General features: G+C 36.7%; 1 protein-coding gene across 2 annotated transcripts; it reads left to right on the top strand.

Annotated features, from left to right (window-relative positions):
* The first annotated feature begins 10439 nt into the window (after nucleotides 1–10439).
* Nucleotides 10440–148672, top strand: IKZF2 (IKAROS family zinc finger 2). 2 transcript variants are annotated; one of them, XM_054585689.1, is made up of 9 exons: nucleotides 10986–11255; nucleotides 12407–12510; nucleotides 14009–14057; nucleotides 14847–14951; nucleotides 100372–100560; nucleotides 107226–107393; nucleotides 133683–133820; nucleotides 141881–142024; nucleotides 147542–148672. In XM_054585689.1, the coding sequence occupies exons 3-9, from the start codon at nucleotides 14024–14026 to the stop codon at nucleotides 148264–148266; spliced, it is 1503 nt and encodes a 500-aa protein (XP_054441664.1). In that variant the 5' UTR covers nucleotides 10986–11255; nucleotides 12407–12510; nucleotides 14009–14023; the 3' UTR covers nucleotides 148267–148672. The 2 variants fall into 2 exon arrangements, with proteins under 2 accessions (XP_054441665.1, XP_054441664.1); XM_054585690.1 differs by lacking the exons at nucleotides 10986–11255; nucleotides 12407–12510 and adding an exon at nucleotides 10440–10561 and having other exon boundaries at nucleotides 100372–100638.
* The last annotated feature ends 139686 nt before the right edge of the window (nucleotides 148673–288358 follow it).

The following is a 288358-nucleotide window of genomic DNA, read 5'->3' on the forward strand; positions in this document are numbered from 1 at the left end:
CTGAATTTACTGGGATTGAAAATTCTTTCAGGCAGGATTGGGGGGAAATTCTTCTAGGCAATATTGGGGGAATCATCTTCTAACTGTAATGACAAATCAGTTTTGAATGGAACACCAGCCTGTTTTCCAATTTATAAATAAAAGAACTACAGGAGGCCAGACAAGGCTTCTACCTATCATTTAAGATAAGGCATGGCTAAACTAAACTGGATGGTCACCTGCAACCAGTGGCCTTAACTTCTTTTACTATTTAACAATAAAAAACATACACAGAGTTAATTACATTTGGCCTTGCGAGCACATTCATTCTTTCCTTCAGGGGCACTAGAAGAGCCATTGTTCCCTAGGCCCACTTTATATGGTGGACATGAGGATAATGATGACCTGTTACTTTTGTCATTCGCGATAGAATGTTGCCATATCCTTTTACCTTTCATCAAAGGCAGAGTCAAATGATCGAGAACAAAAGACTGTGATTCTAGACGACTTGCTGCTGCCTAGCCTGACTTCTACCACTAACTAGCTGGTTAACATTGAGAAATTATTTAAATTCTATAGGTTGACTATTATATGATTAAAACATATCTTCATTACAAAATTCCACACCTCCTTCTAGCTGGGCACTACGATTACTTTCTGATACTATCCCTCAGTTCATATATGAAGAAATAAGGACCAGAGAAATGAAGTGAATCCATCAGAGTCAAACAGAACCAGTTTCCTGATGTCTAGAATCTTGATGATTAAGGAATCAGACATTGCAGGTACCTCCCATCCTTCTCCCTCTCAAAGAGGAGGTCGCAACTATTCTGAAAGTGGCATCTTTCTATTCCTTTTTTTAATATGCTTACTATATTTACATATTTAAGTAAACAATGCATAATATTGTTTTCAATGTTTTTAACAATTAATGTAAGAACCCTTTTGTAACTGGTTATTTCACTCAACATAAATATTTCAGATTTTACCCATGTTGATTTATATAGTAATGTATAACTGCTATCTAATATTTCAATGAAATGATGTACTCAATTTGTTTATCTATTTTCTTGAAAAGTGGCTTTCAACCATTTTTTTGACTATGCAATCCATAGAAGATAAAAATACATTTCATGTGATGACCCCAGTAGATATGTATAGCTGAGAAATCAATGATTACCTTTTTGTTCACTCCTTTTATATGTGTTATACTCTATTCCATTCTATCTTATTTTTTAAAAATAGTAGTTATGACATCCTAAATATACAGCTCACAAATGGGTTGCAAACTGACATTTAAAAAACAATGTTCTCTGGAATAATTTTCAAACTGCTCCAGCACTTCCCATACTCTGATAGGATGGAGGGGGAATCCAGGGGTGGGGAAGTGGGTACAGCTTAGAATTTTTCTAGGCAATAAAAGGTGTAAATAAATAGGAATATATTAAACATGTGAATAGTTTGGGTGCAGAAAACAAGTGTGTGAACCACGGTTTTCAGCAGTGAGGATGATTTCTTATCATGAGGTACTTCTGAAAAATTGTGTATAGATTTTTAAATAAATGACTCATATTTAATTGATGTTGCAAGCTTACTACTTTCAAGACCCCTATGAACAGTCTATTTGTAAGTAAGAATGAATATTTTTAGAACATGAATGAAAACCACTTATTTTAATTTATACATTTATTTGTCGAGGAGATTGATGAATGTCCATAGCTCAGGAAAATGGCTTTATCTCTATTTCCATAAACTATGTCAATAAACTTTATGCCTTGGTTGTATTGCAGTATATATTTGCAGACTTAAATACAAATGGCTTCATTGATGTAAAGGTCTCCTATGAAAATGCTGTAATGGGAATTTCTGTGTTTAGTGGAGGTGGGACTAGGGGATTTTTTTTTTATTTTTTAATAAAAAGAATCTTCAGTTCCTATTTGATTACATGTTATATTGGTCTTTGAAGGTGCATTTTAGCCTATGGTTGTGACTAGAGACATAAGAATATTTTGCTTTTGGCAAGGTCAGTTATTCTGTTTTCTTTTTGGCATTGTCATCAGCTGACTTAACTATTCCTTTTGTCACCAGCTCTCAATGTACAATGCTTGGCAATATCTAGTGACTTCGATGAATAAACCAGTCTTCCTAGCAACCGGAGGCCTTTAGCTGCCTTGTTTTCTTACCCTGGTTTTGAAGGAGGTAATGGAGTTGAGTTGGCAGAGAAAGCCAAATGTGCCAAAGCTCAGGAGAAAAACACTCAACACGTAAGCACATGGGGGAGCAAGTGTTATGAGGTATCGGCCCAGTTAGGAGTCATTTGATGGCAATGATCTGTGGGAACTGGACTCTATGAAACTTTTAGTTGACCCCAGAAGGTGTGGCTATCCACCAGATTCCAGATTAAAGGAGGCAGGCAGCAAGTGGACAGAAAGACTGAACCGGCAGACTGGAGCTCCAGGCAAAGTCAGCTCACCTCTTGCACACTCTCAGGGCAAACATTACTTGCTGTCTGATTCAGTATCGCACTGTTCCATCCGCTTCCGAACCGTTCCTACTGTAGTCCTTGAAACTCCTCTCTCAAGCAAATCCATGCTGTACCATCTCACTTATTAAAACAAACAAAATCCCCCAAAACATGTATTTCCTAAATGAAAGAGCTCTTCCTTGAGGCCCCTTTTCCTCTTTAAAGTGGGGTGAACATATAACTTAATTAAACCAGGTCACTTATAAGAGTAAGAGGGGATACTATTAATAATTATGTCAGATTTCACATTGGCAAGCCAGATGATATGGTCACCCTATTTATAGTCCTCTCAAGTAAGGCCACTCATTTATTTCCCTAAGATGCACCCAGCTCAGAGTTAGAAAATGGGGTCAGCGTCCCCCATACAACCCCAAACAAACCATTTTTCACAATATTCACACTTCTGTATGAAACTCCCGTTCCTCTGATGTTCCTTGTTTCCTGATACCTGTTACTACCCTTTCCCCTTGCTGTTATTTTTTGGTTTATTTAGGGATTCATTCTGCAAAGCTTCAGCAACTAGTTCAATATCTTCCTCTATTCTCCAAGATCCAAGAAAATGTCCTGATTAACCTCTCACTTTTCTGATAATCCAACTCCTAGAAGCCATGATTTCTCACCCTCTATTTTGGATCTTGGCATCTTGTCCTCATTCAGAAATCTTGAGCTTTTATTCACGGTCCTCTATACGTTCCTGTCTCCCAGTTAGTATCCCCTCTTAGACAAGTGCCTCAGCCTCACTGACATCCATGGTCGCTATATCCCTCTACCTTTTCCTGTCCATTAGTTTGTATCCTGTCTGTTAGTATCCTTCTCTATAACTTACTCAATGGTCCCTGACTGCATTTCATTTTCAATTAAACTAAACTTCTTTGATTCCATGACTTCCAGCTCCCCACCTGGCGAAATTTCTATGCTGGGTCAATCCTTTCATATTTTCCAAGATTACAGCTGGACTGTGAGTTTGGTTATAGCCTCAAGACTTTCAATGGCTTATTTGTGGTCACTGGCCTCAACTGGTAACTTCATTCGGCCCATCAATTTTTCCATAATTTTAATTAGTTTCTTTCACATTCTTACAGCGACTATTTCAAGATTGTTCACTCCTTTTAAATGTTCAGCCCAGTTATTTTTCCCTTTACTGTCAGTAACACTGACCCCTTCTTCAAACCCTTCTCAACTTCTTATCAGTCAACTAGCTTACTTGTACTCATACCCATCCTTTCTTGCTTTTCTTTGGTGCAAGGGGTATCCCCTCTCCTAGTTGAAGCTAATTATCTTACTTGTGCTTTAGATCTTTTTTTCCCCTGGCCCCTCAGGGACCTCATTTCACCAATTTTCTTCTAGTCTCAATAGCTTAATTGCTATTGACACCTTTTCATCAATATTGTGACATGCTGAAGTTTTACTTAAAAACAAAAATTCTGTATCTATGCAAACTGGGGCAGAAAAAAACTAATTAAAATAGTACAGTTTTATTTCCCTACTCCAGTAATCACTGTCTTTGTCAATTCAAACTGAGAGAAAGGTCCTTATCTCCCAGGCTTCACTTAAGGGATCCTAGGAAAATGTACAAATTGACCTTTACTACAAACTGAGAACTATTCTCTACTAGAAGAAACAAAACAAAACAAAACTGTTTCTTGAAATCCAAAATGTCACCTAAGAATATCATAGCCATTAAGTCACAGTGTTCACAAAGTAATTTGTTCTTTGCACATACAGTGAAGTAAGTTTACAAAAGGGAAATGCATGATGCACATGTTCTGAGAGCCATGAAACAGAAATGATCCCCTTCAGACAAAATGTGCGACTATGTTTGGGTATCCTGAATTGTAAGTTATTTGGCACCACTAATTATTACTCAGTGCTTTATAAAGTGGTTATTATTTAATTCTCCCTCAGTGGTTCTCTCATCTCACTCACCTGATGAAGAGGTCAAGGTAGGTACAGATGAATATCTGATGTTAAAGTATTAGATGTCAAATAGGTCATGTTCCACACACAGATAGGCACTGGATTTGATAGAGTTCTATGTTGGTAACACATTTGATTAACCTTCGAAGAAGACCGTGGACATTCAGTTTTCTTTTCAGGTGGTTCAACATTGGCATGTCACCCAACACTTTGTTACCCAAAGAGCAGGATTTAACTACAGTAACAAGTTTGTATGATTAATATATTTGACTATTTAGGAGACAGTCTAACATGGTGGTTATTAAATGTGCTTTCCAGCAGTTAACACGTGCCTTTGAGTCCAGCTCTGACACTGTGAGACTCTGGACAGGACAATAATATCTCCAAGCTTCCATTTCTTCATGGGAAAATGAGGCTAATATTACCTGTCTTGAAAATGACTGTGAGGGCTAAATGAGATAATGCATGCAATGTGCCTACCACGATGCCTAGTATAAAATAAATGCCTACAACGATGATATATACAGCTTTTTCAGTCCCACCGATGTTCCACCTTCATTAAAATCTGTTAAATCACCAATCTAAAATGCAATAGATACCGCATAGCATTTATTTCTTGATAATGGTATATTTCAAAAATAGTCTTCCAGTGAAGCAGTTTCTGGAATCTAGTTTACAGGACTTTTGATGATATCCTTAGTCTACCAAGTGGGACTTTCCCAACTGTCTAGTACCTCACCATGACGTCAAGTTTGAAGTACCTTTTTGAACATAACTGCTCTGGGGAGAGACGCTGATGGTGTTATTCTCATATTCACATATCTTGTCTTAAGATAGTTCAGAATGCCACACTAACCTCTATATTAAGCTAACCTTTCTGTAAACCACAAGTCATGAGAATTGGGGGAGGTGACATTTGACTTTACTACCTGTAAATGACCTTTCTTTGATTCATTTCCCCTCTGCCACACCACAGGCTCTCTTTCAGAGTTATCAAGCAGGAAAGGGCTCTCCCTTTCTATCCTTCAGTAGCTTCTAGTCCTCTAGGTTTCCACTTTGTAATGCGTTCTTCTATTTTCCTCAGTCTATATGGGATTGTTTAAACATGTGATTAGACTTTACTGTGAAAGGATTTTGGTTTACAAAGAGCTGAGGGTTTTCACAAACACCGAACATGGAATTCCATGAGTTTGTCACAGGATTTAAAAAAATGGGATCATACTCTTTGTGCCAGTGGTTTACATGCCAGATATTCCCCTTGAGATGCAACCTGTCGTCGCCCTGCATCGGACTATGGTTATCTCCAGCAGAACCCAGCCGCTGGTATTACAGGTCTTTAGGCTAGTCAGCCCTGCTTTCCCCTCCCAGTTCCAAAGTCAAGGAACCATTTCTGGTTTTCCTTTCTTCTCTCATGGGTGGTTATTATCCTGTATCTAAATTAATATGTGCTAGACAATGTGTTCTTTTCTTGCTAACCTGTTCCTATTCATGAGCTGTATCTTCAAAAAGTTTAATCTTTTTTTTTCTTTCCTTGTAGTAATACTTTATTGGGGGTTCCAATAGCCTCATTATACCTTCTGATCAATAATTTGAGGTGTCTTAGAAGTGTTCTTCCCAATGCCTTTTAGAATTGTTTTTGAGCACAGCTATTTACATTTGACCCAGCTCACAGTTCCTTCAGTTTTGCATTAACGGAACACATTTCCTCAAATGCTGAACACATCTACATTTTAAAGCGACTATGATAGTTTTCGAGACATCTTTAAAAATGTGTGCTTTCATTTTTATTCAGAAGCCTCTCTAGTCATTACCTCCTAGGTCTAAGTTTAACTCCCAAAACTTGTAATTCACATTTGGGATAGGGATAGCTTATCATCTGCTCTATATCAAAACATGCTCTCTAGAAGAAATCTGATATTATTCTATCAAAGTGTGAAGTTAAGTCATAGTGTTACCTTTTCTAGGTACAAGAGCCTATCTCTAATTGCAAAGTGACACTCTTAAGGATTGTTAAAAGAAACTATTGTTCAGAGTGGAGAGAATGAGAAGACCCTTACAATGTATGACTCACATGCCACCCAGACAGACCCCAGACTATTAATGCAGTCAGGGAGGCAAAGTTGTCAGGCATTAATATGCCTTATTTATGATCTGACAGTGTTTTCTTTGAAATTATGGTTCCAATTCTGGCTTCCTTGCTTCTTCATAGTGCCAATCTAGGTCGACAGGAGAAAAGTGAGACCATTGTTCCACATCCTACTTAAAAAGAGAACACCACTTCAAAGAGGAGAATAATAGCACCTGGCAAAAATCAAACAAACGATCAGTTTTAAAACATTGTGCCTATGTGTGCTTGTTAATCTCAACTGTTTCAAGGATTCAAGGTATTTTTGGGTACATACTCTAGATGATTAGGTCCTATAACTAGAACGATAATGCCGTCTAAATAAAAAAATTAATACATAATAATTTCCAAAATTTTTTCCTTAATATTTCCTTAATATGCAAGGTTTTAAATCGTCCTCTTCTACCCTCTGCTGAAAACAAAACCCAAACTTAAAAACATAGAGTTGATTCTTTGAACAAACAAAAGTGCACTTTGATCCAAATTCCTTTAAAGGATAATAGGGCTTTAAAATCTAAAACAGATAAATAAGCCATCCAAAAAAGACACTATTAATACATCATGATTTACTTTTTAGCTACAATGCCTTTTGAAATTTTTCTTTTGCTAATTGCACTTAGTGGTTATAGAATTAAAGCTGTTGCATTCCTTGATAATCAACCTGTTTCATGAATTGGCAGGTATTAACATGAAAAATTTGTTTAAGAAACAGAAATACATGGACACATACATGTATTTTACTCAAAATTATATTTGATATACAATTTTAATCACTTTTACTATTTGTAGTTGTAAAATTCATATTATATCCACCAATTTATATTATCTCACATTCTTCACCTGAACCGTAAGCCAGAGCTATTTGTAACATGTGATCCAAGATTTGACCAAATTCTTTATGGAATGAGAATGTATCCTTGATATTCTACCAATTTTGTCCCTTGAAAACAGTTTTAACACATGGAAAGTAGGTATGTGATTAGCTCCTTATTCATCCATCCAGTAAATGTTTATTGAGTAACAACTCACCAAACATTTTGCTAGTTCTAAGAAAACAATTGTTAGCCAGACATAATTCCTGCCCTTAAAAGGATGACATTCTAGTGGGGGAGGGCTTGTCTTTTAAAAATTCAACAAATGAATAAAATACTTACAAATTGTATAATTCTCATTAGGGATAGAGACAGCCGTAAGATGAAATATTGCCATTTGCAACAACATGGATGGATGGATGAGAATATTACACTAAGTGAAATTAAATCAGTCAGAAAAAGCTAAGAACCATACGATTTCACTCTTATGTGAGAGACAAAACTGAATTCAAAGACACAGACAGCCAACAGCACGATGGTCATGGATGTGGGGGTTTGGGGGGTTGGAGACATAGTAGAAGGTAAAGGGTTAGGTCCAGTATATGATGACGGAAGACAATTTGACTTTGGGTGGTGGGCACGCAATGAAATACATAGAGCATATGTCACAGTACTGCACACTTGAAACCTATGTGACCATATGAAGCAATGTCACCCCAATAAATTTAATAAAAAAGAAAAAAACCTCAACAAATGAATAAAATATTTAAATTGTGTAGGGAGCGAAATGTGCAAGTGCTGCTATAGGGGATGGTGCTGGGAAGGCGTAGTTTGACTACGGTGGGACAGAAAGCATCGGGGAGAATCAGCTATGTGAAACATGCTGGGGTTAGGAATGTTTTCTCCCCACTCCTCACCCCATCCCCGAAGTGAAAATTTACCCAACTGGGAATGGTAGGCAAAGAGAACGGTACTATACTTCCCTAATAGTACATTTTTATGCATAGGGTAACTATATATGTACTTTTAAAATGTGTGTGGTATAGATTATGGTAAAAGATGGAAAAATGTTCTCTAACCACTATAACAATGCCGTTGAGAAGAACTGTGAACAAAGTGAATTACTATAGTTTATACAAGGGTTCCTCCCTACAAGTGGAACTGTGAGTCTCAGAGCCAGGACTATTCAACTGCAGAGGATAAAATAGAAGCCCTAGTTTTAGTTTGTACAATAAATATAATCTTGACTTCTTTGGGGTAAGTTGGATATACGGTGATCCGCAAATGAGAAAGGAACATAGGATGTTAAAAAAAAAGAGGGACAGTTTTCCCCAAATGGTCTAATTCTCACAAGTGGTCATTTGCCATTCCAAAATCTGAGAGCCATTGTCCCCTGCCCAAATTTCACATTCTGGGGGAGACAAGTCACCAACACTGAAGTACTATCTGAATGCTTAGCCACTAGAGGGAGAGAGTGTGCCTCTGGTGATGGGGAAACCAATGGAAGTCACTCCTGTGAAGGATAGTCTTTCAAAACAGCTAAATTAAGCTCTAATCAGCAAGGGGAGAAGGACTTTATCAACAGTGGTAGTTTTGAGGAACTTTAGGATGATTCCTTATGACTTCACAATAATTCTTCCATCAAAGAATTAAATTGCTTACACTATCCAGACATCTCATCTTAATTTTCAATGTTTTAATTTCTTTTGAAAGGACCTCCATAACTTTGTAGCTACTTAAACACTTAGGCTTAGTTTTTAGGAGGGATTATAACAGTTTAGAGAAATTATGGTACCCTTTATATACTAGGAACAAATATTCCATTTTTCTAAGATAATTTAAGATTAAAATATTTGCTGTCTATTGGGATGATTCAAATGATGTGTGTAATTCTGTTTTCTTTCTCAAATACAACTTTTATTTAGCTAATTGACATGTTTAAGAAAACTGTTTTTACCAACATATAATTCACAGAAAGTGCAGTTTTTCTTAAAATTGTTGTAAAGTCATTGCTAGCCTGAGCCCAAATGATTTGCTCTCCAGTGAATATTGGATTATCTTGTTTGCAGTATGGCATCAAATACTTTTTTTTCACAACTTAATACCCAGACAAATGGTTACAATTAATAAATACGATGTATGAAACTTTTAAAAAGTAATTCATTATAAAATGTAAATACAGTATTACACAAGCTATACGTGTATCAATGTGAATGAATTTCTTCCCCATTGACGTATCAAAAGGAAAGACATTATCCAAAATTTCCCAGACATACAGAGTGGTGCTTAAGATACAGTTGATGATTTTATTTTCAATGTATCACTTTCTATCTTCAGCAGGAGAAAAAAATAAAAGAAAAAATGAAGAGAAAAGAAAAAAATAACAACTCAGCAACTATTTCTGGGATTCTTGAAAGGAGGAGTTCAGTGCCTACTTTCAGCATTGATTTTCTCCACATTCTGTGATATGGTTTCTCAGAAATGCTTTTTGGCAGTCCTAATAATTTTATGTGTTTTCAAACTTAAGCCACCCAGACTACACAGTTCAGTATTTTCAGCTCCTTTCATTTTCTTTTTCCCTTTAAGTACAGAAGTCTCTATTCCCTCTTTTTGTAAATGTGGTCAAGAAAAATGCTAAATGCTACTATTTGTAGCAAGAACAAGCACTTAACATGACGATCTATTTAAGTTCTTCCCAAATAAAAATGCTGTGCGATAACTAATTGGTAATCTTGATGGGCAACACTTTATTCCCAACAACTTTTTGAACCCACGCGCGTTCCTTCGACTTTGATGGATGTGGCAGTTGCCTGGGGGAGAAAAACGCAAACAGACACTCTAATTGTGAACTTGGGCTGGAAAGCACTTCCAAAACAGTAAGAGTTAAGCTTCATTTCAGACCTGAGTTTCCTTCTCAATCCATTCCCGAGGACCCTTGCATGCTGGTTCGTGTCCTGGTCTACATGGTGCCATTCACTGGAATTGCATCGCATAGTTTATTGCGAAGCCTGAGTGGGTGGGTCCACGCGCACACCCCGACTCGGGCCAGGACGCCCAGCCCGGAGCTCCGCGTCGGGCGCCTCGATCGCCGTCCGCTCCCGTCGCCGGGCCTCACCACAAATCCCATTTGGAAAGAAAACTTCACGCGGCCGAAATGAGCCTCCCCTCACCGTTGCAATCCTTCCTTCCCGGCCGGCAGAAAACGTGAGATTTATTATGACTTGGAGGGAGCTTGTTGGGGTGGCGGTGGCAGTCTTGGAAGCGCGTTACCTGGGCCCCCCTTGGGGGCGGGATTCGTCGTCCGGGGTCTGCCGGGCGGGGGGCGACGCAGCCGGGCGCGCGGGTGGGCGCGAGAGAGTGCGCGCGTCGCCGAGCCGCCGGGGCAGCACTTGTCCTGTAATCGATTGCCGAGCGCGCCGAGCGGCCCAGCGCTCAGACACGCGCACACGCGCCCTTGCCAGCCCGCGCGCGCACACTTACACTCTCACACACGCACAGGCACCCAGGCCCCGCACACGCGCGCGCACGCACGTCCGCCCGCCCGCCCGCCCGCCCGCCCGCGCCCCGGGCCCCGCTGCCCGCCGCCGCCTTCTCCAGCCCGCCCTCCGCCCGCGGGCGTCTGCGCGAGCCCGGCCGGCGGGGGAGATGTGCTCCGGCTGCGGCGGATCGGTTTCTCGGGGTTTGACCAGCTGTCCCGGGCTAACCCTGCTCCTCGCTGAAGATGGAGGAAGTAAAAACAGGATTACCCTTAGCTACAGATCCACTGCCTTAGTTTCCACCACCAACTGCAGTGCACAAACACACGTTAGGCACAGAAAAGAAAGAAAGAGAGAGGACACACTAACAGTAAACACAAACAAAAGGGTGATGGGATTATTTTACTGCATGCACTGCTGAGGTAAATCTCCGTTTGGCTTTTGCGTGGTGAAGAACAGCTCTTGTTTTGTCTTCTTATTCATAGATTATATATAAATATATGTGTCTGATTTGCAAAGGGGGGAGTGTTTTCAAAGTTAAGAGTAATTATATAGCATCTCGTTTTGCACTGTGATGTGATCAAATGACTTGTTGCTGTTAACCAGTAATAACAATAATAATGTAGATATTTTTCTCCGGGAGGGATGGCTTGTGGTTATGATTAGGGTAATAATTTCTGTAAAGGACGCTCAGGGAACCGGGAGGAGGATGATGTCCTCTGCCTTAATTTATCGTCCCCCCTTGTAATCTGTTTCTGGGATGTTAATCGATTAATCAGTTCTCATCTCTATAGCTGTCATGGATTGGGACTTGTTTTGCTTTGTTTTAACTTGAATTCCAAGAAATACTGGGTAGCTTGGCATAAATTGCAGCTGTCCGGATAGAAGGTAATAACCAGATCGTGTTGGAATTAAAAAAGAAAAACACAGGTATGACACATGTAAAAAGGCAGCAGTTAAATCACTTTGACAGGTTCTAGTATGGGCGAAAGAGATGGAATTAAGATTTATTTATTTATTTATTTTGCCAAGGGCGAAAAACAGTCTTGTGAAGTTGGCCTAGGCTCCTTGCTGGGTTCTGCCTGACTGTCTCTCCCCTCTAACCCCCCCGCCCCCCCACCTTTTCTTTCAGTTTTCTTGTCTTAGCTTTTGGTCGATTCTTAAAGAACCGGTGGATCAAGTTTTTTCTCTTCTTGTTAATCGCATTGCTGTAGCACTGACTGACCTCTCTCTCTCTCTTTTTTTCCTCTTTCCTGAAAGTACGTGGTGCCATTCCTGAGTGACTTTTCCTACTAGACCATCCCAAAGGGACGAGGGGGAGGGGTGGAAGGAGGAGGAGGAGGAGGTGGAGGAGGAGGAGAAGGGGGGTGTTCCTTCTCTCTCATTTCTTGGTTTTGTTTATCAGCGGATCTGTTTGCTGGATTTGGGCTCGGAATGACCCACCTGTAAAGTGCTTTTCCTTCCTCCTCGCCTTGAACTCTGCAGGGGGCTTGGCTTGGAGGGGGCAAGGGAGGGAAAGAGAGAAGGGGGGAACACAAAAAACTTCTTTCTTTCTCTCTCCGTTTATCTTCAGCCCGACATTGTCACCTCTTCTTTGAGGGGTTAGAAGAAGCTGAGATCTCCCGACAGAGCTGGAAATGGTGATGAATCTTTTTTAATCAAAGGACAATTTCTTTTGTATGTACATTTCGTTTCTCTTTCTCCTTTTCTTTTTCTTTCTTTCCTTCTCTGAGGGTTAATAACCATTTCATTGATGGGGCAGACTTCTTTCGCTTCTCCCTGACGTTCCTTTCTTTTTAATATGTGTGTGTTAAATGTGTACATTTTTAAAGAGATAAACTCATTTGTAAAATATCCGAAGAAACTGCGCCCCTTTTAAACTTTACGGATGCCTTTCTTTAAAGCCTTATGTAATCATAATTTGAAAGAATTTGATAACAGTACAGCAGGTTGAAATTTAAGTGCTATGTAGTGGCTGAGTTGGGAATTTGATCTGATTATTCCATAAAGAAAGAAAGTTTTTTTGGGGGGTAGGGAGGGTGGTGGTGAAGAAGGGGAGGGGAGGGAGAAGGGAAGTGGTTTTGGAGACAAGAAGTGAAGCTGCCTGTTTTCCAGTAAGTAATGGAGAAATTCCAGGAGCCAGGGCTAAATATACTTGGCGATCAATACAGAAATGGCTCATTGTGAATAATTTAGCTGCTGGTGCAGTGAGAGTTTTGAAACTAAAGGCAAAAAGGACCAGGGCCAAAGGAAAAAAAATAAGTAAAAATCTCCTCAGGACATGTCAATTCTTTAAACTTTTTCCTTCAAAGAATACAGTTAGCTTATCGATCTTTTCCTTATGTAAAATCAAAGCTAGGGGGTGTCATCTCATACAATTTACTTTTGTTTCTGAGAATTAAGTTCTTGTTTTGCGTCATTCGTACATGAGAATAATTCCCCAAACTTTGAAAAAGTGATTCCCCTCCCAAGAGCAAAAAGTTTATGAAATTTTCAAAATCTGAATGTATTAAGTAAGCTTGGCATTTGTATCCAACCATGTTCTGGCAGGAAATTAAGGTTACATCGAACAGGTGCTTACACAGAACTTGGGGTAGGCTAAAATGTCAATACAAGTTCGGGAGCTGGGTAACTACTGCAGGAATCTTAGAGACTCGCTTGGGCTCTAAGTTTTTTGTTTTTGTTTTTGTTTTGTTTTCTTATGTTTGTTTGTTCGCCCCCCTCCCTCTTAGAACATGATGAACCAACTTGCAACAATTGTGAATAGAGCTATCTGTATACTAGGGAAGTCCTCAAACTGCAGTGTGATTGTGGGAAGGAGTGAGGGGTAAAATACTTAAACCCCATTTAAAGCTGGCACGTGTGAGATGTGACCCCCTATTTTTTTCTTTGAATCGAGTATATTCTGGTGAACAGAGTCATTCCTTGCTCACTACAGCCCACCTCACAGCACACCTATCTTCCCTATCCTATCTCCAGCAGGAATCAGATCATTTGCAGAAAGAGTTCAGTGACTTGCAAATGAGCACATACAGTACGTTGTAGTATGTTTCTTGGGCACAGGTTGCAGCAGCAGCAACATGGGCTAACTGCTTGGAGCTTCAAATAAGTTAAGCATTTAATGGCAGAACTGAAAGGAATCATTGTGTTAAGGGTATAATCTTTTGTGTTGCAGCACTGCACTTTGACTATGGAAACAGAGGCTATTGATGGCTATATAACGTGTAAGTATTCTTTTTCATGAATTTTTTATTGGTAATAAAATTATGCTTTTGTATGACCTGTATTTTAACTTGTCAATTGTAAGTTTTTATCACGGTGGACTCTTATTTTCTGTTTTCACAAGTCCACCTTTAAATGAGTTTGATAAAATAATAGCATACAGTGAAATAGAAGAAAATATAGAAATATAATTATTAAGGGTAACATGTAAATCAGTATTAGTAGATCCACACTTTATGACTGATTACTTTACCTAAGTTTAGAATAGGTCCGGTTAAATATATGTCTACTGATCTGGAGTGTACAAAATATTTATTACTCAGTAGCCTAATTTTTCAGACACATACTGTGAAAGAGAGTGAGCTTCCTTAAGTTGACATGTTTTTTGCCAGCTCTCCTTTCAAACATCTAACTCCCTGATAGCTGGCATTTTGGAAACAGCTCATTATGAATACTGTATGTTCAATGATTAAAATAGATTTTAAAATAAACTTTCTTTTTTCAAGTAAAGGATACTTTGGATACTCGTAATTCCTCTTATTTTTCAGTTAAGATGATTGTGATAATGAAATTTTGTATTTTTTTTATTGTGTGCTGGTTGTGGCTTTTTGTCATTTCATTCATTTACTATATACTTCTAAATGATATTGCCTTATAGTTACTTTTAAGGAAAAATGTATTACATTAAAATTCCAAGGCTGTTCGTGCCACTGCGTGTATGAAACAAAGTTGGTAATTAGATGTTATAAGACCATGAACAGAGACCAAAACATTTTATTTTGTGAACACAGGTGACAATGAGCTTTCACCTGAAAGGGAGCACTCCAATATGGCAATTGACCTCACCTCAAGCACACCCAATGGACAGCATGCCTCACCAAGTCACATGACAAGCAGTAAGTCTTCTTTTTATGATTTTTTTTTCTATTTCTCTAGCGACAGACTTGAATTTGTTAGGTCTGTGGGGTCCTCTCACATTGTGTTGTAGCTGCTGCTATAGATTTTGCTAAAGAAAGAACAACAGAGATTTATTCCTGTTCCTTCTAGTATCATAAAACATGAGTCTGCTTACTAGTCTGAACTATCCCAAGGTGGCATTTGGGAGCTGGTGCTTACCTGTATCAGGTAAGAAATGTTAGGCTTTTCTGGTTATTGTTTTGACTTGCCAGGTTTATGACTAGATTTGTTGTTGTTGTTGGATGAAAAAAAAAGAGATGGAAACATGTCACTTCCAAAGGACTCTTCACAGTTAAAAAATGAAATAATTTTATATTGCGTTGGTAAAGAGCTAATCCATCAGTGGCAGAATTACAGTATTACTTGCCTTTTTTTTTTTTTAAACCCGTGAAAGTTTTTTTCTCCAAAGTATTGAAAGTTAAGTGTAATTGAAAATTTGTAGAACTCATTTACATCCACTTCTCTAACAAAGTGAATGCGTTTTGTTTAGGACTGCCCCGAAAAGAACTGAGAAACTTTGGAAGGATGTTTTGGAATAGGAAGTTATAGGAATAGACAGTTTTGGTTACTATTTTTTATGAAGAGTCATTGATTAGTATAGTAAACTTTTTTGTGTAACAAAAGAGCAACTTGTGTTCTGTCAGTGACAGAAAACAACATACTTTAAGACCATTGTTTGTTTTCTTTTCTAATTTTTATCAGTTTAGTTATCAAGTACAAATGCTCTATTATTCCTATTCAAACAAAATTTGAAATCGTGTGTGTCCCTTATAGTTTTGGTATATGTTATATACTTCTATAGAGAAGACATCTGACTTATAGTTAACTTGGAAGTTTTCTATTTGAGTGATGATATGTGAAGGAAAGGTATTTTTTTTCCTTTTTTTAAAGTGAAGATTTAATAACTAAAAAAACTGAATCATCTATTAAATTACAAGCATATCGTTAATTCTCATTTTCTGGAGAGAACAAATTTTCCTTTCCAATTCCCTCTTACAGTTTTCAAAACTTAAGGTTATTATTAAGCTATTGGCTTTGTAAGTAGTAAAGACTACTGGATTGTAAGCAAAAGTATATGCAGTGCTATTGAATACATTTTGCAATTTATTAACTTTAAGTGATTCTAACTATTGACTTGAAATTTTGATTGAACTATGTGAATTTACTTATTTAATAATTTTATTAATGGGAAACACTTTCTAGGAGATTGCATTCTAGAAGCAGTTGTTGAAATTCTTTTATCATGTAGAAAGAAAAAGTAATAGTGAGTGATTGTATATTAAATTCTAGTGCTAACCACTTATAATGGATTTTGTAGCATTAACTTATTTTTTGCTAGTTGGCTATGATTTGATAACAGTTATATTATTACTGTAATATAGGCAGTATAATTTTTACTTTTTAACATTTTAACAATGTTACTAGTTCTTTGGTAGAGTGTATTTTTATTTCTCAGATAAATTTTGTATAATTTCCTAAAGAGGAAAAGTAGATGAATATGCTATTTCTGTTAGCCAACTATTTAACTATTGGCTTTAGAAACATTGAATATACGGGATAGATATTAATGTTAATCGTAGACTTTTGACTGTTACCCCCTAGCCACCACTAGAATATCATCAGGAAAATGCTTTTTAATTGGTTAACTGCATCCTTTATTTGTGAATTTGTTTCTGGTTTAGCAAGTCCCGGCTTCAAAAGGTAGTTCACCCATTGACTTTAAATACATAGTGCAGAGAGTAGGCATGATCAGTTTGAACAAATTAGAGCTGTGCTTTTGACATTTGGGCTTTTCACACCCAATAACATTAGCCTTATGTTTGGTAAAGAGGGTTGTTTTTTTTTTTTAACTTACTAGCCTGTGGCAGTTTCATGTTAGTATGGTTTTTGGCTGAGCTGCACATGTTTTCGCGTTCTTTTCCAAAGAGTTGCAGGTTAAATATTTTGGCTCTCACTTCAGAGCTGTCTTGCATCCTTTATGTAGCCTCTATTTACAGTATCTAGGTTACCCACTTAGGTGTTAGATGCAGAAGATACCCATTTTTCCTTTCTGTTAGATCTAGGAGAATATCAGCATTTGATGTTGCCAAAGCAAAAAAGTGGTAGCGGGAGACTCTTATCTATTAACTTGAACAGGAGACCTAGAACTTGTCACTCATATTTTTCTGTAACAGACCTGTCAAATCGCTTGTGTCTGAGATCACTGGTTTTTGTAAATCCCTTTGCATGCATTGTTGACTTTATTAAATGCAAAGAACTTAATTATTTTCTGCATTTTTTATATCATCATCTATACTTCCTGAAAGGCTGTTGCTTCCAAAAACAGAATTGCAATTTCGATTCAAAGTATTAAAGCCAAAAGTGAATGTGAAAATCTTTCTGATAGATGGCTTCCAGTAGCAGCAAGGAAAGGAAGAGGAGTATATGTGTAAGGGGGGAAAAGTTATTTTAAAACAGTTTAGAAAAAAAGTAAAAGAATTAAAACCTTTGATTTGTATGAAATAACTAACATTCTGACACTAAAGCATTGATAAGATGGGATAGCCCACCTATTGTGGCTTTAGGAAAGTGGTCAGTTTCACTCTGCAATCCAGGTCGTTTGTTTAGGTTATTTGATGACTATTCTCAGATGAAGAGTATCTGTACAACTTGCTGTCAGCTATTGTATGATAAATAATGACAGCAGATCTCACTGTTGGACAGGGCTAGAAGAGAACATCGGCAACATGGGAGAGAACAAAAAATGTTATAATGCCTGACAGGGTTTGGTTTCAAAATTCAGCATGTAAGATTACCTTAAAAAGAAATAAGAGGTATTAATGATCTTAACATTTTATAATGACTACTCCCTATGTTTTAGAATGAATTTTCTTAGAGAACTTTAGACTTTTTCTTCTGGAATAAGAATCTCTTTGATAAGAAGATGAGCATTGTTGCCTGAGATCATTAGTGTACATATTCAGTCTGCTGACAGTGTTCGGTGTCAGGGATGACAGTACATGCCTTGATGGCTACTGGAAATACACAGTGTTAAGTTATTTTAAAAATAGATCCTGGAAGTTAAGAATCTGAGACAGACAACTCAGACAGAACAATATAAAAATAATCCATATTGTATTTCGGCCCATCAGATGAGACCTGTTTTGTGATTCCTTCTGTTTCTGGGTTAGCTCATTTCCAATTCTTGCAAAGTCGCTTCAGTATCGGGTTCAAACTGGTCTATATCTGCTGCTGATTATTGTGAAAAGAATTTTAAGTTTCAAAAAATTTTAATTAATTTTAGTTTTCTTATCATCTACTTTTATGATGCCAATGAGTGAGTTTTGTCTGGAAATAGTTAATTGGTAGGAAAACATACTCTGACACAGACCTTTTTTGTTTCTATTTCTTTAAAATCTTTACATGGCTCAAGTTTGCAGTCAATACAATTTATCAGTCACTTTGGTGGCCAGATGGCATGTATGGAATTGGAAGAAGTAGTAAATCTAGTTTTACAAGACTCTGACCAATAATCAGGTCAGAGAATCTAGTTTATCCTTTTCAGAGTGCCTCATATTAATTTTTTTTAGCTTAGTTTCCATTTTTAGGACCTAGTGAAGCAGAAGTATATTATGATTTCCATTTTTCGTATGTGGAAATGGACACTTAAAGAAATCAGTTGGCCTTTTAGGCCCCTTAGCAGAAGGAAGAAGTTGTCAGGATTGAGACATAAAACTGTGATATGACTTTGTAAGTTAGTTGGCTTACTTAACTGATATTTCTCTGTAATGTCATTATGTCAGGATGCTCACCATGTCCAATACTGACCCTTGTTTTAGTGACAAAAGCAGTATTACAGAAGTAGAGGAGGGTTATTAGGAGGGTGGAGTAATATCAGATAATCTTCTTCTAGTGCACTTAAAAAAAATAACACATTATGGGACTCACCAGCTTTCTGAGTTGTCTTGTATAGCTTAGTTTGGCAGTCACCCTTGGTTGGATTTCCAGAGGATACACCCTAATATAACGTCAGGTGGGCTTGATGTGAAAACTCACTGTTTTTGAATTGTAGTATTGAGGTTTGTGTAGATACCCAACATACCTTAGTTTTTACTTGTTAGGAAGGTTTTTTTTGTGTTTTTTTTTTTTAAGTTTGATTTGATTTCTTACACCTTATCAGATTTAAGTGTCATGGCTACATACCAAAATTTAAAAAAAAAAGGGAAGAAGAGAGAATCAAAAGAAGTATGTGCGTGCAGGGAATTAACAGCAAAAATGCTGTATTTTTGTCTTGCACCTTATTTGTCCCTTCCCCAATTTTTGAGCTGCTTCAGAGTAAGAATAAAGGTCTGCTTTCAAGAAACAAAACAAATTTATTATAGAAGTGTTATCCTTATTGCCTCTTATCTTTTCTCAAACCTGTCTTCCTCACTGGAAGTGCATTTTAAAAAATGTAACCAGATTAATTTGGTTCTATAGGGAGTCTTCCTTCAAGCCCTGGTGGATTGAGATCTCTGGGTTTCATGCTCTTCTTCCCTAACTTTGAATATTGATATATTTGGATCTTACGATATTTTGAAAGATCAATAGCAGAGTCACAGTTCTGAAATGAATAGAATATGTTGTTTTTCTTTGGTTTTATGTGTTTATATCAAATACACTTATTGATCCGGTAGTCTTTTCCTTTTGTGGGTTAATCAATAATGAAAATATTTCTGCTTTGAAGGAGGTAAGGGGTATTTAGGAACTATTTCCCTTATTATAAATGTTTAATCAGTATTGGAATGAGAGATGGGAAGAGGGGCACAATTTCTGAGTGTACATAGGATGCATCCATGTTATTTCACTTAGTTTCCACATCAGCTCTGTGATGTTAATAGTTACTCTGTTCTATAATACAGAAGACTGATTGTCAGTGGGCTTAAAATATGGGCTTTGGAGTTATATGGGCATATGTTAGAATTCTTAATTGGCCACTAACTTACTATGTGACCCTAGGCATGTTACTTCACATCTCTTAGCTTATCTGTAGAATGGAGATATGCAATCCCTACCTCAGTGGACTTTTGTGAGGTTGGGGTGAGGCAATATATTCAAAATGCTTAGCACAGTTTCTGGCTCATCCAGTAAATAATCACTGCTGGATCAGAGCAGTCAAGCTACTTTTTCATTGTCCCATGACTCATAAGGAAAAGAGTTTGTTGTCAAATCCAGATGTTTGAAACTCAGGTCTTTTTTCTTTTTCTTTCCTTTTTACTACATAGGTCCATGAAACAGCAGCAGGTATTACTAATAATGTAGGGTAAAAATTGAAGAAAAAACCCTCTATTATTTAAAGCATCTATGAAGATTTTGGTTAAGAAAGAAGTAGAGTTTATCTATATATTAGAAACCCTTTTTATTAGTTTCAATGTTCTTGAGTTTTATATTTTTGGATATATGTAAAGAAAAATCATGGCTTACTATTGGTGTTCCAAAGACACCTGTCATTAAGAATGGCAAGGAAAAAAAAGTCCTCTTAATAGAGAAACCTATCCACATCTAGAACCAGTTCTTTCTTTAAAAGTCTGCATCTAAAATTTTACTTTATTGAGGCTACTGGTAGTACCATACATTCTCAGTTTGATACTACTAATCAGATTGTACGCCTGATTGTTGCTGATAGGTTAGGTGTTTTAAATTTAAAATAAGCTTAATTTTCACTTGTAGACATTTGACATGTTGCTGTATTGTTTCAGTTGATTCATTCAACAAATACCGGTAGGCTACTTTTTATATAACACATATTAAGATAAATCCAAAGGTGAATAGTACACCATCCTTATTCTCAGAAACCTACACTCCAGTTTGAAAGACAGACCTCTAAATAGGGCATTATACTATGCCCTCAGTGTTCTAATCATTATGGGGAATGGGGCAGGGAGGGTACCAGTTCTGAAGACATCCTAGAGGGAGAGGCTGCTTGAGCTGAGACTTATTAAATGAATAGGATTTAACAGAGAAGCGGAAGGCTTTTTCAGTAAACTCACCTACAATGGTAGCTGAGAAGTAACAGATATGTTCTGGGAAATCCAAACAAATGGTACTTCTGGATTTGTAAAGTTTGAGCCTAGGAATCTGAGGCCAGAGGTGACTCTGGAGAATTAATCAGAGAAAGATGATGGCACATCTTGTATTAGAGGGAACTTGGATTTCACTTTCAAGAAAGCCAAAGCAGATGACTTGCGTTTTGATTGACATAGATTACACTGGTGCAATGTGGGAAAGAAAAGATTTGGATGGGGACAAGTCCAGAGGCAGGGGCTTCTTTAACAGGCTGTTGAAATAATTGAGTGAGAAGTCACGAAAGCTAGTGGTAATGGGGATAATAAGCAAACGAAAGATTTAGCAAATGCATAATAGCTTAAAGTGGACGGGACTTGGACAGTAGGATAAAGGAGAGTAGTTCATGATGATCCCTAAGTAATTGGATAGATGGCAATACGTTCCATCAGGGGAGCCGGGAAATACTGGAGCAAGTTTCCAGGAAAATATTTAGTTTAGTCTAATTCTGGGTACAGAAAGTTTGAAGTACCTGTAGAATTTGGGAGAGAACAGCAATCAGGCAGGTAGATAGATTAGACGCAAGTGTGAGTTTTCCTAATTAGAGAAACCTAATATGTATCTTGTGGTTTTGTTTCTTTCCCTCCTGTATTGTTTGAACACTAGTTTAGTATTTCTTAAAAACTTTCCAAGTAATTCTCAGCATTTGATCAGTGACGTTACTTCCCTAACTGCCCCGCTAAATCAAAATTCTATATTGAAATGTATGAGCACAGGTTTTAATGAACTCTCTTTGCTTAATGGAGTCCTTTTATGCTAGTCTCAGAAGTTGGATTAGTTGATGTGATTGACTCACTAATTTTTAAACAAAATATGCCAGCCCTTCTTAAAATTTTGTGATAGATTCAATATCATCACTTCTATGATTATACATTTTAAAAAGTCATACACTAATGTATGCCATATACTCCAATGCCTCCGCGGAAATTAATGACTTGTCTTTATTTTGTAACCTATTTATTTATAAATAAATATATAATTTCAAATATATAATTTGTTAACTAAATACACACCAGTTCTACCACACTAATAATCAAGGAATTTAATAATTTTGTCTAGAACTTTTTTGAACACTTTGAGATAAATATACATGCATGATATATAGTATTTGAAAATGGTGTGGTATACACTTAAATTTTTAAAAACTTTATAATATCATGCCACGTGGGGTCAAATTACCTTGAGGGAAAAAAGTAATATAAAAAACATCTTAACTAACATACTTATTTCCTCAAAAATATCTGTTATGAAACTTCACCTTAAAAACCTAAGCTCTGATTACTCAAGACATCATGGAATTCCAAATGCATGTTAATGATGGAAATATGTCATCTGAGAGTTCCTGTATGTGGAGATACAGAACTCTCTAGAGAGATATTTTTCATCTTTTAAACATTGATCCAGCCAGCATTTATTAAGCACTTACTTTGGGTGATGCACTGCTGATACTGGGGCACGGGAAATCCTAGTGTTTTTGGTAGAGAAGGACATTATCTTTTAGGGTCCAAATTAATTCATGTTTTATTTGAGATTTTTTTCAGCTATTTTTTGAGATGCTTATTTGAAGTAATCTTACCGCATTTAGAAGCAAATAAGTGTGACGTGCTCATCATGATTCATATCCATTATAGAGAAATGAATTGCTTCTCACCTTTTACCATCATGTGTTCTTCAAAAATGTACAAATTTAAAAATGTACAATAAAACAGACAAAAATAAAACCAGCTTTTAAGATAGGTTTCCACAGGATAACATTTCCCTAAGAAATTTTTTATAATGCATGACTTGGCTCTCAGCCTTGCAAGTTCCAAAACTTGATTGGCGTCACATTTAAAGTAGACCCATATCTCAGGGTTGGCTCACAGTAAACAGCTCTGAAATTGATCTTTAAAATCATAATGCCAATGTATGTCTATACTTTGACTAAAAATAAAACAAATGAAAACCCTGCAACCAACTAACATAGGATCTGGATCATTCCAGTTGGTTTGTCCAGATCATTTTGTCATTGTGAACTGAACTATATGGGTTATCAGCGAAGGTCATTTGATTAGCAAGGAACCAGTACAAAGGAAATTAGTTATGTAATTCAAATATTTAATGACATCGAACTAAGAGAGCCTAATATGTTCACCATCACATTAGAGATACTTTGCCATTTGGATCACTGTGGTTGAAGCCCTTTGTCCAATTCCTTCTTCCCTGGGTGGACATGGATTTAGAGTTCCTAGATACAGACTTGGCCAAAATACTTTTTCTTTTTTTGTTCTCAGCTTCCTTGGCAAATCCCCCAGATTCAGTCTTTTAACTTATAAGACTGTATATAATCGGGTTACAACCAATTTTTGTACATGCCTAGAATTCATTTATTTTTTTAATGTAATTTTTACATTTATTAAGTGTTGATTTTATAGCTTAACTCTATGAATGCAATCTTATAAACCCTATAAAGAATACCCCAACTATTACCATAACTTCAAACTTCCATTCACAGAAATGTTGATGGGTGATGTGGTTTAAGAGGTATTAGTATCTATTATAGAAGATAGAATCTAGCACTGCCACTTGAGAAAGGTACCTTAAGTTAGTTGGGGATTTAGAAGAGCTTCTAGTTTATAGGTCAACAGGAGCAAACATCACACCACTTTCATGAAATTATTGATATAGTCTGACTACAGCAAAGAGATTTTGTAGAAAATTGCAGCATTTTAGATGAGTAAATAGGGAAGGCTATCTTAATTACTGAGTGTGAATTTAAGAATATTTTTCAAAGCACACAGCTTTATTTTGGGGTCACATATTGATTACAAAGAAGTTAGTTGGAGATTTTAAATATGTGAATCTTTGAGGAAAATAACCATGCTTCATCTCTCTCTTCATCCCCAGTATATGATGTCATACTGGGGCATTGGAGAAATCCAGCCATTAGTTATTAATTAACTTATGATTAACATGCTGCATGTGTATATTTAAGTAATGTGCTTCTGAGCTATTTGAGGAAATTTGGGAACTTGATTTCTTAGATGTTGAAATAACTCTTAAATCCTAATTAACTTATTTTTTCTGTTTGGGTATGCATTTATTTTAATCATGTCTCATGATTAAAAAGGATTTTTAAATCTTCTAAAAAGGATTTTGTAATCTTCTGGTCAGCACCTTTTTATACCACACACAAGAATAAATTCAAAGTGGATCAAATTGATCCATGTTAGACCTGAAACCATAAAAATCCTAGAAGAAAACATAAGCAGCAAAATCTTGAATATTGCACAGAGAATTTTTTTATCAACTATACTCCTCAGGCAAGGGAACAAAAGAAAAAATAAATAAATGAGACTACATCAAACTAAAAAGCTTTTGTACAGCAAAGGGAAACATCAACAAAATAAAAGGACAACCCACAGAATGGGAGAACATATTTGTCAATACATCTGATAAGGGGTTAATATCCAAAATTTACAAAGTACTTACAAAACTCAACACCCAGAAAAACAAACAACCTAATTAAAAAATGGGCAAAGGACCTGAATAGACAGTTCTCCAAAGAGGACTTACAGATGGCCCATAGACATATGAAAAGATGCTCTAAGCCCCTAATCGTCAGAGAAATGCAAATTACAACCACAATGAGATACCATCTTCTACCTGTTGAAATGACTGTCATCAATAAGTCAACAAATAACAAGTGCTGGTGAGGATGTGGAGAAAGGGGAACCCTTTTGCACTGTTGCAGGGAATGCAGACTGGTGCAGCCACTGTGGAAAGCAATATGGAGATACATCAAAACATTGAAAATGGATTTACCTTTGACTGCGTGCCTCCACTTTTGGGAATATATCTGAAGGAACCCAAAACACTAATTCAAAAGAACATAAACACCTCTATGTTCATTGCAGCGTTATTTACAATCTCCAATGTATGGAAGCAGCCCAAGCAGCCCAAGTGTCCATATAGATGAGTGGATAAGACAACTATGGGACATTTATACAATGGAATTCTACTTGGCCTTAACAAAGAAGAAAATTTTACCCTTTGTAAGAGTATGGATGGACCTGGTGAACATTATGCTAAGTGAAATAAGCCAGTTAGAGAAAGGCAAATACCATATGATTTCATTCATATGTGGAGTCCAGTGAACAAGCTGCACTAACAAGGAAAATGGGGACAGACTCATAGATGGAGACCAGGATGACAGCTAGTGTTTGGGTTGGGGGTGGGGAGGTTAGGCAGTGGAGGGACTGAGCAAAAAGGAAAAAGGACTGATGGATGTGGTCAACAGTGTGGTGATTGCTGAGGGGAAGGAGGTGTAAGGGGACTAAATGGTAAGGGAAAAATTAAACTAAAAAAAAAACCCCTTATATGAATGAAATCATCATAATGTATTCTTTTCGTTCTAGCTTGTTTCATTCAGCATTATGTTTTTGAGCTTCGAAGCTATAGTTTCTTCATTTTCCCAATTCAACAATATTTCATTATGTGTTTATGTCCCAATTTATTTATCTAGTGTACTGTTTAGGGACATTGTTTCCAGTTTGGGGTTATTATACACAATGCTTTTATACACATTCTTGTGCATGTTTTTTGTCACACTCATATTTGTATTTCTGTAATTTACATATGTAACAATGGGTTGGCTGGGCATAGGTTATGTGTTTGTTCAGATATGGGAATTAGTGCCAAAGAGGTTTACAGATTTCTAAATGGTTATAACCATTTTAACCATTTACATTCTCACCAAGAATGTATAATTTCTAGGGGTTTTTTGATAATGATAGACTGTTAATTTTAGGCATTATGAAGTGTGTAATGTATCTCAGTGTGATTTTAATTTTCATTTTCGAAGTTCCTGTTCAAGTCTTTTGGCCACTCTCTGTTGAGTAACCTGACCTTTTTTTTTCTTTTTAAATGTAGGAATTTAAAAAATATTCTGGATCTGAATCATTTTTGGGAGTATATGTATTTCAGTTTTTTATAGTGTGCATTTCAACCCCTTAAATGATATTTTTTGATGAACAGGCGTTTTTAATTTAAAACAAAATAACAAAAATTTATATTTTTGTGTGGTTTGTTTAAGAAAAATGTACCTACATTAAGGTCACAAGGATTGTCTTGCATGTTAGTATATAGAAACTGTATTATTTTACCTTTCGGGTTTACCAGTCACATAGGTTTGAGGGTTTGAGAGGTTTTCTTTTTTCTTTGCATTCAGTAAGAATCAAATTCTGTTTGTTTCCATATGGATGTTCAATTGAATATACATTATTTGTTGAAGAAACTATTTATATTTCATGAGCTGTTAGCTTTTTCATAAATCAAGACAGTATAATAAATGTGTAGGTCTATTTGTGAACTATTTAAAAAGAGGATCTCTAAGATTCTAAACAGCTCTTTAGGTTTCTGATTTTATACAATCATATTCAGTAGAACACAAGTTAATATAAATGTTTCTGTGAATATTTTATGGTCATCATCATCTAAATTACTAATATTTTTATATAGCAAATTTAGAGTTTATAGTTCACATGCTTATAATTTTAAAATCAATTCTCTATCACATATTTTAAACTACTTTTACTAGCACGTACAAAATGGAATGCTTCAATTAACTTTTCTTACGCACTGTAGATATTTTGAGGAGCACATAATTAATCAGTGTAAAGTCACGTTCTAATAAATTAACATTCTGGGTGTCTGCACCTTTGACATTTTTGTCATTGCTCTCATATTATAGTGGAAGCTGTAACTCTCCTTATACCTGACTATGTCAACTCCACCTCCTTTTAGGACATCAGTATGCAGGGCTTGGCTGTATTTTGAAGTGCTAGGGTACTATGTGGCTCTGTTTCCTTGAATTAACTTTAGGAATTTCTGGTTTAGCTCTAAAGAGGCATCATTTCTTCTACAATTATATAAAACATTTTCTGTTATGGTCCTTTTCATGAAGATCTTCATTGATTTGTTTTTGTTTAAAACAAACATTAATGAGTAATATTTATACATGAAGTGTATTTCTCTTATAAGGTATCTTATAAATCTTTTAGTCAGACATGTTAATATCTTTATCACTTAGATAGTCAGACATGGATTGCCTTATTTTCAATATATGTTATCTTTTGACTAAAAAAAGGATCATTTTTATCTATAGCTTTTAGGCCTGAACATATATGCTTAATTACTGATTAAAATAGGTCCATTTATTTCTATTAGAAATGATTAGTTAGATCATTAGAAATTGGATTGTTTAAGTATTTTTATGTATTAAAATAGGAAATAGTACATAATCATTTTAGGTACTACTTTACATTACAAGTACTTTAAAAACACTGATTCTAATACAATATTTTGAAATATAATCTTAATTTTATTAAATTTGCAAAATATTTTAAAGGAGTAATAGATTTTATTTGGAGAACTAGAAAAAGAAATATGAGATATTTTTGTGAGTCTGCTGTTTTTAAATTCTCAAAATATGAATTACACATTGCCATCTGTCTGAACTATGACAGATTAATGACCTAATGACAGTTTTTGGATTCAGTTTCTTGAAAACAAAAACAAATATAAAGGAAACACGCCCCTTACCCCCCAAAAAACACAATTTAAAATAACTTATTATACATAAATTGTTATTATAGTAAGGCTGTACAAAAATTTTTGATGACATTAAGGAGTCTTAGTTGGTCTCATAGTTTGAGTCCAATAGCTGGTAACAAATTTGAAGAGATGTTATTTCTATAGCAAATCAGAGAAACTATAGTTAACTAAATAATTGCTTTCATGTAACTGAATGTATAGAGAAAGTGCCATTTATGTTTGAAAAGCCTATGTGTGTGTGCATGTATAAGTGCAAAGAATAAATAAGTATAAGGAGGAAACATTGAACTATTGATAGAGTTCAGTTTGGGGTACATGAGGGTAAGCTGGGTGCTTAATTGTTTATTTTAAATAGGTCTGCATCGTTTGGATCTTTTTCAGAAGATCTTTTATTTGTATAATTAAAAGAAAACTAAAACAGTCAACCATCTTCTCAAATCAGTAAAGTATGGAGTTACTCAGTAAGAGAGCCGATGATGTATCTGATAATATAGGTCTAACCTTGAAATTTCAGTGATACTATAGACTCATTAAAATGGACTACTGCCATTGGTGATCAATACTGGTCAGGGGTATTGCCATATACCAATGCTGTCTGCACACTTGCTGAATATTATTTTAGATTTAGTCTGGATATAAGGTATTTTCTTAATGGGGGTAATACAGTGGAATGCCCAAATGAAGTTATATACTCCGCATTTTTTTTGAGTGATTCACAGTATGAGATGTGAACAATGGACATGTAAGTGCACTTGTGCAGTGCTGCGGAGACGCTGTGATGCTATGATGCCGGGAGAAATCTGAATAGGACAAGTTAAAACTGACACTTAGATACTTTGCTCTATGTTGTATATGATAATCATGTGTCTTTTGTTAAAAAGAGATGTAGTGGCATTTTCATGGTTATCAATGTAAAACTCCCTGGAGTATTGTTAATTTTTTACATTAAAACTTGTAAAGATTCATTGTTTTTAGCAACACAACTGGGGCATGTTGCTAGTGGGAATAGGGCCTGTGAAAATAACTTAATTCATATGAAAGAAAAGAGTAAAGGTGTGAAGTACAGAGAACATAGGAGAGGCCTTGCTCAAAAAGGAAAAAAAAAGAATAAAAAGGGTGAATCCAGAAGTGAGAAACAAGCCATGGAGTTCACTAGAATCAGTAGGTGTGCAGGGGTGTCCCACCTTTTGGTGTCTCTGGGCCACACTGGAAGAGGATGAGTTGTCTTGGGCCACATGTTAAATACATTATGACATGTAATTACACAAAAAGAATCTCATAATGTTTTAAGTAAATTTACGATTTTGTGTTGGGCCATGTTCATAGCCATTCTGTGGCCCGTGGGCCGTGGGTTGGACACTCCTGGACTGTAGAGGGAGGAGTAGGGCAAATGAAAAATATCTTTCCCTCCTCCTTTTTATTCTTTTAGAAAGCATAAGTTAAGAAAAATCTGAATTTATAAGTTAATTAAAGAACCTACCTGATTGAATGATGAGGAATGTGGCCGGAAGATTGGAATGGTTTCTGGTAGAAGATAAGTGATAAATATTTAGAGAGAGTCCGTAGAAAGGAGTGCACTTCTTCAGAGTTGGAAAGCCAGGGAGTGGGAGATAGCAGTAGACTGGAGAGGAAAATGGGAGTCCAGAGATTTCCAGAGTAGAGAGACTGGAAGATTGAAGCCACCTAAAAGGTGGTTGTACCAAGTGTAGGTTGCTTGCTGTTGTCAACCAGTGGTGTTACTGATGGCCTTGTTGGACTATTCCATTGTTCTTAGATTTTATGAAAGTGACTGTGTAATATATATGTTGTGTGAGAGATATTCTAACTGGTTGCATTTGTAAATTATCACTGATGCATTAGACTTTGGTCTTGTTCTTTGTCTGCCCTTTTACTTCAATTCAGGGGGAAAGAGCGTTGGGGCGTTAGGGAGGCCGTAAGCCTGCCAGAAGCAGTAAGAACTTTCTCTGCTTTCTTTTCTTTTTTCCTCTTGGGAGGTGACAATGAAGAAGGAACTTGATATCGAGCAGATGAGATGGGGTTTTGCATCCAGTTTTTGTTCTCTGATCTGTTGTTTTCCATTTTCCTTCTGAAGTATCTAAAACACGAGCCCTGAGAGTTTCAAAAGACTTTCTTGAGGTCCTACTCTGTCAGAGATTTAGAATTTCCAGGCTGGCTTTTACCCACTAGAACACTCTTCAAAATTAACCTTGTGATAATACTGCAGTAAAAATTTATCATGTGAAACTTACACATGTATTACTGTTAAAGGAAAGGTTTGCTAAGCCCATAAATAATAAAAACAAGATCAGAGTATATGTTTAACTTGCCTAAGAAAACAAACTTTTTATAAGCCTATTAAAAGTAACATTTTACTTGCGAAGATGCTCTATTATTTGAAATACTTTCATATCTAACATACAATGTGCTCATTAAAACTTAATCTTAACTTTTATTTAAACAGTCTCAGAGGAATCTACCGTTTTTAACATTATATAAGCATTTTATTTGTTACTAGGAAATAATAAACATGTATTAAAAAATTACAAAATTGAATGAATTTTCCTCTTCCCTTCCTTCTGTAGTATAAAAAAGTGAGCCTTGATAAATATTAAATGTGTGACACTTACATACTTCATCTCTTGGCGACTCAGTTTGTAAAACAGAGACATTAATACTGCATTTTCAGAAGAGTGGCAAACATTACAAATAGCATATGTAAAGTCTGCAGAACAGTGACTGGCACGTGGTGAGTTAATCAGAATGGTAGATATTATTATTGTTTATTATTATTATTTTGTTTTGTTAGTTTAACAGAGTATGAGGAAAACCTTGAATGAAAGAGTGAAGAAACAGATCCCACCAACATGTTATATTAAACAGTTTCCCTTCTCGGAACGGCATGCTTTTAGTCTGCTCTTTATCAACAAGAATAAAAAAAGATCCAAAGCATTGTCAATGAAACACAAGGTTATCTACATCACTAACTGGATATTTTTGCTCTTCCTCTGTCGAGTGTTGTCAGATAGTCTTGTTTGAAAAGCAATGGGTGTGCAGAAGGGAGACAACGATTAATTCTGTTGTATTCAAATCAATTACTAGAGAAATGAAACTAAGATTACCTAATTAAAGTGAATCACAAATAAATCTGCTCTGTGAAAGATATAATTGAAATGGTGATTATGTCGTAGTAACACATTTCATTTGAGTGTGGTAGTTCAGAAGGTGTGTTTGGTGGCAGGACTTGGCTGCAAAGTGTACCTCCCCCCTGACCTGGCCCACAGTGCTCTTTCAGCAGGGACTTGTTTACTAGATGTGTTGGGGGGTGAATTCCTATGAAGGTTCTGAAATTCCATGAACCTCCATATTCATGGGGCTGTGTGCCTACATCATAATGCGGCTCTCTGTTTAATTATCTGGAATTCTGAGAACTGCGTCTCGGACCCCAGTGATATCCATTATTTTCTCTCTTACCCTGTGGACAATCAAGGAAAAAAGTAGATATTTGTTTAAAAAGATGTTATAGCAGCCTAGATATAAACAGACTACCCATAGGTCATTTGGTTCAAAGAGGCAGGGATCTTGGTAAATCTCAGTGAGATCATCTAAAGATACACTGTTTGCTTTACATGTCTGAAATTTAAATTTTCTTGGGTCAGGATTACTGTTAGCATGGGACAGTACAATGGGTCTTTAAAAACCAAATGACCCTTTTTATCTACTAGTAGTTTCTTCTCTAAAATCTAGGAAACCTTTATCACTTCCTAACCTGTTTTACCTTTACTCCTTGACTTATCTCCCCTGTATGACTGGAATTGCCTTGAGGGCAGGAAAATGACTATAGTCTTTGCAGCCTGAGGGTAGCCGACCAGCAAGGCTTGAGGGTTGAACAGACTTCGATTCCCGTCTTCTCTGTGCTATGTATGAGTCTTCTTCATCTGTAAGGTGGTGGAAGTTAGTGCTTGTCTCTTCAGGTTATTGTGAGGACTGATAAAATAACTTTAGGAAAGTCTCTGTTGCAGTGCCTAACACATTTCAAGAAATGATTCAAAAAATATTGGTTCCTCTTTTCCACAGAAGTTAGCTAGCATGGTGCCTTAAACATACTAGTCTCACACTTAATAAGGTTGCCTATTATTTTTAAATATACTGTGAGTTATCATGTGTTAGTTATCTTACTGGACATATTAGAGACATATCTCATAATTTGATTGATAGTATGTTATTACTCAGATTAACTCCACAGATTTGGTCACTTGAGCACCCTGCATACTGAGGATACCAGAGTCCAAATCACTCGGCTAGTCTTTTTGCTCACAAAGCAGTTACAAAATAAATGCTCTAAAGTTAGTTCTAGCTTAGACTCTTAACTGCTCACAACATTCATTCAAGCAGAATACTTTGTTGGACTAAAAGCTTCAGGTACTTAGAAACTTCAAATGGCTTCATAAAAATTGACCTTTCAAGCCAATGTTATTCTAGAATACAGAGATAGATTTTACAAAAAAGCTTCAAAAGATTGTAGAGAATCTTGATTATATTTATACATATAATTAAAATTCACCTTGATCGTTTTGGTTATTTGTTCATAAGAAGTATGAAGTCAGAGATATTGTTGAGAAAATTTAAAGCTTTAAAGTCATTACTACTGTTATTATTTTGACTAATGAAGATTTCTAATATCCATGATTCAAGATCTCTCAAATCATAACCTGGCCAGTTAGTAGACACAAGTGAAAAATGGGATGCAATACTGTTGTTGCTTTGGTCAGTTCATCAAGTAGCTAAACACCCCAAAGATCATTTAAAAACCTATGAATCAAATGGCTCTTCCTTGATTTATGTTCTGTTTATGCTGGATTTTGAGGCCAGACCTCGATTTTCTTAGAGCAATTGTGATAATTATCACGTTTGTTCATGGTGTGACTGTTATAACAACCTTTACAGAAGTGTATTTCACCCCCAATTTTTATATGAGTCCTTTCTTGAAATAATGTTTAAATGTGTCAGGACAATTTTTGATCAGAAATCATTAGCTAGTTTTACAGGCAGCTTTTGTAGTCATTCCTATAGCTGCAAGGAATAAGGCAGTTTACTTAATAGCTTTGAAGATACCAAATCTTGTCGTTGTTTACATTGTAACAGATCATCTTCTGAAGAAGTAATCTTTCTATTGCTTCTCCACCTTGTTTTACCCTTATTTTTTTAAAACATTACAACAAAAAATATATGTTATTTGGAAGCTTAGTCACTTAGCGTTGTTTCTATAAAGAAGCCCGTAATCTTTAACTGGCATGTATAGGAAAGCAGTGTACTTAAATCTTAACTAAACTGAAAGTGCTTGTATCTGTATGGTAGCAATTGAATGATAAAAGGTCATCTGCATTTTTATGCAGAAAAGGACCCTTTGTGGTAATCTGTAATTTTCTGTTTGCTATTTTTTTTTCATTGTATGAGTGGTTGGAATTGTATTACTGTAAAACACTTGTAGCTAATAATAAGGTGTTTAATCAATTAAAATGTATTGTTACCTATTCTGGTGGTTCTTCATGATTGTAGGGGACTTTCACACTCCCGCTGATGCTGTGTGTCAAGTGTAGAGGTCATGGATATTTTGGATATGACTGTGTCTTCAGGATCATGTATCTGGATGGGTACGACTCTGGTGATTGAGGCCTATTAATTATACTTATCACTTTATAGTAAAGCATTCTATCGCTTTAAAATGCTGTCATGCTTTGAATTTGGTGTTTTTATTTCTTTGTTGCCTATGAGAGACCCTGGGCTTGGTAATTAGTATTTATTTCTACGTGTTTGTTTTTACCATGTTTTGATTTTCTAGATTGCTGGCTCTTGAGATAAAAGAAATCACCCTCATCTATTAGCCAGCCTTACGTCTCGATCTGTAGGTTCCTTCCCTCCCTTACTCAGTTTATTTCTTTGTATACTGTCCATGTTTTGACTTTTAAATCTGTTTAAAAGTACTGTTCCCTGTTGTTTCTTGCCTTATACTCCACATCCAGTCCATAGGATACCATTGGTTCCACTTCTAAAATACTTCCTGAATTTACATAATTCTCATCATGTTCATTCCTACAACTTTAGCCTGAGCTACTATCGTTTTCTTGTCCCCTAAGCCTAAAGTATTGTAAAAACTTACACCTGGTCTTCCTTTATTCTTGTTCCTCCATTCCCTGTAATCTACGTAGTAATAGAGCTAGACTTTCTAAAATCTAAGTCAGATTTTAACAGTCTATTGCCTTAAACACAAAAGGTTTCTATTAAAGCTAGAAGGAAATTAAGATTCCTTTATAAAGTCTATACAATTCTAAAGGATGTGACTGCCTCCATGTCTTCTTGTTCACTAAACTCTGAAAACAGCTTCTGTCTCTCTTCTCTTTGGCATGGAAAGTTCATTTCCATTTGAGGGTCTTTGTACTCTCCATTCCTTCTGATGGGAACGCACTCTCTTTATGCATAAAACTGCATAAAAGCTTCCTTTTCTCAACTCAGTTGTTGTCCCTTGGCTAGGCTTATCACTAAGCACTCTACGTAAGTAAGTAAGCCCCTCTTAGGAACTCTATTAAATTATTCTATTTTATTTTCTTTGTTATGCTTCATAGTATCTGAAATTCTCATCTATCTGTCTCTTCTCCCAATACGCACTTGAAGAACATTTGTCTTGGTCACTGATATAACCCCAACACTCAGAATAGGGCCAGGAACTTAGCAGATAATAAATGTGGACTCAAGGACCAACTAAAACCCTATCCTTTCCCTTCTCTTAATAGAACTATATGTGTGTATGTACCTATATAGTAAACACAGTAGTTTATGCTGTAATATCCATTCCAAAGCCTATAGTTTAGAAATCCCTATATTGAGGCTCAAGGACACATTGGGAGAATGTGGTAGGGCAATGATTTAAAACCTTGTGTTCGGGCTCTTGGCCTGGTGTTACTTCCCTTACATAATATACGCATTCCTGCTTTTCATTCATTTGTTTATTTACTTCACTTATAAAAAATATTGGCTATCAGTTTCTTCTGGAACATACCTGTAAGTGCAGCCGTTGTCATTTTGCAGTGAAGTCCAGTGGAATTGGTGAAGAGTACTGACTTTTAAGTTACACAGACCTGGGGTGCATGTCCTGGATGTGCTCCTTTACTTTAAGGTTAAATATTAGGGGATTGTTTGTCAACTACATGACCCTGGGAATGTTCTTTGGATATTTTACATTCAGTTCCCTCAATTATAAATGATAATACCGATCATAATGTTTTAGGAAATAAATGCAATAACTAACAAAACACTGAGCTCATTTTCTGGCACAATTAACTGTTATTGTTTGTGGATTGTAAATGTTTGCATATGGTTTTTATACCTATTAGATATCGTTCCTACTTGAAATATAAGTAAAATCAACTCAGACTAAAGTTATCCCTTGCCTTCTAGGGAATGTTTCTTTTTCCAGTTTGATTGCCATGCATTTAGAATATTCTTTTCCATTAAACAAACAAAAAATAAACAGGTTTGCTGTCTGAAAATTTCACTGTTTTACAAGTTCATTGTGGTGTTTCACAAATTTATTTTATTTTATAATGGCAACTTTATTTAGGATTTCTATTTAACTATATATTACACTTAATAGTATTTTAATTATTATGGCTGATTATCATGGTTAATTTAATAATCTCTTTGTTCTTAGGAAAGGGAATGCTATATAAAAGCCATCAAATCTCATTACTTTAGTTCCTAGGATGTTTTGGAAATACATATTTTTAAGTTAGTTAATTGTGTGGAAAAATAGCAGGCTATAACTTTTTAGAAAAGAAAATTGTGATATCTAACCAAAAATTCTGATGATAGATTACAATGCACAGAGCAAAGGAAAACAAGTATACTGTTGATTCCATATTACTTTTATTTGGGTGGATTAACTGCCTTTATTCCATGACTATATGGGCATAATATAGACCTATAAGATGTTCAGAATGTGGTTAACTCTCTGGGAGGGAATGGTGTAATATAAACCCTATAACTGGAAAATATAAGAATGAGAAACTAAATTGATTAATACTGGATCACATGATTATCCAGTGATTAAAGACTGCTAGGTAGAACTGATGTAGCGCTGTTTTCTTTTTTTGGAAAGTAATATCTTAATTGTAATGGTGTTCTACTTGGTATTTAGTAAAAATGCAATTCACTGAGAACATGCATGGGGTTTAGAAAAAGACCTAACCTCTGTAGCTTAGCGGTTTGGCACTTCTGATGCACATTTTGGGAGTGGTTTGATATTAGAATATAAAGTCAGAACAGCATGACTTCAGCTAATGTACTGTTTGCCCTTGACCCCTTCTCCACAACCTGCCAGTAATGATAGGTCTTTGACAAGTGTAACTGCCTTATGCCCATTTTATTTACAGTTTTCATAGCTAATGAATAATAAGAAAAAGTCCACCAGGACCTGATTGTTTACCACTCTAATAGCAGCTTACAGATGGTGCATGCTGTGGCCGTTACAAACCATGTCCTATAATAGCATTTGATGTAAGTAGCTGCACACCATTCTGTATTGCGGTTGGAGCTGGAGAAATAGAAAATTGGTCATTTCCCGGCAGATAGCAGTAAGTTTCAATTCAGTCAGAATGCTGTATGTACTGTGATAGGTTTATAATTATTACCCAAAGATTGATGGTTTCTTGGTGAGTGTAAATTTGTGCAGCAGTAATCCATTAAGAAATCAATAATCATTCCATTCTGATGTGTAGTTCCTATTCACTGTTATAAATGTGTACCCAGGGCTGAAACCAATGCCTTTTTAAAAAAATTGTAGTTGACACTATTGGAAATGAAGGGATTTATAACATTTTTTTCTTCAATCAGATTCTTTTTCTTTGTCTGCGTCCCCTTCCCCCGCATGACATAGCTAATAAAAGGCTGCGTATTTTCTTAACATTTAAAAAATTCACTTAACCCTCTGTTAATGTCTTTGTCTTTTAATTAGTTGTTTAATGGCAAATTACTTAGAAGTTTAAAGTGCATCTACCTTTTTTCCTGTAATATGGAGGTGATTTTTTTTTTTAACTAAATCTACATGATCAGGAGAGTGGAAGGTTCTTCCTTTTAAAATAAAATTTTAACCTTAAGCTATAATCTTAACCTTAAGCTATAATCTTCTCATAAGAAGAGGAAGAAACAAATCTATCATTTATTTATTCCTGGAACCTGCTAAGCACTGTGCTTGACGCCATTGGCGGAGGCAAAGATTATGACAGCATTAACCCTGCTCTCAGATGAACTTATATTTTAGAGACAGAGGGACAAAAAAGGCAGAAATCCACACAAGTAACACAAGGATGTGAAGAAAGAAGAACAGCAATGGGGGAAATGTCAGCTCTGAAACCATCCATTACGTAAGTTCCGAACTGGAACTTCGATGTTATGGCAAGATAGTGCTGGGGATGAGGGGGTGTGGGCAGTGAGCTTCATCCCACAGGGGGTGTGGCTGGTGTTACAAAACTCTGCCATGGCTTGGGGCTGACGGGTAGTCTAGGTGCCGATGAGAAGTAAAAATGACATAGGAACCGAGTATAAAGTTAAAACACTGGAGAAAAATATAAAATGAAAAGGAAATATACCACTGCCCAACTAATTCCAGTCCTCAACTTCTCCTGTTAACCAATTTCTTAATTATCCTTCCATACTTATTCAGTTTTTACTAGCAGGCTCAGTATAGTGCTAGCTCAGCTAGCATATAGACTGCCATGTCTATATACATATTTTTTATTCATTACAAATAGGATTACACTGTATATACTGACATGGCTTGATTTTTCAATTGGGTTTTTTTTTTCATATCAATACTTATAATTCCATTATATATTGAGGATACATCATGATTTACTTAGCTAGTGCCTCACTGATAAGCATTTAGTTTCTAGGTGTTTGCTGCTACCATGAATAGTGTATAGCACGAATGTTCTTGTCCATTCATTTATCTTAGCATATATCCTCAGGATAACTTGGCTGTAGATTTACTATGCCAAGAAATCTGTGCAGTGACCATTTTGGTGGATGAAGTATGCTCAGATTGCCCTTTGAAAAGCTTACTGATTTCCCCTACAAATAGTTTGGGAGTTCCTGTTCTGTTACCTTTGACAACACTGAATTTTATCAATTTTGATTAGTCTGAGAGGGGAAACAAGGATCTAGGAATATTTGACATTTTCTTAATTATAGTTACTTAAACATTATTTCATATGTTTATTGGCAGAAATGCCTGTGTTTAATTTCTGTTCCTGGAGAACATTTCTGCTTAAACATTCAGGAGAAATTATAATTAAAAACTCTACTAATAACGAGGAAAAGAAAGAAAAAAGTTTTATATGGTGCCTAACTTTTGAGGAAAATTAAATGGGAGGATAATGATCATCTGATATTAAGTAAAAACTTCCAAATGTTAAATACTTGACAGCAGAAGATGTAGCTTTTATGCCTGTATCTGCTATTATTTTTCTGATTCATTTTGATAAATCCCCTAAAAAACCCTCCCAAGGTACTTAGAATAGCACTTCAATGAAGTTCAAAGGGTAATGAAATATTATTATTATTATATTATTATCATAATTAATAATATAATATCATAAATTATCATAGCCATGTTATGAAACATGGCTATCCATGTAGCAGAGATCCTTCTAAGGAGAAAAGAATGCACTGAAAGGGTAGAAGTAACAAGCAAAGAATACAGAAAGAAAAATAAGGCTTTACTTAAAAAAATATTTGATTGATTACATCTAAATGCTAGATGTGATGTGTAAGGGGATAACTTATCCAAGGTACAAAGAGCTGCCTGTGTTGGGCCCGATGTCTCTGTCTTTTTCTATTTCAAGGTCTCCAAGCCTATTAATCGATAAGCAAGTTGAATTACTCCTGGGCTAAACTCCTAGGCTAAACTTGCTCCTGCGAGAAGCTGACGTCTAGGACTCTTTTCGTTTGTTTTCTTGTATACTTTTTCAGGAAAGAGCTAGGTTTGGACTTGCCCTGTGTTTTACTCACATGGGAAACTGAAAAAGGCTTGAGAGCAGAGAAGGCTCTTTGCATGACAAACATGTTTTTCATGAGAAATTGTGCATTTAGGTATGTTCTGTAACTTCGCAGCTTCCAGTATGTCCCAAGATCTAGACTGTTGTCCCCTGTTAAAGAACGCGCTTGAGGTCACCAAGGACCTGGGCTTATTCTTTAGCTGAAAGAGAATTCTGAGGTGGGGAAAAAATTGCATCTCTATCCCTTTCTGGCTTCTCTAAAATGTCAGTTAGAGGAGGTAGCTGATTCATCCTTTGCTCTTTGCCTATAAAATCATTTAAAAAATATCAAGCTTCCAAGTTTTCTGTGTGTGTGTGTGTGTGTGTGTGTGTGTACTCACACCATTCATTTCACCACTGAGAATACCACTGATGAATCAAAACACTGACTTGCAAGTGACCCCAGAGGTCGTTTGGAACAGCTTCCTAAACAAAGCTAGCATGTCCTTGACAGCATGTGTGACAGGTGGTCTCTGGGATTTTACTTGACTGCTTCAGTGCTAGAGGAAGGAAGCTCATTGGTGCATTGTTGATCAGCTCTGATTCTTAGAAAGTTCTTTATAATGAGCCCTCATCTGCCTCTCTGGAATGTTACTGCTTGTACTAAGATACCAACTAAATATCTAAGGGGAGTTTCTCATTCTTTGTTCTATATTAGTGCTTATAGATGAGGATTTCATGTAGGTTTTTAGAATTTCTATTCCAGAATAACACCGCAAGTGTTATGCCACTTAACATATATATCCCATTTCTTTACATCTTCACCCAGTCAGCAACAAGTAAACCATCTAAGTATGGTTACATAACAAACAAAAACAAAACATAGTAAGACAATTCTGACTGTATTTTCAGTAATATGCATCTTATTAATGGTATTTTTAGTTATTTTACTCTCAAAACCCTTTTTCTTTTATTTAACAATTCAGATTAAATTATAGTTAACATGCTGATTTGCCTGGAAACTATACATGTTTTGAAGACAGAAATCCATTGATTAAGTTTCCATTTCAAATGCAATGTAAAATTTGGGCTTTGTGCATAGAATTTTGGGTAGTTACTATGTTACTCTAAAACTTGATGCTTTGAGGTAAAAGTGGGATTTGCGAATGAGGAGGAACAGAGATGTGTTGAAATTTATATGAAGGAAATGGAATCATCTATCAGGGATTCCTTTAGCTTAGGATGTGGAAACTTACCAGTTTTCCAGCTGAAATTTCTTATGAAAGATTCTTAGGTGAACAAGATAGTAAGTCCACAGGCGAGGGTTCTAGACATCCACATTTGTTCCTCTGAGAAAATTTGACTTGGCTTATGACTTTGTATTTCTCTCTTGCCTGAGTGGTAGTTTAACTGTGCCTTTATTGGATTTAGTATTGTAATTGAATATGGAATTGTGCCGGGAAGCATATATTTCAATATGTGCACCTAAGCAATTTAAATCATTAGGATGGTGACTCATTCACATTTAACAGGGAAATTAGCAGGCTCTGTCTTTGTGTGAACATTTGGGGAGGAGCTGACACTCGCTAGCTGCAGAGACAGACCAGGAGTGTTCCAGGTCCCCTGTGGCAAAACCCAGCCATGTGGAGGGTGGGAATTTCTCTAGATTTAGCCAGGCTAGGTTTTATCTCTATGTTGGAGAATTATCTAATTACGGGATTCACTGGCTAGTAAATGATTGGACACATGTATAGGAAATGTGTTAGTCCATTCATTTATGCCACTGCAGACTTGATAAGGTGCTTCAGCAAGTTCACATACCATCATACCAGGGGCATTATGAAATTCTTGGAAAAGAATAATCTTTACAATCAAACTATTGAAAAAAATAGTTATGTCATAGAGCCTTGTTTCCCAAACTTGTTTGTTCCTAAGAATGACTCTGGGATGCTTGTAAAAATAGAGTCCCATACATCCCAGGTGTACAGACTCAAAATCTTCAAGGAAGGCACCTATGATTTTGATTATCAGGCAAGTGTAGGAAACAGTGAAATACAAGCCTAGCTCATTTTGCTGGGTTTTGTTTTAGCGTGCTTCACAAATGTGGTATTTTTTACAAATCGAAGGGAAGCAGTCCGCCAGCAGAGAGACTGACCGTGCTGTGGTCTGGAACTGAACCTGCCATCCGTCTGGCATGTGCCTGCGGTAGATAGGCAGGGGTCTGGAAAGGACTGCACTGGGATAGAGGATGGGAGTTGCTCCACGGAGCTAGGGGTTACCCCACGTAGTGTCAGACACTAAAATGCCCCTTTCTTCTCAGTGCTGGTAGAAGCAAATGACAGAACTGTGTCTTAAGGGTTTGCAGGGGATGGAGGGAGGGTGGACATTTCTCTTTTCAAAAAAAAAAAAACTAAACTAAACAACTACTATGTAAAGATATGTTACTTTTCCTGTTGCAGTAGTCAGTAGGCCTTTACTCTTTTTCTTTCTTATTCCTTTTCCCACATTTGGTCATTTTTCTTTTTCTTGGCCTTCCAGGTTATTTTGTTTGGGACGTTTTTTAAAACCATGTGCAAGATTTTCACACTGCATTTAATGGGACCGAATATTTTCTCTCCTCATGTCTTTCTCAGTGTGTTCCTTTAGACTGTTTACAAAAAATAGACACATGTTCCTGTTTCAGCCAGGGAGCTTGTGCATCTGTTGACACTTCAGAAATAATCAGTTTAGATTTCAACAGCTGATTAGTGCTCAGTTCTAACCAAACTGAGAGGGAACTCTTAAGAATGATAATATTCAACTTAGCTGTCTGTACAAAAATGTAATAATGATCATATTTAAGCAGTTGTGGTGGTCATAAAAGGCTTCTGCTATAGTTATGTTTTTCCTTATGGTACTCAAACAAGCTATCAAAACATTTAGTGACCAGTCTACCAAGAGCAGTTATTCCAAGAGTAATCACAAAAATTGTCTTAGCTCCTTTTACTTGTAGTAACCCTGACTGTTAGAGAAAAAAAAAAATTGGTGGAATTCCAGGACTATTCTATATGATCTGCTGAACAATTTTACAAGGACTCCAACTTCCACATTGAATTACTACTGAATGTAAGAAATATAGCTAATGGTATCAGCGTGGCACCCAAGTACTGATTTGCCTATAAGATAGGAAGCTGTATCCCCGTGAGCTGGAGCCAAAAGGAAAGAAGAGATGCACGTTTTAAATGTGCTTGTGCAAACATTTACCTGGTTGACCTTATGTTTCTCCAATAGTCTGTGGAAATAGACTAGAAATAGAATCAGAGAACACAATAGGATCAATAGAAATAATAGAATAGGTAGAAATAGAATCAGAAAGCATAAAACTGGTTTATAGAATAGACCCTATAGGATAATTATCTAAATCAATTAATATGTATTTGTTGAATACTTTAGGGAAAACATTGTATATAGGGTAATTAAGAGTTTTCTTCCTGTAAAGAGAATGAAATTTAGCATAGAGAAATCAAATAAATTAAAAGTCAAATATCAGTTGGATATTTTAAATGTGAGGTTGATACATGCAGGAAAACATAAGAGACTTTTCCAATTATATCCATATAATTAAAGCAGAAGTATGCTGATTTCTTAGGAAGAGTTGGAGGTCATCTACGTTCTACCTATCTAGTTATATTCATAGAATTAATAATTTCTTTTCTGTAGTCTTGTCACCTATTTTTATAATACAAATCTATCATTCCTCTTCCTGAAAACCTTCATGACTCCCCTTATCTCCGGGGAGTTACAAAGAGTTATATTACCTTTAAAGAACTAATAAGCTTTTTAACATTTTCTGCTATACCCTTTATTAAACAACACAGTCTATCTTCTTATTTTCATCTCATGAAATTGCCTTTCACATATATCATGTTTCAACCATAGTCACTTGTCATGTCTTGAACATATGCTCTTTGATGTTGCTTTATCTTTGCACAAACCTTTTCCTTGAATTTCTGTTCCTTTTTCTTAACCAGACAAATGCCCAATCCTTCTTAAAGACCAGATGTAACTGCTTCTTTAAAACTTTAGCTACTCCCCTGTACTCTAGTAGCACTGATTATGTACATAGCTCTATTATAGTACTTACCACATTCTATCTTTTCTGTTTTATGTCTGTTTCCCATATTATACTTTAAAGTCTTCTAGGACAGAGACTGCCTGGTTCACCTCCGTACCTGTAATCTTGCCAATATACCTGTGCATAGTAGGTATACCCCTCCCCAGTGTTTTATACCAAATGAATAAGGGAGAGTAAATGGGCTTGGATGAAGTGGATGGGAGTGAGGGGCCTCTTTAAAGAAAGAGAGGTGGAGGTCTCCTTTAACTGGTGGTGGGGGGGGGGGGAGAGAGAGAGAGAGAGAGAGAGAGAGATCAAGCAGTAAAGGCCAATTTTGATGTGACTTCACTTGCCCTTATGTAAACAGGATGCAGTAGAGCTCCATATAGGATGGCGACCTCTGGATCCAGTTCTGTAGAGACAGTCATACACGCAATACTCAAGCCTTTTCAGGTCTCCCTTCATGGTTATTCTTGTAATTTGGAGCCAGCCAAGATAGAATGTCTGTAGCTGGGCCTCATAGTAGGCTAGACTATTAATAAGCAAAATTCCTATGGACTTCCTTATATGTGTCATCTGTAACAGAATAATAACAGTGGTACACCCTTTCTTCTTTGTCCTTCTCATATTTCTTCTCTCCCACACTGTCTTCAGTCCTGTTCGTGCTGGCTCATGGATTTGGACTTCTAATGAAACTTCCTCCAGCCAAACCTTGGGAGATTTGTTTCAGCTCAATCATTTGCCTTTGTCAAGTTGACCTATTTCATTAAAAGAAAATGAGGTTGTGGTGGGAAGAGTACTTAGAACGCAGGAAGGGGCATGCCGCCAGTGCCCCAGCAAAGGTTATGCAGATAAGGCCAGCTTTAGTGAAGAACGTGAGTTGTCTTTGGGCCCCTTTTGCTTTCTTTCTTCTTTCTTAACACTCCCCTTCAGAAACCCACTTCCTTTGTGGTACTTTTTTCGCTGCTTTGCTGTCCCACTCAGTCCTGGCTTCCTTTCAGGGTTCTGATATGCCTCCACAATCCCTCTTCATCCAAAGCAGTGCCTGTCTATGGTGTTAGGACCCCTTTTTACATTCTGTCCCATCATAGAATAATTCAAGTAAATGCATTTAGAACTGAGATTTTAAAGAGGGACATAGTTTAATAGATTACTGTTGTCCTATAGTAGCATATATCACATATATCTTTCAGTACAGGTCTTTCTAGAAATAGAAAAATCTCAAGTCATTTTAATAAATGTCCAGTAATGAGACTTTCAGGCACCAGATCACACTGGAGGGTACAGAGGAGAAATTTGGGACCGTGTATCGTGTTCTATCAAATTAATAACATTGAAGTAACTTCTCTCAGCCCACAGGTGGGACCAGACCCGAGTTTGAGACCTTTTTTTTTCTTTTCTTTTTTTTCATGAGTACAGGATATCAACACTAACTTTGTGGTTAGAAAAGTGTTAGAAAATATTAGGACCTGGAAGTAACTCGTTGGCCATTCTTTGACCCCATTCCAAATATTTTTTTGGGGGGGAGGAGGCCTCAGATGGCATCTGTAACACATGCAAAGCTTGAGCTAATAATATTTGAAAACACCTTTTTACGTTTGTTGGAGTTGGCATTGTTTACTCTTGTTTTATTTTAACATGAGGGACTTCTGTTAATTTCTGTTAATGTTAAAACTAATAATGTTTAGTTTTATAAATACAGGACATACTCCCCAGTGTCTTTGAATACTGTATAGATATGCAGCTGTAATCTCACCCAGAGACCCCCACCCGGCCTGCACCCATGCGAGCCACGCCCTAGCCCACGGCACGGGAAAGGCGCAGGAAAGGCGCACTCCTTTCATAGAGTCCATGCTTGTCGAAACTCTGCAGTGGACGGAATTTCAGCTGCTTTGATGAAACCCTATAAAACCTCAGATTCTGAATATCTGTAAAGAATAAAATGCCACAGCTATAAAAAATATGTTTTGTAAAAATATACGAAGCCTTTCTATCTTGGTATTCAGTGCATTTGTCTTAAGGAGGGAAAACCTGATCAGTTGGAAGACATAGAGCAAGAACTACTTATTATAGGGACTGCCTTTAAGTTCATTTATAAGCCTCTTCTCTTTTTCCTTAAGAGTGTATTTTTGTTCTGTATCCTGATTATGGTGGTGGTTACATGAATCTATATGTATTGTAGAACTGGATGCTAAAGGGGGATAAAGCTCAATTTTTAGTGTATGACAATATTAAAAATAAAAGGATACAATAAAGGCATGCACTTTTTATTTGAAACCATGGTAAAATGGTGGTTAAATTTCCAGAATAACCAATGAAAAGGCTCAGTTAATATAACACTTATCTGATCAATAGTATTAATAGTATTATGCACATTGACCTCTTATGAGGAAATACATTTTAAATAACAAGTGAGAAATTGAAGAACCCATTTTTCCCTGTATAGCCAGGAGTGGGGACAGAGCTTTGGCCATTAGAGTCCTGGTGGTAGTTGTGGTAGGTTCAGTTACAGTAACTGTGGTTCTTGAGGGAGGGGCTCCGACTGAAAGTAGGAAGAGGATTGACTGAGGGTAACTGTTAGGAGACCCTGGCCTTCGCACGTCAGGAGTCTTGACTGCTGGGCGATTATCAGTGCCTTGATGCTCCTAGCATTCTGCACATAGTGGATGCAACTAGTAACTAGTTGCCTGGAAGCTGGGGCTGAGGACCTGGCTCGGTTCAGATCCTGGCTCCGCTAATGAGCTCTGGGACCTTGGATAATTTACTTACCCTCTCTGGGCTTCCGCTCCCTCCACCCTAAGGACTGGGAAGAACGCCTCTGTCAGAGGCTGCTGGGAGGACTAAGTGAGATGAAGCGTGATGCTCTTAGCAGGGTTTGGGGCACCTACTCAGCGATCTCATCTCGTACACGTGAAACGCTGTTGTTGATCACTGCTTTGTGAGGGGCAGTGCCTCCTGCTGCTTCCTGAGCTCGGGGAAACAGTGCCGAGTAAGGATGGCACATTTGCACACTGGTTTCTTTGTTGGGGTCAGGAGCCTTGTGAAATTATTTTCTTTCATTGTATAGCACAGAAAATGCAGATGTCTAAACTTTTAATGTTTCTTTCCATTCCTGTGCACCTTTAATTCTGAGCTTTTTTCACAGTGCATTTTAACTTAAATGCTATTGAGTAAAAATTATTTGGTACACCAGTTATTTGAAGCATTTATAATAATATGGGTTAATTTCCTGGATTGTGATTATTGAAGGTAAAAATGATGATTTTAACAAAGTATATTTTAATTATGTATATTTTACTGCAAGTGTTTTTAAGAGAATGAATGCAGGTTAATTAAGGGGAAAAAGAAAAAAATGCATAAGTAAAAAAGGAGTACTCATAATCTCCCAATTAGAGCCAATTATGATGCAAAGAAATAATAGCAGAAGTTCTCCTATAGCATTTACTGTGTATCAGGCATTATTGTAAGTGCTTTGCATATATGGTAATTTATTTAACAACTCAAAGGTTTACTCTCCAGGTCATTTTCTATTCCCATGTAAACAGAGGAATGACTAGGATCTTATAATAAAAATTGTTTTCATGTGATTATTTTGTCCCAATAGTTTGCATTCTAAACACTGTTTTTAACAGCTATGGAATATTGTATTCTGTGGTAATGAACCTACTGGAACATCTTTTTGTGCTCCTGCAGCCAAGGAGAATTTGTTTCTTAAGATGTTGTTACTATGGCTTTGTTTCTCCTACAAACAGTATTATTAACCAGAAAGTCAACGAAGTATCATCTATTGTTATTTCTTATTAAAAGAGCTTCGGGCAGTGCTTTCCTATATATAATTCTTGAGTTCTACCCTGCTTCTGCGTACCTGCTCTACCAAGTAAGAAAGCTCTGATGTTACACAGCTATTTTTTCCATCATACACCCAAATGACGTGATTCTGAGATAGCGATTTCTGCTCTCAAATGTTTTAAAGTAAAATATCATATAAGTATTAATTATGCTGTGTAAATGATTAGACTTTCTTGGTTTACTGACAGTTGGCATGTAGTATAGAAATTATCTTTTGGTTTTGATGGGAAAAATTTGGTCTAATGCCAGTCATGACTATTTCCTGCTAGTAATTGGGACATATTTGTTGAGATCCACATGGTTTGAGTCATGCAGTGCCTTCACCTATCCCTTTAATTTATTTTTGAGGCAGGAGATGAGAGTGATGGATTGGTTTCAGGGTGTGAACACAGTCTCTGATTGTCATTCGGGAGATATGTGGATCTGAAGTTGATGGGCAGGCTGCCTGGTTAGCCAGGTGAGCTTCCATTATCTCAAGAACCTGTACCGATTAGTCTGCTATCATATTGAGAGACCTCACTATGAACAAAGATATTTTCCCAGGGTGGCTGAGAAATAAAAGGTAATATTTCATCTGGAACTTCATTTTTCCATAGTTTCAAGCCTATAGAATTTTATTTACCGGTAACTCACAGGGATAGCATGTTTATTCAGGAGGGAACTGGAAGCCTAATTTTCCTCTCCAGTCACCATTTCCCTTCCTCCTACCTCAAATTAGGACCAGTTCATATCTAAGGTGTAACAATGTATTATTTTATTTTTCTAGGCTAGTATCTTGCAAAAACTAAAAGTTCAGTACCCTTATTGAATATAGAGTGGATAAAATTACATTAAGACCTATATAAATAACAACATGAAATATGATTAATCGTGTGTGTAATTATATATATTTATTATTCAGCTTTTTCACAGCTCCCGAGCACAGTGTTGTCTAATTTGGCTGTGATTTTTAGATCATGATTGAAACTGCTCTTTTACAGTTTTTAAGAGTTAATAAGTATTTGCTTTAATTCTAGAAAGCTTTCCTTGAATAGGTTTCTGTTTCTGCTTCTTAAAAGGCTTATGTTTTGATCAAAGTCGTTAAATTAGATGCCTGGGAGGATCAGATCTTCACACTTTGGGAGGTCTTTATGAGGGATTTCTTTTTTTTTAATGAGGAATTTCTTACCTAATTTTCACATACTCTTTCATATACTTTATATTATGAATGCATTCAGTTTGTACTGTGATGTATATCACATAGTCAAATAACCTGACCATTAATAATTATATTTCTCATTTCCACCCAACAATAAATAAGTGGGTAGAACATACAAGGAAAAAAAAAAACTTAGTCTTTCTCACTTATATTTTGTTTTATCAAAACACTCTTTAGATTTTTTCCATAGCAATTATATTTAGGATCTATCAAAGTAAAACTATCAGAGCAGTGGTCAGAGTGAAAAAACACCTTTGCCCCTACCACACATGGACACATACACATCCCTTATTATTTTAGAGGAAGATTAGATTTTAGATTTCTCTGAAGAAGCTATAGATAGCATATTTTTTCAAGAAATCTTATTGTCATCATTAGCAAACACAAGTACTGAAAATATATTTAAAAATTTCAGTCAGCTGTTATGAACCTAAACTTGAGTTGGTTATCAGTGTTGAAGGAATTCAGGAAGTCATTTAAGGGTAGAGAACAAGGCTGCATTAATGCATTATGGAGGACTGATTTCTCTGGTGTATTAGGAAGAGGGTAGCGGTGTAGTTTCAGTGGGAGATAGGTGTTCTGTTAGCCTGCTTTCACCTGCCATCCATGTGATAAGCATAAAATTATCCATTTAGCTTTATTTCTAGCAAACATGTGTGTTCTGCTCCTCCTTGCTGAATAGATGCCAAATTTAAAAGTATAGTTTGTCCTAGTCAGATTTAGGAACTTGCTAAAACTAAAAACAAAACACATACCTTTCCCCATCTCTCCACCACAATTAGAAAAAAAAATGTACCAAATGTTAATAGGTAAAATGAGAGAGAGAGAGAGAGAGAGAGAGAAAGAGAGAGAGAAGGAAAAACAAAACTTTTTACTTCAACAGTAAACAAACTTTCAACCATGACATTTTTGGGGGCAGAGAAATAGACATTTGCATAGTTAGGGGGTTTCTTGAGATTGTACTTGAAATTAATGTAGCATGTTTACCAGAGGGAGCCTAAGTATTCATGTCATTTGATATGTATAGTGGACAGGTTCCAAAAGTTGACGGAACAGTGAAATTATGTCTAACAAATACCTATTCTTTACTCGCTCCAAAGTTTGCTTTGGAGAGGCCCTGGGAGACTGGGAGTTAAGGAGGGAGTGATGTTACTCTTTCCTCTGGGGTGGATTTAAGATGTTTATATACCTGAATATCGTAAAGCGTAGGGTGCTCTCTGCCTACCATTTCAGACACATTTAGAGTAGTGCCATCATATATGTCCTGGATTGTCTCTCACTACAGCCATGCCAGGAGCCAGCGTGGGTGTAGATTTGTCTCGGTGGATAAAATAGAAAGACTCATTTTTTTATTGTTGTGGGAATGGTCACTGAATACCTATACCCTTCCATACAAATCTTTATCGTGTGCCTATGTCCACTTCATTTTAAATCTCCTAAGAATTTGCATGTAAAATAAACAAAAGAAATAGAAACAGAATCAAGATACAGGGAACAGGCTGATGGTTGCCAGAGGGGATTAAGATTGGTAGTCACAAAATAGTCCCAGGATGTAAAGCACAGCTTGGGGAAAATAATCAATAATATTGTAATAATTGCATATAGTGTAATAATTGCAAATATTGCATATAGGAAATATCAGGGGGACCATATGTAAAGTATGTGATTGTCTAATCACTATGGATGTACACCTGAAGCTAATACAAAATGATATTGAATGTAAACTGCAATTGAAAAATAAAATAAAATGAAGAATTTGCACATAAATCTGAAGAAGGATAGTTCTCTCTATTCTTTAGGAGGATATTTGTTCACATCAGCTCTCTTAGTGCGACCAGCTTCTCCAGTAGGGGTTCTGGGTAGAAGACATTGAACCCATGGATTCCAGGACTTGGTCACTGAGTTCCTAATGACATACCTGTAGTTATGTTGCATATCCTGTTACCTTTTTCACTAGCCCGTCAGAAGCAGTAAGGAGTAGAGGATAGGCAATAAGCCAGAAAGTTTTCATAATAATCTTCAAGAAATGTGACATAAAAATATTTTTTATCCAATTTATAGAATTAAAAATCTGGAGCATAAGACTATGTCCACCAGAGATATTTACATGTTACTGTGGAAGAGCTAAAAAGTATATAATTGAGAGCCATACATATGTACTTTCCTTTAATGTACTGGTAAATTACAATTTTTTTTAGCTTGCTTATTGGTTTCATAAAGCCTCTAAAAGTACTTACATCTGTATATAAAGGAAAAATAAAACAGAGACCTTGATACATATTTATAGATTATCTCCAAGGCCTTGGAAGAGAAGACATGGTCCAGGTCAGACATTTAGATCATATTGAAGTGTTCATAATTATTTCTAATACATGATGGAAAATTTATATTTTTAATGATTTTTTCCTCAGTTTTTGTGTTTAAGGGATGCTGTTTTTCTTTTGGCAACTTTAGGGTCAAGGGAAATATTGTACTAAAGCAGTGAAATTTATTATTGAAACATGCATTTACAAGTATTGACTCATTTAATCTTCATAAAATCCCGAGGTGGATACTGTTGCCCTCGTCTTATAGATCAGGCAAGGATGTACAATTGAAAGCCATTAAGAGGTAGAGCTGTGAGAGAAACCTAGGTGGTGTGGTTCCAGAATCCTTGTTCTTAGTTAGGATGACAATATTTCCCAAACTACAGATTCTAATTTATTATGAGCTAGAAATCAATATAGTGTGTTTCAACTAGCATTTTAATAAAAATAAATCATTGTGTGTATACATTATATGTAATAAGTATAAGTATTGTTTTATGAAACCATTTTTTATAAACATGCATCTTTTATGCATCTTTAGGTACATATAGATGTAGATATATATTGAGTTGCAATAAAAAATGTATTCTGATTATGTACCTAGGTCTGAAAGTTTTTGCAAGCCTCTGTGCTACACTATAGAGCTATTCAGTGCCTTGAAAATAGGTGTTCAGTAAATATTAAGTTGAATAAATGCATTATTAATTTTTTTAAGAACCCTCACACAGTGTTAGGCTAAAAGACTTCTGCTGAACATGTAATTTACCTGTGGAAAGGACTGAAAATGTTAGTCTCAAATTCTTAATCAATAGAACTGGAACACTCTGATATAACCAATTAGTTTCTCTCCAGTTCTCAACCTAAATTCACGTCGTCCTCCCCCAGATTTTCTGGTTGGGAATTTTTTATTACTTTAAGACTGTCAAATAATAATCATAGTCCAAAATAAGTGACAGTTCCTAAAAAATGAGTTAATCTGGGTTCCATTAAATTATGATACAAGTGATGTTTATTTCAGCAATGCAAAGATGGTTCAATGGTAGGAAATTTGCAAATATTTATCATGTTAAACTAAGTATAAAAATCATAGGATTATTTCTATGGACACTGAGAAGACATATTAAAATTAACAACTACTCTTCATACTTAATAAAATAGGACTTAAAGGAGACTTCTTAAGTGGGATAAATATGTATATATTTATATCATCCCCAAAGCTGTTACGACTGATGAGAAAACACATGAGGTATACGCACTAGTATCAGAAATAAGAACAAGTTTGGCTCACACCCTTCACTGTTACTTACAGCTGCACTGGAGGAAATTGCCAATGCTATTAGATGAAAGGAAGAAAGTAGGGTATTCAAATTAGAAAGGAAGCAGTGAAATAATTGTTATTCACAGATGATGAGATTTTATATCCACAACTCTCAGAGAATCAGCTGAAAAATGATCATATTTTCATATGTATAAAACAACATTAATTCAGTAATAGGAACATTCAAAATTAATGTATGTTGTATTTAATTGCATAATATTCATATTAAAGAATATGCAGAAGAACACTTAAAATGGGAAGAGATACTATATTCTTTGACAGGTAGACTCATCATCCATATCTCATACTGAACATCAGGAATTAGAACAAAGATTTAAATGTGGAAGATGAAACCACAGAAGTAGTAGAATTACGCCTTGGCCAGAGAGCTTAGTTGGTTGGAGCCTCATCCCCATACACCAGGGCTGCAGTTCGATCCCTAGATAGGGCACATGAAAGTAGCAAGCAATGAATGCATAAATAAGTAGAACAACAATCTCTCTCTCCTGTCTCTCCCCACTTTTCCTCCGTCTCCCCGTTCCTCCTTCCCTCCCTCTTCTCCTTTCTCCCTCCCTCCCTTTCTCTCTCCCTTGCCTCCTTCTCTCTGTAAAAATCAATTAGTAAAATTTTTGAGAAAGCAGTAGAAGAAAATATGAGTTTCTTATGGTATGAGAATGGAGAAGGCCATTTTAATAAAATTCAAAATTCCATCTAAAAAGGTTAATGTAGCTAAATTTATAAAACTTTAGAACTTCTACATGGCAAACAAATATGAGCAAAAGCGAAAGATAAATAGATTGGAGTACAAATTGCAACTCATTGTGAATAAGATCTAATCTCCCCAATACATAGCATCTCCTAATAATTGACTAGACCTAATGCAAATCTGGTTATGTCTGGTTATAGTTCACAGAAAAATACCACTGGCTTTTACACATATAAAGAGTTTTTCAACTTCTTTCAAAATAAAAGAAATCTAGACTACACTGACAGCATGTTTAAAAAAATGCAGTACAGTAGCAAAAATCCAAATGTAAAACAGCATACTCTGTTGGCAAGGCTACAAGGAAACTAGGATTTTCATATATTGTTGATGGGAGGATGGGTTGAGATAAATGTAAATTGGAACAAATGCATATGAGCTTTGACTCAGTATTCCTATTGCTACAAATTTGTCTTCCAGTATATCTGTAAAATATGTACAAATTTATTCATGGCTGCTTCGTTTTTAATAGCAAAAGATGAGAAACATTTTGCAAATAATGTCCATCAGTGGAAGACTGATTAAATAAACTAGGTACAGCAATAATGGAATGTATGTAAGTATACAAAAAATGAGGACTCTTAAGAATATGGAAAGATTTTCAAAATATATTGCTAAGTAAAAAATTAAAGGGCAGAATAAGTTAGATTTGTGAAAAGAAGAGACATTACTATAGTTATATTAAAAATGTCAGAAAACATACAAGAAAGCAATATGCGGGTTATTTATTTTGGGGGTACATAGATAGAGGATTCATAGCGAAGTAGGTAAGGGATTAGGATAGAGTCAAGACTTTTCACTATATACTTAATTTTTTTTAACCATTCAAATACATGGAAATATCTATTCAACAACAGCAACAAAAAGAAAGAAGAGATAAACAATAAAAATAACAAATGAACCATACCACTCAATAAACAACTGAACAAAAATTAGGACTGGAATTCATCTTAAAAATTACTGGACATTGTTATGCAACATGCAACTCTGAAGAATATTTTTATTAAAATGTCTGTATTATACTTTACTTTGCTTGTACTTATCTCCTCGAAGTATAAGATTGTCAAATTGCCTTGCTGTAATGTGATGGTAATAATGGTAGTGTTAGGAGTTAGTTTTCATCACTGTGAAAATTTAGTTAATACATATAAATATATAGTACATAAACACAAATGAGAACATTGAACATCTGTTCAATATAGGGTTCAAGAGCTACATTTTAATTTTTGGTAGGATTTATTTATTCTCTGAATTATTTAACCTTTCAGAAAGCAGGTTTCTTAATTTGTAAAAAAGATAGCAATACTTACCTCATAGAATTGTAGCCAAGGTTAGACTGAATGTCTTTATAAAACACTAAGTATTATTGAATACAAGCATTTATTATGCCTGTGATTATGTTAATTATGATATGCAGCCTTAAAATTCTAAGGTGAGTGTTAACAAGGAAAAATGCACAATTTGCCCCTACTTATAATGTTGGATTATTTGAATTGAATAAAGGGGCAGTTGGTTACAAAGTTTTCAGTGATATAAGTTTGTATCTACTTGCATTTTTTATTAACAAAGAGCCTGATAGGATGAACTGTTCAAATCACTTTTAGAATAATCTCTAATTGAATATTTAATATGGAAATTAACTGCTCTATTTAAATTCTTTAAAATGCTTTAGATTGTGGTTGATTGTTTGAAAAAATGACATGCACTGGATGGAATAATATTTAGTTATTAAAAATTAGGTGCATGAAGATTATGATGGCATAGGAATATTTCAAAATAAAAGAATTTAAAAGCCTTCAAAAGTTTATTTACTAGGATCTCAAATTGGTAAATTAAAACCCATTAAAGTATTTGAATTTCATAGATAAAAAGATAGGAAGACTATCCATCACATTTTATTAGCAGTCATCTTTGAGTGTTGAAATTGTAATGTTTGTTTTTTCTACATTATTTTCTAGTTTTCCAAATTTTCTATTGAATACAATGAACATTATTGCTTTTATATATATGTATATAAAAAGCAGTGTGTTTATACTTTGAAAATGGATAATAAAATCTAAATATGTGTACGTACTAAAGAAAAACAGTTCCAAGCTGTATTAACTTTGTTAGTGGAATCTTATTCCAGAAGAGTAGAAGTTGGCACCTGGAAGGACTCTTGGCACTTTTGCCTATTGAGGAGGGGTTTATTTTGGTAAAGTAACACTACCACTATAGCCTGATGGCTACTGCAGTGGGATCAGATCTCAGGTCACATCAGTTCATTAGCTCAGCATGCAGCTCAGCTCTCTGAAATTGTGGGCCACACTAAGTGTTCTAAAACATTTTTTTGGATTAATTGGGGTGGCATTGGTTAATAAAATTATATAGGTTTTAGGTGAACAAGTCTCTCATACATCTGTATATTGCTCTGCATGTTCACCACCCCAAGTCAAAACACTAACGGTTTTTAGAAGGTGATCCCTGTGTCTTTCATGCATGTACTTGTGCGTATCGAGACCAAATACAGATCACAGGGCATCCGGGATGGTAAAGTAGCTAATATAAGGAAGTAATTTTGTGTTCTGTCAATGGGAATGTAAAAGAAATGGGTAAAGTTCTTCTATCCTTCTGTTCACTATTTAAAAATTCTCTACTTTCCAATGAAGTAAGTGTACATCTCAGTCTTCATTATTCCATTTCTAAGCAGCTGGTGTTATTCTAGTTGATCAGATATAACACTCATTTTGAATACTTTGGGGACTAGTCAGTGAACTGAACACTGAAAGTTATGTCCTGTAGGTTTCTATTTAGTAATTACAATCATTTTTCCTTGATTTATAGTGCCTTCTATATTCTCCTGAAAATTGTGTCCCTGTCCCTGTTGTCTTTATGTGACCTTTTGTCTAATTTAGGAACATGACCCTGATCCTTTTCATTTCATCTAATCAGAGCTTTTGAGGGAATATTTCAACCTCTTTCATTTTAGAGGTGTGAAACTGACACAGAAAGGAGGGAATTGTCCAAGGCTACACAGGTAGTAAACACATGAAATTCGCTTCTTTTCACCTCAGTTCAGTGTGCATTATGCTCTATCATGTTCTAGTTATTTTTTTTTAATTTTCTAAAATATTGTGTTTTATTTTAAAAAGGGCTAGGATATCTCTGTTCTTTACCATATTATGACTTGATAGGTGCAATGATAGATACTTTGAAGAAAAATTACATTAAAATTTTAAAAAATCTTTTATCTCAAAAGTATTTAAAAAGTGGAGAGGAACTTTTTAGTACCATTGTCCCAGTATTAATTACATCTTGAATACATGCATTATTTAATATGTTCATCATAGTATTAAATATGAACAAGATGTATGAAAGTGAGATTTGAGGTACTTTTAGATTTTTCTAAGTGGCAAAGGGCTGTTACATATTTGGTATCAGAATGGAAAAGAAACAAACATTTTTTGTCTTAAAACTAGTTAGACCATCTTTTCATTTAGAAAAGCAATGATGTCTTAAGTTAAACAGGAAGAATTTGGTCCCCTCTTTCTGTAATTTTTTTGTTTAGAAACCACAGAAAAAAATTTAAAACATAGATCAATGTCAAAATATTTAAATACTAATTATTTGATTCATTAGTTTTCAATATTATAACAATGCCTCCCTCCTCCCCCCCAGAAAGTAGCCAATTGTGAAGTTTAACAACTTAAATAAAGTAAGTTTAGGAACTTTATATCTTAAAAAAATGGAATAATTATTATCACTGTTTTTCTGGTTATAAAATACATAGATTGAAGAAAATGTTATCAAAAAGATTACAAATTTATCTTTTTTTCCCCAGAGATGTTTTATTATCTGAAGAAAGGAAAAAATAAATAGTGTAAAAGAAGTTTCAAAACTCTTTAAGTCTTAGTGCAAACATTACAGTGAAATAGAGTTTTCTGAAATAGAGTTTGGTTAAATTGAGAGCATAGCACTCAGGCCAGAAGTTTTGAACATGGTGCCAATCTGTCAATAGTTTGGCTAAAGATCCCCCCACCCCCAGAATTTCCAGTGTTGGGGAGGAAAAAGGATCTTTGCACTTCGTCTTTTGACTTTGGTTACAATTTTATAACTTGTTCAGTTTTCTGAAAGTTGTGTTATTTTGCTTTAGATAAAATTATTTCATCAAGGCATTTGGGAAAATTTGAGTCTTTCTGCGGTGATATGATGTAATGTGTATAAACGAAACTTTCAGATAAGAGAAAAAACAGCTCAGGAATTAAATACCATTCCTTCATCGTGTGTGTGTGTGTGTGTGTGTGTGTGTGTTCCTTTGCTACAGTGGTATTCTCTCCCCTCCTTCCTAAACCTCTTGTGTATTTTCGCTAATAGTGATGTCAGGTTCTTTTGGGAACAGCAGGAAAGGAAAACAGCAGGGAGGAGAGGATTGGATCTTAGGGGAATGATTGGGAGGGAAGGCAGTGGGGGAATTGGTTTCTATGGGTGGCTCATGGGAGAGAGCTCTGCCATAGCAGAGGAGTTAAATCTTTTGGGAGGTTCCGGGGAATACAGGGTCAGGAATTGGACATGTCAAGGAGTCACTGGAATTGAAAGAAAAAAGCAATGAAGGAATTCACTTGGACACTCCTCAAAGGAGACCGGTGACGAAAGCATTGGGCTCCTCTCAGAGAATTTTGGTTTTGAAGCCGGGATGGGGGAGGGATGGATTCTCTCCACTACTTTTGTTGTTGGATCCACTTAGGTCCCTGGTGTAAGGAAGGATCTAGATGGCTGTAGTGACAAATGGGTTGGCTGTGTATCTCTATTTGTGTATATAAGTGTTATTCTGACTTCCTCTCCTTTTCACTGTCTTATCTAATTATGGGAATGGCTGAAGGCTTTATTGCTATCTGTGTGTTGCATGCTCTGTGGATCTTTTAAGGCGTGACCTTATCGAAGTTGGCATCTAAATGCAAAGGAAAATGCAGGGCAAGCTTGTTCTAGTTGGGGTTCCTGTCACCAGACCATGGCAGTGTGGAACAATGGATGCATTACCCGAATTCACTGGATGCAAGCAGAGTCCCTGCTTTCATGCTTGCCCTTATCAGCGTTTAAAATAGTGCCCAGTACTAAGAGTACTATCTATAAAGAGAACATCGCCTTCCCTTTCTCTTCTTTTCCCTATCCTTTATGAATATTTTAGGGGGAAGGCTTTTGTTTGAGCAGTTAGAAATGTGGAAAAACAAGATTACAAGGTCGGGGTGAAAGTAGTACAAGATTGGAAGAATGAAACTCTTTTTCTTCACTCGGAGTAAAATGATACTTTTGGCTTGAGGCCAGAGAAACAGAGGAGTTAGGATGGTGCAGACAGGACTGGCAACAAGTTTGTTAAGGAATGGGCTGCGAGAGAATGGGCTCGTCTCTGCCCTGTGGTTTACTGTTGTATTTGAGTTTTAACTCTTTGGTTTTTTCGTCCGTTGGAAGCAGTGGTGAGAGAGATTACACTAAGCTTTAAAACCACAGCAAAACAAAACTTTTAAAACACTTGTGTGGTAGCCTAAGAGACTAACAGGTTCTGTGTTCACTGTACTAATAATATCTTTCTGACAGTTTGCAGTACCTATGGAATAGTTAACTTTTTTTTTCCATTCTATCTATATTATAAATAGAATCTGAGGTATGTGAGCATTAAAATAAAGGAAACAATATAATTTTATGCAGAAAATATGTACATCTTCCGAAAGTGCCAGTTATATGACATAATTAGCTTTCCTTTTATTCAGTACATTTCCAAAATACTGGATTCTTTTTAGAAAATTCAAAGAAAGTTTAACTTTTTTATAGATCTAACTATATTTGTGAATAAGAAAAAATTTATAGTACTTCTGAATCTTAATGTATTTCTGTAATAATAATTATAATTTATAACAATTAAATCTTTAGCAAATCTGTATGTACCTTAAAATATTGTTCCACGGTTTTATTTTCCCTAATTATCCAAAGTTTATAAACTAAACCTTTATTGAAGATCGAGACGTAGTTTTATTGTTCCAACACATTTCCTTTCACAGGATGGCGGCATCAGAAAGAAAGGTTAAAGAGATTTCCCATTCTTTCCTTTAAAAAAAAAAAAAAGCCAATTTATTCTTTGTTATCTTGCATTCATTCATTCATTTTTTAATTCAATGTAGGACATATAGTAAGTGTCCATTAAACTTACATTGTTTACTTTTTTGCCTGTTCATTTGATAAATCATAAGATTATCTTTTGTAATCATTAATAAAATATTTTTTTGATTAGCCTTTAATAGTTTTAAAAATTAAATTATTAGTCCAGGCTTTGGAGACAGATATAGGTTAAAGTCCAGCTGTTTGTCTAGTTGTGATAAGGATGTACATAAGTCTCGCTAACATCATTTATTACAATCTATTGTAATTACGCAAAAGCATAACTAGATACTGACTGGGTGACCTTGTGTGAATAAATTAATATCTTTGAGTATCAGTTATCATAAGCATATAAAGATAAATGATAATACTTGTATTTGTTAAGATTGTTATAAGTAGATATATATTTAAGCCCCCTATATATTTGGAACATGTAGGTGCTTAGTTTTTTAAACATTACAAGCTCTTGGTTACTTATTGTTATTATTTACATTATCATTCTTGTGACCACTATATGGACTCAAGCCTCCAGTTATTCCTTGCGTCCATGCCATTTCGCTCTCTGTGTTTCCATTACTGCCTACCATACTGTATTCTAGAGTTAAAAAAACTGTCAGCTCCCCCATTTGCCTCACTTGATTCCATCTGGATGCCTCATGCATGCTCTGAACAGCAGCAGAGCAATGCCAAGGAAACACTGCCTTTTCCCCCCACCCTTCTCATAAAGCTGGGAATGTGGCAGAGAGAGTGAAATATTTCATTAGTAGTTAACAGCAGTATATTTTTCTATAGAATTAATATAACTGAGACCCCTTCCCTTAAATATTATATATAGTCTGATTAAAATCATTTTGCAGTATGCAGTGGGGTTTTATGCATTCTTTTTGTTAGTTTCTGATAATAAGTTATTGAAATCTTAAGAGATTGATGTCTTATTTCTTTTTAAAATTCCATATGGTTTGTATGTTGAAAACAAAGAAAAGGTGCAAAAACAACTTCCAAACTTGTGTTGGTGAATTACAAACACAATTTTTGTTTTAATACATTTAATGGTCAAGTACTGTATTACACTGTACATTTTAATTCACTATATAAAATTCAGTCTTGAATTTTTGTTGTTTCCCACTTTCTTTTCATGCTTCAAGAGCTTAATACCTTTGCTCCAGCTGGATAAAGTTGAGCAAACAGATACCTTGACAACTGCTAACAGTACCACACCTTGGCTTTCCTGGGTACAGAAGGTAGTCACTTATTTCTAGGGTTGACACCTGTCCTATTTGAAAGATGCCAGTCACAAATTCCAATAAAATATAGCGTAATTGAAAAAATAAAGTTTTCAAAACTTTGAAAATATGTATGTATTGTATATGCTTCTTTCCCAGTTGTATACTAAAAAATGTTAAAAAAAAAATTTGTGTGACAGATTGAGGTCTACAGCCTGGAAATCACTTCCTGTTGGCTTGTATGGTGACACTGTTCTTCTAAGTGCCAGTTTTAATACTAGTAACTGGTCATGGATCAGTTAACTGAAATGGTAGGTTTATTTGTTAAAGGAGGAATGACATTATTTCCTGTCCTTTACACAGAGCTGAAGTGAGAATAAAGTGGTAAGAATGTTCCTCTGCACTTTAGGTGTGAATGTACTGTCATTTGTGTTGCTGATTTGATTGCAACAGCTACTGTCATTAGCATCTTGGACCAAACATGGAACAAGCTGTACTGTATTTCACATATGATGGAATACAGAGACTGATTAAAGGTACAGAAAGGCACTGGATTATTCATTTGATAGCTGATTATGGCCTTATACGTGGGGATCTTACAGTTATTTTCATTTGTGGCCATTAAACATTTTTAATTGTTGCTTTTTGAAATTAAATACAAATTTAATTTGAGCCCAGGAAAGGCATTACTCCATTTGAAAGTAATTTGCTTTGTAGTCTCAGAATCATCTCCATATTAAGTAGTATCAATTACCAGAAAAGCCTCAATGTGAATAGACCCTATGTATTATATCATAAGTCCTTTTCCTAGTGTCTTTCCTGGACCACCTTGAGTAAGGACACTTTTAGTTTGACTATCTGAAAGAAGAGAAACTTTTAGATTGGAGAAATAATGAGTAATGCTGGTTTAGAGACTGTCTCTTATCTTTCTCTCCAGTTCAGTCACTGTATGGTGTTTTAAATAACCAATGAAAACATTTCATGGTTTCTGAGATTTCTTTTAAGGCAGGCTTGAAAGGTATGATGTGATTTACTGATAAACCAAACTCTATCGTTACATGCAGAAGACTGTTTTTGCTCCATCTCACTTTGTTTTACTTTATTCCACTCTTCTTAGGGATAGGGATGTAGGAGATTTGTTTCATCAATGAAGGGATTTTACCTATATATGTAAAATATATATAATAAGTTTTACATTATATATCATAATGTGAATATATAATGTGAATAATATATTTTAATATATATGTTAAATATTATATATTATATATAATAAATTTCAACTGTGTAAGTGGCATCTGTAATGTTAAATAGTTTGCATTAAGAGGTTGTGTTTAATCCATAAAAGAAAAGAAAATACATAATAAGAATTTTTATTCTATAGTAAAACCAGACGTTTTAATACTATATTTACTTTGTTGGCTTTATACTATTGGGATTTCTCTTTAATAACTCTATACAGATACAAAGAACATTTTTTTAAATACTACCTGAAGTAGCAAAACATTCCATTAAAGTTGCCACATGTTCCACAATAAATTGTGTACTAGTGTGAGGAATTTCATTGATAACTTAAATGTAAATCTGTGAGGTTATGCTTATTGTCTGGTTTCCACATTTTTTTAATGACTCTTCTACAGTATAGAAGTTACTCTGTACTATTCTGTACTAAATCAGTATTAAGTTAAAATCCAATTGTTTCCTTCAATAACCTTTTAAGGTAGTGTATGAAATGTGCGGTTTTTATGAAGGGTCAATATGGTATACTGGCTATTTTTCTGTGTATTTTTTAATTAACATCTAAATTGCGTTGAAATCAATGTAAGCAGAAAATCATTAGTAAGAGAAGGATTTTTAGTTTTTAATTTTAGTTTGATTTATTACAAAACAGCCACTCTCCATTCATTCCTAAAGTCAAGCATTTTTTGTAACAGTCTTAGAAATGTCTATAGACCGGGCACTGTTTTGTTACCTGCCTGCCTTCAGGTAAATATAGAAATTGAGTAAGTATTTAAAACTTTTATAAAAATTTAACAGTAGTAAAATTGGGATCTTGTACTTTATACTTTTCAAATTTCACTTTTATTGTCTTATACAAAAGTATAACAAATTGGAAATTAAATAAAAATGTTTTTTCCACAGAGTGTTTGACAAGCACTGCTTTAGAAGACTTGAGGAGAGCCATATATGTGCATTAATCACCTTAAATGCTATACTTGATGATATAAACATTTCCCAAACCAACGTGTATTACTAACCTATTTATATTGATAACCGTATAATTTTTATATAGGAAATTAAAGTGAAAATGAAAGGCCAACCCTTCACTGTCTCTAAAGCAGCAGAGCTTTTACTCATATGCCTAATAAGCATCATTTATTAAGTGCTTACAGTCTGCCAGGTACAACAGGTTTGCTTTATCCCATTGCGATAAAAGCACATGGGAGTGGGTTCCATATTAGTCTCATTTTACTTTTTATAATTTTTTTCTTTTACTGAATATAGAGAGAGGAAGGGAGGGAGAAAGAGAGGAAGAGAAACATTGATGGGAGAGAGAAACATTGATTGGTTGTCTCTTCCACGTACCCATATGGGGGACTGAACTGCAACCCGGATGTGTGCCCTGATTGGGCATCAACCACAATCTTTGGTTTGCAGGACCAATGCCCAACCAACTGAGCCACACCAGCCAGGGCGATATTAGCCTCATTTTAAAAATGAGGATGGGAGAGGGGTTGTTATACGTGTAAATTTTTTTTCTGTTAGGATAGAAGATGATATTTTCTAATCTCCATTCTAGACTTTTTAGGACTTCATTTTTTTTTTTTAGTAATAGAAGGGAAAGCTTATGTTGTGTTTTAGATTTTAATAGTTTTACAAGCATTGTGCTCTAAAATCAGGAGCTAGTTAGGGGTAGAAGAGGAAATATCAGGTCTTTTCAGATTTTTATTCAGTGGTAAGTCAGTACCTATGTTTAAGATGAGGATTCATCAAACATGTTGATTTTGACTGCAGAGTCTGTTACTACCGACTATTGTAAAATGTAAGCTTTTAGGGATAATGTGTTAACGTCATAGGTGATGCCATTTGCAAGGTGCAATCTTCTTTCCAAAAAGATGATGAGATGTGATTTTTGAATGACATCCCTACTCTTCATGTCATCATACTTACTCAACTCTCAGGAAACATGTATATAATATTTGCATCTATTTTCTGTTTACCTTTGCCAGTGGAAAAAAGAAAGGAAGGAAGGAAGAGATTGAGGGAGGGAGGGAGAGAGGGAGGGAGACTTTCCTTGTGTAGAGTCCACAACCAAATAAGCCTTCAGATATTCATTAGTTATTGGGTAATAGCAAGTTGGTTTACTAGTTTATTTTTTTTCTTCTCTAAAATTCTGTAATTCAGCTAGCTAATACTTAGTCGGATTTGTGTTTTGTTTGTCTTTATTTGGTCAGTTCTACCACTTTTCATTGATGTGTCCATCTGCCTGATAGCCTTTAGACAGTACTTAAAGATGAAGGATAAAAACTATCCAGGGGAAGACTAGAAGAGGTGACTGGTTCTCGGCTGCCCTTGAAGGCACTGGATAATGGAGAAACAAGTGCCTGCATGTGTTGAATTTTGTTAATTGGATCCAGCTCTAGCAAAGAGACAACTGAGGTCATGTCAACACCTTGGAAGGCTGGGAAGCTGGAACTGGAGCAGCTGAGCCAATCCCCAGACAAACAGGTTTTAACCAGGACGGGGGTGGGGGGGGGGACAGAGAAAGAGAAAGAAGAGAAGGGGAGAGAGAGACAGAGAGAGAGAGAGAGAGAGAGAGAAGAAAGAGAGAGTACGCTCTGCTTTAAAGACTCTGCATATCACCTGAGGCAGCAATTCTGTTTACATCATTTCCTGCTTTTGTTCATTTATGTATCTAGTAGATCTTTTATGAAGACTTACTCTTCTTTATGCAGCAAAAGTAATTGCTCATTTTTATGTTCGAATTTGAGGTCTTTTTATTTCCTTTAGAGTGAGAGGCAAAGGAGATACTCGTTCTGAAATTAGGTGTTATGATGGAAAGATCACTTGTGGCAATAGGAAGGGTGACCTTTTGTTGATTATGGGCAGTTGGCATGAGGTTAAATGCAGATTAAATGTACTGTCTGCCTCAATATTGTGTTTAAATATTTCCAGGTTATGTAGTTTCTCGCACTCAAACCCCTTTTACTCTAGAGTGAGATTTTCTTATAATTCCTAAAAATGGAGACTTGGATTCTAGCCTCAGCTTCATTTCTGGCCTCCACCCAGACCAATTTAATCAAAATCTTCAGGGGTGGGGCTCAGGCATCTATAATGATTCTTTAATTCCCCTAAATAATTTTGCTGCACAGTGAAAGTCTAGAACCGCGTTTGTAGAATGATATGTAACTGATCAACTTTTGAGATTTTCTGAAGTTAATTAATACATATTAATTGTACTCTTGCAAAAGTACTATGTAATTTTTAGTGTCTTCTGTTTTTCAATATTGAATTGGAAAATGTTCCTTTGATATGATCCTGTACTTGGGCATATTACATTTAACCCTAAACAGGGTTTAAAGATGTTTGGTGATGGATATTATAAATATATAATTATATCATTTTATCACATGCTTAATTACAAATAAATAATTGATTTGCCAACACCTATATGCTGATAGATGGAAGGGTAGGAAAGAGATGAGTGACTGGAGAGGAAATAGCATTTATTGAGTATCTCTGTGTGCTCTGTGCCAGGCTCTATAATACAGTAACATCTGGTAAAGGAATCACTGTTCCCCCTTATCCATGAAGAAATAAGGACTTACTAGTTTGTTGATTAAATTTAATTATATTTCATTAAGTCATAGAATCTCATGGATATGATTGATCCTAAAAGTCACCTAAGTAAGTTATCTACTGCACATAAAGGCTAAATGTGGAGGTTTCTGGGTACTTAGAATATTAAATCAGGAATGAACCTTGGGATTTAAAATAGTCAGCAAAAAGAAGCACAGTAAAAAAGAAAAAGTCCTGAGAAAGAGAACTGGTACTATACAGATTATATAGTGCAACTATTTGCTTAACTGTGTAAAGTTATTTTTAAATCTCTTTGGTTGGTTACAGCAGAGATGAAATTTTACTTTAATTCTTTAGATATGATTATTCATTATTAAGGTTGTTTTAAAATGTTGTGTATCAATTTATAAATCTGATTTTTTAGAACTACTACATATTTTTAGAACTACCACAGTCAACTTGAATATCTAAAATAATTACATAGTTATGTACCAATTTTATTTAATAAGGACTTGTTACTTTGATGTAATCAGAGGAACAGTATTAAGGTTTACATATAATTTTCAGATGTTTTATTAGGGGCAGGGCAAGGTTGATTTCCTATTCTTAGAACTTTCTAGAGTCAATCTTTTAGCTATTGTTTGTGAAATTTGTGTCAAGATTAGAATATGATGCTCTCTTAATCAGCAACTTACCTTCAGAGAATGGGTCATTTATTTATTTATACATTTAGTGAGATTTCAGCTGTTCATGCTTCTGTGGCACTTCTCCTAGGCTCTTCTGGGGCTATTTTCCAGGTTATCTTCTCTTTGGACTGTCTGGTATTTAGCAGTCATTGTAACCCAGGGATGGGTTCCTTATGGATATCAACTAATATTATTAAGAAAACTGCACATAGGATTCTTTTAACCCAAGTCATAATATTTGCATTTTATGTTAAATATCTATAATTCCCTATTCAGTAAATGGAAAGAATATCCTTAGACATACTAATTTAGGGACTTTTTCCTGAATTTTTTTCTACTGAGATACATGCAATAACATTATTTTTTGGATTTAGTAAAATAGCAAAATACACTTCTTAGCATAAATTGAAATGTCAATTTGTTCCTCACCCTTTCATAAACAGATGTTTTTATCCTAAGACACTTCGGTAAAACTAGATAAAGAACAATTTTGATGTATCAATTTTTATAAAAATATTTTAAAGATTTAATGTTTGAAATATTTATTTGTACCTAACAGTTAAAGGTTCATTGTATAATTAAAACAAGTAATACATGCATGGTTTAACATTTTGACTCTTCAGTGTTAAAGTCTTTTTATTATCTAGATAAATCTTCATTAAAGAATATCGATTTTTATTTTCTCAGCTTGTTATATTTTACTTTATATGTTCTTAGTCAAGATTTTATTCAGTCAGGCACGCATGCATTTCTCACTCACTCGTGTTTGTTCGTGCACCAAACATTTAAAGAGCGTTTACTGTGTGAGGGACACTTTTTTTTCCTAGGTCACAAATCTTCCTAGTAGAATATTTCAGTTAAATTAGTTGGGTGACTAAATTGGATATAGTTATTTTTGCAATCTTAGAATATGTCTTGGTCCACTGGTTCTCATTTAATTGGCCAAGCCCCGGTGTATTAGTCTGTTCAGTCTGCCATAACAAAATACCTTAGCCTGGGTGGCTTTAACAACAGATATTTATTTTCTCAGAATGCTGGAGGTTGGAAAGCTGAGGTCAGGGCGCCAGCATGGTTGGGTCTGGTGAGGACTCTTCAGTCTGCACCCAGCCACCTTCTCTCTGTGTCCTCGCAATGGAGGGAGGGGGGGCAAAAACATGGGCACAGGCATGTGCTAGCAGTGTACGCAGCCTCTCTGGCGTCTCCTCTTAAGAGGCACGTATCCTCATTATGAGGACCCTACCCTCATGAGCTCATCTAGTCCTAGTGATGCTCCGTAGGCCCCTTCTCAAAATACCATCATATTGGGGGTTACGGCTTCAACAAAACAATTTGGGGGGATACAGTTCAGTCCATACCAATCACTATATTTTAAAAAGAAATACCTAAATGAATCTGTTATGCATCCTGGGTTGAGGATCACTGTTTTAAGTGAATCTTGGGTTTATTGAATGATTTGTGTATCGAAATATTATAGAGCATCCTAATTTTAATTTGATGGAATATTTTGATCAATTTTAATTTACTTTATCCTAAAAGCTAACTCTTAACAATTATTCATTATAATGTTCACTTACTTAAAGAACTTATTACAGTAACCATTTTTGTTCTGAGTCTTTCCAAAGTCTGCAACTTTGAGTTCAGTTTGAAATTTAAGATTTATGTTTGTAGCTGCCTTTAGAATGTTTAGAAATAACTATAAATATACATTTTAAGCTCAACAGGTTAAAAACTCAGAATTCTCACATGACACTTCACTCAAACTTATTTTCTTTCCAAAATATCTTTGTTATTAATATAACTCTCTACTCCTGTGGCTCTTCAGGGTTGAAATCTTGACATCATTGATTACTTTATATTCTTTGTTTCTCATATATGGTCAGTTCTCTGGTTTCTTTTTTTTTTCCCTTATTATTTCTCTTGGTAGGATCCTATCCTCTCTCATCTTACTGCTTTGTGTCTCATCTAGGCTTTCTTTACCTGGGGCTGATACTCAGCACTCACAAGTATAGTTGTACTGGTTGCTAAAATATTTAAAATGCTTTCTTGCGGGGATGCAGATTTGAGAAATAGCCTTTTCCCCCAAGTCCCTTGAGTAACTCTTCTCCCCCAGCCAACGCTGAGGACCCAGCTGGGCTCCTGAAGCTCTGGGCTTCCCTGGCCACCTCTCACCTGCTGTTGCTTGTGTGGTCTGTAGCCTCTCTGTGGTGTACCTACTTATGTATTTGTTAACTGTGCAGGATCTCTCTCCTGTCTGTACTTCGAGCTTCATAATCATTATGGTAGTTTAGTAAAGTAGCCCCTTACTGACCCTTTACCTCTAGCTACTTTTTCCTCTAACATATTCATCATACCTGGGTTACTCTTCCTAATGCCATTACTCCTCTGACCAAGAGATGGAACTCAGTTCAGCCTCTTCATTTACTGACCTTACCTTTGCTGATTAACCTGTTACTCCATGCCTCTCAAATGCAGTGTCAGATTGATCTCACACAAGATGTTCTCCTTTCCCTCTCTACTTTGCGCCATTCCAAGTCAAACATTTCCTTTAAGTTCTATGTCCATTTTATATCAGATAGTTCCTCATGAAACTTTTACTAACTTCCCAGACTCTAATGATCTTCTCTTCTTAGAATCCACATAGCAGCCTATCTATTATAAAGTATTAGTTCTAGAAAGGGAAGGTTAGAGTTTATGTAGTTATATTTCTAACTTGGTAATCCTTCCTGAAAAAAAATCCTTGGACGTGCAATGAAGATTTTTTTCCAAGCCTGTAAAGCCAGCAGTTCTGTTGTGGGGCACCTCTAGTTATCATCCAATTATTTAATGAAATATTTCTTGATATTTACTTAGTGACAGGCACTGAACTTACTTTACAATAATGATCAAAACAGATGTGACTATAAGCTTCTTATAGAGCATCAAGTCCAGTGTGGGGAAAACATTAAAAATGTAAGCACGCACAGGAATGTATAGTAATGATTATGGTAGGTGCTATGAAGGAAAAGAATGGGGGGGGGGCAATGAAAAGAACCTTAAGGGCTTCAGTTTGTATTGAATATTTAGAAAAGGTAACATTTCAACTGAAGAGTAAGCACAGAGGGGAAACTCCCAGAGCCATGGTGTATGAGAGACTGTTGTGTGTATGTATGTGTGCAGGGGCCCTAAGGTAGAAGACAGTCATCTTTGTTCAATATAGAAGTGAAAGAAGGCAGGTGGGCCTAGTATTGGAGAAAAAGATCAAGGTTGGGGCATGTGGCTGGAGAGGAAGGAAGGAGCCATATGTTATATCCTTTCTCGTAGATCCTAGAAAGAAGTTTGAATCTTTATCCTAATGCATTGAGCAGCTATTGAAAAATTTTGAACACTAACTTGGCTGGATTTTTGGCGGGGGGGTGGGGGTGTTTAAATTTAGAAAGGCCGGTTTTCTGTACTTCTTAAATGACTTCCTTAGTTATGGAAGTGTTGAGCAAGTACACAGCCATTGTCTTGCAGTAGAAAGTTTTCTGACTTCATGAATAAAAGGCTGCCACTCCCTGAGAATGCAGGTGTGTTCTGTTCTTTGTAAAGCTGGTTCCTGAGGAGGAGGAGACCGCTTTACATATGTTCAGGGCCTTCTGGGAGAGAAAGAATTTACCTGGTGTTTTGGAGGATGGATCTCTGTGGCTCTGACTTAAAAAAAAAAAAAAAAGTTCTCAGGAAAAAGCAATGATGAGAACCCTGAAATAAATAAAATTACCTTAAGGAAAGATTTGCTCGAGGACAGCAAGGGGAACTCAGGGCCTGCCGAACCACCACTCAGAAGAGCTTTTGAGCTCATGGGGCTGATGCTGCCAAGTCGTACAGATGTCATGAGGGTAGTTTGTACTCCAAGGAAGAGCAGCTGGTAATGGTAAGTGCAAACCCTAGAGTTACAGCACCCATGACTGAGCTAGGCACCAAGTGAAACCAGATCATCAAGCTTGTGTGGCTCGAACAGGGAGCCAGATGGGACAGCATGGATGGGTGGTAAAAGACCAGTAGTAGCCTTGGGAGTAGGGAACTAATTAGTGCTTCCCACTCCTCCTTTAAGTATGGTATGTAGAATGCACTTCTAGGGCAAATAGAACTCTAAACAGTTATATTTAAAGTAAAAATTTAAATATGACCATAATCATACCTCAAAATGATGGAGCATTTCTTAGGGTTATAGTTTACAAAAGTAGCTCAACTTGTTTTGTTTTTTTGGGGTTTTTTGTTTTTTTTTATTTAGAAAACAGATTGGAAAATGTGAGGGAGAAAAATAGGGAAGCTAGTGGACATGAGGAAATCAGTAGCATTTAAATAAAATATTATATTGATTGGAACTGGAGTGATAGTGGTAGAGATAAGGGAAATATTGTTTCTCTTATTAAGATCTCAGATTTTCCTGCAAGAACTTCGTTGATCCTACATCTTCCACAGATCTAGCCTTGAGCTTTCATATCTACTTTCCCTGTTCTTTTTCTCTTGGTTCAACATTTCTCACTCCTCCAATGATTCCTCAGATGATTTCTGGAATCCAGACTCAGCCATGTAGAGGATCAGGTTTCCTTATCAGCTCTGTGTCATCCACAGGTTTGATAAACATGCCTTGCATGTTTTTTTTCCCCCCATCTGGTTAAAGTAGCTTGTGGCATACAACTTGAGACCTCTCTTTAAGTTAACATCTTTTCATGAATCAACACTTTGGGCGTGGTTGTTCAACCTGTTATGAATGTACCTAACTCATATTATTTCCTGCATATTTCACCATTTTGACCTCAGGAATATCATGAGACGTTTCTTCAAATGTGTAATTAAGTTCAGGATGAACAAAGTCCACATTTTTTTAATCTCCCAGTCTAACAGTTGAATCAATAATAAAACTATTCTCAGTGAACCCATATTTGGAACCTTTTTTTAAGGTGTTACACAAACATTTGCCACTAATTTCAATGGATTCATTTTAAGCTTACTTATCTAAGATTTGCAGAATTTATATCCTTTGTCTTTAAAAATAATAAAATTAGCCCATCTGTAGTGCCCTGGCACAATCTCTGTTTTCTGAAGTATTTTGAAAGGTTCTAGCAGTAGTTTCTTGATCCCCTCTACAGATCCTTTGAGGTCCATGGAATCTATATCATCATCTATATCAACATGAAAGTTTATTTTTTCCCATGTCTGGAGGCTAGAAGTCTAAGTTCAAGGCGTCAGCAGGGTTGGTTTCTTCTGAGGGCTGTGCAGGAGAGTCTTCCATGCATCTTCGCCAACTGCTGGTGGTTTGCTGGCCATCTTTGGCATTCATTGACTTCTGGATCCATCACCCTGATCTTTGCCTTCATATTCACTTGTCTTTCTCCCTGTTGCATAACTGCTCAAATTTCCCATCTTTATAAGGATACCAGTCATAAGTTAAGTAATTATATCTGTAATTAAGAAAAATATCTTTAATTTTTAAATTAGTTTATGTCTTGGTGAAAATGAAGTATGACACAAAACCATTCCATTGTATAACCATCTTGATGTATGACCAGGGCATCAAATAAAAGTGTGACTGCCAAAGTAAATGAGCCCACAGCTGGAGACACAAAAGATCATGTGTGTCTCCACTAGATCTAAGCCTCCACTAGAACGCTTAGAAGAAAAGGCAAAAAAATGGACTTCACCTGTAGGCAGAACCTAAATGACTATAAGGGAACCCATGTGCTTCAGTCCCCACCAGCCTGTGACTTTTGCGCGCACACGTGCACACACACACACACACACACACACACACACACACACATTCTGATGTGTGAGCAGAATCAAGGTAGTTCATGCTCCCCAATAGCAGCCCCACGGGCCTGGTATGTGGAAATTAGCCTTCTTCACAGTGTTCCCACTTCCTAGCTTCCTCTGGAAGTCTACTATCACTTCGTGCACGTCTGGACATCATCCTCTCAGCTGTCACTACCACCAGCTGCCTGCCATTCCTCCTCTGGCTTCCAAATTCTCACATCTACAGATCGAGAAGTTCATTGACAAAGACCCTTTGTTGTCGTTACCTAAAAGGAGGAAGCCAGTGTTCATATCAAGGATGCCATGTGTGGCTTCTGAGATTTTTTCATAGGAGCCCTCTCCCCAGCTCTGTGCCATGTTGTGGCATGTCTGTCTTAGTCAAACTCTGATAGTGCCAAAATAACAGGAAGTGCCTCTTGATCAGTTTCTGGCCATAATCTCTTTTCCAGAATTTTATTTCTTATGAAACACAGTTCCATCATAATTTGACCTTCATTCCTCTATTATAACATTTAATCTCAGGTGAAGAGTCCCAACGTGGAACAGATACTAGATTGTCCTTTCACCTCTATACTTACCTATAACTTTAGTTCAATTTCCTATTCTTCTCCCCTTTCCAGAATAAAGGTCCTCATGCACATGAATAGCTACAAACAGATTTGGGCTAGAGAGTGGCAGTTACTTTTTGGGCCCCAGATCAGTGACCCAAAAACGACCTGTTACGTAAAGCATTAGGTTTACTAAATTAAGATGAAATTAGGATCATTCTTGAGAATTGTAAAACTTTGCATATTTGCTGTATGTGAGGAACAGCAAGACCACTCTGGTTATAGTGGTGTGAATGAGAAGCATAGTAGGGGGTGAGATATATTTCAAAGAATCCACTCTGCATACTCTGGAGAGTAGACGAAGGGAGCGGAAGTGTGCGCAAAGCGAGGTTAAGGAGGCCTGTGCAGAGGTGATCGATGTGAAGGGTGTTTGTGGATCCAGCCAGAGCAGGCGCAGTGGAGATGGCAGGAAGTGCTCAGATGTGCTGTATCGGTACAGCCTATTGGATTTGCTGATGGATTGGGAGTGGCGTATGAGAGAAAAAGAGATGTCAGGAATAATGGCTGGTTTTTGACCTAAGCACCGCAGTGAAGTCATGCCATTTACTCCCATGGGAAGGCTTGTGGGGAAGAGTGGATTTGAGGATTGAAGTTAAGAGCTCTGTTTTGAACAGGTAAAGTTTGAGATTCTTTTCTTGACATGCACATAGATATTTTGACTCTTAACCAAAAAGATTGGCGAGTCAGATGCCCTTGTAAAGTAGTGCAGTTATGAAACTCCTTACAGTGTAATTCAGGTTCAAGCTGCCAAATATTTGAACACCATGCATGAACTTCCCTCCTGACATGCATGGGAGATCATTTATGTGTGATACACCCTTCCCCCCACCCCACTTTATGTTTTTCTTCTTCCCAAATCTGTACTCTCCAAGACTTTGCTACTTAATAATTATAAGATTTGGCTAAGTTACTTAACACTTGGTGTCTTTATCTATAAGTGGCAATAATGTTAGTTATTTCACTGGATCATTTGCCAATTACATTAGATTATGTTTGTGAAGCTCTTAAAACAGTGCCTGGCATATAGTTATAACCTATTAAATATTTTCAGTTATTACTATTTTTTGTAAAATGAATACTATTCTTTTTTTAAAAAGATTTTATTTATTTATTTATTTTTAGAGAGAGGGGAAGGGAGGGAGAAAGAGAGGAAGAGAAACATCAATGTGTGGTTGCCTCTCACGTGTCCCCTACTGGGGGACCTGGCCAGCAACCCAGGCATGTGCCCTGACTGGGGATCGAACCAGCGACCCTTTGAGGCTGTCACTCAATCCACTGAGCCACACCAGCCAGGGCAAAATGAATACTATTCTTAAAGCCCGTTTTATATATTTTGGAATGAAATAGGGTATAAATGAACAAATAATAACCGATCAACATTTTACACATGCACATATATTCAATATATAGTGATTTTTCTTTATTTAAATGAGTTGTATTTTTTCACCTCAGAGAACTACAAAATATGAAAATCAGTATCTCGAATTTTATAAGCACATGTGGGGATTTTCTGAATTGTAAATATGATTAGTGATGTGAATTAGTTTTTGGTACCTCATAAGATCTGCCATAATCTTATGCAAATCAAAATTCACACAGAAATAATGAGTCAGAAATGCAGCAACAGGCGGTGTTTTGATCGCATTTTCTCCCTGCTCTATGGGGCTTAATCTCGCCATGCGTTATGTACCAAGACCTTTTGTTTGCTCAGGTTTTCTGTTGATTTTACTTCCCCTATCCTTTGTTTTAAAACCCAAGACTACTACTTCAAGTGTACAGGTATTATGAAAAAGTTCTTTTCAGAACAAAGTAAATGTATGCTAGAGAATATTATGTTGAGACTCTTCCTATTTCATTAATAGAGACATCTTTAAGGAGCAAAGGCCTAATCACTTAATAAAACGAGTCTCTTTTGGCTATCGTGTTGAACCTGGAAGAAAGCCAGATGTGGCCAGTGTAAGGTTAGATTCCATTCCATCAGCATAATAGTTAATAATAGTTGACTGACAGGGATGTGAAGGGTGCCCTCTTTTCCTCCCCCCTCCACCCCCATTCCAGCCTAACCTCTCTAGGGAATATGCCATTCCTTTCTCCATTCCTAAAATTCCTTGCTCGAGCACAGCCAGGGCCTGCTGGACTGGTGCTTTATTGTATAAGGGCTGGGGGTGTCTCTCCCAAAGAGTTGTTAGTCTCTGGTATCTGCTGAGGAAGTCCAGAAATCTCCAAACATCTGTAAGGATAGGGACGAAAGGTGAGCTGCCCCTGCTGTGGCTAGTGTTTATGTGTGAAAAATAACTGGACTGCTGTCAGTCACCTGGTCTAACTTAATACCACGTCAAGATCATTCCTGCTTCCCTGCAGTCACAGGTGACATTCTTGTCTATGGAAATTTAGAGCTATTTTCATCTGTTTTTTGTGAATCATACCTCATGTCATATATTCTTTTGCATTGTTAAAACTATATATATTCGAGGAGTACAGTACTGGTAAGTTAGTAACTTGCAGCTTTCTTCCAGCTTTTTTTTTTCTTTTCTTTTTTTTTTTTCTGGATGCAGGTATTTGCAGGATAGGAACTATTCAAATAGTTACAGCATTCCAGAGATTCTTTCCCTGGATTCAACATGCTTACGTTTCAGAGTTATATTTAAGCACTGAGAAGTATTTCTGAATACTGAAGCACATAAGAGTCATTAGAATAGCGTTTAAGTAAAAACTTAAAAGTTTTTCTAAGTCCAAGTAATTCCTGTTCTTAGTAGGGTGATTCCTATACTAAGTAGTCTTGAGTTCTATAATTCGGTGAAGTTAATATGTGATGTTCCCTGCAGTTTGGGTTAGCAATTATTCTTTACCTCACATATCACCACTACAGAGCCACTTGCTAACTTTTAATCACCACCTTCTCAAGTTTAAGAACTTGGCCAGAGGGATCCCGGAAAGTCTCAACATTTTCCAGCGAGTAAAGTCCATCTCTTTTGGAGATCTTGATACCGATCATTAAAAAGACTGCAACCTCCTTCAGGATATCAAGAATACAGACTTGCCCTTCTGTGTATTTAGCAAAACATAAAGTTCTACGTCAGGATAATTCTTAAATAGAGCGCATTGTATTGACTGGCAGGCTGACCCAACATCATGTCACCTCCTTCATTCTACAGATTGTGTTGTGGGTTTCAAATGTTTTTCTCAGGTCAGTTTCCCTGTCATTAATGCTGCAACACCTTTGCCGAGTAGATATCCACTCTCTCATTCTTTTATTACACCACAGTGAAACCGGCACGCTGACTCCCATGGGTTGATGAATAAACTCCAGTTTTACAGGCTTTTGTAAATAAGCTTTAAAAGGAGCTTCTGGAATCAAAAGATGATGAAAAAAATTCCTAAACCAGACTTAAAAAAAAGCACAAAGCTCCATTTAAATGAAATCCCATTGAAATATTTTAATATGTTGTGTTAATATGCTCATATGCATGCCATTCATTCTCTATCTAAGATGTCGAAGGTGTCACCAACCTTATTGGCAAATTTGGCTGGTAACAAGAACATGTGTGCAAAAGCCTTGTTTTTGATAACATAATTTGGAAAATATTTAGTTGCTCTTTAGTGTCTTTTAATAAAGGAAAAACTCATATTTTAAATTTTTTTAAAAGCTTACTAAAAGTTGCTTTTAACATCACCTGTTTCTAAATATTTTTATAACAAATTTGAAAGATAACGTTGGAAAATACACAGTTTGATTCAGTGGACGTTTTCTGATTTTACTGTGTACCTACAACTGTGTGCCATGTTTGGGATGCAGAACCGAAAGAGATTGTTCTCAGGTCACAGTACAGTTTAATAGAAGAGGTAGGATGTAGATTCACTACTCTGATAGCAGCCAATTTTGCCAAAACTGGTCGGAAAGGGGTATTCTTTCAGGAAGTAACGTTGGGTTTGGATCTGGAATGATGAAAGCAAGAAAATGAGGACAAACAACGATACTCAATGAAAAGCCATACTCCGCGAGCAGAGTGTTCTACCAGTGAGTGGTGGGGAAGTTGCAAAGAGCTGCAAATTTGTAAAATATGACTAACAAAGCTGAATGTTGTTGCTCTTTTTAAATTAGAGAAGTCATGATGATATTTTTCATGGATGAAATGCCTTCTAATAATGCTCATCTCAGTATAATCTTGGGAGTTTGTAGCACCTTAGAAAAGCTTAGAAAAGAAGAGCTGTTTGAGGGAATTTGTTTTACTTCAAAAGAGGCAAATGGTGAGGGTTTCAAATGAGTAGCAAAGAGGATGTCCTGAGATTGAAGCCCTTAATTTTTTATGGAAAAGTGAATTATATGTCATTTGCACATTCATTTAGTCATTTTGTTATACAAACTACAATATTAATGGAACATCTACTGTGAATCTAGTACTGCCCAAGGTGTTAGGAAGACATCAGGTGACCAAGATAGACATGGTACCTGCGGTCCTAGAACTTTGAGGTTAGGGAAAGGTCATGATTTTTCTCTGCACAAGTATATTCCTGTTTTACGGTAACCTAGATGATTTTTTTGTTCATTTTTTATCATTTTACGATTGTTTCAGAAAATATTTTCTGCATACTTTGTTACTTCTGTAAGATCTCATGTATGTTTATTTCCTTTCCCCAAGCTATAATAAAATGAATTACTAAGCCCTTTTCTAGCACTGACTGTAGCAACTAATGTAATATTGTATGAGCAAACTGTAGTTTAGTAGAAACCTTTGGAGAAAGAATGAGGAATGGAATTAACATTTATTGAGTACCACTGATGTGTGAAAGTTTCATATAGTTTATACCATTTAATGCTTAAAGTACCTCTGGGAAGAAGCTGTTAGTATCTCATTTTTTTTTAAACCAAGAAAACATTCTAGAAGAGGGAAACTGAGGCCAATTAATTTGTTCTATGATATATAACTGGTAAGTTGCATTTGGATTTGAAATCAAGATGGTTGGGTTCCAAAGCCTTTTCTCGCTTTATTATGGTTTAGACAGGGTTACTTGAATAATTAGTAAATAATAAGTCAGTTTGTATATTTAATCCAAGCCATGACAAGCTCCAAAATTTATTTTAGTGTTCCACTAGTGTTTATGCAAGTTATTTAAACTTCAAATGTTGTAAAAGCAGAATGTTTTCATTACTTACTTTTACTATTTTTTGCTTTCCATGCTGCAGTGTTTAATAGTTTTTTACCTATATGGTTCATTTTAACTGAAGTAGAAAATGTCTTGTACCAAGGGTATAAAATTACTATCATATAAGCTGACACATGAAGAAAAATATAAAATGCTTTTCTGGGATTTAAATGAATTGCTGAAAACCTTGCAAAACAAAACAAAAATCTATGCTTTCAAAGTGTATTTTGCAAACGTATTTCAGAATGAAATGGAAAACTTGAATAATCAAAGGTAGTGGAAATGTCCCCAGCTTTTATGGCTATATTAACTTAATTTGCTGAAAATCCCATTCAAAACAATTTTCACTAAAATTTATGAGTTCTTTTAGTATTTGTGCAGAGTTTACAGCAAATATTTTTGTTCACATACTCTCCCAACTTTGAAGAAGAACATTTTAAACTCTTGCTTTATAATAGCTATATTCAGCTGATCTAAATATTCCTTCCCATCTCATATACTGAGAGCTTTGAGTAATTTGAATGACATTGGAATATTGATTAGGTATATAAGAACCAACCCTAAAGACTTACAGTTCTAGAATTGACTGGCCAGAGGATTTGCTTCATTGCGATCCTTAGCACTGATTCTAGGGCTTTCGCTCTTTTTTTCAATATTATTCTTATTATAAATCTTAAGACTTGTGGCATGGATGTAACATTACAGGATAAGCTATTGAAAAAGTACATTGGTAAATAAAAGAAAGCACTTATCTCACAATTGTCCTACATTATATACGTATTCATATATTTAGGCCACTGCTTTATTTCTTTAATTTGGCTGTAAAATTCTTGAATATAAGCATCATTCTTCATGATTTCTTTTATTCTGCCAATGTAGAACAATTATTTTTATATAGAAAGACTTCAGTCCATAGTTATTGCTGCTGGAGTCCATGGTAAATTATTTCAATATATAGTGCACAGCCACAAGTACAATACAACTAAAAAAAAATAATTTTCCCATTTGACATGTTGCCAAAAAATCCGAGATTTGTCATAATTATTGGGTAACTTGTAGTCAGCTTTATTTACCTCTAGCCTGATCAAGTGTTACACTGGTTCTTTATAAACACTTATTATGTCTATAGTTTACTTTTATTCTAGTTCTTTTAAAAATATATTTAATGACCTGACTGACTTTGTAGCCTGACCTCCGATCTCAAGAGCCGAATAGTCTGTATGGACTCCGATTCTGGACCCTAAGCAGAGAGAAATTGGGAGCTATGTGGTCAGGGCCTGAGTTTGTGGTTTGCTCCTCAGGTTTTGAGTTTGTTGCCCTTAAATCCCGTTGTTCCTGTGATGAGTTTTTCACCAACACTGGTTACATTTGTAGATGTTATTCTCTCTGCCTGGATGTCCTCCCACCCAGTTTGGCAAAGTCCTTGTTTCAAGATGCAGTTCAGTCATCTTCTTTGAGAAGTCTTCCTTAACCCAGACTTTTTTGGTCATCCCCTCTATATACCTCTTCCTCTATTAAGTCCACACTGCTGTTAATGCGCTTATCACACCAAAGTCTCATCACACCGAAGTCCCATTATTTGTTGACTTCCTGTCTCTACTGGACTTTGTAGTTAAATGAAGATTTGAAAAAAACGAATGATTTCTACCACTTCATTTCGGATCTTTGCTGGTTACCTGTCTTGCATCTGCTTTGAGGGTAGTGTGGGTACTAGTTGAATTGAACCTAATAATGGCATACTCATATCGGTACATTTTTCCTTCTATTCTGGATAATGTTAAGAACCTTTGGGCCATGCTCCAAATCGTTGATTGGTTGGATAACCGCTGGCCAGCCAGCTCCCTGTGTTGGGCATCTTCCTGAATACGTTTTCCCCTGAGTTTCATGGACAGTGGTTCCACTTCATTTGTTTTTCTAGCCTATGGGCTTATGATTCTGTCTAACTTAAGGAGTGTTGATCAAATCCACAAAAACTCTTAATTGGTTTTTATCAGTTTTAATAGATTTATACTAAAAAATATCCCAGCCTAAAACTAAAAACCATTGTTATAAAAAGGATTTTTAATGGTTGAAGCAAATTTAAGAAAGAGTCAAGACTGCCAAACATTCCATCTCCTATTTAAATACATTTTGGAGGGAACTTAGCAAGTGGGCTTTTCCCCCAATGTGTGCTGAAGTTATTGAGGCTATTAGAGTTAGTTAGGATTTTTTAAAATATTTTATTTATTTATTTTTAGGGAGGGAGAAAGAGAGGGAGGGAAACCTCAATGTGTGGTCGCCTCTTGCACACCCCAACTGGAGACCCAGCCTGCAACATAGGCAAGTGCTCTGACTGGGGATTGAACCAGCGACCCTTTAGTTCTCAGGTCAGCAGTCAATCCACTGAGCCACACCAGCCAGGGGAAGTTAGGATTTTGAGTCATTGATATATTTGCTATCAAATAGTTTCAGACTATTTCTTTCCTTGGCTAGTGCATATATTTCATTTTAACTTTGTCACTGTTTTGAAAATTAATGTATTTTTAAAGTGTTCATTGGATCTATGAAAATTTACTAGATTTAAGAAATTCTTTAAGGCATTTTATAAACATTTAGTTCTCCCAGATTTTACATACAGTTTTAATCACTTGAATTTTTACCCCATAAGATTTTTAGTTTTTGCTTCTAGATCATTTTTTTCCTAGTTCAACAATTTTAAAGGTTCTTTCCGAATTGTGCTTGCTGCATTTTTGTAATTGTTGCATCTGCACTGAATGATTGATCAATTGATTAATTTTTTCTTCCCATTTTCTCTTTTAATACAAAAAATTTAAATATATAGGGAAGTGTATGTTTAATGAATTCTCATGTATCCATCACTCAGATTTAATGATTATTCATTCTTTTTAGTCTTCTTTTAGCTATACCCCAAGCCACTTTCCTTCACAGATCATTTTAAAGCAGATTTCCAACTTCTTTGCAGGTTTAATAATACAATGTTTGTAAGTTATTGTGTGAGCAAAAGACTTTCTATTCCACATCAGAACTGAACATAACATATATATACATATACACGTATATGCGCGTGCGCACGCGCATACACACACACACACACACACACACACACACACACTGAGCTTATATAATGGCTCAAACTTGGTGCTTATTACTTTTTCTCTTAAGGCTATTTTTATGCCCTGACTGGTGTGGCTCAGTTGGTTGAATGTTGTCCCACAAAACGAAAGGGCACCGGTTCGATTCCCAGTTGGGGTATGGGTTGCAGGTTCGGTCCCCAGTGTGGGTGCATGCAAGAGGCAATTGCTCGATATTTCTCTCTCACATTAATGCTTCTTTCCCTGACTTTCTCCCTTCCTTCCCCTCTCTCTAAAATAAATAAATAAGTACATACAATCCTTTTTTAAAGACTTTTTTTGTTCCTCTGAGCTTTTTACTTGTAAGTAATAGGATGTGGAATTGGGGTACACATGATTTTGAAGTGTTAATCAAGCTTTATGCTAGAAGTAGCTCATCAATTTGTCAAATTAAGTAATTGGTTTCATAAGACCTTTTGGAGGGGTTCCAAAGAGTAGGAAAATGGTCGGTGAATTTTGATTTTTGCAGGTGATAAGGGAGCATGTGCAGCATGTTCCTTTACGATGTGCGACGGAAAGGACGAACTAGAGTATGGAAAAATGTATAGGCACTGACTGGATGCCTTTAGGATGTTAGCACTTTGGGTAATATGGACACGGCTATAAAAAAGAAAAATGAAAAATGACATACTTTGCCTATTTTATTTACACTCTATACAGTTTTACTTGGACTGGCCAACATATCCTGCCTAGCACTGGTGAGGCAATGTGATCATTCTCTGTTGGTAATGGGCAAGACATTCACGATGGCGGTTTATGGATGCGGCCTATTGCTGATAGACACTTTCACTTCAACCCTCAAACTAAAGAAAATTAAAAGAAGCCCAACGACAACAAATGCAGCAGTTGCAGTTTTTCAGTCGAGTTAACCTCGTGATGATGAGCTAGTCCTTTCCTGTCATCCTGATAGTGCAGAAGCTAGTACCCGTCATGCAGCCGTTGTCCTTCATGGATCCGGAAAGAGAAAACGCTTAAGGAAGGCTGTTTGGCTCTGAGGTTGACGTATGAGTAAAAGAGAAGAATGAACTAGGTGTCTCAGGAAATGACAACAGAGTTCCACTTTGTTTGGGGGGGTTGTTCCTTTGTCCCATGCTTTTGAGGCAGGTAATTGAGAATTTAATAGTCAAAATTAGGTAGCCACTCACTTCATTTTACTGAATTGTAAAATTCCTTTTCTGATCTCACATTTCGAAGGGGAGAAAAAGTTCAGCATTTGGATTAAAAACAAAAACAACAAATGCATAAAATCAAAGCCTGGTTCTTCAACTATTTTGTTACGATTTCACTCAAGTCAGTTGAGTATTTTGGGATTCAGTTTCCTTACACATATAGGAAATACATATACTTCATATTGTAGCATGAAGAGCTAATGGGATGTCAGATTTGTCAATACTTGAGAACTATATGGAACTACCTAAGTTACATTACAATATAAACTGAGGCATAATAGTCTTATATTCTCTGTAAGACATAATTTATTTCTGAAAAGAACATAATTGTTGCTATGGATCAAAGAACTAATGTAACATAGGAGAAATCCTTAATTTTTTTAAATATTATTTTTCTTTTAATATTTTAATAGAGTATAAAATATTGCTATCCATATATTCAAATTTCCTTAACAACTATTTTGTTATACTTCTAAAACTCATGTAACTAAACATACATTCATGTATTCATGAATTTTTTTTCCCAAAGGACACAAGTGTAATCTGTTTACAGTTAAAGATTTGAGGATACAAGAATATGTAGAGTTATCAATGGTATTCCTCATGGGCTCGTAAAGCTTTAAAGCAAAGAAAAGAATGTAAGGTCTCCTCATTTAAAACACATTATAGGTAAAAACAAACTAGATTTCAGAGAGAAATAAAGAATAATTCTATCATTCAAAGTAGCTGTGGACATGATCTTTTTTAATTTCTATAAATTCAAGGAAGGAAATCACAACTAGAAGCCCACAGCTCACTTAAAAAAAGAAGAGAAACAAAAAACTGACAACAATGTTAGACAGTTTTCCACTTTTGTCATTCATATTATTTGCTATTTTCGTACATTTTGTGTTTGCCACATTCACTTTAGATAAAAGGAAGTTAATATTGGAGTGGTTTAATATAAATTCTTGTAGAAATTGACTTTCTGTGATGGGAAAAGACCAGTGTCATGTTACTTTATCTGTGGAATAATTTGACTTAGCATGTGGTGGAAATCTTATGCTTTTCAGGAGCACATTAAAGAACTACTAATATAAATAGATGACGAATTCATATACATATTTCTCCTCCATTATGATATTCATTTAATGTTAGAATTCTGAAATTGGAAAATTAGGTCATTGGGAAATCATTAAAATAAAACTGTTCTACACCAGATTTGGGGAATTCATTTTTTTCTGACTGTTTACAGAAGTCTCATTTTAGTTAAATGATCCCATGTGTAGAAAAGTCAGAGGGAGAAAAGCCATGTTAATTTTTACAAATAGTGATTAAAAGCACAGGCATTAGTGTGTCTGTCAACTCATCGGTATGTGAGTTGACCGTCTGTATGACAGGGTATTCATGTAATAATTGGCTGGGAAACAATGAATTTGTGTGCTATATTAGAATTGTTCCCTAGAAAAGTATAGACATGGTTAAACCTGAAGTTGCTGAAAGTTAGTTTTGAGAAAACAAACTGCCATTTGATGATCAGTCCTCATGCCTGTTGCTCTGGACTGAGTAAATGAGGCTTCAGTTTGGTGAGCTTTTAAGTAAAATTGTCAAAATAATCTTCTATATCACTGTATTAACAGCCTAAAACTTTTGATGAGTGAAACTTTTACAAACTATATAGTGGGATTTTTTTCAAATTGGAATATTTTCACAAAATTTGTCCTATTTGCCTAGCAAAACTTAAAAGATACCAAAGTATATATAGCACATAATCTAGATTCCAAGTGAAATTTAACAGTAGCATTTATGCTGTGATTAATGCTATGTCAGTCTTTTTAAAAAAAGTAAGCTTTGTTGTGCTTTTGTCAATTCTAACTAATGTTTGGTCTGAATTTTAATCTTTTACATAAATATTTGTTTTTACTTACAAACATGTCAGAATAAATTTATTTCTTCGTATTTAGTTTTATATATGGGTTATTAGTGAAGAAAGCATGAACAACAAATACTACTCTGTTCCTGTTTTTATTTAGAGATGGATCTGTCTCATTAAAGTTCTTTTTTTCTTATTTTTTGCTATTTTATTATATCATAATTGGTCTGATCAATGCTCTGGGCAGTTGCAACAAAATAAAAAGTTCTTTATTAAGTTTGAGAGCATGTTAAAATATGTACAGTCAAGGGACTGGAGGAATATGGTAACAGAAATAGGGTTAAATAGGTACAAGTTTCAGAACCCCAGGGATTAATAAGTAAAACAGAAATTCACTTTTCTCAACCTCTAGATTTTGTTTTAAACATAGTTCCTGTCATTCTGAATTTCTTTATCTTACATTATTTATAAGTTTATACAGACCGCTGGTTCTTTAGAAGCTAATGTGGTTTTCACTTCCCTGATTTGAATTTTATATATTTAATATGAATTTTGCATTTTGGAAAGATAAAAGTATAAGTTGATATTCTGCTGCTTTTATTGTGGTATAAAAGGTACATTCTTCAAGGGTGTGACATGCTCTCTATCAATTGCTCATCATCAATTGCTCATCAAGCATTGAATAATTTTGTGTCATAACTAAAAAGCATTTTTATGATTATGAGGAAACATTTGTTTAGTACTTCCCTAGAAGTGTTTTCTGTGTGATTTTTGTGAAATTCTTCTATGGTAAATATAGAGTTAGTTTGTTTCCATTTACTCATTGGAAACTTAAGATACATAATGTTTACCTTCATTTTCACTCATTGAAGTCCATTACTAACCAGCAGTAAAATCTAGACATCTTATTTCTATTTCTGTGGTTGGTTTATTATATATCATTTCCTAGTATCACATAACTACATTCATTTCCTTTATTAACCTTTATTTGTGATGTTTCTCAAGGAATGGAAAAAACAGTTTTCCTCTTCCCACAAATCATGAAATGTATGGACTTATACACACTATTATTTAAGTAGGTTTTAAGGTTTTTAAGGAAGTTATGTATATCCAACTCTTTAAACCTTCTGCCTTATAATATTTGAAGAGATCACCTCTGGTAACAGAAAAAAAAAAACAAAGGAAAGAAATCTAAAACTAATCTTTTTTGACCAATTAGTAACAGAAGGTCCTGAATTACTCCTTTTTTAAAAATTTTTCGTCATTAGTTGATTTGATTAGAAAAAGAAAAGAGATTTTAATTTTACCTTTGTCATACATAGCAGGAATTCATTGTTTCACAGTGGAACTGACAGGTGAATTTCATTAAAACTAATAATATGGCAGCATAGTGAAAGCTTGCAACTATTATCAGCATGTAGAAATTTTAAACAAGCTATTACTTTTTGACCAAATGTTCCATTACTTGTCAGAGTGATCTTGTATGCAGTGAAGGTGAAGAGAATGGATTGAAAAGGCTTCATTTTAGGTTTTCTTTAAAATTGTGTGTGTGTATGTTTTAGTTTAGTTTGGGGGAGATTGCTCACATTGTGGGGCTACCTTCATGGTAACAAAAGGCAATTAGATAATTTCCTTGTATCTGTGGTAGAGGCAATGTAGGAATTATTAATGAAAAATGCCAACTGATACATGTATATTTTCAATGGAAAGTACTGCTTTGTTAGTTTTTTATATGCTAAAACAAAAATTCACATCAGTAAAACTGTAAAGAAACAAAATTATACCTGATAAAGAGTTATATGGTAGAGCTACCATTCCTTAGTTCCAGGAATTTTAGTGAATTGCTCTAAGCCTTTCTTGTTCCAGATACCTCCTCCCTCCACAGAAACTCTTGCAGGATTGCTGTCTCCGCATGTATTCACCTATATGAGCAGAATATGAAAGCAAACACTATGTATGATTTGAATGTCACTGCGGCTTTAGTGCTTTGCAGAGTATCTGGTATAGAAGAGGCACCCCAGATATGTTTGCAGTATTATTAAACACTCATGCTTCTTACACCTGTAAAAAAGTAGGCAAAAAAGTTCAGTTCTTGGACACATTCATTTTATTCAGTTCCTTTTCTCTGCAAATTCTTTCCACTTTTTTCTTTATTGTGTTGCATTTCATTTGTTTGCACATTACTCAGTGAATGAGCTTACGTTTTGCTTAATGTAGGATATCTTAATTCTGTATTATTCTGAGGTCAGTTACTAGTTCAATATGTTTGTTACCTAGCAAAGTATGAATGTCTTGGTACCATCAATGCAAAGTGAACATTTAATTCCTCCGTTTGTGGGAGCTGGGTCCCTGCCTCCCCTTGCTGGTCTTTGTATCCAATGCTGTACATAATGAGGGTATTTGGCTGGGTCAGAGGCACAGTATTATTCAGCATTACGATGAAGAAAAGACTTGATTTGAAATTAAATGGCTCATGCTGAAGGGCACACGACAAAATGAGCCTTCACTCCATGTTAGTACTCCTCCCTGCCTTTTTATCTACCCCTTCCATTGCTAGCCATGTGAATCCGGCCCTCATAATGAATGAAACTCTATGGCCCCGTTGGTGCTGGATTTAACCTTTAAGATCAACAGTCCTTTTTCAGCATTACCGTTTTGAGAGACCTGGACACCATCATTGGCGTTCCTGTCTTTTTCTTCCTCTCAAACTGTATAATTTGTCACTGAGACCTGTGTTTCCCTGCCACTGTATTCCTAAAAACTACCAAAGCTATTGGGATCCTCTCCATCTCAAACCCGACAATAAGCCAGACTTGTCTTGTTAACATTTGTATCACCAATAGTCAGTGGTGTCTAGTGTATAAATTGTACAGTACAAATATGTATTGAACGAGCAAATAGACTTGCTCATTGATCTACCTATTTTTATGGGATAGGAGGATGTGAGGGTGGCCTCATAAAAGCCACTGAGGTCCCTAATCTTGGAGTACAACCCAGTGTGATCCCAAGCGCACACTCTAGCATATAAGCAGTAACAAGAATTTTCATATCTGAAGAAAGAAGCTAAGTTTCCTGTCTTTAAAATCTACTCATCAGGACCCCATAATTTGATTTGTTTTGCTTTGTATGGTTGAAGATATGCAATTTAAACCTTACTTGATCAATACGCATCTCTTTTTTAAATAATGTATCTCTCTTTGCCAGAATTGGGCAAGTTAAAATTATAAGTTATCTGCTCTCTATATTATCTGAAAAACTTTATGAAGATTTTATTGTATTTTTATTAGCCTTATAAATCTGGAATTCTGGTGTCAGCTAGGACTTTACAACTTAATGAGTTTAAGGTAGTTATAACTTTATGAGTTTAAGGTAGTTCAAATTTTGGAAAGGTATTTTATTTTTCTTTCAGAATGTAAAATTCGAACCAGACATTTGAAAGTAATTTCAATCCTGAACTGCATGAAAAGGAAAGGAGTGCTGAGCTTATAATTTTAAAAAACATTATTGCCTAATTAAAGAAAGGCTTTGTGACTGTTAGGTAAATTGATCATGCCAACAGTTTTAAACGACTTACAAATTGCACTATGAGGAAGAAAATAAAATTAATCCAAATGATAGTTTCAGATAAAAATATAAATATGGCTAACTCTTGCCAGACACATACTGTTAACTTTTTTCAGGTGGCAGCTTTTGTGGTTTGTTTTAGTTTCAACTTGCCCCGGAAGGTGCTGCTGCAATGCAAAGGTGTTAGGCGGCGCAGTAATGGGACAGGAGGTGAAATGGAAGGCTCATAAAAATGTCTTATCATTCGGGCCTTCTTGGAGAACCTCACTTGAATTTCCAAGTGGTCAGCTTGACATTTTAAAATGGGAGAAGTTGTGTCATTATTTCTAGAATACTATGGTAGTTAGAGAAAAAAAGATTTGAAGTTCATTGCAGTAATTGCTGACAGCTTCCCCAGAATGAGGTGCCTCGAGTAAGCATGCGCTGCCTTGAAAAGAGGCAGCCTCCCCGGAATGTGGACGAACACAGTGAGCTTCGTGAGGCGCATGTGACAAACATGTAGATTTGGGCATTCTTGTAACCCTAAAATAATTAAATTATTTGTAAGTGGAAAAGAAGTACGACTTTTATCAGTTCATATGTTCATTGTCTTCAAGCAAAGGGAGATTCTAGGCCTCTGAAACTTATAGCTTGTATATTTTCAGTAACTTAAAGTATACAACCTGATGGCCAGTTGTCACAGCAACAAGGTAGCTGATATCCCTGGGCTTGGAATAGCCCCTGTGAAGAGCTGAGGCCACCCCTACTATAACAGCATCACAGCACCCTCCCTCTCTGGAAACCTGCAATTTGCCTCTTCGTCCCAGATGGGAGGAAACTTGCAAGCATCCGCAAACCATACATAATGGCAGGGTTCACTTCCTTACAGGGACAGAGCAGAGAAAAGGAAAAATTCAGGAGTCTTCATAACATTGTTTGAGTTAAAGACTTCGTGCTTTTGTGAAGATTGCTGCAGCACTCATTTTGTTCATTTGTTTGTTTAAGTTCTGAGGATGCTGGGTTTGCTTTGCTTTTTTCCCCCTCCTGGACACTGGCCAATATTCGACTGGACAGAACACATGGGGATGGCATATTAATCACATGGCACTCTCTTCTGCTTAATAAAGAACATCATACGCACATACCGACCAGGTTACCTGTGTATGTACTGTGTATAAATGTACATTCACATTTAAATATGCTTTTACTTATGACCTTCAGAAATACATTAAGGCATAAATTTAGGAATGCTTAGTTAAGTAGCACATCCATCCCCTCACTTTATTATTAATTATTATTATTATTATTTCTTCTCCTCCCCCTCCACCTCTTTCTTCTTCCTCTTCTACTTCCTCCTCCTCTTCTTTTTTTTTTTTTTTTTGGTAGGAACATTTAAGTGCTCCTTCCCCTCCACCTCCTCCTTCTTCCTCTTCATCTTCCTCTTCTACTTCTTCTTTTTTCCCTTCCTCCACTTCTGGTTTTGTTTTTGCTTTTTTGTTTGTTTGTTTGTTTGTTTTCGTGGGAACATTTAAGTACTCTTGGCAAAATTTAATTATCCAATACACTGTCATCAACTGTCGTTGCTATATCCTCAGACTTCAGGCATTTTATAGCTGAAAATTTGTACCCTTTGGCTACCCTCTCCCTGTTTTTCCCATCCTCCAGCCCCTGACGACATACTTTTCTACTCGGAAATCATAAAGCTCCTAGAATGAAGCATGGGGCGTGGGGGAAGCTCCTTGACATCAGTCGTGTCAATGATTTTTTTATATAAAGAAATTTATATTGAGACACTAAGTAGCTAATAATTATTACCTATTACACAAACTATATTTTACATAAAATCTCGACTATGGCAAGTTGAGATTTTATGTAATCTCATAAAATTATGAGATTTTAATTAATTCCAAGTTGCATCCTGGAATCAGATATACTACAGACAGAAGGGACCTCAAGAACCTTGGCCTCAGGCAGGTAGGCTTTTAATTATTTTAACTGCATAAATAAATAAGTAGAATTATGTCCATTTCATGGATAAGGAGCTAAGTCTCTTAGAAGGTAACTTGCCCCTTTATAGGTGACAAAGATGCAATATCAGCACTAAATGTTAATAGAAGGAAAAATGAAACTCAGTTTGTATATATTTAATGTACTTATTTTCTGACCGGAAAGTATCAAGTATTTTAAAAGAAGCATTTTTAAAATAACTAAGGAATTCTTTTACATCTGATAAATGTAGTATCTTACCTTTCCAGATTTTTTTAAAGCTATTTGTATGCCCTTTAACTATATTGGACATGTTTAATCTGTTTTCTATGATACATAAACTATACTATCACTTAAGGATATTTTGTCTAGTTATGAGCTTTAGAAAGCTGGCTTAAAATGTTCTAGAAATGGAGGCAGATTCCTCATTGAATAATCAAAACTTCAGTTCATAGATAGATGACATGCTTAAAGTAACTACTTATAATTCAGAAGAAGCTAAGTTTTTTCAATAGTGATCTTATGAGAGTATTTCTTGGTTATTTATACTCTACATTTTGTACTGAGATTTTATAGTATTAACATATTCTGGGGCGAGAAATATAATAAATCATTGTATTTCTCACTGCAGTACTTTACTGTGCATAGTTGCTCATTTATAAAAGCAAAATATAGATATACATATATGTACACCTATACACATACATGCATAAATTTTAGAAGAGCCATGAGAGCAGGCACAGTCTGTCTTATTCACTGTTGCTTTGTGGTGCCTGGTACAGAGCAGCTGCTCCTTGAGTAACTGTGAATGGATGAATGACAAATTCTAAGGAGTTTCCTCCTTCACACTGTTTCTTGAAACTCAAGTCTGTTTCTTGATAAGCTATCATCTTTGAAATTACTGCTTTACATGCACTAATTCTCTTAATATTCTATTTTAATTCTCTAAAATAGTCTACATTAAACTCTGTTTGATTTTAGAATATTTTCTATTTATGTTCCCTCTTGAATGAATGCCTTCCAGAAGAATGGTGTCGCTCTAAACCAACATGGACCCATGCCTTCTCCTCTCTACATGCTTGCCCCAATCTTGAGTGCCTACTGTCTTCTTTATTACATAAAGTACATCCAACCTGTAAGTGCTATCTCAAATGCTGTTTCCTTTATGAAGCCTTCCATATCATCCTGGTACTTCTTTGTAGTAGACATGACCCTACATCGATATTCCACACTTCACGATATGCTTCATATAGTAGATCTATAAATAAGAAGTAAAATAGCAACTCTGAGAGAGTTGTATATACCTTTGCACTGAATACTCAGAACAGCCCTAGGATGGAAGTGTGATCATTATCTTGATGATTATAGACAAGAAAAATGAGACTAAGAGAGGTTTTTTAAGGTCGTGTGAAAGAACCTGGCCTTAAACATCACGGCACTGAATCTAAATCTCTTACTCTTAGCCATAAACTATGTGACTTCAGGCTTTCCCAATTTTAAGATTTTTACATAAAGAATATTATCCTCACTTTGCATAGTAAGAAACAGGGAGATACTAAGTGACTTCTTAATATACGTACTTGTAAAGAACTTATTATGTAAACGCAGGTATTCTAATCCACCATTTCTGTTATTCACCTAGTTGCTTTGTAATTATTTTTTACCTTTTAACATATATTCCATATGACTATCTAAAGTGTCTTATTCATTAGGTATAGGAAAGTAGGTATGAGCATTGAAAAGGAAAAAAAAAACCCCAGCTGCTACATTGCAGCAAAGAAATAATCTGCAACTAATCTCTTAAAATTTGCTGAGTGGTTGTCCAGATTTATTTTCCTTAATCGTCACTAAAAGTCTTTTCTTCTTTGTTACTGCCTCATACATGTACTGGTTTTACATTTTTAACTGACCAACCCTGCATCCTGGGGCCAGATGTTGACTATTTATTTTGCACAATTAGTGCAGTGTTTGTGGGAGAACACCAGGGAAAGAAAGCCTGTAGCCTTGATTGTCAGTTAAGTATGTTCCAGGTTTTGGCAACCGGCATTGACATGCTTGAACTCAAGGTATGGAAAACTGTTGAGTTACCCTGTCACTTTAGCTCAGAGACTCAGTAAAGCTGCTGAAATGCTTCTCATGGACGGCTGTGGTTCTTCCCTCCTTTGCTGTTGCTCCGTAATAGAAACCCTGCTCCATTCTTATCTCTTTCTCTTTAGCTTGCCGGCAGCACTGCCTTCTGACCTGGTTTAAGCGTCCTTAGTGACCCCTGGCGATACAATGTGCAGGTCCCTCCGGGAATACGCCCACTCAGCTGCATTGTATAATAATGATTTTACTTTTACAGAAGTTTAGTTAAAAAGTGTTATACTCCCCTTATTAAAGAGATAACTTCACACTGTAATTTGCCTTACAGATCGCCCTCCCCCCCAACAGTTGTGCTAAGGCGATGGTTGCTGAACACAAGTTCAAGTAGATTGCTCTTATATGAAATAAAATCCACACTCAGAAAAATCTGGCAGTGTAAGCTGATCTTCCAAAACAGACTCTCAGACAAATTTCTCTTTACACAAAGCTGGCAAACTACTATACCTGTATTAGACATGCAGAAAAAAACATGTCAGACGACACACATTGACTCTAAGTTATTTTCCTTTAGCAAACTGACCTTTTTTTTTTTCTTTATCAGTAACTAGTAACTGCTTTGCTTTTGTTGACAAAGGGAGAGTATCAAGAATTTGTTCATCTGTTAGTTCTGGGTTCCATCTCAGATCTGGCTCCCAATAGGTGTGTGACTTGGGCATATAAGTGGTGTCACTCATTCTGAGCTTTAGTGTTCTCATCTGTAAAATGAGGATAATATTTACCTTTCAGAGTGGCCATCATGATTATACCAGGCAACACACATAATGTGCCTAAAGTTTTTGCTGTCATACAGTAGTCCTGTACTTAATGTTATGTTGATGATATTTTGTGTTTGAAACCTAACTCTGTATGGCTACATTTATTTGTTACCTGTGGTTCATTTCTACATGGTCTGTGTTACTTAAAAAAGAGAAGTATAATAGAAAATCAGCCCTGGCCAAGTGGCTCAGTTGGTTGGGGTGTTGTCCCATACACCAAAAAGGTTGTGGGTCCGATCCCTGGTCAGGGCACATTCCTGGGTTGAGGGTTTGATCCCTGGCCGGGGTGTGTAGGAGAGGCAACCTATTGATGTTTTTCTTTCACATCAATATTTCTCTCTCTCTCCTTGATGTTTCTCTCCCTCTCTCTCTTTCTTCCTGTCTCTCTAAAATCAATGACTGTATCCTCAGGTGAGGATTTTTTTAAAAAAAGAAAAGAAAATTAGCAACAACAGTTCAACAAACACATGCTGAGCACCTCGGGTATGTAAAGGTGAGATGGTTTTAAAACTGTGAATAAAGATGTTTCCTTTTAAGGCTCTTCGCCTATAGGGAGTAAGGGCCTTGTACAATAGGGAGTCTAGAATTAAGGCAAATACACTCCTAAAGTCTCTGTAATGTGTCTGTGCTCAGGAAACATTTCATGAAAAAAGGTATCAGGTAAGTGAGCCTTGGATAGGGTGCTAATGGTGATAGAAATGGAGGAAGGATTCCAGTAAATAATAACAGGAGGCGGGGGAAAAGTCAGTAGAGATGTATAAGATGAGTTCCAGGAAGAATGCCTAGAAAGTGACTGGAAGGGGTGTGAATAACTGAAGGACTGATAGGACATATGGCCGGGGGATATGAGAGGGCTGTGCTGTGGATGCCCTCAAGTTCCACATCAAGACCTTTGTATTTAGTTTGTAGATAGCAGGCAGCCATTTAAGGTATTTTAAGAAAGCAATAGGAGCTTTTTTCTAGGGGAGTGGAGTGTGGGAAAAGACCAAAGGAAAGGGCCAGTTAGAAAGCTGTTGAAATTTTTCCAAGTAAAAAAGTCATGGGGAATCTTAAAGAAGGTCTGTGTTGCTTGTGAAGGTGCCGAAAAGGAGTTCGGTATGCAAGACATGGCAGATATTAAATCTTTAGGACTTGGCAAATAAAATCATTCAAAGGATGGAAAAAGGGATAGACTATTGTTTGCCTGTGGCATTTCTATTTAAACTAGGCTTATTTCCTCCACATTGTACATTTCTCATGACATAGTAGTCTGCCAAAAAAAAAAAAAAAAAGGTAGAAGCTTCGTCCTTGGTCTACAATGGTGCCACTGTGAGGGTTGATAAACCTGTGCCATTTGCTGATGAGAGTGCAGTATAAGCTTTCATATATTATGGGAGACCATCAGAAAGTCAGATGTCTTGCCCTCCTTTGTTTTACTTTTTTTCAAGGAGGTAGAAAGGACAATTGTTTTTGTATTTATTTTTTTGTGAAGACCTCTTTAAGTGCAAATGGAATGCTCCATGGGCAGATCATAGGTATGACTTATCTTTATAACAATAATTGACATAAGACTGTCAAACTTGACCACAGTGGAAGTCCTAAAATGCCTTCCTCCATAGACTGTTGGTTTAGAGATTAAAGTTGATAATATTGACTTAATCCTCAAATAGCTGTCTTTGCCTACCACTGGTAAGTTACAGTATGACAAAGGAATATTGAAAAAGTGGAGGACAGGGAGCCTATCAAAATATTGACAGATTCTTCAGGAACCAGTTGTACTCTATGGACCTATCCCTAGGCCAAAGCAAATTTTCAAATTAAGAGGTAGTTGTTTTGAGTGGGTATATACATCCCAGACTTTTAAATATTAATTGAGTAGGTCAGTTTATGGAAACTTAAAGAGTTTTTATTCTATGTAACTATTGTGGACTTGAATTCCTGGTATCCTCTTCAACCAGTGGACATGGTTTTATAGCATCTGAGAGATCTCTTCACCCATGAGTGATATTTGTCCTAACTTTAATACTAACATTAGTTACTTGTTTAATTGGAGAGCCAGTATCATGTCATAGAAAGATGGCAGGGCTGAGAGGCAGATCTTGACTTGGTATCACTCTCACATTTACTTACTTTATATCCTTGGGAAAGTCTCTTAACACCAGTGCCTCTGTTTGTTTATCTGTGCTGCCCTGCCTGCAATTCCCTGTTGTTTGAATGCCACATGTAACAGAAGTTGTGTTTTTTAAATTTTAAAAAATTACAATAAGTTCCTTTTTTAATATTATGAGCATTATTACTATTACTATTATTATCATTATTAGGATCCTAAATCTTTAAAGAATATGTTTTATCTAACCTAATGTTTTTAGGAATATCAAGTGTTATTTTGCATATTTAAGGTGATACAGTTGACCAAGTTAAAAGAAATTTCCCAAGGTCCCACAATGAGTTAAGTGGTAGAAAGACAGGTAAAGACCCTGGTTTCCTGCCTTTGGGTGCAGGGTAATTTTCTACTATGCTCTTCTCAGAATAATAAGAGTATGGCAGAAATCAGCACTGTCTTCATCTAGTTTTTCTAATAGGTTTTAAAAATATATAATCTCACCATAGTGGAGAGAGAAGAGAGTGGAAAGGGAAAAGATGAGGTGAGGTAATGTTATGTACAGGCATAGAATGCTACCCACAACAGCTCCGCTGCAGTTCAGTGACAACCAGTGTCTGGACTTGTCCAACCATTTAGAAAACGAATAGTTTAAGGATGTTGTCAGGGAGCCATTTTGCAAAGACTTACCCAGTTATTTGTTCACAGTTAAATAAAGGTTTTATATTGTGTGAAATTTTTTTGAGGAAATTTTAAAAAACTGAACATTCCTTAAAATAATTTTTGTTGTGATAGTTTTATTTTAATTATTTAGACTGTTGGTAAGTTCTTTGTAAATAATTGTGCTTTACCTAGGAGTTTGAGGGCAGCTTGTTTTTCTAACACATTACTTATGCAGCTGCTGGGTTGTTAACATGGGTTTAATCATATTTAGTGTTTCTGTTTCAAATGTTTAAGTGAGAGAAAGATACATGAGCTCAGAAGCAACTTCAACAGATTATTAGATAGACATATTGATTCAATTAGTGTTTATATCACCATTTCAAGTAGCATGGCATAGCCAGGGAGAAATTGATGCTTGTAAGTAATAACTACCCTTAAGTGTCCTCTTGAATTCTTATACAACAGATACCAAGCATATAAAAATCCACTTAAATATCACACCTGAATGACTCCCCCCCCCAATCTTTAAGTAAAGAATGATATTTTAGCTATCTTTTATTCAGCACTGTGAAACAAATATTTCATTAACTCAGTATTTGCTTCCTTTAAAAATAAAAAAAGAATTGAAAAATATATTTTGGAAACTAAACAGAAATAAATCACTAATTTTATAGTAATTAGTCTAGAAAGCCTTTTTTACATTCCATAAGCTCAATCAGTATTGCGTTCTTTCAAAGAGAGCAAATAAGTCATAAATCTTTGCATTATTTTTCTGGCTAGGAAATGAAATAATCTGTTTAAGGGTTAATAGAATCAAGTTATACTTAAAAATCAAGTTTTAAATTGTAGAAAGTTTAATTTAGATACTAAAAATATTTTAATAATGATATTTTAGGATCTGGTTACTATGATATTTTCAAAACTTAACACTTAAAAATGATAGGGTTATCTGTGAAAACCAAATGCTAAGGATGAGGCAAAAATTTATTCTTTCAATTTGGTAACTCAGAATCAATTGACTATATTTAATCATACATATAAAAAAATTACCTTTTTCTCCCAAATCTTAAATAAAGAGTTTCATTATTTGAAGGCATCATTTGCCAGAGATTGCAAATCTTTGCTGTCTCACATAGGTGGTAACTTGGTGAAGGTATGGAGTAAAAGGAGTAAATGCCCAAGTCCTAAGGATAAGCCTCTTTCCATATAGGTACTTAGATTCAGGTCAACAAATCTATTATGTAACCAAATTATATACATTAGTAAAATATGTCCTGTACTCTTTGTATTCATGAACTGTGTTAAGACTTTTATCTGTGTATATACTCTCCTATGATGTGGATTTCTTATTTAAGATAATTTTTTTAGCCTTTATTTTTAAACCTTCATAATTATACCAAAGTATTAGGCAAGAAGCAGGCACTTTAAAAATCATTGAGCCAACCAATATTAAAGTAAATTCAGTTTCGGCACTTCCTTCTGATTGAAGTGGATGACTTAACGAGTATGAGGTCTATGAGTGTATGAAGCAACATCGTACATTTTATTTTTAAATGGTATATATTCTGGTTTAAAATTATTTTTGTTTTTAATATTCAAAGTATAATAGCGGCAAAGAACATTTTCATTAAGATATAGACTAAATTAAGATAATTTGTTTTTAACAGCTTCACAAGAAAACAATTTTTCCCCACTTGGTTTTCTACATGCCCCCTCTTTTTTGCAGTAATATATAACTGTTTGCCTATGTAAATAAATACCCATATTCCATTATCCTGATAAATGTATAGTTTTTAGAGCGAGAGATTACTATAGATTACCATTTTTTCTATTTCGGTTCTAACAAATATGAATATTCATTTCAAGTTTATTCTTCTGTTGATAGAAAGCTCTAACTATAATTGTAATATCCAATAATTTTTAAAATGACATTTTTATTTATTTTGATGTCCATAATATAGTACTCTCATTAGGGAAATGATGATAATTTAATGTAACATCAAGTTATAGTGTAAATAATTCTGTGCTGTTTTTATATTTAAGAAACCCATTGTTTCAGATTAAAAAATGGCTCTTTTAAGATATGTATTTCCTCAGTTCCTTAAATGTAATGCTGGTAGACTTTATAGTCATTAAATATATCTTATCAGATGTTGACTAGTTGGGGAATATAAATGATGGCAATTCTTCAAAGTTTGTAATCTTTAGTATATTACTTAAAATAAATCTATGGGACAATTTGCTCTTAGGTTGGTATGTGAAGAAATGCTCTATAAAATCATACTTTCATCTGTTTTCCTCTCAATTTTTTTCTTTAAATGACAATTATGAGTGAAATGCATGATTTTATATGGTAACCAAATAATGTTTTACACTGAGTATAAAAATCTTCCTCCCTAAAAAAAATATCATGGAAGAATTTCTTAGAGTTTGGAAAAACCTATCAGAAAAAGTACAAAATCCAGAAGCCATAATAGAAACCTTAAAAAATTCAAAATTTACATTTAGCATTCATGCTAATAGATACCCATGAGTAAAAAGATAAACTAAAATATTAAAACATATCAAACACAGAGCTAAGTTCCTTAGTATGTAAAGCATTTAAATACAGTGAAATAAGATTGACAGCCTAGAAAAATGAGCAAAGAGCTTTGATAGTTCTCAAAAAAACCCAAAATTTAAACATAGAAAAGACGCATAATTTCACCCATAGTAAAAAGTGCAGATTAAGTACTAGAGTATAAAACCAATTATTATTTATCAGATTGAAAGTTCCTTGTGGTTTTATACAATAATGTCTATAATAGTAATAAATAAGAAATAACCTCACATTTCTATTGACAGAACCTAGATGAATAAACTACAGTACATTTGTAAACTGTAATATATGCAGGTATTAAAAAAGAACAATACAGGTTTCAGAGTACAAATATGGAAAACATTAAAGAGGTATTGTTAAATGAAGAAAGCAAAATTAAAGTGAAGTGAATTATACACTCAATTTTTGTGAAAAAGAAACTATATAACACATTCACATGTACACACACAATACTGACTTGGAAAATGAGGATAATAGTTTCATTTGAGACTAGAACTGAGGGATCGTGAACTATAGCTAGAAAAGGACTTCGTTTTTCATCTTTTATGTTGATTAATTTTTCTTTACTGTGTTAATAGATTCTTTTTTTTTCAATAACTGATTAATTTGATTTCCTCTCATTAGTTTTAAAGTTGACTTCATTGAGGTGTATTTCACCCTGTAATTTTTTTTACCTTTTACCTTAAAGCAATTATCAATTCACAGTCAGTTTCAAAAATAGTAGAGAGGTCCATGTACCCTTCTCCCAGTTTCCCCCAAAGGTTACACCTTTTATGACCATGATGCAATTATCAAAACTATTTAGAAAATTTACATTGAAAATATGTGCATGTATAGTTCTATGACATTTTATTTCCTTTGTAGATTTGGATAGCTACCACCAACGGTCAAGATGCGGAACCATTCCGTGGTCACAAAGATAGCCTTTTTGGTTTTTTAACGTCAGGCTTGCCCCTTCCCTCCCCACCGTCTCTCATCCCTGGTGACACCACTAATCCGTGTTCCATCACTGCAGTTTTGTCACATCGAGAATGATATATAAGTGGAATCATACAGCATGTGACTTTTCTTTAACCTTTCAAGACAGGCATTTTTTCACTTAGCGTAAGGATCTTGAGATCCATCCAAGATTGTGTTTAAACATATAAAACAAGTTGAAAGAAATAAAATTTGTAAACAATAAAGTAAAACACCTAATTGAATACAACTTGAAATACCTCCTGTATGCCACAGATTTCTTGATTTTGGGGGGGATATTGAGATGAATAAAATATTGTTTCTTCTCAAAAATCAGTAAAGCAGTATTGATATGTAAATAGGGTAAAGTCTAATAGGTATTCTATTAGAGATGGGGCCAGGAATGAAAAAAAATATATATATATATATAATATATTCAGAGTCATATATAATATGTGTGTGTATATATATATTCATATTCCTTTTAGATTTCAGAGTAGTTTACATCCTATAAATTAATTAATCTGCACAAAAACCTTATGCAATAGAGCACTGTCTGTCCGGAAAAAAATAACAGTCAAGCCCATTTTTTATATTTGAATGCTCACATCAACTCTAGGAAGAGGGTACCATTATTGTCCCCATTTTAGTAGGGGGCAAAGAGAACTTAACTTGCAGAAGGTAACATTTCTTTTACTAAGTGCCATTGCTAGTATTCAAATCCAGGTTACAGGACCCTCAGTCTTAATAGCTAAAGTCTGAATTCATCTCTGCTTTGCAAACAAAAGATGTAAGAATCAGAGGTTAAATAATTAGTTCAACATTATACTGCTAGTTAGTGTCAAAGCCAGTACAAGAGACATGTTCTCCTGTCTAAATCCAGTGATCTGCTCAGTGTACTCCCCTGCCTCCAGTTGGTAGAGGAGGTGCAAGGAAGGGGACGGGGAAGCGCCATTTTGGTAGCACTACCCATCATAAGTACTAACAAATCACAGAGTGTGTGGTTTCTCTAAGAAAACAATTGGAGTGAAAACAACTTCCTTTTTATGAAAATGTTTCCTCTAGTCAAGTAATTCCAAATAATGTGTTTTGCTCAGTAACTTTGATATGATTTCTTAAGAAATGTTCAGTATTACTGGATAAATAGCTGGTATTCATTTAAAACTTGCTTCTGCTCTGTGAAAAGACTTTGTCAGCAGTCCAGAATGAGGGTAGTGCTAACAGAATTCCAACTTTTCTGTAGGACGATCCAAAAACAGCAAACAGAAGGCATTAAATTTCTTAACAGTCACAAGTGCGTGCATGCATGCCACGCCATTCTTGTCATTCATTGCTTTTCAGTGTGCGCATTGTAAAGTTGAAATACTTTGATTTGCAGACTAATATATTCCATAGAGAACTTTTTCATATAGTATGAAAAAAGCAGAATAGCTTAAGAGTATGTGAGGTCTGTGTACTCTACCCTACATTTATACAGATCTTAAGTGATGTATGTGTTTAGTATGATTTTAGGATATTTGCCTAGGTGATGTGTCTTCATGTGTATAAGACATTAGCTGGATTAAGATCCCAAGCTGTTTCTCTTGCTCATTTCAGAAGCAGGTTTACACAAGTACTCTGATGTAAAACACAGACTATGAAGTGTGTATAAAATGATTGTTAAATTAAGATTAGGAATACCTAATCTCATCTATTCTATAATCCTATCTCAGTCTCAGTAGCCATAACAGCAAATTCAAAAGCCAGTAACAGAATTATTGGGTTGGCCAAAAGTCCATTATATTTTTCCCATAAAACAAAAGATATATTTTTCATTTTCACCACTAACTTTATTTAGTTGGATATTTTGAGTATGTCGGCTATCTCCTGCTATTGGCTTCTAGTGGGTAGAGGCCAGTGGTGCTACTAAACATCTTCCAATGCATAAGACAGCCCCACAGCAAAGAATTATTTGGCCAAATATCAATAATACCAAGAAACATTGTAAATCGCTTTTGATACGTTTGACCAGTCACAGCACCTTCTCCATACACTGCACAAATCTTTTTTTGTGTTTCAGTTGCATTTTTACCTGTCTTGAAATAATAAAGCATAATATGCTGAAAATGTTGCATATCTTCTTCCATCCTCTACATTACAATGGCTGCACAAAAATTCACCTATTTTGATTTTTTTAATGCACACTGGTATGACAGATGTCATAATACAGTCTAACAAAATTGTTTCAAATGCGGTTAAAGACGACTAAGTTCTACTAGAGAGATCATAACGAAAAAAAAACATAACTGACTTTTTAGCTAATCCAATATTTGGAGGCTTGCTTTAAAAGTATATAACTGATCTCACTCATATGTGGGATATAAAACTGAATGAAACAAATGAATAAACAATAAAACCAAACAAATGAAAACTCACAGACACAGACAGCAGTATGGGGATTACCAGAGGGAAGAGAGGTGGGGGCGGATGGTCAGGGTAAAGGGGTCAAATATATGGTGATGGCGGAAGGCTTGACTTGGGTGATGAGCGCATAATGCAGTATACAGATGAAGTATCATAGAATTGTACACTTGAAACCTATGCAATTATTAATCAATGTCACCCCAATAAATTTAATTTTAAAATAAAGGGGAAAAGAGAAAGAAATGGGTGAAGAAATAAACTGTTCACTCGGAGATTTCCTGAGCCATCTCCATCTTCACGCCAAAGCTTCACTGAAATCTCACAGAGTACAGTACTTGTTACCGTTGCATTGGTGATGGACTGTATTTTACTTAATGCAGCATTTACAACCATGTTAATAGAATGGCAGTAGGTGTAAGTGACATGTAGGTGACAACATAACACGTATTAAAATGTCTTCTTGCTTCTCTTTAAATTACAGCAAATTCAGTAAAGCTAGAGATGCAGAGTGATGAAGAGTGTGACAGAAAACCCCTGAGCCGTGAAGATGATATCAGGGGACATGATGAGGGCAGCAGCCTAGAAGAACCCCTAATTGAGAGCAGCGAGGTGGCCGACAACAGGAAAGTCCAGGAGCTTCAAGGCGAGGGAGGAATCCGGCTTCCGAATGGTAAACTGAAATGTGACGTCTGTGGCATGGTTTGCATTGGGCCCAATGTGCTTATGGTACATAAAAGGAGTCACACTGGTAAGCAGCTGAAAGAATAACCTGATGACTGCCTGTGACATCTGATGTTGATATTACCTGACATCTATTCTCTTTCCTTTTTATTCAGGGGTGGCAATGGTAAAACTACCTTTTCAGAATTCTGCTAGTATTGGATTGCTGAAAAGCAGAGAGTAGCCTGGGTCTTGACTTCCAGCCTTCATATTTGAATAGTGTATCAGGAAAGAAGTTTGGGATTCAGTTTCCACAGTTCTTAATATAGCAATAATATGATAACGGTTCAAAAGGTAGAGGAGAATTTCATTGTGCAACTTAATCCTTTTGTATTTCTACACATACTTTACCATACCCATGGGCAGGTAATACAGTTTTCAGGCGACGAGTTTATCCTCTAAAATGGTACTCATGCATTTATATAGGGGTGGATCATTTTCACCTTATCTAGTTAATTTCCTGGAATACAATTTCCAATCAGTCTTTGCCTACCATGGGTTTCCGTAGTAGGCAGATACTTATTTTCCCTAGTTGGAGAATTTTACCAACTTCTTGTATTTTTTTTTAATCATAAATCCTACCAGGAGATATGTAGGGTGGGTACAACAAAGGCTGGCGGGTGTGCAGGTAGGAACCTGTAATTGTGAAATAGGGTGAGGAAGAAGACCTCAGAGTAATTTAATATATACCTTTACACTTTCGATAATGTGGAAAAACAGTCAAATTAAAAAGCCTTATTTAGATCTCTATAAACCCTCTGGCAAAACTTTTTAAATTTATTAAAAATCAGAAATGTGATTGTGGCAGATAGATGACTCTTAAAAATTTTTCCAAGTTCATGTGAAAATTGATTTAAAGATAATGCTAGCTTTAACTATAATGCCAAGTGGTATTATTTAACAAAATACTAATAACTAATATACTCAGAGCTTTAAAATATGACACGCTTCTGGAAGAGAAATAAATTATAATAAAGAAATTGATTTAAAACACTGATTTGTAAATAATCAGTTTAATAAATAGGTGCTTAAAACGTGAGAGACGCAAGGTACATTGAAGTTTCCAATCTAAACCTCTCATTTACACTGGAAGAAACTGAAGCCCAAAAGAGTCAAGTGACTTATCCATTGTCCCTCATGTCGTTAAGGGCATTGTGAGGCTAGAGTCAAAGTTTCATGATACCCAGAGTGGTTTTGTTCAACTATACTATGCTTGGTAACCTACATTTTATGATGAGGTATTACCACTATAAGGCTAATATCTGAACAATTATAATGAGAAGGTACATGTTAAAATCAGTGTTATTTTAATAAAAATCATCAGCTTTATAAAGGATTTAAGATAATTCCAACCACATAAACAGTAATATTTTTACTTTTTGTTTTGAATTTTCTTTTAAAATATTTATATTTAAAAATTTATAGTAACAATACATTACTAGTGCAAATGTTTTTTTTCCTTTAATTTTTAAAAATGTCTCATGGAAAAGTTAAAAAATCAAGCTTGGACACCATATTTGATAAGATCAAAAAGGAAAAGACTGTAACATCATGTGTCTGTGCCCATGAGATAATTCCAGCTGCAGCTCTGGAAGGAGAGTCACACAAAGTTATAACGTATTCATTATCCACGAGTGATTATGTTGAGGAAGATGACACTCATTCAAATGGCTGACTTCTCCCATCTACAACATACAAATTACATACAATTAGTCTAATGACTTTCCAATTGAGTTGCCTATAGTGCTCATTTTAAGGCTGAAAAGTACACAAAAAACAATTTTTGTAAAATTTGAATAAACCTTTTACATTCTAAGTTAAGACAATTCAAAGAACCTAAGAATGCTCTTTTGAAAGGTTGTTGGTTTGTAAACAGTAATACTCACATACTTATTTTACTGTCCATTTGATATTTACTGCTATAGTAGAGTTGACTTATTTTGATTCTGAAATCTTCTAATTAACATGGAAAATATTTCCAAATAGATAAACAGATTTCTGTAAGTCCTGGTAATGTGAGATTCACTAAGCTAGTAAAGGCAAAGAGAATGGACAAAATAAACCAAAGTACTATTGCAACTGTATGAACTTTTACCATTAATGAATGTTTATCAGAATATTATAAAAATTCTTGCACTTTCCTTGGATATGAAAGGTTTTGTTAAAGTAATAGTCATTGATAGAGGAGCTTGGGATATCTGCCACATTGTTGACCTTGAAATTGTGATATATTTTTAAATTAGCTATTTTTATATGTATTTCTGCTGACCCAGTTTATGCGCCTGAGTGGGTCATGACATTTTCTACTCCATTTTAGTACTAGAATAGAATGTCTACTTGTATTTCTTTAATTTAAACTAGATGGAAAATATGCAGTCAGAATCTAGTCATTCACCAAATGTTTTCTCCTTAATGCCATGAACTACTGTGTTCACTTTAGAACTTCCACCTCTTACCAATTATTTAGAGCTAATATAAAAGGGACTGTCTTAAATCTCTATAAAGCCTTTGGGAAACATGTGTTTCGTGTTTTTAGCTCCAAAACTATCTACTATAAAATTCATAGTAAAAAAAGATACACAACTATCCAATTTATTAAATCACATGGAGTATCAGAACAAATTCATTTCTTCTTTCTCACTCTACTAAAGTACCAATTCCAGTATCTTAATAATGGGTTGGTGTTATTTCTTTGGTATTGTTACTTTAGTCGGTATTCAGGTAATATTGTCATCGGATACTCCAGGCACTCTGCTGGGAATACAGGGAGAAGAAAGGAAGTAGGGGCAATAAATCAATTCATGCATACAAAACACGAATTGATGTAAACATTATAAGTACAGAATATTAATTTGGCTCCTCTTTGGGGAAAGTACTCCCATCTTCCTAACTTTAAGGTTTCAGCACTGTATATTGTACATTGCAGCTTTGTGGAGCCATTCTCTTGCTCCAAGGCCCTCTCTCCAGGTGCTTGGAATTTTTCACATTCACAGGTTATTGTTCCATTCAACACAGGAACGCCCCCTGTTTTGATTCACCAAAGCGAACTGATGCATGACCACCTGCATTCCAAGTGAATATTTAAACCTGTATCTAGGAATATGTTTATGAAAGTACATAAAATATTGAAATACAATTTTTTATTCCATTATAAGCATAATAGATAACTTCATCCAGTGACTAACTAACAAGTGTCCTTGCTGAGATTAATAGATAGATTTACAAAAACAAGAAACAGAATGAGAATGGATTCAGAGTTCTTAATCCAGACTTTTGTACCCACCTACAGGAGGACTAGTTATCATACATGCAATAGCCTTCTTTGATTTTTTAAAAAATTGACTCTATAATGTTACTAATGTGTTTAGTAAATTTGTGGGACTTTCCTGAAATTTGCTTTATTTTACATCGGAAGAAGAACATTATTATGTTTTTCATACAAAGTCTAAACTGACTTGAAAAGGGCCAATCACTTCAGTCTGTTTATTAAAGAAAAACAGATTATTAAAAAAGAAATAATGCAGATGCATTATTTCAAGTTACATAGACAATATAGGTAGTTAACTAAACTTTTAATTGTCAAATCATTTTACAGATATTTCTCTAAGGCCTGGGCCAGAAAAATTCCAAATCATTTAATAAACGGGTTGTTCACATTTTGCAGGAATGGCTTTTTAGGAAAAAATTAGTCAATCTCCTTATTTGTTATTAAACAGATTTGGATATGATTCCTGTATTTGGATTATTCCTAGAATATAATGATGTATACTAAAAAGAAGTATCGTACGTTAAACTCTGTTTTCACCTTTGACTCCAGTAGTAGTGTCCTTGAGGGTTTTCAATGTTACTCCAACTAGATTTAGTGTGGAACTCATGGAAAAAAACACAGAATTGGGGGAAAAATTATCAAATTTACATAACCAAGAAACTAAGAGTAGTTAAGCATACTTCAGCCCCAAACAAGTAAAGCCATAGAATTGTTATCCAAGAATTAAAAACAAATCTAGACAATCCATGTAAAACAGATCTATATCTCTCAAAGATTCATCTGATTGAAATCAAAGTGCATTATTAACATTGCCTCTTCCCTCTCTCCAAAATGGGAGCATGCCTGTTCACCTCCAGCATGCCTCGTCCTTTATTCCCAAGGCCATGAGAGCATAGCAAATGCCTCCACGCTAAGACTCATGCACTCAGTGATATGGCAAGATTTCCAGGTACACCTAGGCCCATTTTCATTTCTCCTCTTCCTTTAAGGATGGTTATATGGATTCAGAAGCAATTCTTACCAAAAAGTATTTGAAGCTATCGGGAATATTTTGCAAATGTAAAAACTAAGTTACCCCGTCATTAGTCCTGTAAACTCAACTAGATGAATTTAAAAATAATTATTAAAAGTCATTATTTTTTTAGTTTTTAGATTGGCATTATATTGAATACTAAAGTCAGTTCTCTAAATTGGGGATCTTAAAATATTTCAATTGTAGGAGGCTTCATGAAAATCTAATTAACATGCTAGTGGTGTATTTTCCAAAGACAAACATAAATTCAAATGTTTTTGTTCACTACCCTAATTTAATTCATTTTAAAGTTATTGCATACTGATGATTTGTTACTTGCCTGGGAAATACTACATAGACAGACTTCAAAAGTAAAATAAAATATTTGAAATGAATATTATAATTTAAATTTGCTATTTTCCTACTGTCTAAAAAGTTAATTACATAAAAAAAGTGCTTTCTTCATCCTTTTTATTACTATTTCCATGGCAGGGTGGGTAGTAGAAAACACAGATTTTAAAAAGTTGTAGTATGCTATTCCATTGGAAAAAAAAGTCAAAGAATTAAGTTCATATCTTTGTTACATGTATGTTCATGTGTGTGTGCATATGTATGTGTAAAATTTTTTAAAAGGTTTACCAAATTAGATTTATTTTAAATTGTTGACTATTTTTTAAGACTGTACATGAGAGGTTTTAGGTCAAATATTTTTTTAACAACTTATTTAGTATTGATTTAATTTGTCAGTTTTAGCAAATGAAGCAAAATTTAACTAAGGTTAAATATAAGGCAACTCTAACATGATAAATGATTTTTTTAACCTAATACATCAGTATGGGACATTTTGTAAAGTTAGCTCATGAAATCTCCAGGTTTCTTAAGGAAAAAACCTTAACCTTTGCTACATGCACAGAGATTACACTTTTTTGGTATGTATCTTACTAAATTTCAAAATGAGCAAGTACGACAGAACTTGAGATACACCTGATCTAACCATTTTAAATTTCTTTAGTGTTTATATCAAATCTGTATGATAGAATATGCAGTGGCAGCTGTAGAAAGGGACCGGTTTATTTTCTCTATGTATTTTAGATTTCTTTTTTGTTCACTGAGTTTGCCTTCATTTTATTAAAGGTACCACCAAATTATAGAGGTTTTGTTATTCACTATTATATGAAACATGATGATTCAGTTAAAAAAATTTTTAAACTATTAAAATTGTAATAATTATCTCACTTCAAGTAAAGAAATGATCCAGTTCAATCAAAAGGGAATTGTTTTTTTAATTGTATTTTTATTCTCAACTTTGAGCTTTGATATATTTATACTATTTATATATTAATTTATAATGTTTCATGTCTATCTTTAAAAATAGACAAACTTAAACAATAACCTTTCTTCATGGTTTGATTAATTTACTTCAATCCACCTGACCGCTTTACTGATTCATCAGCTACACATTTTCATGGTTGATGGCACTGGTGTCAGCCAGGCGATGGCAACAAACTGAACTGATAATGATGGCTTAAACAGTTTTATAGCAATGCTAATAATAGGAGGAAAGATGCCTATCAAACAAATGATTTTCACAGAAAAAGAAACGTCTGAGTGAATAATTTTCTTGGATTTTCCCCAATTATATAAGGAAATGTTGCCAAGATTCTTACTGTGACTAGAATTGAGAGACCTGAGCTGTATTTGGAGGTTTTATGGTAACGAGCTTTGTAGCCTGGTTCATTCACTGGACCTCTTGTCCCCTGACAAGAAAATTACCAACTAAATGAGAGAGTTAGAATAAAGGTGCCTTTCAACTCAAAATATATGTGATATTTAAAGAGAGTATGGTACAGTTAAAGAGAGCAAGACATAATCAATCTGACCAATAATCAGTTATCAGCTTGGGTACTTCTTAACTCTGTGACTATAATCAGATACTTCAACACTTGAACTTCAGTTTCTCCATTTGTAAATTGAAACTACAGATACCTGATTAGATAAGCCATTATGAGGACTGAAATATATATGTAAAGCGACCAATAACATCACTAAATTGATGGCACCTAACTGTTCAACCACTTGTCAATCCTATTACTGTTACTCTTTTGAGTCAATGACAGGAATTCTGTAAAATTTGTATGAAGGTGGCAAATGACACTTGACGTAAAGCTTGAGACTGTATTTGAAAAGCAAATTCTGGGAAAGCAAACATTTAGAAGACTTAGAAGGGAGATGAATATTCCCAGCACAAAGGAGTGGCTCTAGTTAACAGTGTATGGCGAACGAGTCCCTTGCACATAACCTACTTGGTGTTTCTTATCTCTTTCCATTTCTGCAGGCGAACGTCCCTTCCACTGTAACCAGTGTGGAGCTTCTTTTACTCAGAAGGGCAATCTTCTGAGACACATAAAGTTACACTCTGGAGAGAAGCCGTTCAAATGTCCTTTCTGCAGCTATGCGTGCAGAAGAAGGGATGCCCTCACAGGACACCTCAGGACCCACTCTGGTAAGTGTCAGCAGCTCTTGGAGAAGAAAGCTACAACTTGAGAATCCAGGAGACTGCTGTGGATAAGACAGAGTACCTTACAGTTTTGGTACATAGCTAGGAATGGCCTAGACAGTACTTTTATTTGTGCACATTGAAAAACTGAGGAACGTTGCAAGATGCCCGTGGCCCTTCTTATGGACCTGGCGAAAGGAGCACTGTCAACTGAAGTCTCTCATTTCAAGCCACTGAAGTAAGAAAACAGCTGTTACAGAAGTTTTCTCTGATTTTTTTATCTTATAATGTGAAATATATTTACATGCTGATGCTACCATAGAGGAGAGGAAAGCTGTGATTTTTTTATTATTATTTTTTTACTATTTACAGCATCTGGGCTGAGATCTCAGTGGGCAGTTAAATATTGCTATTTTTGAACTTGAAAATATTATGCTCATTAGAAAATTGGCTATTGGAATATGTTATATTTCCTTTTAACTCGTGTGTGTGTGCACGCGTGTGTGTGCACGTGCATGCGTGTGTGTGTGTGTGTGTGTGTGTGTAACTCTCAAAACAGTAGTCATTGGATGCTTTCTGGAACTTTTCTCTACTTCATAAATCATCATTAAAAATCTGGAATAAGTTTGATTTTTTTTTAAATGCTAGAATATAGTACCTAAAAGAGAAGGCATGATTAGAAATTTGATTGAATCTCATTTGACTTTTAGCATGAATTGCCATAACCAAGAAGTTAAAGATGGAAAATTAATATAGAATACTCTCAAGCTAGCTTTATATGCTCTTTCTATTTCTAGTGATATTAAAATTTAATTTTATTATAAAGTTATGATGGAAGTGATGTTTTCATCTACATTGACAAATGTATTAGAGTCCTGTGGATTGTGAGGTAATGCTTATATTATCTTTCTTCACAGTTTTCCTGTTAAGTCTTAAGGTTTTACCAAGTTTTTTAATATAAATGTAAAATATGTAAAACTATTTAGATATTAACTCAAATTTGGGGCAGTTACAGAAAAATGAAATTATTGCAGGCATTAAAACAAAAATTGCACTTTCCTCCCTGACTCAAAGTAATTCACTTATTTCCAACTATGACATTTTATATTTTATTTTGAAATTATGCTATGAAAACAGATATTATCTGAAAGTAGTGTTTTATTATAAAGATTATTATTTATCATAAGATTTTTAAGACATGAAAATTTTTTTGGCTAGTCATGTACTCTGGCTTATTAACATGTGAATTTGCCCAAGGATTATATAAAACATAGCTTTTCACGAACATATCTATTGCAAGAGGTTGAGGCAAAAACAACATTAAATATCTATTTATTTTTTAAAAATTGTGCTGCTTTTAATATTATGGTTTAGTGTACACATGTTTCTTTACCTGGTGATTGCTACCTTCCTAGAAGGTTCAGTGCCTGCTGACACCTCTGGAAGGCATTCGATATTCATCTCAATTTCTGTCTCCTTGCATTCCTTTTTGTTCTTTTAATAGATCCGTCTCTGTGGGTGGTGTCTCACAAGTGAAGACACCTTGGTTTTCCTGTCAGGTTGAGCTGGGCAACTGCAATTAGCTTCTGTATGCAAATTAGGCATGGCCCATCGGAGGCACCTGCTTGGTGGGTGATAAAGTGAGGGGAGGGAAAGATGTCCCTCCCAAAGTAGGTCACTCTCATTAGCTTTGGCCAGGTCAGATCCTTAACATTATTTCCATGGTTTTGTGTAATTGTAAAGTTTGTGTGTATAAGTTGAAGCTGTTTCTGTGAAACTGTATATATTTTTAAAAAGTATATTGCTACTTTGAAGTTTCAAAAAAAATTATGGCCCATATAAATACTGATTTTGCAGTTTGGTGTATCAGGGCATGATTTTTGCTAATATAAACAGCAAACTTAAACTGACTAATTAAAAAGAGTTTATAGAGTTAGAGGGAGAGAAGGTTGTCATTCAGCTACAGCATCACCAAGGGGTGATATTAATTCAGTCATCCTTCCAACTGAAATCTAAAATATTAGCCATCATCAGTGCTTTTCATAACCGATGAAACATGAAGCAAAGCTGTTAAAGTCCATGCTTCTTTAATTGATCTGGAAGCTCAAATTGATCATCACAGCATTCTTCTTCTACTGCCAATTCTAGCTTTCCCTTACCTTCTTTTTAGCACCTGGGCTGGACAGGTTTCTTTATCTGATGAGTGACCCAAACCTTAATTTCTACTAGTTCTGAGTACTGTGGTCCTGCCTTTCTTGGATTCCTGTAGTTTTGCAGTAACCAGAATTATTGAGGAAGTTTTTGTGAAGAAGCGCTCCAGTGAATCTCCTGAATTCTGAACACAGCCACCCTTGCCCCTATCACACAGGAACAACCCAAAATCATCTTAGTATCCGGAAAAAATTACCAACCAGTGGCCCACTCCTGTCCCTGTAGTTCAGCAGCTAGAGATGCCCTGGACAGCCAGGGAGGAGTCTACTCTCGAAACAGCAGTGCCAGAACTCTCATCCATGGTGGTAACGTTCTTCCCTGGGGCACTGAGATCTCCAAAACCACCAATCCCGAGATTTCAGCACAGGGAGAAAAATCCTTTAAATGAGTTATTGGATATATTTGTTTTGTGGTCACTCCTTCCTTAACCTCTTTTCTCAGACTCGTGTGTGTGGTTATGGAGGAGATGTTATTAGGCATATAGCATATCCTATAGAACACACCCAACTTCTCCCAGCAGGCAACCGTGCATGGACCACTCCACTGGTAGGCCATTTACCACTCCGTTGAGCCAGGTGATTCTGGATCACGGAACATGAGGCCCAACCAGTGGAATATGTAGGTCTGAGCCCATTGTTATATTTCCTCTGCCATAAAATGAGTTTCCTGGTTGAAAAGAATACTTTAAGAAATACCATGGTACTTAGTGAGGCATTCTGTTAAATCCAGATGTAGAGGAGCTTGCAAAAGTATTGAACGAAAGGGATGTAAATCTATACCTGGAATATATATTACATCCTATGGGGATAAGTTTCTCCCTCTCTCATATTGGAAGCTGTCCAAGGTAACCTGCCTGCTACCAATTGACAGGTTAATCTTTCTGGGGTCTCAGTGTTAGGAAGCTGTGAAGTCAGGACTGGTGGCAGTAAATCAGTCATAGAGAGGGAGAAGTCGGTGTTGTTGAATCCATAACACAGCGTCCCCGCTGTCGCTTTGCACATGGGCCACTTCCTTTGAGCAGGCACAAGAGTAGCTAAGTTAAGGCTCTGATTGACATTGGTAAAATAGATGGTCTGATTGGTTTGGGTCACGCATCAGATACTCTTGTCCAGATTACTGAGAGCCTTCTCCACAGTGGATACCTTTCAGAGGGCATTCACATGGGACATGTCATCACACTCTGTACCGATTCTGAGAGGCTCATTCACACAACTCTCTCTCAGACCTTCTAGCACCAATTTCCCAGTCGTTTTTTTTCAAGTCCTTGACCATATGGCCATACCATGTGACATTACCTTAAATACCTCTCCTTCCATGTGGGGTGTACAGTCTGAAATTCTGCTTGGGGATATTGTTTCACTACTGTATTTCAGGGCCAGCCCCCTTCATTGGGCCCATAACATAGTGATTACGGTTCATACCATATACCATGCAGTCCACTTACAAACTAGGTCCACACAGTTTCATTCTCCATTTATTAATCACTGAGAATACCCCATGAGGCCATAAGTGTGTCTTGAAGAGAGATTGTGAAGCAGTGTAGCGGGTATCGGGGACACCTGAGCTATTTGTTCATGAAGTTAACTTGGGCTTCCCAAACCTGCATGGTCCCAGTTTCATTTACAATGAAATGCTCTTGTGCACATCTTATCCAATGTTATACTGAGTCAGATAACACCTAGTTCATTTTGTGTAGTTGGGGCCACATTGTCATTTGGAGTTCTGTGGCCCAGTGCTCTCAGACTTAAACAGAGTCCAATATGAAGATAGGAGGAACTTTTAAAAGTGAGAATAGTTAGCCGTGGCTGGTATGGTTCAGTTGGTTGGAGCATTGTCCAGTAAACCAAAAGGTTGTAGGTTCGATTCCTGGTGAGGGCACATACCTAGGCTGTGGACTCAGTCCCCAGTCTGGGCACATGCGAGAGGCAACGGATCAATTTTTCACTCTCACATCAATGTTTCACCGCCCCGCTTCTTCTTTGTCTAAAGTCAACAGCATGTCCTCAGGTGAGGATTAAAAAAAGGGGAGAATAGTTATTGGTACAAGATTGCATGTCTTTTCTTCAACAACAACAACAACAACAACAAAAAAGATCTGCACTTTGATACTCCTGTTGACAGGGATGTTTTACAGCCACAGACATTTCCAAAACTCACTGCATTGCCGGATCTTAGAGCCAGAGGCATAGGGTGGCTTTCATCATAGCCAAGGTATGTGCAGCAGATCCTCTCCTCGCCCCAGTCCTCTCTCAGCGCTGATGGCCTGTGGAATACCTGGTGCGTGCATCAGAGCAGCATACCCAATGTGCAGTATCTTTTTCCAAAGTCGAATGAATGCACCACATTCGTGCCTTCTTCTTCATGATACATGCAAGGGGCAGCGAACTGTCATTTGCTATAGAGGATCCATTTCAACATGGGCAGACCACTAGGCCCATAGCATTTCACCAGTGCTGCCAGCCTCTGAACTTTTCAGGGAGTTTATCTCCTGTCCTCTAGCATATATCTTCCTGAGGTATCTTAGGTATTTACTACTTCCTGCTCATCAAGTCCAATCAGTATACCATGTTCCAGCTAGATGTTCTGTGAGATGTCAAGATGAACAAGATTTCTTTGGACTGTATTATGACAAAGGAAAGTTGACCTAACCTTAAGGTAAGATAGTGAAAGTATGCTGTTCCAGTAATGTGAAGGCAAACTGCTTCTGATTATCTTTGTTGATAAGGAATTATTTTTAAGAGAAATCGTTAATATCTTCATACCTGGTGTCAGGGGCTATTTTAATATGATCCAGTGAAGATACTACACCTAGAAGTGCATCTGCAGTTGGCATTATGAGGTCATTAAGTCTGCATTCATCCACAGAACCACCTAGGCCTTACATTAGCCTTAAAAAAAATCAAACAAACAAACAAACAAAACACACACGCACACTTTAAATGGGTATGTATTAAGAATCACCACCTCAACAACTTTCAGTGTGAGTTACTATCTTGGAAGAGGTGATAGTTCTAGGGCTGTGCTCTCCAGTATGGTAGCCACTAGCCACATTTGGCTATTAAACACCTAAATATGCTAGTGCCGCATGTTGAAATACTTTTGATTAAATAAAACACAGGGGTGGGCAAAACTAGGTTTACAGTTATAAGTATGCGAAACAGTTACTAAAGCTGTGGTAATAACCGTAACCTACATGGCTTTTCCCCTACGAACAGCTGCACCCCACTGCCGCCCACCCCTCTCCATTTAGGTCAGGGAGCCCGGATCTGTTCGCACATGTCATTGCTCTCTCCAGCCTAGAGAAGACAGTTACCAGAAAGCTCTTTCAAGGACGCTGGTTCTTTCCTCACCCATGTAATTATTTGGATAAGGGTGTGTCCCACAGGCCCTTCCAGGGTATGGTAAGGGATAGGTTGAACAGGATGATTCATAATAGATCCTTTCCAATATTCTTACTTACTTCAGCTTTTGGACTTCTTACACTTCGATCTGCCAGGAAAATTTTGGCATTTCAATTTCTTACTATGTAAGCCATCACTGAATCAAGGATTCAATTAATTAGTCAATCCCACCTGCTCAAGGCAATATGCTAAATCTCAAATCCCAGATGAATGCACATATATTGATAAATGTGGCCTGGTCTAGCATTTTAGTTCATCTTCTTGGTGTGAAGCCCTTAGAATCAGTCTGTTCTGTTCCCCTACATGCTAGCTAGACTCCTGCTGGTACAAACTGACAAAGTTTTGTCAAGCTTTCAGTGAATAGGGTGTCACCTCCTAGATCAGGCCTTGGTTTGGGGCTGTATTTTAGGATCTAACTTGTTATAAGGTATAAGCCTGGGATCAACAAGAAATAATAGGAGTAAGTCCTGAAAAGAATTACCATTTTCTGTTTGGTTTCTGTCCCAGCTAAAGCAATTGAAAGTCTAATTATATAGAAATAATGTTGGTTTCCTTAGATGGGAGGCCAGGGGGTTGAGGAGGATTGTGTCTTCCAATAAGGATGGTTCAGGAACATTTAGGGGTTCAAAATTCTGAGCCCTCTCAGTGTTTGATGGGATAGCACCACCCCCTGTTTTACTCTGTCTCCATCAGGACCCCAATACCAAGACCAGTAGTATTGGTACTGCCCATTTTATTTAGCATGGCAATTCCATAACCCTTCAAACGAAATTCAGGGGTTGGTCTTCAGCCTCACCTGCCCTGAGGCTTAAATAAATAAGCTCTGTTTTAAAGCTGACTGGGAAACCTTCTGATCTTTTACCTCTGCTCTGATTTGAGTATTCAGGGTTTCAATTTGTTCTTTCTTCTTGGTATTTTCTTAAGGCCATCCATAGTTACACCTCACCCCCACCATATTTTCTTTAGTTAAGTAAAGGCCACAGTATCTAAAGCCTAGCCTTGCATTTGCACTTTATCCCATGCTACCACCAGGGATAATTTGAATAATCATGCTGCCAACACATGCCTGGAATTACCAGTATTTTGTTAACTCCCTGGTAAGGTGGCCATCCTGTTCTCTTCAAACACAAGCAACCCAATGGCAGAATGTCATTTTGATGGACTTTGGCCTTCGGCCACTCCTGCTACTCAACTATCAATCAGGGTCCTGGCACAAGCACTGAGACACTCAAATGGGGGAAATTTGGAGATGCCCAGGAAAGGACTAATACTTGCCAAAGAATGGTTAGGTATAAAGGAAACCAGTGAAGGGTAGTTGAAGTGCTCTGAGGCCAGCCATAGAAAGAAGTCATTAGCCCCGGGTCTGAGGGGCCAGGGGATGGAGAGATCACCGGCACTGAGAGAGGAAGCAGACTGACTTTCAGGAGAGGAATGCACACCTGTTAACCTGTGACTGAGGAATAAACACCTTGGCCTCACTCTTTCCACCCCCCAATATTTTGCTGATGCCTCACTTGAACTCACCCTAAAGGAGCCTGTTGAGGAATCCAACAGAAACTAGCTTTTTGCAGGAACAGAGCTAAGGGTGAAAATGGCTATAGTAGCAAAACAGAAATTGTGCTGCAGAGTGACTAAAATTTTAAGAACTAGTGCTTAAAATAACTAGTACAGGGTATTAAGTGTAATGATATTAATTTTTGTTTATTAATATCATTATTATTAGAAAGTATTTTGCCCCCCCCACTTTCGTAATGACTGTTCATTGGTTTTGATTTAATTACTGTGTTCTATAGTATTATTACTATAGTATTAATATACTATAGTATATAGTATATATAGTATTATTACTATAGCATTAATATACTATAGTGTATAGTACAGTATATATACTATATACCATATATAGTGTATATATAGTATTATTACTATAGTATTAATGGCATATGTACTATATAGTGTATATATAGATTATATACTATAGTATTAATATACTATAGTATATAATGCTACATAGCATATAATACTATATATTATAGTATATGCTATATAGTATATAGTATTATTAATAGCATCTCCTTTTCCTGTGTTTTAGATTTAAAAATTTTCCATCTAATAAGTTGGTAACAGTGAGCTCAGCGTTGATGTGCACTTATGTTTCTGTGAGATTTTATGTGTATGAGGGGGACCTTGTCAAAAAATGGAATTGTCTTCCAGAATGCGGACCCCTTATAGTACAGGCTTCCCTCACTAGGTGAGTGTTCTAGGAACCCATCTGTATCAGTGTACCAGTTGGTATTATTCTGAGAGGTTGTGTTCGGCTTCAGGGAATTTCTTTTGAAGATTGTTCCAACGCGTTTGCCCATTCCATGTTGGGTGATTTAGGAGCACACCTGCCCTCATTGTGCTAAGTGTCCAGAAGTTTTTGATCAAAAACGGCAAGACCCCCGTGCCCCACCCTCCCTATTCACCCGATCTTACCCCTGAGCAACTTTGTTTCCCGGTATGAAAAAAGTCCTCAAAGGGAAACATTTTGTTGATGTGGAAGACATGAAACAAAAAATGGCAAAAGTACTAAAAAGCCATCAAAATCAATGAGTTCAAAAACTATTTTGAGGAGTGGAAAAAAGTTTTGATAGTCATATTGCATCAAATGGAGATTACTTTGAAGGTGACTGAAGTTTAAACATGTAAGAATAAATACATAATTTTTTATAAATTCCATTTTTAGGGGGTCCCTCCTCATATATATGTTTAAAAAAATGAAGAACACACTTAGAAAAATATATGGCATGTAATATACATTCTTTGATTATCTTTGCCCACTTCCATTCTTTAGTATTTGTTTTTATCAGCTTACCTTTATCAAATCTTTTTAAAGTGATCAATTAATTTTTATAGAAAGAACTTTCTTTTTGTACTTATTTTAATGGAAAATGGATGCTGTAATAATTTATATGATTACAACAGATGCAGCTGGCATGAGTAGGTGTGGCTAGAATCATAACTAAATCTTAGTGAATATCCAATTCAGCTGCTGGAATTATTGATATTTATGTGGGCATACCAAAGAGAGGCCTATGTGCATCAGGAATTCAGTGTTTCAGGTCACCCATCAGAATGTTTTTCAAAAGGAATGAAGAGACAGTCAAAAGAGATTCTTGCTATTACTATTCCTATTTTACAGGTGAGGATACTGAGAAACAGTGGTCATGTAGGAAGAGCCTGGATTCAAATTCCAAATTCTGTACTTTATGCTATATATAAATGATAACAGTTTATTCTATAAAACTTTAGCTTGACTAAATCAACTCATATGATAAAGAAAAAAGAACCCTATCTGGAAGTCAAGATGTTGACTTTAAGGTTCTAGAATGAGCTCACTGCAAATTAGCTATGTGACCTTGACAAGTCACTTAATTTAATCTTCAAATCTTCCTATGCTACTAATATTGTACGATGCTAACTGCAGTGTTATCTTTTCTACCATGACTTTGCTGATCAGTCTCTATGACCAGACTTTAAAGAGAGTAGGCCCCACTCCTTACCTTTTTTTTTGTTTTTGTTTTTACTGTTTTAACTGTTAAAATAGATTTGCATAACATGGAATAGATTTTTTTTTTTAATTTTAAAACTCTTTTTGTTTTGAAATGTAGAACCATAACATTACTGTGCTTTCTATGCTTAGGAAAACACAGTTTCTTTTCTTTTTTAATTTTTTTAAATTTTACTTTTTTTTTATCATTCAAATACATTTGTCTCCACCTTCCCGCCACCACTTTCCCCTGTCCCCCTGCCCCACCTCCCTCCCTCAATCCTTTCCCTCTTTGGCATTTTCCATGGGTCCTTTACACTTGTTCCTTGACTTGACCCTTTCATTCCCTTTCCCCACCCCCACCCCCGCCCCTTGATTCTGTTGATTTCTTTTTTCATTCAATAGTGCTGGTTATATTTTACTTGCTTGTTTGTTTTGTTGGTTAGGTTCCACTTACAGGTGAGATCATATGGTATTTGTCTTTCACCCGCTGGCTTATTTCATTTAGCATAATGCTCTCTAGTTCCATCCATGCTTTCGTGAGTTGGGGTTTTCTAATGGTCTTTACAGTGCCAATGTTACTGTCTACTAACTTAAATCTAAGCAATATCCTTGATAGAGTTTATGATTTTCCATTTGTGGTCCCAGACAGAGTTCATTCACTCAAAATACATTCCTTTTCAATACATATGTTTGAAAAAGCTCCATTTGTCTTGCTGAAAACCAGAAGTATTAAAAAAGGTTGAATTTCCCCTCCCTCACACTGGAATAGAAAATGGATTTAAATGTACAAATTCTGATTAGCTGATTTGCTTTCTTGTTGATAACATTTTTAATTGAAAGGTTGCCCAGTTTTACCAAAAATAAATCAGAGCCCTTTAAAGAGCAAAAATACTTTGGTAGTATTTACCAGTATTTGCCATGGAAAACTTTGTTTTCTAGCAATAATTTTTTTTATCCTCACCTGATAACATGCTTAGAGGGGAAGGGAGGGAGATAAAGAGGGAGAGAAATATCATGTGAAAGAAACATTATTAAGCTGTCTCTCGCAGACGCCCCGACTGGGGACTGAACCTTCAACCCAGGCATGTACCCTGACCGAGAATGAAACCCGCAGTCTTTTGGGTTATGGGACAATGCTCCAACCAACTGAGCCACACTGGCCAGGGCAGCAATAATCTTTTAAGAATATAATTTTATTACTTCTGGAAATATATCAAACCAATACCAGATGATTGTTTTTTTCAGTAACAGATAATTTCCATCAACAACTCCTATACTTTATTCCCCACTCCTTAGGGTAATGACAAAAGAAATCATAACCTTTCTGACTTTGGTTACAGCAGTGTGCTATCTTAATTTTGGAATGTTTTCCATTTAAGAAGCAAAAAAATAAAATAAAATGATGCAGTCTAAGTTTTATTTGAACAATGATAATCAGTATTTGATTTTTTTAAAAATATTTTCATTTATTATGAGTTATTTAGATTTATTTTATTCGTATTGATGCTGGAAATATTATTAGAATTCCTTCATTTTATTGCAATTATTTTTACTAAATTTAAGTATTACTAAAAATTGCAGCCCTCTTTCTACTTCTTTTGCCCCTTTACAACATTCAGAACAAAATAAGCGGCTGAGAAAGGGGTAAAAAATGATATTTTTACATGTGAAAATTAAATGATATTTTAAGATAGAGTGGGAGGAGAAGAAAAGGAGAGAGAAATAAGGAATTGGAATGTATCATCAACAGTATATCTTCTGAAAATTTTTAGCTCAGTGAGGAAATAAAATACACTTTTATAAACATGTCCCAACCTTATACTTTATATAAAAGTTGTGAGAAAATAAAAGGTAGTGGTTTCTATTTCAAACTCTCTATTTTTTAAGCATAAGATGTACCACGCAAGTCATCTTATTTGCTTTATATAAATTTATAACAGCATAGTATTTTTGAGGTTTTAATGATGAATCAGTGCAGTTGCTAGAAAAAAATCAAACAATTTTTAAATTAGTTTTGGTTCTTAAGTTTTTAGTTTAACAAGTTATTATAGTTCTTTCATTCCTAGAAATTTGATTAGTTTGCTTCATACATTATATATATTACTCCTTTTGTCTTTATTATACCCAATACACTGGAGAAATTGTGTTTCAGTAAAGTCCCAGACCCCTATTAATCAAAGTAATACTTAACTTACTTGTTATCTTTTAAATCTAAGAGGAACTAGAATTGCATATTTTTTTCTAATTAGTGTTTCTGGTATATTTCTCACATACTCTTATTATGTGCTCAAATTAAATATTTAAAACAGAATAAAACACTATGTAATTTTAATATATAGAAACATATTATATATGTGTTTTAAATTCATTTGTATAAATTATAAAGAGAAAGAGTAAGTATGCTTCTCACACAGCCTGAAATGTTTTTATTCCATGTCTAAAATTCAGTTTTGGTATTTGGATTGTACTGGATTCAGATTATTATTAAAATTATGTATTGCATAAAAATGGAATTCCTTGGAAACATTTGAAAATGAAAACTCCTAATACTGCGAGGAAATTTGTTTATCTCTTGTATTCTACAAATGTCAAATATTCCTTAACACTAGCATATTTTTAAGATGCTTGTTTGTCTTAACACTAATGTATTGTGCCAAGATATACAAATAAAATACCCTTGAATAAGGAGATCAGTGCAGGAATTTTACAGATTTTTTTGTTCATCTCATTTTTTAAAAAAGAGAATTACTTCTTTTTAAGTAAGACCTGTTATAAAATTCTAAGTAAAACCTTTGCTTTCAATTAAACCAGTGTTTAGTATATGATGTAATATTTTATTTGGATATAGCACCTGAAAATAAATACTTAGTTAAAATAGTTTAACTTATTCAGTCTTGTGCCGCTCAACAACAGGGGATATACTCTAAGAAATGTGTCATTAGGTGATTTCGCTATTGTGCTGACATCATAGAGTGCACTTTCTCAAATCTAGAAGGTGTAGCCTACCTCCATAATGTTGTGTGCTATCCTTTTATAGCCCAGGCAGCACACATTCATTTACACCAACATCACCACAAACACGTGAGAAATGCATTGTGTTGAAAAATTCCCATGGGTATTGACATCACTAGGTGATAGGAATTTTTCAGCTCTGTTATAATCTTATGGGACCATGGTCATATATGCGGTCCATCTGTGACTGAAGTGTCAAGATGTAGTGTGTGACCATGTATCTGTATAAGATAACCCTGGAGCACTAGCTATTTGAGGAAATTTCCAGTGTCCAAGACCTCTTTTGACTAAGGGTCAATAAGCCGCCATTTGTGAACAAATATCTAGTTTATTTCCAAACTCCACCCAGGAATGTTGAATTTTATAACAGTAATTTATAATTTATTCAATGTTTGACAGTATTCAGCTTAAGAAGTTGAAGTTAAGAAGTTTCTTTATGTCTAATTGTGGGTTTATAGCTATTTCGTCTTATAAAAAGGGACTGGACCAAATGCACCATGTAAATACCTACCTGTTAAAACAGCAACAACTTCTTCCTCATTTTACATTTTTTAGTTATTTTTTATAAGGACTGTCTTTTTATTTTTCAAGATCCTGTTAATTCCAAGGACTTTTTTTAATCCATTAAGTAGCTCAGAAATGTGCTTGTATTCATTCCTAATGTTGATTTTTTTAGATTATCAGTTGAATAGTACACTGCTGCAAACTCATTTAAAAGTTTGCCTTTTATTTTAAACTCTAGTTTGTCTTGTTCAGTTATCCCCTTAACTACAAAATAAAATATTGTGACTCACCTGCTTTTGAATATATTTGGATATTCACCTTTAGTAGAATGTTAAACCAACCAAAAGGCATTTTTAAGATATAAACTACACAGTCTCAAGGAAGCTAGTAAGAAAAGAGAGCTTTCTCCTCATAGTCAAATTTCTTGAAAATAAAATTCAAAAGTAGCATCTGGCTTGGATTAAGATAGGGCTAACCTTTGATCATATTGTTAAAGAAACAACTTAATGCCAAATGTTCTAGTTATATGTCTCATGTGGGACAGTCTATTAATTCGTCATGAGAATACTACACCCCCAAATATAGCGTCACTTCCGGTTAAAAGACTCACTACCACAGCCACTTAGTTTCCTTAAATTGCTGACTATACTGATCAGGAATTCCATTAAACCGAGAGTGCATGTAGCATTTGTCATCCCTCACTCTCTTTTCTAATGCACTCTCTTTCCATCCTGTTTTGTTTAAATTATCTTCCTCTCTTGTCTCTGCTTTTGCCTTCTACTCCTTCTTTTGTCTTTCTCATATATTTTATCCCTCAATCCTTCAACATTCACTTTAACATTACTTCACTTTATTTTTTGAGAAGACTGTCAAGAAAAGTATATAAATAAGTACCTTTAGTGTATATTACATTGAAATTATTTGTATAACGTGAAATTACTACAGTCTGTAGACCTTCAGGTATTAATAATACTGATTATTTTGAGAAATGAGTGGAGAGTAAAAAATAACTGAAAATTGAGTGCTTGGCCAAAAAATTGTCATCATCAGTGAGAGTCCCCTGGATATTATTTTAAAACCTGATCACCATGGCTTCTCTACCAGATTTGCCAAAGAGATTCACTTAAAAAATACTACTCCATCGACCAATATGTAATAATAGACATACTGAGTAAAATCATGCAGGTTCAGAAATTGAATCTAGTGCAACTCATTCATAATAGTGATGGTGCATTAAGTGTAGTATAATTTGTCCTGCAGGCTTACCCTGAGAAGAAACTGTTTTCACCTGATTTGTAGACTGGGCACCTCGCCCACTTTCTGGGTGATCTCCCAAGTGTGAACTTTCCCCACCCTCCACCCCCTCCTTTGCTTCCTGGAGGTGGTTGCTAGAGGTGGCTTGCACTGATAATTACACAAGCTTTGTCAGTTGTACACATGATTTGCATAGTTCTGCTATGCTGATTTCATCCATCAAGTCCCAGTACTGATGCCCTCGGTGCCTTCTCTGTATGCTTTGCAATAAATACGGAAGAGAGGAGATGGAATTAATATCTTCATTCCTGACTCTTAAAACACACACTGAAGGCACTGCCCACTGAAATTTGATCAGGAGGGAAAAGCCACTTTCGGTCAGGTCAGCTGCTAAAACAATCCATGTGATTTCCATCCAGTAGAACACCTTTTTATTTTTTTTTTTCCCACCAAACAAATAATCATTGTATAGTCTGCCCTATGTTCCTTATTGAAAAAATTAAAAATTTGAAATAACATATGATAGCACATTTTAAATGAGATTTTTTTTCAAATGCATAGCAGTAATCAATCTTCTTTAATTTCAGACACTTATTTCTCAAATTATTAGTCTTTCTTCTGTAAGACACACTCATTTGATGTAGCTCTCCGCTTCGGTGCAAAAACATTAATTAGGTCAGTTTATTGCTGGAAACTTTCCTCCTTACCTTTTTCTATTCTCTGGAGTTCTGAAGAAATAGGCAGAAATCAAGGCCCTATTTCTTGTTCTTCTTAATCTTCTACAGACATAGTCCTCATCCCCAAGTTTACTATCCCTGTTTTATACCCTACATTGATGTTGATGTGGACAGTCTGAACTTGTGGCCAGTACACACTTTCCCTTAGACGTCGCTGAACCTGCAGGCCCTTCCAGGGCTGAAGGGGAAGGGCTGCATGCTAACTTTATTACTCACCCAGTGTCCAAAAGGGCACCTCACGCTTTTTTTTGGAGGAGGTGGGGGTAGGCTAACCTCCACCCTCTCCTTTTATTTTCCTACTTGATCCATGTATGTGAGTCAAGGAAACCTGTTTATCCACAGCCTGTACTATCTTGCCAGATCTTGTAAGTAAACTCCCAAATGGTAGAAAATCATACAAATGAGGTAAATAAAAACCAATGTCATTCATTATAAGAATATAAACTGTATAGTGAAAAAATTAAATTTGTATTTAAGGTATCATATGTCATCTCTGAGAGTGGTATCCACTTACACTGTACAGAAATATGATGAGGTAAGCATATGGATAAGAATAAAAGATCCTAACTTTAGCATCTTGAAACAAGAGACCTTGTTATATTCTATTTCTCATCTGCATCCCTTATACTTTATCGATTGGATGAATGGATGAACCTATGGATGCTTTCAGTTGAACATTCTTGTGTTAAGTAGAAAGTTCTTTTTTTTTCATAATAGTGGAGGTAGTGGTAGTTATATCTATTTTCTAGTAGATGATAAATCCCAAATCATTATAAAAATAAAAGTTAATGGCTAACATTTAATAGTCTCTTATTTTGTGACAAGCACTATTTTTAAAGCCCTTAATTTATAGATAAAGAAAGTCAAATTTTAAGAGAGAGATGCTACCTAACATCCTCACAATCTGTAGTTTTAAATATTATATGTATGGTCCCATATGTAAAGCTTTATCTTATTAAGGTTATTATACTTTCACCTTATTTTTTTGTTTATATTTTTCCAACAGTGTATTGTTTGGATTAGTTGTTAAACACACACATGTGCTCAGCGTAATAAAACTAAAGATCATATCATGTTCAGATAAACAGAACATATTCCATAATGCTTGATGACATATTGAAATTTAGAATAAAATTAAAAACCTAAGAATAGTATGAATTATCCTTGGGAGAGCACTTTTTTAAAAGTTATGCTATTATAGAGTAAAAATCTTCCTGTTATAATTATACGTGCATATTGTATGCAACTTCCAATATACTAAGGTGTTCTAATTTGCAGAAGGTCAGCAAATTCATATTTTTCAATTTCGTGGATCAGAAATATAAATAATACATTCAGCTAATTTTCTCTTGTGAAATTAGAGGTAGCTCAAGAGTGCTCTTTTCACTCACTGCTGGATAATAAACATCACATGCATGGCCTCTTCCAGTTGAAAACTCTTGGTACCAGGTGAAAAAGCCTAAAAAAGCTCCAATGATAAAATGATATTTATTCATTCAGCACATAGTTCTTGAGTATCTTCGTGTCAGGCATTTTTCTAGGCACTTGAGGTATGGCAGTGAAGAAAACAAGATCTGGTTTATGGAACTTACATTCTAATGAAAGGAGATGAACAATCAACAGTAACCACAATAAATAAGTACATTGTATAGTGTGTTAGAAGGCAATGAATGCTAAGGGGCGGGGGAGAGATGCCACTTATTGAACACTTAGTGTGTGTTAAGGACCTTGTTAATTTTCCATATGCATATCTTTGTATTTTTCACAAAAAATTCTATGAGTTAGGTACAACTATTTACTAATCTAACTTAACCCAGGGTTCACACATAACTGGTAAGTGTTATAGGTATAAATTGGAAACCAAGTATAAAACCATATTATGGATACACATAAACCTACATTATTTACTCTATATGAATACTTCATAAATCAAAACAAATTGTCAGTTTCCAAATTGATTGGACCTATTTAATATCCAATTTTTTTGCTTACTTGGGGTAGTTTAATATTTGAAAGCCTTGCTACTTACCTGAGATTTATTGAAAAGTCAGATAAGAAAAACTGCTTGAAGAAAGAAAAGAAATCATATCTAAAAGGAATTGTGTTACTAATTTATTCTGTATGCCTCAAGAGTTCTTACTTGGCTTTCTATTTACTTTTTATTCCCCATGATAAATGTTTTGTACCTTTGTAATAACAAAGCAGTTTCGAATGTATCTGTCTTGTGTCTTAGATTTCTTTTTTATCATCTCCTTGCTGCATTATCACTCTTTGCATCTTTATAATTTTTGTGGTTCCTTTTCTTACATTCATTAATTAATCAGATTAATTTGAGAATTAATGTTATTACAGTATAGAATGAGTGGGCATATTAGAACAGTTAAGTAATATGTGGATGGACCTGAGAGCAGTATGCTAAGTGAAATAAGGCAGTCTGAAAAAGACAAATACCACATGATTTCACTTATACGTGGAATCTAATGAATAAAATAAACTAACAAAATAGAAATAGACTCACAGACACAGAGAATAGACTGACAGCTGTCAGAAGGGAGGGGGGTTAGGAGGTTAGGTGAAAAAGGTGAAGGGATTAAGCAAAGAAAAAAGAAAACTCATAAACACAGACAACAGCATGGTTATTACCAGAGAGAAAGTGGGTAGGAGGAAGTAGAAGAGGGTAAAGGGCGGATAAATGGTCACAGAAGAAGGCTTGACTCAGGGTGGTAAACACAATACAACATACAGATGATGTATTAGAGAATTGTATACCTGAAACCTATATAATTTCATTAGCCAATGTCACCCAAAAAAATTCAATGAAATTTTTTGGAAATATTTGGAAAAAATATTTCTTTTTTTTAGAAAAAGAAATATGATGTAAGCTTGAACTTGTGAGCAAGGAGTTCGTATGGTGTCTGGGGGGTGTTGAAAATTATTTCCTTCACCATTTGAAATACCCTGTGTATCTCTTACTTTAAACTATCCATCCTAAGAGTTTCCTTCAGTGCCCCCAAAGCACCTTGCTACAATTTGAGGCTCACTGGCCTAGCAAGTCAGTGGAGAATTTATTATTTTAATAACTACCTGTCGACAGTACAGCGCGATGCTCTCTCATACACTAGCAATGTGACTGCGAGCTGGCGAACCCTTTTGAGGCAGCTCAAGAACATTAAAACTTTGTATAGGGGCTCATGCAATAAAACAGACCACTAGTTCAGGCAAAGTATAACTTATGGGCACTAAAAACAGGAACTAATTAAGGTCATTTGCACATTTCAGTGCTCATCTTTCTTCCAATTAATTTATAATTCTGTAAGCAACTGCCAAATAAAATCAGATACCAAGTTCCCACTTTTTTTTGCATTGTAACTATATAAAGTGATTGCATTTAATTTTGTTAAAGGAAAATGAATGTGCAATATGCATAATCCTATTGCTGATTTTATAGGTGTTATGACAAATGATATATATTTTCTATATAGAGATACATTTGCAAGCTTATATGTATAAGCACACACGTGTCTATAAGGAATAAAACATTTACCACGTATGTCAGTGCTATTGTAACTTGTTTCATAGTTTTCACTAAGATAATTCTTGAAGTACCGTATTTCAAGAAACTAGAAGTGAACAAGACTTGGCTATACTATTGTCTTCATAACTCCCTATGAATTTACGTTAAACATTACTACTTTAAAATTCTTTATGGCTATTTGATTTGTTTGTCCTTTTGGGCACATATAAGAGACTCTCAGGAGTAAAAGTAGGGGCAGGTATTTTTTATTTTTAACCCCTCATAATGACAAATGGAGATAATTTCAGTAGATGTTATCAATTTTTTTAATGGAATAGTCTTCCAGCTTGTCAAATTTTCTTTACTACATCTTCAGTGTACAATTAATTGCTCAGGTCAGTAATCTGTATCTATAGCTGTGACAGATTTATATACTGAATTTTTTTGTGTGATATAGAAGTATAGGAATTTTGTGGGATACCATATGTCAAAGAAGAGACTGTATGTTAAGATATTTGAGAATACTAACCTTGTTATCTTCTATATCTTAGAATCCTTAGTGTTATATATTCTTAGAATTATATTTTTAAAAAAAACTTTATTTCACTTACATGAATTGCACTGGTATCTAAACTTAAAAAGTTAGTGTGACTTTCTTGGTATTAAATCCAATTAAAAATATAGATCTTGCTTCCAATTATGATGAAACATTTGAGATCAGGTTAACCCTCCTGCCTTGAACAACTAGAATACCAGACAGTGTACATTAAATGACATTTATAGTTGAACTATAGCCACTGCAGGACTGTGGTCCCCGGGAGAAGAAAACAAAGGTGGTGAGTTCTACCATTACCGGCCACAGTTCAGGACCAGCACGCCCAAACAGGGCAGGCAGTCTTGGGGAACCGGGGAGTCCAGAGAGACCTATGTACTTAGAGCGCGGAAGGCAGAGTACCAGACAGGAAGAAGCTACACAGGAAAAGCTCTGAAGTTTTGGAGGGCGCCCCTTAAATCTTTCACAAAATATTTATGTACTTACATGTATGAGGAAACTACCTAGGGGCGAAAAAAACACCAGAAAGCATAAACTCAAAAAATTCCTGGAGCCTATGTGAGACTGGGAATTGTTAATTATCACCAGCCAATATGGAAAGGTTTTGCAACAGGCAGGGTATTGAGTAAAGTCTTCAGAAGGTTGTCATCTTAGTACTGGAACTAAATTAGCCTTTATATCAGAGCATGCTCTGAATCTGCCTTAAAGTATGAAAGCAATATCAAAAAGAAAATTGATTACAAGAAATATAATAACATAACAAAAATACACTTTAAAGAAATTTAGAACCCACTAGTATAAAATTTACAATATCCAGCATCCCATTAAAAAATTAATAAGTATACAAAGAAGGTAGAAAATATTACCCATAATCAGTAGAAAAATCAATCAATAGAAACAGACCCAGAAATGACCAACTGGTGGAAATAGCAGACATGATTGATAAAACAACTATTTTAATATACTCCATACATTTAAAAATATAAAGGAAAACATGAACATAAGAATTGAAGTGGTACTTGGATAGAAGTGTAGAGCATTAAGTACTTACATGAGAAAAATAAGAGTCTCAACCTAATTAACTAAGCTTCTTAAGAAATTACAAAAGAAGAGCAAATTAAGTCTAGAGTATGTAAAGTAAGGAAATAATAGGATAAAGGCAGAGATCAGTGAGAGAGAAGACAGAAAAATAATGGAGAAAAACCAATGCAATCAAAGACTGACCCTATGAAAAGATCAATAAAACGGATAAACCTCCAGCCAAGGTCAATCAGTGCTAAAAGAGAGCACTCAATTTACCAACATCAGAAATGAAAATAGGACATCACTAAAACTCCTATAATTGTTGGAAATATAATACAGGAATATTATGGACAAGTTTATGTCAATAAATTTGAGCAGATGAAGTAAATCAATTCATTAAAACATGGAAATCATTGAAGCTCACTAAGAAAGAAATACTCTGAATAGTCTTATATTCCAGGAATTGAAATTATAGTAAAAATACCTCCCCAAAAAGAAAACTGTTTGGTTTTCCTTATAAATTCTGTCAAATATGTAAGAAAGAAATATTTAAGGAAACATTTAAGGAGCAAATCCTTCTAGAGAATAGACGTACGTGAGAAGAAATAGTTCCTAATGATTTATAAGTTCAGCATTACCCTGATACTAAAACTAAAGACATTACGATAAAAGAAAACTATATAGCAATACCCCTCATGAACATGGGTGCAAAAATTCTCAAGCAAGTAGAATCCAGAAATATATGGGAAAAGGATAACTTATCACAGCCAAATAGGGTTTATCTCAAGAATTCAGTTGATTTAAATACTGGGGAAAAAAAAAATCAATTGATGTAATTCTCCAGATTAACAGACTATAAAAGGAAAGCCATATAATCATTTTCATAGGTACTGAAAAAGCATTTTATGTAATGCAATATTTATTCATGATAAAAATTTGCAACAGTAAAAAGGAACTTCTTTGACGTGATAATAGCCATCTTTGGAAAACTAATACTAATGATAAATGAATCAAAATTTACCCTTAAGAGTAGGAACAAGGCAAGAGTCTTGTCAATGGTGCATGGAAACAGAAAGAAATAAAAGACAAATTGGAAAAGAATAAGTAAAACTACATTAGTTTCAGTTTACATGATTATGTGGAAGATATCAAGGAATCATCCAAAAAAAAATAAAATAAAATTTAATGAGTATTTTATTAAGGTTGAAAGATTCAAGGTCAATATAAAGAAAGCAAGTATATTTCTGTATGATAGCAATGGACAATTGAAAACTGGAATTTAGAAAGCAATGCCATTTATTATAGCATACAAAAATACATGAAATACAATGAGACGCATCTAATACTATATAAAACACTTAGAGATTAGTTGAAGCCATTATGTTCGAGAAAGTTAAGAAATATTGCTGAGAGAAGTTTAGGATCTAAATAAATGGTAGGATAATAGCATGACCATGGTTTAAACAGTTCAATACTGTTAAGATGTTAACTCTTGTGAATTTTAACCTATCAGTTCAATGTAATCCCAATCAAAATTCTAGCAGGCATTTTTGTAGACATTGACAAATTGATTCTAAAATTTTTTTGGAAGTATAGGAGACCTAAAATAAAAATAATTTTGAAAAAAGCAAAAGGTTGGATGACTTACATTACTTACAAAGACTAACTCTATTAGTAAGACCTACTCTTTGGGTTTAAGGGTGCACATAGAGATTTATGGAATGGAATAGAGAGTCCAGAAATATATGCAAAAATATATGATCAATTGATTTTCAAAAAAGATACTGAAATAATTTAAGAAGACAAAAATAATTTCTAAAAAGGGAGCTAAAACAATCAGATAGCCATATTTTTTAAAAAGAATGGTATAGACTTTACTTGTACCATATATGAAAATTAAGTTGAAATGAGACAAAGACCTAAGTGTAAGAGCTAATACATACAACTTCTAGAATAAAACAAAGGAGAAAATTGTTCTGACATTTATTCAGTCAAAGATTTCTTGCATAGAAGACATACACACACACACACACACACACACACACACAAAACACAAAGCACAGAAGGAACTGTTGATAAATTGGACTTATTCATAATTAAAAACTTAGTTCTTCAACAGAGACTCAAAAAAGCAAGACACATTTATAGAAAATATTTGCAAAGCATATGCCTAATGAAAGCTAGAATAACTAAAAGACTCAATTCAATAATAAAATTAGAGATAACACAGTAAAAAAAATATATATAGCAAGAGGTATGAACAGCTAATTCACCAAAGAAAATATGTGAATGGCAAAAGATTGGTCTCATGAGACATTAGAAAAACACAAGATGTCATGAAATACCACTACATACGTACTAGAATGGGTAAAAAAAAAAAAGATTGACAATACCGTGTTGGCATATATGTGGAACAGTTGTTAACTCTAATATATGCAGTGCTTGTGGAAATGCATAGCGATCCATTTTGGAAAACAGGCAGTTTCTTGTAAAGTCAATCAGATACCTACCATATGAACCAGCAATTCCACTTTTAGGTATTTACCTAAGAGAAATGAAAACAAGGGCTTGCTTGCAAAGTTTGTAGAAGCTGTATTCCTAATAGCTATAAACTAGAAACAACTCAAATGAATACACTGTGGTATACTTATATAAGGAAATAGAGCTCAGCAATAAAAAGTAATCAACTACCAATACATATCACAACATGGATGAACTTCAGAATCATTATGTTGAGTGAAAGAAGCCAGATGCAAAAGACTACATATGGCATGATTCAGTGCATATAAAATCCTTAAAAAGGCAACTCTGTAGTTTCAGAAGCAGATCAGCGGTTGCCATGGACTGACTGGGGAAGGGAGTTGGTACAAAAAAGCAAGAGAGGATTTTTTAGGGGATGGAAATGTTCTATATTTTAGTTGTGGTGGTGGTTACAAACTATACTTCTAAACTCCTTGAAAATACACTTAAAGTGGGTGGATTTTATGTTATGTAAATTATACCTCAATAAAGCCAATTTAAAAATGGTTATGTTGAATTTTAGATTTCAGAGGAATATGCATGAGGCAATACTTAGAAAGTATTTGGAAGTATGTATTTCAAATGCAGTCATTCAGCAAATACATATTGAGTATCTCCTATGTTTAATGACTATTATATGCACTGTCAATTCAAAATGGGGTAAAACATGACCTCTGTCCGGATGACAGAGCTCTTTGTTTAGATTAGGGAAATAAATAAATGTCAAATGGAAAACTGCAGTGCGATTGTCATGTGTGTCACTGGTGTGACAGAATGCTGTGAAAGCGCAGAGGAGAAAACTACATGCTCACCAAGGTCATTTACAAAAATGTTTAAATGACAAATTGGAGCTTACAAATACAGGCAATTTTCTAGGCATAATTTGGATGTTTCAGAGAAATGAGGGCTTAATCTAGAAGGAAAAGAGAGAGACTACTGTACTGAGAACAGAATCTGGGGGCACATATATGTGTGCAACAAAGGGAGAGGTAGAGAAGCCAGTGAGGGGGGCGTAGCATCTGATCCCAGATGCTAGATAGAACAGGAGATTCAAGACCCATGAAAGCTTGGTAGTAACCCAGAAATAAGGAAGATTCAGGCTCCATTAAAGTCCACTCTACCTAGGGGTTCAAAGGCTACAGATGACTTTTTAAAATGTTTCAGTAATATCAGAAGGAAGGTGTTTCAGATGGTGAGAATGTGTAATAACTGATAAAAATGAAAGTAGCAAAATATGGATCCTCTTCAGTGAATATACATGTGATACATTTTAACTCATAAATTTATAAGTATTATACAGATAAACTCATCATAGAGAGAGAGTAAATGCAAACAATATTTTCATGTACATGATTTTGAAGAAATATCAAAGAAATGACAGGAAATGGTCTTACGGAGACAGTAGAGCCATTAGATTTAGCAGGGATTGTTAACGATGTTTGAAAACAATTCTCTGAAGACTAGTAAGGGCATGATCTAGACTTTGAAGGAACTAAGGACATGAGAGCAAACAGAAAGAGGTGATGGCAGTTCCCAGAACTTCTGACACACTGCCTCTCCGCCACGCCACCCCCGAGTCCCCATTATCTGACTAACTTCTACATTTCCTTTGGTTATCAGCCTAAATGTTCCTCCCTCAGGAAGACCTTCTTGTTCCGCCTTCTCCAGCTAAATTAGGTTCCCCATGTTATAGCAGCACAGCATTCTTTTCTGCAGAATCTGCCACCGTTTGTAAAATGGATATTTGTTCCTTGCCTGTCTTCTTCAGCCGGCTGTCAGTTACATGAGGAGAGGCACCATGACATTTGTTCTCCATTTTGCATTCCAGCCTCTTCATAGTGTTGATACATAGTAGGCTCTTTAGCAATCTGTATTAAGTGAGAGGGCATAGGTGGAGCATTTCCAGAGCAAATTTCTTGGAGGTAGTTACGAGATGTCAAAGTCCAGCGTGTCAACAGTATGTGGCTTGCTGGAGTGGATGCAGAGGAAGAATTAGGAAACTTGGGGTTATACTTTTAGAAAATGTTACTCAGATTCCTTGGTCTCACTGAGAACAAGGATGGGACGAAGAGGAAGGAGTGATGTTTTGAAACAGATGACAAAGTGGGAGAAGCTAAAGTGAAGCAAATGGGGAGATTTCAAAAATGGAGTAAAAAATACACTCTTTATTCTCCTTGTCAAGTGAATTGGGAGTTTATAAAGGGTTGTGAGCGAAGGGGAATAAAAGGGAACTACATTTAAATAAGCTGAGAAGGTATCAAGTTTGTTTATATAAATCAGGGGAAGAAAGTGTAGGAGGTTATGTTTACAGTAAAACAGGTTTCATAGGACACAATGCAACAGGAATAATAGAGGAAGATGATGAAACTAGTTTATAGTGGGCAATTAACTTCAATGCATGTACTTAATAAGTATTGATTGTTTAATAGACTTGTTCAGTGCTAATTCCTTACTTCTTTAGTGCTGAGGAGCACTAAAGACCCCAAAGTTGAGTAGTGGTTATAGGAAGCACTGGCTTTTTCTTCCTTGTAACCTCTTATCATGGCATATAATTATATGTAGATATTTTTATATTGTTTGCACTAAATGTTTCTGACTAAAAGTATTTTCTTCTATTTTTCAATGCTCTTACACCGTGATACAAATTCTTCACAATATACACAGCTACCTGGTTTCGACTTCTCAGAAATCCTTGGTTCTGAATAATAGAAGTTACTTTGCCTAGTATTTTTAGAAATGAGTAATCATGCCTTAGAAGCTTTTGTTTAAGATAATTTACAAAAAGCTATAATAATGAAACAACTCATTTTAGTTATTGTGCACCTCAAATATAATCTAAAGGTTTTGTTTAAAACAAAAGTCAGTAGAGGGAAACTTTTATGTAGCTGTGAATACTTTGCCTTGTAACAGTATTTCAGTCCCACTTATAACCAGTACCGTAGCACGGAAGGTGACTGGAGTGAGGAATGCTATGTTTGGCCATGAAAAGGAGTCCATCAGTTGTCCTCTGGGCAAAGCAAAATGATTCCTATGGGAGTCAAGGAAGAGCCACTCACCGGGTTCACACTACACTTCACGACTAAAGCCTTCGGCACAGGCCCCCTGGCATTGTATGTTTCTGCCCTTGCTGTTCAAACCAGGAGCCAAAGCGCTCTGTGACACCCTCGTGAATAGTTATCCATTCAAACACGCCTCTTTCCGTATGTGTGTTTTCTTCTTCTTAACCAATTTTGTAAAGATTTTTTTTTTTTCAAATGTGATCATCGCAGTATTTTTCCAGGTATACTGAGATATGTCTCTCTGGCTAATAGGAAATAATTTATTTTCTGAATGTGAAATATGTTGAGATACCACGATCATTGTATAACTAAATATGTTCGGGCTTCAGTAGTTATTGTTAATAATCCTGATTCAAAGCGCCTAGGAGGTTAATTCTTAGTAATGGAAGAACAGGGCTGGATGTGGGAGAACAACTTTGCTGCAAAGTTTTGCATGTGTGAATAGTTATTACCAAGGTGGAAAAAAAAAAGAGAAACTCTGCTTTTATCTGTACTTTTTCTCATTACTTGAACTCCTTTTAGTCTTCTTGGTACCCGTGAATAATTTTTTCATTAAACAATGACATTTCAAGTTGTTGCATTTTAGTTTCCTTCAGTGTGATTCTCTGGCCTCACCGCCAACACCACCCCAGAAAAAATAAGTAAAAAAAATAATTCTCGTCATCTATCTAAGCTGAGAGAATTGTATTTAGAGTAACTGTTAGTGTTAAGAATCAGATAATTTGAAGACAGATCATCTAGGATACAGTCAGAGCATGAATTGGATTCAGTATTTCCCCTGTCACCAAAGGTACTATCTGCCTCATCGTCTTTCAATCTTGGTGGAGATTTATTATCTAAATCAGAGTGTGGAGGAGGAAGAGATTTAAGTCTGAAAAGCATACAAATGCTTCCTCCACACTATCAAAAGTTAGCTGTTCATTTTGCTCAGGATGAGACTGGCAGCACACTAACCTTGAATTCTCTCCTCAGTGGGTAAACCTCACAAGTGCAACTACTGTGGACGGAGCTACAAGCAGCGCAGTTCACTGGAGGAGCACAAGGAGCGCTGCCACAACTATCTCCAGAACGTCAGCATGGAGGCCGCGGGGCAGGTCATGAGTCACCATGGTGGGTAGAAACGGCCCTCGCAATCTTCACACTGCTCTCTACTGCTCTTGTAGTTTTTTATGGGTTAAATAGTCCTGCCTACCCTTCAGTGTGGAGATAGAACCTTACATGGTTTAAAGCAATTTTAGATCACATTAACTTTGTATGGGATTATCTTCTTGAGCGTTTGAAATGAGTTGAGCTTTGGGACAATTTGCAAACAAACTAGACTGAGTTTTTGTGATGCTCCCAAATTATTTCTCCTAACACATGTTTGAATAAACATAACAAGAGCAGGCACCCTTGAATACAGGAAACAAAGGTACTGTGTTCTCCTCCCAACAGTTAAGAGATGGTTCCACGTAAGTCTACAGGTATCCTAATAGATGTAACTGGTTATTTGTGCCTTTCCATTTCTCTTAGGTAAATGAGTAGTGATATAATTGGAATTTTCTCCAATCTGTCCTGTGATTTATCTTGGAAGTTACTGATTTTGCTTTCTATAAGTGTGGGACACAAAGTAGGTCAAAATTAGCCACCATTTCCCCCCACAAAAATCAAAACGCAAGCAAAACATCCTGATCTCCATAACACACAGTAGCAAATAGGAAGGAAGGCAGTCTCTAGATTTATCAGTTAATAATTCTCTATTACTGATCAATTAATGTTAGTAAATCAGCCTTACAAAGGAAAGTTATTAACTTCAGTTATTTAATATTTGGAGCCATCTTGACCTATCTTATCCTGTTAATTTTTATTTTATTGTTCATACAAGTACATACAGAAATCTTAATGCATTGGTGTTTTTATATCTGTTACATAAAAAAGATTTGGCCAATGTTAAATAGTATAATTGAAGAATGCTATAGTCACTTTTAAAGTATAAATATCTATTGAGCAGTTTATAGACAGATCTCAGATTATCTGTAGGGTTTTTTTTTTTTGTTTTATATAGTGCACACTGTGGAACTGTGTATACTAGCAGCTAGTGATTATATGTTCTTGGGAATTCATTTTAATTAAAATAATTTGTTATGAATAATTGAAGCATTTTCTTTGTATTGAGGGTATAGAACCAGATTTAATTCTGCTTATCATTGTGAGTCCATTTGTATATATTACTGTTAACTAAAAAATTGTAAAGCATCTCTGTTATAAGTCTTAGTAAATTTGATATTGCAAGTTTGCATTACCTGGGCTTACGAGGATAGCATAGGTTTCGTAGCATAGATGTTAAGGTGGTGAACCTAGGAGTTCAGCAAACCTGGTCTGGCTATGTGGTGTCTAAGGGTGTTATTCATAGGCTTGGCATGATAATTAAATGTTATTGGGTATGCAATAAACATTTAATAGTTTAATAAAATAGTTCTCTTTACTATTACATTTCTGGGCACTAAATATTAAGAAGTTGTAAAAGTACCATCCCCTTTAAAGTTATGTACTTCCTGGCATTAAGTGAGGCATCAGAGGATTCATTTGCCTACTAAGCACACTATTTTTGTTTAAATTGTTGGTTTTAGAGGTGGCTTGAGGCAGGGTAGCTGATAGAGGCTTGGAGGCATGCCAAGGATTTCCTTATACACCTTATGGCACTGCTACTTTTCCCATATAATGATCTCTGACTGCAGTATTTACATTTGATTGGATTATTAATTCTATTAGTTCATTTTTCTATTCATAGTTATTTTGAAACTCTGTGTTGGTGCATATCCAAATGAGAGAGACTCTCTCCTAAAAGACTTCATATTGTTATAGAGAAATAGGTGTACATAAATAACTATAGTCAACATTTAACTGTCTGTTGGCAGATTAACCAATTATAGATTAAATGCTGACAAGGAATTTTAGCAGGTATATTTTGGGAAAGGAAAAGACGTTTTTCTAAAAGACCTCAGCATCAACCCCATTTTTCAGCTTGCTTTGCTCTTCCCAGCAAAGGCCTTTTACAACTGGCTCTGACACTGGACTAGTGGAGGGAGGGTGGGGAAAGTGGGAGAGACACTCAGCTACTGGGGAGAGCAGGGGCAAAGCCAGGAAGAGCGGGGGGGAGGTTTCCATATCATTTATAGACCCAAATATTTGTTCTTCAGTATTGGATATAGATTTAACCATCTAAGGTTATATTAATGCCATTTAATACTATAATTTTTCTAGGTATATTGTAATAGTAATTTGATATTATCCTTGCTCTCCTTTTCTCTTTGTTAACATACTTGGTGGGGAATTGAATGTGTGGGATAGGGACTGATAAATGCCATGAGAGAGAAAAATATAGGTAAATACTGCTGGAGTTCATTATTAACTTTGTCTTACATACATTACTTAGCATGTGTCTCCTTTTAAACAGAGCCACAGTGAAATCATTTTTATCTTGCTACATCCTGTCTGTCTTTTGGGGGGGGTCTTTTCTTCTGGTGGTAGGTGTGGGGGTTGCCAGCATTGTGGTTGCCATTAGCTCCTCGAAATTAATTACTATTCTTTTATTTTCATATATGACATAGTTATACTTCCTAGGCTCTCTTTCCCAAAACATGTGCTTCTCCACATTCACCCTTACAGTGACAAAGTGTCTGAAGTGGCATTCTTTCACTTTATTCAGGAAATGTTTATCAAGGGTTTATGTGCTAAAACTCTATGGAACATTCTGGGGATACAAAGATAAATGTAATAGACACAATTTCTTCCTTATATTTATAGTTCAGTAGGAAACACATAGTTCAAAAATAAAATAAAACAAAGCAAATGCAGCCATGAAGGTGTATATATGCCTCTCCAGGGGCGCAGATGTGGATATGGCATCACCCTGTCTGGACAAGTCAAGGAAAGCTTCTCACATTCAGTGTGTTACCCATGAATGAAGATGAGAAAAACTGGACAGATTCACAGAGAATGTACTGTTCAGATTCACAGAGAATGTACTATCCAGACAGACAGTTGCTACAGGCTAAGACTTAAAGGTATAAAAGAGCATTAGCAGATTCCTGGAAACTGAACGTCTTTGGTGCTAAAGGAGTGATAAGAAATGAGACTGAAATAGTAGGTTGTGAAGTAAAGATAGAACCTTTTATGCTAATCCAGTGTTTGGATTTCGTTGGGATAATCAAATTTGTGTTTTCTAAAGAAAAGTTTCACCAATATAGAATACGAAGTGGAAGCCGGACAGACACGCAACGAGAGGCAGGAAGTCAGAAAGCCAAGGAGGGGAAGAGAAGGGGGCGAAATACTGAACGCATATTCAGCTGAAATATAGGGAAAAATAATGACTTCTACCTTTGCAAATAAAGATAATAATGCATTTGGCTATTATGGCAGATTATTTTATTTGAAAGTTATTTTATGCTCATTTTTCAAGTCTATTCTGCTTGAAGAAAAAGCTTTAAACATCAGAGTACATAATGTTCCCCCTTGCCTAAAGACAAAAATGGAAAGAGAACAAACTTTAAAGAAAAGTAATATTTTTAGATTTATCGTTTGATTATTTGGTAGGGATTTTTTTTTTTTTTTGCAAGTATGTGGACACGATTGGGAATGTGTAAACTTTCCAGTAAGCTTTCTCCACCTATTTCCATGGGGTGACACTTCTCTCATTAAGTTATTTAGGAAACATCCATTGGATTGTATATTTGTCTCACATCCTAAAAGGTACTACAGATACAAAGTCAAATAAAATGCAGTGTCTACCCTAAGGTGGTTTACCAACAGTTGGAAGAAACTGACCAGTAAACCAGCAGTGAGAACACTGTGATAAGCATTCCAGGAACACTGAGGTCAGATATCTAAATCACACTGGGTGTCCAAGAGAAATTTCTAGGGAATGTTATGTTTTAGTGGCGTTTTCAAGGGCAAGATAGCTAGCTGAATAAATGGAGAAGAGTGTTTCATGCATAAAGAAGAGCATGTGTAAAGAAACAGAAGTCTAAAAGAGTGTTGCAGGTTCAGGATCTAAGAGCAGCTATGTATAACTAGAGCCTAGTTTGTAAAGGCAAGAAAGATGGGGAGGGGATAAGGCTAGAGATACAGGCTGTGAACCAAGCATTGAGGGCTTACTGTGCTAAGTGAAGGATTTGCAACTTATCCTAAAAAACATTACTACATTACATTTTATTGCTAGAAATGTGGGAAATAGATCAAAAGAATCAAGATAGAGGCAGGTAGACCATTGCAACAATCTACTGATTGATTGAGTTGGGCCTAGTGGCCTGCAAGATGCAGAAAAGTTAGACAATTGGGAGCAACTGTAGATTTAGAATTTAAAACACTTGGTAACTCCATGTATGCCTAAGGAGAGGTGATAAAGAACAGGAGCGGCCGGAGACTGGGTGACAGGAAGAAATCTAGGATCTGCAACGATTACCTAGCATGAATGAACAGGTAGGTGGTAATGCTATTCACTGAGAATGGAAATTAGAGAAATAGGAGAAAGTTTGCAGAGGGAAATAGAGATTTCAGTTTTTGAACACATTATTCTCTAAGTATCTGTGAGAGTTAGCCAAGTCAGCCAAGTGAAACTAAAAAGTTGAATATATATCATATTATTCACATATAGATACACACACACACGTGTGTGTGTGTGTGTGTGTGTGTGTATAAAATCAAGCTCTCGAGAGAGGGATGTGGAGGATATAAAACAGTGGGAACCATAATAATATAGACAGTAGTGTGTAGTAACAGGCTTTGTAAAGTTATATGGGTAAGTATAGAGTGAGACATCTAGAAGGCCAAGAATATACCGGGAAGGAAAAACAACAACAACAACAAAAAAAGAACCATGAAGATGAGTAAGAGCAGAAGGCTTGAAAATGGAAAGAGTGATTTTACAGAAGCCAAAGTAAGTGTCAGCACTGTCCAATGTTCTCAAGGAAATAACTAAGATATCTGAAAAGTTTCTTTTAGATTCAGCCACATGGAGAAAATGTGTGACAATATAGAAGACATCTGTTGTTTTTGCTGCCTTGCATACCTTCTTTCTTCTTGTGATAACAAGACTTTCATTTCCCTTTAGAGAAGCGTCTCCTGGCTCGTGAAGCCATGGCGAGGCTGTCCGTCTAGGCGCCCTGCCCTCTCTGGCCATGGGAGGGCCGTATGACCCAATCTGGGTCTCTCTGTGTTGGGAACACTATGGTTCTGTCTTTATGATTTATCAGCGTGATGAGATAATGAAATAATGCAAGTATAAATCTATTTTTCCTGGTAATAACTTCAAAAATAACTTCAAGGAATATATTTGGTTATGAAAGTTGCTCCAACAAATGAAGTTAGCATGTTGGTATTTTCTTAGCCTGGTTGAATGTCTCACTGTGGGAGTGAACATCATTGATTTAACGAGAGAGCTTGTTTTATGTTTCTAACAATATATAGCAGTGGGCAAAAGTAGGTTTACAGTTGTGAGTAAGCAAAGCACAGAGTTTATTCTTGTTTTATTATTTATTCTTACTATTTTCCATACAAACAACTATAAACCTACTTTTGCCTACCACCCCTGTTTATTCAGAAATATTTTGATGAGTTGTACCCAGATTCATGAAAGCAAAATATTCAGATTTCTTAATATTTCTTAATATAGTAATTGAGAAAGTGTATCAGATATTTTCCCCATGGCAGAACTTAAAAAATATGTCAAACTTGTTTATATAAAGTCAAAATTCAAATTATGTCTACAAAGAATGCTATAGCATAGCAGCTAAGAGCCCGGTCACCTGGGTTCAACCATATATTCCACACTAACTGGGTGTAAACCCTGAGGAAATAACATCTCCGTGTCTTTGTTTTCCCATCTGTAAAATGGAGATGGTAATTGTACCTATCTCCGGGGGGGGGGGGGGCGGGGAGGTGTTGAAGCATTAAATGCAAATCCTTAAAACAGTACTTAACACACATGCCAGCTGTTGTTATTTTTGTTGTTATTATTGTCAGTATGGTAGAAACAAGATTAATATTGGATATGTAAAGGATTGTTCTAAAGAAGAATTTAGACCAGAGCTCTGCCGAAGTCATTATTTTCTGTTCACATGAGCTTCATTGAACTTGGGACAAATCATCTGAATTGAGGTGGATGTGGTGTGGGACAGTTCCCACACCCAGGTTTCGTTTTGAATGTTAAATGTGTGCAAATATGAAAATTCAAGGTGAGACATAGAGCAAAACTGCTAAGTTTTAGACTACTCATTTCAAAACTAATTAGTATATTCAATTTGGGGGCAAACCCTGTTAACCAGTTTTGCTGTTTTTTAGCAAAATTTACAACAACAAACTTTTTTTTCTTCTTTCATTTTGGATCTCGGTCCGTGACATATTTTCATCTTTGGTCTATAGTTGTTTGGTCTATAATTACTTTTTTAATAGCTTAAGAAGTGCCCGCAAAGCCACCACCCAAAATAAAAATTAAGATTTTGAAAATAATCTATGTAATTACATCGTTCCCTGCCACATCACCACTGCTGTTTCTTCCTCTGCCCCCCCCCTTACTTGATTCTATGGTCTTCCTTTCTTTTCTTTACTTTTTAAGTTGTTTTTTTCTTTTTTTAATTTTAGTTTGTAAGATAGGACATAATGCTTTACAAAATGTAGGGGGTCAGACTTTTCTACTTGATAATGCTATTATATATCAGTATAGAAAATAAGCTAAGTGTTTCCTTGTTTCTGAATCTCATTCTTGGAATTTTTGCCAAATTAACACCCAGCAATTGCAGAATCCCTTGTCGTTCATAACCAGATCTGTTATAAAACAGAGATTTAAGATTAAATTTTTCTGGCATATCTACTAGACTACATTAGGTTAACTCAAACTTAGATTGAATGTCAATCTCTGTAAACATGTCCAATTTAGGAAAACAATTTTCTGATGCTACTTTTCATTTTTTTAAAAATCTGGAACGTATATTGCTTATTAAGTAGGTCATTTGAATTGTGCACTGGATTTGCTTAACTTTCATCTCTTGCTTTTTCACTTTATTTTAGCATCCACCCTTATAGATGAGAGTGCATTGTGTTTCGCACAATGGAACTATCCTTTACAAATTTAAGGAGGAGAATAAATCATTTTTCAGTGCATGTTGAACAAATAAAGCTATCCTAAGATATGAAACCTTTCAGTTTTCAAGCAGTATTGACACAGTTACCACTGGAGACAACAGCCATAATCAAGAAGCAATAAGTTAGGGCCTTTCCTATGAACACTGGTTTTAATCCACTGATCCCAGTCTGTCTCAGATGTTACTCTGTCCTTAGCTAAATGTTCTGTGACAGTATTTTTATTCAAAAAGAAATTTTATAAGTTCTTTGTCTACCCTATGAATGCCAGCATCTAACCTAAGCGCTAGTGTACCAGCCAGTAGCAGCTTAAACAAATGGGATGAAGAGCGAGCAGCAATAGAAAGTGTATGTCAAATGAATTAGAGCAGCCTAGTGAGAAAATATGCCAGTTTGGAAATAGATGCTTTTATCCTGCAGAAGAGCTCTTCTTAAATAAATCACAGCCATAGAGCTGCCATAGTTTACTGTGCGTGTTCAGAACTGGATCTTCTTCACGAAGTCTGCTTTGCGCAGGTATTTAGCTGCTGCCAATAGGGATACCAGTTCACTCAGCTCATCAAATAGAAAGTCTGTTACAAGAAAATACATGGGTGAAAAAAAAAAAAAAACCTCTGGTTAAATACTCTGTTGTTATTCCATGTGTCTGTTGAAGCTTTCCTCCAAAACTAGTCGACTTACTTAAACTGTTTTACAAAAATAAACTCCAAGAACCTTGAGAATAGTGCAGTCTTAAAGTAGTATTGATTTTAGTCAATGTCAAAAACACTTTCAGAGGAATAAGATGAGAAACAAGATGAACATGTTTGCCACCAATAGTGGCAACAGTTTATGTCATTGATCTGAGAGAAGCTCAGATAAAAACAAATCCTCTTGTGTGTCAGAATAAAATTACCAGGTACTTGAACACTGGAGGTTATCTGTCTACTTGCTTTTATTCAAGCATACTAGCTTATGTTTGTCTAACACATATTGAGATGGCAAGTCCAGCTTTGTATCTTTAAAATGTTGAAGAAATTATCAGATTGCATTTTTTGTATGGTTTTATATAGTACCTCCTATAGAAGATTGTAAGGAACAAGAGCCTATTATGGACAACAATATTTCTCTGGTGCCTTTTGAGAGACCTGCTGTCATAGAGAAGCTCACGGGGAATATGGGAAAACGTAAAAGCTCCACTCCACAAAAGTTTGTGGGTAAGCATTACGAATGCTTTTATTTCTTTAAAAAGATGATTTTAATGGGCAAAGACATGTTCCCACGTATTAGAAATATATACGGTGTATTTCAGTTCATGAAATGAATGTCAATCTCTTTTCTTCATTATTCTTTTCTACTTTTTGCCACTTCATGTATACCATACACACATGCACACACAGGCATGAGCTTGAGAAAGAGAAATAAAGGAGAGATTGATGGTAGTAAGTTTCTGTCTCAAAAGGAAGTGGTATAAAGTGAAATAACATGTAAAAATAAAATGTTGATTTATTAAAAATATAATAACCCTTAAGGGAGATAGGGTAGTCTGTTAGCCAGTTTTGGATTGTGTCTTTAAATATGCATTAGAACCTAGTTTTTAAACTGTTTTCTTTACATGATGTTAATGTTTTTAGTATTTGATCTAGGGTGAACAGAAATCTCTTTTAAATTGTGCATTAGAAAAATAATGCAGCAACCTACATTCAAGATATTTCATATTGGTTCTGTATCTCATCTTTTGCACTGAAAAGATTAAATATGATCTATTAGACTTTCCTTTTTCATTTCCAAGCCCTCGGATAGTCTTCATTGTGCTCATGGTTGGCATCATTCTGCATAGTGTTAAGTCATAAAGTATCTCTGAGGATACAAAACTAAGTTTTAAAAAGAGTGTGAATAATGGAGTTGATATAAAGAATTATCATTAATTGCATGTGTAATATCTATTTTTATAAGCTTTATATAGGGTAGAAGTTAGAAGAAATAAAAATATTTAAATAGATTCTCACATTCTATTGTAAAAGTCATTGTGGAACATCTTATGGGAGTTGAATAATAACTGGGAGAAAGTCTTTCATTATTTCAGGGAGGAAAGGGCAATAAAATTCTATTATTCCAAAAAACAGTCAGAGAAGGTTTCCTTTCAATCTAGAATTGAAGAACTAACAGATGACCAAAATATCACTCTAAGAGACACTGGAGGGGTCAGCTGACACAGCTGATTGAATTCTGGCTGATGGTAGCCCTGGGGGCCGCCGTTTACAGGGGTTCAGTGAAAAGCTCCTTGAAGGCCACCCCTCAAAGGCCAGCCATGGGCCCTCAGTAATGTTTCTTTCTCTCTCTTTCTTTCTTTTTATAAATAACTTTTTAAGAGTGCCAGTTCATCGATTTTTAAAATTGATTGATTTGATAGATGTCCATTAAATGCCTGTATCTCAACTAGACACTCGTGTAATTGGGAAAATGTGAAATTCATTATTGTATTTTCTGTCTCCTGAATTTACTTAGTTCTGCTTTTTAAAACATTTTCACATTTTTTTATGACTTAGAGGTGCTACTCTCAATTTGATTTTATTACATTTCTTAGAAAAGAGGGACAGATTTTTAAATTTACATTTTGATTCTAAAGTAATGACATTAGATTTTTATTAGGAATTAGATGGGGTTTTTTTTTTTACTTAGATTCTGCCCTAGTAGTAATATATTATACAACAATTGAATAATAACTCTTTCTATGTATGAAATGAAACACATTTTATTATTCCACAGTTACTATAAATTATTTTTTTCTATGTCCCTCAGTTAAATACTCTTCCGTGAGCTTATTAAGCTCTCCCAGCCAATGACCCTTGAGCTTTCTACCTGTCCATTTGTCTCCTCTTTTCTTATCCAGTTTCAGTTCCATGGCTCACCACTTTTTCTTTTCTTCTGCCAATATTTTTGTCTCTCCTGATTTGTTGTCCTTCTGTCACCTTCTGGTGAAACCGCATTCTCTAGTGAAGCCAACTGAGCCTCTTATCCGCATCTACGTAGTGACTAGGACTTTTGAAGAAAATCTCACTTAGTTATAATTTGGCATCACTATAAATAAATGAATAACTGTTCTCAAATATCCATTGTCCCACCCATGCTATGTAACAGACCTTCTTTGATTTATTCCTAAATAGCCGCCTCTCCTACTCACCACTGTGGCCATTTCAACTTTTCTCTACTCTTTGTAAATATGGTATCTCACTCATTGATGATATTATATCTAGAGTCACAGGGAATAAAGTCAGTCCAAGTGATTTTAATATAATACCACTAATCCCATAGCACTATATGCAATCATCTGAATGCTTTCTTCTTTTCTCCTTGTTTTAAAGAGAGAGTATCTCTCTTTCTGATTAAGCTTAATTCTTCTGATTGTGCTCTGAAATTCTCCTATCCCAACCCCCCAAATATCTTACACTATTATTTTTCCTCTTTCTTACTTACATTTCAACTTCTCACCTCCATCGGCAATTTTTTTTTTTTTTTTTAGCATTTAATGTGATAAACTCTCATTGTTAAAAAAAAAAAAAAAATCTTTCCTCAGACCCCAAGTCTCCTTCCAGAGACCATCTACTTTCTCCTTCTCTCCACAGATGGCGCTCTTTAAAGAATTCTCTATGCTTGCTTTCTATAATTTCTTTCTACTCCTACCCTGGCTTTCTTCCCTATGATCCTCTGAAGTCATTCTCATTAACATGACTCGCTTCCACAGTGCTTAAGTCCAGTGGATTGTTTTTTGGCTATAGTACACAAGTCCTATAGAGCATTTGCCACTATTGATTAATTCCTTTTGAAGTACTCCCTTGCCTTGGTTTCTATGGCATTGACCTTTTTTGCATTTCTTCCACCTTCTCTGACTGCTCCATTTAGTATTCTTTATGTAGTTACCCCTAATAGCTACGCAAATGGAGGCAAAATACTAATGAAGGCCTCCATTCATATGCCTGAATGTTTTAATATACCTCAAGGTGAGAAACTGTTATGTTCTACCCTTCTAACTTAGAAGACTGAGTGCTAATAAATGGGGAATTATCAGGTTCCTTGGAGTTCCACACCCGACCGTGGCAGCGCGCGCAGCACCACCTCCTCGCCTGGGTGGGGCCCGGTCCCTCTCTTAGACACATACTTGAGCTCTAAGTTCTGTCCAGCTTCAGCCCCAGACATACACGTGTACACATCTTGGCCAGCACATCCAAGTTCTTTTCACACTGTGCCCACATGCGGTGCATAAAGAGTGGAGTGTGGGCCATTCCTCAGCTGAAAAGCACGCATGCCAGTGGCACAGTTGGTAGGAAGAGGACCGCTAACCCACTGCTCAGCCTGGGAGCAAATTCGGAGTCATTTGGGCAAGGAAGTCTCGGGTCTAGTGTGTGGTCTAGGGAGTGAGCTTGGGATAGGCACTTTCCCTTGGCCCTGCACATTCCTTATTCCATGAGGAGCAAAGCTCAGGGCACTGAAAATGTGGGACTCAGTGCAGGAACCCCACTTGCACTGGTCTATGGGCAGACGTAAAAATCTTGGTGTTTCAGTTTCTACTGTTCAATTTCTCTTCTTTACACTTTCCCTATCATGGGTGATATCATGTATTCCCATGGCTTCAGAGGTTACTCTCCATAAACCAGTGACTCTCATTTTTACGTCTCAAGATGAGTTCTCTCTCACATGAGTTTGAGACTGTACCTCTGTACCTACTGTACATGACTATTACTCTTAGCCTATCCTGACCTATATTCATCATGTTTTCTATCTCATTGATGTCCACTAAGTTTCCTGGGCCTGAAACGTAGGTGTCATGATTAACTTCCTTCTCTTTCTTATTCTCTATCTCTAGATAATCACCAGGCCCTATGTTTTCAAAGTGTTTTGCTGTTTCATCGAATTTTCTCCATTTCCACTGCCACTCTACTAGTTGAGGCCACCATGGGATCTATAGCACCAGCTTCCTAAACCATCTTGCTAAATAACTGTCTGGTCAAGTCATTTCCCTATTTAATCCTTTCAACACTTACTGCCTTCGGGATAAAATTCAAATTTCTTTGCTGTCAAATGAGGCCTAGATTGTATGGCTCCACCTTTCCCATCTGTTTTCACACCTGTTGACCCCAGCCTCCCACCTTCTACTCCTCCTCCACATTCCTTTACTTTGGCTTGTATTTGCCATCACATTCACATCTCTGATGCCACTTCTTTCGAGAAGTCTTATTTTACTCCCCAGTTTGAGATATGAATTCCTCTTATATGATCGCATAGCTCATATCACGCTGTATTATAAATGATCCCTAAATTACTTTCACTCACTCTAAACTGTAGACTCTGAGAATGTGAAGTTTGTGTAGCTTAACTTTTAAACTTTTGACATTGCAATGTCTTAACGTGGATACCATGAGATAATACCTCATTTTTCCTTCTATTTTCATTGCTCTGATCATTGCCCTGACCGCACTTTGGGGACCTTACTTCAAACCTGAGATAATACTAGCTACTTGGAAGTGCTTTTCCAGAATGCACTTCCAAGTAGTGGATTGCTATGTTCTATCAACATGGCAAGTTAGGTATCCATCTACAACATGCTAAACATTTATAAGAAGTCCACAGATATTTTTAACAAGCATTTATCTGTAAAATTTACCTATTAGAGTAATTAGGTAATTAGTAGGAGACCACATTATATTAGTGGCAGAGATTTAAAAAGATCAGATAGTCTGTCCAAATTCAGTAATGTTTTGAAGGAGAAAAAATTACTTCTCATATTCTGTGCACCAAACTCTTTAGAGTTAATGCTTAGATATTATAGTGAAGTAAAATTAAATTAACTGCAGTAAATATTAAAGAGAAAACTGCATACTTCAATCAAGAAAAAGTATAGAAGATGGACAATGGATCATAGCAGAATCATTTCATACATGTCTGAATAAAAAAGGGGTAACAAAAACATGAGTAATGATTTCTTTTGAGATGCAAAACAACAAAAACAAAATATTTTCCAATCTATAAATCTTTTGGAAGTTAACTTCTATTTTTAAATAGCCCCAAATTTTATTCAGTTTATCAGATAGTTCAACAGTATTTTAATTGGGACTTTTTTTTAACTCTGCAGAATGACATATGTTGATTCTGTAATTGTTTTCTTAATAGAGCAACAAAGTCAACCAAATTAACCCTACACAAAAGTGAGATGACAGATTTTTATAACCAGATCACAAATTCTGGTTATATGACTTGGTCACTGATGTTAAAAATACGCAAAAGCAAGCATAGTCTCTGAGTTATTTTCATGTGGTATTTGTTCTTTCTCCTATGGTTGCTGACTTATTTTCACAGTCCCTGACTTATTTTCACCTGGTATTTTTTCTTTCTCATAATTACTGAGCTCTAGACAAGCGGAAATTTTCACAGTGAATAAAAATAAGCTAACACACTCTCCATCATACTTTTCAGGCTGGGTGCATTTTCACTCTGGTACTAGAACAACTACAAATGGCTTGTGAAATTTGTATTACTAATCCTCTTCGCAGGTTTAGAGTGTTTGTGAGTCTCGGCAGAATTAAAGGGCCTAAATCCTTGATCTAAGGAATAAGATATACCATATTATGGAAAAGGGATTTGATTAGTTAGCTTTGTACTTTTGTATTTTTAATCCAGCCACTGATTCTGTTGTATCTTTTCCCCCCTTCTTCCTTTTCTTCCCCTCTCTCTTTCAGGGGAAAAGCTCATGCGATTCAGCTACCCAGACATTCACTTTGATATGAACTTAACATATGAGAAGGAGGCTGAGCTGATGCAGTCTCACATGATGGACCAAGCCATCAACAATGCAATCACCTACCTTGGAGCTGAGGCCCTTCACCCTCTGATGCAGCACCCGCCAAGCACAATCGCTGAGGTGGCCCCAGTTATAAGCTCAGCTTATTCTCAGGTCTATCATCCAAATAGGATAGAAAGACCCATTAGCAGGGAAACCTCCGATAGTCATGAAAACAACATGGATGGCCCCATCTCTCTCATCAGACCAAAGAGTCGACCCCAGGAAAGAGAGGCCTCTCCCAGCAATAGCTGCCTGGATTCTACTGACTCAGAAAGCAGCCATGATGACCACCAGTCCTACCAAGGAAACCCTGCCTTAAATCCCAAGAGGAAACAAAGCCCAGCTTATATGAAGGAGGATGTCAAGGCTTTGGATACCACCAAGGCTCCTAAGGGCTCTCTGAAGGACATCTACAAAGTCTTCAATGGAGAAGGAGAACAGATTAGGGCCTTTAAGTGTGAGCACTGCCGAGTCCTTTTCCTAGACCATGTCATGTACACCATTCACATGGGTTGCCATGGCTACCGGGACCCACTGGAATGCAACATCTGTGGCTACAGAAGCCAGGACCGTTATGAGTTTTCATCACACATTGTTCGAGGGGAGCACACATTCCACTAGGCCTTTTCATTCCAAAGGGGACCCCTATGAAGTAACAAACTGCACATGAAGAAATACTGCACTTACAGTCCCACCTTCCCTACGATGTTGACATACCTTTTTTAAAAAAGAAAAATATTATTACTGTCATGAATTCTTATTTTGTGGACACGGTGTCTTCGCTCTGCCTAATTACAATTAGGAAGAAACAGAAGAGAGAAGGGACAGGGACAGGGGATATTGTTTCTTGATAACTTAGCTGGTTTATTTTGTGGGAATTTTGAGAGCAGTTCATTTCTGCCATGCATAGGTATAAGGCATATCGTGCTTTGAAAAACAAATCACTTGATTCATATAGGTTCACCTAAAAGATTCTGATTTACCACTGATGCTCAGAATTATGATTGAAGGCAGGAAAGTTTAGTTTTCTGGGTAGGACTTTCTCAGTTTAAAATGGGATAAGTAATTTAACACTTCAAAGAAGAATTTGTTTTAAAACGTAAACAGTTTTTTCTTTTTTTCTCTAGAGATTATGGAGCAGAAACACATTGTTATTTTCAGTGATAACTCCTTGGATGGGTGGTTGTTGTGGGTTCTATGTTTACTTCCCCTCTGGAATTTATAATACGGTATGTTATACACTGTACCATAGAGCAAAACTTTTAAACTACAGGTAGTTAAGGACACCTACAATACATCTGAGGTCCTATGATCTTATTTTTCTAAACTTAAGCACTGTTTTTCCATAGTTTTGATGACTGGCATTTTATAGACACCCTGGCAGCCTTACTTTTAACACCTTTAATGAATAGTATTTTTAACTAGTTTTCAGAATAACATATGGTCTAAGAGTGGCTAACAGGCAGTCAGTAGTTTCCAGACGGGACCTCTACTCTTCATAAATTTGTTTGGGATGTTTTCTTTTACCATTGTAATGTGATGGCCGCATAGTATACATAATTGTGTCTAAAAGTATGCTTACGATTGTCACTTTATCAGCATTTAATCAGTGTTAACTAGTCAGCAGAAAAATATAATTAGGCTAACAGTAGGGGGAAAAAACCCACTCAGAAATCCCTTTCCTGGTATATTTCTCTTTTCCCTTGTGTTTTTCAAGCTGTGACCACCCAGTGTTCTGTCCATGGCCCATTCATCTTTTACTCTTCCAGCAGAAGGTCCTACATACCTCACTAGAAGCTCTTTCTTTCCAGCTCTCCTCCACACAGTTGCTAATTTGATCTGAATGTGTAACTTGAACCTCATGAGGTTATGGAACTAGGGCTATTTGTCCTAGTATTTCTTCAATAATAACATCTACCGCTTTAGGTGCAAGGAGAGGAAACTTTGTTGCCTTTACATTGGACTATAGAGACAACAAATTTTAAAAAACAACAACAAAGCTTACTTTTACCATCCTTGGAGTTGAAAATGTGACTGAACCTCCAAGTTGGCTGTGCCCTGCAAATTTTTCTGGCTCCAAAACATTCAACTGTTTATAAACCCTTATTGGAAACGGATCTCAATCCCATAGTACAAAATGTCTCTTCTTTTAATCAATCCATGTTACCATAGTCCATGCGCACATTATAATTTCATTTATATGGGTGCTCTATTTGTTCTTTGCAGTCCAACAGCGTTAGAAGGAAGCAACTAGTGACTTTGATTTGGGTCATTTGGCGGGACATACCTGGAGGCAGAGCTCGCTGCTGCTTCGTAGGGAGGGCCACGCTGACCGTGGCTGGATTGGCTGAGACCCATTTATGAATGCTGAAATTCTTGTAGCAGTAACTGGCAGCTGCTCTAAAAAATGACTAAATAGGATGCTGAGACTATGTTTCTCTTAATGCAGAATAATGTGAGAATTAGCAAGACTAGAGAACTGTGGACAGATAAGCAACTCTGGTCTTAAACTGCTCTTCTCTCATTTTCTAGTTGACCATCTGCTTATTTAAGCAACATCTAAGCACCGGCACAAGCAGAGCTAAACAAAAATGGTTATAACTCAGCTCTCTTTTACTAGCCCCTGTTGTAATAATTTTTGGAGAACTATCCAAACTGTTTCTTTAAATCTAAGAGAAGCACCAAAAGAGAGATGTGAAATGTTTTAATTAGAATGTCAACTGTCTTTTTTTTTCCTGCATGCTTTGGTACATTGGTACATTGTGAACATAGAATTTATTCAAAATGAAGCATGTCTTTGAGACTTCCTCTCCCCACTCACCCTGACCACTCATAAGTATCTGAAATTTTACTTTTTTTTCCTGTTGGTGGTAGTTGAATAAGTTAGTGATTATGCGTTTTGCTGTAATTTAAAGAAACATTTGGACGGCAGTCAATATGTTCATAACTTGGCCATGTGTGAACCTCTGCTGGCATTATCTATGAATTTTCTTCCTGCTTAAAATTTTTTTTCACTATGTAAACAATTTTGTACCTGCCCTGGGATAAAACTGAATTTTGGTGGATTTAAAGAGTTGTGTAGTACCCCATGAAGACAGCACTCAAGCACTCTCCTTTTCTGATTTCATCTTTTTAGGAATCTATTTTATCAAAGGGACTTCGTTACTTATGAGAGTGCATTTGCTACAAATAGATGCGTGTACTCTCTTAGCCTCATGATATAGGGGACAGAAAGAGGTAAAGATGGCTCAGGGTGTGACAGGGACAAATGAGAACAAGGTCAGTTCCACTGTGTATATCAGGAAGAATTTTTGTGAACACGGTATTTTCTGGGAAAATCGGAATGGCTGTGTTCACATACCTCTTCACAAAAGGAAATAGGCAACATGATAGCACCTAAAAATAAGTGAGGATCAGACACCAAATAAATCAAGTTTTATGCCCAGTTTATTCAGGTGAGATTTCACAATACAGAGTATTTGAGGGACAAGAAAATGGGTTAGTCTATGTGTTCTCCATTTTGGCAAAAATTCAGAACTTCATCATATTTCTTTGCCCTCATTTTGCCCAGAATTTTATCTCCAGCTCTTGGAGAAGTATGTGGCCTTCTTCTAACAGTGGTTGATCACTTAAAAAGCCATTCTAATCTGGCTTTTAAAACAGTGGAAGTGACCAATAAGCAGGCTGGAAGAAATTTCAAGTTGTTGAAACATTCCGTTGAAGATTTTCTGAGGGACAAAATGGGAGAATGAGAGACCAGGACTTAGAGTTGGCTTCAAAGTAGGGAGTTTCTTTCCTATATACTTACAAGCACATACATTCTTTTAAAGAAAATTCATGAAAAGAAGCAATTAGAGTGATCAGATGTGTTGCAAGAATATACAGAGGGTTAACAACCGTTAATACCTGAGCAGTTTAATAGGCTTACTTTATACCAGATTATATTAAGAGATATCAAAGAAGTCACTAGTGTGTCCTTAGGACTACTAGCAACACACAATGAAAAAAGTAGATATTTTACCCTGATTTGATATAACCTCCAAAGTGAAAGGAACAAATTATTCTTAGAAGATACAGAAAAAAAATTAACTGTTACTTGTTGACAAATGGAGAAAGACAAGAATATTGTAGTAAGCTTGATAATGTTTTGCGTCTCAGTTGTATGCTCACAATACCTCCGTGAAGTCTTTATGATAGTTTATATAAATGTTTGACAAAATTTACATCAGTGAAGGTATTTTGATGAACATTGGTCTATTTTTCAATGTTAATTTATTGGATCTCCAAAATGATTCCTTAAGGTAGAAAAAGAAAAGCCTGCAAAAATACAAACAAAACACTGTATGCCCTTAGTTTCAAGACAGAACTTAGATTATGAGATACTGGCTATGTTGTTTTTAAACTTTAAGTTGTTCATTTTACAAAAATGAACGTTACATTTGTGATCATCTTTAGTTATATTTTATGTATTATTTTAGAAAGTACTATCTTACGAAGACTATTCTAAAACAGAAATTCCCCGAATGCACAAGAATAAAAGAGTGGCAGTGAAATTGTAGTTTGTATATATGAAAGTGAGCTTAGAAATGTTTTTAAACCTTCAGTTTCTGCAAATTAATTAAAAATATATAATCACTGGTCTTAAGATCCTGAATTTAATGTATTAAATACTTCAGAAATTTCCTTTTATTGGTGCCTTTTTAAAATGCATTGAGAGAGTGTTGATTAGCTTTTGTAGCTCTAGAACACTTTTATTATGTATTTTTAAAATTCACTTAAAATTAAGTACTATATAATTTATCTTCATGTTTTTAGGGCAACACTGTTAGAAGAATTTCCAATACAGAGACTTTCAGCTCACCTGTGTAAAATAAAAGGAAATTTCGAAACAAGAATTTGATATCTTTTTCATTAGGTAGTATTTCTGAATACTGTTACAAGATTGTGCAGGTGAAATATGAGGTAGATGGGAATTTTAGCTGTGGATTGCATTATGTTATGTGTTCTGTTTTAAGGAAAAATAAGCTCTAAAATCTATCATGCAAGGCTTTATCAGTGGGGCTTTTGCTCAATAAAGTATTGTTTTGGAACTTCACCTAACAGCTAGCATTGTACTAGTCTTAGAACCTCTGTCCTCTAATCTGTTAATGTTCTATGGGGTAATGTAAAGAAGCAGGTAATTAATTCACCTTGAACAAAACAAAACTGAACAGTCATATCACACTGCTGTTCTCCAAAGCATAATCTCAAACGTTTCCTGCCATGGCTGTGTATTACTTGCAATGAATGTGTTAGGGTGTGACAGCTTTTTTAAAAAAGTAATATTAATAAGCTGCTTGTTATACGAAGCAAATGTCATATGACCAAGAAGCTGTGATATGCTAGTGTTTCTTTCTATCATAGTGTATTGCTAGGCCAAATAATGACACCTTAAAATTTTTACATTTATTGCAGAAACCTAAAATTTTGAGATTTCCATAAAATTTTTATGTAACATTCTATTTCGAGCTTTTTAGTTTTGCTGTACTGTAAGTTTGTGGATATTTTTCACATGCACTCTTAGAAGTAAATTCTTAATTCTGTTTATGGGGTTTTCCTCCCATAATATTGCATTTGTATATTTTCTGTATAGATTTTTTGTGAATTAACCTTTATCCCATACAGAGAATGGTATGTGATTGACTAGTTTTCTAAGATGTCCTTTTTATTGTGAATAAAATATAAAATGTAGAGGCCCTCTGCTAAACCACATAAAGTATAGCATATAACTTCATACAGGTACAGATAAGCCAGTTTGCAGTTAATTGGGCCCTTCAAATTACCTCAAGTGACACACAGTAAGAAAAGTTTCTAGGATGAGTGGAGGTCACTGAATCCCCTACTATGCACTTACCAGGATTCTACTTAATTTACTGGAAATGAATTTTAAAAATTGAGTACACTGTAATAAGGGAAGGACTCTGGGTTTTGTTTTTGTTGTTTTATTCTTTTATGTTTATTTTTTAAGTAGTTCAATTCCTGAAACTGTGATAAAAAAAAAAATTGACTGTCAAGCACTCTCAGCCTTTCAACATAAATCATTTCCCCTTCCGTGTAGAAAAGTTCTCTTTGTTATCTCTTATATTTTGTCTACCCTCTCCACTTCTTTTCTCCTCTCTGTCCATATCTCTTCCATCATTATCTTTGGACTTCCCTGCCTCTCTTTTCCCCCTACTAGTTTGAAGATTAGGTCAACTCTTATTTTGAATTCATGGGTCCCTTAAGTCTTAATTTTGTGTGTGTGATTTTTGTTGGCTGTATAATCTGCTGACATATTTTTATACTCAAGTGTAGTTTTATATTTAAAAAAAAAGTAGTTGGATTAAAAATGGTAAGGTATAAAACCTTTGTATTACTTCCACTTTCAAATATTGGGTACCTAAAATGTGACTTCAGAGATTATGTGACATCATAATATTGTATGTCTGCCTTCCTTTTTTGTTGAATTTTGTGTTCTGATTTGGTTTTCCTCCTAAAGTGTATATAATGAGAGATTAAACAATTTTTGCAAGTATTTAGGAAGATGTTAAAAATGTAAAGTGAAAAGTCTTAACTGTCTCCCAGCTGGGAGAAAATGCTTTAACATTGCTATAATACTATTCCAGGTTTAGACGGGCCCTTTAGGCTCCATATTTGCTCTTACTAGTTGGACCTTTTAGACCATGTGTTATTTGCAATTCCAGAACAGTTGCTTCTATTTAGTTGAAAAAGTATTTTTCTTTATTTTCTGTACAAGTGCAATACTTTCCTTGAAGTCTTAAAAACTATGGTTATTTTGTTTTGGTTTTTGACCTATTCTTTCTTTAGTTAGTGAAAAAGGAAACCCTTGAGAATCATGCTATGTTAGTTAAAGGACAAAAAAAGCAAATAGAAAAACACTCCACAGTCAAAAAATCAGAGAATGTGGAAATTGCTGATCTAATCTCACAGTACCTTCATTTAGCCTGAATTTTCATTAAAATTAGTAATCTTTTGCCTGAGAAGTGTGTCCTGAAGTTGAAATTCTTAAAGACTGATTTTTTTTCTTAGGCCCTTGCCCAATGCTTTACATTAAGAATGTGGTATTTTTTATTCAGTTCTTTCCTTTTGAAAATGAACTTTAAAACAAAAACAAAGCACTTGCTCAATTTTAAACACTTATCTATCACTTACTGGAGAAAATGTTTAAGAAATATTTGGAGCACTCCTGTTTTCATACAAATTTAAGTAAGAAGTATTTTTCATATCATACATATTTATATGCAGTTTGTTAGTTTTCTTTTTTTTTTAAATACCTGTGTCCCTGTAGTAAAACTGCTGTAATGTAAATACATATTTTGTTAAAAGATAACATTTCTTTGGCATTTCTCTTAAAGGCAGTTACTGCATTTGTACAGTATATGTCTTGGCCATTTTAGATTTTTTTCCTTTAACAATACCAAAGGTAATTAGACTACTTTAAAAACTAATTGCTTGACAGTTTCTAGGATATTTTGAGTTTTAGAAGCAAAAAATAAAAATAAAAAATAGGTCAAACCAGTAAACCTCATATTTTTTTTCAAACTAATAATTTGGGAAAATAAAAACTATTGTTTTAAAAAGAAATATATATATAAATATATATGTAAAATTGAAATTCCAGACCTTGTATGTCAGGTTTGCTCAGTGTAATGTAGGTTTTTTTTAAGGCTCAAATACCATACCTCAGAAAATGAGGTTTACTATGGAAATACTGAAACAGTCTTTGCAGCTGTGTGGCAAGTCACTCTGCTCTGTACCAGTTTGGAGACCTCCAATATCACTGCAGACTAAATTATGGGACTTGTATTTTCTTTGTTTTTAATGCACACACATACATGTTCTGTGCATGTGTGTGAGTGCTGTGTATACGTGTATGAGTGTTGTATATGCATGTGTGAGTGTGTGTATGTGTGTACCACTAAAAAGCTGCAGAAACTTTGTAATACTTTGTGAAAGGATTATATTATAAAGGTTTGTACTGTCTGAGTGCACAGCTACTGGAAATAATTTAGGGAATCTCAGGAACAAGCATATAATTTGTCCAAGATTTATTTCTTCTCAGAAGTGTAAGTGCAGTTTTTAATTCTGTATATTATTTAATATTTTACCAATAAAATAAACTTCTGACATAAAAGTTTGCTATAAAAACTTTCTGGTGAACATTCTGTACACAAGCATCTTGCAAAGGCAGAAGGTTAAACTTATTTCCATTCTTGCCATCGTGTGTGCGCGCGTGTCACACTTGCTGGCCCGGGGACAGGGGACACGGGTGGTCTCAGTATCCCCCAGCCTGAGTGCGCAGCCCGCCAGAGCAGAGAACCAAGTGTTCCATGACTTGTTAAGGATGACAACTCTTTTCTCTTCCGAAATCTTATTTTACCGCTACAACAAAACCAAGAGGCCTATATTTAAGAGCCTATCCCCTATTTACAGAAGAAAGAAGTGAGACCAGAGGGAAGAAGAGCTGTGACTTGCTCCAAAGTACACAGTGATTTACACAAGCGGTCCCAGTAATGTCCACTAGCCATATTAGAAGCCAGCATTTCTTAGGAGTCAGACCAAGATTAAATTAAAGTTAAAGCTGTAGAGATTGTTCGATCACAACAGCAGAAGTGTGGACACCTGTTCTGCTTCGCGTTCTACTGCAGCTGTGTGGGCCATCCTGTTGTCCTCAGATTTTACAAATGAAGTTTGGTTTGACACGAGAAGTTTGCTCTGCTACAAATATCTTCATAACCAGAATGCAAAAAGGCACTTACGATTTGCAAACTCACTTTCTTTACCTTTAGCTATCTGTTTATCCATGCCAATTTCAAGTCCACTGTCACACTTGAGAGAGCTATTAGAATTTTTCTTTATCAGTAAGTAGCCACAGAATCTCATGGATCTTACATTTCTAATTTCACTTCCACAAGCCACACAAAATGAAAAATACTCCAAATTCAAATAAATTTTACTTCCTTGACTATCTTTAATTCAAAATACTAACATTATGGGGGGATAGTATTTATGATGGATTCCATCAAGATCTCCTAGAAATATCAAATTTTCTTGGTTTATAGTATTGACAAGAGCAAAATGAAAAAGTTTTTAAAAAAATGCCACATATTTTTAATTTTTCTATTACATCAGGGTCAGAGAAATGATAACTAATTGAAATCTTGATATGATCATGAGACTTCTATCAACAAATTCAAGCCAAAGGGTGGTTCTTGGGGTGTGAGTCACCCGGTGGAGGCAGTTCATTTACAATTTTGGCAACTCTACCTCTTACTATAAGGGTTTCTAAAATGGACCCATTAAACTCCCAACAAAACCTCATGTTTTGTTAATAGCCCTGCTAACAATTCCCGATGTGATTGTTTTTAACTTCTCACTAGAGGTCCCTATTAGGATACAAATGGTGAAATTGAATTTTGCTGCTTTTCTCTGACTGGACACAAAAACTGAAGGAGGCTCTTCCGTAAACAAGCCTAACAGGCAGATGTAGAGGAACCGTCAAAGAAGAGTAAGTGTCCATAATCCCATAAAAAAATTGGCCAAAGTAGGGGGAGACGCTGGAACATAAAAAATATGCTCAGCCTGAGAAAAAGAAATGTCCACTTTTTTCTTTCTGTCCTTACTACTGTTCCATAACCCCAGAGTATTCCTGAATCAGACCAACTGCCTCCCTCAAAACAGTAAAAAAGATACTGCCCATATTGGTGTTGAGTTGTTTGTTCTAGAAACCCTTAAAAGAGCTGTATGAACCTGATCATCTGACCAACTGGAATATATGCAAAGAAGCAAGATTTTTAAGTGTTCCAGGGAGAACCGAAGGTAAAAAGGAAGGAAGGTAAGGGGGTGTGAGTTGGGCTCTACTGGCCTTAGGGGAGCTTGTGACTTGAGTCATTCACTGTTGTCCTGCTGCTTCAACTGATGGCGACTGGGACCCGAATCAGCTGTCTCCACTGGGTGTGCTTCTGGAAACACCTTGATGGGGAAGTAGGAGAATTTAAGAGAAAATGGGAATAAAGTCAATGGTGTGTCAATGCCCTGGGTCCACATATTGGTTCTGGTTGGTGGATTTAAAAACATAAAAAGGCTATGGCCAACAGAGCTTTCTTAAATGATGGAGGAGTTCCCAACTCCAACATTCCCTGTTCAAAGTAGGGACGGGGAACCTAGGGGATTGGCTTTTAGAGAAGGAAAAATGGGTGCATATTTTGGAAGTGAAATATCCAAGCCTAAGGAGTGAGCGGCCTTTTCTTCCCTATTTTTTTTTCTTTTCCTGTTTTTTTTTCTCATTTTGTCGTGTAAGTCATCTACATTTCTTTCTCAGCACCTCCTCATCTGCGTCCACATCAACTTTTTTATTCTCCCCTCTCCCTTCTCGACACAACCTATTTTTGCCATCTGTTCTTCACCCTGTTACAACTTGGATGAAATAATCTGAAGTACAACCTCTTTCACTATAAGTAATTTAATGCAACCAGAATATATATGTGAGTTTTAACTATGCCTTTTCTTACAGGTACTTTACAGATCAGCACCATTGTTACTGGCTTTATCTAATTCACTCTCAAAATTCTCATGGATGTGTGGGACATCCGATGCTTTATTTTATTGATAAGGAAACAGATTGGTTATGATTTTGTTCATAACCATCACAAATAAGTGAAAAAGCTAGAACTAGTATCTAATTCTGGATATACTTATTCTAGTGTTTTATTTTCTAAAGATGCTTCTTGAGCATTTAATTGCTATGCCCCATTAATATAAATCTTTAGTCTGAATGTACCCCACCCCCCAAATTCATGTCTTGATATCTTACTGCCAATTTGATGACCTTAGGAGGTGGGGACGTTGGGGCTGAATAGTCATGAGAGTGGAACCCTCAGGAATGGGATTAATGCTCTTATAAAACATCCCACAGAGCTCCCTAGTCCCTTCCGCTTTGTGACAGAGAGAAGACACCAGCTATGAACCAGGAAGAGGGCCTTCACCAGAGCGTGACCGTGCTGGCATCTTGATCTTGGACTTCCAGCCTCCAGAACTGTGAGAAATAAATTTCTGTTTTATATACGCTACGTAGCATGTGGTGTTTTGTTATAGTAACCCAAGCAGACTAAGACAGCAAATACAAGATCTGGCACAAATAACACCCCATTTTTACTACAAAATCTTTTATCACAAAATCCTAAGCATGTAGTTCTATAACATTACAACATCACACTCAAGCACACTATATGCCATTTTAGGTGAAATGTTCAAATGAAAACTATAAATTATTACACCCATATTATTACCCTACCAACCACACTCAAGCTGCTGTTACTTCTGCCAGACCCTGTATTATAAAGTGCTGAGGGGAGGATTATGTTTCAGAGACATACCTGATGAGTAATGTTTTGTTTATTCTAATTTTTAAGCAGAATTTCCCAAAAGAATTAACTCCTTTACACATTCAGGATGAATGAGAAATACATTAGGTAGTTGGGCAAAAATAACCCTGAAGTAAAGTTTTTCTACAGAAACTTTAAGAAATGGATAGATTATTGTAACTAGATCTTTTAAAGACTCCTTTTTACACTTGATTTAAATAAGTATGGAATTTACATTATTCACCAAATTTTCTTTGTAATTGATGAAATTCTTTGCCCATTTCTAAAACACTCTATCTGTATCCCCCTACTCATTCCTTTTCTTACTGCAAAATGTAACCTCCAGTTTTCATAGTTTGTTTTCTGATTCCTTTTTATTTAAAAACCTTGAGCTGATTCATCATGAGTAATAAGTTATTAACACTGGAAGCTCTGGACATGGTATCCAAATGTTTGTCATTGTATTATATCTTCCAAATTCAGTGAGCAGCCTGGGCATTATGCTTACTCTCCTTGGACGCTAACCCCAGTATTAACTTACCTCTTTCCTGTTGATTCTATAGAATAAGGGCATCTCCAAGATTCTCCCACAGTTCCAACCCTATCCATTGTGAAGTGATATACATACAATAAAATCCAACCTCATGTTGTCTGCCCTTAGGAATGAGACATGTACAGCTCTTTGGAATTTTTGGCTGTGACCCGACAAGTTTCCCCAGTCTTCAGGGATGGTTGCTGTAGTTACGCCTGCCATCATATACTCCCTGTCTTACTTGGACAATGTAAGTCACCTGATACTTTGGCCTTCAGACAGTCTGTTCTTTGTCTCCCCACCATGCCTGCCTTCACTGTTTTGTTTGTTTAGTTATTTATTTGCATCAGATTATAACATGCATATATATTACTATCATTTGATAACAGCCAAGGGGGGGGAAAAAACTGGGACAGCAAATGACTCACGTTTTTCCAAACTCTTAGCCAAATTGCTTTTCAGTCATCCTAACAAATGGTAGTTTGGCTGTACTGTAACACTGGTGCATTTCGCAGGCTACCAGAGTCTTGTGCTTTCTCTTCAATGTTTTGACAATTCTGATTATAGCTAAGATCTATGATCACTTGATCACATAATGAGCATGCGGACAACTCTGCTTCAGGAATGGCTAAAGGGACAACATTACTTTATAAGCAAGAATTCTAGTAGATTTCTTGGGTCTTTGAGACATGCAGTGAGTCATTGTCTCATTCTTTGGAAATGAAGGTGAGCTCTACACAATAACATCTCTTAATAGAAACTCTAAAATGGACATATAATATTATCTATTTAAATTATAGTATGCCTAAAAAATATTTTCAATATTGTGTGTGGCTTTGGGGTATATATAAATTTACTTACATATTGTTCCATCATTTTAAGCTGTCAATGATTTTTTGCAGATGAAGTATGTTACAGTATGCTTGGGTTAGTTATGTTAGACTCCTGTATCAGACTCAGAAAACATGGCAAATGAGCCCAGTTCAAGGAAACTAGCTTGCAAAAGTGACCAAGATAATGAAGTGTATGTGTTTTCCTTTCTGTGAGCGTGTGGCTCATTAACACCAGTCGGCCTTGCCAGCCACGTCTCCAATGTGTGCATAACCCAGCTACAGTTATTAGTCACCGCATCTATGTTTCCACACAAGCAGCTGTGGGCCGCGCTAGTGCCCCATGGAAACCCAGCACATTGAAGCCGTCACATCTCAGCAGTGGCAGTCTGTCCACCTGCTACTGGACAGTGAGTGTCACCTACACCAGCACAGGGTTCAAGTACAACTAATACAGTTTATTCACTTGTTACATCTTAAATCTGTGGACTGTCGTTTCTGTTTATCTGCTGTTTGTTCTTTAGTTCTCTGGAGCCTGAGTTATAAATAACCCTTGTATTTCTCTGACACAAAGACTCTTCTTACTTTTCTTATTTTTAAGTAAGACTTATTTTCACTATTTGAAACTGTGTAAATGACAAATGCAATAGTCTGGGAAGAGAAAAGAGCTTTAGCTTCTAAATTTGTTTTGGTCTATGAGATCTGAATGCATCCCATTTTTCCGGCTATTATGGCAGAACTCCATAATAAACCTAATTTGCAGAAACAAGGACAGCTACATCGCTGGCCGTCTGAATGACAGTAAGAGTGAATGACTTATCCCACCCTCTTTATTACAATGTACAAAGCAGGTCTGATTTACATGTAGTAATGCCTAATTTATAACACAGCAAGGCCTTCTGGTATTTTACTATAACCAGAGTAAGCTGACATGGGAGTCTCAGCATGAAAAATAGCCTTGATCATTTTATTGAATAATATTAAACAGAGTATTTAGAAGATATAGTTATGGAAGAACATACACATTTTAAAACCTAAATTTTAACTTGATTCTGTCAAGGCCAATGGAGTAAATTGTTATCATTTGAAGATGGAAGGTGTTTTGCTTTGTTTTTTCTCTTAAGAACCCTGGAGAAATCACTTGGTGAATAGTACCAGAGGAACAAAAAATAAGTATGAAGCAACATACTCATGTTTTCATTACCATTCTGGCCCAGCGAACATAATTTATTCTGGGACTCTTGGCAATGTCACTTTGTATCCTTGGAGAAGTTTAAGCAAATGTCTACAGAATTAGACTATAGGATGGACTTTAACAGAATAGAATGTACAGATTATTTCATTTCCAAAATGAAAATTGAGTCCATTTGGAAAGTTCAAGTAGAGCATAGGCTCTGCCCCTTTCCTTTCTATGCTCTTTCTGCAATATTTTGCAGTATTCACTGGTCAGATAATCTCAGATTTAAGGGATTGCAGTGCCTAGTACATGTGGCCACTTTGCTAATAGTGAGTTCATTGATTTATTTACTACTTCCAGTGTGCCATCCTGGGTGCTTAGAACATAATATTGAATAAGACACAGTCCCTGTACTAAGGAAATTAGCTTACACTGAGGAAGCAAACACAAAATTAAGAATAAAACATTATAATTCTTGTTATAAATGTAAAAATAAAATGCTATAGAAACAATGGGAGGTGAACCTAACTTCGCCTTGGGGTGAGGAAATATATGCGGGTAGACGTGACATCTAAGCCGAGTCAGAAGTGATAAATGGAAGTAAATTTGATGAAGATGGAAAGGTAGAAGAGTAAGATAGAAAGTGTATTCTAAGCAGAGGGAAGACACCAATAAAATCCTAGAGGGGAAGAGAGAGAAAGAGAAAGAGAGACAGACAGCCATGGGGGAGAGGACAAAGGAGAGTCAGAGATATAAGAAAACAGAAGAGAGAGAGAATAAATACAAATGGTTACCTTTAGGGGGTTGCATGTTCAATGTGTCTGGAGCACAGGCTCCAGAAGTAGAATGAGAGCAAGACATAGCAAGAAATAAAACCAGAGTGATGAGTAGAGTCAGGTGTTAGGGCTTTGTTTGTCTAACTCAAGGAATTTGAAATCATACCAAGGGAAACAAAGACCCATGAAAGTTGTATTGGGAGTGACGTGATAAGATTTGCAAAATTGCTTGGGCTTGAATGAGGTTAGTTTGGAGGGATGCCAGACTGGGAGTAGAAATGGCTTCAGCAAATCCTAGAAAAGATCATGGTGAGTTATGCTATGGCAGTGGGTCTGGAAGTAGAGAGATGTGGTTAGATTCCAAAGATGTTTAAAAGGTAGAATATACTGAACTGTTGACTGATTGTAGGTAGGTAGTAAGGAAGAGGGATATGTAAGGAGGATACCCTAGTTTCTGAGTTGGAAAAGTAGAAGCACAATGGTGCTGTTTACCTCAGGGGGAGAAATAGATTTGAAGGGTACAGAGATGAGCAATATATTGAATGTGTTGGGTGTGAAATACCAGTGTGACATTTGAATGAAGATGTCTAGGACATCAGGAGAGGGATCTGAGCTTCAATTTTTATTTAAAAAAAGTACACACACAAATATATTCAAACACAGGGGTTAAAGTGTAAAGTATGAAAGAGCTCTATCAAGAAAAGCACAAAATAGTAGGCGTATGACTACATAATAATGACAATAAAGAAAAGCTGTCACCAAGGGTCAAAGCAATGGCAAGGAAAACCTAGGAGCTCATAGTGGGAGAAAGTTTAGGCACCAAGAATGACCTCATAGTAAGGCTACTTACGAGAGTTTTTCAAAATTTTGTTGGGAAGTTTTCAAAAGGCAACTAAAAAGTTAGGTTGAAATTGTGTGACAGAGACTTTAAGGGAAATGCACTTCAATTTTCAGTTCCTCTGAATTTGAATGTGTCTAAGAAAGAGAAACAAAGAGAAGACCAGAGAGCCCAAATGTGCACAAACGTCGAGCACTGCTTGGCCAGAGAGCGAGGCCCCTCCGCTGACCTGGGAGATGGCGGATCTAGTCCTGTGTGTCTCTTCTCTCATGAACATTTGAGCAGCCTCTTGATTCTCTTTGTGATCTATATGTAGACTAATATTTGAAATCATCCCTTAAAAAATTATGGCATATATAAATGTACAAATTAGGTGTCTGTCTACACTCAAGGGCAAGTCAAGGAACATATAGAAAGGACTCATGGACAAAACCAAAGGGGAAGGATTGAGGGAGGGAGAGGGGGAGAGGGCAAGGGAAAGTGGTGGGGGGAAGGCAGAGACAACTGTATTTGGAAAAATAAATTAACTAATTTAAAAATAAATAAATAAATAAATAAATAAGCCACATAGTAGCATTTTGTTTTGAACTAGAGCTAATTGGAGATCACCTCAATTTACAGAGGCCCTCTTTATGAGTTTTTTTGTGAATTTAGTTATACAAGCCTTTTTTCTTCACAATTAGTTAATCACATGACTGGGGACTGGGGTCTCATCCTAGCCAGGTTCTCAAGGTCACACTGAGAGGCAGGATTGTAGTCAGAGAACAGCCCTGTATCTGCACATAGCTTTTAGACAACCTATTTTACTTGCCTAGCCTTCTCTGGGACCACATTTTAACCACAAGTTATTACTTCTGGTAACCTGCATGCTGTGTAGCAAAATTGACTAAGTTTCCCCACTTATTACCAGGCACTTGCCCACAATTAGTTAGGTACCTAAATATTTGATGCTCAAGTGAATCTTAAATATCATTTTCATAGGCTACATAAGGAGAGTATTTGATGATATCAAAAGAATTTCAAATTATAACTTTTTGATCAGTCATTTAAAATCTATAATCCTAAGAGATAACCTTCTATATACCTTATAATAATAAAGGGGTTCAAAATATTTTATATGTGTATATAAGAATAATAAAATTTCATTATGAGTGACCTTTCACCTGAATAGAAAGGTTATGAAAGAACTGAGTAAAACTAAACCCAATCATGATTTTCAGATTATCATTATGTACAGCAGTGCTGTGCATTAGCAATGTCATATGTGCCACAAATCCAAGCTACATATGTAATTAATGTTTTTTTCTAGTAGTCTCATTAAAAAATTAAGTGAAATTAATTTTAATGTATTTTATTTAATCCACTATATCTAAAATGTTATCATTTCAACATATAAGCATATAAAAATTTATTAACTATTTTACCTTCTTAGTTTTTCATAAAGTTTTCAAAATCCAGTTGGTATTTTATTTTTATAGTGTATCTCAGTTTGGATTAATTATCATTTCGAGGGCTCCATAGAAGATCTGCGATCTATCCTGGTAATTGAAGTCAACTACATAAATGCTTCCGTGTAAAAATAATGACCACTGCTACCATTTAAATCCTTATCATGTTACCAGTCCCTGTGGTGATTTCCATGTTTTCCTTCTTTTATTCTCAAAACAGTCATGTGATGTAGTTGCCATTGTTAAACTCATTTAGCAAAATGAGTAACAAGAGACTCAAAAGGACACAGTGGCCCGCCTTAATCTGTGAAATTAACAAGTGACAGTCTGGGGATTCAAATGCGAAAATTTAAAAAGTATATTGAAATAATATTTATATTTTATGTTTTAGGTGATGTTATATTTTTATTTTTAAGTGAAGATAGCCAACTTAATTTTAAGGGAAAGAAGTTTGTGGTAAAGGGACTGAAATGAACTGGTAATTGGTAAAGCGAGAGACCACTTATTAATCTTGCTTGTTAAGGGAATTTGTAAGTAGTAAAGAAAGATAAAAGAGATGACATTGCAGAGATGACATTGAATAAAATGACAACAGGGACATATCTCTTTGCTAAAGAACAACCTAAAAATGATTAGACCTACGAAGGATAGTAGTGTATCCTGAATGTGCTTTAATCAGATGGTACTGAAGAGAATTAATTTGTGGTGAAACCCAAAAAGATGAGTCTCTACATTATTAAGCCTATGGGGAAAAAAATCAGTTATAGGAGTGTTAAGAAAATTGTAAAATTGATTTTAGGCCTACATTTTCTAAAATATGAAGTTACTAGTTTGAGATCGGAGATTTGCATGGAATATGGTGTCTGAAGACTTAAATATTAGTATTAAGCAAATCTGATTTGGACCAAATGAAAGATGAATGCAGAGGTCAGAGGTATGGAGGTGGGGATCAGGGGAAATCATTAATAAAAAGATGTTCTGTTTTTCTTCTCTTGACTCTGTGGAGCTTCTCCCCTGATCCCTATAATATTTCAATGGCTATTTCTTCACTTTGTCCCTCATTATGACTTTTAAAAATCGAAAAAAAAAATTGTGTCAGTTCCTTCAATATCACTGGCCTTTCAGCCTGAAGATTAAATCTCTTTTTCCAAACCCTAAGCTGTATTTTTCCCTACCGTTCAAGATACCCCTTGGAAACAATCTACTCCAGGAAGGCTTTCCATACCGCACATGGGGAACACTGCATCCTCCATGGAGGGGAGCAATGGCATGGGTAATTTATACAAATGTTCTCACTCTACGAGTTAATAGTGCCGTTGGGTAAACCTGTATACTCGTGTCTCGTATGCTTTGTATAATGTCTGCCCCACCTCAGCCTCCTCATTCCTCTAATTCAAACCACATACTCTTCCTTATTGCTCAAGTTTATATCCTTTTTGCTAAGCATTCTTTGTCTGCCCTTCCTCCTTGCTGTTTCCCAATGAGTCTATAAAACATCAAGCAGAGAAAATATTAATATTCACAAATGGCTGGCAAGGAAGAATTGATTGGGGCCAGGAAATACTTTAGTTCCATTAATAAAAGAGGTTTCATCTTAACTAGATGATTGACGGGGACATAATAGAGTTGAAAAGCAGCAGGAGCTTTAGGGTCCAAAGACCAAGGAGACCCCAAGATTTATTGCTTTGTAATATTATTTATAATAGTTACACTTACTGGTCTCAGCTTTCTCATCTAAAGTTGTGATGAGAATACCTACCTGGCAGAGCTATTTTGTTTATTCATTTATTTATTAATTTATTTCCTTGGAAAAATAGCATCTGCCATTCATATATTAAGCACAAGATATGAAAATAAAAACAATGCCCTGCCTTCAGTAATTCATATGCAATGGGTAGAAGAGAAATTGAAACAAACGTTAGTAGCAGTACCCTAACGTGGTATGCTGGCAGCAGGTGTAGACTACAATGGGACAGAAAAAGGGAAGTGAAGCATTTTGCTCCGGGGGAAGGAGAAATCAGTCAGGAAAGCCAGGCTATTTAAAGCAGTTCACATGAGCTTTCATGGAGGAAGAGCAGAGTAGGAGGGTATGTTGTCTACATATTGACTAATGTGCTCAATTTTTAGCAAATATTTATTGTGTGGCCAGCACACGGTGGAAAACATAGTGGTGAATAAAAAGAGACGCTGTCCTTCTCTAAGACACACATGCTTCGCCTGTCCTCGCAGTGCTTACCGTCTAAGTGGAAGAGAGATAACAATGTAAACAGACTGACTTGGGAAATTAATCAGTACTCCCAATTGCCTCTGTAAAACAAACTGATTACTATTCAAAGCTCAGTGAAACCTCACAGCCAGTAGGTTACACTTCGGTAAGCTTGCACACTTCTCCCATTGGTGGAATTACATGCTTGCCAAGAATTAGTTGTGTTTATGACCAAACTATGTATGACAGTTGACTTATTCATGCAATCATTAAACATTGCTTACATAATTCAATAAAACAAAGTATAAAATGAGAGAGTTGTTTCTTTGAAAATTAAGTTGAATATTTTGGAAAGACTAAGTTGAATCTTTAAAAATGTTTCTATAAAAATTAGATATAGAAGATGCAACCAGAAAAGATTCTGAAAAAATTCTTAATAATTTAAACAAGTCTACTCTTAGACTGGCTTGCAAATGGCTTTATGTTTTCACTCCATTTTAAATAAAGTGAAACTAGAACTTACACATGGTGCACTGTGGTAAAAAAAGACTAAATGGATCTTCAGTTGACCCATCTCCAAATTTAAAGCCATAGCCCAACATTTAAAAAAAAAAAGTGAATGTGCATTTAAAAGTATTAGATTAAAATAAATGTTTGAGGGATTTAGATACCATTTTTATAGTTCTCCTATTTGAATCTACTTTAATTATTAGTGATCATATTGGTAAGAGCTTCTAATAAAGAAATGAGATTATTGATAGGGGCAGTACTGGGATCTTAGAAATCTACAGCAGGGAGGCATAATCAGTCCTAGAGAACAGGAACTCAGAAGTAGCGGTAAGTGTGGAAAAGGAAGGGAGTAGGGAGAGGAGAGCATCCCAGGCAAGGAAAACAGGAACAAACTGAGACCTGAAGAGCTGAATAAAGTTCAGTATGGCTGGACCATAAGCGGTGAGAGTGGACTCCACAAGTAGTCTGCACTGGTGCGTGGGGCCAGACCCAGGTACTGGAGAGCCTTATAAATCATGTTAAGTCTGGACCTTACCTTGTGAAAAGTTTTTAATTAGGGGTCATATTAACAAATTTGGGTCGTGGTAAAATAACTAATTGAGTGTGGAGAATGGGTTGGTGAGGAGCAAAGTTAGAGGAAGGAGATAAATTATTCTAAAATAATGGCAACACGGATTTAAGGTGGTAGCACTACATTTGGAGATGGGTGGCAGATTTTAGAGATATTTGTGAGGTGTAATAAACAAGGTACACTGGCTGGTTGAAATTTAAGGGTCAAAAAACAGTGGAGGTAGTGAAATACAGATTCTCCTAGATTTTTGGCTTAAGAAAGTGGGTGGGTTGTGACATTTACAGAAACGTGCAACTTTATAAGGTTGCTTGGGTAGTGTGGGGGATGAGGGTGCCCCTTCTGGGAACACTGTGCTTGTGTCACAGGACCATTTGGTGGGAAAGTCCTGTGAGTCATTGGATATAAAGGGTTCAGGAAAGAGGTAAGGCTTAGCCATAGAGGATTTGTCAGCGTCTGCATGCAGTTCGTAATTGGAACCATAAAGAGTAGAGACCATCTCCCAAAGACAGTTAGTAGAATATAAAGAAAGAACAGAAGAACAGAGAAAAGAAAACTGCACAGCAAAGAGCACTGGCAGAAGACTATTGAAGTATGGGTAGGAAACGAGAAGCCAAAAATGTGATTAATAAATATAAAGCCAAAGAATTAGGAGGAAGAGGAGTGTTCAAGGTGTCCATTGCTGCTGAGGGAAAAATACACAATGGATTTAGCAGTATAGAGCTATGTCTTTGGGGCCCAGGGGAAGGGCACATTCAGGGGAGCATCTGGCGCTTGAGGGAGACTGTAGTGGGAAGAAGAGTGAGGGGCAGAGTCCTATGTATTATCATGCTGTTTTAAGAGACATAAGCTGTATTAAGGTGAAGAAGTATAGAAAGAAAAAGCCTGATGTCGAAGAGGACCGAAACTGGGAAGGGTTGGGTGCCAGCCTAAAGTGGGTTGAACTACGTCCCATAAAAAATGTTGGGAACATAGTAAAATCTATGCACTTAATTAGAAACTAGCTCCGTTTGATAAGGAGGAGGGTAGAGTCGGGTGAGAGAATTGGTAAAGGAAGCTGGTTAACACAAAGCTTTCCACCTTGATGCAGTGGCATACAGGTGCACTCCAAACAGTTTATTACTGAAAATGTGGTACCCAAGTTAACCTCTTTAATAAGGTCACCCTTGCTTTTATTCCAGTACATTTTCTAGCAGCATGGGAAAGAAAGGGGTGGAGTATTAAACTTCTACTATTGCACCTAACATTAACTATGCCTGAGGGAGTGACTCACAAGTGAACATCATCCATCCTTTGTGTTGGTGTCAGGAAAAAAGTTAAGGATCATTAAGTTAGAGAAAATCACAACCATTGAAGCTGAGATGACTAGATCCTAATTAGGTAGTATCAAAAAGGGATGAGGAAAAGAGAAAGGATTGTTGGAGTGAAGTTGCAGAGTTGGACGCAACAGGATTCAGGAACTGATTGGATGTGAGACAATATCTCCAAAATAGCAATGTGCTTTATTAAATGCTTTTAATATACCAGGAGCTCAAATAAGAACTATACATCATCCCATTTCATTTTCTTAGCCTCGCAAAGCAGGTATTTGTGTCCTCATTTTATAAATACTAAAACTGGAGTTTGGAGAGTTTAAGCAACTTTGCCAAGGTCATCCAGATTTTAAGGTGCATAGATAAGGTTCAAACCAATATTTACCTGATTCAAAATCATTGCTTTTCATCATCACCCTACATTGCATCCTAAGTCTAGAATTTATGTCATGTTAGTTGTTTGGTTGTATGTGATGGTAATATCAAATTATGATGGTAAATACAAGAGGAGCAAGTTTAGGGGGGAATGGTGAGTTCAGTTTTAAACATATTTTGTTTTAGAAAGTCTGGAGAATATCCCTGGTGATGATATCTAGTAGATAGCTCTGGGAGGGGTTAAGGGGTGGAGAGATCAAGAATGAAAGGAAAAAGGACTCATGGACATGGACAAGTGTGGTAATCGTTGGGGTGGGGAATAAGGGGGGCAAATGGTAATGGGAAAAATACAATAAAAATAAATTTTAAAAAAATCCTGGAAAATATCCCTGGTGAGGATGTCTAATAGTTATATATATGTCTAGAATTTAGGGGAGATGTCTGGGAAGAGATAATTTTTAGGCATTAGCGTTTAAGTCGTTAAAGTCATGGGAATAGATGAGACTGTAACATGAGAGGGAAACCAGCTGAAGAGCTAAGAAACCCTAAAATTAAAAAGGAGGTCAGAGAGAGGATTTCATGAAGGAGACAGAGAAGGAATGTTAACGCAAGTTGGAGTAGCAGAGGGTGAATCACACTGAAGCAAGGGAGAGTTGGGAAGCAGGAGAAGGAAGCGATCAAATGCTGTGGAGCACTCCAGGAAGATAACTGAGAAAGCCCACTATATGAAGAAGATGGTGGATGAGAAACAAGTTAAAACAGCATGAGATATTTAAATGTTAATTTTAAATATTAATGCCCAGTAGTGTCTATGGCCTGGAAATACACAGATCATGGGAAAGAAAATCATGGGATTTTCTTTCTTACTAATCCTTTGAAGGTCAATTGCCAATGCATTGGAAAAGCCAGCATTCTCATTCTAGGGATTTTTTGAAGACAAGAAATGGGGGCATTCAAGGCAGCACTGCCTATGAGAGCCACTGTGTCACAGTGGGTAAGAGGACTCACCCCAGAGCCGGGAAGCCCGAGTTGCCATCTGCTGGTTATTAGCTCTGTGACTCTGGGCAAATTATTCAAACCTTCTGTGCCTCCCGTTCTTTATCTGTACAAAAGTAAAAAGATTACTGTTATCAATAATGTTAATACAGCCTAATTATGTGTTATAAGAATTGAGTGAGCAAATACTATAAAGTATTTCTATTGAGTATTTGTTAAATAAGTACAAAAATAACCAATATTCAGTGGTAAGATTGATTTAAAAATCGTACCTGGCCATGCCTTGTGATAATATGCCACGAAGGAAAATTACATAGTTGACTATTTGGCATTATGGAAAGAGACTAACAGATTGTCGGTAGAAAAAAGTCATAAACCAGCTAATGGAATGACTCCATTAGTGAAGGAACAATGTATACATATGCATTGTATATGCTTGAATATTTTTGGAAAACTATATATCTAAGTGCTTATGTCTGGATGGTTGGATTATGAATGTATTTTATTTTGCTTTTTAATTTTTATACATTTCTTATTTATATAATTCATACATATAAAAATTTATAGAGATTTTAAGATAAGAAAAACATTGAAAGCATCCTGGAGGTCAGGATATAGAATAGCCAGTGATAATTATTCTTTGGCAAAACTTGTCTGTGAAAGGAAGTAGAGTAGAGGGTTGGTAGCTGGAGCACATTTATAACCAGTAGATACGCAGCATATGTGAAATGCTTAAGAGTCCTGCCACCTGGGAGGTTTCCTATAAATGAGGCCTGTCGTTATTTCTATGACTATTATTTTTATCATCTTCGAAGATTTTTCAGGCCCCAGACTTTCACTACCAGTTCAACTACTGAGTAGCCAAGTGCAAGAACTAAAAGAAGAAAAAATTTAAATAGGGAGCATTCTAGGAAAAAAAATATCTCTTAGCAGAGCATTCTGGATGCTGTTCCTGGTGGTCAGAGCAGCGTCCAAGAACGGATTATCTATAGGAGCAGCCTCAGGACCAGAGGAGATAAGACTCAAGTTGCCAGACCATCTGTAAAGTAGCTAAGATAAGAAAAAATAAATTGCTTTAAGATCTTTCTTCCCACCTCCCATTTATACAAACTTGCTTTTGTACCTAACCATTTAGACTACAAATGTCCTGCTTTATCTCTCAGATAGTATAGATTATAAACTCCAACTGGTCTATACATATTATCTATCCTGTAACGCATCCTCCCATGCTAATCATGTTACATATTCAGAAAACTCGTCTTAAGCAATTAATGGCATGAGCAGAATAAACATAACCAAAATTAAAATAATTTCAATTAGCCACTAAAATAATTGTAAGGGCCTATTTTAAAAGATGTCATGTAATTTTGAATTTCTGATTTCCTGGTTCTGTGATGGACTGAGATACCAAAAGTAATGACAAGGTCCCAGGAAAACCTGTGGCCATGGCTGTCATCTGAAAAAACCCAGGACAAAACTTGGTGACCTTAGAACTTTGTCAATTTTAATAATTATATTTTGAAAACCACATCTGAGCCAGTTATATCATCAAATTAGAGCAGTATGAAAGCAGAAGCTCCTGTAATTGTAATCTGTTAAAACGAAGGACTTGAAGTGAACTGAAAACAACTTTAAAAAGAAACTCAGAATATACTGTGCTTCAGAATGAAGATAAACAGACCATTTAAAGAGGAGTTAAGTTCCGATGTCATTTCCTTCAAATTTTGAGGCAGTGGCCCAACCAGTTAGTCACTGTCTTAAAATTTTAGACTAGGATAATAAGCTTTTCCAAGTCACCTAAACGCTCTAGATATTTAAGTCTCTACATTTGAAAGAAACACAGCCATGTTATCTGAACAGACAAGTCTCACAATTTCAAAGTTCAGGTGGACGTATAACACAAGTGGAGGACTCATCACGACATTAGTGGTTTGCCACAACTCCAGAAGTAAGCCCCTGTCCCCTTTCTTCAGCTCAGCCACCCCATCCTAGTATATAGACAAACAAGCTCTCCAATTGAATTCTTATCAAGATGGAAACAGGGCCAGACCTGCTCTTCTAGATAAAATGCTTTGGCTTCTAACCGCCTGGCTGCTTATCTTTCATCTTGCAGTGTTAACCATAACCCCTTTCCTGACCTGCTCTACTTCTTGTTTTCAGATGAGCAGTAAGGACTGGGGGAAAAACATGCTTAGATGGACAAGTTCACTCTCTTCTGTCCCTCTCCATTCCTTTTGTATTCTGTTCAAATCTTTCCATGTTCAAACTCTCTTTCTAAAATTATCAGAAGTCACGTTGCATGTACAGCATATAATTTGATTTATTGCTGAGTCTCTCCTTTTCAACTTTTACTCTTCCTACTCTACATCATCACACATATATTTTAAGTTAAAAATTTCCTGTTGATATTTGGGGGGAAGGGGAATTGAGCTGTCAGAGGAATAGCAGAGGTGGTTAAGGGTTTTGTTTTGTTTATTTCTACTTTCCTTTCTTTCCCCCATTTGCCTGCCCAAGTTCTAATAAGCTGAATCATCTTGGCTAAGCTGTTTGGTTTGGCTTACCTGAATTCCTGTGTTTTCATCCAAACAAAGCATTGCACTTTCCTTCTCTTTCCTGAGCAGGTGAAAGTTAACACACTATGGATCTTGAGTGTCGGGGCGCTGTTCTGGCCAGCCCACTCACTGTAGAGGTTCACTGCGGCACTGCCCTTCTTCGCCCCTCATTTCCTACACGTGAAGCAAGGAGAAAAAACTAAGCTAGTCTCTTTTTATTCATGAGAATTCTAGGAAACTCAATTCTTCTGTAATGTGAAACAACGATGAAGTTGTACTGCGTGAGATTGTACAGGGCGCCAGTGTTGTAAACACCGTGTTCTGCTTATGACACCTTTACCCCACACACACTCATGTACCTGGACCTGCCTGTCCTTGAAAATGTGGGAGTCTTTCCAAAAGAACTTGCACTCGTTGGGAGAAAATCATTGGATTACAACATGCTGATGAGGTCCCCCCCGCTTAATTTTTACATTTAGCATTTATAAATAAATCTACATTGCACATCAGAAAATTGTCTCATAGGTGCCTGCTCTGCTCTAGGTCTTTTATTCTATTTTCTTAGCTTAGAAAAGATTAACTCTGGAAATAGGCTCCCTCTTTTCATTTTCTTCAACCAAATTAGGAAACTAATTGATCCTTTAAAGCCAGCTTTTTTTTTAACTATGTCAGTATTAGTATTATTAATATTTATTGTAGGGAAAGTATCATTGAATTCAGTTTTTAAAGTACATATTATATGCTTACCATTTTTATGGTAATTTTTTAGGTGCTAATAGAAAGAGGTAAATACCTGCCTTTAGAGAATTATTAATTTTGTGCCAGAATAACCAACTGATAGTTTCTCCTAATGTGGCATTTTGATAATATTAATGACACCATGGTCAGGATACACATTCTTGAAAACCAGGAGAAGATATATTTCTTAGTTCATGTCCCTTTGAATCCACAAACAAGGTTCTAATGTTTCTTTTATTCTCAAAATAATTGATATCAAATATCACTTTTCTTTCTTAAAGGAGACTCATACTTACCAGAAAATATTTTATCCCTCATCTCTTCTGCAAAATATCATAAAGAAGTAAACTTTTAAACTTTTTTTCAATTATGATAAATGTTATTTTCCCATGACTTTCAACTAGGGCTGGGAAGAAACTACATTTGTTGAGGTTTTAATTGTAAATACCATATGATCTCACCTATCAGTGGAACCTAATCAACAGAGCAATCAAACGAGCAAAATAGAACCAGAGGCTTGGAAATAAAGAACAAACTGACAGCAACCACGGAGTCGGGGGGATAACAGGAAAAAAGGGGAAGGGGCAAGTCAAGGAACTCAAATAGAAGACTCATGGACACAGACAATGAGGGGGATTGGCTGTGGGAGTTGGGGGTGGGGTAAGGGTGAGCAATGAGAAAAAGGCAGGACAACTAATAACTGAACAAAAAAAATTTTTTAAAAAGAGTGATTGGGCATTTACCTAACTTAAGCTTAACTACATTTGTTGAACTTTTAATTAAAGCAAAGGGATCTTTTGCAACTTGTCACTTCCGAAAAGTCTCCTTTAGTTGCCTATAGTCACAGGAATTTGTCCTCTTTACTACAGAACATTAGTCATCACTGGTCTATGTCTGTCTTAGAGACAGACACAAGATCATTTTTACTAGACCTTTTTTGATTTTTTTTTTAACCCATAGTAGGTTTTTATATGACTGTAGAGCAAGGGGCAAGTGTAAAAAAAATGATCCATTGTCAAATGATCAGGAGTCTTTCAGTCTAATGAAAACTCTAAAAGTACAATTTAAACAGAGTGGTAGGACTAGCAACCAAATTCTGTGACAGCTTCTGAATTTCACAGCATTTTTACAAAGTCTTTAAATGAATGTAACTTAAAGTCTACTTAGGAAATACTTTCTAAAAAAACTAACCAGTTTCATTTGTAAGCTAGAGCAGAAAAAAAAAAAAAAAAGAAGCAACTAGACAGGAGCAAGTTAGAAGGAGAAAGTTAAAGGAAAAGAAAGCTGGGAAGGAAAACTGAGCAGGGGTGGGACTTGAAACAAATTTGCTTTAGAAGGAGAAATCTGAGAAAATGGCTTGGGGCAGAGAGAGTCTGGAAGTGGGTTGTCAGTTGGGCTTTCGGTCAGTCATTCAGGTACGAGAAAATGAGACTATGCACTGACTGTGAGAATGGAAACCATACATGAAAAAATATATATATATATATGTATATATATGTATATATATATGTATATATATGTGTGTATATATATATATTTTATTTTTAAAAATATTCTATTTTTTAAGTTTTATTTTTCAGTACATTCCATATTATTTTGTATTTGTTTTAGGTACACAACGTAGTAGTTAAAAAATCATATACTTTACAATGTGGTCCCCTCGATATTTCCAGTCCCCACCTGGCACCATGCATAGTTATTACACTGTTACTGACTATTTTCCCTGTACTATATTTACATCACCACAACTGTTTTGTAATTACCTATTTGTAATTCTTAATCCTTTCACCTCCTTTCACCCAGTCCCTCCACCCTCTTCTGTGTGGTAACCATCAGTCTGATCTCTGTATCTATGAGTCTGTTTCTATTTTGTTTGTTCATTTATTTTGCTCTCTAGAGTCTACATGTAAGTGAAATCTTATGATATTTGTCTTTCTCTGACTTATTTTACCTAGCATAATATCCTCTAGATCCAACCATGCCACGGCAAATGGTAAAATTTCATTCTGTTTTATGGCTGAGTAGTATTCCACTCTATTTATGAGCATGTACCACTACTTTTTTATCCACTCCTCTATTGATGGGCACTGGGTGGCATCTGTATCTTGGTGATTGTAAATAACACTACAGTGAACACAGGGATGCTATATTCTTTTGATTAACTGTTTTGGGTTTGTTTGCATATATTCTCAGAAGTGGAACCGCTGGGTCTCAAGGCAGTTCCATTTATAATTTTTTGAGGAATCTCCATACTGTTTTCCACAGTGGCTGCACCAGTCTGCATTATTACCAACAGTGCACGAGACTTCCCTTTTTTCCACATCTCTCCAGCACTTGTTTGTTGATTCATCGATAATAGCCATCCTGACAGGTGATATCTTACATGAATTTAATTTACATTTCTCTAATAACTAGGGAAATTAAGCATCTTTTCATATCTATTGGTCATTTCTATGACCTCTTTGGAGAAGGGTCTAATCATCTCATCTGCCCATTTTTAATTGGATTGTTTGGGAATGTTTGCTGTTGATTGTATGATTGCTTTATAAATTTTGGGTATTAACCCCTTATGGGCTGTATCTTCTTTCGTTCAATAGGTGGTCTTTATGTATTGTTGATGGTTTCCTTTCCTATGAAAAAATTTTAATTTGATTTATTCCCATTTGTTTATTTTTATTTTAAATGTTTTTAATGTTTTATGTTTAATTATATTTTATTGTTTATACTATTACAGTTGTCCTAGTTTTTTACCCTTTGGGGAACCTGTCTTCCTGGCACCGGAACCCTGGGCTGGGGAGCCTGGTGAGGGGCTGGGACCCCTCTCTCCTGAGATATCCCTCCTGGTTGTCATCCACCACACATGGGTGTGGCGCCAGCCTGTTCCGTGTCTCCACTGTTTTGTTTCCTTTTCCCGAAAAGACATATCAGAAAAAATATCCCTAAGAGAAATGTCAGAAATTTGACTGCTTATGTTTTCTTCTAGGATTTTTATGCTTTCAGGTCTAATGTTTAAGTCTTTAATCTGTTTGAGTTTATTCTTGTATGTGGTATAAGAAGGTGGTCTAGTTTCATTTCTTTGCATGTATCTGTCCAACTTTCTTAAGACTATTTACTGCATTTATCTGTCCAATTTTCTTAATGCTATTTATTTAATAGACTGTTTTTACCCTGTTGTATGTTCTTCCCCTCTTCTGTCAAAATTCATTGATCTTATAGGCATGGGTTTATTTCTGGACTCTATATTCTGTTCCAATGATCTATGTGTCTATTTTTATGCCAGTACCATGTTGTTTAATTAGTATATCCTTTAATATAGTTTGATATCAGGTAGTGTGATTCCCCCGACTTTGTTTTTCTTTCTCAAGATAGCTGTGTTTATTTAAGGTCTTTCATGGTTCCATATACATTTTTGGAATGTATATTTTAGTTCTGTGAAATATGCCATTGGTATTTTAATAGGAGTTGTGTTGAATCATTAGATTGCTTTGGGTAGTATGGACATTTTAATAATGTTAGTTCTTCCTATCCATGAGCACAGTATATGCTTTCATTTATTTGCATTATCTTCTTAAGTGTCCTATAATCTTTCAAGTATAATTCTGTTGCCTTCTTCTTTAAATTTGTTTCTAGGGTTTTTTTTTGATGCAACTGTAAATGGGATTGTTTTCTTAGTTTTCCTTTCTGAGAGTGTATTATTGGTGTGTGACAATGTAACAGATTTCTGAATATTTATTTTGTAGCCTGCTACCTTACTAAAATTGTTTATAAACCCTAGTAGGGTTTGGGGTTTCTTTTAGGTAATATATACAGTATTATGTCATCTGCAAATAATGAGAACTTTACTTCTTTCTTTCAAAGTTGGATGCCTTTTATTTCTTCTTGTTTGATTTCTATGGCTAGGACTTCCAATACTATGTTGAATAAGTATGGTGAAAGTGGACATCCCTGTCTTGTTTCTGATCTTAAAGGAAATGATTTTAAGTTTTTCCCTGTTGAGTATGGCGTTAACTGTGGACTTGCCATATACGGCCTTTATTATGTTGAGGTATGTTTCCTCTATCCCCACCCTGCTGGATTCTGTCAAATGCTTTTTTTGCATCTATTGATATGATCATATAATTTTTAGCCATCATTTTGTTTATGTGGTATATCACGTTAACTAATTTGTGGATATTGTTCCCACTTTGCACCCCAGGAGTAAATCTTATTTGATCATGGTGTATGATCTTCATAATATTTGGCTTGCCAATATTTTGTTGAGGATTATTGCATCTCTGTTCATCAGGTATATTGGTCTATAACTTGCTTTCTTTGTAGTGTTTTATCTGGTTTTGGAATTAGGATAATGCTGGCCTTGTAAAATAGGCATGGGAATTTTCCCTCCTCTTGACTTTTTTTGGAATAGTTTGAGATAGGTATTAGTTCTTTTTTGAATGGTTGGTAAAATTCATCTGTGAAGCTATGCAGTTTAGGACTTATTGGGAGTTTTTTGTTTGTTTGTTTTGTTTTGTTTTAATTCCTGCTTTGCTTTCATTAGCTGTAATATGTCTATTGGGGTTTCTATTTCTCCTTGATTCAGTTTTGAAAGATTGTATATTTCTAAGGATTTATCTATTTCTTCCAGGTTATCCAATTTGTTGGCATATAGTTGCTCATAAAATTTTCTTAAACCCTTTGCATTTCTGTGGTGTCAGTTGTTAGTCCTCTTTCATTTCAGATTTTATTTATTTGGGCCCTCTCTTTTTTTCCTGATGGGTCTGGTTCTATGTTTATCTATCTTGTTTACATTTTCAAAGGGCCAGTTCTTGCTTTCATTGATCTTTTTATTGACCATTTAGAATCTATTTCTGTATACTCTGACCTTTATTATTTTTATCTTTCTACTTCCTCTGGGCTATTTTTGGTTATTCTTTTCTAGTCCATCCCAGTGTAAGTTTAGATTGTTTATATGAGATCTTTCTTGTTTCTTGAGATAGGCTATGAATTTCCCTCTTAGGACTGCTTTCACTGTGTCTCATAGATTTTGTGTTATTGTGTTTTTTTTTTCACTTGCCTTAAGGTATCTTTTAATTTTTTCCCCCTTGATCTTATTGTTAATCCATGTATTTTTTAGTACCATGTTACTTAGCCTCCATGTGTTTGTGTGTTTTTCAGGTTTTTTTCTTGTAATTCATTTCTAGTTTCATACTATCGTGGTCTGAGAAAATCTTGATATGATTCATGAAATATATTTTGAATTTAAAAAATGGCTAGTATAGGGTGATTTATTGGATTAGGGGAAGAAAGAAATAGCTACGCCAAAGATGAAGTTTCAAATCTGAGCAACAGAGACGAGAATCGTGATGGGGTTAACGTAAGAAACTAGGAGGGAGATCTCATGGGGAGTGTCAGATGAGAATTTCAGAAACTTTCAAAGCTTGACAAAATCAAATTTCCACTACAGGTTTCTGTATATTGTAAGAGCTATAGGCCTAGCAGTTTTGCTTTGTTGTTGTTTTTTGTTTTGTTTTGTTTTGTTTTGTTTTTTAAAGAGGCTTTAGCAAAAATTGTTTATGAAAACTGTGAGAAAGTTTCCAGAATTCATTAAGGCCCATCACATTTAGGGAGAAAAATTCAAGTCAGCAATAGTACATAGGCATAGCCACAGTTGAGGAATTTAAAAAGGAAGGGGAAGAAGAAGAAGAAAGTTGGAGGCTAATACTACCTAATGAAGATTTATTGTAAAGATACAATAGTGAAGATGTAATATTGGTATAATACTAGGCAAATGAACCAATGACATTAAATAGAAAGAAATCCATACACATACAGGCAACTGCTTTTTGACATAGTTGCTAGGCCAATTTAACGATGAAAGGGTAGTCTTTTTGACAAATAATGCCTGAACAGTTGGATGTCAATATGCTGTAAGATGAACATTGACTCATACCCCACAAAGTATATAAAAATATTAACTAAAAATTGGAACACAAACCTAAATGTAACACAAAAATAAAAATTTCTAAGGCAAAACATAAAAATTTTTGATTTAGGGTTAGGCAAAGATTTCTTAGATATAAGACCAAAACATGACACATCAAAGAAAAAAATTGATAAAAATGAATGTCATTAAAATTAAAAAGATTTTGAAAGAGACTGTTAAGAAGAAAGTCACAAGTGGGAAGAAAAGTATTTGAAAATTACTTATCTCATAAAGGACTTGTATCCAGGATAAATAAAGAATTCTCAAACTCAACATAAGAAAAGAAACAAAAATAATTTTTTAAAAACTGGTGAAAAGTTGAAAAAGTCAAAACACCAAAATAGATATACAGACAGGAAACACATGAAAAAATGTTCAACATCAATTAGTCATTAGCAAAATGCTAATTAAAGGTATAGTGAGATATTATATGCATAGAATAGTTAAAATATCAACCATAGCAAGTATTAGGAAGGGTTTGAAGGAACTGAAGCTCAGACACTGCTGCTGGGAATGTTAAATGTGCCGCACTTTGGAGATCAGTCTACCAGTTTTTTAAAAGGTAAATATACTACCATGTGATTTATTCATTTCACTCTTAATTATGTGTTTACCCAATAGAAATGAAAGCATATGTTTAGCAGAAAACCTGCACACAAACATTCATAGAAGCTTTGTACGTAGTAACCCCAAACTGGAAATAATCAAAAAAGTCCATCAAAGAGCAGATAAAACTGAAATGAGTAGACAAATTCTAGGAAAATTTTACAATAAGTTCAAACTTAACAATAAAGAACAAACTGTTGATACATACAACAGGATTTCAAAAGCTTTATGCTCAGTGAAAAAAGCCAGACCAAAAAAAAAAAGGTGGGAATGCTGTATCATTCAATTTATTAAAAAGTCTGGAAAATGGAAACTAATGTATAGTGACAGAAAGCAGATTTGTTGTTGCTTAGGGATGAAATGGGTGGCAGTTGAGGAGAGAGTGATCACAAAAGGTCATTAGAGATCTTTTGCAGGTGATGGATATGTTTACTCTTTATTGCGATGATAGTTTCATGGGTATATAAATATATCAAAACATCAAGTTGAACAATTTAAATATGTTCAGTTTACTGTACATCAATTTTATCTCAATAAAGCTGCTGAAAAGATTAATAAACTCATTAAGTCACCACTACATAGAAGCTCTAAAATACATGAACATAAATTTTTTTTTTTTAAAAAGGAAAGACAGAGAGCTACTGAAAGTAATAGGAGACAAAAGGAAACCAAGAAAAGCCAGTGTTTCAAAGAGGAGTGAGTGGTTAAAATGACACGGCTACAACAGGAATGAAGACCATCCGATGTATTTGGCAGAGAGAAAACCACTAGACATCCAGAGAGGGTAGCGGGGTGGGAGCCAGAAAGTCAGAGGCTGAAGGGAGGCTGCATGAACCAAAGATGACAGCGGCATATTGAAACCACTTGTTTTAAAAGCCAGTAAATGAAAATGAGAAAAATAAGGTGGTAGCTAGAGGGGACAGCAGAACAAATTAAACTTTTTGTGGGGTGCAGTTTGAAGGCAGAAAACAATAAAAGGGGGATGAAGAAGAAAACTGAAGCTCCTCGAGATGAAGGTAAAACCTGTGGAAACAAGTTCCTAGAGGAATTTGGAAGTGTTGGGATCTGAGACACAGGTGCCAGATGAACCTTGGATAGAAATCTGTCATTGTTAACCCCTGACAGTCCTCCCAAAGGGGTGGTCTACAGAGCACCTAAGTGAATTATTCTAAACCTTGAGGGGGAAAAAAAATTCTTTTGCTGCAGATTTCTTAGAAAACAAGAATGATTGGACATTTCTTAAAACTGAATCTCAATAAAAGGAGGCATTATATTAATCATCACCCCTGACCCCCAAAATGTGACCTTTTCAGGCTGTAATCTACTGCCCACAACCTTAGGTCACTGTCCCAAGTGACGTAATAGCACTTCTACTTCATTAATCTCAGTGTCTTGCTACTTCAGGAAGATTACTCTGAGTCAGATGTTTTAGAAGGAACAGAGGGCAGGGAAACAGCCTGGGATAAACTGTGTGTTTATGTGTTCAAAGTAATGGGGAAATCTCCATGGAGGAAAAACACAACCCTCACTGGATGTCTGAAAGGCATTGCTAAGGCTTACAGAATAGTGGGAAGGATATGAACTTTAGAACCAGGCAGACATGGTCTCAAATCCAAGGCTTTGCCTCCTACATATGCTATGACCATGGGTACATTTTTTTTTTTTTTTTGCTTCCATTAATCTTGTTGTCTCATCTATGTAGTGCTAATACTGTTTACCTTACATGGTTGTTGAAAGAATTAAAGAACTTGTTGTATTTAAGTATTTAGCAGAAAATAGGCAAGCAATACAGGGTAGCTATATTTCTTATACTATTATATACTAAGTATTCTTAACCCATTAAAAAGTACCTGAAATTGTCTTGTTTCCATCATTTGTCTCCAGTGATGGTCAATGAATACCTGTTGACATTTAAGTGGTTAATTTAGCAGTCCTCTCTGTAAAACAGTGGCAAACTGTCTATAGTTAGAATAACATATCAGCATGCAAGGATGAAGCATAAATGCAAACAAATGGCCTGTCTCCACATCACCAAGTTGCTTTCTCTCTCGATAAATACTAAGACTCGACACAACCATTCTTCCTTGCTATTACAAGTGAAGACCTGGAATGAGAAGACAGTAACGGTAAGGGGTCCTCTGATGTGGGAAGCTGAATCCCTGAGGAGGAGTGGAATCCCTCAAGTTCCTGATATTTTGTAAGGACATGAAATATGGCTCATGTTCAAGCATATACGCACACTTTTAAATTTGTGAGTATAGATTCTTATCCAGAAGTGAGGGATAGGAACTCAACTATTCACTGGGAACCTCTCTTTAAAGTAAATTATCCTTTAAGTGCACATCACATAGTACCTTGAGCCTGCTTTAATTATAGTATTAGGCCTACTGCTGAATTATGGTTTTTCGATGTAATTGAACTGTGCCTTTTTAGAACAACTTGAAGTGTATTTCAGGCATTTGCTGCCTGGCAATTTAAAGGACCTAGAATTTGTGGGCTATATCTATTCTCAGTTTATCAAGGTAAAAGAATAATGTTTATGATGGATCCTTAAAGTAAATGCACAGATTCAGTAATAAGATCTCTGAATCATTCCTGGAAATGCAAATAACATATCATGATAACCTTAATCATTGGTGTGTGAGGGTAGATCAACTTGTCTCCAGTTTTACGCTACTGTCAAGAATTAGTTCAAGTGCAAAAGGGAATGTGGTCGTAGCGATCAGGATACATTTGCTAAAGATAGTACACCCCTTGCCCATCTGATCCTCCTGGTGGCAGTGCGCTGCATACTGAGTCCTATGACTTAAGAGCTATAAAGGGTCTGGCATGAACCTTTCCCTGCTCTGTATCATGGCTAGAATTAGTTGATAGCCCAATCCTGGGCTTTGGTTTGGCTCTCGGCATTAATAAATTAAGTCGTATTACTGCTAGAGGATCTGCCACAAAAAAATGTATTCATTTTCTAGGATTCTAAAGACTTTGTGATTGGGCAGAATATCATTGAAGCAACTATTTTCTTTGAGTTGAAAGAGAGGAAAATTTCTTACATGAGTCAAAACCTATAAAAGCTGTCTGAACTTGAACTGAGCTAATTGTGTAAAGTTAACATTGTAAAGTTAGTATTGTGAAGTTGATTTGACACGTGCTTAATGATACACATTATTGTGCTACATGGTAATTAGACATAAGTGGTAAGCAATTAATATATATGGCTGAAATTAGAAGTTTTACACAGCCAAACCATGTTTGGACTGATCTTTTTCTTCTTGCTTCATTCATTTCCCATTTTCTATAAATAGCATCAACATCGGCAGCTTCTCTGACACTTTGCCTTAGGAATCTCTGTAGAATATGACTGTGCTGTTTTAGAAATGCACTCCAAATCACTTGTTTGGGGGTTTGCGCTGCTCGCCAACCCATACCGGCTGCATACATACTTAGGATAAAGCATTTTGTAATGTAAATTTTATTTTTCAACCACAGTTATTCTTCAATATTACTTCGTATTGATGTAATAGCACAGGTAGCACAGCGGTTAGACAGTTGTATAATTTACCAAGTGTTCCTCCCCCCTGATATTTCCAGTACCCACTTGGCACCTTACATAGTTATTACAGGATTATTGACTATATTCCCAATGCTGTACTTTACATCCCTATGACTATTCTGTAACTACCAATTTGTACTTCTTAATTTTTTCAAATTAAGTGCTGAATAGCCCCTGGTTCTGTGCTCCGTTCTCCGCACTGCCTGTGGCCTGGGGAGCTGAGGTGTACCCCCCGCAAAGTGAGCCCGGTCCCCGGCTTCCAGGCATGTGGCTAAGGGAATGCTGACAGGGGAAGGGGCCGGGGGGTGGGGTGCGTACGGGAGACCTCAGGCCCCAATCCCATGGGGTTGCCAAGGTTTCAGCTCCCTCCTGCTGCTTCACAGCACCCTATTTGTCCCCAGGTTCCAGAACTCCACTCTGCCCCGTGCCCCCGCAGGCCGAGGGGCTGGGCAGAGCCCCGCTCTGGCATGAGTGCACAGCGCTGGCCCTGTATTCTTGGACAGGATACTCTTCGCAAACTCTCCTAATTTGAATATGCCACCTGTTTCATGCTTGGATCCTGACTAATTCAAAGGTATGACTTTTTACCTATACACCCCTGGTTTGTCACGGTTAACAAAAAAGCAAGGTTCGCGTAACATCCCAGTATTTGTTTTGCTTCTGCTGCATTTCATCAGTCTTCATGTGTGGAATGTTGTAGGGACTGAGTGTCTACTTGGTGATTGCTTGCTATGTAATGTATTATATTTCCTGAATTACAGTTTCTAACATCAGTCTAATTCCAGTAAGACAATTAATGATCAAATTGTATCTTGTGTATAGAGTAGCAGAGATAAAGAATTATTATTTTGCCATGGTTGTGAAGAGAGATGAATAAAAAGCGTGCTCTAGTTTACAGTCATACTAATGAATTTAGCAACAACCCGCATAATTCATACTAAAAGCTTGTTTTCCAAATTGAGTTTCTTAATCTTTAAATTGTCCAAGTTTTGCCTTCTCGTTTCAGCATAACATTGATATGATCATCTGAATCACCAAGGTATCTGTCTTTCTTTGCAGAAAGTACATGCTTAGTAAATTCAGTAAAGCAACTAGTTATCGAATGCCTAACATAGGTAAGACTATTTGAACCGTCATGTGGAGAATGAATTGGACAGGAGAGGGTGGAAGTAGAGAGATTAGGAATCTCTTGCAATATTCCAAGATAGGCTAAATATTTACTGAGCTTTGTTATGGCTGTGCTTCTGCTGTTTCAGTCCTGCTTAGTTTTGGGGTGGGGCTTGTGGAACAAGCTGGTATTTGAGTTGTTCTGGCAAATTCTCCTGAGTGACAGTGTTTACTTTGTTTTTCTGCATTACCTTTCCTCTTCTTTCTTTGGTCAACCAATTAAACAAGAAAAACTTGAAACTACTTACAATCTAGTTGGGAAACATAATACTAATGTAGGAAAAGTAATAGCAGAATATTAAAGCAGAAGAGAGTTATCTGAATGTGGCTTGAGAGGAATATCCAAATGAATGGAATGACAATAAATGCCAGAATTTTATGGGACTAAGAGGCAGCTGTGGGCTGGGTACCTTGGGACATTTTCATGAAGGGCTTGGCCCTGAATTATAGGCAGAGAGGCTGGAAAGAGAAAGGAAGACATTCATGGAAAGACAAATTCCAAGAAAGGCAGGGTAGCAAAAAAAAAAAAAAACAGTCTTAGTTTTCTTATCTTTCCTTTTATCTCTTGCCCTCTTGTCTTCAAAGTGCAGAACTGTGAGAGTTACGAACAGGGTGGGAGGTGTTATCTCAGAATGGGGAAGGCTATTTCACTTCCTTTTTCCCATTGCTCAGGGCTTAGCCAGATATGAAATGCTTGTCCAGAATGCTGAGTTGCTGTGTGTTTCCAAGTCTGGTCTAAGTTCATAGTAAGACCCACTTAAATTGCAAACAGGAACTGAAATAAAATTTATTTTACCTTTTAATTCTAAAATTCATAGGAATGCTATTTCTCTCAGGAATGTTGTATCAATGGAAGATATCTCTGTATTCTTTAATTCACTCTAAAAGCCATGAGGAAAAAGTAAAATGCATTACAACAATAAAGAGTTGCAGACAGAAGTTGCATTTAGTAAGTGCAGATCAGTTAGCAGTATTGATTTGAGCGATATATATGTTCGCTTTTTCCTTGCAACAAATCGTCTCCATTCTGTAGACAGAAAACGATGGCAGAGGGGGGTAAACATGCTTAATGCCCCACCAGCGGACAGTGCCAAAGCCGGTAATCAAACTGAGGTCGTCTGACTCCCAGCCTTTCGCCGCGAAGTGCCCTGAGAAGTTCTGTAACTCATCTGGTTCCTTGTCTGTAAAATCTGGGAGGTTGACTTAGGTAATCTTGACACCTACCTTCACGTTAAAAATGAAATGTTTAGCGCACAGCCTCAATTTCTACTTTTATTACAGGACTCAAGTTTGAAGTTCTCTGTCCTCACTTCCAACGGAACTCGTTCTCCCTCCCGAGAAGTGCTGGCATTGACTGTTCTGGGTTTTTGAATGACTTCAAGAGGATCCAATTGCAGGTCAGTGATGAGCAAGTCCTGACTCAGATTTGCAATCGTCCTGACTTTCCTATGGGATAGAGGTCCTATTTTCAGCATGCATGTAGAAAATCGCCCTTCTCTGTGTATTATGCTTTCTAATGTATTATGACAAACATTAATGTTAGTAACTAAATATGGCTCCAGTGTTGTAACCAGCATTAAATAAGTAATCAAAATTGAGTGAATATGCCTACTCTCACAAAGACAAAATGAAGCTATCTTCGTATTGAAGTTTTAAGTGGCCTGTACACAGCTTTTTCTGAGTTGTTTTGAAGGAAAAAGACAATTTCTGTCCTTTGCTCTAGTTCATGACCTATGTGTCACCAGCCTTTTAGGACATACACACACATTCCACATCTTTCCCAGCTTCTTCAGTATCCGAGTGACCATGGACACCAGAACAGGAAGCAAAGAGGCCTGGTGAGGGGGAGGTTGAAGAGGGTAAAGAAAAATAAACGGTGACAGGAGGAGGCTTGGCTTTAAGTGGTAAGCAAACCATGCAGTACACAAATGATGTATTATAGAATTGTACACCTGAAACCTGTATAATTTTATTTACCAACATCACCCCAATACATTTTTTAAAACTTTAGAAAGAAAGAGAGGTAGCCCTGGACGGTTTGGCTCAGTTGGTATGAACATCGTCGTGTGGGCCAAAAGGTTGTGGGTTCGATACCTGGTCAGGGCACATACCCCAGCTGCTGGTTCGTTCCCTGGTGGGGGCACATATGGGAGGCAGCCAACTGATGTGTCTCTTTCACATAGATGTTTCTGCCCCCCCGCCCCGCCTTCCTCTCTCTCCCCCTTCCTCTCTCTCTAAAAGCAATGAAAAAATATCCTTGGGTTAAGATAAAAAAAATGTTTTTAATTAAAAAAAATAAAAAGAAAGAGAGGTAAGGCCTGGTTTAGAGGCAGAATGAAACGCTGCTTGCTCCTCAGGAGTTCCATGTCTCAGTTTTGACCAGGAGAATTTCAAACCACCCCTGAGTTCCACCGCTACCCACACCTCCCGCAAGCGGGCGCGCAGCTGCGGCCCTGGGAGCAGGCCCCTGCACTGGCCTTGGGGCCAGAGAGAACGTGGGCAGGAGAGCAGGAGTCGTCCTCCACTGCACTTCCTCTATTCTGAACTCAAAGAAGGAAGTTTACTTTCAGAGCCCTTCTCTTAAGTCAGCATGATGCAATAACTGCAATGTCTTAAGGACAAAACTTCACAATACAGAATTGGAGGCAAGGGTTAAAATGCAAATCCTCCAGAAGAAAGCAGCAGGCTGCTAAGACGGGGAGAAAAGTATAAATGAGAGAGGAGGGGACAGAGTTTTCTAGCTGAGATCCCAAAAGGCGAAAAGAGGACAGAACTGGGGTGGAGGTCAAAAGACAAATTTTGTGCACATAACTCTTTTGGTTTACTAAACTAGAAAGATTCCATGCATTTTGTATTTTCTTTCTTAAGTAACAAGGAAAAGGCAGCCAAAGGAGTCATTGATTGAATCTGTAACAAGCCTAGAGATTATTCTTCACTTCATTGTCCAAGTTCCCACAGTAAATATGAAACATCTAAATTTAGAAAAGAAAAAACGCATCATGTTCTCCCTCTTTACGACACACAATTAATCACAGGGAAACAACCTATAGGGAAGAACACTGGAGATGGGGTTGGGTGTTTGGAGACGGGGGCATTTATTTTCAGGATTTAGCCCCTCATTCTGTTTCAGCAACAGGAATAAGAGGAGAACGGTCAGAACTGTGGCCTTGCAATTCAGAGCGGTGCCACCAAGTGTGGGGAGGATGAGCCACAGAGCGGGACGGTCTCCCCAGAGGGGGGTAAAATGGGGTGCGGGTGAAGTCCTGGCATTAGATGCTTCACCGTGTCTTGGTATTTTCTATATTAGGCCTTGCCTTTCATCCTATTTCCCTTTTATTTATTTTCCCTTAGCAACCTACACAAAGTCTAATTCATTTCCAGCACCTTTATACTTTTGTTTCTATTATGTGTGTGAGTTAGCCTTTCATATTTAAAGATATTTAAAGGTAGTTCCTTTCTTCCATTATATTGGCTCTGGAAAACTGTTTTGCCTCCTCCCCACCCCCAGCCCCTTGAATGGTTCCTCTGGCCATGATTGGGAAAGAAATTCTGCTTGTGATTGTTGCTTTTTGAGTTCTTTCTTTTCTTTCTTTCTCTTTTCCTCCCTCCCTTCCTCCCTCTTTCTTTCTTTCTTTCTTTCTTTCTTTCTTTCTTTCTTTCTTTCTTCCTTTCTTCCTTTCTTCCTTTCTTCCTTTCTTCCTTTCTTCCTTTCTTTCTTTTTCTGAACATGGCAGAGCATTTCTGTTAGTTTGAAACACGGATAGTTATTAAATTAAATAGAGAGAGTTTGGGTGTGGGAGATTTCTAGGCCATGGATGAACATACTACATTTCATAGCAGTTTTTGACTTCACCCAAAGGCTAGAAACAAAGTGAAAATATTGGTAAAATGTAAATTAATGCTAAATACTACATATAGGGGTAGAATAATGGTTGTATGGCATTGATAATTAAATAAAGGGGAAGGGAGAAAAGATACATTTAACTTAGTTTCTTAAAAGGTAACTGTTGGGGCACAATTCAAGTTTCAACATGATTCATGAACAATGACTGGATTTAATTATTGTTACTACGTATATTGTTTTAAATATTTTAATTACAGCTAGACTACTAAAGAACTTTGAGGGATTAAATCCAGAATAAAAATATATTTGAGCCCACCTGCCTATTTGACTTTTTGGCTAATGTTATATAATGGGCGTCTTCCTGTTTGCCTATTAGCATACAGGAAGATTCCACCTCGGTCTTTTCTTCAGAAGCCTAACCTATAAGGATAAAAGATAAATAGATGTCATAGTTGCTTCATTGAACTTTTTGTTTTGTTTTGAAATAGAGGACACATATATGTAATTATCTAAATTTCTAGTAGTTTCATTTTAGCTAAAAGTCCTAACAAGGCCCAAACAGGTCATTGAATATGAATTTCTACTTCATAGTAGTAACAATTTGCTTGGAGTAAATAGATCTCTGAAGAGTCTATCTTGTCTCCCGTGCTAAGACTGGGAAAAAATGAGGGTCTCCATATACCACTTTCCAAATGAAGAAAAACATTCTCAGTGGTAATATAAACTGCAAAGAAATTCAGTTGCTAACGTAAGTGTTACATAGATTAAGACAGACACAAGGACTCTGAGAACAATTCCAGGTTCTTCCATAGAGAAGAGATGTCTACCCTATAATCTTGAAGTTAGTTTCAGTCACTTGACTGACATGAATCAACTTTTTCTAAATCTTGAGTAATGAGGAAAACAAATGAGTTGGGTGGAGCTCAGAAATAAACAGAAAATACTTCGCATGTACAGGCGTGATTTAGACGGGTATCAGCTTTGAGGGAGGAGGGGAGCTATTTGTATACAATTTGCAGACTGACTGTTGCAAACAACTTGCAAGCAAAGCGGAATAAAAGGTGTACTACAAATCTACGAAGAAGTTGCATGGAATAATATTTTTATTTTGAAAGAAAGAGAAAGCAGAATTGCTTGATTTCTCGTGCCCTCGAAATTCTTCCTTGTCTCTTGAAGAGTCAAGTTTCTACGTACCTCAGAATTCTGTATACCAAGAGTGCAGTGTAGACTTTGTGCTTTGTAGAGTGTTCTACTGGGCTGTCTTCCTGGGGGTGATATTTTGTCTCTCTGTGTGAATCCTGACTAATTGCTCAGTACCTCCAGGCCACTGGTTTCCCCCAGCAGCATAGTTAGTGCCTACTTGCAAAAATGTCCATGCATGAAAATTTGTGTGAAAGATCCACTTAAAGGTAATTCATAAGCATGTTTAAGGATTATAAGTATTCTTTATATTAAGAAATACATTTAAAAGTTTTGGTTTTCACATGGACTATTAAAGTGTCTTCATACCCCCAGCCTTTGTTTCTTCTTCTTCTTCCCAGGGGTTAAATTTATGATAAGTACCTGTAGGGCTGCATTCAGAATTTGAATAGATTCCTGCCAACTGTCTAACAGTTCCTGCAGGGGAGGATGAACTTACTCTCACAGACAGCATATGATATTTTCAACTGATCTGTTTGGTGATTCCAGGTTTATTACCCTAATTATGAGCTAATGAGCACACAACTTTGCAAGGAAATTTGCATTACTTGCTTAAGTAGGACAAATTATCAGCTTAACCAAGATAAAACATCTCTAATTATTTGAGACCCTTTAACTCACCGAGATGCCTATCCTTTAGCCGAGTTAAATCAGCTTTCAGAGAAGCATGCTGACTGCTACCTGGAAAACAGTAACTACTGCAGTTTTAAGGAGTTTGCTGGGCAGGGGCCAAAAGTCTTTAGCATCCTTTTCTAGTCCCATTTTCTTTTAGCACCTCTACCCTTATCCCCTACTACTGAGACAGAAGACTATGACCAGTCTCCTTGCAACCAAAACAGGAGTGCAGGAACAATTTGACATAAGAAAATATAGCACAAGTGCAGAGTTTTTACATCAAATGTTTTCTTATCTTCACAAAGTACCAATTATTGCATTTTAATGTGTTGTGCTCTTGGAGCCAGAAAAAAAATAGAGCTGTACATTTTATTTTCACATCTCTTTCCTTCATATTTGCACGGAGAAACAAGTTTGGGATTTGTTTTGGAGTTAGGTAATCCTCACTTTAATAAATAAGTTAAAGGTCTTAATTTGAACGTCCCTTTCCCTTTTTCAAGGGCATCCTTCTTATATTAAGTAGTATTTTGAGAATTTTCTGAGAAATGATGCAAATTCTAATATAAGGAGACCACCAGGATGTCCCTATGAGATTAAGTAGAAAAGGTGAGTCGGCAAATCAGTCAGCTAAATTAACTAGTTGTTTCAGAAGACGTGGGCTCTTTACTGCCATCACATTATGCCTCGTTAGCTCCATTAGCTGCTTGACATTGTCATTATTCTACCTACTTCTTTCTGTGCAGTTTCACCGTGTCAGCTTTGATTTCTACTGTACTTATTTTTTCTTCCAACTTAAAGCTATTATATCACCTTCCAGGAGCATTGATTTTTCGTCAGGTGTCACCAATTTCCCACTCATCATCTCCTTGCAAGCATAAAACTGAGGACTGCTGCTAATGCTGCACCCTTTCATTATTTCAGAGTTAATCACTTCTTCCTATCAGCCATTCTAGCGTCCTCCTTCCCTATTAAACTCGATGTGTAATTTTTAAATGTGTTCACTGACAAACATTGAAATAACTTCCCATCCGTGTGGTTTGACACAAATAAATCACTAAGAGGGCAAGGAAGAGGTAGGTGATACAAGCATTCGGTGAAACAATTGGGCATTTGTAGAGCATCTAGTATTTGCCCAGATTGTAATAGATGAGGTTGGAGCGGTGACAGAAATATAAGATGTCATCACTCCTAACCCTTATGGTACTTAAAATCTTGCTGTGTGAAGCAATTTTGAAAGGTTTAGAACCTCGACTATAAAGTTCATGGTCTTTATGCTTAGCTTAGTTTTAACTTGGCTAATTACTTTAATAATTTAGAAAATGTCAGTAATGAGTGAAGGAGTTTTATTTTTGTTTTTTTGTGTTTTGGTGATCTAAGTAGCAATGATGTTTAGAATTTCAAACAATATATTGACATTTTAGACACAAAAAATAGTGTTGCAAGTTGAAATTTTAGTACAGTTCTCACTAGGGGAGCTTATACACACATACCAAAAATATAACACGTCTCTTAAAAATTGGTATATATGCCCCTGCCTCATTAAGTTTTTTGGATTGAATAAATTTTTAATGAACTTTTTTTTTTTAAATATCTCTGGAGAAATAGGAGCTAAAATGACCATTAGCAAAAATTCCTATAAAAGAACTCTTTTGCAATAGCGTCTGTCTTAACTGGCATAAAGACCATAACTTTTTAGGAAGATGATGTAAATTCACAGGACACAGCCACATAGAAAACATGGTATATATAGACAATATTTCTAAAAAGGACATAGATATTATAAATACAGTCACTTTATTTTGTCAAATGTTATACACCTCCAGGTAGGAAATGGTAACAATGGTGATTTTAGGGGAAAAAAATGAGGATAGTGGTCAAAAGGAATTTGTATCATGATCCATTGACATTCAGATATTTTAAGCTTCTTTTTGAGAAGCTTAAAGTAGTAAAGAATACTTTTTGAGGATGTAACATGTATAAAAAATACAATAAGAGGCAATGTTATTTCTCCAAAGCATAAGAAGTGAGATTACAAATACTAATGAAACCAACCTGAAGGATCATAACACTGCATGATCTTCAACTGGCAAGCCATCTGTCTGTCTCTTTAAAATAATTTCTTCTGTTCAGGGTCATTTCCAACTTTTTATTGATGTCCATCCTGCTTCTACTTTTAAAAGGCAGGCAGCAAGCTTTATTGAAAGAACATCAAGGTGGTAGAGTTGTGGTCTGAATATAAATTCCTTATTTCCCTCCTTGGGCAGGTAGCAAGCTCATTTTCTACCATGAAATGTGAATATTCGAAAGGCCAAATTTACCCATATCATAGGAACGTTGTTAAAATAAAACAAGGTAATGGGTTTGAAAGTATACTGAGGAAAAACACTTTTATCCAAATGCCAAATGATATTCTATTCTCTCTACAATTTGTGAACTTCTGCTTTTCTACATTTCCAAGTCATGAATTCTACACTTACATATGGTATATTTAAGCTCAATTAAACTTGAAAGCATTATGGGAAATATCATTGAAATGGTAGTGGGATGCATTATAGTAAAGAACAACTTGAGGAAAGGACTTCTCATCTAACTGCTAACCTTTAGTAATGCTTGATCAGCTTTTCAGTAGTTTTCTAGATAGCTGTTCCTGTTTCTGATGCCATTTAGAGTTCTGAGGATCCTGAATTGAGCATTTGAGTGAATTATATTAGTTTTTATATTTTTATTTTTAACTGAATTATATTGAATGTTATAAATATGCCCTATAACATTCAACACAATATATCATTTGATGTTATCAGAAATAACTATAAAATTCCTTTGCTGTTTGTTCCATTGATTCTAATACACCTATCCCTCTGCAGCCTTTCCTTAGGCAAATCTCCTGTTTACACGCCTATTACCATGTTATATATTCTGTTAAATGGGCATTAATAAAACCTGCTGTACAAATAGTAATACAATATCGGGATATCATATACCTAAGAGAGATGATTTTTTTCTTTTGCTTTTTGTGTGTGTGTGTGATTACACTTAGCAATTTTAGAAATTCCAACTTAGTTTGCTCTGTTACTTAAGACAGATCAAAATGTAATATTGGGCAGAAATTGATATATTGGGTATATATATTTTTTTACCTGCAGTATCTGACATTGCTTGGCAACTGTGATTCTATTATTTAATTTGAAAGACAGAAAACATTTCTTACTTATTTAATGTGACTTAATGGAATTGCTGTTTTTTCCTAATCTTATGTATTACATCGAGAGACCCCTCCTCCATCAAAAAAGGCTAGAAATGTAGAGTAATTCATACTTTAGCATATCTCTTCTGGAATAGCTAGTACGTTCAATGTTAGTATGAAGCATTGTGGGGGAAACAATGCTTCCTCAGGGCTTTGAACTTGATGCGTTGTGGGAATGTGCACCATGACCTACATATCTGTGTACTCAATCTGTGTTTATGGACTCAAAATATTATTCCTTTATAACTAATGAATCTTCTAACCAAGATATCTTAAGATAAAGGTTCTAATCATATACAGAAATATGAGTATAACTTAAGATTATCTTGCATCTATGCTAATACTGCTCAAGATTCCCAATCATACAAACATTTACTTATCACCTCCATGGAAACACAGATAGATTAAAATTATTTCAATAATGCCTAAGAACTGCAGCAAATGATTAAAAATATTAGCTTTTCTGCCCTAATATTTCTCAAATTCAACCATGCATGTCTATAGAACTTTCTAGTTCTAATATTATGAGGCTCTTTCTGTTTTGAACCTTTTTCTTTTTCTTTTTAAATCAAATTGCTAATTGCCTATGTAGTTTAAGGTCCAACTTGTCTAACAAATCCCTAAATTCCACATTTGGCTGCCATTTCACACTAGTCTTTGTCTTAAATCATTCGTACTTTCAAACAATGAAGTGGATGAACAATGTCATACATAATGCACAATAAAGTTTTTTTTAAATTTAAAACAGAAAGATATGAACGAGAATATCTATAGAGAACAATAATTCAATATATAGAAAAACATGGAAAGCCCCTTGCTTGTTACTCAACTTTGAAGATACGTAACAATTGTTAAACATTACTATTTGACACTCTCCCTTTTCATCCCTATCAACATTTTAAATAAAAAACATAAGGCATTATAAGAAATTGAAGTTCTTTGTGAATCAGAAAACTATAGGATTGTATACTATATAATTCAGTTTTGTATGTCATACTTAGTTAAAATTAGAATGAAACTCATTAGGAAAGGTGTAGGGGAGAAGAGGAAAGAGAGGGGAAGAATACTTCATTTTGTTAACTATTGACAGAGCCAGCCTTTGACCCATAGCAGCGATCTTTTCTGCTCCCAGAAAATCAGAAATATCAGGCCCCAGTGAATTCCAATCCCTAATAATGTCCGAGTTTATCACATGTATTATATTTTGCTATTTTATATTGTTTTAGTCACATTTCTCTTCTGGGTTTTGATTATCTTTGGTGTAAGCTACTGTTTCTTGGTTCACCATTTAAATTCAAGACCCTTTTTGCTACAGATATATTCATCTAAATGCTACTAACTGGTTTCCATCACTGGGATCACATAATTCTTTACTGAAAATCCCTTAAGTGCCTGAACTGGGTTTTGAGGTCATCTAGCAGCATTCCCATTGTTACACCTGCCTGGCTATTGCTCTATTTTCCTAGCTGCTTCTCCAGGACCTGGCCTTTAGGCACACTCTTATCTACATTCATTTCTAAACAGTTTTTCAACACTCAGCTCAAATCCACTTTATTCATGAAGCCTTTCTCATTTTTGTAAAGGGAAAAGGAGCCTTGAGGCCGTTTTCAGAGATTTCCAACTTGACCAATGCACTCTTTTCCCTGCCTAAAGTGAGTTTAGAGATATATTATGTACAATCCCGTGTACTTAATTGACTTTTCTTTTATCAGATTATCTCAAAAGTAGAGACTGCCCTGTAGCAAATACATTAGGCTTCTCACCACAGCTCAAATGCATTGATAGAGCATCGAGTTCACACTTAAACATATTTTTCATGGCTCATAAATAAAACCTATATTGATCTATGATCAGGTGCATAGATCCAAAGTTGAGATGGCAAACATTAACCTTCCCCCATTTGTCTACAACTCCCTAATCACCACTGCACCTCACATTAACTCTGTGTCCCAGCTTTCTACAGAATCAATAGGATTCCCAGATGTGCTCAATAGGATACTTTGCACTGGAAAGTGGGGCAGTGAAAATACAATCTTTGGGAACTATTTTTCCATGTTCTTTTGAAAGGGTCAAAATGGTAGTAAGGTTACAGTTTGTAGTGTTGATTTACTTTTTTCCCATAGTCTCTCTAATCTTTGATAGCTAAGTCACACCTGGTTGATCACCAGTTTATTAGCTTAGCCAAAGGCATACAGGCCCTGAAGCCCAAGTAAGGATAAAACCACAAGCCTCAAGTCTTTCTAGCAGATATCACCTGTTCACAGAGAGCCGTGCTAATCACAAGCTGCTAACGGAGATACTTCGTTACCCTTTTACCTTTGCACACCACAAAATGAGTGCTTTGAATCTCTGGTTAAGGTTTCTAGATGGGAAGTAATTTCAAGTAAGTAACCTCAAGTGTTCAAATAAACAACCAACCAAGATGACTGTGGGATTGGGAAACAGGTTGCCGAAGTGGAGTCATTTAAAATGGCCTGAAGTCCCTGGATAAGATCAAAGAAAGTTCCCTTTTCGGTTGATACCGCTTCTGGGATGGGAAATGGCACCTCGCTGTGGTCAGCACTTACTGTCTGCGCAAGCCTGAGACAATTCTTATCTCTGGGTCCACAGCGTGAAGCCTTTGAAATAGACTTGGGTTACCCAAGAGGGTGCTGGAGCAGAGGAGATGGCAGGAACCACAGCAGCCCTGCCAGCAGGTAGCTCTGCTTAAGGGCATTTCAGCATTATCTAGAGATGGCATTGTGCAGAGGAGAAGTCGTGTCTGCCTCACGCTTCTGAATTGGAAATATATTTCTAACATTTTATTCCTAATCTTATATCCAGAGAATGGTATAGAACTGGTATACAATTGCTTAGCAGCAGTTAAAAGTCTCCTTCTCAAATATAGCTTAGAACTTCAGGCATACGAACTGTTATTTCTTCCTTTAGTCAGTTGTAGCTTTTAAAACTATAATTCCCTTCCTTTGGAGATTTTTACATGCAGTGTCCTAACTAAAATTCACTTCCCCCTCCTTTTACCATGGGTCCACTGGGTGCTTCTCACACTTTCCACAAAACTCACTCCATAAATTTCTTTCCTATTCTTATGTGTCTATTCCTTAGACATAGCTACTGAGCAAACAAACTGACACTGAAGACATCTTAAAATAGCAATTATACCTCGCATCTGTAAAGATAAAGAACTACAGGCAAGAAACAGGAGGCCTGGAGCTTCACTACTCATAAAAAAGGAAGCTAATGCCCTCCTAAAAGAAAGTCTTTCAATAAGTCCATCAAAAATCCACAGAAAAACATCAACAGTAAATATGGGCAATGCCTATGTCATAGGTTTAGATTTTATAGAAACCCAATACCTGTCAGATTTTAGAACTAGAGGGAAGAGTCTGTATCAAACAGACCGCCCCTTTCACTTTCTACAAATGAGAGAACTGAGGCTCAGAATGGCGCGGGTTCACCTCCAGGCTCCACGGCTGATGGGACCTGCCTCCGCAGTCGTCTCTCGTCGTATTCCTCTTTTAAACACCCACAGCGTCTCCCATGGAATAGGGGAAGAATGAAAAGAAATGGTTGTGCTGTAAAGGCATGTATTCACAGAAGGGCTCATTTGGAAATGAAAAAGAATGAAAACCATAAAAAAAAAATGGAGGATGAAGATATATTTAAAAATTAAGACTAGATTTTAGTTATCCCAATTGTATTACTTTTTAAAAGAGTATGTTTTTAAATAAATAAAACAAGCCCATATTGTGATTCATCACAGTCATATACAATCAGCGAAAACCTCCTAGGAAGGCAACAGAGGTTAGAAATGACTTAACCAGTTTTCTAGGATATTCTTTTTCTCACATAGGATTGTTCTCAAATGATTATTTTTCAGTGCTCATTACCTCCTTTAATTTTACGGCTTCATTCTTTTCTTTGAAAATATCATTTCAATGTCATTTGTCTTGAGGCTCAAGCTAGGATACTTAGGAAACCAATGCGCCCCTCAGAAAACCTTTTGAGTGGTGTCTGATAAGGAGGCCACCAATTGCTATTTTTTAAAAAAAGATTTTATATATTTATTTTTAGAGACAGGGGAAGGGAGGGAAAAAGAGAGGGAGAGAAACATCAGTGTATGGTTGACTCTCGTGAGCCCCCTACTGGAGACCTGGTCCGCAACCCAGTCATGTCCCCTGACTGGAAATCAACCTAGTGACCCTTTGGTTCACAGGCCAGCACTCAGTCCACTGAGCCACATCAGCCAGAGCCCATATCTTAAGATGTGAAATGGCCTGGGAATCTCCCAGCATCACTTAACAGGAGACATATGACCAGGGCAAGGAACATTATTGCATTTGTCATTAAGCAACCAGGGCCATTTTGTAAGTGGAATATCATCTGGAAAGGGCAGGCATCCTGGGTGTAAAATATAAATGTAAAGTGTATTCAGGCCTGCACAAATCCCCAGTGGAAGGATATGTATAGTGCAGTTATTTGGATGCTGTGTGAGGAGTCACTCACCGATGGAGCAGAGTGAGTGACATTTGGTGGCTGTGGGGTGCAGGAACATTACTCCGGGCAATCTGGCTTTCTGTTTCTCTCATATTTATTTGGCACACTCAGCCGTCGCTCCTTACGACCCCCCCTCATATCTGCTGACGTAGTCATCCTGGGGTGAGGTGATGTGTTACGAATTTCACGTAGTGTCACCTCCAGAGCTTTCCAGGGGAAACAGATGCTCCTGTAAAACACGGCCAGGTCCAAGAGGAGTGGAGGGCAGCCCCACTCTGCCTTGGCCTGATTGACCTCCAGTTCTGGCTTCCTTGTGTTCCTGGGACCTTTGTCCTTTTACATGAGCCCTAATCAAGTTGCAACCTCTTTAGATAGGGGAGAGAGAACACACCATGAGACAGAAGCTTCATTTTCCCTAAGAAGCTGAGAAGCTTTGAGGCTTAGAAGGAAGAAAGACATTCAGTCATCATCTTTGTTTACTGCTTCTATTTAGGGTAAGGTCAGGGTTTCCTCATCCTGATAAAGGGCGGTGAGGAGAGTGCATAATCCCAGGTGACTTCTTGGTTTTTAGGTTTCTTTGTTCCTCCTGTGTCTGACCTGCTTAATTCAGGTCAAAGTCAGGGAATTAGCTGGAAGGAATTCTCTAGCGCAACAGAGGTCAAAGGAGGGAAGACACATGCGTGCAAGCCCACATACGCACACAAATAAGTGGGGGCTGTTTGTTCCCCAGAGTCACAGTCAGCCTTTTGATTTCCTTTGTGCTTGGACCATAAGTAGGGCATGTGACTAGGACAAGGAGGTTACCGTTTGAAGGTGGTAATGGAATGGGTTACATTTGTTCCATTTCCTATGCCCTTTACATTCATGAGATCATTATCATGAAAACGGATTTGTGCTGTGCCATTTCCTGTTCTTGCTACAATCTTTATCACGACAAGAAGGTGCCAGGTTTTAACGACTGGTGTTATGGTTAACTGCTTTCAATAACTGCTGTGCAGTGTGACTTTCCCTCCCCTATCGTGTTGTCTGCACTAGGGGTAGAGGGGGTGCTGGCTGGGTGTTTGAATGATGCCACACCGAGGCTCTGAAATGCCAGGGCAGGGAGCACATCTGCCTTCTGTAGCCCAGCCCACCCAATGAGAGAGCTTTCACAGGAGGCTCTGACTTGCTGCGGTAGCCTCCACATTGACTTCAGATGCCCACTCTTCTCATCCCTGGCTCTTTATTGCCCAAATGACACCCCAGTGACAGTCAGATTGTATAACTTAAGGGGCACGGCAGTGCAGTTTCCAATTATCATCAAAGAATTTCCCCAGCATTACCATGCTGAGACTTCAGGCTGTTGATATGGATTAGATCAAAAATAGAACATGGTATAATAAGAACCTTTGCTTCCTGGCATGGACTAGAATCAGAATAGCTAATAGTACAACACTTTCAAGCTCTTTCTCTCTCTCTCTTTAAAGTGGGTTTAGTTCTTGTGCGAGCTGCTGAATTGACAGCTCGGGATACTACGGATAGAAAAATGATAAGCGTTTTCTTTTCACTTTTCCCAGTATACCTTTGGCCTGCCCTGGAGGAAATGTCTCGAGAAGAGAGGGGTTAGTTCTTCCTCCAGATACTTTTAATCTTTGAATTCAGGAGTAGGAGTATTATCCAAGATGCTTATTATGAAGAATGTATCAAGATGTGGCTGTGTGTTTCCTAAGATCAAAGCTAAAATTGACTAATCATTTCATAGAGGCAACTGCAAAACCAACCAGCTGGAGCCACTTTTGAAATCACGTGCATCTTTCTCATAAGTGAATTCCTAAGTGCTCCATGTGAGTTGCAATGAATTGTTTGTGGTTAAAATTTTAAGAACTCAACTTTTAAAGGAAGATACGTAGAGCACTTGCTTCATAGCCAGCACTTAGGAAGAATCCAGCCGTTGCTACTGATGACCAACCTGTATTTCTTGATAGCAGAGCTCAGAGCCACAAGGCTGATTAGGAAAACCTAAAGACTTCGGCCATAGACTGAGGGACAGTGCAGCGTGCAAAGTCTTCCAAAACTTGGCAGAGGAAAATACTCCACCTCTTATTATACAGGACTTAGCTACTATTCAACAACCTCAGGGTCAGGAACCGTAGAACATGCCAGGGGGCTTATGAAATTCCTGCAACGATCCTGTATACTATTTTTTGTGAGCATAGAAACGCTCTTTTTCTGTCCAGTGTACCTTCCTAGTTTCTATCACATTTTCAAGGAAATCTGTGACATCCCACAACCTTTGACCCTCCTCCCCTTTCCTGCCCAAGAGATTTAAACAGAGAAACATACTTCAGGAAGAACTAAAGATGTCACCTTAGCCTAATTTTAATTAAGTACGGCAATAAGAGGGCTTCAGGCAGGTGCCCCTTACGGGGTGCCCTCTGCCCCATTGTTTCTGAGTCGCCTAGCAAGGAGTTCCCTGCCCAGTGTGTTCTGCTTCCTCAGCTACCTGTAAATCAGCCCATTCTCACTTCGGAAATCTAATACCCCACCCTCACACCCCTTCTCATTGTCCAAAAATGTCTTGTATACCCAACGCTGCCTCACTCTCTTTGGGATTTTCATAGACTCATCATGCCTATAGGAATTCCTATGGACCTGTATTCAACTTTAATTTTGTCCTATTAAAAAAAGAATCACGCATTTTAAGAGCCACTGCTTTAGACAGTAACGTCTCATACCTCACTTTTCTCCACTCAGAAAACTCTTAAAGAAGGCAGCAGATCACCGAGGTCACAATGATGTCCTCGTAAAAATAAACTATTAGAGTGCATCTACAATGATGTACACGCTCAACTACCAGCCCCGCCCCCTATTAGGAAAGATTTCCCTTTACGAGCATTACCATTGTAAGAAAGGGGAAAAAATCCAATCTATAAGGGATGAGTGTCCATTAATAAAATATCCAAGAATATCCCAAAATATAAAATATTCCCTCTAAGAGATTCTCTGTGAGTGCCAATATAAACATAACCACATTGTCTGCTCTGCTCTAAATTGAGTGAGTAAGAGAGAGAGAGAGAGAGAGAGAGAGAGAGAGAGAGGGAACAGTTCCTTCGTTTCCATCTAATATTGCTCTGGAGAGTTCATAAGGTCAGGAACTTGACACTGGTTTCGAGTGGAAGCCAGTCAAGCAGGATTTCTTTGCCCTCTGGACAAATGGTTCGCCTACTTCAGGAATTTTGAATAATTATTGCTGTTCTCTTCAGCCGGGAGAAGTTTATCTTTCACAAAGAAAAGAGTTTGTGGCATGCATTTCATCCCGTTGCCGGGGCACACATCCGCGTGGCTCTCAAAGTCATCGTTCCTGAGACCTCTTTTTTTCTTCCCTTGTGGGGGCCTCAGGAAAGCGAAGCACTCACGGCGCTGCTTAGAGGCCGACATGATGCTCAGCACCCTGTACGCTGCCCCAGGAGGAAATTCCTTCACAAGTGCAAGGTAGTGGGAGGAGTGTGCTGCTCTTTCTGCTACATGCAACGTCCTTTTCTCTGTGGGGTGTGGAGCAGCAACCCTGTGCCTGCAACCATGATCCTCAAGAGATTTTCACCCTTGCTCTTCTCCCACTAGAACTACTCCTCCTGATTCCCTTACAGAGCATCTCATAGCAGCTGAATAACCTGTAGCGCTACAGAGAGTAAGGAGTCAGTCACCTGTACTCAGATCGTTATTGTGATGAAACAAGTGGTTGAATAAACTAAAATTTTCCATAGTCAGTTTCCGGAACAAAGTTAGCATCTAAGAGTGTGTGAAGAGGATATATATATAGCATTGATGACCACTGGCAAAAATTGCAGGGAGCTCTCTTTTCACTAGAAAAGCTAGGTTCCCTTCTTTTTTAACTCTCTCTCACTATTCCTTGGTGATTTGTATTGTTTTGGAATCATTCTCCATCATGCATAACAAGTGCTTTAGCCATATGGGATTACCCTTCTAAATTCCCAGGGAACAGACAGTAGCTGTGAATACTTTCGCGTGCTTGCTATATTATAGTCCTAATGCTGCCTCCCATTGCTGGAATAATTTTCACCAAGAGTTTTCAAACTGTCGATCGGTGTCTCAGGATTATTCTACTTCTAATGAGAAACCCATTAGCTCTGGGCTTCTCATTATATTATTATATATAATGAAGAAGAATATATTATTGTTTCACAGCTTCCGTGTAGACTTCGAAAACATATATACACTTTGATATAGTATAGAAGAATCTTGTTTTGGTAATCTGTGAGGGTTTTTACATTTTGGGGGTGTGTGTGTGTGTGTGTGTGTGTGTGTGTGTGTGTGTGTTTCATAACATCAGTCAATCCAAGGCATTTAGTCTTTCAACCCAGGAAAAACATACACAGCACAAATCCCCCAAAGTGTTTTTGCAACCTATGCAACTGACCCTGTATCCAACCAAGCAGGCAAGAGGGCTAGTGTTTTGCACAGAGTTAATTACTCAATACTTTTGACTCGTGTTTGCTGATTGCTTTATCATCATTTCAGTACCATAAAGGGTTTCTAGATTTCTTAAAATATAGCTTAGTTCAGTGAACTCTTCTGCAATTTGCTTTGGTGTCTTGAAGCGGGAGATTTTCATGTACATCTTTCTATCACCATTTCATAGGCACAGTAAGCAACAAGCAAAGGTTAATGACATTTACTTATTTACCAAGTGTTTTGAACTCCTTAGATAAAATTAAATATTCACAAGGATCATCAAGTGAGTATTTGATTATGTAATTAGGCCTAACTTTTGAGATGGGGCAGTTAAGTCGGTGGCCGTGCTCCATTTCAGATTCTGTTTCTTATAGTGTATATGCTAGGCCGTGTACATTCAGGTGGTCTGAAAGTGAGAAACCCTGACTTAAAAATTCACTTTTTTTGCTCAAAATAACCCAGATTTTTAAACACATTTTTTTAAAGTTGTGGTAACATGAGACCTACTCTCTTAACAAAATTTTAACTGTACCACACAGTATTGTTGACTATAACTATTCTGCTGTACAGATCTCTAGAACGTATTTATCTTGCATAAGTGATACTTTATACCCTTTGACTGGCAGCTCGCTATTTCCCCTCCCTCCACACCCTGGTAACCTCCATTCTATTCCCTGCTTCTATGAGTTTGACTATTTTATAGTCCTCATATAAATGGAGTATTTGTCATGAAGTATTTGTCCTCCTGTGACTGGCTTATTTCACTTAGCATAATGTCCTCAAAGCTTATCTGTGTCATTCCATATGGCAGGATTACCTTCTTTAAGGCTGAGTAATACTCTATTTCATGGATTTACCACATTTCCTTTATCCACTCATCTGTAGATGGAATTTTGGTTGTTACCACATCTTGAATACTGTGGAAATGCTGCAATGAACATAGGAGTGCAAATATCTCATGGAGATCCTTATTTCAATTATTTGAGGTAACTACCAGAAGTGGGATTACTGGATCACATGCCTACTCCTGCTCCATTATATTTCAAAGGCATCATCCCAATCAATCTCATGATTCTATCTTCATTTTAAGGTTTGCTTCCTAGACAACCTAACATGCTTCTCTTGAGTCCCAAATCAATCCCTCTCTTACTATAACCCCATTTTTTTGTTCTGCTCCATAATCTGTGCACAAGAGTCATCTAAGGCTGTGGTTTCCACTTCCTCCTTCCTGCTTACTTGATAACCCCCATTGCTCTGTCTTCTATTACCATCATTACCCTGAAAAAGCTCCCTCCACTGAAACAACCCATCTTCATGTTACAAATACAATGAATACTTTCCTGTTGCCTTATTTTGTCTCTTAGTGAAATTTGACAGTTTTTTTCTTAACAGGGATGGAAAAGCTACTTTTCCTTGGCAAATCAGAGAGCAATGTGGAGTTCTAGTTAAGAATATGTCCCTTGGAATTAGATTGAGTCCAAGATCTGCCACTTAGGAGCTGTATGAAGCCGGGCAAAATGGTTAGTTCATTGTACATCAGTTTCCCTGTCTGTAAAATTCTATAATAATAGCACCTAGCTCTTGAGATTTTAAGAAACAAATTAGTTTAAGGCAATTAAAGCAGCATTTGGACAGGACTTGCTAGCAGTCATAGTTATTATTCAGTTACACATTCTTTGGTTTTTCTCCTACTTCTCACAATCTCTCTTCTTCTTTGCTGGTTCCTTCTTATAAATAAGAACTCTCAATGTTGGAGGCTATACTTTCTCCTAACCTAGAGAATTCATATTTCACCTAGGTGCCATTAGCCCCCAGATGTAGGTCTTTAGCTTCGACCCATATACGATACTATATCTGACATTTCGACTTGTATAGTATAAACATATCTTGTTTAACATATCAAAAATAGAACCCTCGATAATGCTTCATCCTGTCAAAACCTGTTCTAAGCTTCCCCCCTCCACCAATTTATTTTCATCTGTTCAAGCTGAATATCTAGGGGTCTCTGATTCCTCCCCTTCTCTTCATCTCTCCTACCAGCACCTTCCCCTGAACCCCATCTGCTCTAGCCTGGATTGTGGACATAGCCACGAGCCTGGACCCCTAGCTATCTGTGCCCCTCTGCAGCAGATGAGGCACACAATTACCAAGTTTATTCTTTTAACATATAGTAAAATTTTGTCATTTCCCTCCTTAAAATCTCCTTTGGCTTCTGATTGAATTTGGAATAAAACCTGAATGTTCTCCTTTGGACTGTATACGCTGTATGACCTGGTGGCTGCCTACTTTACCTGTCTCCTTCTAGACTTGTTTATTTAGCGTGCTCCTGGTCCTACTGATCAATTCGCTGGTCTTTGAACATGCTAAACGCCTATCTGTCTTAGGGTCTTAGGTTTGCTCTTTCCTCTCAACACAGCGTCCTTTCTTGACTCTGTTACCTGGCTGGTTGATTCAGTGCAAATTTCAGATAGCACCCCCTCTAAAAGCCTCCCCCCTGGACCAGCAATGTAAAGGAACATATGCTACCCTGCATGCATTATTTGTCAGCATTTGTAGTACTTTTGAAAATCTGAAATTGTCTTGATTATTTGTTTGCTTGTTTATTTTCTGTCATTCTGCACTAGAATATAATCATCTTCAAGGGACAGACCTTATCTGTCTTATTCATCTTGATAGGCCCCCCCAGCTAGCACAGTGTCTGGTACACAGCAGATGCTTAATAAATATTGGCTCAATTAATAAATAACTGAATTTCAGCAGACAGTGAACATTATAGCAAAAGCGTGACATAACAATGATTAACAGCTTAAAGGAACCACCCTGAATAATAGAATACAGATATTCACCTCTTATTGTCTACACTAGAAATTGGAAGAGTCAGGCAGTGGGACAAAGTGATAATATTACAAATCTAGACTAACATCTAAAAATTGAAATGTTAACGTTTTTGTCATGGACTTCTATATAAAATTTAGATTATGTTAAAATTTACATAGATCTTAGGGTGAGGGGAACTTACCATTTCTTAAACATATTTTATATGCCTAGAACTAAGCTAGTCTTTTCATATAAATAAAAATACCCCTTATTTTGCTGTGTATAATGTGCACCCACATTTTTCTGTGCATTATACACAGGATTATTATACCCATTAGCATACCCATGGTATGTAATCATTATACCCATGTAGAATGTGCATCCTTATTTTTCCCCTTAAAAATTTTGGCAAAAAAAAATGTGCATTATACATGGAAAAATATAGTAATATGTATTTGTCAGAAAAATGTTCTCTTCCTGCTTTCATATTAGATTATAAAGAAGCTATAGTACTTATGTGTAAGTATACAATTGAATTTTTACAATCTAATACTTTATTTCCTTTTTATTTGTAAAATAATATTTGATAAATTTCCTAAATAATATGAAAATTAGAACCTTAAAATAAGAGCTTAGGAAACTATAAAGCCATTTTCCATTTGGGGGATAATACATTCTATATTTTAACGCATTATAAATCAGAAATAAAATTATGCTATATTTCATTATAAGTAGACTACCTTCCAGAATATTTTTAGTGATTTCATAAGGTAAAGTAAGGCAGTTAAAAGACAAAAATGACAGTTACCATCTAAAATTTGCTCTACAGAGATGATTTCCCAAGTACTTTACCAATAGGACTTCAGTGAGGTAGCTGACTCTCCATTTTATAGTTTTTAAAAAACAGAGGCTCAGAAAAGTTGAGAAACTTGCCTAAAAAAACTCAGTAATTATCTCAACCAAGATCTGAATCCACAGCACGCTGATTTCAAAACTCTTAACCACTGTTAAGTCCTGAATGTTTGTGTGCACCCTCCCCCTACTTCCAAAAAAATTAATATATTGAAGCCCTAATGCCTCATGTGATGGTATTTGGAAGTAGGGACTTTGGGAAATAAAAATTTAGGTTTAGATTTGTTCCCGAATGTGGGGCCCTCATGATGAGATCAGTGGCCTTGTAGGAAGAAGACAGCTCCTTTTTTCCGCCGCTCCATGAGCCTGCACTGAGGAAAGGCCCTATGAGCACACAACCAGAAGGTGGCTATCTGTCTCCGAGTCAGGAATTCTCCAGGAACCGAATCTGTGAGCTCCTTGGTCTTGGAACAGCCAGCCGTGAGAATTACGTTTCTCTTGTTTACACCACGCAGCCTATATGGTATTGTGTCAAAATAGCCCAAGCAGACCAATAGCACGACATTGCTAGGCAGTTATTCATATTGGTTCTACTGAATGAAAAGCTTCCTTAATGAGAAAAGTCTGATTTCTTTATTGCTCCAGCTCTAACAATAAAACCCACAAGGGATTTATCTCTTGGTTCAAATAACACTTTATCAGAAATTAAGTTATAAAGTATATGATGAGCTCTGTCACCAGAGAGACCTAGATCTCTCTCTGCATAGTGGTGGTTGCAGCTCTGTGGGGATCCTTTAGTGCATTAGACTACAGCTAACTCTCTGGGGTACCTTGCTTTCATGAGCACTAAAAATCGGCACGAGTATTGAAGGGAAGACTTGAAAAGCCCTCTGAGCTGACCCAGAGACTGAATGTTCCTTGTCTATGCTCCCTGGTAGATTTTCTGATTTTCACTGATAGCCAGCAGCAACTGTACATGCTACACAGGCAGTACTTAAAGTTCCCGGAGGGATGAAATGCTTCATCATCACTCAGCAACCACTTCGGCAGACTAAAGGGTGACATTGATTGGCTCTGAACAAGTGAGTAGGAGAAACAGTACCCAAATCTCAGGAGGAAAATAAGATAGGGGGTGAAAAAAAGCAAGCCTTTTTTTAACCCAATCTTTAAATGTTTCAGGTCCATGAAATAAATGCAAATTCATTTGCAGTGGGAGAACCAGTCACTCAAATGAGGGTTCCAACAAAATCCTCTTTAGAAAATGACACCGTAGTTATTTTATTCACTTACCTAGGTTTACCAAGCCCCACTTCGGTGCCAGATACTCTCATAGGCCTCAGGGATACAGCCTGAACAAAATGTCCCTGATCTCCAGGAGAAAGACAAATAAATAGATAACCTATCAGGTGGTGATAAGTACAAGGAAGAAAAGTAAAGAGAAGTAAGCAACAGAGCGTACCTAGGAGGGAAATGGAGGCTGTTTCCACAGCGCCATCAGGGAAAGCAGGCTGAAGTGATAAGAGACCTGGAGAAAAGGAAGGGGAGAACCTTCCTGATATTTGTGGAAAGACAAACTAGCAAGAGCGGGATGGCACAGGAGCCTTTTGGAGACATCAGAGTGGCTGGAGAAGAGTGAAGGAAAGAAGACATGTAAGGGTAGTGTGGGGCCGGGTCAGCCCCCGGCATAATAGGTTGTACTAGGTCTGAAGCTTTACTCGGAAGGAGATGGAGAATGATTGCATGGTCTTGAGCAAAGGAAGACCGTGACAATGGGTCACAATTTAAAGAAACCACTCTGGATAATATGAATTAGGATGCAAAATGGAAGGAAGCTAAGAAATTGGTAGGAAGCTACTCCAGTTCAAGAAAGTGTTGATAGAAATGGTCAAGTCTGGATATATTTTGAAAGTAGAAGTGACAGGCTTTGCTGATAGCTTGGATATGGGGTGCAATAGACCAACAGGGTGATTTAAGGATGATCGAGGGCCATCTGTGGAGACCAGGAAAAATTGGTGGAGGAACAACGTGATGGTCAAGAAACTGAGAGCTGTTCTATAGACCTGTTAATTCTGAGCTAACGTTAGATATTCCAGTAGAGTAATTGGGTATAGACATCTAAAGTTCAGGGGAAAGGCCCATGCTGAAGACACAGTTTTGGGAGCTGTCCCAAATAAGGGACATAGTTAAACATTTGGGCCTAGAGAGATCACTGAGGAAGTGAGGCACAGCGGTCACAGATAACAGTTCAGGGTATTCAGTGTGTACCGACATTACTGTGCTTTACTTATATCACAATCACCTAATCCTCATAATTCTGTGAGGTAGATACCGTTATTCAGACCTTGAGGAAACTGAGCCATGGAGAGGCACAAGTAATCTGTCCCAGATTACACGGCTAGGCAAGGTTTATGCACGAGCAGCTATGTTTCAGCCTCCGACAGAGCAGGCTCGAGTGACCCACCCCCACGTGCAGACACTGTCTCTGCTTTGGTGCCCGCACTTCTCAGGGATGGTCCAAACAAGGAACAAAAACAAAGGTCAGGGTTTTGTCCCATTTAAATTCTAGGTTCATATGATCATTAATTAACACTAGAAAACGGAAGACTCATACACAGGTTCTCAAAAACGAAGCATAGATACACACACACAAACAAACCTTCTCTTAAGAGGCAAACAACCCCAAGGGAGAAATAATGATACTTTTTATGTTATTTTATTTACCGAGCTTTAGAGTGTAAGATGCCTTCCAGTTTTAGAGATCTAAAAGGAGGAAATAAGTGTGTGTTTTAGAATTAGTGAAATACGACGTTTTAACTTTGTACGGCAATCTGGCTTATTTTGTTGACTGGGTTCTTAGCATTATTTTACCAGAAATGTCCTGTTCTTAATATACTTTCCATTACATTAAATCACAGTTCTTCCCTTTTAATAGGCATGACTTTCTTCCCTAGGAATAATATTCATTGAAGTCACCAGTAAAGCCTTTAGTTTTAACCCTTCAGTTGTTACACACACACACACACACACACACACACACACACACACACACACACACACACACTCCAGAGTGGTGTGCATAATAATGGCCGCTGATCGGCAGAAGAAATACAACTTTACATTGTGTTTATTGAGGACAGGATCTTTTTCTCATTCTCTTGATATCTCTAATATAGTAAGGGCTTGGTAAATCTTTTCTAGAATAGAAATTTAAGTTTAATACTCATCCCTAGAGTTAAAGTGTTACCGTGTACATAACCAAAATGCATATATAAAGCTTTCCCTTTGCCACTTTGAGTTTTGTTGATCTGCTCAAGTATCAATGCTTGCGAAAACAAGCATTGTTCTTACTTGGTTAATCTGTGTGTTTATCAAGTTTCTTCATCTCAGCGTAGAATGGGCTTTTCACACTAAAGAAGTTGTTGCCACTGTCCAGTGGCAGCAAAGAGAAGCTACACTTAGTAGCTTAATCAAAAGTAGGGCAGCCTTGGCCAGTTGGTTGGAACGTTGTCCCATATTGGCCAGTTTGGGACCGGCAAACACAGGACGATTTTCAGTTGCTGGTTTGATTCCCAGTCAGGACACATACCTAGATTGTGGGATCCGTCTCCAGCCCCAGTGTATATAACCCCTGGTCTGGGCATGTACATGAAGCAACCAATCAATGTTTCTCTCTCTAAAAAGCATGAAAAAGTGTCCTCAGGTGAGGATAAAAAAAAACAAAACAGTAAGGCAGACATTGGAGACATTAAGCAAATGAAACAAGCCCAATGCCAAAGGACAAATATTGTATGATTCCACTTACACGAGGTACCTGGAATTGCCTAATTCATAGACAGAAAGCAGCATAGAGGAACTGCCCTGGCTAAGTAGCTCAGTTGGTTAGAGTGTCATCCCAATATACTGAGGTTGCAGGTTCAACCCCTGGTCCGGGCCCATACAAGAACCAATAAATACATTAGTAAGTGGAACAAGAAATCAATGTTTCTCTCTCTCTTTCTCCCCCTCTAAAAAAAATAAATAAATAAAAAAAATTAATTAATAATAATAAAAAGAAAGTAGCATAGTGGCATAGTGGTTGGTCCCAGGGCTGAAAGGTGGGAGGAATGGTGGGTTACTTTTTAGCGGGTGTGGAGCTCTAGTTTGGGATGATGAGGAAGTCCTGGGCAGCCAGCAGTGATGGCTGTACAACAATGTGATTATACGTAATGCTACTGAATCGTGCATTTAAAATGGACCTTTTAAACCATTTTCATGTTACATCTATTTTATCCAACAAACAAAAACACACACGCAAACAGTAGGCCAGAGACAATGCTACATTTCTCTATTCTTGCTTAACTGGTTTTCTAAAGGCAGGGCCGCCAAAGTGGAGACGTCTGTACCACTTACAGATAGATGCACGTGTGCCCGGGTTTACCACCGCATCCCTGCTCTCGTCTCCAAGCAGAGGATCCTCTCACCCCCTCCAAACCTGTCATCGATCCAAAAATGTAGTTTTCCAGGCATTTCAGACACGGGATTTACCACTGCTTTCAAGTCTCTCTTAACGAAGGGCTTACTTATTGACCCCTGACACAAAGGCCTGCATTTGTTGCAGCCTGGGATAAGGAAGGGCTCCTTTGGACTCATCAAGCTCTTTCTTCCCCGGGTTTACCAGGAGACCTAAACACCTAAACACCTGCTGGGAGAATCTGGGAGGCTGTTTGAGGAAGCCACAGAAACAAAGTTCCCTGGGGAAGGGGTTAAATACTGGAAAATTTAGTAGCTCCCCCGACCTACGGTTTTCTTTTCCAGATGTCAGTTTTCCCTGGTCAACTGAGATCTGGAAATATGAAATGGAAAATTCCAGAAATAAACAATTCAATAAATAATTCATGAGTTTGAAAGTGTGCACCTTTCTGAGCAGCGTGATGAAATCTTGCTCCGTCCTGCCCAAGACGCGAATCCTCCCTCTGTCCAGCACGGCCACGCTGCACATGCTCTCTACCCATTAGTCACTCAGTAGCTGACTCAGTTATCAGACCAACTGTCACAGTGCCACAGTGCTGGTGTTCAAGCAGTCCGTGTTTTACTTAATAATGGTACCAAAGCACAAGACTAATGATGCTGGGCCCTGGCTGGATAGTTCAGTTGGTTAGAACATTGTCCCAATACGCCAAGGTTGTGGGTTTGATTTTCAGTCAGGGAACATACAAAAATCAGCCGGTGAATGCATGAATAAGTTGAATAACACAATGAATGTCTCTCTTTCTCAGATGTCTCCCTCTCTCCCTCTCTTCCTTCCTCCCTCCCTTCCTTCCTTCCTTCCTCTCTCTCTCTCTAAAATCAATTAAAAAAAAAAAAAACAAACCAAACTAATGATACCAGAAATTCAAGTATGCCAAAAAACAAAAAGCCATAAAGTACTACCTTTAAGTGAAAAGGTGGAGTTCTCAACTTAATAGAAAAAAAAATTATTTGCCAAGGTTGCTAAGATCTGTAGTAAAACCTTCTATCCATGAAATTGTACATAAGTATAAAGAAATTTATGCTAGTTTGGTGTTGCACATCAAATTGCAAAAGTGACAGCCACAGTGTATGGTAAGTATTTAGTAAGATGGAAAGGCATTAAATTTGTGCCTGGAAGACATGAACAAAAAAACACATTCAAACTGATAGCAATGTGTTGCATCAGAAAGCACTGAGCCTACACGAAGACTTCAGTAAGGGTCACCCTGAAACAAATGCCCACATTCATATAACTCTCATTACAGTATATTGTTATAACTGTTCTATTATTGTTACTGGTCTCTTATTGTAATTTATACATTAAATTTGTTCATAGTTACGTATGTATAGGATAAAATAGTTCACATAGGTCTCGTACTATCCACAGTTTCAGGCATTGACCGGGTTCTGAGCATGCATTCCGCATGAGTAAGGGGGGCTACTGCAGAGATTTATGTCTTTTTCTCCTGGTGTTGGGATATATGAAAGGCACATAATCTTGAAGATCTGGGTTTAGTCCCTGACCTTGCCCCCAATAACCATATTAATGCAAGTTATTTCTCTTAGAATATAGATTAGGAAGGATCTCAGCCTACAAATCTATAACATTGGACACACTAGTACTTATTTTTCTTGTTGTTGTGAACATAGATCTACCATGCTGGACACAGAGTAGGTACTCAAGGAATTCTAAGTTTCTTTTCCTTAATTAGAATATCTTGTCACCACTTTAGGAGTTTGGATGTTGAGATTATAATTATGGGCAACCCATAGTTGATCCATAAGCCAGTCTGTACAGAGGGCTTTGCCTGCGATCCTGTGGCAAAAAAAAAAAAAAAAAAAAAAAAAACAACAAAAAACTGTAATACTGAGGATTGCCCATTATAATTTTTTTTAAAAAAAGCAAATGGTGACTTAAAATCCAAACTTACAGCTAACTTGGTTCATAGGGGGTGTAACAAAACTCATCAGTAGAAATCAATCAATAGCGTTCCCTTCCCTAAAGAATCTGATGGTACGGTGTGGGGCGGGAGGGGGTTGGCCAGAGTAAAGCAAGTCCGGAATTTCAGTGTCTCTGGGTGCTTGTGCTACAAGGAGTGAGCAGGAGAGCACAGCCCATTGTTTAGGCTGCCATGCTGATGTGTCTACTGCTCTACAAGGGTGGAGAGTGTAACTGCTCTGCATGAAGTGAGGGCAGAGGAACATTTGAGGGTGGCTTTGAAGAAGGGGCACTATGAAGTAACTACATAAATTTCCTTGTCCCTAAAGCTTTAATTAAGAAGTTCTAAACGTTCCCATGGCTAGCGTGAATGATATTTTAGGGGGAAATCAAGAAGGAAGTTCTATATTCTGTTTTGGGGGGACATAGTACAATGTAGACACAGCTCTTGGGGAGGCCATCATAATTCATAAAAATTGTAAAGCAGCAGTTCAGAGCCAGAGTTGACTGGCAAAAGCACACACCGTCCCTACCCTCTGCTTTTTTCCCCTTCCAAAATTCTGGAAAAACAATGAGGAATGTTGAACTCCCACCATATATATAGGGATAAGGTTCAAGTCCATTCTATTTGAATTGAAAAAGACAGCACAGCCAATCTGATGCTTGGGATACTCTAGTAGTAATGGGCTGGGATATAGGAAGGAAGCGCACCCATGCAAGCTCAGATACCATCATATTCCCCTGAGCACAGCTTGGGGGTGGCAAAGCAGGGGTAGTGTTCATGCTACAGTCCTCTTCTTGCAAAGGAAAGATCAAGCCATCTCTGGGGAAGAGATTTATTTATTTTTTTCTATTGAGTTTTTGTTATATACTTACACATTTAAACATAATTCCAGTTTCTTAAGGGGAACCAGCTTTAAAAGAGAAAATTCATCAAAATTTCCTCTCAAAGGATTTGTCAGCTGCCAAAATATGTATTTTAGACTTGAGGTCCCAGTTTGGACAGGAACAGAAATTCATAACTTTATTAAATACCCCATCTTATTTCTTGGAGACAGAGAAAAGGTGTGCAAGGCTTGCTTTTAGATGTAGTTCCAATGTAAAAGTAGATAAATTACCCTTATTCACTGTGTTCTCTCTCACAGCTTGCTTTTTCTTTTTTACTGCCTAGAAGCTTGCTCCTGTGCTACAGTTTCATCACTAACTGTTAATTTAAGACTAATAGATCCCTAGGTGGATATCTAATTTTGATAATATTTTTGTTTCTGTACTCAGGGTTTTTTTCCTTTTGATTTATTTTTACAAGTTATCATTTTGGTATTAGTAAAGTAAACTCAGGTGTATCTGAGTTATTTCCTCTATAGACTTACAGTAACTCATTTTCCATTATGATAGCTTTTTGAAGGAGAATAGCTGTGCTAAAGGCAATGCTTGGAATATGGTAGTTTCACAGGAAATACTTCGAAGGAAATAAACATTGAAAACATCAATCAATGAACTAATAAACATATTGACAGTTGGCCATGTTTCAGAGGAATTGATCAAATGCTTTGAGCTTATACATGTATAGGAAACAGTCCCACTCTATGTCTATCCTTTGTATCACCTCCCACCAACAATATCCCCAACAACAACAATGTGCATGCAAACACAGAAACACACAGAGGTAGCAGTGTGTTTACATAAATGCTTATCTAGGTAAGTGGGTACTTAAGCATTTTAGAGGTCTAGTCTTAGAATCAAAGGTTGAAGTCTAAAAAAGGGCAAGGAAGTCCTTCCCATTCAAGTGCCTTCCTCTTTGTTTAATGAGTACTGATTTATTGAATGAATGGATGAACGAGTGAATGAGTGATGAATAAATGCTCAACTCAGGCTACTGAGCTCTCTTGACCATCAAAAAGGAGTTTTATTAATGGTTATACAATTAAGATTGATTTTTAATGACACATTCTTTTTATCACTACTGTTTTGCCATCATTGTTTACTCACAAAAGTAATGCTCAAGATTACATTTATGCAACTTTATTGGAGATCAGATGGGAGTTCTCTTTCCTCTCTCCTTCATTCTTTCCTTTCTCTCAACAAACTATTTTATTTATAAAACTGTATTTGTGATTGAATGATTATAGCACCCTATTCAAATCTTGAATTCACAATGTATTATACATGTGTAACATTTCTTCATTTTGTAATTAGAAAAAGATATCATTCATAGCACTAAGGGAATTATAATGAGTATTATTCATTGTATTACCTGAATAAAATGTTAAGGTTATTAATACCTGGAGACTACTGAGATTTCTATTAAAGTTTATATTTATATTTTAAACCCTGAGTGGGTTTGCCCTTTTATTGGTACTATGGAAATATATGCAATTAGACCATTTGTCATCAAGAAGAACAGGTACATAACACCAGAAGGGTGCAAAACCTGCGGCTGGTGTGGGCCCCTTAACAGAAGACTCAAAGAAGCCTATGATGTATAGGCTAGAAATATAGGCTAGAATTCATTAACCAAATTAAACAAAAATCCTAAATACTTGTGTTAATTTAAAGAAGATCGATCTGTGTTCAAAGGATTAGTGCAGATTAATTTTTTTTAAAGGATGGCAAAAGGAAAGGTGGATTGGCTTAAGCAAGTTCCAAGGACTGGTAACTGAAGGTGAACTCTGATTCTTTCCTGGCTTCTTCACAATTTTTGGAATTAAAATTGACCAAATACCATGAGCAATATGGAAGTTCTCTGGAGGGTATGTCAGTGTTCTGATTAACACTTGTTTTCTGATCATTCAACGGGAAACATAACTGAGAAGCTTTGCTGGAGCGGTTTCTTGGGGATGGGAGTGATATGCAGAGTCACTCTGCTTGGAACTCCATCAGTTTATTCCTAAATCCTGGCAGAACAAATTCAACACTTGCTTGGTCATTGCTGTTGCCTTTTCACACTTGGGGAACAAGGCCTAGTCCTTAAATAGCCACTCTCATAACACACCTTCCTCTTTCTCTGTGCTTCCCATTTCAAACTCTATTGAATATTCTATTCACAATATTTCTAGAAAAAAAAGTGATACAATATGTTATGCTGTTCTCTGAAAATACTCCTGAAGTTTTGATTTTATAGCTTATAAAGACTCCATTGATATTTTTTACAGTCAATCTCTTACAGTGTTTGGATAAGGTTTTATCCTGTGGTCTTTGGTGATTAATAGTAATACAAATTATACCAGTATAACACTTGATAATTGTCATATTCCTCATCAGAAGAATTCAGAATACTTTAGACATTCTTTTTCTTTGTGTCAAATGCTGTTTGGGTACTAACATTAGCTTATTTTCAACTAGTTTATTTTTATTACTTAAATACTTAGTCATGTAAAATTCAATTTCTCTTATAAAAATAAAATTACGGAAATAAAAAGGACAGGGTTCACGTCCTTCATACATTCTTTCCGGTGTCACCTAGTAGAGTGCTGTATTTTGGGCTACAGCAAATTCTGCCAGGGCCTTGCACCATCACACTGGAGGGTCAAATGTGTGCTGTGATTTCGTTCAAGGCTGAGAAACACCATTTGTAGATAATCAGCATTTGAAGCTATGGATTAATGAAAAGATCGCTACATTTTAACCATGTTTTAGAACTATTTGTATGGTTCTTTAGCTTTTTCTTGAGTTAAGATCCATATTTTTTAACGGTACATCCTAATCATTCTTTCCATATCCAGAGCACCAAAAACAATAGTTATAGTGATGAGGTTTTATTACTATAAATTTCAAGGAAGTAACACCTGAGACAATGACTTAAAGTAAATTTGGCATGTATACAACAGAGACTTTTGGTCAATTTTTCCTGACTCAACAATATAGTAATAATGAAAAATTCCAAATGATGAAGTTTCTTTATAAACCACAGAAAACTACCTGGAAGTCCTTTCCTTACGTCTGTGTGATATGATATTAGAAAGCTTTGGAAATGGTTCTAGTAGAGTTTTTATAAACTATTAACAAGTAAGTCAAGGTGTTCTTTTTTTCTGCCCGTTTTAGACTTTCAGCTTCTTAAAGTTTACAGGGATATTAGAATCTAATAATGCTACCTAGCTTAAAATTTGTTCTCAGTTTATATAATTAGAGGTTTTCATTTTAAATCATTCATGATATGGACACATCATTGAACGACATTTCTAAGAACTTTCTATTTAAATAAGAGGAACAGTACAGATCATGTCATTTTCTTGTTATTTGTAGTGGTAAAACCCCTTCACTATAATGATTGTGGGGTTTTTTTGTTGTTGTTTTCTGTAGGCATGGCTACAGAAAGAGTAATTAGGATGCAGTTTTTCAAAAACAAGTTTCCTAACTGCCCCCCACCTCAAATTTTAAAGAACCATGAGAAAAAACACTAGCTTTCATTCTAAATTATTTTAACACCTGGTTACAATTGCTGTGTTCTCACTAATTTGTAACTTCTTCAGTTGTTAATCAACAGCTGGTTTTCCATTATACTAGCTCTTGCATCTGTTTCTCTGTTTCCAGGGTCCCTGAACTAGTCCTCAGGGACTTTGGAGCCTATTAGGTTTGCCACTAACTACAGGAACGTAGGTAAGCCATGGAAGCAGGAAACTCTGCGAAACCCCTCATATGTAAAATGTGAGAGTCAGGGTGGATTCAATAATATTTAACATGCCTCTTCCTCAAAATTTCGTTAATATTCCAATTCAGGCTCTTCTTAACCTTATACAAGGGACCTACCCTCAATGATCTCTCTACCTACACTCTGAGCTCTGGCACTTAAGGTTGTTTCTAGCAACTACCACGTTGAACTTTGGGAAAACTTTTCTATTTTCTTTGGCCAGGTGTAGTAAAAACTGTCACCTGACTTTTTCAGATATTTCCACCTGTTTCCAAACTTGAGTAAAACCACCGTGAAATCTGGAACTATTCTTATACTTCCTGGCAAAATTCAACGCAGGCAACTGGTCCTGTTGGCCCCAGGTCTCTTAGTCACAGCCACAGGTAATCCGTTTCCTTCTTGGCTGTTAGGGAAGGGCCTGGTTAGCCAACCCCACAAATTCCACACCCCACCCCCTGCTGCCTGGGTTAGCTCTCTGCTCCCGCCTCAGGCTGCTCGCCAGGTTGTACTGAGAGGATCAAATTAAACTATTAAATTACCTTTGCCGGGGAGCCAGCAAGGGCACAATGCTGTTTATCTGCCGTCCGCTCCATCAACAGTCTCTCCATCAACAGTTCTGCTCACTTTGACTCTCAGTGGCCTTTTTCCCTCCTCAGGAAACCTACCATTTCTCCCATGTATTTATCATGAATCAATGACTGTTGTATCGTAACTTAGTTCAGTGAGATTTCAGCATTAAATGAAAATTTAAAAACCCCAAAACTTCCCACCTGTCCAAAGAGTGATGTGGGAAACATATTAGAACAACACAAAATGGGATGGTTCAGAAATGTTAGATGTTTACAATCATCACAAATGTGGAAACTTAATTCATTTCATTTTAATTATAAGGTTTCACTTAAAATTGATGCTTTCTTATAACTGTCTTTGCTGAGATTTCTATATGAAAGGTCTCATGAAGAAGTAATATCTATATTATGTCAAGGTACATTTGGCAAAGAAAATGACTCATCTTCATGAATTCTGTGTGTACTAACAGAGTTCAGCCGGGCAGCCAGGTGATCAGTAGGAGTGGGTTATTTACCTGAGAGGACCTGGAAAGCTCTTTACACAGTGTCAACAGGATTGTTGTTAAGCAGCAAGTTGGCAAACATGGAATGGTTGTCATTAAACAATGTTAGGATTCAGAACTGTTGACGTTTATTTGCTTTTCAAGTCTTCAACAGCTCATGGAGCCCTAGCTATCTAAAAAGAAAAGGCACACGCATCATTGCATTCCCTCTCTCTCTCTTTTTAAACCTCTTGGCAACCCTAAAACAAGGTGAAACAACCATTTAAGGCAAGGGCTTTTTCACATGGGCTTCCATAAATGGCTTTTGGGAGGTGGTCATGAACTCCTGCAAACATATATGGCATTTGCTGTATAACCATGTGAATACATATGGTCTTCTGTTTGGGTGGTGTGGGGAGGGTTGTACATCTTTCATTAAATTTTTTAATGAGCCTGTGAAACAATACAGTTGATAAGCTACTGCTTTGGGGCCCAAATGGAGCAGCTTTCATAATGCAGGTAGGGAAACAAGAAAGAGCACTGGCGTGCTGTATGCTCCTCCGATACCCAATTTTTAAAAGCAGAGCCAGCCAGGTAGCCGTGGAAGGAAGAGACGGAGAACTCTGGTCACTGCTGCAAAGGAAGCATGGTATGTTGGGAGCAACTGAGTGGGGGCGGAGGAAATTAATGTAGCCCTTCCAGGAATGGGCACCAGGAGCCCCTTATCTATTCACCGAGGCAGGAATTTCTAACTTTTGGTACTCTGAAAAACTGACAGCCATTTCTGCTTTTCAAAGGATCTCACACACCAAGTCTACCTCACGTGCAAATGGGTTCCTATTCTCTCTCATGCCTGGCTCATCACACACTTCTGAGAATCATATCCAGGGACCCCCTACACAGCTCTCTATTTGTTAAACAAAGAGAGCTGATGGGTAAGGATTTGTGTTGCTCCATCCCCAAATTTGGATTGTTTCCCCAAATCCCATCATGGTAGCTGACTTCAGAAATGGCCGTCTAACCTGTAAGATTTTACCTTATTTCTGCCTATTTCATAGCAAGCGAGCATCAGAGATGCCTGTTTGCAAGCTGGGTCTCCACGTTTGAGCAGTCCTCATTGCCCCAGGTGGATCCACGTTCCTCCACCGTGTCAAAACAAGAGTAACAGCAAGCTTTGCTCCAGGAGGCTGGCTCTGGCTTACTTCTCTCCAAGGTAGGCCTCTTCCTTAAAGAACTCTATCTGTGTACTTATTTTCTTTGTTTTATGATTTGTTGCATCAGGGAAAAGGTAGTTAAAACCTATACTGTTCTTTGGGTTTCCAGCTTGTTTGTGAGATTGTGCCTCCTTTGCATGGTTTCGGAAGGACATCACCCTGCTGGTGTCTGATCAGTTTCACTCTTCGCAGCTTACAAACTAGGGACTGTTGGGCTGTTCCCTTCCCATGCACCTTGGCACCCCTCCTTTTTTGGGGGGCATGAGTAATCAAACTTTGACTTACCTCGTAGTCCTTGGTTCTTTTTCTTCCCACAATCCTTCCAGCTAAATTGCACACACATACAACTCCATTTCCACAGAATGTGAGATTTTACTCATCAAAAAGTCAAGTTGTTATAATTAACTGATGACTTCCCTGAATCAGCAGTGCTGACTCTTAGTGTTTTAAATGTACCTATGTCTATTGTTGCTATCAATATATTCCCTCTTAGTGCTAAAAATCATCCTTCAGTATTCAAATAAAAACAGTGTTGCTGAAATACAAAAACCTGATAGTTATTTGCATATAACTTTGACAGTAATAATATGTGATGAAACATAATCACATGATCTCGGATTTTATGAAACTTCAGGTACAGTGGTCCCCATATAAGTTGTACCGATTTTTAACTTTTGCTTCATAAGTATATACATTTCCTCCTGTTGCTATAACAAACAGTGGTTTAAACAACCCAAATCTATTCTCCTACAGTTCTGGAAATCTGAAGTTTTTATAGGCTTTCTCTGGGCTGAAAGCAAGGTGTCAGTGGGGCTGCCTTCTCCCGAGGGGCTCTGCGGGAGGATCCATCTCCTTGCCTTTTGCCTGTTGCAGAGGCTGCCTGGTCTCTGTGACTCTAGACCCTTGTTCCTTGTGCATAAACAGCAGCACAACAATTTAAATCTTTCTGACCTGCCCCCTCTCCTAAGGAGCCTTGTGCTTGCATTGGGCACACCTGGATAATCCAGAACACTCTCCCCATTTTAAAAGCCTTCCTTTAGTCACCTTACCAAAGTCCCTTTAGGCAGGTAACATCACTTGTTCACTGGTTCTGGAGATCAGGATGTGCACAGATTGAGGGGCCATTATGAAACCTACCGCAGTAATTTTAAAGGCATCTACAATGTAATGCTTCCTCTAAAGAAGATATTTATTCTTTAAGACATCATTAGACATTAAAATACTAACTTTTTTATTAGGCAAATTAACCCCAGCCAGGTCAGAACTGTTACAGGACATTGAAATGAGAAACTTCTTCCCAATTCAACTTCACAAATGTGTTTTTGGAGCAAGCATGGGCTAGGATGTTGAGAAAATACAGCAGCACTTTGGGTAAAAGAAGTTGTCAAGGTAATTTCTTTCTCGTCTGTGGTTTTCTGCACAGATGTTGCAGATAAATCAGAACTCGGAGGAGCCATGGCATATGTGTTTAATATTCTCCAAACTGGGCCGAAAGCTGACAAACTGTAAAAGGACTATTTTCCGTCTTTGTTCCCAGGAAAGGAGTGACGTAGTGAGTTCGCCACGCCATTCTGGCTTTTCCAAGTTTTGTAACTTCCTGCCCTCAGTCTTCTCCCACAAGGGAGGCCATGCCCAGCTCTTCGGGTGGCTGGTGACCATCCCTGCCCTGCCCCCCTCAGTGCCTTCCTTCCCATTGACGAAGGTGGAGCGGCTGCACGGTGTCTGCCCTTGGCGTGCTGAAGCATGACTTGAAGGAGGAAACTTGAATTTTTTTGAATTTCTTACAGAAGAAGGGAACTGAAGGGATGACAGACTCCCACAGGAAATGCACACACACCTGTTTTTTTTGGACTGGGTGCTTTAGACGTTTTCCTGAAATAAAGCCCCAGAGTAAAACCATCAACATGAGAGTGCCTTTCTGCTGGCCAAAAATTACTCTCAAAGGCTGTGGCGCACTTTTTCACCAGGAGGAGAAGTAGAGTTTCCCCCCTCCCCTTCTTCATAAATGAAGAACTCATTTTTTTCACCTTTCTGAGCAATAAATTACTGTTTCAAAATCTCATTTAGATAAAATAATCTGGGAGCAAACACAGATTACTTTTAAATACTGATATTTCTTGCTCACACTTTAGATTTTGATTTCAAAGATTATAAGTGAGAAATATAAGTGTTTGAAAATTTAGATACAAGTAAATAAATTACGCTGGCATGTGTAGTTAATATGTGGTCTACTCAGAAATGAGCAGCATTAAGTGAGAGAGCTACTTAGCTGATATTTTTACCCCCTTTTGATCTTGGTACAGTTGCATGCTGGTAAATTTATTTATAAAAGACCTCCCAGGGAAGAAAAGTCCTGATATATGGTACTTGCCAGTTACAAGGGTGTTAACAATCACACACCAAGGCGAATTCCATGTAACCGTCGGAAGTCACTGCAGTCAGGGCTGAAAGTAGACGGGAACAACTGGCTCTCCTGAGCTGCTGTAAGTATCTATAACCAATACAACTTAGAAGGTCCATAGATGACAAGGGGGTACATTCAGAATGATTGAATCCTGACTCTGAAAGGGGAACTAGATACGATTTTTCTCTTCAGTAAACCGTAAGGATACATTACAATGTCTGTAACCAAGAACATAATTTCTGACTTTGGATGGTCTGGATTTTTCTTTTCCTAAATTCTAGCAATCCTCTTTTCCCATGTTCTATCCTGAATGTTTCTGAGTCTGCCTCTTGTTTCAGGGGTTAGTAAATAAAATAGAATAATAAATAATAGTAATAATCACTGGAAGGCCTGAATTCTTATTTATACCTTTGACACCCAGTATACTTTTATATATGGAGTTTTTCCCAATTGCTCTGTGAAAAGGACTTGAGTTCCTTCCAATATCAGCTGAAAATACCAGATGCCTATTTGTTTGTGTGGAAATTTCCCGAGACTGCAGCTTTTAACTTTCTGACCTGGGGAGTATGTGTGCGAATTTTCCACTGTGTTGTATTTTCTGCATTTTCTCTGCTGTGCTGTGGCAAATTCTTTTGCTAATGCACAGGAGCCCCGGTCTGCCACCCACTTCGGTCTCAGTACTGCCCTCAGGCCCGGGAAAGGCAATTCCCTCCTTGGGGCTCTTGCATCAGACATTTGACTCTAGTTATCGGCCGGCCGTGCCCCTCTCTGCTGAGTCTGTGTCCCCCTCTAAGACGACTGTGTGGATTCCGGAGACACTGAGCCTATTGGACCTGCATTACCCTCTTTTGTCTTGTCCACCCTCCAAAGAGTAGGCTCTTCTATCAGCCAAAATTTTGATTAAGGGTAGCTGGGGTTTTTTGTGTGGAGGGGGCAGGGAGTCTAAGTTTGGGCCTGTAAAATTTTGGTTTCAGGATTAGTGGTTAGATAGCTGAGATAGCTGGGGTTTTGTTTCATTTGTTTGTTTGTTTTTGGACATAAGTATACCTAAGAGCTACGATGCCTCCTAAATTTGAACCTGGCTTTTTAGGCAAGGCCGTGTGTTGGAACATATTTCATTAACTGTCTGTTGGTTTAAACTTTTAAGTATTTGGACATATAGAATAGGGACCTTCATTTGTACTTTTGATCCAGACACTGTGAATATTAGGGCAGATGTCCCCACATAACTAGTTCAAAAGAAGTGTTCTTTTTTTCTCTTTAATGTATAGACAATCTAGGTAAGTAAGGATGAGGTTTATAACAGAGAAAATGTACCAGGGAAGGAGGCATGGGAGTTCATGTATCAAGGCTAGAAAGCTAATGCTAATGACTGTCCTAGGGGAGGCGTTGCGGATTCCTCAGTGCCGTGGACTCTCCTGTCACCCTAGTCTCATCGCTGGTACCATGGAGCTGAAGCGAACCAACCATGGGCATTTTAGACTCGTTGGGGTGGGAAGAGTCATTTTCCCACCCAAAGGGCTCTGGGCTGAGTCATTTCATTGCGCAACACCATGGTCCTTTCTGTTTTGTGTTGTCACCCTCCTCCTCTCAACTGCAGTTGGCCCAGCTACAGTAGCTCTAGGACATTTCAATATAATCGCTCCCTATTCACCATTGTGTGGGTTACATATGTGAACACGCTATTCCCTGAGGCCTTTTCAGCAAAACCTATGTCAGGGTGGGAATCCAAGTTAAGACAAACTAAACTGGTGTCATTTCATGTACTCAAGAAATGGTGCTATAAAAATTCATCATCATAGCTCTCGCCAAGAAGTTCTCGGTTAGTGCATACATGACAACCACGTTCATTTCAGTGGCAAGGGCTTCTTCTAGTATTTTCTAACTAGCAACAGTACAAAGGTAAAAAAAAAAAATGAATTTAACTATGAAAATAAATTAAAAAATCAAATAAATTTTCCAGGATTTGGGGAGCATCTGAGCGCTGTGAGGTTTGTAGTAAAACGGAAACACTCCTGCCTTTATGAAGCTACAACCACCAAGGGTAGAAAATGAAAGGCGGTAAATAGCCCTAGGCTAGCATGGGGTACTGGCACCCTAAATGCCATAGGCAGCTGAGTCAAAGAGGAAATTCACAAAGGGAAATTAGGAAAGGCTTCTAGGAAAATGCAGGCCTTGATCTAAGTTTTGAAGACCTGTGGCAGAAGGGAGAGAATGCTAGGGAATAGGAACGTGGTCAGTGTGAGAGTTCATGGTATGTGTCCATGTCACTGGGGCAAAGGGTGCCCAGATTTTTGGCCAAACATTAAATCAGTACATTGAAGAAAGAAGAGCATCCTCCCTAGTGCAGGTGGGCCTTATCCAATCAACTGCGGACCCAACAAGAACAAAATGTCTGACTTCCTGAGAAAGAGAGAATTCTCCCTGTCTGTCTGCCTTCAAACTGCAACATAACATTTTTTCTCCCTATAACTCAAGCTGAAACATCTTCCTGGGTCTTGAGCCTGCCAACCTGGGACTGGAGCTCACACCATCAGCTCTCCTGGTCCTCAAGCCTTCAGTCTCAGAGTGGAGTGAAACTAAGGGATCTCCGGTGTGCTGACCCACCCCGCAGATCTTGGGAGACAAGCCAGCCTCCATGTTACATGAGCCAGTTCCATCCAATGTAGAGTCTGCCTTCTCCACATTAGAAAGTAGAATGGATGTGTGTGGAAACACTGCAGATCAAGCTGACCCGAGAGAGTAGAAGATGAAGAAGCATTAACAAGAAGGGGTTGAACGGCGATGCAACGGGCATTCCCACTCCTAAGGTAATCACACTCCCATTGGTCAGTTTTGTCACTCCTCCCACTGAAGCCCCGTCTGAATGAGGATTTCATCTCACTACTGTACCTGCAAGTGCACACTACTAATCATTTATAGAAGACACACTAGACACAACCATTTAAAGTTACCCAGGGCTCCGTGGAAATGCAGACTCTGATTCAGGAGGCACAGGGTGGGGCCGAGTTCTGCATTCCCAAGTGGTGCCTGTGCAGCTGTGAGGACCCACTTGGGGTGGGGAGCATCGTTGTTTAGTTGACGTTGCTTGAATCAAGGAGCCATTGAGGAGATACTCCCTAGCCTCTGAAGAAATAAGGCCTGGCCTAGGGAGAACAGTACAGTACATTCTCAAATTGTTTTCGAATTGTTCCATGCATATAATGCCTCCTAATTATTGTTCTGAGAATGGGTTGTCAAGAATTTTCAAAATCATAGAACAGAAATTAAGAGGAAATCAATATTCATCCAGAAGATGTCATCTGAGGTAAGCATCATGAGTTTGTCAGAGACAATGTGAACAGCCATTTTGCTAATATTAAAAGACATGGCATTTTAAAATTGGAGCTCTGAGAAGCAGTTGATGTACTTGTTTATAAAATGCTAATATTAGTTGTAATTGGCCTAGGTAAAAGCTTGCTAGGAAGAGGTCAAGGGATTTAAGTAATTCAATCAGAACCTCTCAACTAGGTTTTTTCCTGGAAGAGTTAGCATGATAATGAGAATTCCAGGGAAGGCAAGAGGCAACCCTTCTCAAATCAAGGGCTGCAGTTTTCCTATCAAAATATCAGGTAGAGGCAGATAGCTCACTTGGTTAGAGCGTCAACCCAACACACCAAGTTTGTGGGTTCAACCCCCGGTCAGGGGACATGTAAGAAGCAACCAATGAATGCACAAGTAAGTAGAAAAACAAATCAATGTTCTTCTCTCTCTCCTTTCTTCTCTCTAAAATCAATGAATAAAATTTTTTTTAAAAAGACATTGGGTAGAAAATAATAAAGCACAAGTAAATGATACATCCAGTAGGAATTGTCTGTTTGAAAATAAAAAAAAACAAACAATCTGTTATCTGCCCATACCATTTGTAGAAAGAAAATATTATAAGATACAAAGCTGAAATTATATATGAAGGAATGAAAAATGAGGCTAAATTCCAACATATGCTCACATTAAAATACTCAGAACATCATTAAGAAAAATATACAGGTACTGTAATTTCAAAAAGAAGTAGAAGCCTGGAAGAATCTGGATTATTAATAGGAATTTCCTGTAAATAACACACACATGCACACACAACAGGCATGTGCTCCTCTCACTGTCCCGTATGTTTGTGTATTTTGTTGTAGCTTGGTGTTGAGCTACGCTAAAGAAAGGATGATGGAGTACAACTGTGCCATGTGTGTGAGGTGAATTGTTCCAAGTGATGAGTTTAATGGAAAAAATTAACAGGATGTTACCTTGAATTTCAGTGTTACAACTTTCTAGATGGGAGCCATTCTGTCTTGATTTAGTAAAAATACACTCTACTGCAAACTTTTGATCACCTAAAATATACCAAACACTGTGCTGTCTGCTTCAGAAACAACCTGTCAAAGAGAAAGACTCAGTCCTAGTCCCTGGACGTTAATTATTTAAGAGCTCTGACTTGGATTTCACACTGTCTTGGATTTACCTATAGTATCTATCACCTATTTGCTGTATGACCTTGAGAGACTTATTTAATCTTCCTAAATTTTGGTAAAATGGGATTACTAAAAGCATCTATCTGCACTATAATGCAAGCCACAGAAAAGGACCAACTGAAAAGTGGAATTTCGTGGAAAAATGTGGGGTAGCTCCTAAGACCTAAAAAATAGAAGCACAAACAGAACTCCAGAGAGACAGAAGCAGGAGCAGCAGAGATCTGGGTGAAGAAACAGGGACACTCCCTTTGGGGAGTTGTAATCGACTTAGCTCCAACCGTGTTCTGTCCTTGGGCCAAGTTTCTGGGATTTCTATCTGATCAGTCTTGGCAAGTGAAAGTAGGGATGGGGGAGAAGTGCCAATCCACCCTTTAGTCCTTTGATCCATAGTTTGATGGTCCCACCAGGCTGGTACATGGTGGGGATGGGCAGATTCCCAGAAAATCAGAGGGGTGTTATCAAGGGGAAGAGATAGAGTCTGGACTGACAAAAACAACAGCTGTTCACCACAGGCACTTTTGTTTTCGTTACGGGAAAAGAAAGGGGCTCTTCTAAGTTAGTTTATCTGGTTCCACACTGCTGACATCTTTCTGCACACCTACATCAGGGGTTCGAATGCTAACCATTTTAAATGAAAGGCCAGGGCAGATTTTATTATATAAACATCAGTGACAATTTTAGAAGCCTTAGCTGTTCATTGTAAGTTGTTTTGCAGTTTCAGAAGGGTTTAGAAAGGCAGCTGATTTTAAGTAGAGGCTTCCTCGCTGATCATTTCACTTCCCAGAGTGATCATGTGAACATTTTTTTTTTTATTCTAAAAAGCATACAATTGTTATCATAAAATTTGTGGACAAAATAAACATCAAACATTAAGAAAAAATACTTAATATTCTTTTTTTACCTTTATGATTTTTCTGTTTACTTCGTAGGATGTTGAAGTTATTCAATTTTTACTTGAAATCACTAATAATCAATTATTATTTTAACTATAACATGGGTTTGGCTTGTCTTATTTTCTCCCTAGTATTCAGTCATGTGGCGAAGGGATAAATAAGATATCAGATGTTAAATATAATTAATGTTAAAAACAGATCTGATGAATCAGGTTGTTATTTCTGAAGAGAATGACTCAACACAGGCTTGCAGGTCACAATTACTAAAAATTAGTCATTCTGTGAGATCCTTTTGCTGATACTAATAGCTGAAACACCTCTGAGGGAAACCCTTTTGAAAGTGCTACAGTGTGACCTCAGAGAAACATGCCTTCCCAGACACAAAATTTATTATCAATTCATCCAAGAGGATGTGAGCAACATTTTCTTAGAATTTAAGTATCACTGAAAAGTTCATTTATGACCAGATTTCTTTCCTGAGCTCAGTTCTGATTGAGTGATTTTTGCTCTATACTTTGCATTCCATAAAGTCACTGAAGACTAAGGACTTCTGTAAACTCAGCTTCCCAATCTGTTTACTGGAGACGATATTGGTGTGTACTTCTAAGGGCTACAATAGGAACTGAAATAAAGCATGAGAAGTACTTAGCATAGTACTGGAAACATAGCAAATGCTTAATAAATGTTAGTAAAATTATTATAAAACAATTTTGCAATGATCTAACGAGTCTAGTAAATTGCCCTGTGCACTTGAGAGGGCTCTTTAATTTTATCACACCAGTGGAGTTTATTCTCCTCTTAATTTATATTGCAACACCTCTTCCCTAAGCCTACAAGTTCCTTTCCCAAGTCATGTTTGGGGAGTGATCAGCTGGATCTTTCCCTCTTGGCTTTTCATGAGGCAATGAACTACTGGCACATTCCCTTCATCTTCAGGCCTGAGGGTGCTGAGATGATAGATCAATTTCCTTGACATTTGTCCCTGTTCCTCAGGGGCATCTGCTTTCCCTTTTTACCTCCTCACCTTTAGAAAAATCTCCTTTTGTTCTCACAGTTGCCAACTAATACTGTTCTCACAGTTCGCCAGAAGATGTATAGGCATGCCCAGCGACGATGAGTTCCTAAGAAAGAAGTAAGAGTCCTTGAAATGACATTTATACTGATCTGGAGAGAGTCATGATTTTTTTTTTTAAATGGTTTGTTATAGAAATTTTAAATAAAAATTTCAGAGAATCATGAATTCTTAGCATATGATATATCTCATATGAAAGGATGCTAAGAGATATTCCTTTGAACATTTTCTTCCCTGTTACTTAAACTGTAACATGTTTTATAGTATTTCTTTTCTCAAGATCTTAAAAATATACCTAAGATTGTACAGGAGCACTCATGTCTGAAAGGAAATGTCCTTAAATTAACTTACTGTTTTGCTACATATGTCAGTTGTCACGGCTCAACCCCCACCTTATACTCAATATAGCCAAAGAGTCATGGGGGCAAGATTTGGTTGAAGGACTGGCTAATTTTTAGGTATAAAAGGCAGTATTATACCCAGGAAGAAAGAAAAGAAAAATTCCTTTCTTTGAAATATTTGTAGCTAATTATATGTTGAGTTCCTATACCTTATTAAAAACAGTTAAACATTCTTTCAGTTACAGGTAAAAAATAAAACATATGACTTAGGTATTATTTTTATCTCCCATTTTACAGAATAGGAAACTAAGATGTAAAGAGTGTACATCCCTTGCCCTGTGTCACAAGCTACTTCGTTCCTGGGACAGGAGTTTAATCAAAATCCTTTTTAATCCAATTCAGTGCACTTAATTCCCATGCCATGCCACAGCATCTCTTCTCTGTGAAAGCTGGTTGCTCTTGCCACAAAGGTCCTACAGGTAGTTCTACTAATTTTATTTGTGGGTTTTCTGTTTCTCCTTCGTGACTCACCTCAGATCCGCATTTTCATCCTGTGAGTGACTGCTCTCCAGATGACTCTCCTCCAGATGCAGGGAGTGGACAGACCTCAGGCTAAAGGCAGCAGGAACAGCAAAGCCTCAACCCCTGCAGGGCCCAGAGCGCCTCCCGCCCAAGCAGACAAAGGCCTCCGGGTTTCTTTCCGGGCTCGGCCTGTCTGCAGAACTTGATTGCTCCATCTTGCCCAGCTCTCAATGGGAAATTTTTGCCTTGGACCCTGTTACTGTATTCTGCTTGGTGGACTTGAAAAACCGGGTATTTCCTTGCTTCCCGGTTCTTCTGCACCTGGGAAACAGCCTTGGAATTCTTCTTTCATTCTTCTCTTCATTCAGCAAAAGAACAGCCCTACCTGTTATCTCCCCTTCTTTCAGCTCTTGGAACCCAGCCTGGGCCAACAGTTAGACCCCTTGAGAAAAGTCTAACTTCCTTGGCCTATTTCCTTCCTCAATAGATCGAAGAACTGAGTAAAGAAAAGCTTCTCAACATCATACAGGGTGGGGCAAAAGTAGGTTTGCAGTTGTTTGTATGGAAAATAATACAATAATTAATAAATAATAATGCAAGCATAAACTCTGTTTTGCATACTCACAACTATAAATCTACTTTTACCATACCCTGTATACCATATGATTCTAAAATTTACTTTAAAAAAAAACTCTGCATTGCCATCATTTGAGACAATTTATATAAACTAATATATGGGATGATTATAATAAAAGATACCTTTTCTTTTTCCTCTCCCTTACTGAATTAAGCACAAATAGTTCCTTGTGTAGAATGAGTCCTTACTCTTCATATGTGTGAACGCTTGTGACATACCTAAGATCCCACAGTGATTACTAATGCGGTCATCTTCAATTTTTCTGACGCAGAAATTTGTATAATGCATGCAGCAAATTTCAAGTTTCTTTGAAATGCAAGCTGTTCACCAAGGTCCCGTCTCGTCTTCCTGAGTACACAGCTGCCCTGCATTTTCCAGTCTCCTTTGCAGTTTAGGCGTGGCCAGGTGCTAGAATTTGTGCTCTTGAGTGCTCTTAGGTGCCTGTCCACATTCTGGCTTCCTGAGTGGGAGCCAACCACAGCTATCTGGACAGGACAATAGAGCCCTTCTCATACTGGCCCTCTGAACGACTGCATAGAACTCAGCACATCTGGCCTGCAATTTCCACCCGGGCTTGTTATGTGAAAGAAAGGAAAGAAATGTCCTGTTCCCCGAGATGCTCAATTTGGAGGTCTATTTGGTATGACACAGCGTGCCCCCAATGAAATGGTGTGTGTAGTCTTGAGGACAAGTTACGTAGTGAGTAAGAGTGCTTAGCAGAAGCCACGTGCCTGCCCTTCACGTGACTTGCCGTCTCCTGCCCACCTAGTGTAAGCAGTAACTCTTGCCAAGAGGCAGATCTTTTAAATATTGGTGGAACATGACAACACCAAGTAAACCGCGAAATGTTGGTAGAAAAAGTAAAATGAAATTGAGTGTGTGTAAGAAGGTGATGGTTCTTAGCTAAAAGGTGAATACTTTCTATAATTTAACAATAAAATGCAAATTTCATATCAGTCTATGAATAATTCCATCATATGCTCTATGTATATGAAGAACAAAAGATTCAATTCTCTTTTATTTTTTTTAAGTCCTCACGCAAATATGTGTTCATTGATCCCAGAGGGAGAGGAAGGTGTGGCAGAGGGGGGAGAGAGAGAGAGAGAAAGAGAGAGAGAGAGAGAGAGAGAGAGAGAGAGAAATAGAAACATCGATGTGCAAGAAATATCTATTGGTTGCTTTGCATATGTGCCCCAATGCGGGGAATCAAACCTACAACATTTTGATATAGAGGTTGACACTCCAACCAACTGAGACACCCAGCAAGGGCAAAATATTTAGATTCTTAATCCCTGAACTGTTTCAGTAAATGCCTCAGCCAGGTTTTTAAAGATAGCATTACAGTTAACAATAGTCCTCAGTTTATAATATTAGTCATATATGTGAGGATCATTTACATTTTTAAATTTATACTTTGCCACAAATCAGGTAAAAAATTATATAGGTATTTGAAAATGTTAAGTCACACATATGCACAGAAAAGGTGATCGCTTTATGATATATTCCTCCTCAGTATAATTTGGTTGGTCCAAGTCTAGGATTAATTTATCTTCATGATTCTCTAAGACTGTGTTATTAGACCACCTATTTTGGTATCTTAAATTGTAGAATTCCAGAATATAGAGGAAGGAGCAAAAGAAATGAATGATACTTATCTGTGACTATTAAATTTGTGTGGTAGGCTGAAAAATGCTTCCCAAAGATATTAAGTCCTAATCCTTAGAAATTGTAAATGTTACTTTAAATAGAAAAATGGTCTTTGTAGATGTGATTAAGTTAAGGATTCTGAGGTAAGATTATCTTGAATTATCAGAGTGGGCAATAAGTGTAGTCATATACATCCTTTTAAGAGAGAAGCAGAGGGAGGTTTGATACAAAAAGAAGAGGCAGAAATGTGATCAGGAAGACAAATTGAAGAGATGCAGCCAGAAGCCAAGGAAAGCAAGCTGTCAGTCACTGAAAGCAGAGACCAGATTCTCCCTGAGAGCCTTCAGAGGGCATAGGGCCCTGCCCACTCCCTGTTTAGGCCCAGAGACACTGATTTTGGACTTCTATCCTCTACAAGTATGAGGGAATAAATTTTGATTGTTCGAAGTCACAGAGTTTATGGTGATATGTTACAGCAGCCTCAGGAAAAACACTCAAGTCCATTTTCTAATGGCTAAGTTTAACTCTGAGAGTTTATATCTGTGATGTTTTATCCCAAGCCTGTAGAGACCTAGGTTTGTCTTTCTTTCCTTTGGCCTTACAGAGTCAGGTATACCTTCCATTATATTTTGGGTTGCTAGGATCTTTAGGGGGCTCAAGGCAAAGGGCATTGCCTTTCCCCAGCTGAGTTTGAACCATTGAAAAATAAGAGTACAATAGAGGAAGAACAAATGATCAATTTTCTCACTGATAAAGCTGACCTTGCAGATGGGTTTACTAATAATGAGCTTCAGATTTAGAGAGGCTTACCTGCTCCATTCCCAGCATTCGACAACATAGCCATCTTCCAAAGCTTGGGGTCTGAATTAGGTAAGTGGAATGTATGCTTTCTGTGGGCACTTAGCTCCCAGGGGAATTGGGAGATAAAGGGGCTCAGTAAAACCAAATGATTCCTTCTTCCACTGAGGGCAGAAATGTCAGGACTGCTATGCTACTGAGAACCCTCTACATGGTAGGCTATATTAGCAGTGGGGATGAGACATTTCTCATGGCCCCAACCCAAGATAATTAGCTATCCATGGGCAGAAAGTGTAGCATTCTGCATTCAGAAGCTGATTGAAGAAGACCTCTTGAAGGCAGATGGTAATGTCATAGTTGTTGTCAGTTCAGAGTATCCAGTCATGCAATATGAAAAATAGAGACATTTATAGAAGATACAAGATTCAAGAAAAATTGTACATAGGCACAATAACACTCCAGTCCTCTTCAAAGTTATGACCTTCTTGAGAGAATCTGGTTCATTAGTAATGGTTTGAGTCAAGTCATTTGCAACTGCAGCATGATGTTCCCTCTGGTCTGGTAGCAGAAGCTGCAGAACAAATTTTGCCACAACAAATTCCATGCCAAGATCCTGTGTCAAAATCTCAGATACAGTAGTTTTTGGAATTCCCCCGTTCAGCTTCTAGTTCCCACACTGTCATTCGCCGATCTTTGTCATTGCAGCCCATACACGTTCAACTTTCTCAGGTGTTCTGCTTGTTGCAGGCCTTCCAGAATGTGGATCACTTTCAACAGATTCTCAGCCATCTTTGAAGCATTTGTTCCACACTTTTATTTGTGCTGCACTCAGTGTATCATCCCTGAAATCCTTCTAAATCATCCAAATATTTTCTGCAGAGGAATGTTCAAGCTTAATGCAAAATTTGATGCAGATCTATTGCTCTACTTGTTTAGTCATTTTGAATACAATGGCCACACAATACACATGCTCACTCAATGGCATCTACCGCCCCCACTGACTAGTACAGTGAAGTCATCATTGTTTACACATGTGCATTCCAGGACACTCTCCTTGGCTGTCAAGTTACATCAATGTTGTGAAAACTGTTCTTGTTATATTAACAATGGCTTGACTTTTTCTGGACAGACCTTGTATATATTTAATGTTTAATAATTATACATTTTAATAAAATATTTAATAAATCAAATATTACATATAATCTTTTTGAACTTTGTGTCTAAGATCCTAAATGACTCTGAAGTTAAGGCCTGATTATTTCCTGGGTTTACACATGCATATCCTTATATATCCCTTTCCTTACATATCCCTTTTTTTAAAAAACCTGACGAAGAAGACTTCTGCTTAATGCAGTCTTTCAATAGAAAGTGTCCTTGTAAACATATTTATTGATATATACCTAGAAATGCCACTCTTTTATAGACAGATACTGATAAGTTGCCTACTTTTATTCCCAAAATGATTGCTCCTTGAAAATTAAAAGAACGTTGGTTTGAGTGTGATAAGCTTACAACCTCAGCATGAAATCTTAGTAACCCAGCTGGTAGCTATTTATCTTTGTAGATACATTCATTCTTTCTTTCATAAGGTTATTTCATCAACTTGTGTTATGTGTAATAGAAGTTGCTTTTGTTTCCACATTGGGCCAGAATAGATTGAGTAATAACATTAACAAATACCTTGAACTCACGTAGCACCTTTCACCTTAAATCCTTTTCAATTTTTAACTTATTGTCTCTTCAACATTCCAATGACTCAGTGACAAGAGGCATTATTCCCATTTTCAGAGGGAAAAGGGAAAACGCAAAAAAGGCAGGGCACATCTGTATCTAGAAATCAGAGCCCTTGACATTACTATCATACCTTTTTCTTCTAAGAGAGCATATTGTTTGTTTTAGTATCTCTCCTGGTTATTCTTAGTGGTATTGCTGAATGTAGCCTCAGACTTCAGTGAGGTAAGTATTAGCTGGATTCTTATGGTTGGCTTTTCAGTTGTTAAAGTGTGACATAAACAAACATTGAAATGCCTACTGTGTGCAGGGCACAGTGCACTTCTACTCTGGATCTTTGCCAGTTTGAATCAGGGTCAGAGTGGTGGTATTAACTTACTTTCTCTCCTTATCCTTAAAAATTTCCTCAGGTAAAGAAGCATTTTAAGACTCAGAAAAACATGATCGTTCCATTTTCAGGTAAATTCAGGATGTCACTTCCAAGGAATGCTGATCATTTCCAAACAGTTAGGAGGTATCTGGTTGACTGTTTTCAGATTTCTATGAAATATTTTTTATCCTTCCCAGGGTGTTCCTAAAACTGAGCTTTTCTCTTTGTGATGATACCAAAAATTAAGAGGCATTTTTATTCTCTGTAAAAGCAATGAGTATGAACCAGAGGAACTGTCAACCAGCAGTACCAATCCACAAAGCACATCAATTAGATGATGCACTATACATAATTATGCACAAAATCTTATTAAACTGAACCAGAAATTAAAGTTCTCTTAAATCCATATTTCCAATGCAGTGGAATTTCTTATAAGGAAGAAATCTTTACTTACTTTCCCATTTTTAAATAATTCCTGTCATAATATTCAGCGGAAAATACACTGTGATTCAAAGTTATTGCTGCATTCCTTTAAAATTTATCTTAGTAGACAGATAAGAACCCACTGGTGGTCTGGTAACATAACATTGTTATTTGACTGTATTTTTCCTTTGCCTTTATATGCAACATGTTTTACAAATATAAATTCTCACAATAATTTCAAAGGCTATGTAATTATTTTTCAAAAAAAGGGAAAACTTTGCTTTTTCAATTAAAATTTGTCATGTATTGCATTTGATAAAAGAAGTACTGGAGTTCCAAACCCCATAATGACCTAAAAAGTCAGGAAATGATCACCTACGTCCCAGGAATTGGCAGCCTGCACTCTTACTTGCTAATGTTGTAGAATGCATCTTCTTATGCAATATTAATTAAATCAATAGTATTTTGGAAGACTCTTCTGTGTGTCCAGTCCATCCTAAAAGTGATAAAATCTGTGAAATATAAGCTTCTAACTTTAGAGAACAAGAAATATAGTTGGGAAACTAGGGAAGAAAATAACCCCCTAAGAGAATAGTAAAGGAATAGAGAAAATAAACCTTAAATTAAGTACTAAAGTCCTTCACTGGGAGGGGAAGACCTTTCTCATTGGACTTCCGTCAATCTGAGAAGCCTTTGGAAAGGAAGTGAACCTTGAAGACAGTGGAAGGCAGCTGGCCGGCAAGGGGTTCTCTGCAGAGGGAGTGGCGTAAGCCAGCAGAGTCTGGGGGACACAGTAACTGAAGCAAGTAGCAGATGTAAGTTAAACAAACAAACAAACAAAGAGAAGTTTCCCGGAATTCTCTTCTTGTACCTGGTACAATAAAAAATTGAGGTATTTTAAAAGATTTTCTCTTTATTAATTAAAAGGATATGTCTTTAATGCATTGGACATTGTAGCACATTTTCTTATACAGGAAAACATGAAGACAATAGAAAGCACCTAGAGATGCCTAATTTAAATTTTCTTTATTTTTTTTCCATTATTTTTCCTCTGCATAAGTACATGTACATATATTTATGTAATCGGAAGCTTACCATACAGGATGGGGGAAAAGCAGACTTATAGTTGTTCATATGTAAAATAATACAATAATTAATAAATAAAAATATAAGAATAAATTCTGTTTTGCCCACTCACGGCTGTAAAACCTACCTTTGCCTCACCCTATATACACACTACATATTTTTAAGAATTAAATTTATAAAAATCACCTCTTTTTATTGATCAAGTCTGAATCTCCAAGACTGACCTCTTGGGAATGAGTATCTTAACCATTTTTCTGCTAATCTGCAGAATTAGCCTTAACACGTAAGCATTCTGTATAATCCACATGTCCCTTTCCTATTAGAGCAGGAAACGGTACACAGCAAAGAAACAGGAAATTCATGTCTTTCTCATGGCTACCTGAAGTAACTGGCCAGATGGAGAAATGGAAATCGGAGACTACACAGTCATTTCTGTGTCTAACTGTGACTTACCTAGTGATTGCATAGGACGTGCCAGGCATGTTGCTAAACTGTGGTGAGATTACGAGTCAGACACAGGCCAACTCTCAATGAACTCGCTGTGCAAGGGAGATACAGACACCTGACTAGGAAATCCTAAAATAATGTGCGTACTATGACAGAAGAAATGCAGGATGTTTTGGTAACTCATAATCTAGGCTGGTTCAGGAAGTTTATTTCAGGCATCAAATGCAACAGTGACTAAACAAAGCCAAGAAGTGACTAGGAGTTAGCTGTCGGTCACGGAAGGGATGCCTAAGTTTCATGGAAGAGCATGGATGAGTTTTCTCTGCACATGGTACCCAAACCACAACAATGCCCTCGATATGTATGGTTGGAGCAGAGAGTTCAGTGAAAGGTGTGGAAACCCGCGGCACGACAGGAGAGGTCAGAATCCAAGCTGGAAGGATATCATAAGCTCTGTGAGGAAGACTGGCATTTTTAGAACAAGAAGGAACTCATTAAAATTTGAAAGTAGAAAGCAACATGATCAGATTATATGTTCACCCAAAAATCCTATAGAAGATACTTTCTTAATTCCAGCTAGATTTAGTTTATTTAACGGATACCATTGTGATCCTAAATACTTCATTTCCATTATATTAATGATTATTCACAATAACCCTGCAAAGTAGATGCTCTTATTCCAGTTATGTAGAGGAGAAACTGAGCTAGAAAATGTAAATAATTTGTCCAGTTACCTAACTATGAAAATGATAGAGAACTTGAAGGAAGATCTATTTTACTACAAACTCTTCCCAGTGGACCAGGCTGCCTTCACTTATGCTCAGGACTAGCTGCTGGATGAAAATGCCGAAGTTTATTTGAAACCTAACTAGAACTGAAGGAGCTTCAAAAAAAAAAAAAAAAGAAAAAAGAAAAAAAGATGAAAAGGTGTGGCAAGCGTAGGAGGTGAACTGGGCGGGGCTGAAAGAATTGAGTGAATCAATTCCTTTTAGCAACAGACTCCACTCTATTTAGGTCTGCCTAAGTGGGTTTTTATGCTCAAGAACTTGTCAGCCAACTGATATAATCCTTTTAGAATAAGCAAGTTTTCTTTTACAAACGGGTGTTTAATTACATTGGCAACTCCAAGTAGTCCCCATTTCTTGGCTTGTTTGAGTTTCTGGGCTTATCTTAATAGAGGAAATAAAAGTGTTCTACTGGAAATAAATGATGATTGTGATCTTTTTATGGGTAGTCTGTAATTTATATGAGGACTTCTAAAGGATAAATAGCCATTAAGAATATTCTAGTAAAGCAGATAGGCAATGTAGGAGAGCACCACCAAAAGTTTGGGTGTTTCTTTTTCATTGCTCATATACTATTGTTTGAAATCCCTAATTCCTGCATTCTTTCCCCAAATTGAAGATAGGTTGTCAAAGCAACTTTAGCAAAATATAAATAATACTATTCAATTGCTTTTGTTTACAGTGACTAAGTATATAGTATATGTTTATGAATTAAGGACTACCCCAATAATTGTTTTCAGCACAATAATTGTTCTTAGAGATAACTTAGTTCAGTCCCCTATTTCATAATTAGGAACTGAGACTCATCCTGGCTTAGAATCTATTCAACATTATCACCTAATTTCCTAAACAAGTATTTTCCACCAAATACATGATAGTTGACTCTATATCACCAGTGCTTGTTAAACCAATCTGATTTTAAGAAACAAAAAGCTCATCTCTATTATTTCTCTATTAGACCAAGCTTCAAATTTCTAACTCATTCAAGTATAGATAATGTACTATGAATTCTCTTTTACAGGCAAAATAAAATATTATTCTATTTCTTTGCCATTTTCCTTTTTCAGGTAGTTTTGACTACCGCCATCCTACTATAATTGGCAGTACCAAAGAATGCTCCACTCCGGGAGTAAGACTTGTTGAGGAAGTGTTTGATAAAACATATTCGCTCCATGGAGAAGCATATCCAGTTATTTCAGCTCACCTGGTTTGACTGCAAAGCATTACTTCACAGTGAGGAAGTGGAGCATTTAATGTCTTGCTCACCTTCTACATGACCCCTTCATACCACGCCTCTGTTGGGAGACAAAAACAAACACCACGGAACTGAGAATTCCCAAGGGTTGAGGACCGGCTAATCCTTTCAGAACCACTCTGTCCTGATACTCTTTGACTAAGGTGGGACTTTGTTAGTCTTTGAAAAAACTAAAATATGCCCTTCTTTCTTTCTTTGTTTTCCCTATGTTTTTCCTTAAAAATCACATAATCCAAAATATTTTATGATTAACACCCTCATCTACTTTCTACTGGAAATTCCCCTCTTCAAAGAAAAAAAACCTGACAATCAAAGATTTTGTAGTGGGACAGAGTTGCTGATCTGGAAATAATCAAATGACTTTAAAATAAAATGACTGCCTTTCATTCACAAGGAAGCATGCAAATGAGGAACTCAGAGCACCTAACAGCCATGGCTATTTTTTCTAATTTCCCCACAAAGGGGACACATGGGAAATCAGACAAGGAGTATGATGGCTTAAAATTTTACCAGGGTGTGAATGCGGCTTCCTGGTAGAATCTGAAGTCATTGAGGCCCTCCTACCTGGAAAAGAACATATATAACTTGGTTTACTTTTTGTGTGCGTGCTGGGGGTATGAGGTTCTCCAATTCTGAAGAGAGTTCCCAACTCTCAGCACTTATATAGAAAGACTTCATGGCTCTGGATAGAGTATAGCTATCATGAACAGCCCAGATATTTCATCCCTGATTTAACATCCAATTCTTCTGAATTTATTCAGTGAATGGCTATTTGGAGCTCTCTGTTGCAGTGAGACATCTCTGTGGTCTTTGGAGACAAGAACCTCTTGCATTATGCTCTCCAAAATTCTAGACAAAAATGGTCATGCTCAGTTTACCTAATGAGGGACTGTTGGCATCAATCACAATGGCCATGAATACCATGGTGTCCTGGCATGCACTGGGGCCTAAAAAATCAGGCAGCAGAGCAGAACTTCAGACTCTAGGACCTGACCACATGCACAAGGTCTGTTCAGAAAAAGTCCAGCCATTTTTAATATAACAAGAACAATTTGTGTGACATCAATGTTACTTGGCAGGCAAGGAGAGTGAACTGGAACGTACATGTGTGAACAATGACCATTTCACTGTGCTAGTCAGTTGGGGGGCAATAGACACTGTTGAGTGAACATGTGTACTGTGTAGCTGTCGCATTCAAAATGAGCAAGTAGCACAACAATCTGTATCAAATTTTGCATTAAACCTGAACATTCCTCCACAGAAACTATTCAGATGATTCAAAGGCCACAGCTCTGGGCAACTGGTGATTGGCAGCTTCATCATGACAATGCACCTGCTCACGCATCACATCTAGTGCAGATTTTTGGAGAAACATCAAATCACCCCGGTGACCCAGCCCCCGTACAGCTCAGATTTGGCGCCCTGTGATTTCTGGCTTTTCCCAAAACTAAAATCACCTTTGAAAGGGAAGAGATTTCAGACTGTAGATGAGATTCAGAAAAATACAACAGGGCAGCTGATGGTGATTGGGAGAACTGTGTGAGGTCCCAAGGTGCCTACTCTGAAGGGGACTGAGACGTCATTGTCCTATGTACAATGTTTCTTGTATCTTCTTCAATAAATGTCTCTGTTTTTCATATTACCTGGCTGGATTCTTTCTGGACAGACCTTTTTTTGAACCCTTGCTCCACTACTTTGAGCTGTATAACCTTGGGTGAGTTACTTCTCTGACTTCAGTTTTCTCATCTGTAAAATGGGCATAAATGAGTACTTGCCTCCTAGGTTTTTTTAAAAATCAAATAAATTAATATGTATAGGCTTAGACCAGTACAGGGTACACAGTAAGTACTCAAAAAAAATATTGGTTTTTATTTTATATGTGCTCAACCCAGGTGAACACTGAGATTCAGGAAAATGAATGAGCTATCTGACCATAAAGCATGTCACTTAAAATTTTAAACAGCAGAAGTATTCTTCAAAACTACCTTTGAACAATTCCAGGGCATAGTTCACATGTGCAAATGGTGCTCATGGAATTGTACACCTGGATTCTGCTTTCCCTGTGGTTCCCCAGCATCATGTGTTTTAAAATCTTGTTCTTTGTTTGTTTTCTGCTTCTTTCTCCTTCACAAATACTGAATACTTTTACTGTTATGGTTTGTATTGATTTCTTTTGGCATCAGTGAGTAGAATACAATTTATCCTAGGACAATTGAAAATGAGAACAAGTATATTCTTTTCTCACTGGTTAGTCACAGATCTAAGACTCCTGTGTGGTTAGAAGTGCAGCAAATTAACATACGAACCCAAGTGATTAAATGAGTCCCTCCAGAGTTGGATGGAAAAGTCATCTAAACTGCTGTTGTTGCTGCTGCTTCTAAACCTGTATGGAAGTTGCCAGTCTTTTAAAACAGTTCCTTCATTGTCTTTTTTTCTTTTGATGAAAATCAAATCAACTGGTAATTATTGAGCATGTACTATATGCAAGGCACTATATTAACATGAGATTATAAGAGAGGCATTCTTCAGGGAGATAGTGAGCAGGCCCTATGTTAAGCATATAAATTGATGCATCTGATTTTTCCCTCAGAAATTAAGTGCATTTTGTTCAGAAAATGAAGGACTATCACACAAAAAGAATGAAAATCTATTTCAATTGAAACTAAAATCAGTTTCTATGAAAATATCCAAATTCACTCATAAATTAAAGTCCTGTTTATTTTATTTTATTTTTTTTAAAAGCCCAGATGATAAAAACTGGGGCTGGAGAGACCCCTAGCTTTTCTACAGGATTTCAGCCTGCAAAAGCTTCCAGGCAAAAGGCCTGCCAAAAGGATTAATTCCTGAGTGGAGTTTTCCAAGCTCTTACAATAGCAACGTCAACCATCTCTTCTCCCTCCCGTGGGGAAAAGTTGCGCCAAACGTGCTCTGTTGCTGTCTGTCTGTGCTCTGCCCAGCCCTTCCCTAGGCTTTTGTCATTTGGCCAAGTTAAAACAAAACCAGCTCATACTGATAGGTGCCAGGCATTTTCAAAGTGTTCCATACATATTAACTCATTTAGTCTATAGACCAGGGCGGGTTCTACTATATTACAGGTGGGGAAAGTGTCACGGAGGATGAAAGACTTGCCCCGAGTGACACAAGAGGAAGAACAGAGCCAGAATTCAGACTTGGACCATGCACCACAGAGCTCCTGGTCCCCTGACCCTGTGCACCCTGGCCTGGCTACAGTGCTCCACCTTGTGAGTGGTCTCAGTGGGGATAATAGCTGCACCAATGGGGCAAGATTTTGCATAGTAATTTTCTCATTGAATGTCACACAGTTTCAGAATTTTAGGAGATTAGAAAAAGACTGGAATTGAGCACCTGAATTTAATGAATGACTTTTCACAAAGTAGGTTCCTAAGCGGCATCGCCCCTTCACAAGAAGAAGCCCTGAGTGGCCCTGGACAAAATCGTGACATGAATGAGATTCTATCTGGAAAGTGGTAGCCCCAGAATCCCACTGTTTAGGGAAAGCCTGTTGCTGGCTGCTTGGGAGGGCAAGGCGTCTACAGGAGGGCTCTTCCCTGCAGCCTGAGAAAATGAGAAGTCGTTACTGCTGAGAAGAGGGCTGAGAGTGGTCAAAGAGGAAATCAGTAACGTAGTCACACCAGGAACTACATGGCTGAAAGGGCAAGCAAAAATGCCCCCAGGTTTCTGGGGTAGGGTGAGGTGCAGGGGAGGAGGCTGCCTGTGTAAAAAAAAGAATATTTGAGTGTTTAAGACATGGCTTCTCAACATTTGATTTGAAGGTGTTCGCATTGTTTCAGTGTAAATCCCATGAGAACCCCTCCCCCTGCTCCCAGCCCCATTGGGTTCCCTAGGTCCCATCCACACATCCCTTATGATGGGAGGAAGTGTTTGGTGGAGAGCGGGGAAGGGCAGAGTATCATCTCTGTGCTCATCAGGGACCTTAGAAGAGATGCAGAAGCAGAGAAGTGCGTGGGAGATCTTGTCCCATGGAAATTTGCAGAAACCACAGGAGCAGCCCTGGAGGTGCATGAGCCTTGGAACTGGAGGAGTTTGCACAAGCATCAGCTAAATTTCAAGGGACAGAGTGGCCCCAGCTGTCATGGAGATGGCACATCTCCTAATGTGGTTGAACTTCCTCTCTTGAAACACCCAGAGTTCTCATGAAGCCACTTATTCAGTGCACTCCAAATTTAGCTTTATCACTTTCTTGACTGCATGGAGAATTGAGTCATTGTCTATTTTTGAGACCCCATATTCCATTGACCCTTTATCAGAGTTGCTTTTTCCTTTGTCACAAAAGAGAAAAAGAGATAGAGGTATAGAGAGCTGGAGGGAGAGAGAGAGAGTGGGAGAGAGAGAGAGAGAGAGAGAGAGAGAGAGAGAGAGAGAGAGCAATCATTTTTGTTGGTAAAGCTCTCCTCAGAATCTTTAATTTTTTCCTGGAAATGACCTGGGGCTCCTTGTACACAAACACCGAAACCTAATAGTCATATTATCACTGTGTTCCTAACCCTGGAGACTCTAAGCATGGGTGTGGGTTTACATAACAGGGAAACTAGCAATGACCTGGTACAAATGCTAATTATTGTTTGAAAAAATTCAAGGATAATGCTGCAGTGGTGCAAAGGTGTGTGAGAGTGTCTGAGTGTCTGCATGTGTTTCTCTAAGTCATCTGGGTATGCTCGACAATGGATACAAAGTTAAGGGCAAACACAGGGGGAAAAGTTTGCATGAATGGATAGAGAAAATGGCTCCCTCTTCCAGGGAAATTGGTGACTCACTCTGTCACTGGCCTCTATGTTCTCTCCACCACTTCAGAAATGTGGACTGAAACACTGGAAGGTGTCACTTCTCAAGTAACAATAACTCTAAGATACGTGAGAATCATATAACAAAGGGCCAGCATCCATCCTTGGAAGGAAGGATTTGAGGTGGGGGGAGTATTTATGTGAAAATAGGCTTTCAAGACTTTCTGTGACTTTGGTCCTGTGATCATATTTGAAAAAGTGAAAGCAAAATTATGCCAAACAATAAAACTAAAAGAGAAACTCAAGTTATAGTGAAAAGGGAAGAGAATAGAATGAGGGCAAGGGTATGAAAAAGAAAAACCACTGATATTCAATGGGAAAAGTATGTATGAACTTTATGTACTTTTTATTTTTTAAAGAGAATTCTAGACCACATTCCAGCTTCTGCTGCATAAAATTTACTTTTAAGTCTGTCTCCAGAGACACCTGTATAGTTAGGGCAGTTCAGCATTCAAAGCGCAGGGACTTGCAGATAAACAGATAAGATGCCTCACTACCTTTGCCTTAAAAAAAAAATTCTTTGGCAGATGCTCTTTAAACAGAATATGTAAAATTGGAGGAAACAAGAATAATCTAACCCATTTTTTCTCTTCCCCTTTGGAATAATCTTTATTGTAGAAAATAGAAGTTTCTAATGGGTGCATTTCTGAGTCAATTAAACAAATATTTTTTGTTTGCTCACCAGCAAAATGAGGAAGCTGCTTGCCCACAAATTCTCTAAAGGAAGATTCAGAAGAAAAAGGAATTGCAGTTAATCCTTTCCCAGGTCACACCTTAAGTAGGCCTCAGCTAATAGGGAAGTTATTTGTATATAAAATATAAATATACACTTTAGAACATGTTGAAGGAATCAGAGGTGAAGGAGTAGAATCCAAAATTCAATCCCACATTAAAGGGATTGAAAAATTAAGTATAGAATAGTATCTTCCAAACTATGTCACAGGGTCTGAGAACCTCTATTACGTGCTCCTAGGAAAATAAAAATATAAGTGTTCCTCAGTTAAGTAACTCTGACGAAGGCTGAGTTAAAGTTACCACCTTCTACAAAACTTTGGATTAATTAGTAGGCTAATACATATACATTTCCAAGAGAGGGTTTGTAAAGTAGCAATTTTTAAACATAAAACTTTCTAGCAGCACAAAATAATATCTCATATATTTTTAAAAAAGCAAGTTGGAAAATACTAGTATAGAACAAAATTGCTCTTGAAGCTTGGTCTAAATTTTCTGGGTAGTTTATATTATGTTGTTAATATCTAAATATCTTGATAGTGTCCCCAATACTCCCTGGCCATTCAATGTTATTTACATCTAGTCATATGTGGATTTAATATTTGTGTTCAGAGGTCCACACTTCTTGACACAAAAACATGATCATTAATGACCTTGCTCTGATGTGCAGTGAACAGTGAAGCAAGAAAAAAAAAAATCCAGGTTTAGATTTACAGAGGATGCCAGTCACTGTACACTGAAAGCAGTGGCGTTAAATCACAGCTCAAAGCAAAGTTTGAAAATATTCTTTTGTATTTACAGTGGGTACATGGTGTTTGAGAAAAGTCACAAAGTTTTTCCCTCTCAAGGTATATACTTTGGGAAAAAAATCTGCTTTGATTTCATTGTGTAAACCTTAATTATTTCCTAAACAACCCTGCTGCTCAATCTGGAGCTCTGCTTTTGTCCAGCTGTGTGAGGCAACCCCAGTGGGTTTTCTGATGTCAGTCCTATACCTAGTCTGGTGATAGGAGGTCTTTGGCCAAAGTAGGGGGCCATGCAGTTGATACTGCCTGCCCATTCTTTCTTTGTGGTAATGACTTTCTGTCCTTGTCTAGTTAAGGTATACTGGAATTGAACACTTACCGGTAAAACTCCATTATCAGCAATAGATGATTTAGAAGCAAGCCATCTGAAGTTACCCAGAGACTTGAGCTTAACTGCCAGCTGTGGGAATATGGAAAGCTATTGATAGGTCAAGCAACAGGTATTGGAAGATTCTGAGTTAACTATTACATATAACTGCTCTTTAAAGATAAAAGAAAACAAAATAGGAAGGGAAGAAGAGAATAAGCAGAGTAAAAGAGAGAACTACTTGTTCACGATTTCCCTAAATTATAGCATCCAGAATATGAGAGAAACAGAACAGCTGTATATTGTGGCAGGAAGACCGCAAATGAAATTGGCTCATTCATAATTTTAGTCATATTTTCCAGAATCAAAATTCAAGGAGGAAGTTTATTCCCACCATATGGATTTTTTTTCTTCTGTTGGGTTTTGTCTTCCTTGACAACCACACAGAAATCATCCCGGCATAGGTGAGTGATACAGGCTTCATGATGCATCTCATCAGTCATGTTAGACACACCCCGCAGTGATTACCATTCTGATTCAGGGCAGGATAAAAAGTTCAGTGCACAATGTGGTATTTTGGGAGGTGATCTGGAAGCATTAACCATACCACTGTGGCAGAAACTGTTTTGTGAATGTGTCAGTGATATCTCAAGTACATGAAAAACCAGCTTTTCTGTCCCTTGATATGAGATTAATTTTTTTTTTTATTTCTAGAGCATTTGCCATTGTAAGGTGGACAAATATTATCCCTGTTTTTCAGCTTTAGAAACTGAAATGCTAAAAGGTTAGGGAACGTTCATGAAGTTACACTATGAGTCATTTTCTGAATCAGGAAATAAACTGGCGGTTCTGATTCCCTTTTCCCTGATTCTACTGGCTGGCAAGAGTCACTCAACGTTATTTACACAAGTGTTTTTCTATTGTCTTGCAATGGGCACTGAACAGATTTTTTCAGACTTAAAAATTATAAAATGTGACATATGTTAGAGAGCAGAATTCACCCAACAACATTAATTCATGCAACAAGCTTCACTGAGCATCAATAGTATACAGGAGCCTGAAGTTTTCAGTCCTAATTTAAACTCTACTCATGATTCAAAAATATTCACATAGTATCTTTTTGCCTCTGGTAAAATAAGAATAATTCCTACAATAGATTTTATAAAGATGTATGATTATATTGCATGATGCACTTTGAGCTGAATGGATAGAAGGACAATACAATTTTTTAAAAATGACCATATCGTTTTTCACTTTTCTAGCAGAACTCAGGTAAGTTTCTTATAAAAAGTTCTACAAACTAGTATGCAATTTTAGCATATGTGTGTATACTTACTTGTAAAGAAGGATGTGCCATATTACTATACTAAACACTTTCATATATATTGTCGTAACTAGTCCTGTGACAATCACTTTCATACTCTTCCTAGTAGGGAATTACATCTAACCAAATAACTCAACTCTGTCCCCTAGAGTTTTCTGGGTGTCGCTCATTGGCATTGCTGTCTTCAGTACTATGTTTATCTTTATCTTTCTTCTCCAGCTATAGCCTTTTACATGGTCAGAAATCCAAAATTCGGCTCATTAGCACAGTTGGAACATTTTTTCCCCCAAGGCTGCTGATTTTAAAGGGACTTTATCAAATAATAAAGAAAAAAGAAAAAAGACAAAAAATATTATAAAAACCTCATTACACACTCCTAATTTCTGATTACTGCTAACGAGAATTCAGCCCTGATAAGATTCCAAATGCCATTTTGAAGAATGCAGTACAGGTCTCATATGCTTACCCTATTTCCCTGGATTTTTTACATGTTAGTTTCTGGCCCTGATCCATGTGAGAGACACCATTAAGTGGACCACCAGAGAAGTTCCCTCCTAGACATCCTAGCCTTTTGCTCCCCTCGATAGTTAGTGAAGCCTCCCGGTAGATTTCCACCTGCCTCAGTTGTCCTAAAAGGAAACAAGAGACTGTAACCACCTTCAGATCAGTTAAGAAGGATAGCCAGCCTCGGAGGGCCCCTCACCACGCTGGCAGCAGTAGTAAAAGTGAGACAACCTCATAGATAAACTGAGGGAGATGCCAGAGCAGCTTGGCTCTCCACCCATCTTACCACCAAACTATTTCTTCTGTGACTACAGGTTTCTAGACCTGATTTTAGTAAAGAAAAAGGTTTCCTTTGTAAGCTATTATTCTCTTCATTTGACAAATGATGAAAGAGTAACTCAGATAGGTGAATAACTTGCATATAAAAGCTTTAATTTGGCTTTATTCATGTTGCATGGGAAGGCCCTTCCTTGTGCTGCAGGTAGCCATGCACTTGTTAAATAAGTATGTCGCCACTTGGAAGACTGCAGAATGATCAGTCCTCTGTGGTCAAGTGGACACAACCAGGAGCCAACTCCCAGGAATCTCTGAACAAGTCATTCTTTGATGAGCTTTAGCTTAGAAAATACCGTCAATGAAGAGCTATCACCAGTAAGGGAAAATTAACTAAAATATGGCTTTAAAAATTTAAAAATTATAATAAAAAAAGATAGGATGAGCATGACACATATGGTAAAACATAGGATCTCACTTAAAAAAATTACATACTAACATCTTACTCTAACTTTTCATCTGACCTTTTCTGAAGATGATAAAAATGTCATATATATCATCAGTTCTCCTTATTTGCAGTAGTTCTGTTCTGTAAAATTTCCTGGAATACTAAAGCATTGCTCCTAGAGGAAATACAGAGTGAGGTGCCTACGATCCTCATCACATTGTCATCAACCAACTAACACATAGCCTTGTTCTGGGTATGTTTTGTGTAAAGGCACTTTATTTAATATTATTGTTGATTGATTAGAATTGAACTCAGAGCGAGCAGCTCTATAAGTCTTGTTTGAAAGCTCACCTAACACGTATTTTCTGCAGAAAGCACATCAGAGCTACCTGGCACTTAGAAACAGTAGGAAACTCTTCATCCCTGTACTTGGGGTTCACTTTAAACATTGAAGCCAACAAAGCTCACAAAATGAAAAAAAAAAAAATGTGACACTAAGCACACCACAGAAGAGATACTTTACTGGTAGTGTGAGAGCTGATGGACGAAGGCAGAACAATGCTTTGTTCTGCCTCAGCTGGGGATGTCCTTTTCTGGGTGACTCGAATTTGTTGATGTTCTACCTATGTCCATGAATGACTTGCAAACCACCATGCATATTGATTTTTGGGTTACAAATAAATTTTAGTGAGTAGGGGAATTCACAAACGCAGAATCTGCCAACCACGAGAATCAACTTAAATGCAAACAAAGAACACAAAACTAGTTTTTATCCTGTGGACAGATTCCTTCCTATCCGCACTGAGAAATCAATGGACTTAATCTTTATACTGGAGAGTTTGGTGACCAGTGATTAGTGTAACGATTAACCTTGCTTCAGCCTGTACCGTTTCAAATTTGATGAAGTTTTTTCTACTAAAGTTCTAAGGATAAACCAATGGAAATATAATGAATTTTAAAATGATTATGTGACAAAATTAAATCAGGCTGAGGAACAACAAAATAAATGTTAGTGATATATGATAGTAAGGCCACAATTGGGAAAGGGGAAGGATCGGAAGATGGTTTTGCATCGCTGCCAGGCTTTGATTTCAACATAACTGTTGCTGTCAGGTCCTCCCACCAGCTTTGTCATACCAAGTGCTATAATCCCACGCAGTCCACACGACGCTCAGTGCTATTAAGTGAAGTGACAGAATAATAAGTGAGAGAACAGCAGGGTTATATCTCCAAGCGACTTGAAATTCATACTTAGAAAACAAGTAGTGAAAATCGTGTAACGAGGAATTTCGGAACACAGTAAACACTGGTGAGTTGATAAACCGTAGCCTTCACAATATAATTTTATTATCACCTGGGCTTTTTTTTTTTCCATCCAAAGTCCAGTTAAAATGAACATTGTCAAAAATTATACATTTTGACTCTCTTTGACAGTCTGTGGATTATAGCATGCTTGATTTACCTTGCGGAGTTTTGGTAGAAGTTTAAAGATAATATGAATTTGTGTTAATGGGTAGGGAGGGGGAGGATAGTGATAAAGGGAAATACATTGTGTGATACAAACTGATTGCCATTTAAGCCAATAATGCTTGGAATAGTTCAGATTAGCCCTGGGACTGTAGTCCACTCTGTTTGAGTTGCTCAGGGTCTAAGAGGAGATCTGTCTCCCTTCAAGCCCATGAGATTTGAAGTTCAAGAAAATTGAATCTACGTATAGCAAAGCCATTCTTCTTACAATTTTTTAACCAATAAATATTGTGTGGGAAATCAATCCATATGTTTTCAAGTCATTTATGCAAGTTGACTAATTAAAATGTTCATTGGTAAGAGCTGCCTGATGTCTTTAAAGCCAGGAAACTATCCTATGCCAAAAGCAGACAAACTCAGACACCGAAAGGTCAAGCTAAGTTTGAAATTTTGCAACATCCCAAAATGTAATTATTTTAAAAACACTTAAATGGTTGCTAACCCCTCTGATGATTATCATATGATAAAAAAAAATAAGGAATTCCTTTGTTCTCTTTTATTTTTAAAAATCTTTTCCTATGTGTCTTCCTAAAGTTGCCTCCAAGTTATGTTGGATAAGAGCCTAGACTATTAATGAGCATTGCAGTAAAATCTTGTCAGCTCATAAAAAAAAAATAAATTAATGAATGCTGATGATTTGTTTCTAATTAAAAATCATGATGATGAAGACACATTTTTGCTTCAGTTATATCTACTTAATTCTAACAGTTGAAATTATCATTCCCATTTTGTAGATTTAGAAATCAAGGTCCAGAGAGATTAAGTACTTTGTGAAAGCACATCCTAACTGAATAAGTTCAATTTTGCCTGACACTTTACAAATACTTGATGAAAAACAGGTATAAAGGAGATAGCTAATAGATTTAGCCCTAATGAAATTCTAACCTAATGTCAATCTGTTTACCTTTTTGTGCATGGTAGCAAGAGGATGGGACTTGGGGAAAAATATGAAAATGAGGAATACTCAAAAATTTAGTGTTTGTAGCATAAAGATGACCCAGATTGGAGCTAAAAGTCGTACATTGAAATTCTAACTCTTCTCCTTATTATTAGCCCTCTGAGCTTGGGCAAGTCACTTGATCTCCCTTAGTAAGTGGGAATAATGAGGCCTTCTAGGCTTGTGAAGATGAAATATCATTATGAGTGTTTTATTAATTAAAATTACTATATACATATAAAATAATAATAATTACAAAAATATAGAAACAATGGAGACCTCCTACCTATAATGATACTGAACATCATTAAATTTGAAGCTGTTATTTGTGTATTGTACTTGTTTAATATTGCAGTTTAATTTTTCCTTATTCTTTTTGTGGAATATAAGTTTACCAAAATATAAGATATAAATTATTAAGTAAATGATTTTTGAAAAAGGATAAAAAAAGTCACCTATGTCTCCATTTTGCATCATTTTTACAAAAAGAATAGCTCTTGCTTTACCTTGTTTGCTCTAAAGTTAACACTTCTTTAATATCTAAAGAAAATACTAATATCTTAGTAATTAGTAAAACAGACAATGGCTTTTTAAATAAAAATTTCCTTCAGAAAAAAAAAAAATAAAAGAGGACTGGAGTGACACAGGAAGAAAATAAGTTATTCAGTTGGAAACAAGTTGCTACCTGCCAGAACAATCCATGGAAATCTCCCCATTGCTGTGCGCATTGTGTTTATACTATAATTAAAAATGGATTAAAAAGAACTAGAGCATAGCACCTTGATTGCTGTTCACCTTCACACTCAAGAACCAGAAAGCCACCTTGTTACATTTAGCCCGTGGCATTCAGCTAAGCCCATGCTGTCTAGCCTGGCCTGTGGGCTAGGAGTGCTTTGAGAAAAGGTGGACAGTTATTTTCCTTCTTTGAGACATTCCCAATACAATAGGGTCAGGGGAGATTAATTTTTTAAGCCAAAAATATCATGTGTAACTAAGGAACTTGAGACACATTGTCCTCCTTCCATCTGTCAATGTGATGGTTTGAGCTTCAGAATTGGTAATTCCAAATATATTGGGTCTGTTTACATGCCCTACTGAGGTTTCAGAAACGATGTTTTCATTCTTTCAAGAACACACAACGTATATGAGGTCCCTGGCTAAACTAAGTCCCAGGAACACAACACCTTTTTCCCAGCTGATAAAGTGCTAGTTACCTACCATTTTCCCTAAATAGGAAGGCTACTTTTCTGTTCATTGTCCTCTTCCCACTTCTCCTTTAAAAATGAGCCCCATTGTGTTTACCCAGAAATGGCGCTGTGTGGCAATTAGAAGATTCCAAGGTGGCAGAGCTAATGCGCCAGCAGAGCAGGATTCCAGCTTTCCATGGTAACACCCAGCTTCCCTTTTCTACTACCTCCTTCTCGTCCACCCAGACAATTCTAATCCTACCTCTGTGGTTACTCTGAAGAGGCCTCCAGTCCGGCTATCAGAAAGAATCTTTCTTAAACAAATATTTACCAATGTCTATTTTACTTTTCAGGAGAGTGAGCAAAGGAAGGGCTTCAGTCTCTTAATCCCCTTGGATTCCACATGGTGTGGATGATGATAGAATGTAGTCAAGGCTGCTAATGCTGGAGCCCAACCTGTGCGAGGACTGACACTTCATTGCCTCCATGATTTCAGTCAAACCTTAAGTGGCTCGATTGGCTGCTCATCACATGGGTGACTGTAATTCCTTATTGCCACCCACTGCAAGTCTCTTCCTCTGTGTGGCAGAAATCCAGGAACATTCCATGAGGGTTACAACATTTTCCTTTTACAATAATGGGCTTTACCTTTCTCTTGGTTTCATGAACTCTTTAAATGTCAAAGTGATTCACATGGGAGGAACTGATCCTACACTCTTCAGTGAAAAGCTTAAAGATATATAAGATCTTTTCTCTCATGAAATGGTGCGATGCTTATCTTTTTGAGAATAATGCACTCTGTGCCTATCATCACATTATCAGTTTGCATAGGCAACCAGTCTGTTGGCTAAAAAGGCATAAGGAATGCACAGCGTTTGGAGAAATTTCTGTCTATGGCTCTTGCTTTTTCTACCTGCCTTAGAATCGCCTGCTGTATGGTGAAGAATATCCCAAGAAAGAGTTAGCTCTTTGTGTTATTATATTGGCAGATAGTTCATTGACCATCTCTTAGTTTGAGGATAGTTTGCAGCGGTATCAGACCAAAAGCAATTTGCCTTTCACATAGTCTGACTATATTTCCCATAAATGTTAATATGTGGAAGTTCATCCCTTTGAGATGCCCATTTACCCCCACCTGAATTCTGAACTACATTTTAAATCACAAAAGAACAAATCACATATGAAAAGAATAGTGAAATAATACTATCTTGAGAAAGAATTACACTAAGCCTTTTAATATTCATTTACAACTATTTACTGAGAGTTTTCTCTCCTGATACTATATGGTCCCCACCAGGGGCAAACTCCCCCACTTAGTACCTAGACCTATTCACTCTTGTCCACTTAGGGATAGCATTCAGCAGTTTTTCTCTTTCTTGCCTATATCACCAATATTCCCATATCTCCTGGATATTTCTCATCTATATACAACCATGTTATTATTATTCTCCCATCTTAAAAATGTCCTCTTTAGGCTTACTGTACTCCAGCTAATGCTCCATTCCTCTTCCCTTTTTAGACAAAGTCCTTGGAAATTTTGTCTCCCCCAACTCCAAAAGTGACTGCTCTTGTCTAAGTCACGAATGATCCTCATGTTGCTAAATCCAAAGGTCAATTCTCAATCCTTATTTCACTTAAGCTGTTAGTAGCATTGAACACTATTGGATCTGAAATTTGTGAGTCCCAGTTATGATGCACTATTTCTAGGACCCACAGCTTCTACTACCTCTTATTGGTTGATGATCTCAAATCTACAGTCCAGACCTGATACTTGTTGGATGTATGGATGGAAGAATGAACTAATATCCTCTTCTACACTACATCTTAGATCTTCTACCAATAGTATTATTAACTGTGAGGAAAAAGTAGAGCATATGCTTATGCCTTTGCTCATTTAACTACCTTCAGAATTGTGTACTTGTTACAACTTTGTTGATAAGATTCTGAAAGGCATTTTTTTCCAAGTGACATTACTTTATTTTCAAAATAAACCACTACAATTTCATCCTCATGCTTCAGAAACAGTGAAAGCTGTACGGTAGTCTGCCGTGCCAATTCTGTATATTTTTAATCTATGAAAGAATGAATTTTGATGTCAATAATCAGCAATACATTTATAGTGCATGCTTAAAGATGTCTAATTAATTTGAATTATTGATCTAAGCTATTTAATGCACAGTGGTTGGAATTAATCAGGTTTATGACCCTTCTGTATCCATGGCCTCATGAGAAAATCACAAATAGAATACTTTTCTCCTGCATTTGTTTTACAAGTTGGCCCCTGCCTCTCCCACCCAGTGCCCTGCTCTAGGCCTGGCACTAAGCTTATATGCCTGACCCGTACTCTAACAACCAGGAAGCATGATGCCCAGCAGGTTCCTAACCTGTCTGATCCTGCCCCAATGCTTGGTAACCAAGTTCTGTTTTACTGATTGCGGTCTACCTTACTCCATGCTTCCTGCTTCCTGATCCTGCCTACAAACTGATTTTTAAAATGTTCCTAAACTTTTACTCTAGGAAGTGAACTTTCTGTAATAAGAGGACTCTAACAGTAAGGTTTTAATTTAATTATTAATGAAGGATGAAACTATTGACCAGAGTGGTAGTATAAAAATTATTCCTATGGTTATGGATATATACATCAGTAACACAGTATACTATGTCTTGTGTCATAATAAACCCTATCCCTTTACCATCTGGAATTTACACATGTCTAAAGTGACTTAAATTGGCATGGATAATCCCTGCATTATGGGAGATTACCTGGGACGTAACTTGTTTCCTGTTTAAGAATGAGACATCAGGAAGAGTATGAGTAGGGATATAAGGAAAACAATCTATTTCTGTGTACAGAGTAATTTATAGTTATCTGACAGTTTGATGTAACAATCACTTTATAAATGTAAGGAGATTTCTTGTCTCATTAAGCAATAAGACTAACAAGAAGAAGGGGGAGGAGAAAAAGAAGAAGAAAAGGAAGGAGGGACAGAGGGAGAGATGGTCAGTGGAAGGGGAAGAAGGAAGGAAGAGAGAAAGGGAGGGAGGGGAAAAAAGAGGGAAGGCATGAGGGGTTGATGGAGAGAAAGATAGAAATTATTTTCTTCCCATAAGATGCATTAATAAAATATTTCAGACAATTTGAAAATTCATTTAAAGAATTTAGTATTCTCCCTGTAGAGATTGATTAATTCAAGTGGGTCCTAATGAAGTATCAACTAAAAATTAACTTGAACTTGTTGCATAGAGAGGCATAAACTGAGAGAAATTAATTAAGCTCCTAAGAACTTATAATATGATAAAGAAGGGGAAGGGTCAAGTCAAGGAACATGTATAAATGACCCATGGACAAAGACAATGGGGGGAAGGATGGAAAGTGGGTAGAGGAGAGTGGGTGGGGCAGGGGAAAGTAATGGGGGGAAAATAGGGACAGCTGTAATTGAACAACAATAAAAATAAATACATAAATGCATAAATAAATGCATACGTAAGTAAGAAGTCACACCAGGCTTTGAGTACAAGTCCTATTTTATGACAATTTTTTCAAAGGGGGTGACTTATTGTGGTCAATAAAATAATATGGTAAGCATTGTTTTCTTATTGGTTCTGGCTGCTGGTAAATTGTATGACCTTAGCTATCCACCTGTGCTCTTATTTCTACTTATGAAAAACCGAAACCCTGTAACTTATTTCATACAAATTTGGGGTACTTTTGAAGCACCACATTTATGATGCTATAAATATTAATGGCAGTGATACCAGGGAAGTTCCTCACTTAAAAAAATATCTGTAATAACATCTATTGGCAATACATACATGTAACAAAATCTAAGATCATACAAAGTACTTGTTGATGTGCATACATCAGAATTCTCAGAAGAGAAGCCAGCATTTGACTCAGCAGAAAGATTGATCCCTAGCACTGGATCCTCCCATTTGGAATAATGTCCCAGACAGTTTGTACTACCACTCCCTATGCTGAATAAATACATGAATTCTGTTTTAATTATGTGTCATTCTTCCCTTGATGTGAAATTCCCAGATATGAATGATAGGAAGTCTTTGAGAGTTATTTTAGGGGAATCAAGGATTAGGCACAATAGCTGAATTCTTGGAAAACCAACCTTGTGCCTAATTTTTCTCATGGTAAACCCAACATGGCCCCTATAATAGATAACTGATGCTATAAAAAAAAAGTTACACCAAAGAAATACTTGCCTAAAATAGGCCTAAACTGTACATTGATTTATTTCAGGCTTCAAGCATCTTGTTTTCAGTATTGAGTTACCCCTGGGGATGGGGAGGAATGCTTGCTTGGTAGTGGTTAAGTAAAGCCATCATTTCTAGTTCTATAGAATGTGGAAGGATCAAGGATCAATCAAAATATTATGTTACTGAATGCTCGTGCATGTGTGTGCCGCACACATGCAAATCTTGATAAAACTTAGCAGACTTTCCTGTCAATGAGTATTAAAACATTATATTCTGTGAGTTACATTTATATGTTAGTTGTCTCTTCTTGATCTTGGAATAATTCCTCATATTTAGTACCCAGTTAAAAAAGATATATCTAAACTCCTAACTGTGATGTAATAACTTCTTGATGGTTCCAGAATGTGGTGGCCCTTGTTTGAAAGGACTCAAATATGCACTGCATGGACTTTCATGCATCTATTGTGTTTCATGGTGTGTTGGATCCCTTCCTGAAAAAAATCCATGCTTCCAAAACAGAGCTTTGGCAATAATGTGTCTAGATTAATCTGTCATCATCACATCAACACTCTTTGCACCAAGAAGTTCAGAAATTCAGTTTTCCTGGCTTCTGGACAACTCTATGGATACAGAAGAGACAGGTAGCCTTGGTGAGCCCCCTAGGTCACATATTGCTAAGAAGAAATACAAGCTTATCAGATAAACTGAAATCAAAGAAAATTAAAATTATTTTGAACAAAATAAATCTTGGAGAGTTTCTGTAAGAGCAACACAAAGCTCTGTCATCAACAAGGTGTAAGTCATTCATAATTAGGATTCTGTGAGAGATGACTCATGTCTCTTGGATAAATGAACATAAAAGCAATTAGCAGGGTGTGAGTTATTTGGTTTCTAAATGTCCTGACAGTTATGACAACCAAAGTTATATTTTTATCTGTCCAATACCGGCTTAATGTATTCCGTATTAAATTAACCCTTTTTTTCCCTTAGAGTCAATCAGAAAGTTTTGTTTTAAAAAAAGCTTTTAAATAATGATGATTACACTTCCTGTTTAAGGAAAGAGAACATGACAAAATGATATAATTTCAATAAGAAGCCACCAAATTGGCTGTGCCATCCCAGTGAGCATGCCCAGTATAATGTGGAACTTCCTGGCTCATGATGGACAGCCAAATACCTACCTGCTCAGCATATGCCACGCACATGAGAGACTGAGCGCTGGTAAATTTAATTACTCTCAGTTCTGCAAAGGACACTTCACATACTCAAGGCTATCTCATTTCCTTGCTCAAGTGAAATTTATAATCTAAGGTGCACACATTGACACAGGCAGAAAGAACTGAGGACCATGAAGCAATTAAGAAATTAATCATATCCCAGTGATTTATTCCTTGGGTTTATCTGAGTGTTTACATAACAGCAGAGGAAGCAGATAGACTACTGTTTAAAAGGAAAGTCTCAGGAATATGACTGAACAGGGTCCAAATACTGGCCCTGTACGTTTCTAGTTGGATAACCTCAAGCAATTTAACTTAACATTTCCCTCCCATGCCTCAGTTTCTTACCCCCATAGAGCTATTTGTGAGGCTTAGATGCAGCAATGCTTACTAGATCATAAACTTCTTGAAGAGTGTCCATGTTCAACAGCCATGTTCACTGGTAAATCTCTGGTATACAATATAGTGTCTAACACATAATAGATGCTCAGTCAATGTTAGGTCAATAATCAAGTAAAATGTTTACCATAGTCCCTGATACAAAATAAGTAAATATGATGATAGTGATAATGATCACATTTTTATTAAGAAACCCTTTAATGGTTTCCCAATGCATATAGGACCTATAAGGCCCTATATGATTTGACTTGTTTCTATTTTTGAAACTTCCATCTTGAACTAACCTTCTACTCTTTTCTTCTACCTTCAGCCACACTTTTCTTCTTCACAGCCTGAATGAAGTACACCAAACTGTTTCCTCCATTGGGACATTTGCATGTCCTGCTTTCACTGTGTTCTTGCCTTTTCTATTCTGCATCCAGTTTTTCTTCCCAGCACTTGGTGCTTCTGATCAAGAGCTATGCGGGGCCCACTGCCAGATACTTGGCTGTGAAATCACAGAAGCAATACCCAAAAAGGACCACGAACTTCCTGTAGATTTCTACATTAGCCTGCATCATGGTCCATACCAGCACATGGCCATGCATAGCTTCCTGAAACTCAGCTAGCTTGCTCATGCCAGGACTGGTCAGAGACTTCTTTCTGAAAATTTTCAGAATTTTATTACCTCAAGTTCTTCCATAATTGTATAATGTGTAATTCTATAACAAATTCATTATTCTATAACATTGTAGTTACTCTGCAACTCTGGTTAAACACTAATTGCTGAAGTCATTTGTAACGGAGGCTTTAAAAATCCAGGGCAAAAGAAAAGGATGAGTATCTAGAATTGGTTCTCTGCTCTTATTAGATTTAAAGGCCAGTGATAAAAGAGACATCAGCAATCTATTGACAGGTATTTAGATGTTTACTTTTGATACCTGTATCAAGTATGTATAAGAGGCAAAATTTTAGGAAGATCAAGTTTCTGCTATGGAGCATGTATGATAGATTGCTTGTTTTTGAATGTACTAAACAACTTGGGGGGAAAAATGATATGGTTGGAGTTTTAAATTCCCAGCTAAGCAAATTGGATTAGGTTGGAAAGAAATAATGTTGCATCAAGCTGAACTTGTTAAAAATGGTGCATTATGTAGAGATGCTAGGTTCATGGACACACCTTGAACAGTGAAGAACACAAAGCTCAACAATCTAATACAGTCAACAATTTGGTTGACTGGTTGATTGGATCCTAGACCGAAAGTTAACTTACATTGAATAAAATGTTGTCTGCTCACTTCCTCCTTATACTAAGCTGGATCTGTGTCTTTTCCTTTTTATCAAGTTCAAGTGAAGTAAACCTTTTACTTTCTCCACCTCCCCCTTCCTCTCTCTTTCTCTTAAAGTTTCTGCTAGACACACAGCTCACTGAAAATTCAGTCAGTCACAAACTGGAAGAATTGTGAAAGAAAAAAAAAACATATATCAATAAGTATACATATGGCTTCACATTTGTCAGTCAATCAATTAGTACAGGAATTTCCAGTTCACCAATGTATTCACAGTCGTAAACAAGCTCATAGCTTTGTCCATTGTCTGTACATTCTCAGTTAATGTTTCTTGCATTTTTTTCCTTTTAAGGGTAAAAATTTTATTTTTGAGGAACTTAATGCTGCACATTTTCAAAGAGAGTCACATAAGAAAGCAAAAATGTTATCCTCCCCCCATCCTAGAAATAAATAAGAAGGGCATAAAATTTCTTTTTAAATCACGATACTTGAAAGTTTAGCACCAGCATCCAAAATGAACAGAAAAGGGGAAAAAAAAAACATTTACTGTATATTTCAGATTTCTTTGGGGTTTTCCTCATGTGGTATTAATATTTCTTCTTTCAATTCATATTACCAAAACAGTAAAAACCAGGAAAAAAATATAAACCTAGTGGGTGCTGAAACTGGGGAGGCTGCTCTCTTGCCTTCTGTGCAGGCATTCCTGAAGAGATTGCTGGAAATGCTGGCTGACACTCTCCTTTTGTACTTGTTTGTTTTGTAAAGAATAATTGTAAACATTCCAATGTCCACATCTTGGTTATTATAATGCTAGAGCTTTCTCGGTATACTGTAGAGAAGGTCTCCAAAGGCTTAGGGAGATTGGAATGCTAGAGTGGATTTATTATCCAAGACCTCCTTACTCACCCCTTAACCTTCAAAAGGTCCAGGAGACATTCCCTATCCCAAGGCTATGCAAGGATGCAAGAAATATATTCATGAGGAAACCTCTGATATCTTTGAAGAGCTTTATGGTAGATATTCTTTATAGGCCAGGGACAAGAGGGAACTGCTTGCTATAAAACTAAACTCCTGGGACTCTGTTGGGATAACAGGAATTACTGGATGGCAAAACAAATAAGTGGCCACGTGTAATTGCCAAAGACAATATGGATATGAGGAGCACATGGGCAGCAGAGACAAGATAGTAATTAGGATGACTTAACCAATGTAGATCTTGATATTAGCACTCATAATGATTGACTAATATCAAAAACTGAAACTAAAATTAAAATCGATTCATAGCTACTAAAATTTTACTTAATAAATTAGAAAAGCTCTAGATCTTGTGAATGAAAGTCGTATTTGAGTCACCATGACAGAGAGTTATGATCAGTCCTTCAACCAATTCCCAAACTCAAGCCAGTTAATAGACTTGTTCCTGGAACAAAGGGGATCCAGATTCCTTTGAGGAGGAACTTTGCTTTATAGACAAACATTTATAGGATATTCTCCCCTCTAGCTTTCTTCAATGGGAACTGAGGATACTCACCAGTGTGAATATTCATTGGAAAAGGGTAAATAATCAGATTGTTTAGGGATTACTAGACACTGTCTCTGAAATGACATTGACTCCTGGAAACTCAAACATTACTACAGTTCACCACTCAGAATAGGAGCTTAGGGAGGGCAGGTGATCGATAGAATGTTGGCTTGGGCCTAGAGTGTCCCCGAATGCAATGGGTTCAGCAGACCCACAAAAGCTCCCTGTGAAGTTCCCCCCACTTCAGGATTTATAGTTAGAATGGATGTACTCAATACATTTTGGAATCTTCCCATTGGCTATTTTGGCAGGAAAGGCCATGGGGAAGCCACTACAATTGGCTCTGCATACAAAGACGTTAAACCAAAAGCAATACTGCATTCTCAGAGGAACTGCAGAGACGAATGCCACCACCAAGTACTTGAAATATGAGAGGTGGTGATTCCTACCATATTCCCATTCAACTTCTCTATTTGTTCTGAGCAGAAGACAGGTGAATCTTGAAGAATGACAAGAGATTATAATAAATTTAATTAGCTGGTGACTGCAATTGGAGCTGCAATTCCAGATGTGATTTTTGTTGCTGGAGTAAACGTGCACACCCCATGGGGCCTATAAACACATATATCAATCTGGCAAATGCTATACTCTCTGGTGATACATTCTATTGAAGCAGCTGATTTGACAGAATATTGAAGTGGCCCTTTGATGGCTCAGTTACACCACCAACGGGGACACACTGTGAGGCAGTGGAAATGTCTTTCCTGATGTAGTATATGCCCGAAGTCACTGACAAATGTTGCTCTTTCTCCCATGACCAGGGTTCTTGGCTCTGGAGTCAAAGCCAAGAAATGTGAATAACTCGTCTTACTTTAAGAGCAAATATTTTGCTCCATCCCCACAGCTTTGGACTTTGTTTGGCCTAAGGATCTTTGTTCCCAGGGGAGAAATGCTTCCACTATGAAACAGAACAATGGTTTCATGAAACAGGTTGAAAATGCCACTTTTTCACCTTGGGCTCCTAAGGCCAGAAAATAAAAAGGCATAAAATAGGGTTATGGTATACTAGCTGGAGCAGCTGGTCATAACCATCAAGGAAAATTGGGGGTCTGCCACCCAAAGTAGGTAAGGATTGTATCTAGGATTCAGGAGATCCCTTGTGAATACCCTAAGTACTTCTATTTTATGATAAAAAATGAAAAACTACAACAATCTAATACAGACAATACTGTCTATAGTCCAGACCTCTCCTCCCATTTTCTCCAAATAAGATGCGTTAATAGTAGTTAACCTTATATATCAGTTTATCGATTTAAATTAGAAGATATCAATAGATGACTCAGAAGATGAATGGACATCATCTAAGGACAAAGTGATCTTGTATTCTCTTTTGTAAGGAGATTTAGCATGTTTTCTGTTGGATAAGAGATGGTTGCATTATCTTAGACAGAGGCTTGATTTTGCTCATATATTAGGAATTTAGTGGTTAAAGAATTATATTCATGCATAATTGACAAATAATAGATCATGGTAATTTTACACTTCTGTTAATTTCAAAGTATATTTCTATATGTTTTAGATTAGGAGTGGCTGCTAGAGACATTTTGTGCAAAACCTGGGAGGCAGAAGTGAAACAGGCACTGTATTCGGCAGATAGTTGCTTTTTAAAGGTGATAAAGAGCAGATGAAGGTGTTGAGAGGCTCAAGTTTGTCTCTATCTTGCCCCACTTGAGTGTCTTCTTCCTAAACCCACCTAGTTCCTAGGCACAGATTTACACATAGGGCAAGCTCCTTGAGGGCAAATCTAGGTGTTATTCATTGTGAAGGCACAGAACCAGGCGAGCAATAAATGCTTGTTGATTTTCTTTAAAAGAATTACTTTTATGTTTTATTTTCTTTCTATTGTCATCTATTAATGTGCTAAGAATTAAATTAATTGTGGCCTGGAAAGAATCAGAAATTTTAATTCTCCTATTTTATAGATAAACAGAGCTTTAGTGCTTAATCAAATTTAGACAACTAGTTATTGAAAGAACAAGAACTAGAATTCAGATCTCTTGGTTCCTACTCCCTTGTGTTGCCCTCCCCATTATGTGGCTTAATTGCAATAAAAAAAAACTTGCCTTTGTAAGGTAATTTATATGTTTCAACACATCACATATGTTGTCTTGATCCTTTCAATAACTCTCTGAGGTTAGCAGGGCAATTGTTTAATTTTTCAAATAAAGTCATAGAGAAAATAAATCAAGTTATTTATCCAATGGTGTATATTTTTCATGTGTAAATAAAACAACTTATTTTACATTTTTAAAAGGAGATCACAAAACTGATTTGTGTTATTTCTGTCTTGCATGTGGCTGAATTTGTAGAATGTGTGATTTAGTGCATTTGCAAAGAATAGACTAAGAATTGCTTATTTCACTATATTCATGAGGGATATGTGCCATCAAAGAGCCACCTGATTCTGATGGCCAGTGTAGATGGTAAGGACAGTAGCAGTCATTATTGTGAAAGACTTTTGTAATGAGCAATTAAAAGATTATTGAGTGTCCTTTTGGTAGACGACTGGGTGTTGTCTGGAGAGTAGGCCATTTCTGGGGCTTGTCTGATTCTATGGAGGTGGAAACATTTGATTGTCTTGGTTGGTTTATTCAGCAATTCTGCAGAGATGCAAGTGTTTCTTGTCCATAGTGAAACAAATATGTCCAGTTCTGTAAGCTGGGAGATTTTTATACCCGAATTCACATTGTTTTTACGTTAGAAAGAGCTGGGGAACTTTGGGCAAGTGTCTTAAGCATAAAAACCTATGTTACAAGAAGTACTGTTTCTGCTGAAGACTGTTGTGGTGTGGGACTACCAATAAAGTGGACAACTTCCTCACTTTCAAGAATAGCTACATTAAAATGATAGACAGTGTGATATGAGGAAAAGAAAGTTTAAGAAAAGACCCGAACTCTACTACTGGCCCTGTGTTCCACTAGCTACTTGACCTCCTGATATACGCTTAACCTCAGAGCCTCCAGTTCTTCATCGGTGCTATGAAATTAATAACCACTCTCTCTTTCTCACAGGGTTGTCCTTTGGGATTAATGCAATTTCAAATGTAGAAGCATTTTACAAACTTTATGAAAATAAAAGATGTGATCACATCTTTGTATACTTTCATCTCACCTGGTACTTTTCCTTCTTAGATCTTAAAATAATGCAGAAATAATAAACTTTGCAATATTTGTGCCATGTTTAATGTCTGCCTCAATTTCTGTTTATAGACTCTCTGATAACAGAGACCATATTTGTCTTTTCTCTCCCTCCACTTCCTCCTTCCTTCCCTCCCTCCCTCCATCCTTTCCTTCCTTCCTTCCTTATTTCTTTTGCATTAGTTTTCTATTACCTAGTAAAGTACCTAGCACTTAGTATCTTTTCAATAAATAATTGAAATAAGAAAGTTAATGAATGAATAAATGAATGAATAATTGAATAAAATCATGTGGCTTTTACTTCTGTGTCCCTGTCCTCCCACCCCACAATCCTTTTTATGGTAATAATGTACCAGTTAATTGAAACACGTGGGAGAGTTTCTTTAGGAAAACAAAAATAATCACATTCCCTAGACTGATTTTTTGGGGGTTGAGAATCTTCTTCCAGCCCCACTGGGGTCAGTGGAATTCCATCAGGGCAGGGAGACCATAATCTACCCAAGCCTCCATACCTCAGCTGGGCAGTAAAACGCAGGATTTGCTCTGCCTTGCAGCCTAATAGATTTCTGGAGAGTCAGGGGCATTTTCCTTCACCACTTTTTTCCTTTAGGGCCAGCCAGAAAATTTGGAAATTCTATCAACTTACAGAATGTCAAACAGCCAGCCTCATTTGAAGCACAGACTTCATTGTTCTTTTATTATAACAACAAACATTTAAGTACCAATAGGATAATAGGATCATTTGCATTGACAAAACAAACCAAATTAAACCAAAAACCCAAAATGTTTTTCTTGCCCTTGGTTCATTTTGATGGAATGGATTTTGTGGTGAACTAATCTATACTCTACTCATGACTATACTTGGCGTCTTTGAAAAGAAGTTTGATCCTTAGTTAATTATTCTCCAACGCCCTTTCATTGCATTCCTGTGCCTGTATAAGCATCTTTCTCTGTTCTTCACATTTAAGGTATATAAGCAATTCTAAAATTAAATAATAAAGGGGCTATAAGCTAAGTTCTAGCTCCAGGTGGTAAAACCTTAAAAATATTAAATTTTATTTTCATTTTTTTAAAAAGAGGAAGTAATAACTTCATGAGTTCTAAGACACAGCGAAGGCAGTTTGAGAAGTGTTCTAAGCTTAAATTTTTGCTTAAAATGCATCTATTTCTCTTGCAAAAAAACACACCTGATTTTTCTTCAGTTGGATTCACCATTAATCTGGTTGTAGGAAGAAAGTTAATTTGAGAGATGGTTGTTAGAATGAAACATGAGAGAGTGCCAGAGAAAGAAGCATGAGGGAACATAGTCACCGTTACCTTCATTCCCCGCTTCCTCCTCCCTCTCCTTTAGCTATAGAATTCAGGCAGATTTAATCAGCCCTATTTGTGGTTTTTATTCATTCTGTCACCAGATGGTGCCACACTTATGATGGTTCTGTGTGTAGCCCTCCTCTCCTGGCAATCAAAGAGCTGTGGTCTTGCTGGAACTCACAGTTAAGACCATGACGGAGCTACTGAGTAGAAGCTAAGCTTTTATTTCCCATCAGCCCGTCTATATTTATGCCTCTCTTCACAGTATAGTGTTGTTTTTTATGTTCAATCCTCTAAGGCAGTTTCCTTTTATTTTGTTCCAATACATTATTAAGTATTACTTTGTGATTTAAAAAAAGTTTAAAAATCTTTCTCAAATTGTAATATGTCTTCTCTAATTTTTGCACTATGATAAGATGTAGTGTAATAGGAAATGTCAAACTGAAATTTATGCCATATTGGATGTGTCATAGGAATTTTGATAATCTCTACCTTCATACTTATTAAGGACAAATATGGGAAAACATAAAATTTGCATAAGGTAAATGACATGTCAGAGTTTATTAAGACTGTCAAAGCTTCTTTTAAGGAGTCATTATACTAGTTTTTGTTGACATCATAGAATATCGGGTATGCTCATTAGGAGAAACGTAACTATAAAAATAAATAAAATTAATCAAAATCCAAACTGCAAAAAGAATAGTCCACTCAAAATAAGTTATGTGATTTTGACGTAATGCACAGCAGGAAAAAATACTACATCCAGGAACACTTTGGTCTCTGAATTTTGCAGCCTAATATTCCGATTCCTTTGTCAAAGCTGTAAATCATAAGCAGTGACCACAAGCCCCACATGTTTCAGGTCAATTCTTATTTTGGATATTAGGCCCCACAGTCTCTTAAGCGTATACACTGACAGTCTGAAAGCCACCTATTGCTGTTCTATTTTTCTTCCAAAAGCTTCTCAACAAGGCTTTTTCCTTTATTGCTTTACAGTTTCTCCTGTTTTTTTTTCTTTTTCTCAGCAAGAATCATGCATACCTGCTAAAGCACAGCTCTTGCATTTCTATTCACTATAACTGATTTTTCTGACTATACAGTTTTTCTCCCTTTGTATTTCATGATCATAAAGAACTCTAAAGAAAAATGTGTATAGCAATAGCTTAGGCTGTGTTTGAACTTCCCTTTCTTAACATAGATGATTTCCTGCCTTTCTTCCTACACTCCAGCAGCTGAACACTCAATCCTAAATATAATCCCTCCGTGAGCACCCTGTTGTAGTAGCTACATTTTGATTTCATTTTTATTTGTAGTAATCCAAATTTCGGTGAATTCTGAATTTGAAAAAGATAGGAAACATTAGTTTGGCCACTTCCTTTTGTGAAAATTTTTATCACACTGAGTCCATATAGAGAAGGTGGGTACAGGGCAAGAAATAGTAACTTCATAATTTTCCTCCTCTGGGAGGAAGGTGGTTCCTGCGAGCAAGCATTCTTTTTAAAGTCACAAAACATTCTAACATAATCTGTATAACAATGTGTAGTATGAGAACTTCTCTTCCATCACATAGATTAAGCTACATCAGTGGCTAATGAAGGAAACATCAAACTTTGAGTGTATTTTAAATGTGTATTAGCTGAAGATTACATTGCCATGTTCTCATTTAAGGTTAAGAAAAAAATGAACAGTGAACTTTAAAATGCCTTTCAGGACACAATATTTTTAATCTTCTTCAATTGAATAAAAGAGCAAGAAAAAGCTTGATATCGCTATATATGGATTAATTCAAAAGTAACAGGAGTGAATGGTAGAATTTAAAAATGTACAAAAATTATTCACATGAGAAATAACTGGAACACATACTTGAACATGCCTTAAAGCATTAGACAGTTCTATATGCATTAATGAAATAGGTTACCTGTTGATAAAAGCAAGAAAAAAACTATAGAGCATGTATGTTCCTTTATGACTTTTTGTGATTTTTGACATATTCCAAGTGGCGTGTGTGTATGTGTGTGTTGGATGTCCTCAGCCAGAGGAAAAATGTTTGAGACCCTAAGTATTATTAAATAGTAGTTTCTGTCATGGGCTCTTTAATGAAGGCCCACTTAGGCCGGTAAGGAGGTTACATGAGATCACACCATAGGGAGAAGCACAGGAGAATGAAATAAGTCCAGATAATCTGTCTGTTTCAAAACTATCACTTACAAGTTGGATATACAGTGAATAAGGCCTCAGTCCTACAGCCCTGAGCTGGTAGCTCAGTTAGACCATTGTCAAGATACACTAAGGTTAAGGGTTCAATCCCAGGCCAGGATACATATAAGAAACAACCCATGAATGCATAAAACAAGTGTAACAACACATTGATGTTTCTTTCTCTCTGTGAAGTCAATCAATAAATAAGAGAAAGTTGGTTTTTTAAGAAGGCCATGGCCCTACCAAAAGTGTAAATTAAATCATCACTCTAGAAACAAATGGCAGATGCTAACCTCAGTAAAATTTCACCAAACAGGGTTATTGGGGAAATGGGGCAAGGATGAGCTGAGGCTGCTGCTAGTATACTTTAAAATCTAGTTTTATGATTTTCTAACTACTCATACTTTATATGGTAAATTTTTTAAAAATAAAGGTAGATACTTGCTGATCTGCCTTTATGTAATTATTTTATTTGCAAAAATATATTTCTCTTCCTGACTTGAAGCTATGTCATGAGAATCTTCGCAAACTTTTTGCATCCAAAGGTCAAGTTTCTCTAGCACATTTTTAGGTGTGACCATTGCTTCCATAAATATATGGAAATTTATTAACATTAAAATATACACAGGGTACCTTCCTTCTGCCCTATGGCAACCATCTGCAACACTTTGAGCTATATGTTTTAGTATTTAATTCTATATTTCCAAGTCACATGCTTTATTAGTATTTCTTGATTCTTTAAGTTAGGCATTATGTATGAACTTCCTGTTTTTAAAGATAACAATTTAGCTCTGTATACCCCTTTCTTGTTACTCCTGCCACATTCCCTCCAAAATGCACTCATATACTTTTTCCTGCTTCCTATTCTGCCAATAAAGATATTTTATCATTTAGAATTAAATAAATATTCAAGGATTATATTACTGATATTATTATTAGGCAAATATTATTCAGAGATGATCAATATAATGATAGTTGCATTTTGCTTCTTATATAGGTTTTTGTTTTTCTTGAAGTTTACATTTGCCTTTGTTTTTGTTTGGTTTCATATATACCAACAATTAATTCATCTCCTATCTATCAAAGCTAAAATTATCTATTTAAACCTCTATTTTAAAAGTTAAGTTTTATTTTATATTTGAGTTATGCCTTTTAGAGACTTGTTTTATCCAGTTACAGTCTGTACTTTTCATTTCTCAGCCTTCAATGCTACTGACATCTTAAGGCTTGTTTTAATTAATATTCCAAGGTTTTTCTTCCTCTTTTCTTGGTTTTCTTCCTCATACTGGTAGAAAATAGGATCAAATAACTTCCTGAGAAATATTTATAAGAGAGTAATGTCTTAAGTCCATTCTGAAAATGTTTCTATTCTACTCTCACACTTGATTAATAGTTGATTTGAGTATAGACTTATAGACTGGAAATAATTTTTTATTCAGAACTTTGAATGAATTTTACCACTACCTTTTAGCCTCCACTGCTGCTGTTAGGAAGTTTTGTGTTCACATGTTCTGATTGTTTTTTCTGCCTCTGAAAGCTTTTAGAATTTTTCTCTTGCTACATTGTGTTCTGGTATTTCATAGGAATTCTCTTATTATAGATCTTTTTCAGGTCCTTGTATAAGATCTTGAGAGACATATCAGTCTGGGAATTAACATTATTTAGTGCTGGGAAATTTTCTACAGTTTTAACTTATTCTCTCTCTCTCTAAATTCCAATTTTTTAAATTTATATCTCTTAGACTTTTAATCCAATTTTCTTACCTTTTCCTCTAACTTTATTTTTATGAACTTTTAATTTTTGCAATCATGTTTTTCATTTTTGAACATTTCTTTCATGATCTGTGACTCTTACCTTTAAAAATGTAGGACCTTATTCTCATTCCATGAATAATATGGCTAATAATTTTGTATGTTTTTAAATCTTATTTCATCTAATTTTTTTTGTTTTGAATTTTTCTTTTCATGTGTGAGAATTTTCTCAAACATTTAATGATCCTTTGATATTTATTTGTGTTGATTAATATGAAATTGTGCTTTTAGAGGTTAAAAATGGTCGAGTATTGAATTTTCATATGGTTTAATTTAGAGTAAGATTTTGTAGAGCTGAGCACCAGTAGCAGGCTGGGATTGTTGAAAGTTTGGTCATTTAGTACGGGGACTCTTATTCAATGCTCTTGGCACCTTTCTTTTCCTCTCTGTTATGCCTGATTCCTTAAATACAGAATGTGTCTTGTGCAACCTCAGCAGAATGCAAATCTCCAGTCCTTTGCTGAAATAAAAAATAGGTTAGTGGCCTGAGAAACCAATAAGGGAAGAGAATCTAAACATATACTTATTTATTTAAAAACTCAACTTAAAGTACTTCCCACTATGCCCTGCAGTTTTAGAAGTACCTGGAGTGGGCAATTCCTAGGTCTTTAAAACATTATCTTGCTTCTTATTCCCCTTACTTGCCCCTTCCTTGGATTTTGATAAGTCAGTTATTATTTATCAGTTTGCTTTCCAAAATCTTGACTTCTATTTTATTCTTCTGTTTCTTCACCTTTTTTGGTGGGTTTATGCCTGTTTTAGGTTGTTCATTTTGGAGAAGGAACAGAGATAAATGCATGTGCTCAATCTCCAAAGTTTGGGTTAGAAATTGGGATCATATTGCTTCACCACTCAATTTGTAGAAACACAAAATACCAGAAAAATGGCTTGGCCAAGTCATTGAGACTTCAGTTACAGAGCCAGTACTAGACTCCAGATCCCTGATTCTAAGTATCATTTCTGCTACAGCAGTATCTCTCATTATAGACCATTATTCTTTTCTCTTCATTATACAAATGTTTAGATTTTTTTCAAGAACCTCGTCTCTACTTCCTTAAATAATTCATTAGCCATAAGACTTTAGCAACTTTATCCCTTGGTTCACTCTATAAAGTGCTTTTCCATTGTTGTCCTAATGTATATGTGTTCCCCACTCGTGAATGAAGAAGTATTTAAATTTTCACAAGTAGTGAAGCTAAAAGTAGACAATTATTGTACTTATATTTGGAGCTAACATTTGTAACATAGAGAAGTTTGTTCTTGGTTGGAAATGACTAGCGCTTGCATTTTAAACAATTGTAAGGGTGGAACAAATGATTTTCTCACCCCTATATCATTCTGCCATATTTTTATTATAATATTGACTTTATAATTTATTGAAAGAACACAAATTCTATCATTTAAAATCAATGAATACATAAAAGTATAAAGAAAACTTGCAACAAATCATTGGAAACACGAAAACCTAAGTGTAACCAGTGTTAGCATTTTGTAAACCTTATTCCAGATATTCTTCCTACTTATATGTTGAGAGGAAGGGGATTGTTAAAATAATATAAAAATGGAGTATTTAAATAATAGGCATTTGATTTCATTGTAGTTGGAAGAAATTAAATAGAACAAATAAAGTCATATTAAAACTGTAGTAGTTATTGAACTTCAAATAAACATGGCTTCATCATATAAAAAAAGCATTAATTAAGATTGTGCTCTTTTAACCTCATGCTTCAATTTCACTCAATATAAAATGACAGCTTGTTATATAAAACTCCCATCCTCTTTAGAAACTAAACCTTTGAAAAAGTTAAAATTTGTGGACTTTGACATCAAAATGCTTTATTTAAATTCTGTCTCTATCACTCAGTGGCTGTATAAATTTGGGTACATTTCTTAAGCTGTCCGTGCCTCAGTTTCCTCAACTGTATTATATAGCAAGAATAATAGCCTAGCTGACATGGCTCAGTGCTGGCCTGCAAACCCAAGGATTGCATGTTCAATTCCCAGTCAGGACACATGCCTAGGTTGCAGGCCAGGTCCCCAGTAGGAGGTGCGTGAATGGCAACCACACATTGGTATTTCTTTCCCTCTCTCCCATCCTTCCCCCTCTCTAAAAATAAATAAATGAAATCTTAAAAAAAAAAAATAATAGCAGATACCTTAAAAGTGCTTTGTGAGAACTGAGTTGTTAGAACACTTAAAAAAAACTAAAGGGCCCTCTGCAAGTGTTAGATATTACTGTTCACTCTTGCCTTTCATACTCCTTAAGTATAATTCTTTCTGGTTATGTTATTTTTCATTTATCATATGTATATAATATTTATATTCTATTTTGTAACATTAATTTTGCCAGTTCTAGTTTGGAGATCTATGTGTAAATTGATTATGTATAAACAACTCTTTTGCTGCAGCTTCGTCATTTCTGAGGGGTTTTTTTATATATTTCATAGAAAGCTAGTTGCTTTAACCCATTCTATGGTTTATTATCCCTCTCCAACCTACTGGATCAAATTCAATCTCAATAATCTAGGTCTTGGCAATGTCGGCAGCCCTGTCTGTCAACCTGCCGTATCCTCACTCCATATTCTGTGTCCCCCATTTCAAGTATGTTCTTCCACGTTAGACTCTTTAAAACCTTTATTCCTTGTCATATGTTACCTTTTTTTCGGAATACCATTTATCTCCCGCCTGCTTGCAGCATATCTACTTAACTTGCAATATAATCTTTCTCCCATTTAATTTGATATCACAGTTCTTCCAATCACTCAGCCCCTCAGTGTAGGAGTTATCCCCAATTTCTCTTTCTACCTCATACACCATTACTAATCCATCAATGAATTCTATCTCCTCACCTTAATACTATAACCTAAACCCACTACTTTTCATATTATTCACTCCTGTGATAATAGTACTAGCCATCATGTCTTGCATAGATACTCCCAGAAATTCCTAAAATGTCTCCCATCCTCTAACCTTGCCCTTGCAGACTCCTCTGGTTTACACAACCAGAACAAGTCTCATCTCTTTTCTTTTGCAAAATTGTGTTGGTTTAATGAGATTCCTGAGGTTTTTCTAGTGTTATTTTTGTTGGATGATGCTATAAAATATTTTTTAACATCAGAATATATAGTAGGTATGCAATAGAAGTTGAGATAATCTTAGAGAGTTAGTTTCTGTATTATCTAACAAAAATTCTTTATTTTCTAATTAAGTAATGTTATTGTCTTTTTGACACTAGAAAGCAACTTCTCTATGATTATTTCTAAAATGTAAGGTATATTTTATTTTATTTATGTTTCTTTCTCTTTTTTATTGTTCAAATACATTTGTCTCCATTTTCTTGCCATCACTTTACTCTGCCCCACCCACCTCCACCTTCAATCCTTCCCCACTTTGGCTTTGTCTTTGGGTCCTTTATACATGTTCCTGGACTTGACACTTCCCCTTCTTTTCTCCATTACCCTCTTCCCTCTTCTCCTCTCCTTACTGTTGGTTTGTTTTTTCTTTCAATGTTGCCGGTTGTATTTTTCTTGCTTATTTGTTTTGTTGATTAGGTTCCACTTATAGGTGAGAACATATGGTATATGTCTTTCACCCCCTGGCTTATTTCACTTTGCATAATGCTCTCCAGTTCTACCCATGCTGCCACAAAGGGTAATAGCTCTTTCTTTCTTTCTGTTGCATAGTATTCCGTTGTGTAAATGTACCATAGTTTTTTGATCCACTCATTTATTGATGGGCACTTAGGTTGTTTCCAGTACTTGGCTATTGTAAATTGTGCTGCTATGAACATCGGGGTGCATATATTCTTTTGAATTGGTGTTTCAGGATTCTTAGGTTATAATCCCAGCAGTGGAGTCTATATAAAGGAGGGGAAAGGAAAAAAACTTAATAAATACAAAAATTCTCCCCACTGAAACTAAAGAAATAGGTTATACTCTACTAATAGTAATACTTTTCCTAGCATTACTACAGTAATAATTGTTACAACAGCCATTTATTGAACTTTCTGTATGTGCCAGCTTCAGGAAAAAAAATTTTTTTTGCAAGAACCTCACCTTTTAACATCCATGCTATAAGATGTGAAGTAATTTGCACTGGGTCACCCACTAGTAGGTGGCATCACCCAAACAAGAACCCTGGTCTCCTAATCTGACATTCTGACTCTCTTTTACAGTATCTCTCATCATTAAATAATGAATAAAAATGCAAAAAATACCCTTCAAAGTTGAGTTAAGCAACTGGAAATATTTGTGGTTACAGTGTTTGTTTCCTTCATTGAAAAACAGATTGCGTTTCACAGTTTTAAATCACAACAATTCCATTAGCATTCAGCTTGTGCTGTGAAAGGGTTTGGATCTTTGCCATAAAATGCCCTTTAAAGTGAAATTTGGCCAAGCTGTAGCCTAGGAGCAATAGTGGGACAGAATTGATCTACTAAAATGAAATTGCCAGACTTCAGTGGTCTAGCAACCATAATGCATTATGCTGACTACATGGATTCCAAAGTTCTTTTTAATGCCACTAAAGCACTAATTTTTTATGTTCAGAGATGTTCACAAATAGTTTTTCTACTTTCTTTCACTTATTTTGGAAGCATGCAACAACAGCTTATAAACTACAGCTAGAAGGAGATGCTTACTACACATCCCCCACTCCTCTATCCAATCTAAATTTACAGGAAGTTTAAGTAGCAAATACATAGCTTGAACTGTAGCTTTCAGAATTACTGCCTTACTTGGCAACTTAGGACTCTTGGTTGTAAGTGATAAAAATAAAGAAGATCTTAGGCACAAAATCAATTTGTCTTGGGTTATGCCTGGATCTAAATAATCTGATGATGTTGGTAGGAACCAGACTCATTTTAGCTCTAACTTTGTTTCCTTTGTTTTCTTAATTCCTAGGCAGGCAACATTCAAATGGTGGCAAAAAGAAAAGGCAAATATTTTGAATTTATCTTAGTAACATCATAAGAATAAAAGTTCTTCTTGTCACTTGAGCTCCTGTTCCTGAAATGGCTACCATTAGATTCGATCTTTCTGTGATAAGTACCCATCCTGAGTAGCTACCTGGGCCAGGGGCATGGAGTGCTCTGAGTGACCACTTGAGTCTAGCAATCTCATTTTAATAGATCAGCTGTGCTCCACCATTGACCTCAGGCTACCCCTCGGCCAAACTTCACTTCAAAGGGCAGCCATCCACTCCTGAGGCAGAGGACTTCAGTCAGTCCCACTCAAACCACATGGTGGGGAGGTGGAAGAGGTGTTCCTGTTACTAGGAGGGGGACAATACAAAAGAAATCTAGTACACCTGGACATTTTTTTCAAGTGACAGAGAAATATTGTAATCACTTATCAACATCTTTATTGGCGTGGAATCTACTTTATCCTAATTTATTTCAGTGTGGCTTTTCCATATTTGGGCATATTCAAGTCCTAACATAAGCCTTGATTTCATATTGTTTCCTTTGGCAATAATTATAAAGAGAACTTAAACATCAAAATAAAAAAATGGAGATAAAGTTAGCTATAAAACAGAAATTGAATTGTTGAGTATAAATTTAGGAAACATATGAAAAGCTATATCCTGTGTTAAAGATCTTCTAACTTCAGTTCCAAGTGGCATGTCAAGAGGACTGTTTACGTCTGCTTTGGAGTGACTTTATTGTGGATGGAACAAATATTTTATGCCTCCCTATTAAGATGAAGTTTTAAAAATTCAGAACTAAATGAAGTTTTTTCCATCACAAGTATCAAAGTTATTCTCTGTTTCTGGGTCTGTGATGAAAGGTAGGAGGTAAGAATAAATAACTGTAAATCATAATACCAGAAAGGTATTAAACATTTAATTGAAGGAATAGACAGAGAGAGTACACTTTAGTATTCATATGATATGCAACCAAGAAACGTTTATCAGTGCATGTCTGGTTGAAATTGTAGAGAATAACAGGTAAGTTTTTAAATGTTATAATGAAGAGTATAATGCAAATAAAAATTAATTGTACAGTGTTTACCATTATCCAGGACTAATAATAGTATTTAACCAGTAGGGCTGATATGAGGAACAAATGAGATGATAATGTGCTATGGGAGACTCAGAGAAAATCTGCAATAATTGTTAGGTATTATATAAAATGTAAATGCCCTTCCATTAACTTTGATTTTAATTATAGTAAAAAAAATGGATAATAGCTTTCATAAGTTCACTTATGACCTTGGTGCTTGGCCTTAATTTTTCCAGAAGGTACTTATTCTCTGAGCCAAGAGTTTTCCAATGCAAGTAGTTTTCATGGGCCAAGTCAGTAAAGCCAGCGTGGATGGTGCGTTCAGTGTATACCATGGACTCTGAGGGAAAACTGTAGATGATTCTCGACTGAGAGGATCTCAGGGGAAACAGGCCCTCAGTGTAGCCACAGGACCTTGGGAAGGGTGAAAGGGAGGGAGGGTTGGGCTCTGTGATGCGCAGTTCTGCTCAGATCCCAGTGTGCAGCCTCGAAGAGCTACTAGTCTCAGCCCCTGTGAGGCTCAAACCCATCGACAGAGCTGCATTCGGTGCCTGGGGAGTCTCTCTATTTACAGAAAACACAGCAGCCTCCTGTTTTCTCAGCCCCTTTTTTGGCCCCACTCCCAATTCGTTCTTAGTTTTGTCTCCTAATCTCTTTGAGATGCATTTTCTGTTAGTCCTGACTGATGGACTGCTTAAGCAAGAAGAGCCGGCATTGAGGTGCTCTGGGTTTCCTCTCTGCCTATTTCTTTCCCTCCATATCCCACCAAACCTGTTCGTTCCCCCTCCTGCATATTCTAAGCACCCCCCTGCTTTCCATCCTCACTTTCATGACCGAGTTGTAGACACTGTCCACTCCTGGGACTATTTCAGGGACATTTTACTGCCTCTCTACTTCTATTCTGTGTTCAAAGGTTTCCAGAACACAAAGCGGCCAGAACTAATCTTCATCAAAGGTAAAGTCGGCATTTCATTTCTCTGTTCATCGTTCCTCAGGGGCCACCCCTTCACCTACAGGACAAAATTTACAACCCTTCTTGTGGCCTTCAAGGATCTCACTGATGTCTCCTGCCAACTGTCCCTCCCACGAGGTTGGATCTTTAACTTCCAGCCATCTAATTCATGTGTAATTCCCTGAATTGTCCACGCACTCTACCTTCTGAATTTACACCTGATTTCCACCTTTTTAAGACCTTCTCTTCCTTCTACATTTCCATAAAACTCTTGCTCTTCTCAGGTTTCAGTTTAAGTGTGTGTGTGTGTGTGTGTGTGTGTGTACGACCTACCTGATGGTCTTTAATTTACTAATTTATGCTTTTGTTTGATATTGACTGTGTCCCTAATATGTACTGAGTCCTTAAATGATCTTTCTGTTGTTCCCATTGGAAATTTCTGCTTATTTCTAGCAATGGTCCCAATTGTGCCATATTTTTTTTCTTGTTTTATACTACTTTTTAAAGATACTTGAAACAAAAGATGAGAGGTGTGTCTTTTAATTTAATTCCTACAGCATAGAAGAGTACCTAGCACATAGCAGTTACACTCTCAAATAATTGTGGGATGAAGAAACTTGGAAGAGTAGGAAAATTAAAGAAGCAATTGGGTTATGGTAGGAAAATGGGGATCATCTTTACAGGAGTTACATACACTATGAACCTGCCTAAAACCAACCCATGTTCTCCTTGCCTGTCCCTCTTTCGAGGAGCACTGGGCACTTACACTGGGTAGTCGCTGTTTTGGACTGCCTCCTTGCTTACGTTTGTCTACCTGCTGCTGTGTGACTTAGCAATTCACTCCAATTGATGGTGCAGCCCCCTTAATACTCAGAAGAATGAATGGGTAGGGAACCTTATCAGTAAAAAGAAATTTGCAATAAAGTAATGTCAGAAGACATTGAGTAATGAGGTATAGACCCACAGAAATTTTGAGAGCCATATGTCTCTTTTTATTCTAGGGAAAACAACACTTATGCCACTTTCTGCATAGTTCCTTTGCCTTCCCACAGCTTAACAGGTTGCCATGAAGAGTAATTATTTTCCTGATTAACTGGGTGCATTAGAAGATAGCCATGCTGATGTGCAAGTGAAATATATTATAGTCTTGTTTCCAAAATATTCTCTTGGTTGACTTTATTCTGAAGGCATTTTGTGGAATTATTCTGAAGCACATGTGAAATTTTACATGGTAATTTCATTCATTTCATAGCTATGGTTATGCACTTTCATTTTTCTGGTAATATTGGCATAGTTCCAAAACATGATTACTATACCATATTTTGAAGTTTGGACTCCAGAATGAATTTTTAAAATAACTGTAGTGTCTTATGCTGTTTATATAACATACTAATGTGCTTTTGTTGGGGGCATTATGGATAATAAAAATAGTGAATTCATGAATAAAGTAGATAAGAAACAGAATTATTTTTTACTATGGTACTATTTTGCGGCTCACCTTTGTTCAGGTTTTGCTTTGGGTGTAATATTAACAATCCCTTCGTCTGTGACTGTTCTGGAGTGCTCACTGTGGACCTGGCATTGTGTTAGGCACTCAAGGAGTTCGGGAGGATGTCAGTTACTGACTGAGCACCATCAGCCAACTACCATGCCAGGGACATAGCACCCTGTCTCTTTTAACCCTTTTTATTAAGGTATAATGGCAATATATTTGTGTTATATATACAACATAATGATTTGATATTTGTATATATCGTGAAATGATCACCACAATAAATCTAGTTAACGTATCATTGTATATCGTTACAATTTTTTTTCTTGTAATAACTTTTACGATCGATCTATTTTCCTAGTAACTTTCAAGTATATCGCAGAGTATGGTTTACTATGGTCACCATGTAGTACATTAGATCTCATGACTTCTTTATTTTATAACTGGAAATTTTTACCTTTTGACACCCTTCTCACATTTCGCTCATGCCTCACCTCCCTCATTTAACCTTTATAATACGTGACGTTCTCTCTACTTTACATAATGAATCATTATATTTCTGTTACAAAAAATGAAGAAACTGGTCTCTGTGAGGGCTGAGAAGATAAGTAAGACTTATTATTTTTTCTCTCTCTCAAAGGCCTTCTAATTCTACAATCAGAAACAACAACCTTAGGGGATCTTTAGAAAATGACCTACCTTCTAACCATTCCCATTCTCCTTCTCTGGGTTAGGCTAATCTAGGGCCTGCAGGCAGAGCTGGCCTTCCGAGCGCCAGCCATGCTGGGCTCTGCCAGTGTTAGGACAAGGACTAATGCTGCACTTTCATTCCTGGGGGCTGGACGGGGGCCTGGAGATTGGCCTGGGAGAGCACGCTGTGTTCTGAGGAGAAGCTGGCCTGCAAGGTTCTGAGGACCCCATCAACCTGCCTAAGTGCGTGTGGTCTCCTGGGCCCTCATGGAAATGGAGGCCAGCTGAACTAGTGACCATGTTCACATTCTTCTCGAGCCTGGACGGTGCATGAGGAGGACTGGGAGCTGAGAGTCTCCCCCTAGGTAGCCCAGTGGGGGACCAGCAACCATTCCAGCTGCACTGTGAACCTGTGGGGTCAGTAGCAGCAGTCATACCTTAGATAATAGATGGGACTGTCGCAACGTCAAGTACTCCAGAGCTTTCTTGAGCCCAGTGAGTAGACACATGAAAATAACAAATCACCAATAGGGACCCAACTTCCAGCAATAAGAAGAATAAGAAAAACTCAGGATAGATGTCTTGTTGAAACCTAATAGGATACAGATGATAGGGCAAATAGCAACTTGAAAAACTATTAAACACATAACATTTAAGAAGACTTACTACAGTACAAAAAGGCTTTTTACTTTAAAAAATGGTTATATATATATATATATAAAAATCAGAGGATGACATGAAGACATGAAGAATGTTGAGATCTAAATTTAAGTTAGGTACTTTCAAGATCAGAGGAAGAAATGCTATAAAGCACAGAGCAAATAATACAGGAGATTAAAAACATAAGGAAAAATATTTGGGGCAGGGGAGTGAGTAAAAAGCAAAAGTATTTATAGAATTGATATTAGGGATTCCCTCTGTAAATGATGGACATTATAGAAGAAGAAAAAGACACGGGCAGGTTAGAGAAGGTGGGAGCAGTGTACAGGGAGAGGTGAGAGGCGGAGGGGAGTGGAGTGAAAGGTAAAAAATGACTTCTTGGAAAGTAGCACAACATAATCCTATTTACAGATAATTTTATATATGAGTGTATCTGAAGGTATACAACTTTGTATTTATATATTGTTTCTTAGAAAAGCTAATTTTGAAAGATTTTTGGGTGGTCATATATAATGTTAACTTGAAAAAAGGACACCCAGGATAATGTGTAGAGTATGGTGCTGTTTTGATTTTTTTTAAAAAATCAAATCACAGTGTGTATGTGTGTGCAAAGGTTTGTGTGTGAATGTGTGTACAGGGTTATATATGGGGGTGGTGTGTGTGAGTATGTGTGTATGTTTGTATATAGGAGGAAAATTAGAGAAGAGAGAAATTATCTTTGTAGTCTTCATATTGCTTAACCTGTTACCAGTCATGTATTGCTTTCATGATTTCGAAAACATCAAATGAATAAAATAGAACAGAACAGTTCAACGTGCTAATATCTGGGTAATCTAACAGTAGGAATGAGAGTCGATGTGTCATAGAGATTCTATTTTGGGTGCATTAACTCAGTGCATTTTTATCCTCAGAAATTGGTAACTGCAATTAGGCAATGAGCTCCCAGAGGAAGAGCCATGCCAGAAACTCAGGGCATGGGTAGTTGTTGTCATTGTAAGAGACGAGCAGGTGTCTCCTCCACAGTGACAACGGCACCGTGAGCCTTGTGAAGTGAAGGAGGAAGTGATGCAGAGAAGTCAGTCCTGCAATAGGTTGAAAATCCCCTGGTAGGGAACGTTTTGGAAAACGGTGGAGCTCTTTTGTTATTGTTGTCACACAGTACCCTGAGGCCACGTTTTGTGTTTCAAGAGTAGAGCCCAGGGATACTAGGCAGCCAGAATGAGTGGCCCAGTGCACTGAAATAAAGGAGAACCCTAAGCTGTGGACAGGTACAAAACTTATTTCAAGTTATCTGAGCCTGGAACCTAATTCCATCTGACATCACAACAGAAAGTATTTTTTGCCCAGTTTACTATGCACTAAATTTTCCATAAGTGTACTACTGTATAAATTGTAAGAAAATCGTACGTCATTTCACTTGCAAGTTTATTGAGATTCGGTCACTCTCCCAATGTCGTCAACAAGCCCTCATGGAGTTTGAGTCTCCAGTATAGCATTTATAAGTCACATTCAGGTGATTCTGCACACAGACCTAACCATCAGTTAGATTCAGTGTGTCTTTCCTTATAGTTATAAAAAAAAAAAACACATTTGTTTTCATTTTCACATACATAAAGAGAAAATTACTTTTGCTTTTTTTCTTTTTATTACAGTTAGAATATTATATTGATTTTTTGAAGTTATGTGAGGAGAGTTATATTATCTATGATTTTCATTTCAGAATAGCTAAAGCAGTGACAAAAATTATTTATTATTAAAAGTGTGTATAGAGTCTGATAGGAGGAGGAATGGCTGCAGCCCACCAAGTGTGGGAATGAGAAGGGAGCAGAGGGCGAGGCAAGAAGGCACCCACGTCCTGGACTTCTCCACTTCGGGGCTCACATGCTCTGTGCGGTGGGCCATGGGAACATCCAGACAGGCAGGGGCACCGGGCCACCATGCCTGTGGCAGGCGTCCCTGGGTGTGTGGAGGGGAAGCTGCCACTGTCCAGGAGAACCCTCACACCCAGCATCCAGCCCAGGAGCGAGGGAGCTGACGCCGTGGCAGGAGACGGATAGAAAAGCCTGAGCAGCGCTTCTGCTTCTCCGTTTCCTACACAGGGACTCCAGCAGTGCCTCCGCGCCACATGGGGGTGGGGGGAGGGAAAGGAGCTGCTGAGAGGGGCGATTAACGTGCGCGGAGGGCTAGTTTTAGAGCGAAGAGGAGCGGCAGGCCCGGAAGCTGAGGCGGAGTCCAGAAGCAGGTACCCACTGTCAGCCCCAGTAACAGGCAGGTGGGTCTACCAATCCAAGAAACAGAACAAATGAGTTACTCTGAGGCCAGAACCTGTGAAAATGCAAAGGCAAACACTAAGATCAGGCGCCCCTTCTCCCCTTCTGCCACGGGGTCACAGGCATCTAAATGCCAAGAGGAGGAAAATGTGAGATGAGGCATTTTACCTGGAGACACTAAATATTTACATGAAAACACTGCTTTAAGATACAGGGCTGCCTTGAGCTGCCTAGAGGATTATGTCTAATTTTGCAAGGCTGTCTAGGGGAAAATCAGATCAGTTGTTAGCAAAATTCAAACTCTACATTGTCTTTACTATTTACATGACGTGACTGTGAAATTACAACCTAGCTATAACTCTTCTAAGGCATTCTTGGTATTTTCGATACAAGGAAGACGTTAGAAGCAGGAGGGTCCTGGCGCTGGTGGCGAAAGGGAGTAGTCTTTAGGTTGGGAGGGAGGAGAGAAAGGGGAATTTCCAGACAGAAGCCAAGTTTTTCCACTGCAGTTTTGCCTTGGGCCTATCCTGTTTATCTTTGTCTGGGCTCAGATAACTAAAAACTGAGGTTAGACTCTACTACAGAGAAAGGGGGAGAGGAAACAGTTTTGCGGAGGTGTTTTCTTCCCAAATTCTTCTGCGTGCTCTTTGTCTCTCAAATACAGTTCTAAGATGTTTTTGAGTTGCTTTAAAATTTGCTCCTTTTATATTTCTTTAATATTTTCTCATTTTATTATCTCTTTTTTTCTTCGTTCCCGCTCTAAGCATTCTTATCTTTACTGATTTTGAACTTTAGCCACCCTGCATTTTGTGGAAAATGGAAAAAATTTTAAGAGTGAGTCAATAAATTTAGTGCTGGGACAGAAGGAAGACATTTAACAGAGGGTTATGGCCAAGGTATTTGCCTAGATTCTCAATGCACTGTGCAAGAGATCTGGTTTAGGTTGTGAATGAAGATGTTTAATGATTTTAGGAAAGCATATGTCTACACAGGAATGCAGACATTCAAAAAGAGGGTTTCATTTAGTCATTCAACAATATTTGTTGCACAAGTAATATTGCTAGCTGCTGGTGGCAGAGCTGTGGGAAAAAAAATACTGTTCCTGGTCTCGTAAGGCTTTCATTTTATGTGGATGAAAACAGTAATCAAACAAATAAATATATAAAAAGTAAATAATATGTTGTACATTAGGTGGCTTTAGGCAGAATGCAGAAAAAACAAAACAGGTTAACAGATTAAACGGTGACTACCAAGGAGGGAGGGGTAGTCATTTTTAAGATGTCCACTTCTGGAAGGTGACATTTGGAAAGAGACCTAAATGAAGTAGGGTCTCAACAACTCTGATTATCTATCTATCTATCTATCTATCTATCTATCTATCTATCTATCATCTATCTTTAATATTCACCTGAGCATATGTTTACTGATTTGAGAGAGAAAGAAAGGAGGAGAAGAGAGGGGGAGAGACAGAGAGATGTGAGAGAGAAACATCAATCAGTTGCCTCCTGTACCCACCCAGACCAGGGATCAAACTCCCAACCTAGGTATGTGCCCTGACTGGGGAAGGAACCCACAAACTTTGGTGTATGAGGTAAAGCTCCAACCAAGGGAGCCACACCTGGCCAACTATTCTGATATTTAAAGGAATGTCTTTTTATAGAGAGCAGCAAGTACAAAGGCCCCGAGGCAGAAAAGAGTATACCTGGCATATTCTAGCAGATCAAAGAGTCCCTGTGGCTGAAGCAGAGGGACCAAACAGGGGAGTAGTAACTAAGTTAGTAAGCAGTAATCAAGGTAAGTTAGAACATTAGAGAACACTGGGAGGCCTTTTCTATTTCTCCATAATATAGGCTGTCAGAGTTTTGTTGGCAGAACAGAGAAATAATCTTATGGTTTACTAGTCAATGTGGCTGCTGTGTTGAGAATACATTAACAGGAAACATCCAGAGGTTAGGAGGACATTGAGATAGGAGCAGAATGGGAGTAGATATTTTAGAAGCTGATAATATAAAATATTTCAAGCAGGCAGTGGTTGTCAACTATGTGCAATGCTGCTCTGAGGGCAAGTAAGCTTGTCCATGGGATTTGCAGAAGTAAAGACAATGTTGACAGGAGCAGTTTTCATGGAGCTGGGGACTGAAAGACCGGAGTGCTTTCAGGAAAGAAAGTGGAGACATTAGTATAGACAGAATTTTTTTTTATCAGTTTTGTGTAAAAAGCAGAAATGGAAAAGTGAAAAGCGGTTTAAAGGATGGGAATGTGAAACCAAAGGAAGTTTGTTTTGATTTGTTTTAAGATGGGAGTTTATAGCATAAATGTATATTGATTATACCAGTAGATAAGGGATAAGTGATGATTCAAGACGGGTTGAGACATTTATAGAAACAAAGACCTTGAGTCAGTTGAGTGGGAATTGGATCCAGTGAAGAGCCCCTAAACATGTTATATGAATGAATTTCTTTTCTTTTTGGCTTTATAGGGGTATAATTAACAAATAGAATTTGTATATAGTTAAGTTGTACAACTTGATGTTTTGATATATGTACATATTGTGAAATGATCCCCACATTCAAGCTAGTTAATATATCTACCATCTCATATAGTTACTGTTTTCTGTGTGTGATTAGAACACAAGTTCTACTCTCTTAGCAAATTTCACGTATACAATACAACATCGTTAACTGTAGTCGCCATCCTGTGCTTAAGAGCTCCAGAACTTAATATCTTGCAGAACTGATACTTTGCACCCTTTAACTAACATCTCCCCATTGTTCCCAATTCCTGGCAACCATCATTCTACTCAATGATTCTCTGACTTTTAATTATTTTAAATTCCACATATAAGTGAGATCATGCAGTATTTGTCTTTCTGTGTCTGGCTTATTTCCCAAGGCATAATGTCCTCGAGGTTCATCCATGTTGTCACAAATGGCAATATTTCCTTCCTTTTTATGGCTGAATGGTATGCCTTTGTATATATGTGTATATATATGTGCACATATATGTAAATATGTATGATGTTCCTTTATGTGTGGACAGGCACATAAGTAGTTTCTATAGCTTGGCTATTGTCTATAATGCTGCAACAAACATGAGAATGCAAGTATCTCTTTGAGATGATTTCATTTCCTTTGCATATACCCCCTAGAAGTGAGATTGTTGCACCACATGGTAGTACTATTTTTAATATTATGTGGAAACTTCACACTGTTTTCCATAATGGCTGTACTGATTTACAGTACCACCAACATTGCATAAGTGTTCTCCTTCTCCACCTCCTTTCCCACAATTGTTATCTCTTTATCTTTTTGATAGTAGCCATTTATCTCTTTGAGAGTAGGTGTCATGTGATGTGATGAGGACGACCATCACAACAGGAAGAAAAGCAAAGTACTTGGTAGAGATATGGTGAAGGATATATTGGGTAGTGGGAACATGTGGGTATTCGTTTCTGATTTCTGCGACTCCAGCAGTAAAATATAAAACAAGGGCATCACCTGCAGTACAGAAAGCAAAAAGTGTATTAGAGATTTTGAGAAGAAAGGATAAGTGACAAAATAGTCATTTGGGACAGTGGCATGGCTGTCCCAAATGACTACGGGCACAGGCAACAGGACTGCCGAGAGCGTGACGGCATCACTGCAGGGGTAGTCAGACGCGTTAAGTGAGGCAGGTCCGCATGGCCACGGGTTTGTCCAGTCATGTCCAGCTCCTCAGAGTCAAGCCCAGAATAAGTGAAAGTGGGATTCAACCAGGGTGGAGGTTTTTTTCAGGCAACTGCGCAGTGAAGGAGTAGAGGGAGCAACATTGTCAGGGGATTGTGTGAGGAGTGATTATGATGATGGGCCGTATCTTTTCTGTTAGGTTAGGAGGGAAGTGAAGATGTGAAGAGCGTGGAAAGCAGAAGGTGATAGGGTCGGTCTCTCCATGAAACTGAAGAGTCTTTGGATGGCATATCACAGGGGTTCACTAGAAATCAATGAAAGAGGTGATCACAAAGCGGGGTATTTCAAACAGAAGTTGTTGATATCTGTGATTGATGGCGCAGTAAGATCTAGCATATGACCTGGGAGCAGGTGACTGAGGGAGGTGAGGAAAAGGCTTGCTGGACATGAGAGCGAAGCACTGAGCACCAGGATATAGTGAAAGCATTCTGCACAATGTGAGTTACATGGATAGCGAAATCACTCAGGATGATTGAAGAGTATTAGTGGTGGAGAGTCAATGATCTACTTGCTAAATTTTTCCTGAATGAGGAGGGGTGACCTTGGCTTCGGTATACACTGGAACAAGGCTCGGGGTGGAGGTGCTAGGATAGGGAGTTACCATATGGCGTGTACTTCAAAGGCGATGGGATTGTTTTATTAAAGGACACAGGTAGTACTGGTTTTGGAAATACCAACAGAAACAAAGGAGAACATTTACTTCATACCCTAGATTGATGGGATACAGGAGAAATAACACCACCTTTTTGGAGAATACAGGGGATGCAGTATCCACAAGGGCACAGATTTTAGTTAGAGAAGGCAAGTGAAGGAAACATTAAAAGAAGGATTTGAGAATTCCAGGAATTACGTTGAGAAGCTATCAGGAATTTCAGAGGGCACACTGCATGGACTCACGGGAGACTGGCGGGGAGGGGAAGGTTGCTCCATGTCAGGGGATGTTACAGTCCTTGCGGGGATGAACGTTCAAGTAATGACGGGTGACTTGTGTGCTTGGGGGTGACTGAAGTAAACAAGAATGTAGGGCATGATGGGATAGGTCCAGCAACAAGCACATGTTATTGCAGAAAGGAATACTCATTCTCCTCATCAGTTCAGGAAGTATCCAAGAAAGCACAAAAGGTGAGAAGAGGGATTTTTAAGAGTTGGTGATAGAAAGGCCAAAAAAGAGAGGTTGAGATTGACCCCACATGCCTGTCTGTCCAGAGAGCCTCATTTTCAGTACCGCAGCTTATGCCTGGTACCCTGTGGTTCAGAACAAAACAAAACAGAAAACTGCCCCAGAATTATGACAAGCATCACGTCATCAGCAATTACTGAGTGCTTATTGTGCAAAACTATTCACATGCATTATTTCATTTAGTTTTATATACAATACGGTATGTAAGTCTAATATTTATATCATAGTTAAAATAAGAAAAAAAGGGTCAGAAAAGATTTGAACTTCAAGCTTTCTTTCTAACCGAAAGTTAATGGTGAATGATAGTGAGAGTTTGGAGCTTGGGAAGATTTGAGGGCAAAGATGGAGTAAAAGTCTGGTACCAGGTGTAATTCAATTCCACAAATATCAAGCATCCATACTTCAGCATTGCACTCAGCCCTGGGATATGAAAGATTACTTAAACTTGATCTTTTCCCTGGAGGAGCTCGAAATCTACTGGATAGAACTTGTAAACCAAGATAAAAGAAGGCCTGTGTCCAGATAGAGATAGTGTAGAGGAAGAAATGACTTAAGCCTGTGTATCCCTAGGGTTTTAAGGGACCAGAGTTTCCCAGGCAGACAAAGAATGTATCTCCTTCTATATAAATGGGGGCAACATGATTATAGGCACAGGTGGGTTAATTAGGCTTGAGTTGGAAGAGAGACCCGACATTCTGCAAGACTGTGGGGGGAAAATACAAGAATTAATGAAGATATAATCAATGCAAGAGGGTAGGGCCAATGAGAAAATTAACTAAAGAAAGACTGTCCCTTAGATTTTTACATTACATCATTTTTCTCATAGGAGCAGACACTCTACCAACACAAAAAATTAAAGTTTTTGGCGAGAGCATGTCTTATCTTTAATAATCACAAATATGTCTTATCCCTGTTATACAAATGACAAGAGACAGAAGTCAAATGCATTCAACCACAAAGTTCATGTGCTCTATACGTCCCACAGAAGAGGATTCTAAAACATACTATAAGAAGTATGTCATTTAGCCAAGTTGGAACTAGTGCCAAGAGGAAAGAACCTGGAAAATAAAAACCAAAAAATATAAATCACATAATAATACAGAGGGTTTTATAGGTAAAAATGCAGATTGCAGAAAATTTTCATTCATCATTTGTGTAAGAGTAAAGAATATAAAAGGTTTGAACACCATCTATATTTTCAGTTAGAAACAGGCTATACAAAAATAATTTGTTTATTCATTATTTCACAAATATTTATTAGAATATAACATGTACTAGACAAAACCAATGTGTCAATGCCCCCCCCCCAAAAAAACCTTTTAACTTACATTAGAAAAATACATACCTATGCAGGGTTGTCCAACCCGCAGCCCGTGCAGCCCAGGATGGCTATGAATGCAGCCCAACACAGAATCATAAATTTACTTAAAATACTATGAAATTTTTTTATTTCATGTTGCAATGATGTTTTTCATTTCATTGTTGCATGTTGCAATGTTTTTAATGTGTGGCCCACGACATCTCTTCTTCCAGTGTGGTGCAGAGATGCCAAAAGATTGGATACCCTAGAAATGTACTGGTTTATATAAAGTTCATATAAAAAGGAATAAGATAGAATCTCTGCCCTGTAGGAACTCACAGTCAAATACAGGAGACACAAAGAAACAAGTAATTGACGTTTGGAAAGTCCTCTGGGAACACACAGGAAAAAGCTCTTAGCTTGAGCATCACCCCATAATAGAAAATAAATGTGTTATCTAGCACATAGTAGATGCTCAAAAACACGATAGCCGTGTTGCCCAGCAGATGTAAGTGGAAGGGAGAGTCCCTGGTTACTTTTTGGTTTCTGAATTTTGGCTCAAGTCAAGGAGGCGGGACCTGGATATATTTATGTTTACCCACTGCCCTGGGTGATTCCTCTGAAGAGACAACTTTGGGAAGCATGAGCTAAGGCAGTAGTTTTTAACCACAGGTACACATTAGAATCATTTGGGAAGCTTAAAATAGAGCACTACCTGGGCTCCATTCCAGTTCCCTTGAACTAGGATCTCTGGAGGTGGGCTTCATGCATTAGTATTTTTAAAATACTGCCCAGGTGATGCTAAGGGCCTGTCAAGATTGAAAACCACTGAGGTAAGGGATGTGCATATGGGGCTTCCCCTAAATGAGGCTAAGATAGAGTCAAGTGAGAGGAGGAGATGCAAGGAAACACCTCGTTGTAGTATTACGGTGACCCCTCAAAAAGGAGCAAGTTTGTGGTCGACTGAAATGTCACAGATATATCAACAAGGTCACTGGAACTGATTATTGTAAGGTGGCTGGTGATGCTGAAGAGAAGGGGATTCAAAAAATGGTGGGACAGAAACCTGATTGTAAGTGGATTGAGGACTGAATGGAGAGAAAATGAAGAGAGAATAAAGATTCTTTCAAAAAACTTGCTTTAAAA

Source organism: Pteronotus mesoamericanus, unplaced genomic scaffold, assembly GCF_021234165.1.
Source record: "Pteronotus mesoamericanus isolate MK-2021 breed Mesoamerican mustached bat unplaced genomic scaffold, CSHL_Meso_final contig_90, whole genome shotgun sequence".
Classification (NCBI taxonomy): domain Eukaryota; kingdom Metazoa; phylum Chordata; class Mammalia; order Chiroptera; family Mormoopidae; genus Pteronotus; species Pteronotus mesoamericanus.

What these genes read in the sequence shown, in the direction of transcription:
- IKZF2 (XM_054585690.1), top strand. Translation starts at nt 14,024, where the DNA reads ATGGAAACAGAGGCTATTGATGGCTATATAACGT. An exon ending in ACATAAAAGGAGTCACACTG is followed by an intron (nt 100,639 to 107,225) that starts GTAAGCAGCTGA and finishes CCATTTCTGCAG; the next exon opens with GCGAACGTCCCTTCCACTGT. An exon ending in CACTCCACAAAAGTTTGTGG is followed by an intron (nt 142,025 to 147,541) that starts GTAAGCATTACG and finishes TCTCTCTTTCAG; the next exon opens with GGGAAAAGCTCATGCGATTC.